Here is a 288,358-nt window from a genome sequence, read left to right as displayed (position 1 = left end):
CCACCTTAGGCCTGAAAGCCGGCTGGGTGACCTTGGGCCAGTCCCTCTCTCAGCCCAAGAGCCAATCAGGCCTAGTAGGAGAGTTCTAGTCCCTCCCTAGGCCTGAAAGCTGGCTGGGTGACCTTAGGCCAGTCCCTCTCTCAGCCCAAGAGCCAATCAGGCCTAGTAGGAGAGTTCTAGTCCTGCCCTAGGCCTGAAAGCCAGCTGGGTGACCTTGGGCCAGTTACTTTTTCTCAGCCCAACTCACCTCACAGGGTTGTTGTTGTGGGGAAAATAGGAGGAGGAAGGAGTATTAGGTATGTTTGCCGCCTTGGGCTATATATAAAAAGAGGAAGGAGAGGAAGGAAAGGAATGAGGAGGAGGAGGAGGAGGAGGAGACTGCATGGCTAAATATTGTTAATTAGTCAAAGGAAAAGTCAATAATCTTGATAAATTTTGCCAAAGGGGACTGGAACTCTGACAACCAATCTCAGGTATCTGTTAATAAAATATTAATGTTTCATATTTCTGGTAAATGCTTTAAAATAACATAAAAGATGAACTAAGAGGCAATATTAGGATGGATTTTCTCACACGCTCATCAGTACGCATCTACATATTCCTTGGTGCTCTCCAAGTTGCATTCCTACCTAACCATTTTTAAAGATTATTTGAATTTCAAATAAATGAAATTGCAATCTGATGTGCTACAAAACAAAGCACTAGCATCCATCATCGTTCTTATTTCCAAAAATTCCTCAACCCTGCATGGGAAGGGCAGGGGGTTATCTATCTGGTTTGATCCAGTTTCTAAGAACTGGTCATTAAAGTTGTGCACACATTAAAGGAGACAAGCCAAAACTTCACATTTTTTTGGCTTGTCCAAACAGAGCAGAAAGAAAAAGCCAATGTGCGTCTGTTACGGACTGGGCTTTGCACACACAGGCAAAGACACAGAGCCGGCAGGGTTGTACTTTAGGATTTCCAGACAGTTGGCTTCCCCAAAGAGAACAAGTAACAGGGGCATGGAGGAGAATACAGGTAGTCCTCACTTAACGACCACAATTGGGACTGGCAACTCCATTGCTAAGTGACCTGGTCGTTGAGACATCACATGACTGTGACTTGCAGTTTTACTGCTCCATTGAGTCTGCTTGTCAGAAGCCAGTTAAGAAGCGATCATGTGACCATGGGACACTACAATGGTCGTAAGTGCGAGAACCAGTCGTAAAGTTACTTTTTCAGCCCTGTCATAACTTCAAACGGTCGCTAACAGGGCAGTCGTTAAGCACGGACTACCTGTATGATGATATACCTTACTTTTGTTTTGAAAATAAGACTTAAAAGTGCCTAATGAAGAATTTAACTTCTATTGATTCCTTTTTAATAGAACAGTATGGATAATTGTGGTTTAGAGAGGAACATTTCTCCCAAATGTTTGTATAAGTATGCTTATTTAGTTCAGTATTGCATCAACTCATTTCTAAACAGAACTGCTGAGTTTAGGACTGCAGCCAATGCTTTTAATAAATAAAGCTTTGTAAATTGTTTAATAATCTTGCCATATACCGTATTAGCTATATTAAAAAAGAGAGTTAAATAAGGGGAGAAAAATCTCTTTAAGCACTTATCCACACTCAGAAGGGATATCAAGCTATTTCTCCGTATATCTTCAATTTCTGAGTAAAACATCCAGAACCAAATTTTCAAATCTTTCATTATCAAGAAATGCCAACTAGCTCAAAGGGGATTCTTGATGCTGAAGATTTCTTCTGTCAATCTTACATTCCAAAGTTGCTGCATTCCTGCAGGGTTCCAAATTGCTTTATTTGCAGCAGATTCTTGAATTTGTGATATCAAGGTGTTGAGAAAGACAATCCTATTTGAAATTTCAGGGGGATATTGTTCCCAGAAGTTTGAGAACTCTTGTCTTACTGGCATTTATATGATTCATTGTGCTTTTAAATTGTTGTCGAAATACTACCATTTTTAGAAGACTCAGTGGTACACCCTGGTTGTTAATGCCTGTTGTGGCCAAAACCTGGCTCACCTATAGCAACCAAATCACTTTAAAGATACAACATAATTTTATTAGCATGCAAAGAATAAAACAGTGCACATTGGGCTCCCAGCAAAGCATTGGCAGCTTGGTAGGCAGCCCTGAGCAAAGGCAGAACCATAGCTTGTATACCTTTGGCCTACTACATTGCAAAGGCAAGGCAAAGAAAAAGGCAGGCACAGTGTCAATTACAGCATGACATTAGAATGTGGAGTCCTTGGTGCTCTCTGAGCCTTGCTGTTTTCTTGCAGACGTTTCATTGCCAGATTAGGCAACATCTTCAGTGCAAAGAGGGCCTTGCTCTCTGAGATGTTGCCTAGTCTGGCAATGAAACGTCTGCAAGAAAACAGCAAGGCTCAGAGAGCACCAAGGACTCCACAGTTCAACCCTGAGCTACAAATAATCGCTTTGATTGGTACATTGGAATGTTTTTGATAAACCCATCTGGGTGACCTTCATCCCTTCCCCCTAGGTCAGCATGGCAGCAATACTGTCTCTGAGATATGGTTAGTGAATAGAAATAATTTGGTTCACTGGTCCACAGGTTCCTGATGCAGTCTTCTCCCTGTCTCCATTTAGGGTCAGTTCAGCTTGCTGTGAATGTTCTTTTACATTCACTTTAAGCAGTTCACATGTACAGATAGTCCTTGCTTGATGACCACAATTGGGTCCAGAATTTCAGTTGCTAAGCAATTTAGTCGTTAAGTGAATCTGACCTGATTTTATGACCTTTTTTGTGGTGGTCATTAAGCAAATTACTGTGGTCCTTAAGTGAATCACATGGTTGTTAATCAAACCACAGGGTCATTAAGTGAATCATATGGTTCCCCATTGATTTTACTTGCTGGAAGCTGGCTGGGAATGGCGGTCACATGACCACATGATGCTGCAATGGTTGTAAATGTGAACTGGTTGCCAAGCACCCAAATTGTGATCATGTGACAGCAGGGATGCTGTGACAGTCATAAATGCGAGGAGGGTCATTAGTTGCTTTTTTCACTGCCATTGTAAGTCTGAACCATTGCTAAACAAATGGTTGTTAAGTGAGGACTACTTGTATGTGGGGAGGATCTCATAAGTTTGGTAGTGAATGCAGCTCACAAGTGTAGGGGGGGTACGTTTACCACCACATTGCAATGATATTTTTCACTTTGAAGGTAACATACTGAATTATTGTCAGAACCAGTTGTCGCCTAGTTAAGATAATACCCATGGTCCCACATAAACCCCATAGATTGTTTTAGAAAACAGAAATAAAAACTAAAAAAGAAATATGCCTCAGGGCCCGGGTATCTTCAACACTATTTATCCCATATGGATTCAGTCCACCCAATGTGAAGATACAGAGAATGCATGTATTTTCTTTAGCCTTTGGAATAGCTTGCCTCCAAGGCAAAGCTAACTTCCACTCTCCTGCTTTCTTGGCTGTTCCAGAAGGTGTTTGGGACTTGAGCACCAAAGAACTCGCTATATATTATACTATAATTTTATCATAATTTTATATTGCATTTAAGTTAGTGTTATTATTTGCACTGGCTGTGGCTATTGCTTTTGCAATAGATAGGTTAATCATGAAGTTGAATCCATGTGGAAATAGCCGCTTATAGTGGCTATTAAAAGATGCCCTCTCTGCCTTTTTTAAAACTGTCATGAGCTTTGTTCGGTTTGTATTTTTGTTCACTATAATGCCAAGAGAGGTAAGGTAGCTCCTTCTCTGTTGTTCTGTTATCGATAGGCAGAGTTGTTTTATTCAGGCAGGCTTTTTCAGTTTTAACCTTACTTGTTTAGTGAAATAGTTTTAATTGGTTAATGTACTTTAAAAAAAACACGATTTGTTTCAATTAATTGTTTTCATATTTTAATCTTATTTTATGGATGGGGTTGTTATTCAAAAGATTAGCTAGGAATTTTATAACAAGATGACCCCAAATAGGATGTGAGATCATTTCTGAGTACTTTTAATGCTGATTTTGCTCCAGAAATGACAACTATTTCTCCATCCATCACTCAGTTGTACCATATGGCTAGCTTGACATACAAAGCAGAATGAGCTTAAGGGAAGTGAATGGCTTGTGCCCATTCAAATTTTGCATTGGTCAATGACCAAAATAAAGTTTCTACTAATTCAAATTTTGGTGGTGGTGGTGGGGAGTAGTTGATTTGCTTCAATTAAGAAAGCAGTAGAAAGGAAGGGAAGGTCTAATGCAACCTCTCTTACCGTGCTCTAAAGTGTTATCAGAAGTGGTCTAGTCTATCACCTATTCAGGTACTCATATATGCAATTCTAAATAAAATATCACACTTTCAGTCCTAACAGTTGTACATCATATCAGTGAAATAGGAATCCATTAGTCCATACAGCAGAAAACATGTAGCAGATCCAAGATTCCAAGAGGTTTGTTTAAAGCAGACTTTTAAAATTTTATTTTCTCTTATTGAAGCACTCCTTTTGAAGAAACTATAGATGGATATATTGGGGAGAGAGTTGCAACGTGATATCTGATCTGATCTAGCATTTTCCATGAACTGCTACCCCAGAGCTTTTTGGTTTAGCCCATGCTCACCATGTCCTCTGCAGAGCATCATAGCAACAGTGTGGATGATGAATAATTTATAAGCAAGGCTAATAAATAACATCTCCATTTGCCCAGTTGGTGCCAAATTCCATCACTTTCATTCTAGTTAATGTAGGTTTGTGTTTCGGGTGCTGGGGAATGGTGGGCTGTTGTCACTACAGATAGCTGTGCCATCTATCCTGAGAACTGGTTCAAAAGTGTGCCATTTTACAGGCTTAAAATTGCTATTGCATAATTGTCCAATGTCAGAGGTCACTTGTAGCCAAGCTCCTGTAGTGACACTGATCAGAAAGAGAACAGACAAGTCTACCAAGTTCCTGATTATGAGTGATCAGAAGCCAGCTGCTGATGAGGAAGGGCTTGAGCCCAAGACAAATGATTAAGCCTGCATTGATGCTTAACAGCTGGTCAGTCTGACCAGAGTGATGATCTTTCTCTTCCTTCCTTCCTTCCTTCCTTCCTTCCTTCCTTCCTTCCTTCCTTCCTTCCTTCCTTCCTTCCTTCCTTCCTTCCTTTATTTTCTATCCCATCTTATTATTTTTATAAATAACTCAAGGAGGAGAACATACGAGTATCTTTTGGAGGAATGCTGGGCAAAACACAGCCTTGAAAACAGTATCTGTAGAAAGGCTTTTCATATGGTCCTAAAGACCCAAGATTAAAAATTCAAACTGAAAAAGCCTTCTTGAAATCTCTACATGGCAGCTCAGGATTAATAAATTATAACTGATGTTCGATCAAATTCCGAGAGCTTTCATCTTTGCCTAGCATTTCAGCATGATACAGATCCTCTTCTTGCCAATCCGTATGTCATGCTGTGGAAACTCTACTTGGTCAGTTTTATTCATGCCATTCTCTTAAGCACTATTTCAGTCTTCTCTGTTAGAACTCAACATTATGTTCTGTACCGAAACTGCCAGCATATGATGGACATGCTTCTGGCTGTGCGTGAAGGGATTTGTAATTTGCTCCTGAACTACTTTGTGTTTCAAGATTTATGAAGTATGCTGCTTGGTAGGCAATCCAAACTATATGAGAAAAATATTTATTTATTTATTTATTTTTAAAAAATGCTAGTATATTCATTGACATGTATTAATTAAAAATACATATCAGAGCACATTATTTCATACGGCTGTGTTCATCCTTCAAAAGCGGTGCTTTGGAGCATGCAAGAGCACATGTGTACTGCTTTCTGAATCTCTAAGGAAGGCATTTCTTTTCTCAGGCTTGTCCAGCTGCTTTGAAAGCTGCTTATGCCTGTGACATAATTGACCTCTGTGCAACATTATTAAAGTAGCTTGGTCACTTAATCAATCTGTTTTTGTATGATAGAGGTTTTTTAATGGAAAGAAAGTGGCTGTTATCCCATAGTATTATTCTGCAGATGGATGCCATTTCACCAACTGAAGAGAATAATTGATCTCTCCACTCCTACATATCTCTCAAAACTACTCTAAATTTTAGGAGATGTTTTGGAACAGATTTGGAGCATGAGTTGGGGATGATGAATGAACAGATTTGTGAAATTTTTGCCAACCTTTTGCAAGCTGTGAAACAAGAGCACCAGCTTTCCTTGAGAACTCACTCAAGAATGGGATCCCATGTAAAAATGCTGAAATTTTGCATGAGATCTCAGCATTCTCTCATGAGACTATGTGAGATCTTCGAATTAGCCAAAATCTTGCAAGGTTTATGATGATGGGATCCTTGGTCTGGAAAATGTATTGACTCTACATTATGTATAACCTATGACATACTCCATTTTTTAAAAATAAACAATCTTAGCTAATATTTGTGAAAGCCTATAACTATTTAACTTCTGTCTTAGAATGATAATCTTACAAAATCATGGACTTGGAAGAAGCTATTTAAGCCATCAAGTCCAACTCCCAGTTTAGTGCAGGAATCCCAATTAACAGCAACCTCAGCAGCTGGCTGTCTAGCTTCCCCTTGAACACAATCAGTGAAGGGGAGGCCCATTCACTACTCTTTGCAATTGGCTCCACTATCAAACTGTAAGGAAGTTTGATGTAATATTCAGTTGAAATGTATCTTCCCACACAGATCCGTTATTTTGAGAACAGGTATTTATAGTTTAGCCCAGTGTTTCTCAACCTTAGCAACTTTAAGACGTGTGGACTTCAACTCCTAGAATTCCCCAACCAGGCTGGCTGGGGAATTGTGGGAGTTGAAGTCCTCACGTCTTAAAGTTGCTAAGGTTGAGAAATACTGGTTTAGATTTTAGAGTATAAGTCTGCAAAAAAGTTTTTTATTCTCTCATTCTTTGACAACATCTCACATTGGGTGTCAGTAAAAGTAGTGAAGAGACAGCTAATAAATGCTGAGTCTTCATAGCAGAAATTATCTATCTCAAAAGGGAGGGGTGGGAGAAGGAAAAGATGATGAGGAAAGCATTACTCCTTGAAAACAATCTGTGCAGAAACCTATTTATTCAACACAGAGACATTGTTTTTGCTGTTGTCTAGTAAAGGTCTTTGCTGTCTTGAAAAATTACCATTCACAGATTATTAAGTTTTATGCTCTTTGTCTTTAATATAATATAATTCTCTTTAACTTTCTTCATGGTCTATTGATCTTAATGGAGGCTATGCTTCTACTGATACTACTGGTAAGGATGAGCTTAATAGTGGAAAGTAAGACCAATTAGGACTTGGAATGTATGAATATATGTAGCAATATTACAAGAACATTTTCAAACTCTCATGATATATATCTAGGGTGAGAATATGGATTTTTTACATAGCACTACTATTACTTTTAAAATGTGCCAGTTTTCGCATGCACTTATCTAGGATTTTCAACACAATCCTTTATATGTCTACTCAGCAGTATATCCTGCTGAGTTCAATGGTGCTCATTTACAAAGAAATAATAGATTGCAGCATTATTTGTGAGATGACATACATAGGATTGCAGCTGTTCACATATCTAGGGCTTTGATTCAAAATTAGTTCCATAATCAATAGATCTTTTTACACTGATTTCAATGGTGTCTAAGTGCAACTAATTCATCGGGATCCAAAGCAGTCAGTCTTGAACTTTACAGAATATGGATATACAGTATGTACAAAATAGATATGTGGATAATTTTTATTTATGAAGCCAAAAGCCAAAAGCTTGAATAATGGATGAGTACCATGGTATAGCTTCTCTCTGAATAATTAAAAGGAAAAAAAGTAAGTTTTCAGTATCATTAATTGCTGAACATATTTTATATCCCCAGAAATCCATCTAAGTTAAATGGAAGTTCTGAGCAGTGATCCTGACTTCAGGAATTCTTAAGTGAAGTTGTAGGATTACATTCTTTAAGCCTAAACCTTTAATCCTCTCTTAGGAGATCTCTCTGTGTCTCTCTCCAAGTGTACCCACAAACATGGAATTTTAAATTGCTTCATGTGGTATATTTCATCATCCCTTTAAAAATACTTATGTCTTAATGGGGAGACTTTTTTTGTCAGGTGAATAAGCAACCTATAGTTGATATTTTTGTTCTACAAATGCCTCCATCCTGAAGGTCTCTCTAGAATAATAATGCCTGGAATAAAACATGTACCTTGCTTTTGAAAACCTAGCTGTATTGTCTTGTTTTCACATATTGCATGAAGAATTACAAATTAATAGTTTCAGGAGACATGATCCCAGTTCAGACACACAAGCAAACATTTTCCATTATATCTTCCAGTTCTTTATACTGACAATCCTGCCAGGTTGACACTGAATGGGATGAAACAAGCTCCTACAAAAATGGAATTGCTATTTGTCAGTAAATATCTTAGTAATCCATGAACATCAGTCCTTATAGGTATCCTGAATGGTGTCATGCTCTTCTGAAGGCATTGATTATGACTTGAGGTCCTCTTGGTCTTGTGGGTCCTCCATCAACAATATGTGCCATAAATAAGGAAACTTTTCTCCACTTCAGCTGGAATTTCAGTTACTACCCAACCTAGACCAGGGTGCCCTGGCAACTGTAACTCATTGCCTTGATCACCACACAGCTGGACTATTGCAATGCATGTTTTACATGGAACTTCCTTTGGACGTGACTTGAAAGATACAAGTGGTCCAGAACATGGCAGCCAAAGCTGCTGGTGAGATATCACTCCCCCTGCAAAACACTATCTCTTCTAAGATCACTGCATTGGTTACCAATAATCTTCTGGGCCCAGTTCAGAGTGCTGGTTATTACCTATAAAGCCCTTTATGATTTTGCACTGGGATTACTGTTCTGATCCCACAATTTTGGGAGAGCTAAGAGTCCCCCTCCCCTTCTTGGGAAGTATATAGGGGATGAGGTAGGTAACAGGACTTCTCTGGGGCAACCCCAATGTTTTGGGACATGTTTCTGCCTATTTCCTTCCCATCCTTGAATTTCACAAGGTGGTTGAAACTGTACATTTCCTCTGTGCCTTTGGCCCAATTAGACTGCAGGCATTCATAACATCTTGTGTAAGTATGGATGTTACATTATTATTATTATTATTATTATTATTATTATTATTATTATTATTATTATTGTTATTATTATTTTACTGCTGAGTTTGGTTTACTCTTGCTTTATTATTCACTGCCCCAAATCTTAACTGATTGGGGCAATTTATACACCTTGCAAATGAATAAATGAATCCTGAAAGAAGCAGGAAGAATAGAAAACTTAAACATTTGCTTTCTGATAAATAGAAGTTTTGTGATTGCTCCCACAATATAATCTTAACATTCCAAATGTATGCAACAGCAACTCATGGTACATAAACAAATTCTGAGAACTGCTTTTGATTTTTGTGGGTCTGTGGTACAATTTCTTAGCTAACCCCTCATTTACTTTCAGCAGTGCCCTGCTTTATATGTGCATTGGTTCAGGGTGATTCCATACTAATAGTGGAGAAATCTGTCCTTTTCAGTTTTGCTCAATTTTTTTCCATCCTTAAGTTCATCTTGTCCAATTTCACATCAGCTTCCTTATCAGAAAGAAATGCATGGAAATGTGTATGTGAATGTTCTCACAGTTACTCTAGCATAGGCAATCTGGTATGTGCATTTTTTTGATATGCATAACTTTTCCAACCATTTTTCTTAATATGCAGTTTGTTACATTATCTTTTTAAATCAAGACATTTCTTTTTCTGCAATATTTCCCTAGTGTAAGCATTTTTATGAGCATATCTGGAGAACTATTTCAAAATTCAGAAAAGTTGCTATTTCTGTTTGTAATGATGTTGATGTTAACGATGATGATTCATACACTGCCCAATTTCCACTGATTCTGGGCAGTTCACAAAGTAAAAGCACACACAATATAACAATAAAATAGGAACAAAAGATGGGGAAAACTAGGCAACAGTGACAGTTGTTGTTCAGTCGTTAAGTCGTGTCCGACCCTTCGTGACTCCATGGACCACAGCACGCCAGGCCTTCCTGTCCTCCACTGTCTTCCAGAGTTTACTCAGATTCATGTTCATTGCATCGGGGATGCTATCTAACCATCTCATCCTCTGCCGTCCCCTTCTCCTTTTGCCTTCAGTCTTTCCCAGCATCAAGGTCTTTTCTAGTGAGTCCTTTCTTCCCATTAAGTGGCCAAAGTGTTTGAGCTTCAGCTTCAGTATCTGTCCTCCCAATGAGCAGTCAGGATTGATTTCCTGTAGGATTGACTGATTTGACCTCCTTGCAGTCCAAGGGACTCTCAAGAGTCTTCTCCACCACCACAGTTCGAAAGCATCAATTCTTTGGCACTCAGCCTTCTTTATGGTCCAACTCTCACAGCCATACATCACTACTGGGAAAACCATAGCTTTGATTGTATGGACCTTTGTTGGCAAGGTGATGTCTCTGCTTTTTAATATGCTGTCTAGGTTTGCCATAGCTTTCCTCCCAAGGAGCAGGCGCTTTTTAATTTCATGGCTGAAGTCACCGTCTGTGGTGATCTTGGAGCCCAAGAAAATAAAATCTGTCACTGCTTCTATTTCTTCCCCTTCTATTTGCCAGGAAGTGATGGGACCAGATGCCACGATCTTAGTTTTTTTTAATGTTGAGTTTCAAGCCAGCTTTTGCACTCTCCTCTTTCACCCTCATCAAGAGGCTCTTTAGTTCCTCTTCACTTTATGCCTTTAGGGTGGTATCGTCTTCATACCTGAGGTTGTTGATATTTCTTCTGGCAATCTCAATTCCGGTTTGTGATTCATCCAGCCTGGCTTTTCTCATGATGTCCTCTGCATATAAGTTAAATAAGCAGGGTGACAAAATACAGCCTTGTCGTACTCCTTTCCCAATTTTGAACCAATCGGTAGTTCTATGTCCGGTTCTAACTGTTGCTTCTTGGCCCGCATAGAGGTTTCTCAGGAGACAGGTAAGGTGGTCCGGTATTCCCATCTCTTTAAGAATTCGCCACAGTTTGTTGTGATCCACACAATCAAAGGCTTTAGTGTAGTCAATGAAGCAGAAGTAGACGTTTTTCTGGAACTCTCTTGCTTTCTCCATGATCCAGCAAATGTTGGCAGTTAGATCGCTAGTTCCTCTGCCTCTTTGAAACCCAGCTTGTACTTCTGGTAGTTCTCGGTTCACATACTGCTGAAGCCTAGCTTGTAGGATTTTGAGCATAACTTTGCTAGCATGTGAAATGAGTGCAATTATGCAGTAGTTTGAACATTCTTTGGCATTGCCCTTCTTTGGAATTGGAACGTAAACTGACCTTTTCTAATCCTGTGGCCGCTGTTGAGTTTTCCAAATTTGTTGGCATATTGACTGCTACACTTTAACAGCATCATCTTTTAGGATTTTAAATAGCTCAGCTGGAATACTGTCATCTCCACTAGCTTTGTTGTTAGTAATACTTCTAAGGCCAACTTGACTTCACTCTCTAGGATGTCTGGCTAAAGGTCAGTGACCACACCATCGTGGTTATCAGGAACATTAAGACCTTTCTTGTATAGTTCTTCTGTGTATTCTTGCCACCTCTTCTTCTGCTTCTGTTAGGTCCCTGCCTTTTTTGTCCTTTATCATGCCCATCTTTGCACAAAACGTTCCCTTGATATCTCCAATTTTCTTGAAGAGATCTCTAGTCTTCCTCATCCTATTGTTTTCCTCGATTTCTTTGCATTATTCATCTAAAAAGAAGGCCTTCTTATCTCTCCTTGCTATTCTCTGGAAATCTGCATTCAGTTGGTTATATCTTGCCCGTTCTCCCTTGCTTGTTTGCTTTCCTTCTTTCCTCAGCTATTTGTAAAGCCTCATCAGACAGCCACTTTGCTTACCTGCATTTCTTTTTCTTTGGGATGGTTTTAGTTGCTGCCTCCTGTACAATGTTACGAATCTCCGTCCATAGTTCTTCAGGCACTCTGTCTACCAGATCTAGTCGCTTCAATCTATTCATCACCTCCACTGTATATTCATGAGGGATATGATTTAGGTTATACCTGAATGGTCTAGTGGTTTTCCCTGCGTTCTTCAATTTAAGCTAAATTTTGCAATAAGAAGCTCATGATCTGAGCCACAGTCAGCTCCAGGTCTTATTTTTACTGACTGTATAGAACTAGACAGACACACAATCCTAGAAGGGGCTTCAACCATCCTAGCCAAAGGTCTGGGCAGAGTCAGGTCTTTAAGCCACCCCCAAAACATCAGTAGACTGATAAGATTTGGGATGTATAGATTAAGTAAATTTGCATTAAAATGTGAATCAAACAAATATTTCTTCCCAATTCCTGACCAGAATTTTATTGTTCAACTGTTTTCCCTCATCTATATGACAGGACAGTTGGGACAGATTATACTATCTCCTATTTTTAATTGCCTTCTGTGTCTTCCCATCACTTCTGTCTTTTTTTTCTCCTCACCACAGAAAATCCATTAAGGGAGAAGAGGAGATGAATCTTTTGACTGATAGTGTTGGAAACCATCCAGCTGGAAGCATCTTCAATTTTATGGTGCACTACAAAACATTATTTTTTAAAGCTCTCATCCAGTAAGCATTTGTGATATGCTGGGGGATGTTTACAAAAGGTTCCAGATATACAAGATAGTGCTGCCCTGTGCAGTCACATTCCTGAACCAGCTTACGGTAAGAGCAGAATGACAACAGAACAATTAAAAGTACCTCTCTGCCATGCACAGGCAAAGACAGTAGGCTATTTGTCCCTATGTTATCCCTCTATCAGTCTTTCCCAAAGGAGGAACCCCCCAGATGTATGGATTTCAATGCCCAGAATTCTCAACCAGCATGGCCATTATGAGAATTCTGGGATTTGAAGTCATCATCTTTACAGAGCATCCAAGTTGCAGAAGCTTAGATTCATATGTGGCTGAGGAAGGGTCCAACTGTATATAGAGGACACTGGAACATGATTGCATGTATGTGTATTTATTATCTATGTTGTATATGTCTTCTCTTGAGAGTCAGCTGTAAGCAGAATATTTCAAGTGATGGGAAATAGAACATTTCTCAGTTCTACACTGTAACATAGAGGAAAAAGTGTAAAATTACTTTGCATTTGCCAAGAGTGCTATTGAATTGTTTCCCTCTTTGGTTGATCCCAATGGCTATAATTTATACCAAGTCTTAGCTGAACAAGGAAAATATTATGCAGTATGACAGATCTTTGAGACAAAAGTACTAACAGTACATTTGTAGTCCAGGGTTTGATTTATTTAATAAAAACTCCATCATAAAATGACACTAAAATGCATCACCATGTCTAGACTGTAGCTGCTTTCTCACATTCTTTTAAATCGGGGCAGTGTTAGATGTTACATGCAAACCATAAGAGCCCTTAACATCCTTTGCAAAACAAAACAAAATTAAAACAAAATCTAGCATCATAAGGGTATGATGCAAAGGAGACAAAAATGCTAAACCTTCTTTTTACTACTCATTCCATCTGAATTGTTTCTCATAGCTACCTGCCAATCTAAGATGAGTCTAGTATCAGACAATTTGCCCACAGCGACCAGGCAGCTGCCTTTAAAGACCACAAGCAGGACAAGAAGACAGTAATTTTTTCTCTTGCACCTGCCAATGACTAATATTCCAATGTGCACCATCTCTGTACCAGAAATGTCTGGGTGACATTAGGATTAGTAACCACTGATTCTCTTTGGTAGCTTTGGGATCATCACTGAAGCCAATTTAGTGGCCTGCTAGAATCACTGAAATGGAGCAGAACTTATAACAGCTGAAAAGCTGGCACAGAAAAAGAAAATTATCTTAGATAGCTTCAATGAGCATGCCAGAGAAATACAGGTTATGGATCTTACACATTCAGCCCTCCCAAGCATAAAGAATCACACGCTTAGACAGACTAGGTTAAGATAAGTAAAAGAATTTCTTACTGACTTTATTGTTGCTTCTGTTACATTCATCTTGGTGGAAAAGATTAAGTTCCTTTATTCTTCTTTCCTTTCCAAATATTTAGTTTGCCCTAAACTCTCAGCCCTACAGCTGCCAAGAGCTGCATGGAAGAAAGGGGCAGAATCCTTCATCAAGGCCCAAGCACATGGCCCTGATGAATGGAGAGCAGAGCCGCATGCTTGCTTCTCCCTGGGTGGATGAAGGAGGAAGAGAGAGAAGGAGGAAGTGGGAGTGGCAACAAACAGCTTCCTCAGAGTTGCATTGTGGGACAACTCAATTTACATGCTAATTCACATGCTAATGAGGCATGCTGGATTGCCATGACTTCCAACAATCACTACATCTTGTGGCCATCAGTTTTGTAAGTTAATTATACATGATTTCAAGAATAGGCTCCTTTGTCTGCCATAAATCCTCTGACCCCTGTATAAGTCGTTCTTTTTCTCTGCTGCAAATCCCAGTCTCATTGGTGTTGCTTTTGTTTTGCGCAAGTCAAATCAGTGATATCACAATACCTATCTCTTCAGTTCTAGTGTTATTATTTGAGTCTCAGGCATGAATACAAAAGACCACCAGGATCAGGACCCTCATCTGTATGTAATATATATTTGCCATAGGAACTTACATTTTCCTCATCCATCCTGGAGATCTAAGTGACATATTTTAGATGGTAACACTCTCATGCTTCAGAATTGCATGCTTCCTATTTCTTAATATGGGATATATCTCTAACAGTCAGCACTTACAAACTTGCACTTAGCTGTCAAATAATGTGCATCCAGCCAAACATTTAATCAAAGAAGCAGATACCTAATGGATTGCCATTTGTGAGCCAAGCAGTAAATGTTCAGGTTCCAGTGGTGCAAAGCAGTGAAAAGAAGACATAGTTTGCAGCAGTAACAAGATGTGTGGGAACGAGTTCCCATCTGCCAACTGTTTCTCTTATTCTACTGCTGCTCCAGGGGATTTCTGGAATGGTTGGGCATCATAGGTGACACATTAAAAAGGGGTAGGGCTTTGATCACTCAGTCACCCCCATCATCTTGACTTCTTTGAATACCTTCTCGCCCCCCCCCCCCGCAGAATGGTACCTTTTTGGAGGACAGAGCTATGCGTGCTATATGCAACCTGTCTTATGTCACCTAAGTTAGCTGGCTCTCCTCAGGCACAGATGGTGACACTGAAGCAAGATTCAAGAGCCAGTCCAATCTGCTTGCACACATAGAATGTGGGGAAGCAAAGATCGTAAGCTTTGCAGCCTTGCATCGGGCCATATCAATCAGGAAAGGGTGAAGAACCGCCTCCCACCAGACCCTTGTACTCTACGGCAAATCATACTCTCTCTGCTGTTGACACCTCTCTCTGAGGTGTCGCACACAAGTTAAATCAGAATACCCAGCTCTTTAGACAAATGTCTACATGCCTCCCAGAAATACAGCTCTGAAAAACTGAAAAATGTGTAATTGAATATTTGATCTGATCATCAGTAGAGAAGACAGGCACAAGAATGGAAGCACAAAGTCTGCTGTTTTTGAAACTCAGAAATCATAGAATGACGTTTAGACTGCTGCATGATTTGGTAATGAAATGGAACTCTCTTAGCCAGTTGAATTCCATTATGATAGGACTAGTCTCTCTCGCTGTTTCCAGAATGCTAAGTGGCAGATCATTTTTTTTTAACCAATATCACTTTATTCAGCAGCAAAGAGTTAGGGCCAAATGTCTTGCTGTTCTGTAAAAAAAGAAATCCAATCCAATCTGTATTTCTCATTCTGTTAAAGGCCAACTGACTGCTGCAACAGAAGTGGACAGGTGCTAAACAGCAGAACTTAGCTTTTTTCCATTCAAAGGCCACATCTTATTGGTACAATCTTCTGAAGGCCATATGAGCATGAAGTAAGTAGTGTGTGTGGTGGTGGAGGGTGGGGGAGACAAGTGTCAAAAGTGGAGAGGGAAAAGAGTGACTGTGGCAGGGGAATTAAAAAAGTCAAGATGGTGGCTATGAACACGTCATCTGTAACGGTATGTGGGAATGACCTTGAGAGATGGGGCGAAGAGATGCTGCCTAGGGAAGAGTCAGATAAGAGAGAGTATAGCCCACAGCTGCATATTGGGAAGAGCAAGAGGCTCAGAAAGGATCCTCCCTAATTATTACTCTGTAAAAAGAGATGGTGGGAGATTTGTACTTTTGGACGTGCAAGATTGTGTTAATGTAGCCTTACAATAAAGTAAGGCTTTATCTGGTTGTGTTTCCTGTCTGGTCTACCTGGTAAGGGTAACATCAATCTTGCAACTCTTTGCTGCTGAATAAAGTGATATTGGTAAAAAAAAAAAGATCTGCCGCTTAGCATTCTGGAAACAGGCAAAGAGACTAGTGCTATCATAATTTACTATCCCACCTTTATTATTTTTATAAATACCTCAAGGTGGTGAAAATACCTAATACTCCTTCCTCCTCCTATTTTCCCCACAACAACCACCACCCTGTGAGGTGAGTTGGGCTCAGAGAGAGTGACTGGCCCAAGGTCACCCAGCCGGCTTTTATGCCTAAGGTGGGACTAGAACTCTCATACCACGCCTGATTGGTTCTTGGGCTGAGAGAGAGTGACTGGCCCAAAGTCACCCAGCTGGCTTTCATGCCTAATGCAGAACTAGAACTCAAAGTCTCCTGGTTTAACAATGATTTGGTTAAAACACAACACTAAACTATAAATCATAGTTTACAAAACCACATGCTAAGCCAAACCAACCAGAACAGTGTGTGTACCCACACAGTGCTTGTGGATAGTCAATCTGTACCCAGTGTGACACCCTTAGGTGACAATGTGCCTACCAACACATTTCTTGGTACTGGGCTTTTATAATTTTAAATTTAGAAAATGAACAAAGAGCTAATATGCTGGAAAACACCAGCCTCAGGCATAATAACCTATTGTATATCAAAAACAATGTTTCTCATTCCACATAGAGCCAAGAGACAGGAGTGTCTGTGTGGGAGAGATCCAAAAAGTCAAGATGGTGACTGTGACCATGTGATTGGAACCCCACCCCTTTTAATGTCTATCACTCATGAAATACATGTTAAAAAGGAGTGTGGCTTTAACCTGGGGTTGTGGCTACCATCTTGATTTTTTGGACCTCCCCTGCTGGCATCTCTGCTCAGAGATATTCTTAAAAAATAAAACAGTAGACTACAGTACTGTAATACTTTTCTTTCTTTCTTGTGAATGGTTTATATGATTGGCCATGTACCATGCGACTGAGTGTTTTTATGAGAATGATTAGAATATGTTTTCAAATTTCAAAACGTGTTCATTGATCCCCAGAGGCTGCTCCCTGCTTTGCTAAGCATGATGGTGATTTCAGAAAGTAGCTAAACAATCTTCAGTCAACCTTGCCACCCAAAACACACACACAGACACACACACACATACACACACACAGATTTTACTTTAATGTTGAGATTAAACAGAGCCTCCAAAACATCAACATCAGTAATTTTTCTCCACTACTATTCTTTGTTTTTCCTTTTTTATTATCTATATTGAGCTCTAGAGAGTTCAAAATATTGCCTAGGATTTTTCAGGTGATCTATGAAGTTGTAGACAAGAATTCTTTTTGAACTCATGCTTAGCTATTGATCTTCAGCTTAAATTGAATACAAAAATGTAAACAAAATGCTTTCGGTTGTGTACCAGTTGGTGTCGCTGTATAGTAATAATAATCTTTTCAATACTATAATAACTCTTCTGACAATGTTAATTTTAAAAAACCAAAACAAAACAGTTCCCTTACTTCAACTTCAGACTTCCCCTAGCACTTTTAGAAAAATAACTAACACCTTGAAAATGAACCCACAGCATTAATAATAATGACCCTTTATGTAACACAAATCATGCATAGCCTTGGAAATGATCCCTTTCAACATCATCTAAGAAATATATTATATATTCTATGTTATCCAAACCAAAGGAAGAGAGCTGTATTGCTGAGTAAGGCCCAAAAATTATTTGTTGTTTATTCGTTTAGTTGCTTCCGACTCTTCGTGACTTCATGGACCAGCCCACGCCAGAGCTTCCTGTCGGTCATCAACACCCCCAGGGACGAGTCCATCACCTCTAGAATATCATCTATCCATCTTGCCCTTGGTCGGCCCCTCTTCCTTTTGCCCTCCACTCTCTCTAGCATCAGCATCTTCTCCAGGGTGTCCTGTCTTCTCATTATGTGGTCAAAGTATTTCAGTTTTGCCTTTAATATCATTCCCTCAAGTGAGCAGTCTGGCTTTATTTCCTGGAGGATTGACTAGTTTGATCTTCTTGCAGTCCAAGGCACTCTCAGAATTTTCCTCCAACACCACAGTTCCAAAGCATTGATCTTCCTTCTCTCAGCCTTCCTTATGTCCAGCTCTCGCAGCCATATGTTACTACGAGGAACACCATTGCTTTAACTATGCGGACCTTTGTTGTCAGTGTGATGTCTCTGCTCTTAACTATTTTATCGAGATTTGTCATTGCTCTTCTCCCAAGGATTAAGCATCTTCTGATTTCCTGACTGCAGTCAGCATCTGCAGTAATCTTCGCACCTAGAAATACAAGGTCTTTCACTGCTTCTACATTTTCTCCCTCTATTTGCCAGTTATCAATCAAGTGGGTTGCCATAATCTTGGTTTTTTTGAGGCTTAGCTGCAAGCCAGCTTTTGCACTTTCTTCTTTCACTTTCATCATAAGGCTCCTCAGTTCCTCTTCACTTTCAGCCATCAAAGTGGTATCATCTGCATATCTGAGATTGTTAATGTTTCTTCCAGCGATTTTAACTCCAGCCTTGGATTCCTCAAGCACAGCTTGTCGCATGATGTGTTCTGCATACAAGTTGAATAGGTAGGGTGAGAGTATACAGCCCTGCCATACTCCTTTCCCAATCTTAAACCAGTCCGTTGTTCCGTGGTCTGTTCTTACTGTTGCTACTTGGTCGTTATACAGATTCTTCAGGAGGCATACAAGATGACTTGGTATCCCAATACCACTAAGAACTTGCCACAATTTGTTATGGTCCACACAGTCAAAGGCTTTAGAATAGTCAATAAAACAGAAATAGATGTTTTTCTGAAACTCCCTGGCTTTTTCCATTATCCAGCGGATATTGGCAATTTGGTCCCTAGTTCCTCTGCCTTTTCTAAACCCAGCCTGCACATCTGGCAATTCTCGCTCCATGAACTGCTGAAGTCTACCTTGCAGGATCTTGAGCATTACCTTACTGGCATGTGAAATGAGTGCCACTGTGCGATAATTTGAACATTCTTTAGTGTTTCCCTTTTTTTGTATGGGGATATAAGTTGATGTTTTCCAGTCGGATGGCCATTCTTATGTTTTCCAAATTTGCTGGCATATAGCATGCATTACCTTGACAGCATCATCTTGCAAGATTTTGAACAGTTCAGCTGTTCAAATTATACAAGGGAGTAAAAGAGGAAATGTAGTTTTTACTTCTTGACCACTTTGCTACAGTACTTTATTATTTTGTTAGAGCAGTTTCGAGATAATTTATTTACAAGATCTCACTGCAAAGTCTCTTTCATGCTGCCCTGCTGGTACATAAATAAAGGATGCTCTTGTGCCTTAAGATCTCTACTGTCCAGAAGCTTTGCAAACATATCAAGAGGTGTATCTGGAAAATCTTCCTTCATTTAATTTAGATCAAGGATAGACGTTCTGAAGTCACAGGACCCCAGGCAGCTTCTGAACCATTCCAGCTACAGTGTCTGAAAATACAAGAATTGTTTTCCAGTGGTTTGTGACTAAGAAAATACACAATAATTATAATAAAGACCCTAATATAGAATTAAGGTTTATATAACTATATCTATATCTATACACACACATACCCATACCCATACCCAGACACACACACACACACAAGCAACTACCTTAAGGTCTCTTCAGAAACCCAGGAAAAATCAAAATTCTACCCCTGACTACATGGAGGACAAGGTTCCTCTCACTTAGCATTATGCCCCCCCATGTCCTCTCCCCAAATGTTAAATATGGTACTTGTGCACCAAAAGTTGACGACATGTAATTTATTTATTGACAGTCTGCCAAAGCTTTCAAGGTAGTTTACATTTTATGATAACAGTTTTCAATCTTTTGATCATTCCCTTTTTAAAAAAAGGAATGGGAGGGAAGATGAAAGGAACACATTCTGGGTCTCAAATAACAACAGAGGCCAAATGGAATAGAGGAGACTTCATTGTCTCTGTTTTCTCTTAAACACAGTCAAGAGGAGGGACTGTAGAGGGAGACCCTTCTATGAGGGCAACTTATATATCTATAGATTTCCAGGGCCTTATTTCTATCTTTGATCTTGGACGGTGTTACAGCTTTCCTAACCTAAAAGCTCTAAAAAAGGCCGATAAAAATGCTTTTCTGAATACACTGGCCTCAAAATGCAAGTAAACCTGGTCTGTAGCCTTGTTAAGGCCCCTATATTAGAGCTAAAAGATCTAGGATCACAAAAATCCAGTTGATCACAAGGCACCAAAAAGACACAGAAAATGCCAGCTGTTAGCCTTTTGAGTCCTACTTTTTAGTCCTTTTTAACCCTAAGTAACTTACAGGATTCCTGACCTCACCCTCTGCAGCCCCTTAGGGGTCTCCCAATATAAAAATATTCTATGGATCCAGAGCACCATAAAGTCTGCTGTAGAAGACCATGACTGCAAGGCCATAATCTTAGGACCTAATGTCCCTTATATAGTGACATCTGTGCAGGGGATCAAAACAGGCAAGATGGTAGTGAGAACAGAGCCTCACCCTTGTATGTGTATGCACTCTCTGCTGCCGGTTATACTTCTGATGATTAACTCAAGCTATATATTGATGTAAATCTTTCATCAAAGTCACCCCAAACGAGCTGCAAACTCAAAGCTTTCTATGCAGGAAACATGCATGAGAGTTTATTTTTGCAAAAGATTCTGGAGAGACAAAAATTCAGGAAGATCCAAGAATAGTTCATTTCCAGGAAATTCAAAAACAGCATACAGACATTGTCATAGGTAGGAAATTAGAACATTATTGTACAAAGAGCTGGTTACAAAAGCCATCTCTTTTATATATCCCTGACTACCAGCTTTCCTAATTGATTGAATCACATTGCTTCCTTTCAAGTTAACAGCTTGACTTTCTTTGCTCATCCCTTTGAAGTTTTCAGTGTTATGGTGGGCTCTGGCATTTGCTTAACTCAGGATCAGCATCAGTTGACTCAGTCAGCCTCTAAGTCTCCTCAAGTGCTTCTTATACTGATGCCCTCATGTCAGGTAATTCACATGGTTGAGGCTAAGATTTGATCTAGTCAAGCTCTTCAGCTACTGAATCTGAAGATTCAGACTGATCTCCAACAGTATCCAGTGTCACTGCAGGTACAAATGGGCAGGGTTCTGACTGCATTGCCACAACTACCACCTTGTCTGTTCTGACCTCCCTGCAGATGCTGCCGTCCCTATGAGAAACCAAGCAGCACAGGAAGCCATGTTCTCTGCAGTGGTCCATCATGTCAAGGTTCAGCTAGATACTTCATCTTCCATGGAAGATAAGTAAGCAGACAAACCTGTCAATTCTGAAACTAAGAAACAGGCTCCAGTGCCAATGGAGAAAGACCAGTCCTGTCACTCCTGAACCTAATATAGAGGATTCAGGCCTGGAAATGGAGGCAAGACCACATAGCCTTCAGGAACACAGCAGCAACATATAAAGAATCGTAAGTTGGCAAGAGAGAGCCAGTCTGGTATAGTGATTAAGGTTTCAGGCTAGAAACCAGGAAACTGTGGGTTCTAGTCCCACCTTAGGCACAAAGCCAGCTGGGTGACCTTGTGCCAGTCATTCTCTCTCAGCCCCAGGAAGGAGGCAATGGCAAACCACTTCCCAAAAACCTTGCCAAGAAAACTGCAGGGACTAGTCTAGGCAGTCGCCAGGAGTCAAAAACTGACTCGTGCATGTGCGTGCACACACACACAAAGTTGGCAAGGCAAAGGAGTGCCTCCTTCAAGGGAAGAGTCCTAATGGCAGCTGAGGCCTTGCAGGATCTGATCCTAGTAGATCAGGGCTTTTCAGCTTCAGTTGTGTCTGGATGTGAAGTAAAGGGGCATTTCTCAGCTGAAAGATTTTTTTTCCTGACAGCTGTATATCAGTGCTATGAGCATGAATTCCTGACCCCAAAACCAGAGCTAGTTTCTGTGACTGACGTCTGTTAGAGCTTGAATATTGGATGTGGACTGCTCTTTGGACCTTTAATTCTTGGTTTGACTTCTACTCCCCGGCCTCTTGTGACTCAGACAAAAGGCTGAGGCCTGATTTATGGCATACTGAGCAACTGAGACAGTAAGTGTCCTGGTGATTTATGATCAGACTGTTTCCTCCCTGCTGGAGCTAAGTTAAGCTGTGAAGTATCTACCACTACATATTTCGGTTCTGGAAAAAATTAGAAAGAAGGTAGTTGCCTTGGTATATGAGCTCTGAGTGGAAGCTGAGATGGAATTCAATGCTTCTCCCACTATCAAGTACTCCAAGAGATTGTCTGAGAACAGATTTGAACTAGGTCCAGCTGTGACTCCAAAGATCACAATAGCTCCTCCTGAAGGTGACATAAGGTAACAACCATGCTGATGTCTATCCTATGTGACATGCGGAGACAGAAATATTAGTATAAGCAAGCAATGACAAACTTCCTGGCTCACATGACCCTCTCTGAACAAGCGGTCTGGGTATTAAGGATTTTAAGCCTGGCTTAAATCAAAACTCTGTAGCAATCTGCAGGATAAGAAATGAATAACCAAGGGTTAAGATGACATTATGAATTCCTACCATGTTTACATCCAATTACCATTTCCCTTAGCATGTGCAAATTCACTCTCACTACATTATGTCATGCCAGAATAATACCTGATGTTCTGGAAACATGCTTCCTCCAAGTATTCTGCTACTGGTACAAGAAAGTAATCTATAGAGTTGAAGTTCTAGATGCTGCCTGTACTGACCCAGTGATAGGAGACCCCAAATCCCAGACTACTGTCCAGCTACACTGGACTGTTTTTGAAGGATGACTTCTCTAGAAGGTGTTCTTGTTGTACGGAATGACACTGAAATCCTGGATTCCACGCCCATTTTGGCGCTCCCCCAGTGCTCATTTTGGCACCCCTCCCAGTTGCGGCCCTGCTGAATCATCCAAAATATGAGTCGTGTCTGGAGAATCTCCTTCATGTTTTTGGTGATTCTAAAATAATGGTGAGGGCCAGAGGTGCCTAACACTGTTCTGGCTAAACTGGTCCAGAAAGACTGCCCTAGGGAGATTACTCTGCATACAAAATCAAAATGGTGCAGAAGAGCCTTGTTCCAAGTTTAATCAAATTTTTAAACTCTTATATGGAAAACTTTTAAAGTTCCAGAATCAAAGTTTGGAGCAGAGATAATTGAAATTTAAGAAGAAATTTCATTAGCATATTTATTTACGAGTAATTTTAATATATTGCATAAATTAATAATGAGAGCCAGTTTGGTGTATTGGCTAAAGGCATTGCGATAAAAACTGAGAGAATGTGAGTTTGTAGTTCTGCCTTGGGTGACTTTGGGCCAGTCACTCTCTCTCAGCCCCAGGAGGTAGGCAATGGCAAAACACTTCTGAAAATCCTGCCAAGAAAACTGCATTGACTGGTCCAGGAGAAGACTGACTCAGAAGCATAAAACAAACCAAAATCTGCTTTACAGAATTATAGGGTTGCCCACACAGTCATTTTCTGCAATTACCCCTCTATAAATGTATCCCGTTTTCAGAATAATGTCATTTTCGAATATAATTCCATTGCAAACGTTTGTGCAGATTAAAGTTTGAAACACTTGGTTAGCCATTCTCTTCATTTTTGAATGAGGATTACGTTCATCTTGTACATGGAGGTTCTGTTTGGTTTTCATGGGCATTGATTGGCAAACATATTCTTTTATCCGCTTGAGTTATTCTGAAAAGCCAACTATGCTGTCTTTAAAAGCTATTTACGTCTTTCATCCCATCTTGTGATTCAGGGATGGCAAACCTCAGCTTGCAAGTTTAACTAACCCAGCCCATAGGGCTGAAAACTAGGTACCCCTTCTGGAAAGCTACTCCATGCCACAATTGCTGCCCCATCATCTTTGCTCAGTCTGCACTCGTCAAGGAAGAAAGGGGTAAGCTTGGCAGAAACTGTTCTTACAGATGTTTTTCCCAAAGGCACCGATCCGATCAGGTGTACTTCTCCTGCATCTCATTTTTCCAACCAGGGGAGGAATGGTAGGGCATGGATAAAACCTCGAACTGTCTGGAAGCCACCAACTGGGGAAGATGCAGGGCAGCTCCTCCCCACTCCTCCTCCTTTCATTTTCCCTGGTGCTAGATGATCTACAGAGGGTGAAGTGAAGGAAAATGTCTCTCTACTTTATCCTTCAGGAGATCACGAAGAAAACTTGTCTCCTCATCCTTTTCTGGTTGGAGAACTGGAGTATCATAGAGGGTCTCCACCCCATAATATCACAGAGGCTGGATCTGGACTCAGGCCCGGAATCAGTTTTCCATCCCCATTTCAATAGCTACGGAGCAAGGTAGTAGAATAAAATGAGAGAGATTTTGTAGTGGCAGGATCACTGCTTCCTGTCCTCTCTCACAGAAGATAAGGAGGTCTCTGTCAGTCAGTCTTCCTGTTTTTCCTTTTAAAAATGTTTGCTCCAGCCAAGAGGGAAATAAACAATGCCAGGTCCTGGTAAACACTTTTTCGCCATTCTAGGGACAAATAAGAGGAATCTAAGGGTCTTCCTGGATTCAGTCCATTATGCCTCTGCATGCCATCACTGCTGTTAGAATTCCAACTTTACTGAAGGGTTGCATATAAAATATTAACATTATACAAATTTTTAAAAATGGTGATGTTAAAATGAAAATAGCTCCTACATGGAGAGGATTCCCAGACTGGATCTCCACTCCAGTGGAGAAAGACTATTTTATGTCCTGCTGGATAGGACTTTCTCTCAGAAATCACAACACTGCTGCCTTACCCGAACTCCTTTCTATCTTGAAATTACATTTAATTCTAATACTCTTGACAATGGAGACTAATGTCCTTCTCTCTACTCTCACCATCGATTTAGGAGAAAAGAACAATAAGTGAGTGAACCTTTAGCCACCATGTGAAAGCTACTCATGGCCTACATGCTTAAAGCCTGTCCTGCAAGATTTATTTCCACACCAGAGTGACATCTTAAAACCTAATATGATGTGATTATTTCTGCCAAAGTTAATTGTAATTAGCTGACGATTGTGAAACGTTCTGTCACTTTTTCATTTTTTATTCAGGTTGACATTTAATATATGAACCAATTAAAATCACTCCAAAATTTGATTGGGGTAAATGAGGTAATTCTTTACACATAATTAACTTATGGAATTCATTGTCACAACACAAACTGGAACCTGAGTGCAATGTTGCAGTGCGCAGTGCTTTTTTCCAAGGTGGCTGCCAGCTCAGTCCTCTTCCAGCATCCTCCACTGCATTCTCCCTGCACTTAGCCATCGGTGACAGGCTGTTTCAAAGCATTTTCTTTCTTTCCTTTTTATGTGACTCACCCAGAGAACATTTATTGCTGGGTGAATTAAGAATACAATAAATAAATATGTGCTGTTGAAGTGGGATTTTGACTTCCTCTCTGTATTAGATTCCATATTTATTTTTATGCATGAATTGTCTGTGTTCTTGTTTGTGATTTTTACTGACATTATTTGATTAGACACTTTCTTTATTCATATAAAGAAAAGCGAAGTAAGGGCTACTGTGTATGATGGTGCAACTTCCATGGCACAAAATCTAAACGGTCCCCAAGTTCTTGATATGACCAACAATCGAAACATCTTGTTGCAGTATTCAGACACCAGTTTCTGCCCTCATCTATTCCCTTGCTCTTCACTAAGTTTCTGTAAAAGCCAAGTTGCTTCACTCTGGTTCCATGGCCTACAGATCCCAATCCTATACATGTTTTTGTGCAACAAAATCCCACTGTGTTTTCTACATCTTTTTTCTTAGTAAATTTATAGTGCCTTGCAGTTAGCTGACCTTCTCTCTTAAATGACCTATCTAGCACTTGATCATTCTTACTGTACTTTTTCTGACATCTTCATCTGTTCTTTTTTATTTTCTGTACAGGCAGAGACATAAGGAATTATTTCTAGAGACCTTTTCCCCATCCCTGAGATAAAGTGATATCCACTTCCTTGTGAACTGATAGATAAATATATCACCATAAAATTTTGCTGTCCTCGCTGCTAAACATTATCCTTCCTGTTAAGGATTGATGCCAAATGAGACCGTCCTTATTTACTGAGTGCAGTGCACATTAAGGACAGTAATTAGTGGATTAGCAGCAACTTTGTTTCCTCCCCTCCCCTCCCCATCAATCACTTAGTGTACCTTAAAAATGAGACCAGTTTTGCTAGATGGCTAGATGAGCAGGTTTAGCCATCTGTCAAAACTCACTCCTGGCTTTCTCTTAGTGTTTTGCCTGGGTTGACCTGTATATGTGTGTGTGGGGCTGGGAAGGTGGAGGGTCTGCATGGTGAAGCAGCAAGAGAGACCAGAGCATCCCACTGCTGGTCAGCTATTATTTGGGCTTGTTTTGAATACAGGTTTAGTGTAACTCCAGAACAGCTAAGGATGAGTTAAGGATAAGCTATGGGTGCGGACTTGCTAAAGGCAACATTGTGAGGACATGGGGAAAAAAACATGTTGTTGGGGCATGTTTATGCCATAAGTAGATGCAAGTGAGGTAAAGTCCTAATATACTCCAGTCTGAGGAACACATAACACTTCTAGTACTACTACCAATAAAACCATGGAGTTGGAAGTCCAACAACATGTCCAGTGCAGGAATCCAAATGGAAGCATTTCAGTCTAAGCTTGAACATATCCAGCAAAGGTGAACCTACCACTGCTCTTGATAATTGGTTCCATTGTTGAACCGCTATTATTAGAATTTCCCACTTAATATTCAATCACTCCATTTTCCTATTCTTGAACTCATTATTTCATGCCCTAATCTCTGAAATGATGGAAAATAGAACTTGACTTTCTTCCATATTATATTCTTTTTGAAAAGTGCTCCTCCTTCAGCCTTCCATTCTCAACGCTAAACCATTCCTTCAATATCTTTTCATGGGACTTTATATCTAGCACTTGATCATTCTTATTATACTTTTTCTGACATCTTCATGTGTTCTTTTTTATTTTCTGTACAGAAAGAGACATAAGGAGGTAATTTCCCTACAGAACAGGGAAGAAATAGGGCTGTTCCTATCTCTTGGCAGTATGACCCAACTGAATCACCCAGCAGATACAGTACTGTCAGGGTCAACAAGCTGTTCTTCTTCAGGTCCCCTCTGACCATTTGTCAGAAGACAGAACAATATGTTCTATGCAGTTTATCCTATACCTCCTCAACTGGCAGTCTGGCTAATTTGGATTGGGGGAGAGATCATTATTGTCTCAGGTAGCAAAACATCTTGAACTTCAACAAGAAGATGGTGGCTGGTTATTGTTGTTGAGTATTTTCAAGATCAATATTCCCCAGCCTGCGTCCTCCAGATGTGTTCAGTTACAATGCCTAACATCCAAACCTTGCATGAGTTTCCAACACACACACACACAAACATGCCATTTATGACAGTTCCTTGCAAAAGTATCATCACTGATCGAGCTCTACTAAAAAGCAGAATCCCAGTCTACTGATATGCAGTGTTCCCATCCAGGTATTATATACATGGCTGATTATGAGAGAGTAATTAATTACATCTTCAGCAAAGGATCGTTACCTTGTCGTGGTGCTGGAGCTTGAGCACCTCAATGATGCCATGAGCTAAACCGTGAAGGGCCACCCAAGACGGGAAGGTCATGACAGAGAGGTCAGACTAAATGCAATCCCTGGGGAAGGTAATGGCAACCCACCCCAGTATTCTTGCCATCAAAAACTAAATGGATCAGTACAACCAGAGATATGTCGGTATACCATTGGAAGATGAGACCCCCAGGTCGGAAGATGGTCAAAATGCTACTGGGGAGGAACAGAGGATGAGTTCAACTAGCCCCAGACGTGATGACGCAGCTAGCTCAAAGCCAAAAGGACGGTTAGCAGCCGACGGTGCTGGTGAACGGCGAATCCGATGTTCTAAGGATCAACATGCCATTGGAACCTGGAATGTAAGATCTATGAGCCAGGGCAAATTGGATGTGGTTATTGGTGAGATGTCAAGATTAAAGATAGACATTTTGGGCATCAGCGAACTGAAATGGACTGGAATGGGCCACTTCACATCAAATGACCACCAGATCTACTACTGTGGACAAGAGGACCACAGAAGAAATGGAGTAGCCTTCATAATTTATAGTAAAGTGGCAAAAGCAGTGCTTGGATACAATCCAAAAAATGATAGAATGATCTCAATTCGAATTCAGGGCAAGCCATCTAACATCACAGTGATCCAAATATACGCCCCAACCACAGATGCTGAAGAAGCTGAAGTAGAGCAGTTCTATGAGGATCTGCAGCACCTACTGGACAACATGCCTAAAAGAGATGTTATTTTCATCACGGGAGATGGGAATGCTAAGGTGGGCAGTCAAATGACACCTGGAATTACAGGTAAGCATGGCCTGGGAGAACAAAATGAAGCAGGACATAGGCTGATAGAATTTTGCCAAGACAACTCACTCTGCATAACAAACACTCTCTTCCAACAACCTAAGAGACGGCTTTATACATGGACTTCACCAGATGGACAACACCGAAATCAGATTGACTACATCCTTTGCAGCCAAAGGTGGCGGTCATCTATACAGTCGGTAAAAACAAGACCTGGAGTTGACTGTAGTTCTGATCACGAACTTCTTATTGCACAATTTAGGATCAGACTAAAGAGATTAGGGAAGACCCACAGATCAGCAAGATATGAGCTCACTAATATCCCTCAGGAATATGCAGTGGAGGTAAAGAATCGATTTAAGGGACTGGACTTAGTAGATAGGGTCCCAGAAGAACTCTGGACAGAAGTTCGCAACATTGTTCAGGAGGCAGCAACAAAATACATCCCAAAGAAAGAGAAAACCAAGAAGGCAAAGTGGCTGTCTGCTGAGACACTAGAAGTAGCCCAAGAAAGAAGGAAAGCAAAAGGCAACAGTGATAGGGGGAGATATGCCCAATTAAATGCAAAATTCCAGAGGTTAGCCAGAAGAGATAAGGAATTATTTTTAAACAAGCAATGCGCGGAAGTGGAAGAAGACAATAGAATAGGAAGGACAAGAGACCTCTTCCAGAAAATTAGAAACATTGGAGGTAAATTCCAGGCCAAAATGGGTATGATCAAAAACAAAGATGGCAAGGACCTAACAGAAGAAGAAGAGATCAAGAAAAGGTGGCAAGAATATACGGAAGATCTGTATAGGAAGGATAACAATATCGGGGATAGCTTTGACGGTGTGGTCAGTGAGCTAGAGCCAGACATCCTGAAGAGTGAGGTTGAGTGGGCCTTAAGAAGCATTGCTAATAACAAGGCAGCAGGAGACGACGGCATCCCAGCCGAACTGTTCAAAATCTTGCGAGATGGTGCTGTCAAGGTAATGCATGCTATATGCCAGCAAATTTGGAAAACACAAGAATGGCCATCAGACTGGAAAAAATCAACTTATATCCCCATACCAAAAAAGGGAAACACTAAAGAATGTTCAAACTATCAAACAGTGGCACTCATTTCACATGCCAGTAAGGTAATGCTCAAGGTCCTGCAAGGTAGACTTCAGCAATTCATGGAGCGAGAATTGCCAGATGTACAAGCTGGGTTTAGAAAAGGCAGAGGAACTAGGGACCAAATTGCCAATATCCGCTGGATAATGGAAAAAGCCAGGGAGTTTCAGAAAACCATCTATTTGTTTTATTGACTATTCTAAAGCCTTTGACTGTGTGGACCATAACAAATTGTGGCAAGTTCTTAGCGGTATGAGGATACCAAGTCATCTTGTCTGCCTCCTGAAGAATCTGTATAACGACCAAGTAGCAACAGTAAGAACAGACCATGGAACAACGAACTGGTTTAAGATTGGGAAAGGAGTACGGCAGGGCTGTATACTCTCACCCTACCTATTCAACTTGTACGCAGAACACATCATGCAAATGCTGGGCTTGAGGAATCCAAGGCTGGAGTTAAAATCGCTGGAAGAAACATTAACAATCTCAGATATGCAGATGATACCACTTTGATGGCTGAAAGCGAAGAGGAACTGAGGAGCCTTATGAAAGTGCAAAAGCTGGCTTGCAACTAAACCTCAAAAACACCAAGATTATGGCAACCAGCTTGATCGATAACTGGCAAATAGAGGGAGAAAATGTAGAAGCAGTGAAAGACTTCGTATTTCTAGGTGCGAAGATTACTGCAGATGCTGACTGCAGTCAGGAAATCAGAAGACGCTTAATCCTTGGGAGAAGAGCAATGACAAATCTCGATAAAATAGTTAAGAGCAGAGACATCACACTGACAACAAAGGTCCGCATAGTTAAAGCAATGGTGTTCCCCGTAGTAACATATGGCTGCAAGAGCTGGACCATAAGGAAGGCTGAGAGAAGGAAGATCGATGCTTTGGAACTGTGGTGTTGGAGGAAAATTCTGAGAGTGCCTTGGACTGCCAGAAGATCAAACCAGTCCATCCTCCAGGAAATAAAGCCAGACTGCTCAATTGAGGGAACAATATTAAAGGCAAAACTGAAATACTTTGGCCACACAATGAGAAGACAGGACACCCTGGAGAAGATGCTGATGCTAGGAAGAGTGGAGGGCAAAAGGAAGAGGGGCCGACCAAGGGCAAGGTGGATGGATGATATTCTAGAGGTGACGGACTCGTCCCTGGGGGAGCTGGGGGTGTTGACGACCGACAGGAAGCTCTGGCGTGGGCTGGTCCATGAAGTCATGAAAAGCCGGAAGCGACTGAATGAATAAACAACAACAAATTAATTACATAGGTAAAACAGCAGTCTGTTGCTTGAAATAGCCACTTTGGTGTCCTGCTCAAGGAACATAAGTATTTCATCACAATAAAACTCTTCTTTGCTATGTAACTCACTATTGATTGGATAAAATACAATTTTTCATAATTGGTGGCAATTAAATAAATCCACTGCAGTTGTTTATGCCATTTTATAGATGTTTGTTGCTTGTAGAAATGAAGAAAACAAGGTTATATTTAAGAAATCAGAATTAATAAGAGAGCTTTTTAACCTCTCCCCAAAAGATACAGATTCCATTAACATGTGTTTATCTGTAACATTCATAGAGACAAAGAAGTTCTGATGAATTGATGTACAAATATTGGCTATTAATGCCTTAAAAAAACCAAAACTTTTAAACCCAATGGATATAGTCAAGAAAAATTCCAATATGGACCTCTTTCCTGTGTCTTGATACATTGCTAGATTTGCTGAAGCTTCTCTTTATCATTTAATGGCAGGGGAAATAAAATTTCAAAGGCAAGGCAATGTAGCATCAAGGCAAAGAAAGGAGATCAAGCACTGGAAAATCAGAAGTACAATAAAAGATAAGCAGGTCACGCTTTGCTTGTTTGTCTTTGCTATACCTTGGGGGTTCTTTCATTCTGTGACATCATATATTAGTTGCCTAATACTGCATATTGCAGCAAACAAGCTTCAGTCAAGCTTATTCAACTGTTGTGATTTGTTGTAGGTAGGCCTGCATGAAGAGTTGTGCAATGTTGCTGTTGTTTATAAAAAAAATAGTTACTTCATCTTTCTCAAATGAATAAAGCTACAAATTTACAATACAGTTTGAAAAAAAGCAGCAGCAACTGCTTATTCAGTGGAAATATTCATTAATATGTATTGATAAATATGATGGAGGTGGAGATGTGGAACGAGATAGCCAGGTTATTTCATGCACAAAGATGGAAGAATACAGAAATACCCACAACAGAGGAATGGATTGTGAAGATGGTAGAACTCGCAGAAATGACTGAATTGACTTGTTTGATTAGGAAAGGAACAACAACTACTTTTATAAAAGACTGGAAACCCTTTATGGACTTTTTGCTGAAAATGGATAAAAATGAACTGGTGATTTCTGGATTTACTGATTAATAAAAGTTGAATATGGGGAGAAGGGAACCATGTTATGTAATTTAGAAGGGGGGGAAATGGTTTCAAGTATGTCTATAACTGCTGTAAAGAAGATTTGAAGTTGCTTCTTTCAGTATTTGTTTTGTTTTCTTTTTCTTTCTCTTCACTTTCTATTGATTTCAACACTTTTTCTTTAACTTTCTTACTTTTTCTATATTGTTTTGTGTTTATCTTTTTAACTTTATAAAAAAACTTCTCTAATAAAAATTATAAAAAAAAGTGATATGGAAGAACATGACAGCAAGATATACACACTGTATCCAGAAATCATAATGCAGGATAAATGCTTGTTTGCCTTAACTTTTTCCTGCAAGTGACAAATAGAACATGTCTGTTTATCTTCACACACATCCAAAGCTTGTCCAAATGGGTCTGCTTCTTTCACTGTGTGACCTGTGTACACCACACACATACTAGCTGGGTTCATACATAATGCCAAGCCATTTACCAAGTTACAAACCATAGTGACTTGCTTCACATGGTTAACTAATATGAAATAGTGAAATATGGGCAACCAAATACATTGTAGCTTAGTCTGATGGACTACTATGAAGCATTTGAATTCAGTTTTTACTTTTGTCCTCACGGAAACTACGTTTCAGTTCTAGGATCCAGGTTCTAGTTTTGAGAAGGCCCAAGTTTTTTCTTGGTGATCCTTTTGTCTATCAATGGGTATCTGGGCTTTGATGCAAGAGTAGACCAAGGTATGATGGATGGATGTATTAGGCAATCCTGTTATTTTCCCCCATACCTTAGACTAATGTTAGATTAGTGACATTTTAGAAAATTAATCTCTAGATTAATCTTGGTTCTTGAAAGGTTTCAAAATAAGGAACATCTTGTAAGACTTTCAAGTGTCAAACAATGAACTGTATTTCATTAGGCTACCAGAGTATTCCATTTATTTATTTAATATATTTATCTGCTCTCTTCCTAAGCAAGATATTCCTAGAGTTGATGAGTGCTAATTAGAATAAGTTAACCATAACTAAATCTCATTGAAGTTAATTAATTGGAAACCATTTTGAGAATGTTCTTACTGCATATTCCCAAAATGCCAAACACTTCCAGTCCAAAAAAGATGTCCTCTCCTGGCCAAATGTGATGTTTGACTTTTAGTCTGCCTGGGCCCATATTTTTGCCATTCTGATCTTTACCCCTATGGAAAAGTCTGTACCAGCTGCAGGATGAGTCTAAAAAGACAGCTTGTGTACTTTGTATTTTGATGGTTTACTTTCCTTTGAAGGTGACTTTGATTCCAAACACCAAGCCAGGAGCAAAGTGGATGTTGTTTAGAAGCTGTGGCAGCACTTAGCAGTTGATGACTGAATTCATTGGCTGATAATCCAGTCATCTAAAAATTAAATAAATAGACAGCTGAGTACATCAGACTGCAATGGCTCTGGGAAAAGGAATTTTCCAAATTATGGAGAGAGTAAATTCATATGGTATAATCACATTTCAAGCTCTGAAATGCCAGAATATAGCTATAATTAATTTAATAACAGGTGCCTTAGCTAATATTTGAGAAGCTGAAAGTCAAATAGGATTTTATAGGAATAGAATTATACTCATTTTAGTAGCAAATTTCAGCAAGAAGGATGCTGAAGACCCTTTCCCATGTATCTATGTACTCTTGATTCCAGGCATATAAATTCTGAAAACTCAGAGAGAGAGAGAGGGAGAGAGAGGGAGAGAAAAAAATCCTATGCTATTAATTCATTTTACAAAAATTGACTAGGGAATGCTGATATTCACATTTAGCTGCATTTAGTGGTTGTATTCAGCAATGTATGGCTCAATTGCTGCAATACCATCTATCTCCTTTTTTATGTCTTTCTCTTAGCTGCTCAACTATCTAGAATTTTTCCTGGGAGGAACTCTGGGTAGTAAGACTCTAGTCCAGGACTCTAAAGCTGCCACATAACTGTCTCTACTAAGTAAAAATCAAAAGACACCAAACCCCCACCTTGATGCTCTCCTTCTCCACCTTTTGGAAAGTGACTCCCAGGCTGGACCTCAGCCTATCTGGCACAATGCATTGTAGACATATTTATTTGCATTTTTTCCTTTTCTTGATCCTCACAGCTACTTGCTCTGACTATTTCCTCTGCATTTCCAAACTTGCAGTAAGCCTTTGAACGTGTATGTCTAGCAGTGTTCTCTGATTTGGGATAGACTTGTCAATCTATGAATCCAAATACAGATTGCTTTAAAAGTTTATTGCTCTAGAGCAGCTTTTCTTAGGACGAGTTAGGAATTCTGGGGGTTTCTGTCCAAAAACAGCTGGAAAACATGGTATTGAGAAAGGCAACTCTAGAAAATACTGCCGTTATATCATACACACACACACACACATACACATATATGGTTAAGACTTACTTTTTTAAAAAAAATAACCAACTCACATAGATTTGTATAAAATTTGACATACCTGATTGCTACATAAAACTCTATCTTGCTTGCAATCTTAGTCCTATTTCTGTAGAGATGCAAAATTCAATCTCTCTCCCACCTACCATTTTCCTAGGCTATGGAAGAATGGGGATCTTTTCCAAATTTCTGTTCAAATCTAGGTATCATGTTTACTTAGGCAAACCATACCAGACTGCACCATTCCCAAAGCATTGGATTGGTTAATGTAATGCAGTCTTCAGAATAATAGTAATAGTAATAGTAATAATAATAATAATAATAATCGCCTCCATGGATACCCCTTGTCATGGGGGAGGGGCTTGTGATGCTCTGATGATGTTGAGGACTATGCTGCGGTAGTGTATTTTACCAGAAGGGTCACCCAAGCCAGACAGGTCTCAGCAGAAGAGCGAGACTAAGTGTATCCATCAACCCATTAAGTATGGTGAGAAGACAGAACAAGAATCCTACATAGTACTGGATTGGTTGTCTCTCAGGTCAACAAGGACCTCATCAGGTGTTAGACATCTGGGCATCTGTTGACAAGTGGGCAGTGGGACTCAGGAGCTATGGCTGGGCAACCGGGACTTAGCCCTGTAGAATTACTGGAAGAACAAAAACCACAGACAAGAAAAAAGTATGCTGTGTTTGAAAACAGCACTGTTATGGCCTGCTATTATAAATCAGAACCAACAAAGTGGGGCTAATTAAAGCTAATGTTTGAACTGTGGAGAGGAATTTATCCAGAATCAAATATCACTGAACAATGATTAGCAGATTCATTACCAGAAATAAAATATTCAGGGATGAAAATGGAAGACCCAAAAACAATAGTAGAATAGTAGAAGAAACTCAGATAACAACAAATGGAAATATAGAGGAAACAGTTGATATGAACTACAGAAATGATAACTTAGAAGAAGTAATAACAACAAGAACCAGGACAGGTCAGCACTGAAACAACCTATAAATTGACCCCCTGACAAGAAGAATTAAAAGACAAAATTATGGCGTATGCACAATTACCAGTAGAAAGACAAAAAGGACCTGGCACCTATAATGAAGGATGTGAATAAAGCACTTGCAAGGATTAAAATAACATTTATTGAACAGACCAGTCAGCTTGCCTACAGTATAGCAGTGGTGGTTACAGAACAACTGGGTTTTGAAATTACAAAACCAAAAGCAAAATCATATTCAATCCCAAAGTGGAAGATCAGACTGGAGGCCAAGATAAAGAAATTAAGATTAGGTGTGAATAATTTAAAGAACATGAAAGAGCAAAAATTGAAGAATGTAAGGACCAAGACAAGCCTAATAAAGTATTGGCTTAGCACCAGAAAAATTGAAGAAATTTTGGAAACCATAAAGCAAAGAATAACAGCAACAGCTGGGAAAATTGAATGCTATGAGGCATGAATCATCCAATTTAAGCAAAATCAGTTATTTCAGTCAGACCAGAGGTGATTCTACCAAAGTATAAATGGCAATAGAAATTCTGGAAATGGAAAATTAAACAAAAATGAAACAATCCAGTTTTGGAATGATCTGTGGGAAACTCAAAAAGGCTATAATAAAAATGCTGGATGGATAAAAGAATTTGAAGATGAATTTAGTAAAAATCAAATGGAAGAACTAATAAAAACAGCAGAAATGGTTAAAAATAGTGAAAAGGATTAAAAACTGGACATCTCCTGGAAATGATCTATTGCATGGCTTTTAGCTCAGATATCTGACTAGCTTACATTAAATTATAGCTAAACAGCTTAATGAAGTATTGCATAAAGGAGACATTTACATTTATTACATTTTGTAATAACTTACAAAATTTATCTGATTCAAAAAGACCCAGCAAAAGGGACAACACCAGGAAACTATAGGCTGATAACATGCTTGCCTACAATGTTTAAATTACTCACAGGCATAATACTGGACGACATCCAAGATTATTTGGAAGAAAATAACATCCTTCCAGTAGAACAGAAAGGAAATAAAAGGAAAAGCAGAGGAATAAAAGGTCAGCTTCTGATTGATAAAATGGTTTTGGAGAATTGCAAAAGTCAAAAAACCAATTTACATGTGGTCTGGATTGATTATAAAAAGTCATTTGATTCAAATGTTTGGAAACAACTGGTGTCAGTAAAAACTTTAGAATGTTTATAGAAAAAATAATGAAGCAGTGGAAGACAGCTGCATTGGTGGTTGGAAATGAAAAGTGTGGGCTTGTCAACATTAGGAGAGGCATTTTCCAGGGTGACTCATCACCCTTATTATTTGTCATTGCTATGATCCCACTTTCAGTAATTTTGAAGAAAACAAATCTTGGCTATCAAGCAGCAAAAAATGCTAATAAAATCTCATAATTGCTTTATATGGATGATTTGAAGCTTTATGGAAAATCAGAAATCGAAATCCAGTCATTGACAAATACTGTAAGAATTTTTAGCACAGATATAGCAATGGAATTTGGCCCTGAGAAATATGCTATAGTAGCAATAAATTAGGGTAAAATCATAGATTATAGCATGAATTGGCTGATTATGTAAAGACAGTCAAGAACAAGCACTGATACAAGTTAAAAATTGGAATTTACTGAAAGTACAGGAAAAAAAAATTGAATATCAAAACAATGTGGTAAAAACACAAACAGAATGTTGGCAAGGAAAAGCATTATATGGTTGATTTCTACAAAAAATTGAGGGGAAAGTGGATAAAGATAAAACCTGGCAATGGCTTACAGCTGGAACATTAAAAACAGAAACTGAAGGCTTGATTTTGGCTGCTCAGGAGCCATTTGAACTAATGCAATCAAGGCCAGAGCTGAAAAGTCATCAAATGATTCAAAGTGCAGATTGTGCAAAGAAGCAGAAGAAACAGTAGATCATATACTAAGTTGTGCAAGAAGATTGCACAAACTATGAACAACATAACACAGTCACCAAAATGATTCACTGGAACATCTGTAAAAATTATCATTTGCCAGTAATGAAAAATTAGTGGGAACATATAGTTGAAAAAGTAGTTGAAAATGAGCAGGTTAAAATATTGTAGGATTTCCGAATACAAACTGATAAAGTCTTGGCACATAACACACCAGATTTAACTGTGGTTGAAAAGAAAGTGTGGATAATTGATGTGGCAATACTAGGGGATAGTAGAATAGAAGACAAAGAATTGGAGAAGGTCACAAAGTATCAATATCTGAAAATCGAAGTTGAAAGATTATGGCATTAACCGGCAGTGGTGGTCCCAGTGGTTATTGGCACATCGGGTACCGTACCAAAAAACACTAGACATCCTGAAAATCTGTGCATTGACAAAATTTCTATCTGTCATTTACAAAAGGCCACACTGCTTGGATCTGTAATATACTATGCCGATATTTATTTATTAATCAAATTTATCACCGCCCATCTCCCAAAAGGGACTCTGGGCGGTTTACAATAAAACATAGACAAAAATATAAAACTATAAAACCCTATAATACAAATACGATAAATATAATAAAAACCTCGATGTTTAAAAGTTCTCTATGATTTGCAGGCAGAGCTGGGTCCTTCTAAGAAACTAACCACCCCCAGGAATGGCTACTCTCCCTCCCACCCCAGGCATAATTACTGAACCAGGTCTTTAGCTGTGTCCTAAAGTCCAGGAGGGAGGGAGCCAATCTCACTTCCAGGGGAAGGATATTCCAAAGGGCAGGTGCTATTGCAGAGAAGGCCCACCTCCTTGACCCCGCCAGATGGAATTCTCTTGCAGACGGGGTCCGTAGCATGCCCTCTGTACACGACCGGGTGGGACGGGCTGAAGTGATGGGGAGGAGACGGTCCCTTAGGTAACCTGGACCCGTGCCATGTAGGGCTTTAAAGGTGATAACCAACACCTTGAATTGGACCCGGAAGCATACTGGCAACCAATGCAGCTTGCGAAGCAAAGGAGTGACGTGTACTGATCTTGGGAGACCCAAGATCACCCGCGCAGCTGCATTTTGCACCAGCTGTAGCTTCCGGATACTCTTCAAGGGTAGCCTCATGTAGAGCACATTGCAGTAGTCTATATGGGAGATAACCAGGGCATGAGTGACCGTTCGAAGGGTCTCTCGCTCCAGGAAGGGGTGTAACTGGCACACAACACGAAGTTGCACAAAGGTCCTCCTAGCCACAGCTGCCACCTGCTCTTCGAGCAGGAGCTGTCAGTCCAGGAGGACCCCCAAGTTATGCACCGGGTCTGTCTGGGGCTGTGCAACCCCATCCAGAAGTAAAGATGGCAATTTCCCAGAAATCGAGGAGCCATTAATCCACTCCATCTTCCCCAGGTTCAGCTGCAACCTGTTGTCCCCCAGGCACTTGGAAAGGGTGGCCACAGCATCACTTACTTCACCTGGGATGGAGATGTATAATTGGGTATCATCTGCATATTGATGATACCTCACCCCGTAGTGATGGATGATCTTGCCCAGTGGTTTCATGTAGATGTTAAAAAGGAGTGGAGAGAGTACCGAACCCTGCAGCACCCCACAAAGGAGGGGCCGTGGGCTGGATCTCTTGCTCCCTATCAACACTGACTGAGACCGACCCTGGAGGAAGGAGGTGAACCAGCGCAACACCATGCCTCCCACCCCCAACTCCCTAAGTCAGTCCAGAAGGATACCATGGTTGATGGTATCGAAAGCCGCTGAGAGGTCAAGAAGAGCAAGGATGGATGCACTGCCTCCATCTCACTCCCACCAGAGGTCATCCATAAGTGCGACCAATGCCGTTTCCATCCCATAACCAGGCCTGAAACCTGACTGAAAGGGGTCTAGATAATCTGTTTCATCCAGAATCCTCTGGAGCTGCAAAGCCACCACTTTCTCAACCACCTTCCCCAAAAAGGGGAGGTGGGAGACTGGATGAAAATTGTCCAGTATAGTAGGGTCCAGCGATGGTTTCTTGAGGAGGGGGCACACCAGCGCTTCCTTAAAGGTTGCTGGGAACACCCCCTCTCTCAAGGATGTGTTTACCATCGCCTGGACCCAGCCACATGTCACCTCCCGTTCTGCTTTCACCAGCCAGTAGGGGCATGTGTCTAATTGGCACGTGGTAGCATTTATAGTCTGAAGGATCCTGTCCACTTCCTCAGGTTCAACAGGACTGAACTGGTCCCAGATAACCTGATAAGTATGGGTATCTCCATACTTATATCTCCCTGGGTATCTCCTCCGACTCTGTCTCATGCTTGGAGTCTAACTCGGTCCAGATCTGAGCGATTTTATCCTGCAGGTGCCCCGAAAATTCCTCTGCACAGCCCTGTAGATGGAAGTCTGACTCCCCTTTCCCTAAAAGGGATTGGGTAATCTTAAACAGGGCCACTGGGTGGCAATCTGCAGATGCAATAAGAGTGGAGAAGTACTGGTGCTTTGCCGCTCTTACCGCCACAAAGTAGGCCTTAATCGCGGCTCTAGCTTGTGTTCAGTCAGGTTCAGCTTTTGTCTTCCTCCAGTGGTGCTCTAGGCATCTCTTAACCCTCTTCAAAACCCTCAGCTCCTCTGTAAACCACGGGGAGTGCCGGGTTTGGGTGGGCAAGAGAGGCCGCACAGGCACGATCCTATCCAAGGCTCCGGCTGCCTCCCTATTCCAGGCAGCAGCCAGGGCCTCCACTGGACCGTGCAGGAGAGACTCGGGTATAACCCCCAGCTCCCTCTGAAACCCAGCCGGGTCCATCAGTTGCCAGGAGCGGACCAATCAGAAACTAAAGCAAGTGTTACAGCCTGAGAGATACAGTCAGGATTCACTGAAGACAGTTTAGATTTATGTGACTAATAATGGAATTTATCATTAAAAGTGGTCTAAAACATTTTAAATGAATAATAAATCCATAGTAAGGATTTGCAAGGCTGAGCAAAGGTTTAAAGGACCAAGGAAAGGGAGTGAATGACAGGTTTTCAAATCATGTTCCATCTGAATCAGCCTAGCAGTTTGTTTTAAAAACATTATTCATTATGCTAAACTAATCAACAAAAGAAAAATACAAATACATATAACAGCATTAAAGCATCTACCTAACCTTAAAATTGATAAGCATAGCAATTAAAAGGGGGAGCAGAAGAGAACAAGCTCTGGAAGTTAAGTTATAAACAGCAATTGAAAAAACTTGGACTACATTTCTTGAAAGTACTTGCTGCAGAATGATTAATTCTAATGTTGGCAAGCCATTCATATCAAGAAGTCATTGTTGCCAATCAGGTATAGATTCAGCTCTTCAAAGTAAGCCAAGTCAGGAAACACGGCAAGGATTACAGGCATGCTACTTTATTGTTGTAGGGCAGTGTTTCTCAACCTTGGCAACTTTAAGATGTGTAGACTTCAACTCTCAGAATTTCCCAGCCAGTGTGGCTTCTTGCATTTCTTCTGCAAGATTATCTATTCCTCTAAGAAAGGACTTCAAACTTCAGAAAAACGGCATGCTTTTTCAGTGATGGGTTAATCAAGTTAGGTTGGTAATTGACCATATTTGTGGGGACTTTTCTGCAATTAATATTCTTAATTAAGAAATAATTATTCATGCTGATTAGAAGCATTTTTAAAAATGAGTACAAGAAATCAATGTGTATTCTAACACATTGTGAGTGAATTGTTTCCTTACAGTCATTCTATGATGCCAACCATAGCTGGCTGACAACGCTGAGAGGTTACCCACTTATTCATAATGGGGGATGTGGAGCTCTGTGGCAATGTTTCATATTCACTATCCTGGGATGTGATATTATGTGATGTGCATTTGTCCAGGCTGTGGCATTTATGCCAGCACATGCTTATGGGATGAGGCTGTACTATGCATAATAATATAGAGAGAGTTAAATATACATCTGTTCCTTCCTGAATCCTCTATTCTGTTTTCTCCAATGTATTTCTCCTTTTTCTCCTCCTCACCCTCCTCCAATTAATTGGGCACTTTTATCTTTGTGGAATATGGAGGAAGCTGTAGCTATAACTGTTCCTGATCTGCTACCATGAGATAAATGAGACAGATCAATCCCAATGAATTTAAATGATTGATTCCAATAGTGCAATCAGGATTTTTTAGACCAGGGCCTTTGCCAACTGACATTTTAAAAACTTTTTGAAGAAAACTGGAAACAAGCAAAAAAAGTAATAGAAAAAATCAGAATTAGAGAGATTAACATTCATAGATTATTTGTCCTTTAGAGCATTAACCAGGTTTATGTAAGTATCTCTGAATTTCTATAGGCAACTTATCAACTCTAAAATCAGTTTAACAATGGGATAGGATACTCACAAAAGAGCAAAAAGGTTTTTTTAACGGGAGAAATTGAGGTGCCCTATGTCCTATAATTCAGGGATACTATTATGTTGTCATTTTACTGACCTTGGAAGTATGGAAGACTGAGTTGACCTGAGCTTCTGCTGGGATCGAACTTGGATCGTGGGGAGAGTTTTTGGTTGCAATACTGCCACCTACCACTCTGCGCCACACGAGGGTTCCGAGGTTGGTAAAATGAGTACCGAGCTTGCTGGGGGAAAGGTAATTATGACTGGGGAAGGCAATGGCAAACCAACCCACTATAGTCTGCCAAGAAAACATCGCAAAAGTGGCATCCCCCCAAAGGGTCAGACATGACTCGGTGCTTGCACAGGGGACCTTTCACCTTTCATTATGTTGTCAGGATGTAGTAATGTAGTATATAATGTTACCCTTAAAATAGTATGTGTATATCCTGACCTATCAGATTATAGATTGTTAGGGCTAGGCCCATACATGGGAACATTATGGGGGGGAGGTGTCAAAAAAGTCAAGATAACGTCCATGACTGCATGACTGAAGCCTTGCTTCTTTTACATGTGCATTGTTCACTAAAGCTAGTGATTAATATGAAAAGTAGGACATGTGTGGCTGCATTAAAGTCACACTGTCTCCTGTCATGACCAATGTATGTAGCCTTGAATCCATCAGGGCTTCTAACTAAATATTTATATTTTAGAGTTTTTATTATATTTGTATAGTTATATTTTTATAATGTTTCTTTTCTTTAACTGCTATTGTTTTAAATTTTTTGTAAACCGCCCAGAGTCATTTTCGAGATGGGCAGTGTAAAAATACAATCAATCAATCAATCCATCAATCAATCAACTCTTCTTAGGTGAAGCAGTTCCTTCAGCTGTGATGAAATGGCTGAAGATAATGTGTTTTATCCACTTACTGTATAAATTTTCTGCGAAAAGCCATTGTCTAGGTATTACTGTGGGTGTAACTAAATCATAATACTATGATTTGTTTGAGCAAAATGCTTTGAATGAAATCTTTCATAAATGGAATACAATGATGAATTACTGAGTTCTTCTTCTGCAGCGTCTTCTGATTTTTCTGCTGTGGGAAGTACTTCTCTTCAGAACTATGGTCATCCTGGAAATTGGAGGTCCACTAAAAGAAAGCACATCTTTATGCGATACATAGATGCCTCTTCCAGCTAACAGACTGTTAGATGAAGCTTCAAGATGATAAAAGGTGCCTCATCAAAGAGAGTCACATAACCTCTATGATGTGCTGTATCTTGCTGAGGTGATTCCATGCCTCCTTGCACACACATCCCTGTGCAAAAAAAAAAAAAAAGGAATAGGCACCATTTATTTCCATTGCCATCTCAATATTTGGTGCCTTCTGAATATCAACCATCCAAGTTTACTATACTGCAAGTCAGTGCCAGCTAATACTTTAATCTCTTCCAATGAATAAAATGCAAGGTATTGGTAATGAATTTTGTGTGTATATATGTGTGTTTAACATTTATGGAACTGTGAGAAAGAAAATAGAGGGAAATAATAGTAGGGAAATTTAAAAATGATTCTTAAGATTCCTTGCAATACTTTGGCTCCTATAGCATACTGCATTGTTGTAATGATTGCCTAAACCCAAATACTCAGTCTCACAAGCTCGGGCTTAAAGATAACTGATTTATTAAAGGAATAGTATGCAAATACAGAGAAAGCTGAGAATGAGCAAAAGCGCGCCAAATACAAACTTAAAAGCCTTGCTTGTGGGCAGGTCCCGCCCGGTCACCCGTCAGGACGCTCCCCCTCCCAGGTGCTGAACGCCGTTAGATGCGCCTGGGAAAGTAACCTTGAACAGGAGCGCAAACCCAAACATGCATTCCAAGCCCTCAAAACAAGGGAGGGCAACAGAATGGAAAAACCCCGGGTGAAGGGATACGGAACAGAGAATGACATGTGAAACGTTACAATGTTAACCAGACATTAGAATGTGAACATGACATATTGCCCCCCCAAAAGAAATTAGGGAGTCGGTTTGTCAGGATAGGCAGAGTGAAATTGGGCCACGAGACGAGGAGAATGCACGTCTGGAGCAGCAACCCATTCAGGATGAGGGAAATGCTTCCAGCGGACGAGGTATTGTAGAGTAGAGCGCTGGCGTCTGGAATCGAGAATAGATGCCACCTCGAAGTGTTGCTGGTTGTCGATCATGAGGGGAGGTGGAGGAGTGGGTTGCGGATGCCAACGGTCCGATGACAGGCAGGGTTTGAGCAAGCTACAATGGAAAACAGGATGTAAACGTTTAAGGTTGTGAGGTAAATCGAGTTTAAACGTAACAGGGTTGAGCTGAGCAACAATTGAAAAAGGACCGACAAATTTAGGACCAAGTTTCTTAGAGGGTTGTGGGGACTTGATAAACTTAGTTGATAAGTAGACTTTATCCCCGACTGCAAAGGATGGTTCTGGGGAACGCTTTGCATCAGCATGGCGTTTATAGGCAGCTTGGGCATGTTGGAGGGCCAGTAGAATATTAGACCATGAGTCCTTGAGGGAGTCCGCCCAGCCAGCGAGGGTGGCTGGGAGCGGTTGAGGATGAGGAAGTTCCGGAATGGGAACAAATTCGCGTCCAAAAACTGTTTTAAAGGGAACTTGACCAGTGGTTTGATGAATGGAATTGTTGTAAGCGACCTCAGCAAATGGGAGTAGATCGACCCAATTGTCTTGCTGGTAGTTAACAAAAGCTCTGAGGTATTGCTCTAAGGTAGAATTAACAGCCTCAGTAGATCCGTCCGTTTCTGGATGCCAAGCAGTAGAAAGTGATTGTTTCGTACCCAGAAGTTTCAAAAATGCGCGCCAAAATTGTGACGTAAATTGTGTGCCTCTGTCACTCACCAAACGGGCGGGGATACCGTGGAGACGGTACACGTGGATGAGGAAGAGGCGTGCCAGCTGTTGCGCGGTAGGAATAGAAGCGCATGGGATAAAGTGGGCTTGTTTGGAAAAAAAGTCTTTGACGACCCAAATGACAGTTTTGCGTTGACTAGGGGGTAGATCAACGATAAAATCCATGGAGATATCCTGCCAAGGGACCGACGGAGTGGCTACGGGTTGAAGGAGACCCTGGGGTTTGCCCGGTTTGCGCTTTATCGCCGCACATACAGGGCACGCAGTGACATATTCTTTTAAGTCTTTGAGTAAAGTTGGCCACCAGAATTGCCGGCGAACGAGGTGCAAAGTTTTCACGTAGCCGAAATGCCCAGCTAGCTTGTCATCGTGGCAGCGCTGGAGTATGGTTTTTCGCATAGCTGCGGGTACATAGAGACGATCGTTGCGCCAGGCAAGATCACCGGTGAAAGTTAACATGTGTCTGTTGGCTTGCAACCAAGTATCTGTTTTAAGGTGGGAGAGCAACTGTTGTTGCAAATCGGAGGGAATTGACAAGGGAGGTGAGCTGCTGGAAGGCTGAGCGGCTGGAGGCGGAGCCGATTGTGCTCGAGTCTGGCTGCGAGTCACTGCTGCCAGACTTAATTGTTTGTCGGTCCAGACGGTGCCTTGGACCGTTGGCCCTGGGCCATCATCTTGGGGTCTGCGCGAGAGTGCATCAGCCAGAAAGTTTTTCTTGCCTGGTATAAATTTAAGAGTGAAGTCAAAGCGGCTGAAGAACTCAGCCCAGCGCAGCTGTTTAGGACTGAGTTTTCGGCTGGTGCTTAGAGCTTCTAGGTTTTTATGGTCAGTCCAGACTTCAAAAGGGTTGGAAGTACCTTCCAATAGGTGTCGCCACGTCTCTAAAGCCGTTTTTACCGCAAAAGCCTCCTTTTCCCAAACGTGCCATCGTCTCTCTGTTTCAGTGAATTTGCGAGAGAGGTAGGCACAGGGTTTTAAAGCGCCAGATTGGTCAGATTGTAACAAAATTGCGCCTATGGAAAAATCAGAAGCATCGACTTGTACAACGAAGGGTTTAGAGGGGTTTGGATGCTGTAAAATTGGTTCTGTGGTAAAAAGTTGTTTGAGCGTTTGGAACGCTTGCTGACAGGCTGGAGTCCATTTAAGGAGCGCGCCTGGGTTCTTCGAACGTCGCGTATCCCCCTGTCCTTTGGTTTTTAACAGTTCAGTAAGGGGGAGGGCGATTTCTGCAAAATTTTGGGCGAATGCCCGATAGAAATTAGAGAATCCAAGGAAACTTTGTAATTGTCTCCTGGTACGGGGAGGCTCCCATGCTACAATAGCTTCTACTTTTGCAGGGTCCATTTCAATGCCCTGAGCTGAAATTCGGTAGCCTAGGTAATCAATTTGCGACTGATGAAACGCACATTTTGACAGTTTTGCGTACAACTCTGCTTTTTCCAATTTAGCCAGTACCTGACGCACCAAGTGGATATGTTCTGACATGGTTTCAGTATAAATCAATACATCATCCAAATATACTAGTACCCCCTTAAATAGGTGGTCATGCAAGACCTCATTGATTAACTGCATAAAAACCCCGGGTGCCCCAGATAAACCGAATGGTAAAACTTTATATTGGAAAGCCCCAAGAGGACAGTTGAACGCTGTTTTCCACTCATCCCCCTCTCTTATGCGAATGCGAAAGTAAGCTTCTCTCAAATCCAGTTTTGAGAAAATTTTGCCTCTGGCCAGATGTGATAACATATCTTTGATCAGGGGCAAAGGATATTTATTTAATATTGAGACCGCATTGAGCCCGCGGAAATCGGTACAAAGCCTTAATGACCCATCCTTTTTTGGCCTGAATAGGACAGGAGCTCCTACCGGGGAATTAGCAGGCTCAATGAAACCCCTAGCCAGATTTTTGTCAATGAACTCCCTTAGCGTGGTAAGCTCTTTGGGAGACATGGGGTATATTTTTGGGTGAGGCAATTTTACATTTGGTAAAAACTCAATGGCACAGTCCGTTTTTCGGTGGGGTGGCAAGCGATCTGCTTCCTTTTCCCCAAATACTTCAGCAAAATCTTGGTACTGATTGGGTAGCCCCTCAAGAGGTTGAAGCGTTTGCACAGTGGTATACGCTACCCCTCCACCCTCCATGTCCTCCAATAGGTCCTTTTCGGGTACTTTGTAAAATCCATCCGCAAACGTCACAGTTCTATGCAGCCAGTTGATGAAAGGGTTTTGTTGCACAAACCAAGGCATCCCCAAAATTACCAGAGGACCCCCCACTGGAGCTACCACAAATGGCAGCTTTTCCTGATGGGAGCCCATCTGCAAGGCGACCAGTCCCGTGGAAAGATTGACTGCTTTCCCTCCCGCCATAGTTCCATCCAACTGGGTGAAAATCATGGGTCTTGGCAAAGGGAACGTGGGCAGTTCTAGAGCCGCTACGACATCAGGGTGCATTAGAGAACGGGAGCAACCCGAGTCTAGCATGGCCCACACTTCCACCGTTTTGGTTTGTGAGCCCAGTTTAACTTTAACAGTCAGTGTGGGAAAGTTTCCACTCACCGAATCATGGTTACGCCCGGTTTCTTCCACCTGCCCTAGGGCGCCCTTCAGGGCAGGTGGTAGGCTTTTCCCGCCGGCTGCTCGAATTGCAACTCTTCCTCCTCTTCTCCGAAGGGTAGGTCGGGGGGGTCCAGTTCCGCGAGGGCTGCCTTCAGTTTTCGCGGTGGAGCAGGAGCAGGCGTCTTTATCGCGGGTTTCGTCTGTCGTTCCTCTGGACGGCGTCTCGGGCACGACGTGGCTCGATGCCCTTCTTTCCCACATCGGAGGCACTGACCCTTGGAGAACCGTTGCTCCCTCTCTTCTTCCCAGGTTTTCGGTTTGGGGCGGCTGGCAAGTCCAGATGCGCGCGCTCCTCTAGCGAGACGTGTTTGTCTAAGCTCTTTGGTATGGGCATAGGTTCGTAGGGCATTTTCTGCGCTTCCCGCCAACTGAATCCACCCATATAGCGTTTTGGGATCATCTCTGCCCAGAGCCCATCGAAGGATTTCGGGTTCAAGCCCCTGCTTGAACAATTCGATGATTGTTGGCTCAGACCAGTCTTCCACTTTTCCTGCCAAAGCTTTAAACTCCAACGCATATTTGGCAACTGAGAGGGACCCTTGGTAAAGTTTCCGCAGGTCATTTTTAGCCGTTTCTTGAGCTAGGGGGTCTTCGAAATGCTCTTTAAGTGCCCACAAAAATTCATCGAAATCCTCTAACTCAGTTGCCTCAGCTTGGCATAGTTGCACATACCAATCCGCTGCCCTTCCTCTCAGCTTGTTGGCAATGAAATTGACCTTGCCGTGTTCAGACCGAAAGCTCCGACCCCAATCTTCCATATAATGCTTGGCATTCGTGATAAAGAAGGAGAGCGTTGCGGGATCCCCATCAAACTTCACTCCAAATGGTGGGAAGGTTCTTGCCGGCTCAGCTGGCTGTGGCGGTGCCGCGAATGACAGCGTACGCCGAGCCCCCACAGCTGGTCGATCCCTAGGAGGTCTTGCCTCTCGCTCTCCCCTTTGATGGGCTGATCGAGTCTTACTTCTCCCCCGGGTCGACAGGGTGCTGTGCCTGGGGTACTGTGACGGCTCTTCCTCCCAATCCTCCGGGGTGGGCTCTGCCTCTCTGGGCTGATCCTCTCTGGGTAGATCCTTGAGGATCGTCACTATTAAATCCATTTTATCTTCCAATGCCCTCATACGGGCCGGAGTGACCGGCTCCTCCGGGGGTTGGTTGGTTATCACCACCTTCGGTGACAGAGGGACTTCGTGCTCCCAGGCCAATTGGGGAGACCCCCTCCCCGTGGTTCTTTCCATAACAGATCTCTGTTCACTCCTGAGACTCTCCTGTATGGATGTCAACAGCTCGTCCAATTGGGTATCTCGCAACTCCCGACGTGCTGCTCTTTGCGCTCTCGAGGTTAGCGCTGGCCGGCTTTTGACCACCTCCCGCTCTTCTTCGCCTCCCTCACTTACGCGAAGTTGAGGTTCTGTCATCGCTAGCGTTCCCTCTTATCCAAGGATTGGATGGGGCCAGCGGAAAATGGAAAAAATGATTCTCAGCTTTATGTAATGATTGCCTAAACCCAAATACTCAGTCTCACAAGCTCGGGCTTAAAGATAACTGATTTATTAAAGGAATAGTATGCAAATACAGAGAAAGCTGAGAATGAGCAAAAGCGCGCCAAATACAAACTTAAAAGCCTTGCTTGTGGGCAGGTCCCGCCCGGTCACCCGTCAGGACGCTCCCCCTCCCAGGTGCTGAACGCCGTTAGATGCGCCTGGGAAAGTAACCTTGAACAGGAGCGCAAACCCAAACATGCATTCCAAGCCCTCAAAACAAGGGAGGGCAACAGAATGGAAAAACCCCGGGTGAAGGGATACGGAACAGAGAATGACATGTGAAACGTTACAATGTTAACCAGACATTAGAATGTGAACATGACAATTGTGTTCATGAGATTAAAGTTCATCGATAAGTTTTCAGATTGGCAAGGTGTTTTCCCGTTCAAGAAGAATGTTAGGTATTTGTACTCACTGGAATCGTATCACTGCTGATGTATTTCTGGCATCGGTAGCTTACAGCAGTGACCTTGGCTGCGGTGAAACAGGAAAATGCATAATAGGCAGACACGAGTGATTCTGCTGATTGTCCACAGCATTTAAGATTAATTTCAAAATCCACTTGACCAAGTAATTATCGGCTTAACTCTTTCCGCTATTTATAAAAGCAGTTTAGTTTTGCTCTGTTTCTCTAACAGAAGATAAGTTTACAATTTGATAAAGCTGGAGTTGAATCCTGGAGATGCACCATTACTATTCTGCTTAGTCTTTGGGCATCATCATATCAGACATGTATTAAAAATGCCTCCAGTATGTGAATGTAAAACTTTTACTACATTGGAATATGACAGCCATGTTTAAATAAAATGTTCCTCCTAGTTAATAGGAATATTAATTAATAGCAATATTAATAATTAATAGGAATATATAATATCTAGAAGCTATTTTTTAGGAAGGAGAGCCAGTTTGGTGTAGTGTTTAAGACATCAGGCTAGAAACTGGGAGACTGTGAGTTCTAGTTCCACCTTAGGCAGAAAGCCAGCTGGGTGACTTTGGGCCAGTCACTCTCTCTCAGCCCTATGAAGCAGGCAATGGCAAACCACTTCCAAAATCTTGCCAAGAAAACTGCAGGGACTTGTTCAGGAAGTCATTAGGAGTCAACAATGACTTGAAGGTACGTGCACACACCCAAACACGCACACAAAATTAGGAAGGCAATAAAAATGTATTTTGCAAGTATATCTTAAGAAAGCCTGTTCCAACCTTGGGTCCCCAGATATCGTTGGATAGAACTTGTTGGATATGACTAATCCCTAGTGGCTATGTTCCATTTAAGATCAAATTTGGGTTGAAAGCATTCAGAGCAAAGGAAGTTTCTATAGTAAGGTGGGCAATCAGCAACTGGAACCCCACTTTCTGTAGCCTCCAGGGCTCCCTCCAACCATGACCACCAAAATCAGGGATATGGTTTCTTATCATTTTGAGGCAGAAACACACAGCCTCTAAAATATGTGTAACAAGTGTTTGGTTTTTTTAAAGAAAAACTAAGAAAATCCTCAGCCCTGACTAAAATCTCTGGAGGGGGAGGAGAATCCAGAAAAGTCTGGCTCTCACACTTCTGTGTGATATGGTCTCACTCATTTTACATCATTGCCCCACTTTCTGTAGGCCTCCTTTCCAATTATTAATTGTGGCCCTCAAAAGGTTGATGTGCTAAGATTGAAAACCTTCCTGTGGTAAAAGCTAAAAGACTCCAAAGCAGAGTGTGTATAACTAGCAGCTCTCTGTGTGTAAGAGGGGAAGATGGGCGGAAACAAAGATACTATATTAATGAGGTTTGAATGTCAGATTTTAGTTCAGAATAAGATCCTCACGTTCTTCAGGAGAACTCTGGTTAGAGGAAACATCTCCAATTTGGTGCTGTCCATGTGAATGGAGACTGAGCTCACAGAATCTTTAGCCAGCATGGTCCTTGACCTAGCAAGGGCAACAGAGGCTGAAGACAGGGATGACAATGGTGGGACAGATAATCTAGGCTGGTAACCTACGTAGATGCTAAATTGATCATAGAGTTGTGTCTGGGGAAGTTCACATAAACAAACCATGAAGGCCAAACCATGAAGAGTGTGCTTATTTTCTTTTCTTTTTGTCACCCTCCTACAATCCCACCATCCAATTGTGCCTTTCTTTTGTCCATAGGTCTTCTCTGCATCTAAGGCTTCTGATACCCTGCAATGCATTAATCCTCTCATAATGCTCTGAGCAGTTTAGTTGTCCTTAAAATATCCTGTACTGCATCATCCTTTTTACCTTTGAAAACTTCACAAAGAGTAAGTGATCTGAAAGCTCAGTTTTAAAATAACAGGATGTGGACTTGATCATATAAAGCCAAGTGTTATCCACAATATATTTATGGATCCCTGGAGACAAAAACTAACCCTCCCTTGGTCCCTTGCCATCCATCTCTGTTATTGCCTGTACAAAACAAAGAAACTAGATGCAGGCAAGCAGAATTTGCCTCTGCAGCTTCTGACACAGTGCTCCTCTTAGTAGTAAAAGTGAAATATTAAAAGGCAGCTCACTTCCTCTGTTCACCTCTGTGACTTATGCTGCCATGCCTTCACTATTTCAGATTCCTATAGCTCCAGCTACATTCAGCTCAAAACTGGGGCTACAAAATCCCATTCACAAGTTCTCAGTGTTGCTGCTTTCAGCCTAAGAGTAGATTCCAAAATGTTGACAGATTGCTGAGCTGGTACTGGTGGGGGGCATTGGAAAGGTTTTCTTTCCAAGGAGATATGTTGAATTAATAAAAAATGGATGAAAACACAATTCCATTAAAAAGATGTTTGAAAACTGCTTGTTTTTCCACAGTACTGGATGCAAGCAAAACTTAAAAATAATATCAATTTACCAAATCGTATGTCTTGCTAGGAAAACTGTAAAATTATAATGAAATACTTATTTTAAAAGGATTGTTTTTTATTTTATTTCTATCACATATTTCTATCTATACCCTGTAATATTTCACTTGAGATGGACTCAGATGCGTGCAGTGTTAATGTGTGTGTGTGTGTGTGTGTATCACACCCCCCCACACACATAATGAATGAATATATATATATATATATATATATATGTATATATATTCATTTTCCAGTACTTTTGAAGATGATAAACAACAAGAGAGACATCTAGATTTTATGACCGCCAGCAAGTGAATTTGGTCAGATCTACAATCTTTTATAGTTCTCTTTTTTATTTCCTCTTTCTGTCTTTATCCTATAGATGAGAGTCCCGCTGCTACAAAAAATACCAAGCCAAGATTTTAATAACGATTTAGAAAGGGATGTGAGCTTCAGTTATTGTAAAGGTGGAAAGGCTATGCCTTTTGAATTTTGATGCCCTTCCCAGATCAGTTTTATCAGGTACTCAGTGTACATGGGAATCGATGCAAAGGCAAAGCAGTTCTGGTGGTGTTGTATGTATACTTGTAATTGTTAACTTTAATGATATTTGAGTGATTATCCAAGCAGCTCAAATTCTTAACTCAGTTGAGAAATAGGCAACGTCTTCCTCTTTTGGAGTTTAACAATCCTTACCTCATCACAGATACTGATGGCCATGTGGGAAAAGAGTAATGCAAGCTGAGGTGATCATCCAAATTGAGTTGATTATATCCAACTCCAGTTTGAGGTTTCCATGACAGTACAGCATGGCCTACGCTGTAACTGGTTTGCACATGCTTAATTTGATTATTGAATTAACCCTTTTTCTGGATTTTCATAATACATTGAGCTGTTCATTAACCAGGTTGGCTGGGCATGTTGAGCCATGAGGTCAACGTTAACTAAACTGTGCATGCTGTGAAAACGCACCTGCTAGACATTTCACTATAAGTGAGTTGTGTGTGAATATCTATTTTTTTTAATTAACACCTCCAAGGAATATTAGTATTAGGTGAGCCAAGGAAGAGAAAGGAATTTCCACAATATGGGCTGCTGCATTTCCCCTACCTGCAAACCCTACCCCCTCATTTGTGGGTGGGCCATTGCTTAGTGACCAAACACATGGTTTAGATACTTTGAGTAGACATCACTGCGCCACCTGGACAAACAGTCCAGGCTGGTATAAACCATTCTGAAAGTTCTGTAACATGTGTTTATTTTCCCTTGATAGTGGCAGCCAATATCAACAGCTAGACCAGGTACAATATTATTTACTGCAGTTCTACACTTTGTCCTTCTGTATTCTTAACTGACACACACATTTCAGGATATCAGGAGTTTGAAATGAAATAAAATGAACATTCATGAAGACACATGTTCTGCCTGTTCAGTAATTATTCCAACTCTTGAGGTTCCTAGTTACCTCCAACCTGCTCCGTTCCCAGAAGGCTACATTCTAGAACATTGTCAGTATTAGATTTAGACTGATGAGACTTCCTGCATATGAACTGGGACTGCCAGGGCAGACTCATTTTCCCACAATGGAGCTTCTCTGTGCCAACAGAGGAGGGCTATTACCTCCAGCCATTGCAGGAGGAGAGCCATGTTAGCTTGTGGTAGCCAACAATCAGGAGGAGTCTCATAGCACCTTTTCTGACTAACACATTTTAATAAAAGGCAAAATCTTTTGTGAATGGCAACTCACTTCATCAGATGCATTATATATCTGATGAGTCCATTTTATGTATCTGATGCAGTGAGCTGCAGCTCATAAAAGCTTATGTCTGTTAATAAAAAATTTTCATTGGAAAAGGTGCTACCAGGCTCTTTCTGATTTTGGTCTCCAGCTGGTGGATCTGGGAGTTAGAAGTCCTTTGATAGTCTGGCATCAACTACAGAATATAATTAGATTTTAGGCAATGGTTTAATTAATTTAGCCAACAAAGTTAGTTAAATTAGTGTGACCATATTCTAAAGCCTTGAGAAGGAAGGCAACAGATGACCAGCCTCTATGGCAGATGGTCATTAACTTTCTTCCTGAATTCATTTCAGGAATTAAATTCAAGAAAGCAAACAAACATTTTTTCAACTAGGAATAACAGGTTTTATAGTTAATTATGTGGTCAATTTAAAATAATGTATACCATTTCCTTAATAAAAGATTCTTTCTGATGATAATGTCTGATCTTTTTAGAAAATCCCAATTTGCGGTTGCTTACCATCCGGAAGACAACATAGCTTAAGCAGCAAATCGATAGCCTAAATTACAGTGACTTAAGTATTTTCTATTTATTCTATTTCTCTGTTATGGCTGTTGGAAGTAGAATGGTGTGATTCACCTAAAAAGAGTGGCAGTTAAAAAAGGCTTTGTCAGGCCTTTCAAATCCAAATGTTAAATATTAAATTGCTAATTATTCTTGGACTTCACTTTCAAGGTCACTTCAAATTGTTAGCTCTATGACATGTTTTCTCATGCATGTGATTTATAATTTCTAATTCAGTTTAACATGACTGCTGTGCAGGTTGGTTTACTGAGCAGCAGGATCTAGAAGGGCTCTTGCCTGAAGTTCAGGCTGTTCAAATGCCAAGGGAGGAATAGGACAAGGATGGGAGAAATGTCAGAAGCAAGGAATGACTATTGGGAAGGGTTGCAGAAGAAGGGAAAGTGGCACTCTAATCACCAAATTCCCAATTCCGCAAAGCTGATCCATAAGATCTGAGACCTGCTCTACTCCTAGCACGTGTGGAAGGAATATAGAGGATGCTACCCTTGCCCCTACGTTTACTGTCCAAATGTAATGCCCTCCAGGTGTCCTAACAGGCAGGAACCACGCCGAGACGAGGAGTAGGTCTCTAGTGTTTTATTACTGCTACATTAGACAGAAAATCCTAACAAACTGAAGAAGCGTGGGAAAACCCAGACAGATAAACCCCAAAGGTCAAGGCGGGTCTGATCTGTGTCTCTTTGAATGGCTGCTCAAATCCTCGCTACTACGCATGCGTTTTCCCCCCTGGATAGGGGCCCCCTACTGCTCACCATCAGTGCTCATGACACCAGGGGGCAATATCCACAAGAGATTTCAAGAGAGAGCAGCTGAAAGCCGGTGTGATCATCACAACCTTTATTAAAGGTAAATACTTAAAGGAATAAACATGCCATGTGACAGACAACAGGTATGTATGCTGTGTTCTGCCAAGGCACCTCTGTGCCAAGGGGCAGGTTAGTAAAGCTTTTATAACCATGTGCAAAACAAAATGTGTGAGAAACCAGCTTATCAGTGAAATGCCCTTCCTGTGGACTCCTTAATATCTTTGCACCTGGCACTACCTCAGTGGGCCTTCCCAGATACAGTCTGTGCTGTGCCGTGCATCTTACGATTTTTTATAGTAAAAGTTCTTGCAGTGGTCGAATATGGTGTTAGCTTGGTTCAGGGTATACACCTTAAATGAGAGACCTTGCATAGAGCATTTACTTCTAAATGACGTAAGTTTTAAATTGTCATTTCCCCCCCTTGTTTTATTGCTAGACTGTACACTGTCTTCTCTTGATTCTTACTCTTTGATTCACTGTAGTTAACTGTGATTTTATTATTTGACTGCAAGCTCTGTTAAGACTGCGGCAGAGCCATCTCTAACTACTTAAAGTATATTAAATGAATATAAGGAACAGCAATCTTCTTAGACCTATTTTCTGAAGGAGGAGAGGAGGAGATGGGAGGGGGATATGGACAAGTGATGTAGTGACAAGATATAATAGAAATACCCTCTGAGAGAAAAAAAAATATTGAAGGGAACAGAGCTCTCTGTCCATTTGTAAGTTGTTAAACAGCATGTGAAAATTAATGGTAAGGAAAAGAAACAGAGTTTAACTATACTTTAAAAAGATTCCTTACAGTTTTTAAATTAGAGGAGAAACTGCAATCAGTATTGCTGTCCATAGTTAAGTACCTGAATACTGCACTGAGAGTTGGTTGCTTGGAATAATTTACTTCATTTGTACAAATGTATTGAGGCTCCCTGGCAGAAATATCGTGGCTAAAACAGCCAGACTGGATAGTACAGAATACCTGTTGATAAAAGAATCCAGGATAAACTCCTTTGTGGTCATATATAAAATGCAAGTTTTCCTGTCATATTTATATGTTGTAAAATAGATGACATCCTGTCATCTATTTTCCCCGAATGGAGGTAGGAATGTATGTCTTATGCAATAGGTCAGTGTTTCTTATACTTTTTGCTCTCAGGACCCCTTCCCATTTTTCAAAATCATGGAGGACCACAAAAGAGCTTTTGTTTGTATGGGTTATATTTATTGATATTTACCATATTAAAAATTAAAATTGATGCATTTGTAGAATATTTATTTGCTGAATCATGTAATAATAACAATATTTGTTTATTTGTTTATTTATTTAATTTATATTTCGAATTTCTATCACTGCCCATCTCTCCTGAAAAGGGGACTCTCTAATATTAAATCCATTAGTTATTAACATAACTAATGTTAATAATTTTTTTCATGAGAAAACCCTATTTTTTTAACAAATAAAAAATATTAATGAGAAGAATGACATTGTTTAAAATTTTTGCAAATATCTTCAATATCTGTCAAATAATTTTGATTTTGCAGACCCCTGAGAGGGTTTTGGGGGAGGTCCTCAGACCACACTTTAGGAAACACTGAAAAAGATGATTATCACATCATTACACACAAACTTGTAATGGCAGTCTTCTCTAATGGTAATATGTTTGTTGTTGTTTATTCATTCTTCGTGACGTCATGGATCAGCCCATGCCAGAGCTTCCTGTTGGTCGTCACCACCCCCAGCTCCCCCAAGGTCATAATGTATGTATGTACTGTATGTATGTATGTATGTATGTATGTATGTATGTATATGGTGATTTACAGAGACAAAAAGGACCCTTCAAAGCAGGGGCATCTGCAGGTGGCATAAAGGAAGTCCAGATAGTAGCCATGACTGTGCAGTTGAAGCCCCTCTCTTTTTATGTGTGTTACCCATGCAACACATGTAAAAAAAGGGGACAGGTTTTCTACTGCACAGTTGCAGCCATCCCTGACTTCGTTGATTCTCCCCCTCCCCATGGATGCTGCCAGGTTTCAAAGCTAATTAGATCTATGCTTTCTGTCCCAGGATCTCAGTGTCTTAAAAGGGCTCTGCACAATCTAGAATCTTGGTTAAGGTAAAGCAGTGTTTCTCAACCTCAGCAACGTTAAGATGTGTGGACTTCAACTCCCAGGATTCCCCAGCCAGCTGGGGAAGTCCACACATCTTAATGTTGCTGAGGTTGAGAAAAAGTGAGGTAGAGGAATCTTGGACTTAATCTCAGTTTCTTGTAACACAACACTAGAGAGAATCTAAAACTAAGTTCATCTTATTATTTCATCAGTGTGGATCCTCTGACACAAGAAAGGAAAATAATACACCATAGACCTAAGACGTGGTCATCTTGTTCTCAGCTAAAAAGTACACTGAACATTTATTACAGCCGCAAAAGTATTAGTTAATGTTACATGAATTTTAAAAGTCAATTCACCTGCATCACCTGTGCAATTGAAAGATGTAAGTGTGCTGAGGTCAGCAACAGTGTATCCTGGAAAATTGCAATGTTTTGCCATTGGTCTCTATAATCTCCAAAGGGAGATTCCAGTGTGAAACTGCTGAATCAGAATTTCTCAGTAAATTACTTCAATCCAATCAACACTGAAGTTGGAAAGCTGGATTTCTCTAGCATAACAGATGGCAAATTAGAATAACATAGTTAAGAGGGTAACATTATCACTGGGAAAGCTTATGTGGCTGGAAAATACATTGCATTGCCTTTAACATGAAGATATGTGTTGGGCCTATATTTGGAAATTTCATAGATTAATTAATAGCCTGGAATTTCATGGTCTGTTAATCTGTACTCTGTGCACATATATACATGTGTGTGTGCATATGCGTAGTCATCCTTCTGTATGTATGAATTCTATTTGGGCATTAGAAAATAGAATATGTGGAGAAGAAATAGGAACCTCTGGCCTTCCCCTGACTTTTTTTTTGTTGAGCGGGATGGTCTGAAGACAGATGATAGATGATGATAGATATGGATAAATAATAGATAGATAGATGCCTCAAAGCATTGCACCTGCATTGAGATGAATGGGATTTTAGTGGCTATTTCTAGAATTCTCTAGTCTCGGCCAACTATTCTGCCAAAATCACAGCAGTGAGAATAGTCTCTACTTTGCCTTGGCAATGGCTGGTTGATGCTATGTTGTAAGTGACTAGTGGAGGAACACCCAAAGTCTGCCAGTTAAGGAGCCCAATATACAATACAATTTTTTACAAAACAAAACATAGTAAGCCCCCATGGCAGTTCTCACACCAAGGCTAGAGCAGTCCAAGATTTCTAGTGCCCTGCAAGTTGCAGACTGCCAAGTTAAAGTGAAAATGGAGATGTTCCTCCATCTCTATCCATGTCTTGTTATTTTTTATTCTAATCCAACATTTCCCCTACTTTGCCTTTTACCCAATCCGCATCATGCCTCCTTTTAAGGTCTTTCAAAGTCATAATAACTTGATGTCAAAAAGCCATTGAACTTTGCAGGAATGTGAGAAAAGAAATCCAATGTCAGATTTCCCTCTCAAAGGTCAGAACAATCCTAGAATTGGGACCACTGAATGGCAGAGTTAATAGGACACAACTGCATTCAATGAGTCTTGCTTACATGCAGATATGCATAGAAATGCACTTTAAGAGACACTTTTGAGAGGCTCAGCAAATTATGCTCTAACAGCCTAACAGCCTATCCTTGGGGAAAATGAATGCTATGGAGATTTGCTTTAGTTGGTATATTCACCTGAGAAGACCTATTGTATAATTGCTAATAAATCAAGAATTTTGAAGAGAATTTTATTGGCACAGTGACTTTCAATACACATTCAATCTATCGTATTTTTATTTAATCTGTGTCATTGACATTGAGATTTATTCATGCAATACCCAGAAAAATAGAATACTAATATAACTGGGGCTTGAGGCTCTGGTATAATGAAAATAATAAATAAAGACATGTATATCACATATTTGAAGAAAATTCTGTCGCAGCCACTAGTCCATGAATTATTAGCAATGCAACCCTATGCATACGTATTAATGTCAGTCACGCTTATCCCCAGATAAATGGATTTATGATTCTAAGACAAGGTGTGCTCTGGTCCTCCTGAAGAAGTAGATATGTAGAAGCAGCTTGTTCTGTTGCAGGATTGGGAACTGTGGGTGAGGGTAAGTGGTCTTGCCCATCTGAATTTAATATTATTCTATGGCTTTGCTTATATATGTGCCAGAAAATGTATTCAGAAAAATGAATGATTTATTGGATGCTTTGCTTGACTGGAACTTTAACTGAAGCCTCCTGAAGCAGCATCTCACTTTTCTTCCTTGGAACAGAGGTGGTGGAGCTAAGGTGGCGACAGAGCATCAGCTTCCCTGCTGAGCTCCTTATGATATTTTATTTGTTCTATCCATTTTTATAAACAGCCTAGCTACACATCTTAATTTTTATCCAGCTTGTTTTTTAATTTCATTCCTTGGAACAGAGCACACATACTGCTTCCTTGCATTGATGACAGAGGCTTCTGGTCCTATTATTAAAGTAAGTTGGCCAGCTTAGATAAATTGGGCTCTCCTTGGTGAGCAAGGTGTCAAATTGATGCAGATTGTGGTTGATCCACATAGCCCTAAGGCAGTTACACGGACTTCTTAGTTGCTCATGTAGGCTGGTATTGCAGCCTAGTGAGTGGGATATAAAATAATTCCACCACTGCTTTTACTGGGAGTGAATCTATTCATACCATTCCCACTGGAATCTATGATTGGAATTCATGTTCTTCTAAAAGAAACCCCCAAATCTGTTTATAAGGTGGGTTCTTCAATCTCCTGTTTTAAAATGCTCCATATATTCAGTGATGTGGGGCTCTTTGGAAGGTTGAAGAGCCAGCTTGTATTAAAGAAATCCTAATACAATGGAATACTAACCAAATTTGTTACTGTAGCAGCACAGATCTCTTCGGTAAAAGCTTCTTGTTGGGCCTTTGTAATCACACAACATTCTGGTATCTAGTGGCCATTCCAGGAAGTACTGAGAAAGAAAAAGTTATCTGTGATGAGTCTTACATGAACTCTGAACATACAACTTTTCTGAGGGTTTCTATAGTTGTTTAACTATAAGGAAATCTTGAAAATTTGAAGGACTGGGAAGCTGCTCTGCCAAAGTAGGTAATGAAACAGCCTGGATTTTTGAGATCTGCACATTTCCTGCCCTTGGAACCCTTAATACTCAGAGCAAAATCTACCACACTTGCAGTAGAAAACTGAAATGTTGGAATGCCCTCACATAATAAGTATTCCAACAGATCCCAAGGTGGGTTTTGTTTATAGAACTGGTGATTCAGTTAAACATAAGAGAGAATCTGAAAAACTCCAAGTAATTTAAAAGGGCTTCAGCAAAGGATCATTACCTTGTTGTGGTGCTGGAGCTTGAGCACCTCAATGATGCCATGAGCTAAACCGTGAAGGGCCACCCAAGACGGGAAGGTCATGACAGAGAGGTCAGACTAAATGCAATCCCTGGGGAAGGTAATGGCAACCCACCCCAGTATTCTTGCCATGAAAACTAAATGGATCAGTACAACCAGAGATATGTCGGTATACCATTGGAAGATGAGACCCCCAGGTCGGAAGATGGTCAAAATGCTACTGGGGAGGAACAGAGGATGAGTTCAACTAGCCCCAGACATGATGACACAGCTAGCTCAAAGCCAAAAGGACGGTTAGCGGCCGACGGTGCTGGTGGTGAATGGCGAATCCGATGTTCTAAGGATCAACACGCCATTGGAACCTGGAATATAAGATCTATGAGCCAGGGCAAATTGGATGTGGTTATTGGTGAGATGTCAAGATTAAAGATAGACATTCTGGGCATCAGCGAACTGAAATGGACTGGAATGGGCCACTTCACATCAAATGACCACCAGATCTACTACTGTGGACAAGAGGACCACAGAAGAAATGGAGTAGCCTTCATAATTAATAGTAAAGTGGCGAAAGCAGTGCTTGGATACAATCCAAAAAACGATAGAATGATCTCAATTCGAATTCAGGGCAAGCCATCTAACATCACAGTGATCCAAATATACGCCCCAACCACAGATGCTGAAGAAGCTGAAGTAGAGCAGTTCTATGAGGATCTGCAGCACCTACTGGACAACATGCCTAAAAGAGATGTTATTTTCATCACGGGAGACTGGAATGCTAAGGTGGGCAGTCAAATGACACCTGGAATTACAGGTAAGCATGGCCTGGGAGAACAAAACGAAGCAGGACATAGGCTGATAGAATTTTGCCAAGACAACTCACTCTGCATAACAAACACTCTCTTCCAACAACCTAAGAGATGGCTTTATACATGGACTTCACCAGATGGACAACACTGAAATCAGATTGACTACATCCTTTGCAGCCAAAGGTGGCGGTCATCTATACAGTCGGTAAAAACAAGACCTGGAGCTGACTGTAGTGCTGATCACGAACTTCTTCTTGCACAATTTAGGATCAGACTAAAGAGATTAGGGAAGACCCACAGATCAGCTAGATATGAGCTCACTAATATCCCTCAGGAATATGCAGTGGAGGTGAAGAATCGATTTAAGGGACTGGACTTAGATAGGGTCCCGGAAGAACTCTGGACAGAAGTTCGCAACATTGTTCAGGAGGCGGCAACAAAATACATCCCAAAGAAAGAGAAAACCAAGAAGGCAAAGTGGCTGTCTGCTGAGACACTAGAAGTAGCCCAAGAAAGAAGGAAAGCAAAAGGCAACAGTGATAGGGGGAGATATGCCCAATTAAATGCAAAATTCCAGAGGTTAGCCAGAAGAGATAAGGAATTATTTTTAAAGAAGCAATGCGCAGAAGTGGAAGAAGACAATAGAATAGGAAGGACAAGAGACCTCTTCCAGAAAATTAGAAACATCGGAGGTAAATTCCAGGCCAAAATGGGTATGATCAAAAACAAAGATGGCAAGGACCTAACAGAAGAAGAAGAGATCAAGAAAAGGTGGCAAGAATATACGGAAGATCTGTATAGGAAGGATAACAATATCGGGGATAGCTTTGACGGTGTGGTCAGTGAGCTAGAGCCAGACATCCTGAAGAGTGAGGTTGAATGGGCCTTAAGAAGCATTGCTAATAACAAGGCAGCAGGAGACAACGGCATCCCAGCTGAACTGTTCAAAATCTTGCGAGATGGTGCTGTCAAGGTAATGCATGCTATATGCCAGCAAATTTGGAAAACACAGGAATGGCCATCAGATTGGAAAAAATCAACTTATATCCCCATACCAAAAAAGGGAAACACTAAAGAATGTTCAAACTATCGAACAGTGCCACTCATTTCACATGCCAGTAAGGTAATGCTCAAGGTCCTGCAAGGTAGACTTCAGCAATTCATGGAGTGAGAATTGCCAGATGTACAAGCTGGGTTTAGAAAAGGCAGAGGAACTAGGGACCAAATTGCCAATATCCACTGGATAATGGAAAAAGCCAGGGAGTTTCAGAAAAACATCTATTTCTGTTTTATTGACTATTCTAAAGCCTTTGACTGTGTGGACCATAACAAATTGTGGCAAGTTCTTAGTGGTATGGGGATACCAAGTCATCTTGTCTGCCTCCTGAAGAATCTGTATAACGACCAAGTAGCAACAGTAAGAACAGACCACGGAACAACGGACTGGTTTAAGATTGGGAAAGTAGTGCAGCAGGGCTGTATACTCTCACCCTACCTATTCAACTTGTACGCAGAACACATCATGCAACATGCTGGGCTTGAGGAATCCAAGGCTGGAATTAAAATCGCTGGAAGAAACATTAACAATCTCAGATATGCAGATGATACCACTTTGATGGCTGAAAGCGAAGAGGAACTGAGGAGCCTTATGATGAAGGTGAAAGAAGAAAGTGCAAAAGCTGGCTTGCAACTAACCCTCAAAAAAACCAAGATTATGGCAACCAGCTTGATTGATAACTGGCAAATAGAGGGAGAAAATGTAGAAGCAGTGAAAGACTTTGTATTTCTAGGTGCGAAGATTACTGCAGATGCTGACTGCAGTCAGGAAATCAGAAGACGCTTAATCCTTGGGAGAGGAGCGTCTCGACAAATCTCGATAAAATAGTTAAGAGCAGAGACATCACACTGACAACAAAGGTCCGCATTGTTAAAGCAATGGTGTTCCCTGTAGTAACATATGGCTGCGAGAGCTGGACCATAAGGAAGGCTGAGAGAAGGAAGATCGATGCTTTGGAACTGTGGTGTTGGAGGAAAATTCTGAGAGTGCCTTGGACTGCAAGAAGATCAAACCAGTCCATCCTCCAGGAAATAAAGCCAGACTGCTCACTTGAGGGAATGATATTCAAGGCAAAACTGAAATACTTTGGCCACACAATGAGAAGACAGGACACCCTGGAGAAGATGCTGATGCTAGAGAGAGTGGAGGGCAAAAGGAAGAGGGGCCGACCAAGGGCAAGGTGGATGGATGATATTCTAGAGGTGACGGACTCGTCCCTGGGGGAGCTGGGGGTGTTGACGACCGACAGGAAGCTCTGGCGTGGGCTGGTCCATGAAGTCACGAAGAGTGGGAAGCGACTGAATGAATAAACAACAACAAATTTAAAAGGGACTCCAGACGTCTTTCAAAAACTAGTCCCTGCTGTCTCCCTGGCTCGTATCTTTCTTGCTACAAAAGCTTCATGGCCTGCTGAAGATGATCATTAGGAGCAGGAACTTGTTCAGAGGGTATTACTTGTAATATTTTTCCCCCTGAGAATGTGCTGTTTGGATTATAAGTAGCCCAAGATATTTTGCTGCTTAAGATGAGGGGCAGACTGGCACCCTCCACCGTTCCATGTATAGAAGTCAACAGTGAATCTCATATCAGCTCTGGCAATGGAGCAGGACTGTCTATCTCTCAGGGGACTAGTTTAGGGGATGCAGGAGTGGCCATGTGTTATATACAACTCAGTCAGTCAAGAGAGGTGTATGGTCCAGAGTCTCAAAAGGAAGAGCTGGGGACTACCACCTATTATTCATGGCACTTGCTTCACTCTGCCAAATGGTAGGGTCAGCTCTGGATTATGTTTGGCATTTCTTTGTTTAGTCAATTGGATTGTTTAATCATAGCGTATGTTTACTTGTTGTCAATATGCCATTTCTTTGCTAGGGAATAAAATTTGAAATAATGTTCTATAAAGTTTCCTGATGCTACGAACTCAGTGAATGTGACCGGTATGGAAAAAAAACTGCATGTAACTGATGAAAATTAGGGTAGTTTCTAGAGTCTTCCCTGCTGTCTTATACATGTCTGCTGCATTCCCTGGAAGACGCTTTAATTTATTCTACAATATGTAAGTGCTACCTATTGTGAAATTAGTATCGAAGTATTTGTAATGTCTCCCCATTCTTTTCAGATTATTTAGAAATGTAGAGACCAACCTGACTAGTCAACATTAGATTTCTGCCCCAAGCCAACTAATGAAGAATCTATGCTCATTCTTGAGAATTTGTGCTTGAATATTTCATTAATTTATTTAATGTATTTATTATATCAGTTGATATGGCTGCCTAACCTTCAATTGCAGCTCTTTCATTATCACAGGTTGCCATTAGTGCTTTGATCTAGCTATCCATCTCAATGAGTGTAGAGTGTTTGGAATGGAATTTGCTTCACCCGTGAACTCCTAATTGCATCCCCTGTTTTCACACAGAGCCAGAATGTTTGGAATACGTTTTGTCACCGTGCATATTAAACTGCTTCAGTGTGTGCGGTGAATCTCTGAGTGCTAAAGGGACAAGCTGTGTTTAACTTTGCTTCCCTGGTGGAAGAGAAATTAGAACACTCCTGATCTGTGTCACCTACAACACTGGAAAGATGACAGTGAGGGGCATGCTTACAATGCTTCTACTCAAAGCACCTCATTATATAGATGGCTTAGTTCCACCTGTGGTTGGCTCTTGTTGTTATTGTTCTTATTACTAGTACTAGAACTATTATTAGTACTGTTGCTACTATTAACTACTCTTGTACCATTATTGTACCACTGATGTGCAAGGTACTTTACAGAATGCAAGAAGGTAGGGGTGTCCACAGGATGTGGTAAATGAAGTCAAGATGTTGGCCACAATGGTGCAATCAAAGCTCCACCCGTTTTTTCTGGGCATTGCCCACAAGACTCACAGAAAAAACAGGCAGAGCTTTGATTGCACTATTTTGGTCACCATCTTGACTGAGGACATCCCTGCAAGAAGGCAAGTTGCTATCCCAGTGAGTTTATGGTCCACAAGCATCACAGGAGAAATGTGAGAGAAGTGCATGTAGAAGTTAAGAAAAGGAATATATTCTTATGACTGTTTCTTCTGCAGGTGATAAAGGATGCTTACAAATTGAGTTGCATTAACACAGGGCTCCTCAAAAGTTTTGGACTGATAGGTAAACCTGACACTTTGAAACTATACTGTAGGCATTCTCACAAAATGGCTGCCATGGTGGAGAAGACCAATCACAAAGCACTTACTTACCAAATCAAAGCACTTCAGTTTCTCTTTCTCTTTTTTCTGAGTTGGTGGGCACATTCCCACAAAACATACTAGGGCTACAACCTGACCCCCAAACATTTAGCACCAAGCCATGCCCAAAGCAAAAGCACAGAGTCAATTGGAGATGGACAGTCTCTAAATTCCTCCTCCTCCTCATCATCTTCAGATGATCCCGGAGTTGATCAAGATAGGGATCCTTGTAGTCAATCAAGAAGCCAGTATAACAGGAAGGCATTTCTAATGGGAAGGCACTTCCAAAGTGCAGAGATAGAGAGATGGGAGACTGATTTCCCAGAGAAAATGTCCATAAGGCAGGGGTTATTCCTGGTAAACTAAGGCAAATGAAATCTGTGAGCCAGGGTAGAGTTGCCTACATATTTGGAAAGTGCAGTGTGCGCGTATGTGTGTGTGTACAGATAGCCAGAACAAAAGTAACAAATAGCCAGCAACACTAACATCCCACATCAACTTCAATTACAGTGGGTTGGATTGTGCTGAGTTCATTCTTCTGTTATTTTTGTTTATATGTTGTAAGATTCCTTGAACGTTTATGCCAACAGAAAGGCAGAGGATAAATTTAGAAATAAATAAAATGAATAACATGATTATATGTTAAACATTTTTGAAATTTAATTAATAAATAAACCCTTCTCTCCTGAACCTGATGCTTGACAAAAAGTTGCTAGAGTCTTAAATGGGCCTATTTGGTTAATATTTGAACATACAGAACAGATTAAGACCTGTTAAACAGCAAAAGGCAATCAAGTTTTCAACAAAGGAGAGCTGGATTTCCGAGTTACTTCTCCAGAGCAATTTACTAAAGAGCAATTTAAGAAAAAATTAAAATCTACTTCTCAAAACAATAGAGAAAACATTGCTGTGATCACTATTCTGAAGTGTTCAGGTCTCAGATGTTCTAAATTTTCAGATAACATCTATTAAATGCATGCAAGATACTGAAGATGCTGTTGGGCTGTCAGTTTATCCTTCTTCCTTACAATATTAATACAAAGTAAATACATTATCCTCCCCAACTACATATTAGATTAGGCAACAGCTCTGTTTAAAACATACTGTTACTGCAAATAACAAAATTGCTAGGTGTTAATAAATGTAAACAATGAGCGATAGATGTGAAAAACTAGCAGGACAAATATTTAGAACAATGGATTCATGGGGGAAATTAGTTTTCCTGTTTGAATGTAAGTTGACTGCATTGCTTTATACTGTATGGGCAATTGCTTAGTTTAGTAAATAATGCTGAACGTTTCTGCAAGGTTTATTTTGTTGCCCCGTTTCTTTTTTTACTTAGAGAATTCTTGAATGTATTGTTACTCAATTAATTTAGGTCAGGGTTTCTTAAACTTTTTTCTCTTAGGACCCCTTCCCAATTTTAAAAATTATGGAGGACCCCAAAAGAGCTTTTGTTTTTATGGGTTATATACATTGATATTAACCCTATTAAAAATTAAAATGGATGCATTCGCTGCTGCTACCACTTCTCACAATTGTTAGATGGGATTTTAATATTGTATTATTTTTCAACATAGGCTGGCAAATAATTTTGATTTTGAGAACCCCTGAGAGAGACTTGGGGGACCCTTAGGGGTCCTAGGACCACACTTTATGAAACACTGATTTAGGCTCTCTATATATGATTCAATATGCACAGACTCACTGAAGTTCTTCTAGACGTTTCAGTAAAGCCAGCAGCAGGAAAGCCATCTCCTGACTCTAGTATCTTCTGCTGATCAATAGAAACACATTTTACTTTTTCAGGATGGCCTTTCTTAGTCCATTCAGCAGAAAACTCTCCACTGAAAGTGAGGTTGTCAGGTTACAAGATTTAATAATATACTTCTTCCCGAGGTCTACTTTAAGTGATGTCTGGGAAACAGGGTATTTTGTAGAAAAGCCACACAGCAAATTATTTACTTATCAGGAGGGTTACTATGGGACTGTATGGCTTGTGTTCTATCTGCTTTAGTGTATGGACTAGTTAATATCAATTCTTAGAACAAGTCCCAAAACAATAAATCACTTGAAGAGCAATAATGGTATTTAGGTAAAGGGTAGAGGTAAAGGTTTCCCTTGACATTAAGTCCAGTCATGTCCGACTCTAGGGGGTGCTCATCTCCGTTTCAAGCCGAAGAGCCGGCGTTTGTCCGTAGACCCTTCCGTGGTCATGTGGCCGGCATGACTAAACGGAACACCGTTACCTGCCCGCCGAAGCGGTACCTATTAATCTACTCACATTTGCATGTTTTCGAACTGCTAGTGTCATGTTCACCATTCCAATGTTCCTGGTACATCGTAACATTTCGCATGTCATTTACCTGATACGTGTTTGATCTGGGAAGGGAGGAGGATTCCATCTCGGGGAGTTGTTATCTGTTGGCTGTTGGTTTGGAATGTGTTTGGGTTATCTCATGTGTTCAAGGTTACTTTCCCAGGATCAGCAGAAAACGGTTAACAGCACCTGGGGGGGGGGGAGTTTGCTATGGCCGGGTGAGGGGAGGGATTACGTTTTGAGCCGAGGATTTTTAGTTTGTATTTGGCGCACTTTTATTCATTCTCAGCTTTCTCTGTATTTGCATACTATTCTCACAATAAATCAGATATCATTAAGTACCTGCTTGTGAGTCTGACTCTGTTAGGATAGGCAATCATTACAGCTAGGTTGACAGGAGCTGGGACTAGCAACGGGAGCTCACCCCGTCACGCGGATTTGAACCTCCAACCTTCCGATCAGCAAGCTCAGCAGCTCAGCGGTTTAACCTGCAGCGCCACCGCGTCCCTGATAATGGTATTTAGTTGGCCATTATTAAAAACATAGCAATAAGTACTTCATGGTTAGAGAAATAATACTCCAAATAGCAGTTCTAAGCCTTATATCTATATTTAAGCTTTAACTGTTAGATCCAATTAAATTAAATCCAATCCACACCAAAATATATATCTAGTATTTCTCAGGAAAAGCAGAGCTGTGGAGAAAAGGTAGAGATGGGTGTTACTTTCTCTCCCATATTCTGTCTTATTTGTGTGTATGTATGTGTGTGTGTGTATTTATGTATGTGTATGTGTGTGTGTGTATACACACACACACACACACACACACACATATCACATTTCACTAGTTGTTGACCACAAAAAGCCATTAAAAGGTCTGTCCATAGATTCACCACAAAGATTCTTCAGAACAGTTGCCCATAGACCCATAAAACACCTTCAGGAGGTCTAACCACAAACATACTTCAGGGGGTCTGCTCAAAACATCTTCAGAAGACTTGCTCAACAGAGCTCCTGACTCAAACTATGATCAGGGAAACTTCCTGTTTTTCTTTCGGAAAGTCCCTTGTCTAAATTATGACTCATTTCTAGCCATTCTTTATCAGAAACCTCCATAGCTGTCATTGATAATACAAACCTATACATTTGTTTCAGCTAATTGCATTACTAAATCTTTTCCTAGAAGGCTGGAGCTAGTTGCACTATCCCTTTTCTTAATATGATAGCATTTAATATTAGCTGATATAATTGTCTTTTAAGAATTGTCTTTTAACAATAATCTTCTGACAAGGCTAGCCATGAAATGATACATTAAAGAAATAATGACTTGCAATTCTATGAGTAGTGTTATTGGTAGTACCCAGGTCTTCATCCTTTTACAATTGCATCACAACCTGACCTCCTAGGGTTGCTTCTCTTAGGTGCTGGTCTCCTGGTCAAGATTACAGATTTGATTATTATATTTTCATGAGCAGAGATCTTTCTTGTTCTTTTCCAGTGTAATTATAGTTCCTTATCCTTGTTTTTTTTCAACTGTTGTGCTTGTCAGTTTGTCATATAATTTTCCCCCTATGAAAGAAGATTCTGTTTTTATACCAGGCTACTTGAAAATTTCTATTGAATTTCTCTTGGCAATAATGTTGAGCTTAGTTTAAGGAAGTGGCAGAGAAGACTACTGCTGGTGTTATTGTATGCTGTTAATACATTTTCTCATCATTCTGAAGATTTCTTGGCTGCCCACACTTCCCAGTCTGGAAAAGTTCAGTGGAGGGGGTTCAGAGAGATGATTCTGTTATTTTGTAAAGCAAATTGTTAATGACCAAATGTCAATATTCAATTGTAGCATGTTAGCAATCTTTACATTATGATTGTGATTATTCCATTTGCTTTGAGCTAATTTGAGCACAGTACATTAATTGAAAATGCAATATATAAATATATTGATTCTTATTCTCACTTGCTATCGGGCTGATTTTGCAATGCCTCTTGATTTCCTCCTTTGCAGCACAAGTCTACACATAATTATTGAGAAGTAAATGCCATCTTCTTTAACTGGGCTTTCTCTCAAGCTCACGTGGGCATTTAAAGTGTTGTGAAGGGGAACAGGAAGAGATTTCAAAAATTATGATCCTAAAAAAGGGAAAAGGAGGGATGGCAATTGATTTTGACAGGACAAGCAGAAAATACTGTTTAAGAATTATTTTTTCTAAATTAATAATTTTTTAAAATTAAAAGCATTTCATCTAAGCAAGTGAATAAATACCATATTAACAAAAACACGGTATGGCTAAACTTTGGGCAAGAGTCATCTCCTTCTGTGCTTACTTTTTGTATTTTAAAAAAATATGCGTAAATAAGAAGGCACAGATTATAGAGACAACTGAGCCAATTTTGTTCATGCTTGATCTCTCATTATGCCTTTGGAAATTATTTTACAAATATAGAATATTGATATTCTACTGTGTATTGAAGTGTCTTACTTGCTAAGAATAAGAAACATTTTTTCAACTGAGATTTTAAAAACTGTTAAAATAATATGGCAGTACATATAAAAGGGGTTCTCTCAAATAGCCTGACCTAAGCCATATAGGGCTTTAAAAGTAAAGCCTTTGTAGTTTGCCTGGAAATGAATTAGACAATTTAAGTACAGGCATAATAACAACTCATAATATTCTTTCCATGAACAACTTGGTTGATGAATTTTGTACCAACTGAAGTTTCTAGATTAAACTCAAAGATAGCCCCAAATGGAGTGCACTATTATAGTAGAGCCTGTTGATCACCAGAATGTGTCCCACTCTTTAAGGTTGTGATTTTCCAGAAAGGGGTGCAAGTGGTATATCAAATGAAGCTGATAAAAGGTGTTCCTTTCCAGTCTGAGAGATTTGGGTCCAGAGGCGGACCCCAAAGGTAAAAGATGATAGGGACCTGCAATGTGTTTACTGAATCAATATTAAAAGAAAAATGTTGACAAGGGTGAAGATAAGCACTGTTGTGATATATTTTATGTTGATGTATTAGCATTTGTACAGATGTGTGTGTTTGTGTGTGTGCACCTTCGAGACAGCGTTGACTCCTGGTGATTTCCAGGACAAGTCCCTGCAGTTTTCTTGGCAAGATTTCAGAAGTGGTTTGCCCTTGCCTTCTTCCTGGGGCTGAGAGAGAGTGACTGGCCCAAGGTCACCCACCTGGCTTTGTGCCTAAGGTGGGGCTAGAACTCACAGTCTCCTGGTTTCTAGCCTGATGCCTTAACCACTACACCAATCTGGCTCTCATTTGTACAGGAGACTGTTTTTATTCAGTGTTGCCCATTTAGTTAATATTTTTTTTGAAACTGAGTCTAGTAGTAAGAAATATAGTACAGTAATTAATGTTATAAACAAACAGGTAACATTTAGTTTTTGGTAATACTTCTGAAGTCAAAGTGTAAAAATCATTTGATGAACATAAGCCTCCAATAAGCCCCAAATTGTATTTGGTTTCCCAGAACTAAGAACATGTTAGTTGCAGTTGAAATGAAACATCTGCAGAGAAAATTGTAAGCCCAGAACAGAATTTTTTAGGAAATTAATCTTCAGGTCAGATCGCCTTTTAAGTAAACTGATGGAGCCAGAGGTATTAAGTTTGAAGACTGAATGCCCAATTCTTCCACAATTGCAATTTTCTAACATCTGAATAGAGATTTAGCTTTTCCACAACTTGCAGCATGTTTTCTTCCTCCAGACTATAGTTCAATGAGTGACAAGCTCTGCAGCAGCAGAAAAAAAGGAACAGGGCAGTTCAGAGGGACCAAAATGCTATGGAGAGCATTGATTACAGAGAAGATTCCTTGAAAGGAAAATGGAAGTTGTTGCAAAAACTCTTTCCTTGAATTTTGTAGAGACAATAAATAAGCCAGATGGAGTACACAACAAATTTGCTTGGCATGTTTTTGAAAAGTGTGGGAGTTAAAACAATAAACATCTGTAACTTGTTCCCACTATATTTTCTTCTGGCTGGAAAACAAAGAAAAATTGTAATTTGTGTTAGTTTTAGAATCCTTGATGAAGTTGAGTAATTAGAAATCTGCTGAATGTATAATTTGAACCCACCACTTATTTCCAAGAGTGTTGCTAAACACTTTCCTCTTGTGATTCCTGCATAGGCTTTCAGAGGGGGGAAAAGGACAAAGTATGGGTTACAGTGCGATACACTGACAGTCATTAATCATCCCAAGTGTTCCAGAACACACTGGCAGAGATTATACGGAAGAATAATGATTCCTGAAGGTCAGAGGATAATGAATAAATGGAACACCATGCCCTTTCTTAGGCTACATTTCACCCTTTCACTGCAATGCAAAACATAAAGAACACAAAGATAAGTAAACCATCAGAGTTGATGGCCTAATAAACAAATATACTTTAGTCTCTCTTCTATTGACCCAAACACTATCCTTCTAAATTATTAATAAGATGGCCATCACCCATAAATACTCCCTCTCTCCTTTCTTTAAACTGGATTTGGACTGGGCAGCTCTTGAAATAAGAGGATTGTCTCTAAAATAGGAAATATGGGGTTTTGGCTGAAATGTCTTCTTCAGTCATAAAATCATTTGTAAAAGGTTACAATCCTCCTGACCTGGGAAGTTACATGACTCTGAAGAGCCAACTGGGTGTTACCAAAAGAATATAATGCTGACCACTCTGCAGACTGGCTACTGAAAGGAAAGCAGTTTCCTTTCTTTCTCTACTGTCCATTTTCTGCCTTTCAACTGGACAGTTGAAAGGCGGAAAATGTCTCTTTTGAGACTGATCACTAGGGTGAGGATTTCTATGACCTAAAAATGTTAGAAATATACAAGAATTTATGACCTTAAAACTGTTTAAATATGACCAATTAAAGCAAAAATATGACTTTTAAAGAAAAAATATGACTTTACAATTTTTATGAAATTAGCACCCAATTTTTAAAAATCTGTGCTCACACACACACACAATTTAAAAGGTTTATTCTTCTTCACTTCCAGTGCAGAAGTGCTAGTATTGAAGGAATCAAATGAACATTTTGAGAGTAAAATGGTCATCCCTGGATTAGTTTTCATCAACAGCAGAACTGCATTGGATGACCACATGCATCTTGAGGTTATCAAACTCAAAACTCCTTCTGTTGTCCACCACCACCAGTATGTTCTTGTATCTCTGTTTGATGTCAACTCCATTTGACATCACAAGATAGGTTATAGGAACAAATTTGAAAAAAGGAAACTCTTCTGGAGAAAATTCTGGCTCGAAGTCTTCAAATTTTGCTTCGAGTCCATTTAGAATGTTACTTATTTTGCAAAGTGTTGAATAACCCAGATTAGATTGCAGTACTCTTTGCAGTTTATCACTAACTTTTTCAGCCACTTTCCCCTTTGCTTGCTTTAAATCACTCTGTTTGTTTTACAATGTTCAGTGTATCACTACATTCCATTCCTACAGTTTCAAGGTGAGTGATTGCTCTTGATCCACTGAAATTAGATCCTATATATGCTAAGTTTCCAGCCAAGGTTTCAGAAAAGGAATCTTGCACAATCTTGATGGAGGAAGATTCACAACAAATTATTTAACTATCCACTGTAAGGAAACATAATTTGTGAAATAATACATAGCCTCATCCAGCCAAGTCCCCCAACGTGTCACAACAGGTTGGGGAGGGAGAGCCAAATTAGGAGCAATTTCTTTGAACTTTTGTACTCAAAGTGGAGCTTTAATGAAAAATTTTCTCCCATTCAAAATTATCTTATCTACATCAAGATAGTTGCTTTGAATCTCTTCGGCCACTCACTTTTGGATAAAGAAGTTTAAGTCCCTTGGCTGCTTTAGTCATATATGGAGTGGCATCTGTTACAGAGAGAAGGATATTTCCCCTTTTTACACCATTGGGCCAGAGTAGTTTCATAGAATCGTCAAAGAGCATAGAAATGGTGGAATTGTCTACTTTTTGTAGAGTTTCACATGTTAGAAGAAATACTTCACCAGGCTTGTCACATTTCAGAGTGCCAATAATAACATTGGCTACATATCTTCCATTTACATCACTTGTTTCATCTATTGAAACCCATATCTTACAGCAGATCTTATCTTTCGTAACACATCTTTATAGCAGGCAGAGATGTAATTTTTCCTTACAGTTGATTCATTTGGAATTGGGTGACTGGTGTACTTCTCCAAAAAATGCCTAAGGCTACCACTACCTAATTTCCTTAAGGAAATATTTGAAGTAACCATCATTGTACTGAGATCCTTATAAAATTCTGACTGGGTATTTGATGAACCTGCAGTTGAAGAAGAAGCTCTCTCGAAAAGGAGACGTTGCCTGTTCTCAGTGAAGGTAAATCTTGCTAAACAACTCTTGTGTTTTGTGGTGTCACAATGTTGTTGAATATTAAAATGCTTTTGGGCTGATACCTTAACTTCACACAATTTACAAAACAAAATATCACCATCGCTACTGAAAATCTGTTCCCCAAATTCTTGAACAAGACACTGTAATTTCACACTCACTGAACATCTACTTTTAGACATGTTGAAATCAGATTGCAGCTCTCACATGATTCCACCATCTTGAACATACACACGAGTTGGGGAACAAATGAGAAAAAGAAAAAAAAATAGGCAAATTCTCACTCTTTTTTTCAGGCCTGGTCAGGGGAGAAGCCTCTGCCTGCTGAAGTCATTTTAAAAAAGGTTGCTCTCCCTCTCTTACACACACACACACACACACACAGAGCCCTGAGTTGGGGAGCAAATAAGAAAAAGAAAAAAACAGGTAAATTCTCACCTTTTTTTTCAGGCCTGGTCAGGGGAGAAGCCTTTGTTCCCACCTCTCTCTCTCTCTCTCTCTCATACACACACACACAAACACATACACCCCTCCCTGAGTTGGGGAGCAAATAAAAAAAAAACCAGGCAAATTCTCACTTTCTTTGCTGGCTCAAACTTGCTGGCTTATCAGGAGGGTTGCCAATGACCAAAATATGACCAAAATATGACGTTTGTTACAAAATTAAGCAGAAATATGACATAACACCTTTAAAAAGTCAAAATATGACTTTTCAGGCAAAATAAAAAGCATCTAATTCTCACCAGATTACTCCAAAACATGTTTTAACTTACTTATAAATTCAAATAAAGGTTCCAGAAAAAATATGACATGTCATAGAAATCCTCGCCCTACTGATCACAGTGGCTTCTATTTGAGGAACTGAAGTCAAAACATTTGGAGATCACAATATTGCCTACTTAAGGTGATTATATAGGTATGTGTGAACAGGAACAAAGGAAGAACAAAGAATGAAGAAATAGTTGCAGAAACCATAATGATTGTTCTGTCCCACAGAGGTACAGGGATCCAAGGGGAGGAAAATCAGATAGCCAAGTAAATCTGCCATTGTGCCAAAAACTTATTCAACCCAGTCTGCAGGTCCAAAGCCAAGAATTACTAATGGACCAGGCACAAGAAGGCTCAATACATCCAAGAAAATTGTTCATGGTCATTCTGAGATTCTGAACAGGGAGATATGAGGGGAGTTGAAATGAACATTTTCTCAGGCAACCATTTCAGCTTCTGATACTGCCTTACAAATCTCCCAGTAGGTTCAACTGGTGCTCAACATGGGTCTTACTCCTGAGGGTATTGAGGAACCTGATACTTCAATCTGATCACTTCTTGCTGTTCCTCCACTGAGAACCAGTAACACTGCTCAGGGCTCAGAGGCAGTAGAGCAGTATGAGAAGATATTGCAAGAACATGTTCTGTATTAGCCGCTGGTTCCTGATCTGAGCCCCAAGTTATATTAACAATTTAGGCTCTTATATCTTATGTCATGACACCTCCCCCTCTGCTGAGGAAAACAGGGTGATGCTATAATACATATTTCTATGTTCCATATCCTTTCATTTCAAAAGATCATTGGGCAGAGTAACATGGCTGCTTCAAAGAGTTGGTTTTAGCTATCACAGAAGAGCAGCCATTTTTTTATTCAGCTGCCAAGGAAGTGTGCTTTTGAGATTTTTTGGCCTCAGGTGTCAAAATAATTTGCATTTTGTCTTGAGGTAAGGACACCATTTGTTGTTCTACCTTGAACAACAAGTACGTCTGCCACCCTTTCTAGCCCTGAGGGAATAGGGGTCTTTGACTGATTCAGCATTTTGTCATGTTTTAATGAATTGATTCAGGCTAACTTAACTTAGGGGTGTGGTGGCTCAGTGGTTAAGACACCAGGCTTGTCGACCGGAAGGTTGCAAGTTTGGCAGTTCGAGATCCGAGCACCGCATGACGGAGTGAACTGCCGCACTCGCCCCAGTTCTGGCCAACCTAGCAATTCGAAAGCATGCAAATGCGAGTAGATAAATAAGTACTGCTTTGGCGGGAAGGTAACAGCATTCCGTGACTGTCATGCTGGCCACATGACTGCGGAAATGTCTTCAGAGAGCGCTCGCTCTTGGCCATGAAACGGAGATGAGCACTGCCCCCTAGTGTCAGACATGACTAAACGGGAACCTTTACCTTTTTAACTTACTTAAGCTGTTCTTAACCATAGATTCTGCAATTAAAAGAGAACTCAATCAAATGAGCTTTAATGAGAGCAGATGTTAATTGAACTTAAATATGCTCTGAATGCTCTGGCCAGTTACTGCTCTGAGGAAGCACTTGAAATCCACTATAGTAAAACTAAGATCCTGATCTTTGCAAAGAGACTTAAGCTGCATGCCTGGAGGATAAATGGCCAGAGTATCGAACAAGTGAAGCCTTTTAAATATTTGGGCATGGTTTACCATAGCTTCATCAAACGCAGTGCACACCAAAATTATGTCATACAAAATGCTCAAAAAACAGTGGCCACAATTCAAACTTTTCACTTCACCAGAGGAGTGCAGCATATCCCAGAAGCACTGAAGCTGTATTCAGCTAAGGCTCATACACAACTACTTTTCTGTTCCCAGCTAGGACCTTACACTTCCTTCACTCCTCTTGAAAGAATCCAGTCTAAATTCTTAAGTGCTATATTCCAGGTAGCCCCTTGCATTCCAAATGTAGTATTAAGGAGGGAGGTAGGGCTACCTAAAGTTGAAACAGGTGGATCTGTATCATGGCACGTTGGTTGAACTTACTGTTCCTTCCCCCAGGTTTCAGTTCTTTCCTTATCAAGGACAGCTACAAATCAATATGGTTCAGGACAATCTCACAAAAACTTCAACATCTTGGTTTTTCCAGGCAAGCATTCCTAATGATGGGTTATGAGCATTTACTCAGAGCATTTAAACAATGTGTCAAAGACCTGGAAGCCCAACAGGACCAGTCAGCTCTACCTAAGAATGCTTTTCTCAGCAGTCAAGCCCCGTTTTACAAACCAGCGAGATGCTTACACCACATAACTGTTTCCAAATTCCAAAGAGCACTAACTTTGGTACACTTCAATGCTCTCCCCACAGCAGTTTTGGAGGGCTGATGCAAAAAAGTCCCCTATGAGCTGAGACTGTGCCCCTGTGGACAAGGGCCTGGAAACCACAGCTCATGACCTGATAGACTGTATCCTGTATAAGGACTCAAGGACCCACCTTATAACTCCTTACCTGGTAAAACACCTGGGAAATTCTGATCTTTTTTATGTACAGCTGTTGTTATCAGATCAGTATGATTCAGTCTCCTTGAACATAGCTAAATCTTGTTATACTGCCTGTAAAATTAGGCAGACTTTTATTATCCACTGATGAATCCACCACCAATTGTAATCTTGGTTTTTTTTTACTCTGTTTTATTTTTAATGGGTTTTTGCTTGCAATTCTGGTCAGTGACCATAGTAAAAATATTCATTCAATGAGTATAGAAGAAAAGGACATCTTTGTTCTTTATTTCCTTTTTATTCTCTTGGCTGAGAAAATTATCCTTCAAAGATACTAACAGAGTTACAAATTTTAAAAGGAAACCTTTTCATTTTTCAGTTTTAACAGATAAAGTCAGACCATAGAAAATAAAGTTGAATCCTTCTGGTAGGTATGTTTTTCCTCAAAAACAAAAACAGAGGAGAGCAAGATCTTTCCCTTGTTAAAAAAGTTAATTTCAAACAGAAGGAATGTTTTCTACCTTTCTTCTACTTATTTAATTAAAAGATTTATATAGCTGCCCATCTTATGTAGCATTACCCTGGCTTACTTACAACAATAATAAAATCAATAAAAACATAAAACCAACACTCCCTCTAATACAGCACACTCCTCACATCTACAAACAACTGGACTGGGCTCTAGCCACACACTACCTCAGTGCTTGTGGGTTGTGTTTATTATTCATTCATTTTTGCTCCCTTGAGAACAATATAATTTAAACTAGAAAAGCTAACAGTAGCAGCAAAATTTGGAGATGAGGCCTTCCATTATTAAATAGCAGCATTTTACCTGGTCTGTTAGACCAGGGTAATATTTGCATGGGTTATCAGTAGAAAACCCCAGGTTGTAAATTACACTGGAAAACTATATATATTTATATCTGCATCTATGTGTACACTGATATCTCTAATTCTATCATCTATATCTATCATCATCATCATCATCATCAATTTAGGTAATGATGGACTACTTCTGTTTTTTTATCAAAAAATACTATGTAAATTTATCCATGAAGTCATCATAAGTCAAGTCAATCGGGGAGAGGTAGAGTGGAAGACTTTCAAAAGGTTTGTGATATAATCTCTTACTAAAAGTTCCTGAGCAAATTTAGCAGCATGGGATCAGAGGACAAGTCTCCTCATGATTTGGAATTTTTTTTTCCATAACAGAAAAATGTGTAAATTGGATTCCCTCACAGTTTTGTGCTGAGACCAGTGCTTTTTAACTTTTCAAAAATTTGATGAGCTTTGAATGGTGATGTTTGCTGATAATACTTAATTGTTCAGTGATAAAATTAAGAAGGGACTGCAAGAAACTTTAAAGGGATCTTGCTAAACCAATAATGGCATTTACTCAGTGTAAACAAATGCAAAATATTGCAATTGGAGCAAAAATGGTGGACTTATTATGGAAACCTAATGGCAATAACTGACTTGAAAGGAAACTTCTAATCACCCTGGCTATCTCAATGAAAAGGTCAACCCAGTGAGAAACCACTGGGGGGAAAAACTAGTTTCTATGGAAGGAATCATTAGCAATGGGATTGAAAACAAAGCCAATTTATAATGCTGATATCAAAATCTATGATGTGACTAGACTTTGAACACTGTGCATGAATCTGGTTACTGTATTTCAAAAAGGGTGGTAAAGACATGGATGATGTGCCAAAAAGGCCAAAAAAATGATTAGAGAGTAGAGCATGCGTCCTACATGAAAAAAATAACAGACTTTCATACATGGCATGGAAAATGCAGAAAGAGAGGTTTCTTTCTTTCTTAAATATTAGGATTTAGGATCATTTATTCAAATTTAATTCTTTAGGATATATGTAGTTAAATTATGGAGTATGCTGTGGCATCTTTATAATGGCCACAAATTTAAAAAGAGATTGGGTAAGTTCTTGGAGGATAGGGTTGTCTGGCTAGTAGCCTTGATGGCTATAAACTAGGGTTGCATGAATCACCCACAGTCTGCCTTGATGAGATGTCCCAGCTTTGTTAGGGCAGGACCAAATGGCTTCTCTAGCAATGCAAACAGCAAACCTGTTGTTGCTGACTGAACAGCTACTTCAACTTGATGAAAAGAAGCAGGATCGCTCTTCGCTTGGTGGCTTTGCTTGGCCTTTTCAGCTGAAGTCTCAGTGAGGCAATGTATACCTTTCTACAGTCTTCTCAGTAGCTCTGTATACTATTTCTTGAATCCAGGACAATATTCTTAGACGTTCTGTAGATTACTTTATTTAAATTACTTTTTAAAGATGTGACAAATGTTTAGGTGCTAATCTGAAGGCAAATTTCTGAGGGAACGACCCTTTTGTTTTGATCCACCATGTAATAAGATGACCATTTCAAATTGCTTGATATTGCACAGGCAGGGATTTTTTAAACACATTTCCTTGAAACTTTTCACAGAAGTACATACATTATTCAACAATGAATACTGAAAAATAATTCAGGGTAAAGTACTGCACCTAATATCCCCTGATGCTCTCTGCATATCTTTACACTAATTGGATCTTTGCTACCAGGACATAAATGTTAGTCATTCATTTAGATTTTTTTTAACTGCTTGTTTATATAACTTGTTTAGAACAATCTTTTACTATTATGCTTACCAGGGATCTGATACCCTGTGGTCTTAAAAGTGAAGCCATTAGTAGACAGCTAGGACAACTGAATGGAGAAGAGCTTAACACAGCAGAGAAGCTGCACACAGAAAAAGAATATTATCTTAAAGTAGCTTTGATGAGCATGTCAGGGAAACAGGTTATTGATCTTACACACTTAGCCCTCCCAAGCATAAAGAATCACATGCTTAGACAAAGTAAGTTTAAAAGTAAAAAAGAATCTTACTGATTTTATTCTTGGTTCAGTTACATCCAACTTCAGTGGAAAAATGAAGATTCTTTGTTCCTTCTGTTCCTTAAACTTAATGAACTCTTAGCCCTCATAGCTGCTAAGAGCTGTGTGGAGAAAATGGGCAAAATCCTTCTTCAAGGCCCAAGCATGTGGCCATAAAGGAGGGAGAGAGAGCAGCATGCATGCTGCCTCCTCAGTCAGTGGAAGAAGGAGAAAGAGAGAGAGAGGAAGTGGGAGTGGCAACAAACAGCTTCCTTGCACATAGAGTCTGCATCCTAGAGCAACTCATACATATGCTAAAATCAGGCATGCTGATTTGATAACATCTCCAACAAAAAGAAAGAGAAAAGGGGCAGTTCACCTATTTTTCTAAATGTTTTTATTCCATTGCCCAATGGAAAGATAAGGGGCAATGCTCTGAGATGCTAGATTGATTTCTTGAGAAAGAACCATGAGATAGGAATAATATCTCCTTTTTTCATATCGTTATTTACTATTCCGGGACTGAGTGAAGTAAAAAGCTTTTGATTAAGATACTGAATATAGTTGTACAGGGAGTATGTTTATGCCATTTTTTTTTTAATTGTATGGCATAGCAGTTTGGTGTTCATGCTGCTTTTTCTTGCTGGGAAATCCTTGTGAGGTCCAGCAGCCAGATGTGTAGACTATTTAGCTGTGACAAGTCACGTTGCCCGGGGTGGACCACAAGGAGGCTAGTCTACATTGCACCAAGTTGGGCTGAGAGAGAGTGACTGGCCCAAAGTCACCCAGCCGGCTTTTATGCCTAAGGCGGGACTAGAACTCACAGACTCCTGCTTTTTAGCCCAGAACCTTAACCACTAGACCAAACTGGCTCTCCATGAAACTATTCCATTATACACAAATATACCACAATACATGAGAACAGAGACAATGTTTAAGTATGTAACTTCTTAAAAGATACTGGCAGTAGGTATGATAAATATATTTAATATAAAAAGCTTTTTGTTTTATAACAACTCAACAATGACCAAATAAAAGTTGTACTTCACATTTTTAATGCTTTTTCTCTCCTTCTCCTTCCTTTCTTTTCAGCAATATTCTTTCCTTGAAGTAGTAAACATAATTTGAAAAATCACACTAAAAAATTAAAATGACTTTGTCCAGATTTTCAAGGAGGACAATCTCAGATTATTAGCTGTCCCACATTATCATCATCTCTTCCTTTCCATCTGAAATATTAGAGAGGGAATCATACTTTGGAGCTGGATAAAACTGGCCAAGCAAGAAAACCATCAACCAACTCTTCCCTACTTCTAGTCCTATATTAGAGGATCAACCCTTGACAATAGTCCATGGTCATAGTTTTGTCAATTGATGAAGAAGAAAAGAGGAGATCAATAGTCTTTCAAAGAAAACAGGATGTATTAGAAAAAGAAAAAGGCTTTGTTTCAGTTTGGGTCCCTGCAGGAGTTGGCTTCCAGACTATTTTTGAATGCCAACCTCAATCTTAGAATAGCTAAAATTATAACTGTAGAGAAGTATTGATACCTGCAAGCACTAATTCAGCTGTCATTGTGAAGAACATGGATCTGATTTAACCAAATTCCAGGTTAAATCAATCTACTTATAATGGGGAAAAATCTCATCCCAAGACGTTTAGGTATGAAAGAGTTAAGTCACACCTGATTTGTCAAACTGTCAGTTACATCTAGCCTATCCATCTGGGTAGTGGACAAAGACAATCAAAGGCTGGGAAAATCAAACTTTGAGCAATTAATCAGGATCAGGAAATTTTCCATCTTAGGTGAGCTTTTAAAAGAGGTGGGGTAGAAGTCCATTTTGATTTGAGAGATATTTTCTTTTATAGAAGGAGTGGAAACAACTCTTCCTAGAATTCTAGAATAGAATTCTGACCTACAGGCTGCAGTAGAGATTCAGGAAAAATATAGTTTTCTAGGGACTAGTGGAACCAAGAGTTGTGGTACTTTTGTTCTACTATATTCTACCTTTGTTTTTTTTTCCTCCTCTCTCTCTCTCTTTCTCTCTCTCTCTCTTCCTGGCTGAAGGAGCAGAGGCTGTGATCACTGAAATCATTGCTATTTTTCCTCCTTTCTCTTTTCATTGTTTCAACACTCACCTAGTTCTTTAATACATAATAATAGAGATTTCAATTCTTACTGAATCACTGATTCTCATTCTGCAAGGAATTTAACCTTAGCATGTACTTCTTCCCATTTGATTAAAACTACAAGAAAGAAAGAGGGAAAGACATGGCCACTAAAATTCTCTTGTGTCATTCAGCACTAGAAAGGATCACTCCAACTAGGCTCTCCACAGAAATTGTGGGAGGGTGGAAAAGGGATTGTGGGTAGAAGGGATTAGGTACCTCTGTCTTATAGGATCCAACCCACAACAACCCAGATGTCTGTGCAATTTTTCTATTTTATTTATTTATTTTAATTTCTATAGTCACCCATCTCAACCAAATTAATCTGGGTGGTGAACAATCATAAAAACAATAAAAACAATCACAATACAGTACAAAAGTAAATATATATGGCAGCTGAGAAAAATTATCACCATAATTATCAGTATAGCCAAGAGATGGGGCCCTTAACACATTCGGAATCCCAGGCCCCAGTACATAATTAGGTTTTAAGGCCTTACAAAAGGCCAACAGGGCCTGGGTCATCCTACTCTCTGAAGGGAGAATGTTCTAGAAGGCAGGGTCTATGGCAGAGAAGGCATGGCTCCTTCTCGCCAGCTCACATTCCTTGGCTGATGGGACCAGCAACATGCCCATCCTGCCAGATTGAATTGGACAGGTAGAAACTATTGGGAGAAGATGGTCATTCAGGTAATCCAGTCCCAAGCCATGAAGGGCTTTAAAGGGGACAACCAGCACCTGGAATTGCACCTGGAAACACACTGGCAACCAATGCAGCTCACACAGCAGTGGTGTTACACATGTCACATATCTATGACACCATTTACTACCTGTGCAGCCGCATTCTGTACCAGTTGAAGCTTCTGAATGCTCTTCAAGGGCAGCCCAATGTAGAGTGCATTGTGGTAATCCAGGCTGGCTGGGGAATTCTAGGAGTTAAAGTCCACACATCATAAAGTTACTGAGGTTGAGAAACACTGTTCTAGGCCTAACTTTAACAGTGATTTCTATTGTTTGCCAATCCATCTCCTCTCTAGTGGAGTCACAATTTTTGGATACATGCAATTGAATGCATTTACATAGCATGGCTATTGCCAAGCATGGGCCTCATGGTTTCTCTTGGCAAGCAGTGTGACAGGAAACTATTTGGGCAGTTCTAATAAGCCATGAGGAGAAGCCATGACACACCCAAATCATGGGTGGAGGGAAGGGAAACAAATCCCTTAGATTCTACTTTGTAGTGCAAAATGGCACTTAGGATAAAAGACCTTTCTGACACCTGTGAAATTTTAGCTTTCATCTCTTGGAACAGCCTATTAGGCATTTTAAATTATTTTACAAATAAAAAAAAGGTATGGTTATTGGTTTCTAAAACTCAGCACTTATAAAATATGTTTAGGCATACTTACAATATATTTTTACAAATGCATCTGAATGATTTTTTAAAATTAAGAATACAGAAATGGGGGGCACAAAAGCCTTATATATGCTTGTGAAACTGACATGGATTGCTACTGGAATGATTTATTGAAACATACAGTAGCTCCTGCTGCAGCGATTCTAATTTTCTGTCTTAAATATAAAGATGGACAAACATGCTGTAAGCAGAAAAAGATGGAGGAACCTGTCAAATCCAATTCATCATTTTTAAATGACTGAGAAAAATTGGGATGATTAAAATAAATGTTTGCTTGGTAATTAAAATGGGACTAACCTGGGATAGTTCCTTTGAGCTAATTTAGCTCAATCTTGCCCAACTTGGTACCTCAGAGATGTGTTGAGACTGGAATTACATATGTGCACTCTCAGCTTTTGAATTAGCCCTTTATCAATACAGTGGAAGGACCAATCAATCAGTGTGGGCAAGATTTAATTTGTTGCTCGAAATCTGTCACTTTTATGCATTATTCTGGATTTTTGTTTACTGCTTTTTCTTGTTTGGAATGAATATATATATATATATATTCATATATATATATGAATTTGTTTTGCATCTTGTTATCAGTTTTCTTTTATTTGACTTTTCATCCGTTTTTTGTATCTTACAGCAATAAAACTAAAAAAAAAGTTACATCACAATCACATCTGGAGGTCACCATTTTAGGCAGAACTTATCTAGTTCCTGGTTTCAGTGTCTTGCCAGTCAGACAGTCTGTTCAGATAAATTAGTTTGCACATAGTAGAATAATTGTTTAATAATTTTGCCCATCTGAGATGCTCTGGTTAGCGCATTATGCAATTTCATGTTTATTTTGAGAACAACTCTTGGGTTGTGGTTAGGCAGAGTGATGAGGACTTGCTCAAGGTTTCCTAGTGAGATAGTAGTTGAGCTAGAACATCTAATATTGAAATGGAGTTCACTAGCTGTTGCACTTGAAGTGGGCAACCTTTGGGGACCTGGGCCTCAATTTCCCTTCTACGATTATTTTTGACATAATGCAGGACATTGCATAAATAACAAGACTATTTTTTTAGCATTCTCAAAAAAAAAAAAAGTGGGGTTGTTCTTTTCAGTGCACTAAACCAATCAAAAGAATTAAAATATATTCTTTCCTTAGTTTCCCACTGGAAAAAAGCAGGAAATCCTGACATGATTGGTGCTGAATTTTAGCAGCCAAACCCTGGGCTCTGGAGCCCTTAAATAGGATGTTTAATGACTGCATCCTTCCTATCAGCTGTAGGTTGCCTGTCCTTGTGCTATTATTCCTCTAAAATGTTTAAAGTTTTACAGACAGACAAACTGAGAGCCAACCTGGTGTAGTGGTTAAGGTGTTCACCTAGAAACCAGGAGACTGAGAGTTCTAGTCCTGCCTTAGGCATGAAAAACTGGCTGAGTGAATTTGGGCCAGTCAGTCTCTCTCAGCCCAGCTCATCTCACAGGGTTGTTGTGGGGAAAACAGGAGGAGGAAGGAGTATTGGTATATTTGCTGCCTTGAGTTGTATATGAAAAAAGGTGGAATTAAAAAAACAACCCTATACTAAAGTGAAGTGAATGTGTCCTATTATTTGTTATTATTCAAACCAATGGGAAGTCAATTAAGTAGTTTCAGAATAACAGATCTATTAGTTCCATGGACATTTTATTCGATTTTTATTGGATAAAACCTGTAAAGGTTGCAGAGACCAAGCATGTGAAGGCTGGCTATGTCTGTGTCTTCTTAATTGCTAACTTGTTCTCTGTGTTTAATATTGATCAGGTTTGAATTTTGGGGAGGATTTGAAAATGCCATGTCAATTGATTAGGAAACATCAGTGTTATAGGCAGCAGATGCTTTCACCTTGAATGGAAGAGGGAATGAATATGAAGAAAATGAAAGAACTAATGATAACCATTTTTATTCTATTTATTTTATTTTATTTATAACTACATCATAGTAATACATTTGCTTACTGTCAATTTAGCCTTTTTCCTCTAGAAAGAAAGAAAAGAGAGAACAAAAAGTCACTCAAACTTATCTTTTCAAGATTTCTTTCAGCTCCTTTACTTCCAACTTCCCTGTCTCCAGTTCTTGGGAATAATGGAATTGCAGCAGCCTCAAATGGCATAATTCATCCATAACAGTTCATGAAAAATAGAACACAATAACTTTGTGTCATCAAGCTTCAGCATGCAAGGATATATGCAAACATATGTAATTGGTTTAATACTGTTACAAAACTGTTTTCCTCCCTAAATTTTATTGTATTTCTGATTTTTTAAAATCTTGCCTTCCCTTTGTAAATAGCTAATTTATAAGGAGGTCCAAGCATGCTATATAAATGTAAATAAATATTTCTGTTACAATGCTACTTCTTTCTCCTAGGAAAAGGTCATAGTAAGTAATAAGTCATCAGCTAGCCAGAAACTATGTGTGTCTAGTTGTGAATTGATTTTTAAGGATCAATTCTGCTTCTGGAAGGAAGTTGGAACTGTACCTTCTCTTCATAAGGAACTGCTGATCATTCCCAGTTATTTCTCATCTCCCTATGTGTCAAGCCAAAAAACAACAGTTGTTTCCTGATGGATTTGTCCATGTCTCTTGTCTACATCTACAGATCTATAAAACTGAAAGTTATCCAACAAAAAGAACCAGTTTGGTGTAGTGGTTAAGGCACCGGGCGAGAGACTGTGAGTTCTAGTCCTGCCTTAGGCACAAAGCCTGCTGGGTGACCTTAGGCCAGCCACTTTCTCTCAGCCCTTGGAAGGAGGCAATGGCAAACCACTTCCAAAAACCTTGCCAAGAAAACTGTAAGGTCTTGTCCAGGCAGTCTCCAAGAATTGGACATGATTGAATGGATTAAAAAAAATAATCCAACAAATGATGTTTTGCTGGCCTTCCCTCATGGATCTGCATTAATTGTGGCATGCAAATCATGGCAGTAATTTTCTTTTCAAAATCTTTTGACAATATATCACAATACGTTAGCAACAGTTTTGTTCTATACGTGGTTAAATTTCAAAAGTCTTCCATTACCCTGCTCCCATTGTGCTGAGAAAAGTTATGAGGAGACAGTGGTGACAGAGAAAAACAGTTTCTTTTATATTCACACCTCCAAACTTACACTTGCCCTTGGTTGGAATAATCATTAATTCATTCTCTTGCAGTCATTTTGTTGTCCAGTCTGTTTCACTGTGAAGAACCAGTCAGTTGCGCCAGCCAGCCAGTTCATTCTGTTTACCAAATATTCACTGGGAAACTCTACCCTTTCCTTGATTGTTATATAATGTGCATGATTATTAACATTAAATTCATTTCTTTTCCATTGCAAAAGTATACTCAATACTATAATGCAAATTGCCACAATGTGGGTGTGTGAAACAATCAAAGAAATTGTTTTGCTTTATTGCTGTGTAACTCATGAGATAATTGCTTATTGCTATCTTACTCATCCATGAGAAGAGAGAGTTCTATAGCAGGCTAAAGCTTCGAACAACGACATGCTAATCCTGCTTCATTGCTATGGGAAGCAGAAAGTATTAAGCTAGATAAACTACAGTCTTCTATTTGGGATTCTGAGAACAAATTGGAAAGCAGATCTGGGCAATTTACTGATCTGGGCTCTGATGCCAGTGGTGCTAAAAAGCAAACTGAAGCTAATGAAAATTAAGTAGAGTACAGCGTGAAGTATACTCTCAGATAAGCAACAACAACAAACCAGGAACTTAACTGATGCAGCTCTGTGTTGTTCATTAGATTCCATTCATGCCTACTCCAAAGTATGTTCCATTGAGTTTAATAACACCTATACGCAAGTAGGTAAGTACAGGATTGGAACTTAAACTGATGTGAGCTAGAATCAAAGCAAACCCAAACCTAAGATTGAATATTTCATTGCATTTTCCACAGACTCATGAAATCTACGGTATATCCAGCCCTTGACTGAACACATCCAGCAAAAGGGAGCATGCTTCTTCCCTAATTGATTGGTTCTACATCTGACCTCCTCTGACTGCTTGGAAGCTTTTCTACCAAAATCTGCCACAGACCATTATTCTGTGTCCTGCCCTTTGGAATGACAGGGAACAGTTTGTGGCCTTTTGTGTTATATTGTTTCAGATAGTGGAAAAACGTATTTCCTTTTTTACTGCAAGGCTAGGCAATATACAGTTCCCTTAATATCTCCTCATAAGACTTAGTCTTCTGTCCTCTGATCCTTCTCACTCCCATTCTTTGCGCTCATTCCCATTCATCTGTATCCTTCTTAAACTGAGATTCCTAAAACTAGACATAGTACTTGAGTTGAGTTCTGAGACATGCAGAACAGAGTGGAATTATTATCCTAGGTTCTAGAAATGATACCTCTGTTGACACAGCCTAAAATTGTGCTTGCTTTTTTTAAAAAACAGCTGTGTGATTAGAATTCCTAATGAAATCTTTTCTTCAAAAAGCATCTTGCAGAATTTGAGGGCTGAGATGTGTGTGGGAGTTGACAGTGTTGGACTGGGACTTGGTGTCATGTTCACTGTTTCAATGTACACTATACATCGTAAAGTGTCACATGCCATGGCGCTGACGCGCGTTTCTGTTTGGGAGGGAGCTGCTGTGAAACCTTGCACCAAGCTCTGTATCTGTGTTCATTACAATGGAATGTGTTTGGGTTATGTTCTCTGTTCAAGGACTTTTCCCGCAGACCATCAGAAGCCGTTAGGAGCACCTGGGATTGTGAACTTGGGAAGATTCTATGGGGGGAGGGTTCTCATTTGCACTGAGGGTTTTTAGTTTGCATTTGGCGCGCTTTTATCATTCTCAGCTTTCTCTGTGATCCTGCATTTAATAAATCAGGTATCTTTGAATTCCTGCTCATGAGTCTGATAGTGTTTTAGAATAGGCATTCATTACACTTGGGCACAACAATGATGGATAGTAGCTGTTCCTTTCAGTGCTGGGACTCCAATTAAATTAGCCCCTGAGCTGCTATTAGAGAAGAAGACTTGTTCAGCTTGTATACCTTCTATGGTACCTCACACATCTAATGAATAGATAAATACATTTCTTCCTAGTAAAACAAAGAAATCTCTGCAGTGTTTGACTCTAGAACATCATAATGAGTGTAGAACAAAAGATGTCTCTCTGTCTTCTTGCACAAGGGAAGCATTTCACATTTGAAAGTAGCAGCACAAATCAAGTTAAATGACAAGCCCCATTTGCTCTTAGCCTTTTGTTTATAAATTCACTGAGATGAAAAATCTCTACTTGGCAGGGAGGAATAGGGAAGATTTTTAGTTCCCTGTTTTCTTTCTGAATGGCAAGTGTCACAATGAAGTTGGATGAGATTCTTTTGCTCCTTCATAAAGCAGTGAAATGGAGAAAAATGAGTAATAGCTTGGTGCTGAATCCTGTGGGCTCTTGATATTCCACAATTAAGTCTTAGTTACAAATAAGGGACTGTCAGAAAGAAAACAATGCTTTCCCAGCAGAAGGGAATGTTCTGTTTGATGTTGCTTCAAAGATACACACAAAAGCACGATACTTCTGGAAGGTTGGGTTTTTTTTCAAACCGAGTTGACCCGCAACGCCTTTTACCTTTCTGTTTTTCAGTGCTATCTAGTCAAGTTGCTTTGCCCATACTACTAATATGTGTAAAACCAATGTTTTACCAGAAAGCAGCAAGTCATGGTTTGAATACCCTACAAAGATTATGCCACTTGATGCAAGCATTTCCTATGAATGTGCAAAATGAGAAATAGATCTTCAATATCCATGCTGTTGCTTTCAAGCAACTTTTCAAGTAATTCTTTTTCTCTCCTTCTGCCTCTCCTCCCCACCCCACCAGCACAATTCATTGCTGTAATTGTGCAGCTTTTCAAACCCATTTTCTCACAGAGGATAAATTGGTGAAAAAATCCTATAAATTCTGCTTCAGCTCATTCTGTGGCTCCATTACTAGGAAGTTATGCCTTTCAGTTATACCACATCCTGGCCATGTTTGCTTGCTGTTACACTCTCATGAAACAGATAATTTGCTTAGTAGCAGGACACAATTTTATAGATTTTTAAGGCCCAAAGAGAACATTACAATTCCCATGTTTGATGGATGGATAATGCACAATTTGATGAATTATTGAAATACATCTTGGGTAGGCAAATTTGTTCTGCTGTCACAATCATGTCATCCCTCCAAATATACCATGAAATTGAAGCAACAGGGGAGGCAATGTTCCTGAAGTTTTGAAAATGTATAATCTGAAATTATTTTTTTGCATTATTTTTTTGCATGCTTTCCAGTTTCAACAACAGACCAAGATTTCCTTCTGGCCTCTCATCCAAAAACTAACTAGATCTGAAATTGCATGAAAATTAGTGCTATTCCATTGCATGGAAATTAATGATATTTTACATGACTTAATATTAGAAACATGTGGAAACATCTGATTTTTTTTTCTCCTATTAATTCTTAATCAGTTTGAGGATAGAGAATTAGATGTTGAAATTCCTTCAGAGGAGAAAAGAATTTCAAGTAAATGATCATGGATGTAGTACTTTTGCAAGTGTTCATATGCAAAAGGTGTCTGTATGAATGTTTTGTTTACTATCTTTCCCTCCAGCAATCTGCAGACTCTCTGGTTTCCCACATTTCAGTTCAAACCCAAGGAAGCAACGTCTCCAATTTGCATTTTTCAGACTGAATAGTGCAGACAGCTAGAGAAGCTTCAGAGCAACTGAAAGATGCCAGCAACCATGCTAGTAACACCACCTGCCAAGTTCAACAATAAATACTGTTAATTGAACAAATACCCTAATATTTTGAAGCCCCAACACAAACATGGCACCATCTGGTCAATCTTGGCTGATCTCAAAAAGCTAAGCGATCTCAGATCTGGTTAGTTTTTAGATGAGATGCCAGAAGGAAATCTTGGTCTGTTGTCTAAACTGGAAAGCAAAAAACACATTTTATTTCTGCATTTGTTTGTTTAATTTAAATGATTTATCTGGCTGCCAACCTCACAACAGTGACTCTGGGCAACATACAGGGATTAAAACAACTACAGCATATCCAGAAAGGCAGCACAAACCATTTTTTGCAATGTTGCCAAGAAAACTATGTGAGGTTTGACTCAAGGGAGTCTTTCCCTTTTTTTAATGCTGCTCCACTCGTGGGTGTCAGCGGCAGGGCTGTTTCAGGGCTATAATGGCGAGCCCTGCTCTTGCTTCAGTGTGGCAATGACTTACAGGTGAATAATGTACAAATTATAAGACTAGCAAATGCTGAAGATCTATTTTGGCAACATCATGCAAAAAAGGCTGATAGATGCTTATTTGATCTTCATTTGATGCTGCCATGCAAGTTTATGACATCACTTCCTGAATTAAGCATGGACTGATTGAAAATTAGAGCTATTTCATGCATAAGCACATGTCACTAAGAAAAGATTAGTGGACTCTCCTGAGGATTAGTGGATAGAAAACAAACAAACAAACAAACAAACAAACAAATAAACAGCTATAAGCCATGGTTTTCCTGTGCTAAATCTGGAAACTCAAATCACATGTGAATGTGATCTTGTATGGATTAGCCATAAATTGACATGATGTCTGAATTGAGCAGTAATGCATTAGAGTTACATCACACATAGGAGTAAGGGAGTGAGAGGAAGGAAGGAAGGGAAAGAGAAAAAAAAGAAAAGAAATCCAGCAAGAGCATTTAATTTTGCCCTTAATGCTTTAGTACATACTGTACAATAATAAATATTTTCTGGCAACATTATTAGCAGTTTGTCTCCACATTAAAATCAAGCCCTATAAATAGGAGATGGTGTCCTCACCACTTTCACTGTCTCCATTGATTAAACATCCTGGGGCCGGCAATTCATGAAAAGAGGCATTTTATTGCAATTAGCAGCTTTTCTATAAGAAATCAATCTGGTACTGCAGAGGCAAAAAGAAGAAAAGCCTCCCCTACCAATCTATTGATCATGTACAATGTACAGATCAATAATCTTGTGCTTGATGCTGTGAATAGACTGGAAAAGTTTTATTGGCTGTTAGTGTAACACTTTTTGGTTGCTAAATTCTTGCAAGCAAAAAATTAAAACAATACCATAAAGAGAATAAGCCTATAGAGTCTCTCAGTCTAAAACAAAATATTTTGAGAGTTAAAAGCCAGAGAGTACCTTTAGAAAAGTTGACAGGGCCAGGAGAGAAACAAAATTTGATTTAATTTAATGTAATTAATATTAAAATGCAGATGACATGTTGTTGTTGTTTATTCATTTAGTTGCTTCCGACTCTTCGTGATTTCATGGACCAGCCCACGCCAGAGCTTCCTGTCGGTCAACACCCCCAGCTCCCCCAGGGACAAGTCCGTCACCTCTAGAATATCATCCATCCATCTTGCCCTTGGTCGGCCCCTCTTCCTTTTGCCTTCCACTCTCCCTAGCATCAACATCTTCTCCAGGCTGTCCTGTCTTCTCATTATGTGGCCAAAGTATTTCAGTTTTGCCTTTAATATCATTCCCTCAAGTGAGCAGTCTGGCTTTATTTCCTGGAGGATGGACTGGTTTGAACTTCTTGCAGTCCAAGGCACTCTCAGAATTTTCCTCCAACACCACAGTTCAAAAGCATCGATCTTCCTTCGCTCAGCCTTCCTTATGGTCCAGCTCTCGCAGCCATATGTCACTATGGGGAATACCATTGCTTTAACTATGTGGACCTTTGTTGTCAGTGTGATGTCTCTGCTCTTGACTATTTTATTGAGATTTGTCATTGCTCTTCTCCCAAGGATTAAGCCTCTTCTGATTTCCTGACTGCAGTCAGCATCTGCAGTAATCTTTGCACCTAGGAATACAAAGTTTTTCACTGCTTCTACATTTTCTCCCTCTGTTTGCCAGTTATCAATCAAGCTGGTTGCCATAAACTTGGTTTTTTTGAGGTTTAGCTGCAAGCCAGCTTTTGCACTTTCTTCTTTCACCTTCATCATAAGGCTCCTCAGTTCCTCTTCACTTTCAGCCATCAAAGTGGTATCATCTGCATATCTGAGATTGTTAATGTTTCTTCCAGCGATTTTAACTCCAGCCTTGGATTCCTCAAGCCCAGCTTGTCGCATGATGTGTTCTGCATACAAGTTGAATAGGTAGGGTGAGAGTATACAGCCCTGCCGTACTCCTTTCCCAATCTTAAACCAGTCCGTTGTTCCGTGGTCTGTTCTTACTGTTGCTACTTGGTCGTTATACAGATTCTTCAGGAGGCAGACAAGATGACTTGGTATCCCCATACCACTAAGAACTTGCCACAATTTGTTATGATCCACACAGTCAAAGGCTTTAGAATAGTCAATAAAACAGAAATATATGTTTTTCTGAAACTCCCTGGCTTTTTCCATTATCCAGCGGATATTGGCAATTTGGTCCCTAGTTCCTCTGCCTTTTCTAAACCCAGCTTGTACATCTGGCAATTCTCACTCCATGAACTGCTGAAGTCTACCTTGTAGGATCTTGAGCATTACCTACTGGCATGTGAAATGAGTGCCACTGTTCGATAGTTTGAACATTCTTTAGTGTTTCCCTTTTTTGGTATGGGGATATAAGTTGATTTTTTCCAGTCTGATGGCCATTCCTGTGTTTTCCAAATTTGCTGGCATATAGCATGCATTACCTTGACAGCATCATCTTGCAAGATTTTGAACAGTTCAGCTGGGATGCCGTCGTCTCCTGCTGCCTTGTTATTAGCAATGCTTCTTAAGGCCCACTCAACCTCACTCTTCAGGATGTCTGGCTCTAGCTCACTGACCACACCGTCAAACCTATCCCCGATATTGTTATCCTTCCTATACAGGTCTTCTGTATATTCGTGCCACCTTTTCTTGATCTCTTCTTCTTCTGTTAGGTCCTTGCCATCTTTGTTTTTGATCATACCCATTTTGGCCTGGAATTTACCTCCAATGTTTCTAATTTTCTGGAAGAGGTCTCTTGTCCTTCCTATTCTATTGTCTTCTTCCACTTCCGCACATTGCTTGTTTAAAAATAATTCCTTATCTCTTCTGGCTAACCTCTGGAATTTTGCATTTAATTGGGCATATCTCCCCCTATAATTTGGAGGAAAATTCTGAGAGTGCCTTGGACTGCAAGAAGATCAGACCAGTCCATCCTCCAGGAAATAAAGCCAGACTGCTCACTTGAAGGAATGATATTAAAGGCAAAACTGAAATACTTTGGCCACATAATGAGAAGACAGGACACCCTGGAGAAGATGCTGATGCTGGGGAGAGCGGAGGGCAAAAGGACGAGGGGCTGACCAAGGGCAAGGTGGATGGATGATATTCTAGAGGTGACGGATTCGTCCCTGGGGGAGCTGGGGGTGTTGACGACCGACAGGAAGCTCTGGCATGGGCTGGTCCATGAAGTCACGAAGAGTCGGAAGCGACTAAACAAATAAACAACAACCCCCTATCACTGTTGCCTTTTGCTTTCCTTCTTTCTTGGGCTACTTCTAGTGTCTCAGAAGACAGCCATTTTGCCTTCTTGGTTTTCTCTTTCTTTGGGATGTATTTTGTTGCTGCCTCCTGAACAATGCTGTGAACTTCTGTCCAGAGTTCTTCCGGGACCCTATCTACTAAGTCCAGTCCCTTAAATCGATTCTTCACCTCCACTGCATATTCCTTAGGAATATTAGTGAGCTCATATCTAGCTGATCTGTGGGTCTTCCCTAATCTCTTTAGTCTGATCCTAAATTGTGCAAGAAGAAGTTCGTGATCTGAACTACAGTCAGCTCCAGATCTTGTTTTTACCGACTGTACAGATGTCCGCCACCTTTGGCTGCAAAGGATGTAGTCAATCTGATTTCGGTGTTGTCCATCTGGTGAAGTCCATGTATAAAGCCGTCTCTTAGGTTGTTGGAAGAGAGTGTTTGTTATGCAGAGTGAATTGTCCTGGCAAAATTCTATCAGCCTATGTCCTGCTTTGTTTTGTTCTCCCAGGCCATACTTACCTGTAATTCCAGGTGTCATTTGACTGCCCACCTTAGCATTCCAGTCTCCTGTGATGAAAATAACATCTCTTTTAGGTGTGTTGTCCAGTAGGTGCTGCAGATCCTCATAGAACTGCTCTACTTCAGCTTCTTCAGCATTTGTGGTTGGGGCGTAAATTTGGATCACTGTGATGTTAGATGGCTTGCCCTGAATTCGAATTGAGATCATTCTGTCGTTTTTTGGATTGTATGTGAGCACTGCTTTAGCCACTTTACTATTAATTATGAAGGCTACTCTATTTCTTCTGTGGTCCTCTTGTCCACAGTAGTAGATCTGGTGGTCATTTGATGTGAAGTGGCCCATTCCAGTCCATTTCAGTTCACTGACGCCCAAAATGTCTATCTTTAATCTTGACATCTCACCAATAACCACATCCAATTTGCCCTGGCTCATAGATCTTACATTCCAGGTTCCAATGGTGTGTTGATCCTTAGAACATCGGATTCGCCGTTCACCACCAGCACCGTCGGCCGCTAGCCATCCTTTCGGCTTTGAGCTAGCTGCATCATCACGTCTGGGGCTAGTTGAGCTCATCCTCTGTTCCTCCCCAGTAGCATTTTGACCATATTCCGACCTGGGGGTCTCATCTTCCGATGGTATACCGACATATCTCTGGTTGTACTGATCCATTTAGTTTTCACGGCAAGAATACTGGGGTGGGTTGCCATTACCTTCCCCAGGGATCGCATTTAGTCTGACCTCTCTGTCATGACCTTCCCGTCTTGGGTGGCCCTTCACGGTTTAGCTCATGGCATCATTGAGGTGCTCAAGCTCCAGCACCACGACAAGGTAACGATCCTTTGCTGAAGGCAGATGACATAATTATCATATATTTAGTACTGCTACCATATCAAATTAAAAATTACAATTTGACAGCAACATCTGCAGTGGCTCTGGGAACTGCCTATGGTATAAAAATCTGGTTGCCTTTGCATTTGAGGGAATGTCATATCTTTTATCTGCTGAACTTTCTGTAATTATATATTTCCTCAAGAATTTAACTTTTAGTTTAAGTATGTTTTCTTTGAATTTATCCAGACTCACACTACACATGACACTTTTGATTGTGTGCCATCAAGACATTGTTAACTCTTAGCAACTACATAGATAGATTTTCTCCATGACGATCTGTCCCTAACCTGGCTTTTCAGGTTTCCCAATGGTACACCGATTGCAGTTTTAACTGAGTCCATCTACCTTGCTGCTGGTCATCCTCTTCTCTTCCCTTTCACCTTTCCCAGCATTAGAGCGTTCTCCAGAGACACTTGACACTGGCAGAACCCAATACTGTACAGCTTTTGCATGGACAGTTGCATGAACAAAAGATGGCTTGGAAAATGGGGAGAGGATAGGGACATGGAATGGCTACATAGGCCCCTCTTATTCTCTCTGGCCTCCATGCATTCAGCCAGAAGATCTGAAGGAGAGTTGTTCCAGTATTCGCTTAATCTAAGTCCCTTTCTCTGTGCCATCTGGGACTTGGCTTTATTACATTTTCAGATCTTACAGAGAGCTATAGTCCTTGCACATTCCAACAAAACCATGTTCCACTTGTCTTCAAGCCTTCTAGCTGAACATGAAAGGCTAGAAAGAGGAGAACTTTTAAGTACGTATGCATTCAGATGACTATCTAAACAAGGCTAGTACTGTAAAATATGTTTGTGTGTGCGAGACAGAAAATATATTATTAGCAAGGAGAAAAGATGAGCTGGACCTTGTAGTGTGGAATTTGTGTGTATGTATCATAATTTATCATGCTGACTTGATATGCTACCTGGAAATCATGACAATTGTAATTAACACATCTTAAGATTCATATAATGTATTGGGTTATCAACACCTAAAGCCCAAATTCACAGCTGCCTGGAATTTAGAGACTCCCCCCACCCCCAGTTTTGTCAGTTTTTCTATTATGCTGTCTGTCTGTCTGTCTATCTATCGATCAATCATCTATCTATCTACTTCATTCTGTCTGTTTTACATGGATTGCCTCCAATTTGCAGCAAAAAGGATTTTTATCTTACCTTGGAAAACTTCATAGCACAATATTCCTTTGAGAGTCAAGAAAGCATAAGCCAACTGACCAATAGGCTTTTTTCTTTTGCTTTTTTTGCTACTAAAATATGTTTTTATTGACACATACTTTTCAACTTCCTTTTGTCTGCAAATAAGTTTGAGGTGTTTTTTTTAACTCTCACTTGATGTATTTTATTCCAACGCAAAAGATTCCTGTAGATAATCTGTATTTTAATATAACCATGGTGCAATCTCAGCAGCTGAAATGGTAATTTTTCAGAACAGCTGTAAGATCTATTTAGCTACGTTTGACCTTTTTTAGTAGCAGAGTTAAATCTGAGAGCTGTATGCTTTATCTCTGTGTTGTTTATATATTTTAATTGAATTGGCAGAAACAAAAAAATCATTACACATGATATATTTTTCCATGCTTAATTTTAAAAAGGCACCAAAAATCAAGCTACCATTGAATTTTAAAAATGGGAATGTGTTTGTGCATATGTGTGTGTGTGTGTGTGTGTGTGTGTGATGATAAATATTTAACCCCCTCCCCCCCAAAAAGGAGGGAGAAATAAAAAAAGGACTGTTTGGGCTGAAAGGCACCATATTTATTGGCTCCAGGATTTCATTAATATTCTTGGGTAACATTATTGTTCTTTCTAATGATTATTGTTGTTTCTAGTGATCCGAGACGAAGCATGGAGGCTACTTTTTTTCAAGGAGAATGGGGTAAAAACAGGCTTTTGAAATACTCCATCCAATTTGTGGACAGGGAAATTTGCTGAACAATTTCTCCATTTTCTTCCAGGGGAAGAGAATATTTTCCATAAATTCTCCCTAAGCAGTGACAGGAGCATCACTACTGAAAAATACTGATGAGAGGAGTTACCTCTTTGAGGTTTCACTGATGCATAAGAAGTTGGGGAGGCTGCAGACTGTTGGAGAGATGACTATACAGTAAAAGACAGAAAAGTCACTCACAGCCCTTGACTATCCCATAATTAAATAAGTAAAAGAACAACACATTTTCCCCATGAAAATATCTCCAAGATCACCTTTATTTGAAAAACATTCTAAAGCACATTCTCTTTCATCAGATTGAATGAGAATTGGTAGATTAAAATGCAGAAGAATTTCTTTGTCTGGCAGTAATTGTAAATAGCTGTCTTTTTATATATACTTGTCCTTATAGCATGGAAGAGATTCAGAAGAAGGTTAGGAGATGTCGTAGATGGAAATGTTGGAGGAATTTAAGATGTATATCCTGGAGAATTGATTCTTCAAAAGCTGTCTGTTACTCTGAAGTGGGCAAAGGCATGTTCTCTATCACTGCAGACTGGATGGGTTAAATTATATGATGGCATGTTTCAGTTAAAGATCAGGAGAAACTTGGATAATGAATCCACCTACAGGGGTGATGGATTTAATCTTGCCAGAGTCTTAAGGCCAAACTTAGAAAGTCACAGGATGGAGATATTCTGAGTCAGCAATGAGTGTGAGCTGATACAACTCCCCACACTCTGCCTTCCTCTCCCGTTGTGTGATTCTATGCTTTCCTATACAGTGGTGCTGCAACATTCAGGAGCCTGGAGCCCTAAACTCACTGCCACACAAGTGCTGAAGAAAATCAGTGCAGGACCTCTTGTACTCTTGCCTCTTAGAGGCCCTTTGGAGAAATGAAAATTCTTGACACAGCTACCGTTTTGCTTTTGGGTGCATCACAATTCTTTTAAACATGAAAGGAGAGACAGAGGGGAGGAAATGGGAACTGAAGAAGGGAGGCATATAGAATGCAGAGGAATATGGAAGGTACCTCTCCTCTGACACCAGTGTTGCTGCATTAGATTCATGGAGGTAAAGCTATTATGCCTGGTATAAAGAGTGAAATAAAGAGCAGGAATTACCTACCAGGTTCTGTCCAGTTCTAAGTTGATCTCTCCTTAGAGAATTGAGGTGTGCTGTGTTTTCTATCACTTCTGGTCTCATGAAATGTTCCTTTTAAATAAAATACTTTTGAAAGCATTAGGTCCAAATCACAGATGAAAGCAAAAGCAGGCAATCTAATCGAATAATCCTTCTTTGCACCTGTCAGCAAAGAATCATTAAAAAGAAGTCTTGGTAGAAATACCTAAAATGTATAGTGGGATTTGTTGAAATGTCACGTTATATTAAAATATCAGTTTTACATTCAGCAAAGATGAGGGGAAGGGAAAGGGAGCTCTTTTATTATAGCAATCAAATCCATATAAACAGCTCTTATATTTGGTTGGACTCAGGCTGTAAGAAGAAGAAATAAAGCTCTTCTTTGAAAGGAGCAGAGGGTTGAAGCAAAACAGTCCTTGGAGAATTGCTTTGGCATTTGGGGGATGATTGAACTCAGCATTGCAAAAGTAACAGAGCTCTGTATAATTTATGTTGCTTGGAATTCTTGGGGTTTGAGGACACATAATTCTTAAACATCTATTATAGGTTTAACTTATTCTTATAAATTTATCATTCTCATTAACTTATTCATACTAACTTACCTTTACTTTAACTTCCAAAATTTGCTGGAGAATTTTATTTGTACCTGTAACCTTAATGGAAGTTCCTGCAGTATTTTTTTCTCTTTTTTTCTTTTCTTTTCTTTTCTTTTCTTTTCTCTTTTCTCTTTTCTTTTCTGGTTGCAGTGGTGAACCAAAAAAGAAATAGAAATTGAATCCTGCTGTGATGGTCAAGAATAGGAGTTGGGATCTGTTCTTAAGGATCATCTGCCCTTAGGAAGCCCTGCATATAAGGACACTTTATTTGTTCTGGATGAACCATGAATATAAAATGGTTTCCTTCAAATACTTTTTGATCATGAATGGAACTGAGACTGCTCCAAAATGATTCAAGCAATAGGGGGCAGCCCTGAATTTACACAGTAGCCCTACAGAGCTTTTTTCCTTACAAACTCCAGCAAAATTTGTAAAGGCAATATAATAATTTTGGGGTTTTCCACAAACTCTCTCACAGGCTTGTCCACAGGGTGTGGACAAAAATCACCAAGATGGCAGCCACAAAGGTGCAATCAAAGTGCCTCCTGTTTTTATGTGTGTTTTTGACCATGCCCTGCAGACACCTCTGCTCTGTCAGCTTTCCATAAAAATAAAGTGTCAGGCAGATAGGAAGAGTGCAGCATTTCAGGGCGATTCATCCAACAGATTTCATACCTTTTCCCTCAATGTCCTCACATGATAATAATGAATACATCTGATGAAGTGAGCCCTAGTCCACAATGGTTGATGTTACAGTAAATAATTAATGCTAGATGGCATAAAACATAGAGCAAACCTGATTATCTCCTTCACCAGGAAGATGCTCAGAGCATGTGAAGCACATAGCTTTGTCAAAAGGTAGATAATTATTTCCCACCTTCCAAGGCACTATGGCTCTAGGAATCAGTGGCTGTTCTGCTGTCTGCTGTCTTGAAGTCTAAATGTTTCTCAGTATCAGCTGAGATATTTGGCTGCCTATGGTGAGAAATGAGATCCTGGACAAGATAGATTCTATAGTCTGGTACAAAGACAAGTACGAGGAGCTAGACAGCCCTTAGATTAAATCTTTCATTACCCCAAACTCACTAGGTAGAATTAGAGAACCACCATTTTTTTAGCCTCAGCCCCTCACATACAGTAAGATGTGAAGGATTGATTTCTGCCATAGGAAGTGATCTGCATGTTCATATCATCCTTGGGGAAAGGCAGTGTCTTTTGCATAGTAGCCCAAAGGCTACTATGGAAAAGACTTAGGAAAGCTATTCCTTCCTTTATATACTGTATTTTCATCAGAAGATCTCAGAAGGGTCTCTCATTTAAACATCAGCAGTGGGAAAGAATACATCAGACACAATCCACGCAGCACAAAAACTGTTTCAACAATGTACAGACAAAATGTTTAAATGCTAAATATTATACTCTGGTGAGCTCCCATTAAGTTCTGAAACCTTTTTTTTCCTGATAATACTTAGATCATAGTCCTCGTTACATATTATTACAAACTATACAGCTTAAGAAGACAGACAATTATCAGACTTCCGGGTGAGGTATGGCGGACTGAAGATGGCTCTGTGAAAGCAGAGCCAACAATTGAAGCAAAGACCAAGGAACTGGTGAATAGACCTCTCCAGATAAGGAGAGGATGGGAGATCACCCACATATGTTCCAGACAGCTGCTTCTTGCGAGACTTCCAATGCTGGGAGATGACGGGATCAGCCATCTTGCATGCAACTAGGGCGTAGCCTTTTAAAGGACACAAAGTTCGCAAACCTCACTTTCTAATCACTTTTGGAAATTGTCTATTAATCAACTTAAAGCTATTAGAGACCTTCAGAATGACAAGTTTGAAAAGTCTTCATCAAGTGAGTTTATCTTCAACTCTGAACAAAAGAAAAATTAATTACAAGCTTAAGAACTTAAAGAATTTGAAATAAACAGCAAGAAACTAAATAAGATTTTGATCTAAGGAAGTTATAAATGGATTAAGGGTCCAGATAAATTTGGGATATTGACTTTTACTATAAGATTTTGGAATTAACTATAAAAAATAAACAACTCATGGGAAGCAGACTTATTTTAGCTATCCTGGCACTTACAAGTCATGACAAAAGATAAGTGATGATTTTAGAAACTGGACACTAGAGGGGACTAAAGATTTTAAACAGAAGAAAAAAAAATAACAAGCCTGTGTCAGTTAATACTGGGACTTACAAAGTGATAGAAAACACTGTAACATCAGAAATATTAAAGCAGGTCTTTGAAGAATGGAGCCAGAAATTAGTAAGTACAATATCAACATTGTCAGTAATGCTGTCTGCTTCTATGGATAGATTATTTCTAAAACATGTTAATGAAGGAATGACAGATGTGGAACAAATTTTATTTGAAGAGATAGAGAAAGTATAGAATGTGGAACTATAAAAGACAGGCCAAGAGAATAATTTGGAAAAGGACACTTTACTGGATATGCAAAAGAAACTGGCTTGAAGAAAACTGTGATGGGATAATGAAGAATTGAAAAGAAATCAAATGCTATGACAATATTTAATTGAATTAAATATTAAGATTATTAGAAGTAAAAGGAAGAAATATAAAACTGCTTTATTTGATCAAGGTTAAAATAAGATTTTATAAAATAAGACCACTAGATGACCACAAAGATATTTTCTTTTCTATATATCTTTCCTGCATTCTAGTTCTTTTGTTGCTGTTGTTTTGATCCAGATATGGTGGCTCTATAATAGCCATATGGGGAGAAGAAATACATCAGGAAAATAATTCAGGTGATATCTCCTTCAAGAGTTAACCATCTCTTGAGTTAATTTAATACCATTAAAATTACTGAACTGTTAATTAATTATTTTCCCCTTATTGAACAATGGAGTAATTTTCGTCTTCTGTCACATTCAAAATTACAATTTGATGGCAACTTTTAATGAGGACCTAGAAACTTACAGTCATAGCTTTTGGAAGAAGTGGTCCTCGACCTGTGATTGTATACTGTTAAGCAAAAGACGCTGAGAAATCTAAACTCCCACATTTTATCTAGATTTACCCTAAAATCTAGGGTTTTTCCTGACATTGCTTTCATGAACAATTTAAACACTGCACAAACTTGAATTTTTGGTAACAGGGCACCTTGACAAGGGTAGTGTTTTAGACATCTGGAACAGTTACAGCCTATCCAATCCTAATAAACTGGAGTAACTGTTTACCTTCAATATCTAAGAATGAAGAGGTTATGAAATATAGTGGGACAAGAAGGGTGCCTTGTACCAGATAGTTCAGACTATTGCATTCCCCTCCTTCTTTTCCAACTTCCAATGACTCTCCATCACCTGCCACCAAAATATTTAAACAGGAAATGCCAAGGATGAAACTTGGACTCTTTGAATGCAAAGTATGTGCTCTAAAACTGTGCTATGCTCCTTTACATTACACATGGTCTTTTATCCATGTTGTTACTTTTGAGTATTCATACTTTGGCTTGCAGCCAGATTCAGACAACAAAATCGAATTGCCCCTACCCCTTGTGTAATTTTATCTGAAATCTCTTTCTTTGAATGATGCCATTGGAGCAAAATTAAACCTGCATACATTTAACAATATTTATCTTATCTTCTCCAACTCTGGCATCTAGATTCATTATGAACACCCATTTGGATTGGAGCTGACAGTGGTAGAAAAAATCCTTGTAAAACACCATCACCACCAACAAAAATAGCAGCAACATTAAAGGGCAATGCCTTTTTCCTTATTACCTAAACTATAAGGTGTAACATAAAGTATAAAAAAAAGCAATAAGAGATTCTAAACATCTGTACTTAATAATGCACAAGTCAACCACTCTTCTCAGCAAAATGTTTGAGCAGATCTGGGAGTGAAATCCCCTGCTTTGCTTGCCTTGAATACATGCAAATAAATGGAAGAATAATCCTTTTGATGAAAAATCTTATTCCATTTGCTTTATGGCAATATGGCAGCAAATGCCAGTACAGCTGTGCACAAAGACAAAAATATTAAACTCTTGGTAATTGGCTAATAGGGGTTACATACCAGCTTTATACATGGCTCACAGAATTCCAGACAATCCTCATTTCCTGCAGCATGCACTGCAGATGGAGATGCCATCAAGGAGAATAGGCATTATTTTGTGAGTTACACAAGAAGTGTTGTAGTTAAGTACAAGAGACAGTGGATCTTTAATGTATGGAATTGGTTATTACAAGTTATAGTAAATGCCACTAGGTTTTAGACTAGTTTCTGGCCTATCACTAATAGAGATGATGGCTATATCGTACCTTCCTATTCAAGGAAACATGTCTCTGAATATGCCACTAGGGTTGCAATGGGACTAATGTTTCTGAAACTTTTATGTGGTCTACAGTTGATTGGTCACCCTAGGGAACAAGACTGAGACACAGAGATATAACTTTTGGTCTAATGTAGCAGGATTCTTATACTTCCAAATGAAATGTCAATACACCCATTCATTTCTTGAACAGCCCAGGACAAGCTAACATCACTCAGGTTCAGTGGTTTCTCAGAAACTGTGAAATGGAGCAGTTAATGTTAATAGCCCTGTGTGACAAGTTTGGTGTTAAAATCAATGTGACATTGTATGTCAATGGCTTTGAAAATTTTGTCTCATCCTTATAGTCCTCAGTCTTTATCTACCAAACATAAGGAGTCTGTCTTAACTCAGAATCAGGACATTATGTGAAATTGAAATGTCATCTCACTACTACTCACCAATGCTCATTGCCAAATTAGTGCCAGGGTTCACCACAGGAGAAAGATCAGTGATGGCATTAGAAATCTGGACTTTCCTCAATACTTTGTAGCAGTTTTTTTGAGGAGTGGGAGTGGGGGTGAGTTACAGGGAAGTGTAGCAGGAACAATTGGAGAAAAATTTTCATGAGTGTAACCCTGCATATGCTCTTTAGATCCAAACTAGAGAGCTAACAAATATTTTCATTCAACAAGCAAACAGTGAGTACATATTGTTCATTTAAACAAAATATCCATTCAAAAGATAAAGCACATACCAGGAGATGTGTGGGCACTGTTTATGGTTGCTTGTTATTATCATTACTATGAAACTGAGTTTATAATCTGTATGGTTGTATATTGTTTATAGCTTTTATAAGCCATTTAGATTCATTTGCCTGAAGGACCATAAAAGTACTTGGAATGAAGAATGAATGAATGAATGAATGAATGAATGAATGAGTGAGTGAGTGAGTGAGTGAGTGAGTGAATTTCACCTTGTTTTCCTAAATAAAAAAGTGACTTTAGATTATTTATCAAATTAGAGCTTTCCTTTTCAGGTCACCTTTCTAAGATGGCTTTCATTTCTCTTTTTCTTTTCTTTGGCCAAGAATAAAATATGTATGGGGTCCTTTGAGCTAAGGGATTTGCTAGTTAACAGGTTGGGCTAGGACAAGGCCCAAGTTCCAGTCTATTCTTAGGCATAGAAACTCAGTGGATGACTTTGCAGCAGTCACTCCATCTCAGCCCAAACTACCCCAGAGGGTTGCTTTTGTGATGATAAAATGAAGGGAGCTCCTAATATAAATGAAGGGAGTTTGGTCTTTCTTTAAAACCACTCAGATTAATAGCAATCAATTGTTGCTACCACCAGAGATCTGCAAATCACAAATGTTCTAATTCCTCTTGCCATGAAAATTAATGACAATATTTTGAAAAATATATTCAAATTCAGTCCAATAGAGAAGAGGCAAAGCACCAAATTGTTGAATTGACAAATGAAAGGCACGTGTTTTACCAATGTAACCATCTGTCACAAATGCTAAAGCTCAATTTACATTGTTCCTATGAAATGTTACAGGCACTTCTTTAAGCTAAACACTTTGACCAAAGGTCTTCCTCAGCGGCAGGTAAGGAACTGTAATCTGTAAATGATTACTTCTTCAGTGGAAGCAAAATCTGTTCTAATACATCTCCTTTGTGGCCTACACAAAACACCAATCACTAACTGTGTGTCACTTATATAGCATACATTTAATAGGACAGTACACACTTTTTCATTCAAGCAGGCCATCTTTTTTCAAGCTTTCATGCAGATCTGAAAAAAGGGCTGACTGCTTTTAAGCTGTATTTAAAAAAATAAAAATGTGCATTTTGAATGGGGAATTACTAGATTTATTTCAATCTGTATTTCTTGTAAAGAAACCTTTTCAACTAAGTGCAATAAAACTTCCAGCAGAACTCCTGTGCCTAAAGAGACTGATCAGCAATTCCCTTGCCAGCTCAATGGCAGTCCGGTGGAGTTGGGTGGCTAATACATTCAAACAAACAAACAAACAAACACTGATCCACATCAGTGATGGACCCCACCTCTGAAATACCCCATCTCAGATATTTAGACCACCTCCTCCCTATTATTGTTGGAAGGAAATCTTACCAGAGTCCATTTCCAAGCTGGGAATGAAGAAATGCAGGCAGTTGCTTGAACAGAGGTGATTTTATTTCCCAAGAGCATGTACAGAGTATGCTGGTTGGCGGTGGCCACCCTTGTATTTCCCCCACAACCTCTTTATATAGGAGAGCTTGGCTGTTATGCAAAGGTGGTCCTGCCCTCTAGGAACTTGAGAAAAGTTCAGTTTACTGGATTTCAGAGAGGAGGCACTCTGTGGTCTGCCGTTTGTGTTTCCTGTTCTGACAGTCCAGGTTCCCTGCAGGGCTGTGGCTTTGTCTACTAGCCTGGACTGTTCATCTTGGAAGGAATCTTTTGTTATTTGATTATGGAGATCTGTTTGGCCTTCACCTGAATGGGCTATGCTAAATTCTGTGAATGAGTGACCTTTTGTTTTCCAAGGCTTCTGATTAAATCTGAAGGGAATCCTTTGTGTAAACATTTGGGCTTCCTTTTACATTTTAATCTCAGGCATCCCCTTTTGCATCGAACCCATTCTATTTTGTAACTTTTAACCTTTTACCTTGCTCAAGGGGAAGGCAATGTTGCAGGAAGACAGTGTCCTGGGGGGAGACAACATGGTGGGCAGAGAGAGAGATCTTAAAACATTCCAACTTTATATTTTTGAGAGTGTGAACACATGGTTCTTTAGTGAGGCATTTGGGGATGTCTGAATGGTGACATATAAGGGTCTTGGGGATACTGATTTTTTAATACTTGCTGTTAGTCAGTCCCGCATACTGGCCAAAACTCTGACTGATATTGGGGACCATATAAACAAGATATTCCAGATGCATTTGGAGTTGTGAGGCCACCTCTCTTTCCATTATCTGAGCCAGAAATGTACCTTTGGGGCCAGCTGTTTTCTAGATCTTCCCACTGATTTTTCTTGCGTGGTCTGAAACAATGTAGGTTCTTGTTCTTGTTTAGTGTAAGTTATTGGAAAGAGGGTGAGAGGGGAAGAGAAAGAGAGAAAGAAAACATTCTATGAGTCCTCAGATGAACTTTTTAATTATCACATTACATATTCATATCATTTAGGTAAACTATGAAAATTTCTCACACTAATTGGCAGTTCATCTCTAGCACATTAATTTTGTTACAGGTAATAAATACACAAGAATCAAGCCCCCACCATAACTTGATTAATCTTGCAGGAGTGCTTACACAAGACACTTGAATTCTTACAAAGATTTCAACATTATGTTTTTATATAATCAGTATAAGAATCCTTTGTGAATTCTAAATGACAAAAGTATCTATTAAACATATGCATGATGTCATGTGAAGCCGTATGTACTCTAACTGCAAATTACAAGAAAGGAAGACATGCCATTTTACAGCCTTGATTGTTGCTCTCTGGACAAAATAACATTGTATTTTCCTAGTCACCAGTATGTTTTTGGTCACATGGATCATCACATCATGGGAAAGATGAAAACTTTTGTTACTTCTTACTAATCATCTCAGGTCAAAAAAGACAGTTAACAAGAAGGCAAACAGTTGGACTGTATGCCAAATTGCAAACATGTCACTAGTGTTAATTCTTCTGACAAATACTCTGTGGTCAGTGTCATACAAATTTTATTTTTATAGAGAAACCCCTTCAGAACCTTGGTTATGTATAATGGCAGGAAGGCTGTGTGATTCAGATATGGAACTGCACAGAACATGCACCAAAGGCACGTAGAGGCATTGCTGCTGAACATTCTGCTCCATCCTTACTAGTCCTGCAGGAATCTAATCCTCTTCAGCCCAGGTGCATTTGCAGGAATAATAAACAAAAACCGAAAACCAAGATCTGTTCTTTAAGCACATGGTTATGGCTTTAGCCTCCCTTTTTAAAAATCTCTGCTGCTGTCAGCCCTTTGAGGTAGACCAGACTATAAACCAAAATCATGAGTACTAACACTACATTTATTGTAAGGCTAGAGTAAGAGAATCTTGCAAGTCTGAAAGTACTTCTCCCCTTCTCCCTCACCTTTACTTTCCAGAGAACTAGAGGGTCCCTTCTGAGATGTTTCCCTGGCCCCATTCCTCCTGTGGGCTGAGATATCTCTTGTCTGACCATTGTCTAGGCTGCAGTTCTTCCTTCTGTCTCCCAAGGTTATTCTCACAACGCGTCACACCTGCAGACAGCCTGCTTCAGCCCCATCTGAGCCCTATTGTCAAAATTGAAAATCTAGGAGTGGCTTGTCTACTTTGGAGGGGGGCTCTATTCCTTTGCCATCCCCATCGCCATCTTAAAGAATACTTGTTGCTGTAACATTATTTAGAGTTCAATTGTTTGATCCTTTTACTATCTAATTCTTCTTCCCCTTCCTCCTATCTTCTATATTCTGTTTTCTTGATGTGATAAAATATTTTCTTAATTCAGACTATCTACAGTTTGAGTCAATGTTTGAACAAACGATGGATCTTTTTCACTTGTGCATTCTATTGGTGGTTTATGGTATGGCAAAGATTGTTTGGTGACTTCTAAGATGGAGGAATAAAGTTGCCTTGTTCACCATCTTATAGTCTAAGATGCTTCTGTCTCTGCTATAATATGGATGATAGAATTCAAGAGAGAGAACTAGGGTTTGTCATTTTGTGCTTAGAAAAAAAAATCTAAAATGCATTTTAATAAAAGAAGCTCATAAAAAGATCACAACTAACTTCACATACTACACTAATCCATGATTTAATGAATAAGCCACAATTGGCTAGGTTCACAGAACATACTAAGGATAAATCCATGGATAAGAAACCACAAATATCTGTGTTAACACAAACCACTAAACCACAGAGAAGTAAGGTTGTTCCCAAGCTACTGCTTTTTCTGGTTTTAGAAAAAGAGTCAAGAGCTTCCTCTTTGGCCAGGCCTTTTCAGTTTGAATCAGTTCACAGCGATTCTTAATGTTTGTATCAAAGTTTAACACTTTATACTTTTATTGTTAGTTGTCTTAAGTGTCCTCTGGGCAGAAAAGCAAGGCCCCAGTTGTATAAATAACCCAAATAGCCATAGTATGGCTTAATGTGATGTATGAACCCAGTTTAAATTCTGAAGTTATCTATCAAAAGTGTATGTTTTTATTTTATGGATCTTTTTTCCTCTTAAAAACGTCTATTAAAAAACCAACATACCAATTAAAGTTCTGCCCAACTTAAGTGGAGGCTAAAATGGATCAGATTTATGTTGATCCCTATAGCTTTGGTAGCTCCATGTCAGCCTTTGAGGTAGACCAGGTCAAGAAACAGGCATGGCCAGGATTCCTGAATGCTATTTATTGTAGTAAGTAGAATAACAGTATCTTGAAAGATTGTTCAAGTGTTTTTCTGTCTTGTCTTATACTAAATAAAATCAAGGTGGGTTAGTTTGAGTTCCCTTCTCATGCTTCCCTGTATCTCAAGACTGTGTAATATTTTCTGAAAGTTCTCTCTTAATAGCTTGCTCCTTTCTTTCCCCATTAATAACGCTCTTGTACCTTCCCCAAGGTCAACTCTAAAAGGACATTGAATGGGGGGCTAGCCTGAAAAATTACCCTGGTTTAAAGAATCATGACTATCTCATTCAGGCATTTCAGATAACACCCCTCACTCATTGCTGATGTTACCCTTGAGATATTGGCTTCTGCAGATGCCCACATATATGTCAGAAAAAGGAAAGCTTACATACATAAAGTTATAATGCTCTGATTTTCTTTATGCAGTCATGCTAAAGACAGAACTGCCTCAAGAGCCAACATCATTTGAGTGATGTTAGCAAAGAATGGGTTACCAGAGCATTCATATGTTGAGTATTCCAATGACTAAACAATATCTGAATATTTTTCAGAATAATGTCTGAGCAAGTCTAAAACTTTTGTCTTTCTAGCTTCAGTACTCTACTAAAATTTGTCAATGGAAATAATCTTTATTTTTCGTAGTGATTTTACTAGAGTGGTTCATGGGTGAGAATTAAACGTAAAATGTGTAAAAAGCTGCTTCCTCCTACACTGAACAGGAGAAGTCTATTTCTCAGAAGCAGTAAACATAGTGGCCTTTGTGAAATAAACATCTGCTATTTCTGTTTCTAATGACTTTGCTCATATGTATCCAATTTCTGTGATGCTAAGCTTCGTCAGGCTTATCTGCAGAGGGCAAAATGATTTTCCATGGTAATTTTCTTCAGATGGTACATAAATACAGCACCAGAATTTTTTAGTAGATATTATTCCTTGGACATAAGACAAGACTCAGCTGAAGACTCTTCTGAAAATAATACAGCATACTTCTTATGTTGGTCATAAGAAAACTAAATCAGGGCTAATGCAATGGTTATAGCAGAAGAGACTGTTGTCTTTGTTGGTCAATGACAAGACTAGGCAAGCTTTATTTTGCTGGTCAATGACTGAAATAAACTGACTGACTGACTGACTGGGCAAGCTTCTTGTGGCCAGAGATGAATATTTAAGTGGTGTGTGTGTATCTGGCTGTTTGCTGATGAATTTCAGCCCTTGTGGAAGGGGGGGTTGCTCATCTCTAGTAAGCTGAATGGTATGGAAGGGATGAACATTATGGTATCCTTCATTTATTGTCCATAATCTTAAATTTTAATCAGGAGATAACTCTCTCTTTTTTCTCTAAATAGAGAATCAGGTTGCCAGAGACAATGCTCTGGAGTGAGAGTAAAGTACAGTAATTAACAGCAGCCAGACTGATTTTGCGGTTAAAATGTAATCGTACTTTTGACCTTTTCATTTTACAATCATCTAAACTAAAGATGCCTATGCAAACAAGAACGATACTCAATTATTTCACCTTATGTAATATATTCTGTCAGAATACCTTAACTTGGAAATTCTTAATAAATGATAATTACCAATTCTAGAGGCCCTGTGTTATTACATCCTGTACCCAAGGGGGAAAAAAGATCTATCTGTTAACATTAATCTACTTCATCTGCCATTTCGTGAACTTTCTGCCATCTGCTCTTATTACTTCTCTAGCTCTTCAGTTTCTTTCTCTGTTTCCTCATATAGCCTGTCTTCTGGGGACATTTCTGTAAGACCAGATGAGATAGCAGCAGGATAGACAGGATACTCCAGAAGCTCTGTGAGAAGCTTCTAAGATGGTTAGTAGATCTAATCTTTGCCATCTTTTGGATACAATAATTTTATTACATCCACACCGAACTTAAAATACTCCACAGAAGCACTGTAGTGTTCTTCACATTGTAGCCATGATTTTGCGATATATGTTTGCTGACTGAACTCTTGTCAAAATGGTGAATAGCAAACCCCCCTCTGTGAAAATCTTGTCCAAAAACTTGTCCAATCCTTTCAAAATCTCGACCAATCCTTACAGATCTAGCTTCAGGCAGGTTGAGGCCCCCATATTTACTTTAATCAGAGATGTACAGCTTGAAGCTTCATGGCTCTTGTGTTCCTCAAACCTTGGGTACAGCCTCCTAAGTCTTCTAAACTTTATTAACAAATTGTACTGTTGTTGGGACAAAGGGAGAAATTATTAACTACATGAGAGTAATTGTATTAAATATATCTATTTTCACATACACAAAATCACCACATTTTTTTCCCCTGAATCCTACCCATTATTTCAAGGAGCACAGCCTCCAGCATGCCACTCAAAAGTCAAGTGTGGTCTTTGATCCAGAAAAAGATGTCCAGGCTTGACTTACAGTGACACACTACCAGTCCCTGAAACTTCGTGACCCCACTATTCCTGTATATTTGGTCTCAGATTGAGGAGCAGGGTCAGGGATGAGAAGATCTGTATGCCACATTCATCCTCTGGAACGGGATGACCAACTATGCATAAAGAAGAAGTCAAGCATATGAGCAGCAGAAACAGCAGTGAGGAGGAACAGAAAGTGAGTCCTCTTGAGAAGCGGAGCCCTCAGAAAACATTTGATTCAGCAATTCAGCTATGGCTGAGATTTTGTACCCAACCTCTAGGGTACAAAAATCTGTCTCCCTTGAAATGACTATTCTGACAATGGATCCTAGTATATCCATTTTACTAGTGGTTTAAAATAGATTTACCAGGATCCTCTGGGGTTGATGCTGTTCACCACAGCATATTTTAAAATGCATTTTATAGGGAGGTGGTAACTGGCCAATGCTACATTGTGGGAAGAGGAGGAGGAGGTTCTAATGCAACATCTATACATGTCTGTTCATGTATAGAAGTTCCATTTATTTCAAAGAAGTTTTTTCCCAGATAAGCAGGTAGGAGATTTCTGTTTAATTGCTTCAAACATATTTGTAATAACCACGGAATGTTAAAAATCTGTCACTTTTATAGAAAAGGATTTCTTACTTTTGAAATTCTTGCATAGTATACATAAATACTTGTAAGTGTGTTGGTGACTTCTTTTAAAAGTTAGAATCTATGGTAGATTATAATTGCTATGGGTTTAAGCTCATTGGCAGATGATATAGGAAGTGGTTTTAATTTTCAAACTAGACCTTTATATTTCACAATCAAGATCTTGTTGTGTCTTTTTTATTGATCAAACAAATATAATACAGACAGGTATAGGTTTTTCTGTTGTGCATTTTACTGAAACTTCTAGAAGAACTAACTCCAGTGAATCTGCAAGAATTACAACATATACCGGCAACAGAAGATAATCAAGCAACAACACTAGATCATAACCATGCTTAATCAACCAGTAATAAATATAACCCAAATTGTTCCAGATATCATAAGAGCCAAGACTTGAGTAAATAATGCAAAAATTGCATTTTAGACAAGCAAATTATGAACATGAAAAAGTAATATTTTCAATTCAATATAGCTATTTAAAAAAATAAATGAAATTGAATTATACAGTATGGTTCATTTCAGTGGTCTTTTACTGTCCCAAGTATCTTAGAAAATGGGTTTAATGCTTCTGCATATTTGAGTTCCTATTTTTTTCTCTTATCTGCTGGTTTTACTTTGTGTCATTGAATTTATCTGGTGTAATTGATTGTTACTGTTTTACTGGTATCTTTTATTTTATGGTTTTAATTTCTACAACTCTTACCTCACCCCCCACCCCAAGAAAACTGGTTATTCGGTGGTTTAATCATGAAACAAACAATTAGAATCAATTGGAAACAGCTTAACATATAGGTAATACAAAAATCAACTCCAGCATTTTATTCTTAAAAATGATCACTATTCATCAGCACTCAAAAAATGAGTACGCATTTTTTTTCTTCCTATTTCAAATGATTGTTCCCTTAATTTAGCATCTTTTGCAAGAAGGGTACACAAACGGAGCCCCCACCCCTCTAGAAGGTGCCATCATTGTAATTTTTAGTGTTAAGAAAGGGAGTGTCATTAAATACATGGCGAGTAAATGAACTCTTTGTCCGTGTCTCAACTGTGAATCCCTATTTTACAAGAAACTTTGCAAGAAAGAACCAGAAAGTGCTGTGTGGTCCTCTGAAATCAGTGCATCTTCCATCCACTTGTGATTTAAAAGAATAATTATCAAGTAGGTAAATCAAATGATTTCACAGTAAATAAGCTTTTTGTAAGCTTACAAAAATGTTCTTTGATGTTCTTTCAACCACAAAAGAGCTGGTACTATTGTCTTTTTAAAATGATTGTCCTGCCTGATTCTGGCTCCATTATTTGAATCAGCCTGGACTTTTTGATGGTCTTCTGAAAGCAGAGAATATCAAGTGATTTTCAGCAAGTTATAAAAGTGTATTGCTTCTTTCTATTTCTCGACTGAGCTATGACAATTATCTATCTAAACATAAAGATCCCAAAAGTTAATTTGCTCTTCACTGTGCAGCTTTATGAGTGCAATCTGAACAACCCAAGGATTTTTCTCTTGGTTAATGTTCCACAGAAGTGAATAAATATTGTATCAAATCATTTAATTACAAGTCTGATTGAAGCAGAAGACATGATTAGAAGTGGAAATAAAACCTTGCTTGTCACTGGTCAGATATTGGTCAGATATTGGGGGCATGTTCTTTCATCTTATCTATTGCTGGCTTGCCAATGCTGCAGTGATACTGGTTCATATTTTAAATGCTCTGCAATCTTTTAATTTCCTCCTTTACCATCCACAAAAATAAATTTAAAAAAGAAAGAAAGAAAAAAGGAAAATTTCAAACAACTACTTCTTTCTTGTGTGTTCTGTATTTGGTAAAAGGGATTACAAATTCATTGATTTTTTTTCCCTTTCAATTTTAATTAACCCAGAAATGGAATGTCACATGATATGTAAGGACAAAAATGCTTAACATCACAAAAATCCAATTAAACTGCTGTATTCCATAACTGCCAACTGCATGGAACAACTGCAGACTCTTGGGTTCTGATCAACATTTCAAGGATGACTCACACTTCCTTCAGCTGGCAAGTCTGACATTTCTTTGATGGTCAAAGAATGACCTTTTTTTTTTTGCACAGGAGGATCATGGGGGCAAGCTTAGACCTGGGTGTGAAGACTTAACCTCTTAAGACTTTGGATGAAGAGCGAGGAAAAGCAGCAAGGACCAATGAAGCACTTCTGTCAAGTCGTTTTCAGTTTTACTTAGTGATTTTAACTTTTTATAAAGGTTTTGTGCTTATGTTCTATTTTTTATTGCTAGGTGCCTTGAATGCCCTATAGGCAGACAGCTAAGATAAAAATCATATTAAAAAGGAAGAGGGGGGCGATAGCTCAACATTGAATGCTGTGAGTTTCTATTTACATTTTATTTCTTGGCCAAACATAGCTTGTTTCGACCATCTCCTGCTTTGTTCCACAAGCTTCAGCAATGACAGGTGGGGGAACCCTTCTGTTTCTGGGATAGGTGATGATAGGTGATGATAAACAAATGTTTATATAATCAGAAGAATGATCAGCTTTCTTTTTACTCAAAATATCATATTCTTGCAGTCCATAGCATGCTTTTCTTAGTAGAAACTTCATTCTTGGCTTTTGATCTTTCTGGTAGAAATTTTTCCCATATTTCTCCTCCTTTGATTTATAAATGGTATGTAATCCATACATGCACAGTAAATAACCTAAAATTTTTAAGTGTCCTAAGTCTAAGATGGTCTGTCACCTCCAATAAGATTTGCGGATATTCTGGACCAATAAATGGTTGTTATTTCTACCTACATAAACAAATGTGTATTAACTTGTAGATCTGTGGATTACTCTGCCTCTAGAAGTCACGGTCACTGTGCTTGAAGATAAGCCAATGAGGATGAGTGTGATGGTGGAGTTTAGATACTGGCATCCTTTGGTGATACTAAATCAAACTTGTAAATTTGGCCTGCTAACAAGTGTATTTTCCTTTGCCTTGTTTCTGAACATTCCTGTGAATGTGATGACTGCAGCTTCTCTGGAATTAACTGGAAATAACTTCTGGTTTTCTTAATTATTCCTTTGTCAGTCTTAACATTATATGAATTAGATGTCTAACAGTATTCCTACAGGGTTTTTGGTTCTAATTATCCAAAATTAATTCACCCTTGGGATCCACAAAAGCAATTTTGGTAAAACATGCACTTGTTGATGGTTATCAAAGTATAATTTGTAAGCTGAAAGCAGGTCTATAATGGCCTAAGTTTGTTTCTAAAGTGGAAATCAGGATTCATAGTTGTTAACTCCTGAATGGCTGTGGTGGACAGTACTTACTGATATGGATGATAGGTGTTCTATAATTTAACAAAACTAAAAACTGATCTGATACAATTTGCTTTATCCTTTGAGCCTGGCATGGGGATGGGTTGTTTGAGGGACTCCCTCTTCCCAATTACATCTGCCCATCCCATCAGGTCCAGAAGAAGATGTATGTTGCGGGTCCTGTCTGCTAAGGAGTTACATCTGGTGGGACCCAGGAGATGGGCCTTTTCTGCCATGGCCCCCACCCTGCAGATCCCTTTTGAGGAAGGTGGGTTCAGTGGCCCACCTACAGGGCCAAGCAGATGAATTTGCTGAGCATCTCCAGGACAAAATTGCTTGGATCCGCTCCAAGTTAGACTCCAGGCGTGAGGCTTGGTCTGGAGAGATACCAGGTGAACGGGCTTACCCAGTTATCTGGGAGCAGTTTGATCCTGTTGGACCTGAGGAAGTGGACAGGATCCTACGGACAGTAAATGCCACCATGTGTCATCTAGACCCATGCCCCCCTGGCTGGTAAAAGCAGCCTGGGAGGTGACATGTGGTTGGGTCCATGCAATGGTTAATACATCCCTGGGAGATGTTCCTGGCTGCCTTTAAAGAGGCATTGGTGCACCCCCTCCTCAAGAAGCCATCGCTGGACCCTACTGTTCTGGACAATTTTCGTCCAGTCTCCCACCTTCCCTTTGTGGGAAAGGTGGTTGAGAAAGTGGTGGCTTTGCAGCTCCAGAGAGTCCTGGAGGAAATGGATTATCTGGACCCCTTTCAGTCAGGTTTCAGACCCAGTTATGGGACACAAAAGGCATTGGTCGCACTTATGGATGATCTCTGGTGGGAGCGGGATGGAGGCAGTGCATCCATCCTCACTCTCCTTGATCTCTCAGTGGCTTTCAATACCATCGACCATGGTATCCTTTTGGGGCGGCTCAGGGAGTTGGGAGTGGGTGGCATAGTCTTACGCTGGTTCACCTCTTTCCTCCAGGGCTGATCCCAGTCGATGTTGATAGGGGAGGAGAGATCGGCCCACGGCCCCTTCTTTGTGGGGTGCCACAGGGATCAGTACTCTCCCCTCTCCTTTTCAACATCTATATGAAACCACTGGGCGAGATCATCCGTCACCATGGGATGAGGTATCATCAGTATGCTGATGATGCTCAATTGTATATCTCCATCCCAGGTGATGTAAGTGATGCCATGACTGCCCTCCCCGAGTGTCTGGGGGCTGTGGGGACCTGGATGGGGAACAACAGGCTTCAACTGAACCCTGGTAAGATAGAGTGGCTGTCAGTTAAGGGCTCTTCTGTATCCGGGACTTTGTCATCTTTGGTTCTGGATGGGGTTACACTGCCCCAGACAGACCCAGTGCATAATCTGGGGGTCCTCTTGGACTCATGGCTCCTGCTCAAAGAGCAGGTGGCAGCCATGGTCAGGAGAGCCTTTGTGCAGCTACGTGCTGTGCACCAGTTACGCCCTTTTCTGGATTGGGAGGCCCTTCAAACAGTCACTCACGCCCTTGTTATCTCTCACATAGACTATTGCAATGCACTCTACATGGGGCTACCCTTGAAAAGTATCCGGAAGCTTCAGCTGGTCCAGAATGCAGCCATATGAGCTGTCTTTGGTGCCCACAGAAGGGCACATGTAACACTGCTGCTGCGTGAGCTGCATTGGGTACCAGTTTGCTTCTGGGTCCAATTCAAGGTGTTGGTTATTACCTTTAAAGCCCTACATGGCATGGGGCCAGGTTACCTGAGGGGCCGCCTCTTCCCCATTACATCAGCCTGTCCCAACTGATCGTGCAGAGAGGGCATGCTGCGGACCTCACCTCTAAGACAACTTTGTTTGATGGGGTCCAGGAAGTGGGCCTTCTCTGCAGTGGCACCTGCCCTATGGAATGTGCTTTCCCGGGAGGTGAGATTGGCCCCATCGCTCCTGGCCTTTCGGCGGAGTCTGAAGACCTGGTTCTGCCGCCTCGCTTGGGGCAGAGAGGGGAATAGATCTACATGGGGATGGCTGCTATAAACCACTCCTCCCACACTTGGACTGCTTTAGATTCTTTTGCCACTTGGACTTTTTAATATTTTATTCTTATTTATATTATTTATTATTGTAATTTTATATTGTGGATTTTATCATTGTTGTTTTAATTGGTTACTGTAAACCACCCAGAGTCCCCCAACAGGAGGAGATGGGCGGGGACAAATTAGATAGATAAATAAATAAATAAACATCAGTCCCCCCAAGGTGAGACTGGCCCCATCCTTGATAACCTTCCAGAAGTCCCTCAAAACGTGGCTGTGCCAACAGGCTTGGGGATCTCAAGGAAACAGTGAACTGATTTTTGGAATTATCAGGAGTCAACTCAGCATTGTCTTGTAAGCATAGGGGGTCTTTATAGTAAACACATCTCTATTGTGCTTGTCGGATGTCACATGGGTCACCTTATTTCCACTTCCTCCTTCTTCTTGGGTTTGGGGATTAACAATCTCCATTTTACCTCTTGGGCACACCTGCAAGCAGGAGGTGCTGCAGAATGCAGCTCTCGTCCTTTCATCTTGCTTGCACACAGACATTTCTATTTCCATAAGAATGTCTACAAAGAACCAGTGATTATTAAGTACCTTCTACTATGAATCTACCTGTATCCAGATCTACTGAAAAAATGTAAGCTATCTTTTTTTCTCTTCATCTAACTACTGTGTGAAGACTGAATTTTATTTCTGAACGTCATTAAGCTTAATGTGCAAGTTTCTTTTTGGTTCACACTTCTACTTTGCAAGATTGTTGTTAGCTGCTTGGAGTTCTTTTATTAACCTTTAAAATCTCCATCACTGGTGAGATGGCTACATTGCCTGTAACATTGAATATGCTCTCTCCTAGTCTTAATAATAATGATTTTTTAAAAAATTGTGGAATGTTTTTAATGTTGTTCATTTTATGTCTTTTTAAAATTTTACACTGTCCAGAGTCACGTTTGTGAGATGGACAGCTATATAAATATGATGAATCAATGAATGAAACCTCTGTTTTTGCTTTTGCTTTGGCTGTGGATAGTGGGGGGTTATGATATTCACAGATCATAGCTCCAGTTATCTTCTAGGGTCTATTTCATATTGGGATAATCATCAACTTCTGGCAAGACCTATAGCCTGCTGCATATGTTTTAAGATTTTAGCTCAGCTATGGTTTACCCACCCACCCCCAAAGTTATCACCAAACACAAAGATTATTCTTGAGTCTATTTTTTTAAAAAAATTCAGTTCTCAGATTTTTTAGAAGTACCATTTTAAATAGTTTTTTGTGGGTAGGGGACTTTTTTGCTTCTTTGCTCATGTTCATTAATTGTTACAGCTATAAGGCATTGAATAGACAATGTGAAATATGTCAAGAAACATAATCTGTGCCAGTCTGAATCAAAGCTTTTATGAAATTCAGTTCCATTGATATTTAAATTCCTTAATATCAAGAGTTGTATATAAACTGTAACAGGATAATTAGAGGTGCTGCCATTAAAGAATGCAGATAATTTTCATTACAATGTGCAAAATCCCATCTGATGCAAAAGTAGTTCTCTGGGGATATTTAAAGTATATTGTTATAGACAGTGAAACAGTAGTTCGTTCCTTGTGCATTAGCAATTTCAGAGATGTGTATTTGCCTTAGAAAATTCCAAGTGGGAATTCTTATTTCCCTTCATCTCTCCTTGTCTGAACTTGGAGCTGTCTGTTAGATTTCACAGGCAACCTTACCACAGATTGATTCAGTCTTTCTACTCAGTTTCACATTCTCTGTAAAAGCTACTTAGCATGTTCTTCCCTGTTATATAAGCAATCTTCACTGATCTTGCCTTACAGACTTCGGGCTCAGGCAAGCCCCTTAACTATCCCCTCATCACAACAGATGCATTGAGGCTTTTGACTGCAACCTACTATCATGATTTCAGCATTGGGTTAACAAAAAAGAATCATTTCTCTGTTGCTGTTACAGATAGCATTACCCATTTAGTTATATCTTCTTTTAATTGTATCTTCTTTTTTTTAAAAGAACATCATTTATTCACTATGCTTTATTAGTAATCTATAATTATGAGTGTTGGAAATTCAGAGTTATCATTTTTATTTGTTCAGGAAAATAGCATATGAAGAATATGGACATATTGCTGCTTCTGGGTGTATTAAGGTCAGCTGGTCTAGCTGGTTACTTTAACTGTGTAGAGCAGGGTTTCTCAACCAGGGTTCCATGGAATGCTAGGGTTCCGTGAGAGGTCACTAGGGGTTCCCTGGGCGATCACAATTTATTTAAAAAATGATTTCAAGTTTGGGCAACTTCACATTAAAGAGGGAAGTTTCATTCTTTAGTTTTAGTTTAAGAACACTGTTAATGCATATATACAGGCCTAAACATGAAATAAATATAATAATTTTGTAACTTCTGACCTATATTTGAGCCTGAATGTGCAGGGGCTCCCCGAGGCCTAAAAAATATTTCAAGGGGGTTCCTCCAGAGTCAAAAGGTTGAGAAAGGCTGGTGTAGAGAAACAAAGCAGCTTTTGGTTTGGAAAACACGCAGATCAGAAATAGAGAAGCTTTCCTTATTGCTCCACAAGCATAGCCAATGGTCAGAAAGAGGTCAAACAACAAAGTATATTTTAGACTTTTCACCCCGAACCTTGAGAAATCCCTGGTTTTAAGTGCTTTGGATGAATAAATGAAATAACCTTGCATCATAAACCTCCGTAGCAAATGGGAGATTACTTTTAGTAGCTTGGTGAGAATGTTCCCCGAGGATTTTGTTCCCCAGATGAGGAGACATTTATTTATTTATTTATTTATTATGAAGATTGTATCGGCTCTGTCTCTGAGCTCTGACAAGGAAACCGAAAGTAGCTTTCTACAAAAATGTAATGGATTTATTGCCTACAAACAAATCTGAATGCAAAAAGCATTTTTAACGCTAAATACTGGGTTAAAGAGATGGGACACAGTTATTAGTGTTCTTGAAGGACTTTTATATTAGAGAATACTGTATAATGCAGCAGCCTGAGTTCTGATCTTACTTGTTTGTCCAGTAGGTGGCAGTCAGAGAGCCCATATAGATGCTGGTATATAATTTTAATATCTTTCATTGCAGCAGTTCCTCACCAACAGACTTGGTCTAGGGAGAAGTTCTGGTTCTGACTGTTGGACATAATATCCTCAGAAGGAGATTTGCACTCCAATGTGTTGCTCCATTGCTGCATAGTTACCCAAGAAGGAGGTAGGGCTTTGATAGATGATTTTGTTGCCAAGTTATCTGAGTATGACTGAGTGTATGTAGTCAAATCCGGTGTTCTAATTGTGAGTTTCATCTTTTAGAAATCTGCTTAATGGCCACTCCTGTTGTACTGTCTCTGTCATCACCCTCACATAAGCCTTGTATGGTGCATAGATAAATAAATGTATATATTTCTGGGTTATTTCTAATAAAAGTAGGGTTGGGTGATTCTTTTGGCTGCATGGGGGTTAAACTTTTTAAAGATTCTCTTGAAATGCAGGAGCAATTTTATTACCAGAGAAGGAAGAGCTGTCAAAACACTTTTGGGAGGGATTTCTTCATTTTTTAGAGATACTGGAATCCAGGGGTTGCAACTATGGAACCCAGCAACCACAAGATACATAAGAAGGACCCGCTGGTCAGTACTGCATGCTAGGATAATGTAGAAATTTCTTTCCTGGACTTCCTCCTACCCATTGTCTTCATCAAACTGAATAAAATTTGCTTTTAAAATTTATTTCAAAAGAGGGGACAATTTCATTATTTAGTTATGGTGTGGCCAAGAAGTGGGTGCGAATGTCCTATCTTTCATTATAGCATGTTCTTCGGTGATCTGCAGCCTTTTTAATTTCTCACACTTCATTGAAATCCCATAGCAAGATATCAGAACAGAAGTTCTCCTCAGGGGCTTTTTTCAGGTTGGATGCTTGGGCAGCCAGGCGGGTGTTCATAGAGATGGAGACATGTAGATAGAAAATAACATCAGCAACAGCTCCTTCAGCTACATCCAGCAAGAAAATAAGCCATAATCACCATCAAGAAGCTTAAAAGAAATTCAGAAGCACTTTGAAAATTAAAGAGACAAAGTGAAGCCTCTTTTGTAGGGGAAGACAATTTGAGCAATTGCAAGGCAGACTTTGGCACAACATTGGCACTTGTGGTTAATGGACTTCTTGCAGCACTGATTCATTTTTATGAACCTGTGGAGGAGATGGGCGGGGACAAATTGGATAAATAAATAAATAAATTTCCAGTGGGATGCTGGGGGGCTGCAGTAGAGATGCAGAAATAATAATGAAATTGGTGAAAGCTGGAAGAGGTTTGCCACAGAAAGCAAGGAAATAGCTTAGGTGCTAGGAATGTGGGTGCCCAGGGTTTGTAATTAGCAGGATTACTCCTTGGCTGTAAAGGAAAACAGGAGGAAATAAGGTAATTAAATTATAGGAAGAGATAAGGGGATTCCACCTCAAATACAAACAGAATAACAGAATACCAGATACCCTTCCCCACAAACCCTTAAAGACCATACTTTATAAATTACAATGCTAAAGGAATAAGGTTAAGGTTGGAACTAAAGATCTAATGTACATGTTAAATTTACAGATACTTCCTGGTTTACAAAAATACTATATAGTTTATTATAATCAGATACAAAAAAAATACTTAGTGATACCACTGTTGATCCAAAAAAGTGGACCCTGCACCTGTGGGAAAAATGCTAGGAAGAAAAAAAAAATGAAGGAAGAAACAAAACTGAAAGAAAAGTTTGGAGAAACGGTATAACAGATAATGGAGTTATGGATGCAGGGGCATTGGCCTACTCCAGGGACCAAATCTGGAAAGATGAAAACCTGGAAATGAAAAAGAAAAAAGATGTGGCTGGTTTAGCTACTCAACCTAAGGAGATAAGGAATCCTGGGGGCATCCGCAGGGTGTGGTAAAAAATAAAAAGTCAAGATGTTGGCCGCAACAGTGCGATCAAAGCTCCTCCTGGGTTTGTGTGCGTATGGAAACAGAAAAAAGTGAGACAGAAACATTATTTCAGAGAAAGGATGTAAGGAGGTGAGAAAATTACTGGTGGGTCAAAGGCAACTTAAAGCAACAGGGAGATAAGGAAGTGTTTCAGTTAGTAGAACAAGTAGGAGAGTGAGACAGAATCCCCAAGGCTTTCCTTCCTACAATGCTATGTCCTTCTGGCATGCCTGCCTACCTGCAACTTGGAGTTCGAGGGAGGTGGATCAGCCAGTCAATTTCTCCTCAGAGGATCACCTACATTTGGGGAGGATTGAGGCCAAGAGGGCGAGGGGCACTCTGTGAGTGATGGCTGGGGGAGCCAAGTGGGCCTGGCAAAGCCTTACTGAGGAGCAACTGATCTGGATTTATATAAGGGCCAGTGAGGAGGTGCTGCAAGTGGAATTGAGCTGAGTGTGAAGGAGGAAAGGGAAAACCGCTCCAGAGCAGTTTTGAGACTTTTGCAAGGCTGATAAATTTGTGAGCAGGGAGAAGGGGGGAGTTGACCTGTGTAAATATGTTTGTGCTTTTACCATGTATCACCTCTGTTTAAAAGCCATTATTCTTGTGTGTGTATATATCTGTGCAAATCTGTCAGTAGGTCTGTATGACTATGACTTACTGCAAGCAGTAAATTAGAGTTGCTCTCACTCTTCGCTTTTGAATGCAAAATAACAGAGTAACTAGATACAAGTGGAAATTTAATGGAGTCTTGTTGGATCTGTAGAAGATGAGGAAATGCATCTTAGCGACTCTGCTCATTGAAGAGTTGGAAGCAGACTTGGCTAAATGGTTTTGAACAGGAATTAGAAAAGAATTGGTAGGGACCCCGTGGCTGGGAGTTTCCCCCTGGGGGCAGTTTCTCAAAGTCTGGACTAGAATTATGTGAAAAAAACAGCAACACCCCAAAGGAGCTCCTGTTAATTGTCCAGAGTTGCATGTTGAGTGGGCAGTCATACAAATCAATCAATCAATCAATCAATGAAACCAATAAATAAATAAAAATGTGTATATGCATCCCTTTCACCAGGCCTTTATTTTATTAATAGAGATATTAGATTTTTAATCTTTTGATTGACTTATTAAAATGTTAATCACCCTGAGTGCTCATCTGAACAGAAAGATGGGAGTGTAAATCAAATAAATAAATAACCCCATAAACAAATCTGCACACATATGCCTGTGGTCCCCAATGTAGCAACTCAGAGTGCCCATGAGCCTGCAGCCTACCAAGGTCCCTGGCCCACTAAATTCTTTATATCTTTTAGAAAAACAGGACGCTCTCACAGTGCAAGGCAAAGCAAAACTTCCAGCATAAACTGCATTTCCAAAAATGTTTCTGTGTCCCAAGAGGGCCCCATGACTTTTCCTACAAAATGCAGGTGATGATCAGTGACAGTCTAGCACTTTGTTTGGAAGTGTACCCACTCAGACTAAAAAAGGCAAAGGGTTAGGGCGGAGTGAGGCTGCCTCTGGACATCAGCACATCCTTGAAAATACTGGGGTGTGGCTTAATTATCACAGGCATGCAGGTTTGGATGCTGGTGAGTCACATTGTGGATTAAAGAATGAATGTATGAGGGAAATGGGTTGAGAAGTGTTTCTGCCTGGCTGCAGCTCCTTTCCCAACTTCGTTCCCTCACACTTTGCCTTCAGCAAAGCTGAAGCTGAAATACAGTAGAAAGACAACAAATCACACTGTAGCTGGGAAGACTCTAAGCAGGTCACCTGCCTGCCTGCTGAGCCTGCAGTGAAGGTTCCAATTTTATCAAGTAACTTCAAGGCCCCCGCTCTTCATTCTTACAATCCTCTAACTTAGGCTCCAGTTGGGCTTCAAACAGAAGATACCTTCAAATGTAGAACCGTTCTCCTGGAAGTGTCACATATAGGATTAGTCTCTACAAAACAAGATACATGATGTACTGAATTCTTAGAGGAGAAATCTCCAGGAGGACGGGATTACAGGATTAAGCCTAGATGTGTGTGACAGTTTTAATATTTTGTATTTTTATAGTGAGTTGAAGAACTAAGAAATCATTTCTTTGGACATCATCCAAAGATGTATTTTTTAAAGAGTAGTCTTCCCTGGTTTGGCATCTTTTGGAAGTTGCAGCTTAACACACATTTATTTATTTATTTATCAATCAATCAATCAATCAAATTTATCACCGCCCATCTCCTGAAGGGACTCTGGGTGGTTTACAATTGGTGGATACCTGGGTGGGGAAGATTGTTTTAGACTATTCCTACAAATAAAGGAATTAAATAAATAGGGACTAAAATGGAACTAAATAAACATTGAAAAAATAGCAACAATACTTAGGAAAGTTTTGATGAAAACAAACAAACTTTAGAGTGGCTTTTCTAATAATAAATTTCACCATAGTGCAAAAGTACTTCTCTGTATTGAAAGACAAATGGCAAAAGCTGTGGAGAGGCACCGAAGAATCAAACATCACAAAGAAACACTTTCTCTGGCAGTATAAACAATTATAATCTTGACTTCGTCTAGGCAGATCAAAGCATACTATGACAGCAATATACTGGAAACAAAAGAATAGATGTTGAAGTTTTGGAATATCTGCATCATCAGCTCATTAAATATTGTGTGAGTACTCGACTCTTGATGGACTGATATCCACTGAGTGAATACAAGTAACAAAGAATACACAGGAATAAACATAATATGAAAAAAGGCATAGGTGTGATTGTCAATGAGGCGCTTCTATTCTTTTGCCACAATCTGTGCAACTATTTATCAAAGTCTTTTTTCCTTCCCCTGACTTTTGTTTCTATTCTAATATCACAGTCTCAGGAATTTATTTGCATGGTATTTTTGAGTTTACTTGATGACTGCAAAGAGTTGCTATTCTTTCTTTCTTTGTACTTTGTCTCCAACACTCCACAGCTGCCTGGGTACCCCAAGTTCTTGATTTGAAAAGGCACCATGGGAAGAAATGCCTCCCCTTAGATTGGAATGAAAGTGTGGGAAGACAAGGAAACTGAAGACCAATTGAAGCAAATATTTGTAGCTCAGGGTTGAACGGTGGACTCCTTGGTGCTCTCTGAGCCTTGTTGTTTTCTTGCAGACGTTCCATTGCCAGACTAGGCAACATCGTCAGTGTGAAAAGGGAGTGGGCCTTGCTCTCTATTTATATACCATGGCTTGCCCTGCTTGTGATAAACCCCACCAACAGAAGCAGGGCAAGCAACTGTACATACGTAAATAGAGAGCAAACCCTACTCCCTTTTTGCACTGAAGATGTTGTCTAGTCTGGCAATGAAACATCTGCAAGAAAACAACAAGGCTCAGAGAACACCAAGGACTCCACAGACTGAAGACCTTTAGGCAGATAATGTAGAGTGGAAGGCAGGACACTTGCCTATACCTCTCAGCCCTCTCCTATGAAGGCAAATACAACAATCCTATATCCCAGCAGTGGTAATATTGCTAAGCAAGTGATTTCATTTCAGCTCATGGAATGAGCATTGCCAAAAATGCAGAGGAAATACAACACGAACATATATAGAATTAAATATTATTTTCTAAGTTCTCCTAAAAGCCCTTGCAAAAAACCCCCAGGAACCATAAATCTAAGTTTCTAAATATTTCTCCTGCTGGTATTTAAGTCTCAGAGGGATAGACAGCTGAGGTCATACTGAAATCTCTATTTTTCCTTTGCTGTGTAACCACTGATATGATTTGCAATGATTCTAATTGGCACTTTGAAATATGTCAGCTTGGAATGTTTTTTCTCCTTTCCTTCTATAAATGGATTTTTATTGTATAAAAGAGATGTATTTTTTTTATTTGATCTATCACAAATAAAGGCATTCTAGTCAAATATTGCTCTTTCCTAAACAAATCTGCCCTATATTCTGTTCAGATTGTGCATGAATAGAAAATTGTATCAGAAAACCAGGAGAGGAGATGGCTAGATCCTTCTTTGCTAATATATACATTTCTCCTTTGTTTTCCACCTTCAAACATTTACCAAAGGACAGGGTTGTGTAATCATTGTTCTTTACATTTCCACATATAGTAGATCTACCGTTTGTTTAATTTCTTCATCCTAGCAATGTTAAAAGCAATGAAATTGCAACCTGAAAGCATCAGTGCATTTGAGTTCATTAATTTGGATGCCTGCTATCAGATAGGGCCCAAGAAGAGCTGTTACATGAAATGGGAAAAGGATCCACTGCCTGGGCTGGGATAGCTTTGGCTCCTGCTTCCTCAGAGCTCCTGCACTTTCCCTCTGGCCTGTTTGTGTCTCCTCTTTCTCACTTGCATTCTATCCAATTAGCTGGCCAGTTACTTTACAGGGATAATTTGTAGGACTTTCTTAAAGTGAAACATTGCAAGGTAGCCATGGCTGGTGAATGTGCAGGAAAATGCCATGCCTGTCTCACAGCCCATCACAGGCAAATGCCACGACCATAATATTTTGAGGATCCTTCAGCAAAATAAAGAAATAAATAAATCCAGACAGAGCAGCAAAGCATTCCAGAGAGTTGCATGCCTTAAGTGTAATGAAGTGGCAGTGAGGAGAGTCACATAGTAGAGCCTGGCTCCACCTGGTCACTGTTTCAAGTCTACCACCAAAAGCAGCTGCTTTGTGTAGCCTGAAGATAGAGTGGGTCCTGCCAAGCATCTCCATCAATATCCCAACTTAAGACTGACGATTCAGACTATAAACTCAAGATCAACCCTCCTTTTTCTGCCCTTCCTCCTCCAGTTCTTGCATCTCACGTGAGAAAAAGCCCTGGAGATCTTGGAAGCCTGTACATCTTTCAGCCAGCCTGATAAATGTTTTATTTTCCTATCGAAGTGCAACTTTTGAAGACAGGTAATGAACTAAACTGGTTGTCTCTAACCTGTTCTCCAGATGTGTTGAGGCTACATTACCCCAAATCCTTGGTTAGCTGTCTATCAGCCATATTGGTAACAGATTCTGGAAATTCTAATGGTAATTCTGACATCTCTGGAGAGTGCCAGATTGGGAAAAGGCTAAGGGATCTGCAGTTTTTCCCAGCAATGAGTATACTTAACTAGGTCAATATCTAGCCAAATAGAATATTATTAGAAGCTTAGAATTGTCTAGTTAAGAATAAATCAAACTGAGCATAGGGGTTTGGTGGTGTTCCAGGAAGAACATTAAAGAACTGAATGCTGCTAAATTCTTTGGACTCAGAGTCAGGTATTTTTCTGGTTTCATATTCAAGTATCTGTCCTGAAAATTATCTTTTTCTAATTCCAGATTTAAAGGCAATCACATATAATTTCTATTGTGCAACATTGCAGAAATATAAGAGAGTTTGTCCATTTTAAACTCTCTTGGGAAAAAAAAAAGATTTCCCTGAAACTGTGAAACAAATGTAAATCTCTGCTGCTCTGCAAATAGTGCAAAAGAGATTCATGTGTTCTCTGTGTTGGGATTTTTTTTCTTTTCTTTTTAGAGGGTCTTTAGAACAGACTGTATTTAGAGAGTTTTTCTTGAGATTTAAGCTGCATTGACTATTTAAGAAAAGACAGAAAAAAATCCTATTTCCTAGTAATATTCTTATAGTTCTTACTTTACAGGCTAAAAGGCTTTTTCTGACACCCCTTCAATGTATAGATTAATTTTACTACTTTTCTGTCTCCCTGATGGAAAACCACTTTTCTTTTTCCTTCTCCTAGGAAAGCAAGCAAGCAAGCAAGCATCCATAAATCCATGCATATAATCTAGAATATTTCTTCAACATTTCTCCTTAATTCCACATATTCTTTGGCACTTAATAAGACAGACAGCTACCTTATTGGAACACTGGAATGTACGGTGACATTTAGCATCTTAAAATATGGAAAATCATGTGGCAGTCATGTATGACATGCTGTGCATAAGTGAAAGTTCCCGTCGCCTCTTAGTATGCTGCAAGTCTAATGGATATTAAGGGATGTGAGTCACAATGTTCTCTTAAGCCAATCGTGAGAAAGGATAATATTGCTTTTGCCTGATGAGCTTTGCAAATCCTTATTGATTAGTCCCAAAATTCTTAACCTAAAGGATGGACTAATAGACACTGTACAGTTGGACTTTTGATAGGTGCCTTAAAGCACCAATGTTGCCCCTTAATACCCAAAACCTCACAAAATGAGTTAAAAAGGTCTGACCTGCCATTCAAATGATGTCAGTATATCACTGGTTGAAGCCCCTATGGTCTCCAGGCAAAGTGTGCCCCGGAATAAAGTAAGATATTTTCTAATGAATTGGTAATTGATAAAGATCAGAAAACACTACCATTCTCTCTAAGACCTGCATTATATCCTTTGTAGGAATAATCAGAACCTATTGCTTTAAGTGCTGGAGCTGCCAAGGTGGGAAACAAAGACTGTTATGTAAACACAGGGCAGATGCTATCACCAACCCAGCGGTCTGAGACACATGATGCAAACTGTCCATTGTGACAAAAGGGCAGGAGAAAAGACCTCGCATTTAAATCTTGGGACACACACACATCCATGATTAGGTTATTAGACTCTGTGGAAATTGATCCTTCATTGTTACTACAGCTACTTAATATCTGCAATAAAAGCTACCTATCTATTGGAGCCGTATCCTTGACTAGAGTTCTTGAGTGTGGTTTGATTTTCTAAAGATAGGTTTAGTTTAACAACCTGAGTCTAACCCTGACACCTGCTCTCACACAATCAGTAAGGGAACATAGGAATTGGACAAAGACCGAGCAAAGCAACAACAACAAAACCAGTCTCACAGGGAAAAGTTTGTAGCTAATGCAAACACACACTGGGGTTCAGCACTTCACAGCTGAAAGGAGGACCCAGAAACACCGAGTTGGGAAGTAGAACTGGTGGAAGGCTCTACCTCTGAGATAGGCATCCACTCTTAACTCTGTGGAGCTCAAGTGTCCCAAATTGCAAAACAGAACTGTTGTAATTTGAGTTTCTGTGCAGCTGGCCAGGAAGCTGCACAAAACTTTTTGTAGAGTTTTTTGTCCAAATATGGCTGAGCTGTTTAGCAGGTTAAGAGAGGAGAGAGAGTACAAATTTCTCACCATTTTTGCTATTACCAAGGTAACTGAAGCAATTTGATGGGAAAAATCAATAATGCACATTTTTTTTCAATCCATTCAATTGTGTCCAATTCTTGCTGGCGTTGTATCTAAGACAGGACTAGAACTCAGTCTCCTGGTTTCTAGCCTGATGCCTTAACCACTACACCAAACTGGCTCTAATGTACAATAATTATGGTTTAAATGTTATTTTCAGACAAATGTGAAATTTCACTTGGATTTTTTAACTGAATACTTTAAAAGTGCAGTCTTATTCCTGAGATCTGCTGACAAAACAATTCTTGGAAATGATGGAAGTGCTGACCCATTCCCTCCATGTGTAATACTGGCTGCTGACATGTTTGAAGACATAATGGTAGGAAATATTCCTTGCTTTTACATAGGGAGTTAAACTGATTGGCACCTTTCCAAGAAGCAGCATTTTCCACTAAGTCTTCTTGTGCAAGATTCACAAAGGCAAATAACTGATTTCATAAAAAATTACTGCAGTTCCTGCCTAGGAGGGGCCAATAAGAATTATATTAACAGTAAAACTAATTGCAGCTTTCTTGTGGTTCGCTCTGTATAGGGATGTGCCATAAAATGGAAGGGCCATTCCTCTGTATAGGGACATTACAGAGGCCAGGAACAAACAATTTAAGTGAGCTTAATAATGTCAAAGATGAAGGGTACATTCACGGAAATGTTTGAAAGGCAGCAAAGCAAATCTGAATTATTCCTGGAGATAAAGAAAGCCAGCCACAGTGTTTGGAAGATAAAAGTGGTTGGATCCTTTTGCCTAGAGAGGGAATGTAAACTGATTGCTGCATTTTGGACCCCTGAAGTTTTCCTCAGGGAGATCATGAAGGTGTAAAAGGAATAGGACCAGAAGTGATTAAAGCATAAGGAAAGATTAGAGAGGTGAAGGGGCCAAAAAAAAAAAAAAAAGCAAGCTGGCAATGCTTTATAGTCTGTAAAGAAGTAGACAGACAAAACAGGGGAGGGGAAAAAATATAAAGACAGGTCAACATCGACTGAAATCACTGATAGTCCAAGTGTAAAATTAGGTCAGCGTATGGCTCCTAGTGTTTACTGGTTTCAGTGCATTTCAAGAACACAGGGACACAAATGCTATTTTAAAAGTTGAAGCATTTATCACCCGTCAACCGTTTCCCATTGGCAGTTTAAATTTCTGATCAATGCACATACTGTATATATATTTTAAAGAGATAGATACATAGACTGAATTGATATTCTTAAATTCAGCAGGTTAAGTTTTTATTCCTCCCTGAAGAAGGCTTCCCAAGGGTCAACAGAGGAGACTACATGCTCCTAACATAACACACAAGCTTGTGAGAAGTATTCTAGGACACACATGCAGATTTATGTGAATAAGCTTCACTAGCCATTCATTATTAGTTCCATACCTTTGTGAACTGAGGACCTGCTATATGGTATTTTGGTCATTAAAAAAAAAAAGACTAACATATATAGATGGCTGATTAGCACTCAAAATCACACTTACATTGGGTATAGCATCTGATTGCCTTACTTGCTATTTAAAGCATTATGGCAGACAAAAAAGCAGAGAAGACAGGACTTGCTGAGTGCCAATTTGGGCATCCACAAGGGTAGTCATAAAAGTCAAGATGGTAGCTGTATTTTCTTCAGGTGGCATGAAGGATTGGATCACATGATCATGACCACCATCTTGATTTTTGAGACCCCAGTGGATGCCCTGGTGTCAATAATTAGTGAAAATAGGAATACCATCCATCCATTAACTGCTCCCTAACTAGAGTTCTCTATGAATAGTACAAAGTTACTAACACAATAAAAGATAGTGAACTTTATTAAAAAAACAAATAAATAAAATATCATTAAATAAAGAACTAAATGTGATGACACCTGGGCCCAATTGTTCATTAATATTATTACAGCTTGATTATTCAAGGGTGACATTTAGTCTTGTGTAGCATGTCAAACCTCATTCTTCCAAAGTGGATGCAGCCAGAGAAAAAGTAAATAATTTGAAATGGTTATATAAAATAAATATTGTGGTGTGCAATGGCCAGCCAAGTTGTTTAGAAAAGGTCCAGAAGAATGGCATAAAAATCTTGGCATAGAGGATGGTATGTTCCCTTGCTTATTTTTTGCCACCAGCAGTCAACTGAAGACAAATTGATTACAAATTCATTTAGATTCAGCTATATGTGTCTAAAACAGATGCAAAGAACAATCCATTCTACAATCAACTGTGGCAGTTGAAACAATGAAAAAGATACATTTTAAAAAGTAAACAGACACTTTCACTGATAATTTAATTCTAGAGTTTAATTTTACATGAAGGTAATCTTTAACCCTTAAATTCATACCAGCACTGTATATGCTTCATTTGGTAACTATTATCTCAAACCCTCAAATCAGGAAAAAAATAATTAAAGCAATACTATTTCCAAGAAGCCTAGGATGCGGCTCCATCTGAACCACAAAGTGGGCCCATGAAGAACATGAACTACATTACAAAAAGGTGTTTAATTGATCAAATGTTGGAGCCCAACTTTTAATGTGAACTATGATGCAGTCCCGTCCAGATCTACTTCAGAACAAATGTATTTTTGAATAGTTTTTATTAAAAGATTTTACATATATAATAAGAAGTACATTCAAAGAAAAAGATATAGTAAATGTGAAACAGAAAAAAAGAAAACAAAGGAAGAGAGAAAGAAAAAAAGGAGATGGAAAAAAGAAAAAGAAAATAAAAGAACAGAAAACATGAAAAGAAATACGAAGAAATGGCTTCCAATCTTCTTCTCGGCAGTTATACATACAATTCTAATCAAACCCCTCTCTCTAAGATTACATCATACAGGTAGTCCTCACTTAATGGCCACAATAGGGACCAGAAAATTGGTTGTTAAGCAGTGTGGGCATTAAGTGAATCACCATGTGACCAGACCTGATTTTATGACCATTTTTATGATGGTTGTTAAGTGAATCCAGCTTCCCCAATGGACATTTTTTGCTGGAAACCAGCAAAAAAGGTCACAAATTGTGATCACATGACCACAGGATGCTGCAACTGGTTGTAAATGTGAGCCATCTGCCAAGTGCCCCAATTGCGATCACATGACTGCAGGGGTGGTGTGATGGTTTGTAATGGTCATAAGTGTGAGTACAGGTCGTAAAGCATTTTTTCTGAGACCATGTAACTTTGGACCATGGTTAAATGAACAGTTGTTAAGCAAGGACTACCTGTAATTCTCTTCTTTCTATAAACTCCTCTTTCAATTCATCAAAACCATAAGTCACAAAATCATTTTCTTTTTTATGCAAAAAGTCCATAAGGGGTTTCCAGTCACTGATGAATGTCAATAATGACTTTTCTCTAATCAAAGAAGTTAATTTATCCATCTCAGCAAATTCTGTCAATTTCAACAACCATTCCTCCATGGTGGGTAGTGCCGAATCTTTCCATCTTTGTGTATATAATAATCTTGCCACAGTAATCATATACTGAAGTAACTATGTATCCATCAGTCCTAAAAGCAAAGTTCTGGCTTCAGTTGAATATTAATCTTTAAAATCTTCTGTATCAATGTGTGTATTTGAATCCATTTTTTTTTACCTTTAGCTACAATAACTCCTGGTATGTTAACCATTTGTCTTTGACTGTTGTTTCTCTTCTATAAAATATTTCTTGTGCTGAGATCCATAGAGGTCTTTTCGGGCATAGCCTGGGTTTATACCTATTCCATATTCTCAACATGGCACATCTACAGTAGTAAAGTGATTTTTAAAATCCACATTAACTTTAACTTTATCGTACCATAAATATTCCTGCCATCCAAACCTCAGGTAATGCTCTTCTAACTCTAAAAGTCTTTTGTTTCTCAGCAACACCTATTCTTTCATTCAAACCAAACAACAAGCTGCAAAATACAATTTCAGATCTGGTAAACCCAATCCTCCTCTTCCCTTTGCATCTTGTAACACTTTGTATTCAACTCATGTTTTTTTTTCCCCTTGCCATATAAATTTAGATACATCCTTTTGTCATTGCTTGAATGGTACATCAGTTGTCAGAGAGTAAATATTTTAAAAGCAGTGGGACTTATTTTAAAATAGTCATATGTAAGGATGCCCTGCATGGAATCCTTTTGTTCTTTTTTAGCCTCCTTTTAACAGAAACTTAAAAGCAAAGTAGAGAACATGTGGATATCCAGATAATGCCAAAATACTACTCCCAGCATCTCTTACCCTTCACCATGCTGGTTGGGGGTCATGAGACATTTGAATTCAACATTTTTTGGAGAGCCACAGATTTGCCATCCCTATAATAAAACATTACAGTTTGGCCCACAGCTCATTATTTGGAACAACCAAGACTCTTTCTTCTTCTTTCTTGGCATTGAAAATAATATTGTATTCATAGACATCTCTTCATTCTGTCAGTTTAGCGAAACCACATAATTTGTGAAAGATTGGATAAATTTCATTGTACATAATGCTGCATTCTATTCTCGGCTATTTGCTAAGCCAATACAAATAAAATAGAAATTTCCTGGGAGAAAAAAGGGAATACGTAATGCGTGTGGCTACTTAGATTGGCTTATATGGTTCTTGGCATTAACATTTGTTGAAGTACAAAATTAAATAAAATAATTATAGATGAAGGTCTATAAAGTTTGAAGATGTTTTAAACCAAATCTTAAGACTTGAAAAATAACATGTTAAACTTGTATAAAAACTGTGTCTGGTGGACTTCTATTATATGTAATAGGCTGGGTTACCTAAGGGACTGCCTTCTCCCAGTTGTTTCTGCCCGTCCAATTTGATCTAGTAGGTTGGGTATGCTGCAGGTCCCATCAGCCAGGGAGTCTCGGCTGGCAGGAACTAGAAGGTGTGCCTTCTCTTCCATAGTGCCTGCCCTCTGGAACATCCTCCCTCCAGAAATTAGGATGTCCCCGACCCTGTTGGCCTTTCATAAGGCCGTGAAGACCTGGTTTTGTGCCCAGGCCTGGGGCCTCAAGTGTGTGGATGGTCCCGTCTCCTGGCTGTATTAACATCCATGCATTGCTCACTTGGCAGCCATGTATATTTATTTTATATTTATTTTATATTTTAACTGTTTTAATTGTAATTGTTTTAATTGTTTTATAGTTTATTGTTGTAAGCCGCCCAGAGTCACTCGCTGAGATGGGTGGCTATAGAAATCAAATAAATAAAAAAAATGTAAACAGTTCTCTCTTGGCAGTGCTGATTGAGGATGTTGGGAATTGTTGTCTAAAACATTTACAGGTTACAAACTGGAAGACTGTCTGTTCATATTCAAAATGGTATTTTATTCCATGATTTGAGATAGCTCAGTAACTGACCAGTAACAGTTGTTTCCAATGTCCATTGGATTTATTCACTCCTGGATCCATTTTAGATTGGACCTCTTTCTCAGGAATCAAGGACCATCTATAATTGCTGGAGGTTGAAGGGCATGCAATCACTCCTTCACAGCAGTAATGTGATTTGAGGGAGGATTAGTAAAGTAGGATATGTAACTATAACAGAAAGGATATTTATTACAGGAAATACATTATAGAGATAGGCAAAGTCTAAGACCAAACTAGTTACATTCTTCTAGGAGGAGAATCAGAACAGTATGTGCTCTGTGCAGGTGTCCCTGGAAATTGACCTCAGATTAACAGTGAGTCAATCCTTAACTCTCTATCTAAACCCTACTGTCCTTTTGTGGTCAATGAGATGCTGAAGAATTAGTGCCTTTTGATTTGGACCTCCAACAGTAATAAACCTGGAAGTTCTCACATTATTTCAGCAGTATTCACTAGGAGATCTTTAATCAAACAATTCTTTAATGTAATTACTTTGTATTAGAATAGAGATCTTTAATCTAATTACTCTATATTCTTTCCCGAATGTATGGGAGAAAAAGGACAATGCATGGGGAGGGTTCAACAAGTTGTTCACCATAGTTATGGCTCCTGAACAAATTAATTTTGACTTGTTTTTAGGTTTGTTTAAGATTACAAAATTTCTCTTTGCAAAAACATTTATGGTTTGCTGCAGCAAAGTATGTACAAGGGAGCAACATTTTCTTATTTTAAACTAGGCAGAACTCCTGAACAAGTCTATCAAATCCTAATTGAAGCTAATTAGTGCATTCGTAAGACATTACATTTCTTACCTGCTGGTGAGTCACATTCAAGTTGGTGCATGATTATTGCATCCGTGGAACAGAGCCAAGAAAAATCACTGCCAGACTGAACCTATGCCCTGAAACTGCAGTGTTCATTATAATCAAGGGGAGACTCATCAGGCTCAGCTCAGATGACACAAGCTTGATGAAAGCAGATTTGTGAGACAGCAAAGCCACTGTAAACAGTGATCAAGTTTTTATCATGTTAGATAGTAGAGGTGGGCTGGAATGGCTCCCATAACTTTGCCATCCCATTTGCAGGCATCCTGCAGCAATTTAGTGTTTGAGGAACAGAAATGGTTGAGGGCCCTGTTTTTTTGCTTGCAACAACTAGGTCTACTAGATCTGGGCAATAAAAACCCAGATAACCAGTGGTTAGTAATAAACCAAGTGTGCTGTGATCTAGTGCTCATCCAGATTTCTGCAACCTGGATCTGGTAATCCCAGCAATAGCAACCCTTTACCTTGCTATGCATTATTTTTTCTCTTCCCACACTATGACTCTAGTGCAGTGTTTTTCAAACCTGGCAACTTTAGGTTCTGTGGACTTTAACTCCCAGAATTCCTCAGCCAGAATTCTGAGAGTTTAAGTCCACACATCTTAAAGTTGCCAAATTTGAAAAAAAGATTGCTCTAGTGTCCTTCCCAGTGTAGTGCTTTCTCCAACATATTGTCTCTCAGATTTACTTGTAGAACAGTTCCCAGAATTCCCATTCACTGTGCCTAGCAACCTTGCTGGTTGAGAATTCTGGGACTTGTAGTGTCAACAAATCTGGAGACCTCTAGATCAGGGAGGTCTATCCTAGAATATACCCTTCAGTGTGCAATCTTAACTGCAATCTTTCCTTGCCAGTATGACTTCACTCAAATTCTGCTCTGGAATGTATATTGTAGGCACTGAATTCACTCTGAGACAGTTTAGGTCGGCACCTCACAGCCAGATTGGCTAAGGATGACTTCTGAAGTCAGATCAGTTTGTGTGGGTACATTGTCAGAGAAAGGGAGAATAAATGCTTCCTGCCCACCCTCTGGCATCTTGTGATGAGAAATAGAAACATAGAACAGCAGTGGGGTCACCTTGCATGGCTGGAAAGGCTTGAAGAATATACTGACAAATGGATTTTTAAAAATGGTTGATGTTGTGATACAGTGGGATTTCAGTTTAGAATTACTTCTGGGTATCCTTGACCTCAGTATTCAGCTGCTGAATAATTTGAACACTTAAGGGTTTTATATTTGCTACCATTTCCCTTATGTAGTTTGCTACCTTTATTTGCACTTTTTATCTGTGTGCCATATCACTCAGTGAATCAGATTCACTGCATTGAACATAAGAAGATTTGATTGAACCAAAAGGAATTGATTGTTCCTGAATGTATGGACTATGGGAGGTAGTCCTCGGTTTTACTGACCATTTGTTCAGTGACCGTTGGAAGTTATGACGGTGTTGAAAAAGTAACTTTATGGACCATTTATGACCATTTATGACCATTGTACTATCTTTCATTCCCTCCTCCTTTATCTAGTTTATCCAACTTTCCATTCCTCTCCTCTCCTCTCCTTTTCCTTTTCCTTTTCCTTTTTTTCCCCTTTCACATTATATTCCTAGAATTTATTTTATTTAAAAAGAGTAATATTTGGAAATCTAGTAGCTGTGTAAATATTAATATATTAGACAATGTGGCTAACAAAGCAAATAAAGTAGGAGTGAAGCTCATTCAAATTTGACAAGCAAAGAGAATTTTGAGAATGCTGTAGATGTAAGTGCTAAAGTTAAATAACCACAGAATTTGAAAATCTGTCATCATTTTCTATAAATTGTAAAACGTCATACTTTCTTCATAATGTAACAAAGAGGCTCTCAAACTTGCAGTATGATAAAGCTCTAAAATGATAAATGAATTTATGCAACCCCTGCAGGAATTAAACCCAGAGGTCATTGAGGTTAGGGTTAAGCAAAAAATAAATATAACACATATTAAAAATATGTAATGTTCATAATTCTTTCTTGGCTTAGGCTTACTTTCATCAGCACCACTGACGGATCGATCATCTTTAGCTTTTCTCTTAACGTACAAGAAAACCTTTTCCATTTTTAAAGGCTAGATTATGGATAAAAAATACTGAACTTCAGTAACTCATACACTTCCAGAGATATACTGACTGCAGATATACTGCATACCGTGGTGCAAATCACCAGCCCGGGAGAAAAGAGCTGTTGTGATTGGCAGATGTTTTGGGGAGTTGGCTGGACACATGGGCTAAGCCATCTTTCAAAAAAAATTGTGACCCACCCCCACTTCCCAGGGGTAGCCATTCGCAGATGGAGAAGCCCTGGTCTAACTACTACCCAGTTCAAACAGCAATCCCCCTTCAAAGTTATGGGTTGAGAGAAGGTGGTGAAATGTTTTTCCATAGTCATGCTTGGAATCAAGATGTAGCCAGACAATTGGGTTAGTCTTCCTCTATAACCAAATATCTAGCTGCAATGTACAGCAGGCTGTCTTCACTTAATGATGGTAATTGAGCCCAGAATTTCCATCACTAAGCCATGCGGTTGTAAAGTGAGATGGCATCACTTAGCGATGGCAATCCTAGCAATTCCCCTAAGTAAATTAAATTTTACCCACTGTTAGCCCGAGCACCCACTCCAATCCGAGCCATTCCAGGCTTGGCTCCTCCCAGCCCCAAACATTGCCTTCAACTCGCCCCTGCCTATCTCCCCCCATCTCTGCCCTTTTGGAAGCCCTGCAACCTGCCTTGCAGGGTGGGGGTGCACAAGGCATCCGGTCCCATCCCATCCAACCCACATGGGCATGAGGCTGCCAATAGCAAGCTCCACCCTCCCCAGCCTGTATTCCTCACCCAGCTGCCTCCTCTCCCAGTTCCCCACACCTGCCTTTGCCTTTTTCACTCAGCCCCTGCAGGAGAAGCAGAAGCAGCACTCTTAAACTATGCACATTCTTAAACTATATCTATTAATACATGGTAAGTGTATATCTACAGTAATTCTATTTTATTTCTATTATGTGCAACACTCAGTTTTGGTGGGTTTCTGAGAAACTTTCCTGCTTTTCAGAAAATAATTATTATTCATAAAATAGCTTTTAAAAGCTGATTGGTAGCACTTAAATTAATGTGCTGTTATATAAATATTTTATTCATATTTATGCTATGATTACTAGCTGCTGTCAGAGTAATTCTCATCTCATTATAAAACATGCTACAAAATATATTAGTGTTGAAGGTTTCGCGTTCATAATAATACACCTTGCTTTTTCCAAATCCAGAGCTTTTAGCAATTTCATTGAGACAAAGTATGATTTCCTTCTTTCCATGGAAGGAAAGAAATAATATTCTTTCCCACTGTTCTCTTCACTATGCATTAATGCTGCCTTGTAAAAAGGGATAAATAAATCCCACTGAAATTAATACAGATTACTGATGCATATAACTGCTTTGAGGAAGCCAAATGAAAATTCACAAACTAACATCTGTCATAGATAGCCAGTTTGGTGTAGTGGTTAAGGCAGCAGGCTGGAAAATGGGAGGCTGTGAGTTCTAGTCTGTAATGATTGCCTATTCTAAAACACCATCAGACTCATGAGCAGGAATACAAAGATATCTGATTTATTAAAGAATAGTATGCAGGATCACAGAGAAAGCTGAGAATGATGAAAGCATGCCAAATGCAAACTAAAAACCCTCGGTGCAAATGAGATCCCTCCCCCCATAGAATCTTCCCAAGTTCACAATCCCAGGTGCTCCTAAAGGCTTCTGATGGTCTGCGGGAAAAGTCCTTGAGCAGAGCACATAACCCAAACAAGTTCCATTGTAATGAACACAGATACAGAGCTTGGCACAAGGTTTCACAGCAGCTCCCTCCCACCATGGAATGTGAAATGTTATGATGTACAGTGCACATTGAAACAGTGAACATGACATAGTCCTGTCTTGGGCACAAAGCCAGCTGGGTGACCTTGGGCCAGTTACGCTCTTAGCCCTAGGAAGGAGACAATGGCAAACCACTTCCAAAATCTTGCCAAGAAAACTGCAGAGATATGTTCAGACACTTAACTGTCTGGTGTCTCAAAGGCATGTGCACTGACTCAAAGGCATGTGCACTCACATGCGTGCACACACACACACATACAAATTATCATATTGGCTGGATCACTTCAGATTTATTACATTCAGCCCAATTCCAGGTTTGTTGGAGCTGGGCAAGCCATCATCAATTTGGATTGTCTTGGGAAAGCTTCTGTGTTGCAGCCATGCCATTGATTGGTAGTCATACTTTGCTGGTCAGTGGCCAAGGTGGTGGCTATACCAACCATTAGAACTTCTGGCCCATGCCCAAACTATGGCTTCTATAAGAGAGAAGATGCCTGCCAAGGAAAGGATTCCTCAGACAAGGGTTTCCTACAGAGAAGTTTCTTATACCATTTTGGGGGATGGCACCCAGAGAAAAGTTCTCAGTGGCGATCCCAAGAATTGGGTAGGAACAAACTGCAAACGTGCTCCTTCAGAAAACTGTTTAAAGACTATTTGGGATTAAATGACATGGAAGACAGTAATTAGTACACATCAGCCCACTGAGGAATGATTATAGCAAGGGGCAAGTCCACTTGATTTAAGCATTTAAGTTCTAACTCCTATCATTTCTGCAGGAGATGGATCTTGCGGCATGACCAACTACTCATGTATATAGATGACTCTAGTAGGATGTCAGCTGGCTATGTGCACTCATAACCCCAAAGAGAATTATGTCTGTCGAGGTCTATTATTTGAACAGTGCTCTTATGCTTCATCATCCTGATTCAAGGCTAGTTCCTTTGCTGAAGAAGTCAGAGATAGAAGACCTTTTCAGATAAGGGAGAAAATTTTGTTCATCAGGCTCTTATGATGTATTGAAAGATAGACTTTAAAACTTTTCAGTCTTGTTTTGCCTTGAAAATCGCCATCATATTTCAAAGAGCTCAGCTGTCTTTTACAACTCGGTACCTGCCTTTTCTAAAGGAAGACAGGGGCCCTGCTGGGTTTGCTAATAATTGCATGAAAACGTTGAGGAATTTGATGCTGTTTGTTTTCTCTTTTAATTAACTTGCAGTTGCTGTTTTTGTTTTTTGTTATTGAACAAATTAAAATGACTCCTAAAGGAAAGGAGTCCTTTAGAGATTCTGACTTGTCGTGGTGTGCCTTAGGAAGCTGATGACGATAGCCCATCACAGTAATTTATTAAGAATAAGTCCATAAGCAGTTGGACTAAAATCACCTTAAATTTATCAGCATCCTTTGAATACCCCAGACTCTGTTTTATTCCATTTAGTGATACCAATCTGCACAACCAGTAACATTTGTTTATGAGCAGCTAAGGCTTAAAATTTAATGAAGCTTTCTGGATCCCAACAACCTTATCACCACAGCAGTAATTAAGTAGATGGCATTAAATGTGCTATTCACAACATTCAGAATTACTGATTACAAACCTCAGAAACCCAAAAGCTTTTCATAACCTCAAAAATTAGCTGGGCTTGCTTAAGCAATAAGAAAGAAAAGAGATGCACAGGGAAGAGAAGATGTGGATATCAACAGCTACTAGTATAGAATGCTGTAGAGCAGTGTTTCTCAACCTTGGCAACTTTAAGGTGGATGGACTTCAACTCCCAGAATTCCCCAGCCAGCTGGGAGAATGCAGTAGAGTCTACACCCTTAATACACAGGCAGCTGTTGGGGAGCAAAGTAAAAATGGTGTGCTGATGTCCTGCTTGTTGTTCTTGAATGCATACAGTGGGGCACTGTGTGGCACAGAATGCTAGACCTGATGGCTCTCGGATTTACCTTTTTAAATTAAGAAGGACTTACGGCTCATCATCATCTTTAATTCCCTAGCATCATCTAATCGAATAGTTTTGGACCTCAGTAAAAAAAAATTAGGAACATTTTGCTGAAATCCTACACACACAGTACTGAATAGGAATGGAACTTATGTTTAAGTAAACCTATGTAGGATTGCATTGTTAAATACATGCTTAACTCTTCCACTCAAATCAGTGGGATTTAAAATGGATGATATTCACATATTGTATGAATTTAATCAATCATATTCAGATACTATGCTTCCAGAATTTTTTTTCCTAAGAAGAGCACATGTACTTCATATAGAATTATATATACATTTTCTTCAGAAGGTCACTGGATTATAAATTGTATTAAAGTTGAAAAGCAGAGCATACAGTTGATCCTATTAAGTCCACTGATGGAGTGGAAAGGTGAGGAGAAAATTGAGTATATACAAAAATATAACTTTCTTTTTAGCTCCTCACAACTTGGCTCATATGTCTTAGACAAAGGCAAGAAGCTGAAGGAGTATTTAGATAAAAAAATGGAGATGGGAGTCATATGTAAGCTGCCCGGAGCTCCTTTTATACAAGCAGAGCATAAATCTCATGGATAATAAATAAATAAATTATAAGTACCTGTTCTCTTGCCTGGCAGTGGGGCCCATGTTCCATTCTAAATGCTCTTCCTTATGGCAGCCTTAGCATGCTTCCCTCCATTCCATGAGGCGCCCCAAAAGCATGCTGCCGTATTTTATGTGTTCCTCATTACTGAGCCCTATTCTGGTTCCGAGTCCTACTTTGGTGACAGCTAGTGCTGTCCTCACAGATTTAATGCAAGACAGTGGAAGGAGGGTGAATAGTGGATTCCTCCGCTGTCACTTGCAAGCAGGAAAAACAACTGCCAATCACTTTTCCTAAGGGAGGAAGTGAGTCTTGACCTTCTATCTGGACCTGGTCCTGAGCTAGCTAATCCTCAAGTGTTTGTATGGGGTCCTGCACAGTAAAGCAAATAAAGTTTATATGCCTCACCAGGCAGAACCTAATCCATAAGGGGCTACAGTAGTGGTTCTGTCTGGTAAAAGTCTCTTGTACCCACACACCAGACAAGGTGCATCGTGGGATCCACAGGGGATGCTCCCCAGTAAAATTGCCCATGAATCCCCCCTATAGAGCTCGATCAATGGGGGAGGGGTGGGCAATCTTCCAGGGAGAAATCACGCTCTGTCCCCTACAATTCTCTGTCCCCTTCTCAATCTGATGTGATTCTTTTTTTATGTCAAGAAGGCATTTTGGAATATATCCTGGAATACCAGCCTGTGATTCATGATTTGCATGGCCCTATGGTATGAATCTCTTCAGAGCATTTTTCTTTTCTTTTTTTTCTGGTGCTGTAAGAGATAAAAGCATACTGCGATGCTTCAACGAAGTATGTGTTACGGATATATTGAATGAATGGAAAATGTGCAGATTATCTGGATAATTTCTGAATTATCTAAGATAATTAATTAAAGTCAGAGTGATCTATCAAGATTAATTGCAAATCAGGCTTCAACTTGCAGATTTGTGCATTAGCTAAATCATCCTCAATAACATCTAAAAGAGCTGTATAGTATGTCTGTATATTAGTTGGATGAGCTTTTGAAGGAAATACATAATTTTTTTCTTTGCTGAGAACTGACACAGGTTTCAGTGCATACAGTTAAAAATCAAGTAGATAATTAACTAAAATATTTTCATTAGTAATTATTACTGGCTTTTTTTTTTTTTTTGGTTTCATGTTATACCTTCACTGAAACCAAATCTCACTGGTTTAAATGCCTTTCTCCTGATAAGGTTTCCCTTGACGTAAAGTCCAGTCATGTCCGACTCTAGGGGGCGGTGTTCATCTCCGTTTCTAAGCCTTAGAGCCGGCGTTGTCCCTAGGGACACTTCCGGGTCATGTGGCCAGCATGACTCACGGAACGCCGTTACCTTCCCGCCGAAGCGGTACCAATTAATCTACTCACATTTGCATGTTTTCGAACTGCTTGGTGTGCAGGAGCTGGGACTAGCAATGGGAGCTCACCCCGCCGCACGGTTTCGAACCGCCGACCTTCCGATCGGCAGCTCAGCGGTTTAACCCGCAGCGCCACCGCGTCCCCTAATTTCTCCTGATAGCTAATGCTAAAAACTGTAGTTCTATAGCATTTTAAACACAGCATTCTTAACATGTTCAACCAATTAATTAAAAATGAATTAAGAACTGCAATTCTGTACCATGTTAAATGCGGAATTCTGAACATATTTGAGCAATCAATACTCTTTGGAGGATTCCATAACGCTGACCAAAATGAAAATAGTTTTCTGGCTAACTTCTGCTTTGCCTTTCTATCTACACAAACGCTTCATCAGAGAGAGGACAAAGGGAGATGCAGATTTAAAAGAGGAGACATATGTGCATATACATCTACAAGACTATATATTGCAAAGAATGACTGTAATGTAAAGAGAAATATATCATGTACTGGAAAAAATGATGTGCAATGTCAGTGCTTACCCTTGATGGACAAGTTCAGGAAACTTGCTACTCTTTTTATGAACATATTGGGGTCAGACTACAAAAGACATTTTAAAAAATGCATGCAGTAAGCATACTTCTCATATGGATGAGGACTCTGAAAGAAGTTGAATTTTGTACTTGCAAATAGAAGGATGCCTTCTAAGTGGAACAGATTGAATTCAGGAAACAACATCCGTTCACTAACCTGAAATGGTGACAAATCCTAATGAGATTCTTCATTTTATTTGGAGTTGGTTTATTGTTGCAAAGTGGTCTATTTTAGTTACTGGGTTTTGTTCCATTGTCATTGTTAGTTATATATCCCTGTACCAGTCTGTAGTCTGTTTGACAGTCCCTGCATCCTGGTGGTGGGATGGTGGGAGAAATTCCCTCATGTTTTACTTTGGGATTCAACCAAAGGGTGGGTAGCCAGGGAGTCTACATAGTTCTATGGAGATATTGTCTAGGTAGTGAGCCATAGAACTATAACGCCCTTCTTTCACTCATCTCTTAATTAAACACAAGAATTTTTCACTTTACCCATGAACATTTCACTATTGTTTAAACTTTTCATAAAAAAAAAAGAGAACAATTAGAAGGAGAAAGGTTTGGCACAGAAACTACCTGAAATTTCAAATAATAGGCTTAAAATAATTTTTTTTTTAAAAAAACCCTAAATAGTTACAATGAATTTCCTCAGTATTTTCCCACCTATAACTGATTTCATTCTTTCAGTAACGCATGCTTTATTTTTGCATTGTTCCTTCAGTTAAACTTGCTCTTTTGTAAAACAGCCTTACTTTGAATGCTAATCATCAATGCCAAGATAATAAGTTAGCACTGGAGCTTGACTTGCAGAATAGCTAATTATTCTGACAGTCATTTTCCATCCATCTTCAATAGAGAATAGATAGGAAACCTACACTAATGATACAAAAATGCTCTTTTCCCCTGTGGATCTATTAAAAGCTGCTGTTTTCTAAGGAAGAGAGCTAAGTGTCTTCTATTGAAATTACTGAATTAGCTAATCAAATGACAGGATTTGCTCTAAGATGGAGAATATTGTTAAGCAGTTGTGTTTCCTTCAAAAGCTATTTATAAGTTATGATGAAATGGAATGGCATTTCTTCATGATTTCTAAAGATCCTCTGAACATAATCATTTTATATGCACTCAGGTATAGCAATATTCAAACTGCATTGTCTAACAAATGAATAGCAAATCTTCTGCATGTTTACTCAGAAATAATTCTCATTGTGTTAATCAAATGTATTACCTTGTAAATATATTTGGATTGCAGAATGAATTATAGCTTTTTTTCTTTGTGTGTATAGTTTTCTTTCCTTACTTAATACAAATAGCTAACATGCAAGTATATCATTCAGAGATGTGTTAGGGATATATAAATATGTATGTACATGCATAAGCTCCATCCACTTTTTTGGAGTTTCATTTTCTGTGAAGTTAATTTGATGGTGGCTATTTGAAATTCATCAGAGTATGATTTATGAAATACCAGACTTTGAAACATTCTTGTTTTGACTGCTTAACTGAAAGTGTAAAGAGGGATCATATATCTTATTACTGTTTAATGCTGACCACTTCTCAAAACTACCATGATGATAGATACTGCGGGACAGCCTGAGATACACTATTTATATCTGGCACTGATATATATTAGCAATTGTTGTATGTCAGCTCGGTTGATTTGATTGATTGTTTATGTGCCCTTAGGTCAGTGTCACCTCTTAGCAACAAGAAAGACAGATCTTCTCCAGGATGATCTATCCGCAGCATGGCCCATCAGTCTTCCAACAGTGCACCCATCACCAGTATAACTGAGTCCATTCAACTTGATGCTGGTTGTTCTCTTCTTCTTTTTCCTGCCACCTTTCCCAGTGTTATAGACTTCTCAAGGGTATAGTATGTCTGAAATATGGTACTTCGAGCCTGGTTATTTGTGCCTTGAGTGAGAACTATGGATTGATTTGTTTTATGATCTGTTTGACTTCTTGTCTTTCCATTGTGGCATATTTCTTAACTGCTGGTTCCTTTAGTGTTTCTAGTTAATCCTAACAGGCAGAAACTATCCACCACTTCAATATTGTCATTCTCAGTTCTAAGACTGGTTGCTGTACCTATTGTCATTAGTTTGGTCTTCTTTATAGTTAATTATAGTTCCCTTTTTTTTCACTTTGTTTCTTGTTTTTCATTGCTAGAGCTTGCAGATCATTTGCATTTTCATCATCAGCATAGCACAGGTTCTTGATGTTTCTTCCTCCAAGTTTAAGACCACACTCATCTTCTTCCAATCCAGTCTCCTTCAGTATATATGCAGCATATAAGTTGAATAAATGAGACAGTATACAGCCTTGTCTCACTCCTTTACTGATTTGAAGCCGGTTGTTTCACCAGGTTCCATTCATTTCTATCCTGTGTATAGGTTTCCTGTGAGGACAATGAGGTTTTTTTTTCTTTCTTTTTTTAAAAACTTGATTAGGATGATGAGATTTCCTGAGGGATATTTCTTTGGTGTTGATATGGATACTGATCTCTTCCAATCTTTGGCCACTGCATCTTTCTCCAGATTTGCTAGCATAATTTGATAAGAATCTTTTCAGATTCTTCTTCTGTTGCTTGCCATATTTCTACAGATATTCCATCAACTCCTGTATCAGTTTTGGTTGTTTGATGACTGTGCTGACAATGAAGAAACCAATGGATTGACAGAAACTGACAGACTGTTCTCCTGCTTCATTTCTGTTTCCTAGGTGGAAACAAGATTTTCCCCCTCATTATTTCCAACTTTGGCATTCCAATCTTGCTTGCATATTCTGTCAATTTCAGGTTGAACTTGACCATAAAACTCACCAACCACCTCTTCTGCATCAGAGGTTGGAGCATAAACTTGGATAACTATCATATTAAAGGGTTGTTTGTGAATGCTAATTGGTATTATTCAGTCATTTACTGCAGTGTACCCAAGTACTGTCTTTGCTGTATCTTTCAGTTCCTTCTTTCTTTTTCATATCCTAAGTAATAGCAAAGTGATCTTCTGACTGAAAGTGTCCAATTCCAGTCCATTTCGGTTGGCTGATGCCTAAAATGTCAACGTGTAATTGATTCACTTCATCTTTCACTGTATTGAGCTTTCCCATGTTCATGCTTCTTCATTTCATGTTCCCACTGTTTTTGCAGCTTCAGATTTTTTTCCTGCAACAACTAGATGGCTTAAATGCTTATAAATACTATGAATCAGTAGAGGCACATAAAGGGGGAAATCAGAAACCAAACAGCTTTAAAAAATTAAAACATCTTGTTGTAGTAGTTTATTTTGCTTCTTTTTCCTTTTTCTAATATGTACAAACAATTATAAGTAACAGTACAGTGGAGACCTTAGTATGAAATATTAAGCTTCAGACACAGCTCAATATTGCATAACAAATATTTTTATGTATTTTGCAGTTACCACATTTAACTTTGGATGTAAAATTTAAACAACTTTATGCTTATCAACAATGACATTTTAGAAATTATAGTTAATATTGATATAAACTTATTTCTCTTTCTCTTTAATATTAAACATTAAGGTTATTTTCTTTATCTTTAAGTTATCTAAACTTAAGAGTGTTAATAATCTCTAGTCAATATTACATAGATACCACTGTACCAAATAATAAAATGTACTACTTACGTTTTATACTAATACAGGAAAACAATTAAAAAACAACAAAAACTAGCTGTCCTGAAAGCTTTAATCTAGCCATGTCACAAATACTATTAGTATTCCAAAAGATCCTCAGTTCTTTCTCAGTAGTGTGTTGAGTGACCTGATCTGAGGGACCCATCATCAGGCACTATATTATCAATCACTTTATCTCGTCTATCCATGTGGCCTTGATAAAGTACAGGAGGTGTTTACCATTGCCTTCTCATGCACAGTATGAAATGATGCCTTTGCCAGTGATCAGCCCCCTCCAGCATCTTCTTATATTGTCGCTGCCCAATCTAAGTGCCTGCTTACTTAGCTGGGCAACTGGGATGACCTTACCGCTTTGGGTGATCCTCTTGTACACAGTATACTCTTGGCGTACATTCCCAGCATTCTTTGCTCATCTCTTCCCCACCAACACCATGAAGGTCATAGGAGGACTTGGCAGGCAGTCCTCTAAGTGACAGGCAATCTTTTCAAATATCATGCACCGCTGGGTGCTGTGGAACATGCTCACACACATGCCCACATACACATATGTTCAAAATCTCACAAGATTTCAGGGATTTTATCTTCAGTATCTCACCCAAGATTGTGTGAGAATTCAGAAATCTTGTATGTTTCCTCACCTAAAGACTTGTGAGATGCCAAAATGATTTCGTGAGATTTCGGTGACAAATGCTCAGTGCTACATATCAGGTATTGGCTCTTGCCTCACAGTACGGTGAATAACCACTGCTGAATGTTAAATAAATGCTAAACATTGATCACCCTCAGAAAAGAAGCACACACTGAAGAAGATTCACAACTGGAATCCAAAGATAACAGCTGGGACAGAGGAGCAAGTTATTCTCAGCTCTTATGTTGTCAACCTGTGTTCATCACTTAGGACATGACTATTTTATACAGTAAATCAGGCCCTATTTTTTTTTAACAAGAAGCTTAATTATGTGTTTGGATATCATAACAAATATGGATTTTAAAAAAGATTCCTGTCTCCTACTTATTTAGTTTTATGCTGTGACATATTGCCACCTGCCTTACTATGCAGTTCTGCTATTGTAGAATTGATCATTTATTTTCAGGGCAATTCCATGCATTTCTGATATGCCACATTCTGGAGAACTTCAGTATTTTATGGATCGTCTTGGGAGGTAACACACCTCAAATTTCACAAGGTGGACATATTCAGAAAAAATGGTTAACCGTACAATAAAGAACAGTATAAGTTGTGCTGATTTATAACGACATTAAATTTATAGGAGTGCCCATCTCACCATAGTGACTCTGGGAGACTTAACATCACATAAAAAGCAAGTACAAAATTAAAGATAAAATTACAGCAATAAATAGCCTATAATGGCAGCCAAGGGCAAAACCCAATTAACAATAAAATAACAACATCTCACATGCCAACCTCCATGCCCAGGAACACATCCAAGTCCTTACAGCTTTTCAGAAAGCCAGCAGGGTTGGGGCCAGTCTAATTTCTTAAACACATGTTTGTCTACAAGCACATTCATTGAAATCAATTCAGTATTACTGATAAATTTCTAGATAGTACTTAAGTTGAACTAGATCTGCATTCCATAACTTGATGGCATCTAAGTTGTGGCAGTATATCTGAAGGCAGCGGACTGGGGAAGGCTGAACTGGACTGTTGTTTAGTTTGATTCATAGGAGAAGTCAGAATCAAAATGGTATGATTAATATTTCTAGAGTAAGTAGTACTAAACAGAGACTCACTAACTTCCTCTTATTTAGTTGGTTAGCTATTTTCCTAAATTATTATTGTTTGTATTAATAACAGACAGTGGGATGTGGTGGTTAAGATGCTGGAGTAGGAATGGGGAAACTTCAGGCACAGGAGCCAGCTGGGTGACTTTGGGACAATCACACCTTCTCAGCCCAAATCAGTGTCAGGCTCTATAATTAAAAAGGGGGGGAAAGCCTTCAAGTCAGTTTTTGACTCTGGGCGACTGTCTGGACTAGTCCCTGCAGCATTTTTGGCAAGGTTTTTCAGAAGTGGTTTGCTATTGCCTCTTCCTAGGGCTGAGAGAGAGTGACTGGCCCAAGGTCACCCAGCTGGCTTTGTGCCTAAGGAAGGACTAGAACTCATGGTCTCCCGGTTTCCAGCCTGATGCTTTAATCACTACATCAAACTGGCTCTTCTCTACAGTAAGCCAGCTGATAAACAAAACCCCTCGTTGCATCCTGCATTGATAGCTCTGCTGTAAGAACACCATGTAAAAACAATCATGGGCTCTGTGGGGCAAATGCTAAAAGATTCAATTACATTCTTCTTTTTATTCATCTGCTGTCTAGTGGTGGTTTTCTCCCTTTCTTTTTAAATTATTTACAGTATTCATATTATGAAGCAGCTTGACTGCCTGAGGTAGAAAGGATGGTTATAAATGTTTATTATTAATGCTATTATTACCTGAAGAAGAAGAAAAATGGTGTACAAATAAAATGGTTCTTGCCATTATTATTGCTGTGTGTATGAGAGAGAGGGACAGAAAGAAGAACCTTAATCTGGAAGAAAACAGAAGTAAATCACTATACTTTGGAAGGCATTCAGTGACCTTTACGTGCCATCAAAAATGCATTTAATATTGTGCTTTCATATTCTGACTTTATCAAATATACAACTTGGCTTTATAACTAAGAAGTTTGTGGAAGAATTACCACTTTCCCAATAATCTAATATGTTACATAAACAGATCAGAAAGGATATTTTGTGTGAGGGAATGGTGATGTGGACTGATTAGTGGGATGACCAAATTAAGAGACAGATTAGAATCCTCTCATATTTTGACCAGCCCAAGGGGGTCACACTTGAATGGAAATGTAATTGTCTCATTGTTTGAATTGGGGTTTGATTTATTTTGCAACCAAAAAGGGTCCCTCAAGTTGAGAAAAATACGAAGTGGTTTCTGCTTTAAATCTCCAGCTATTCCTTTATTAGTCTGTCACACAGTCTGAAAGTTCCTCTTAGAGCATGACATAATCTGCTTGACATTTTTCTCATTCTGAATGAGGGAGCCCTTATTCAAGTCCTGGTTTCCTTTAGAATCAGAAAAGTAGAAGAAAGGAACTTCACCCAGATGGCAGGCTGAGAAAGCAGTAGGTCATACTCTTCCCTACTTTAGTGAAATGTATTGTCTTTCCACTTGAGCTATGAATTATGTTTCTCAATTTCTCCACCTCTGTATAAATTTACATATGCATATTTTATACAAATGAGTGTCCTCTTTTTTTAATAGTGCCTTTTCTCTGTTTTTGCCAAGTGTAAATGGCAACCTTAATTATAGCTCCTTGAGTTTACAATTTAAATTATTCTGACATTCTTTGGGACTTGTATACATTATTTTGTTTTTTGTCTTATACACACATTATTTGAGTCTTTCTTGCACATGCTTTTAAAAGGGATGGGGCACCTTTGCAATTTTTATGAGGAAATCTGACCTCCTTGATTGCCTCTTAGTTAATACTCTTCTTTTTGAGCATACTGTCCATTTCTAAGGCATGCAAAGCTCAACAGGATGAAACCATTGAAAATGTTAGAGCTAGAGCTAACAGGCAAAGTCCTGTCTTAACAGACCTTTGTTAAGCATGTCAGAGGGTTGTTTCCAATAAGTGAGTTTGACCTTTCAATGATAGGCATCTTCTATTATCTGATTGATGACTGGTGTGTGTTTACCAAAACAGTGTGCCAGGATATACAAGCATATTTTTATGCTTAAAGTTGAGCCTTCTCCGCATTTGATTATTTGATTTTTAGAATAATCAACAGCAGCAGGACATTTGTTAGGATGACTAACTCTTTCCAAGGGCATGGACAATATGGCTAATATCATACAACCCATTAGATTATGCTAAAATGGGGATGGATAGCTGATGATGGGAGCCAAGTCTTTGTCTGGCTCCTCAAACATTTTGTTATGGAGTGTCACCAGCAGGGATTTATGAGATGGGCTTTCTGAATCTCCCCCTCACTTTTTTCCAACAGTATTTTCCCTGAGATTTAACTAGACCCAACCCTGCTGGAATTTCAGAAAGCTATTAAAACCTGGCTTTTCCAGAAGGCCTTGGGAACTGATATGTTCAAGTCTATCAAAATTCTTTTGACCTTAACCCTGTTTTCTGAGATGTTAGCAATCTCTCTCCTCCCCGCCAGCTTTGTATTATCTGCAAATTGGCTGACTATCTCTTTTATCCTCTTGTCTAAGTTACTGTATTTATAAAAATGTTGAAGAGCACCAGGCCCAGGAAAGAATCCAGAAATATCCCACTGCAGAGTTCTAAAGACTTCCAGTGTGAATCTGCTGATCTCTGTTATGTATGTATGTATGTATGTATAAAATTATAACATTTCTCCAATTTCATACCTCATACTAAAGGGTTGAAAAGCTGATAAATTAATACCAATATTTTAAAAAAAAGGATTTAGAATTAATATAGCAATGTATAGGACCATTAGCTTATTAACTTTTCCAGATAAATGACTGAGAACATAATTAAGTAAAAATTGTCAAGCATATTGAGGAACTCATCTTGAACTAACACAATTTTTGCAAAGATAAATCCTGACTCACTAAACCTGGTGAATTTCTTTGGGAGATCAACAAACACATGAATAAGAGAAAACTGATAAACACAGTTTGCAATAGCTTTCTATAGACTTTTGACAAAGCTTTTAACCAAAAACCCTGAGCAAACTTTGCCATCTTAAGATGAGAGATCTTCCTATAGCTTGCAGTGGCTGTAAAGAAGGAAGGGCTTTCATCATTTTCAGGTTCTATGTTTAGGCATAGACCAAATAAAGTTCTGTCCCACAAGGTCAAGACCACAATGGGGACCATGGGGAAAAAAAATCCCAGTGCCTCAGATTGTGCCATGGATATGAAGAGATCTCTTGTTTCCCAAACAATCCAGCAACATATTCTTGCAGGTTAATGGATCAAATGCTGGCATTAAAAAAAATTCAGGATTTCAAACAGATTCTGCTTGCAGCAATAACTTTCACTTACATTAGTAATGCTGAGCTAGTGGTATAAATGCTGAATGCTGCAGAGAATATAAATTACTCTTTCATTTTTATAATTGATGCATCTAGGGCTCGATATTTTAGTCGAGAAGGGCAAGTATTGTATTTTTCCATCGCTACACTGCAACTCTGGCTGCATTTTTCCAAAAGGCTACATATTGGGGAAACATTATTTATCCCTCTCCTGCACTGTTGTTTTAATCTACCAAGAATCAAAAGCCTGTTATTCAACTTTTTATATTACTTGTGTTGGTGAGTTTTCTAAGAATGGAAGTAGACAATTATCAGGAGTCTGTCCTTGTGTGTGTGTGTGTGTTTATTCTAATGGAGCTACCATTAGGTAGCTCAAAAGAGTCCCCCTTTTTGGGGAGAGATGGGCAGTGACAGAAATTTGAATAATAAAATAAAATAAAATACCATATTGTTACTCTTTTCTTCTCTTTTCTTTTTTTTTCTGGGATGCTCAGATTGAGGGTACTTTTGAAAATGTTTGAACAGCTTTCCCCCTTTAGTATATTAAAGTGATATTTTATTTTCAATGATATATCATGCTTAGTACAATTGCATGGGGGGATTAAGAGCGACTAGGCTTTCTAAGAACTAGGGATGTGCACTGGATGTGGCCAAACCAATAATACAATCAAGTCATTTTGGAGATATTCAGTGGCTCTCTAAAGTGAAACAAAATTCCTCTGAAGCCAGCAGAAATGTATTTATATCTACACCTTCCTAAAACTTTGTGAATATTCTGAAACTTTCTGGATGTATCCATATTTCAAAAGGTAGCATAAAGGCAGATGATGTATCTAAAGTTATTAGTCCATATGTCATATGCTATCACAAACTCTTTGGAAAATGGTCTTATTAGTGCAATTCCTTAAGAAAAAGCCTGTGGACTATGTTTATGTCTAAGACTTTTTAAATAATAGATAAATGTAGGTTCACCAAAATTTAGACATATAAGAAAGTATCTTTCACAATTTCTTAAAAATCTACAGTATGTTGTGGATTATTTTGTCTCTGGGAGAAGGAAGGACTGTGCATTAAAGCAAACAAGTCAAAACTTTTGCTAATATAGCTATGTTCTTGGTTTCGTGTTGCTCTCCAAAGCTGCATATATTTAGCTCCACTGATGATATTTTGCCTATGAAGAATTGTAGTGTCATATGCATGGCAGAAGGGATATGTATATGTATATGTATATTTCTAGTCACACCTTAGCACAAAGCCGGCTGGGTGACCTTGGGCCAGTCTCTCTCTCTCAGCCCCAGAAGAAGGCAATGGCAAACCACTTCTGAAATCTTGGCAAGAAAAGTGCAGGGACTTGTCCAGGCAGTTGCCAGGAATCAACATTGACTTGAAGGTACACACACACACAGACACACAATATTTTTACTTCATTGTTCCATCCTTCAAGATACTAACATTTAATATCCCAGCAGCATCCCAGTGGCAACCAAGGAAAGCCAATAAGGAAGAGGGACAATTTGTTACCTATTGTCCCAAGTGTCCTCTAAAATGAGATAAGTGAATTTCCTTGCAAAGGTAGTTGTGCACTTCAGCTATCACCATTGAAAAAGTCTGTTTTGTCTAGCCAACCATCCCTATATGTCACGATATAGAGCAGAACCCCAGATAGTGAAAAGGTAGGCTAATATGATAGAGGTCATTCTTTCAGATGTCTTGCTATCGTTTTTCAGCGATAGCTTCAATAAACTACGTTATAGGTCACTCTAACTGTTACCTGGGCACAAATGCTGATGGCCAAAACTTTCTTATCCAGGAAATTCAGAGCTCTTGCATCCCTTTAGAAAGCAAAGCACATCTTGTGTTAGCAAGATTATGCAGAAACTGGTATGTACAGTATATGATTTTTCCCAGCCATCCCAATCTACTTATAATGCATTGTTTTGGTTATGAATAGAAATCCAAATGGATGGTCAGCTCAGTGTGTAAGATTAAAACAGTTTTTTATTAATGAGTATATTGACTAAAAATAACTGGCCAGTGGATATTTCATTATATACAGTATACTAACCAAAACATTTCCCATGATGCATTCTGAAGTTTGGCTTTGGGCTTTCAGTAAATTAAATGTCTTCTTGGAGCGTGATTAAATATAGCAGTGAAAATGAAAAGGTCAACTGACCTCTTGAGCAATATTCATTTGGGTATCTAAGACTGTCAAATAATTAAGGGAAAAAATCAGAAGAAGCATCTAATTAATTGTGTAATAATAACTGCTGCTCCCTCTGTGCATATTTTCCCTTTGATTCCATTACAGTAAACAACAAATTAGGGGTAAATCTTTGGTCAGGTATATTTTCAGTGTCTGCTGTGCTTCCAATTCGTAATGGAGGTCTTTTATTAATTATTGTTAACCAATAACACTGAAAAAATGCAACTCTTTTTTTAAACTTTAAATTGATGCTCATTTTTCTTCCTAAATATGTGAAATATAAATAAAACAAAGAACTGTAATTCATGGTCCATTAATGTTATATCTTTGCAAATGCTGTGATGGGTTTTTAGCCTGAGGTTTTTAAAATTGAAAATATCCCCATTTATTCACATTGCTTCCTTATAAATTTTGTTTGTATACAGGGTTGGGGAACTTGGATTCATGTAAATCATAGGTATCTGCGGAAGAGGTAAAAAAGTAAGGATGGTAGGTGTGATCATACAATTACAGCCCCAGCCCTTTTTTATATATTTGTGACATGTTACATGCATGTAAAATGGGTGGGGTTTCAACCACCCTGATCTAGATGTTGCTAACTGCAACTCTCAACAAACTGGGCCAACCTGGCCACTGGTAAAAAATAGTGGGAGTTGTCCACATCTGGAGGACCATTGGTTCCCCAACAGTGCTGTAGTTTGTTGACCTATCGTTATCAATTACATGGTATATTTAGAACTTTTGATGAGACTGTTGTTCAAATAGCTTTTTAAAGAATGCAGATAGAAAATGACCTCTGTAACCTCCATTGATAGAAATAGATAAAAATTAAAATGTGTAGCTAGTCTATTTATAAAAATGAATAAGACAAATAAAATATCGTAAGAGGCTCAGCAGAAAAGCACAATATTTTGTGTGGAGATAGACAACTCACAATACTGTTACTGTATTTCTTCTATGACAGTTACATGGAAGAAGCAATCTTACAGGAAAGTCTGCTAAGAAAATGAAGCCGAATCATTTAGAGTTATCAACCCCAACCCCAAGAGAAACATTGGGTATATACAATATGTTCATGTAAATAATATGTGCCACTTTCTTTCTTTCCCACTTTTGCACCAAAAGCCTCTATCCAAAAAGTGGGAATAAACATATGCAACCCCATTTTTAAAAAAAATCACAGCAAACAAACAAGAAATCCCTCACCTCATGTGGCTGGTACTCAGAAGATGAAACACATTATGCCTCAGTATAATGAAAGCTGAATTCACTAAAATAGCACATTTCTCTTCATAGATAAACTCAAGTTAATTCCCAGTTCAATTGCCAAAGGACAGAAATGGATCTATAATGAAGAGGTTTCAGAAAGGGCTATAGTTCAGGGAGAGCAGTTGCTCTGAATATAAATAGTTCCAGATTTAGTTTCTAACATGTTTACATTGAAAAAGGTAAAGAAAAAGTCTTCTCTAAGTTGAGATCAACACATGGTGACTTTATCAACACGCCCATGGAATGTTCTTGGCAATGATGGAAATAGGTCTGGAAGTTGCCTTCTATCGGTATCCATCCATCCATCCATCCATCCATCCATCCATCCAGTCATCTATCTATCCATCATCTCTCTTTTGGTCTAGCATACAATACTGTGGTTTCCTGACATTCTTATCTCCCCAAATATTAATAAAACTAACCATGGTTGGATTTTTGAGGTTAGCCAAGGTGGGCTGGTTCTACCACCTAGCAGTGCCACTTCTAGGTAGGTCTTTCTGAAAGAATCACTGCCAGTTAGTATAAACCAAAGGGAGGCAATCTGTGGTGTTCCAGAAGTTGCTGAATCACAATTCCCAGCATCTTCCACCATTGCCCAATTCCTACCCCTTGTATGGAGAGTTTAGAATGACCAAAGTCTCGTGAGATCTCATGTGAGAACATAAGTAGCTTACAGGATTTGACTGTGAGAATTTACACACACACACTCACTCACATATTCATAGGTTTCATTTTAATTTTTGGAAGTCCTTGCATGCTATCTGTTGTGGATGCTATGTACAAAAGATACTGCATTGGAGAAGCCCAGTTTGGAGGACAGCTGTTGGGGAAAAGAGCTGTGGACAATAAAAAAGTAGTCTGGAATATCAGTTGGGAATCAGTTCAATCTGAATTTGCACTGGCGGGTTAACTTATGCCTGAGTCAGTATGGCTCAGTGGAGAAAAGGAGGAAAAAGAAAGGAAGAAACCAATTCCAAAATGCTCATGACACAGCTTTCACTGTGTCAGAGATTTGTATCATTTTTAGTAACATTTCTCTGTTCAGCAGTGGTGATGGGGCTACTCTAAAAAGTAAATAAATACACAAATAAAAATGCTGAGAACAGCTCAGTCCATAGAACGCCAGATGGAGTTCTAATGACTGTCATTGCACTAACTGCTGTTTTGGCCATGTACCTGTCTTCTGCATCTGTTTTCCTTCATGGTAGATTTAAATTTACTTTCTTTGTAGTTCATGCTAGGTCAGGTTGTATGTCCACAGTATTATTTATCTGAGATTGCTCTCAGGTTGCTTGGGGGAATTTGCAGATGAATTCTCTACCAATATGTTGTCCATGAGGGAACCCTTGAAGGTTGAACATGGCTTCCTGCCTCCTTGAGGATAAATCCTAAAGAGATTCAGCATTAACTTGATATGATCTCTCTTTACCCTGCCCCTGATCATCAGCTAACTCGCTGAAGTGATGATAAATACAGTAATAACAACAAAGCTGATAAATCACAGAGTGCTGTGCAATAATTTTTAAATCACAGGTTTAAAGCTATTTCACTGCAAAAATCCTTTTTAACAGAGCTAGAAACATCTCAGGTGCATACTTTTTCAGTGGTTCTTGGGCTATGTTTGTTTCCATACTAACACAAACTTGTGACGGTCGACTTCACTTGGTACTATCTTTCTGACTTTGCTTAGCATCATATCACTGATGTTTTGAACAATCACACCTGAAAGATTGTTTTGGCTGTAATTCTTGGCTATATGGTCACAGCAGAGAAATCATGCAGTGCAATCAATTCCTGTGATTGTCAAAAAGGTTACTGCTTGAATTAACTAATATTCTCTCTTCCACAGATCAAAGCTGGAGCAGATGAAAGGGAGATATGAGGAAGCTTTCTGTGCTATTTCATTTCTACGCCTCCTATTTATCTACCACATTTATCTATTTTAATATGTCATCGGTTAGAAATCTACTGCATACTATAATGTATGCATATTTTGGGAGAATAGTAAATGGGGATGGCTGAAGCACTAAGTTTTGCACATTTTGTTGGGCAGCTGGATGAAGCATGTCAATTTTCCATTAACAGTGGTGTGAGTACTTGCAGCATAGAACAAATGAATTCTATGAGTTTTGAGATAAAAATACTGGTTGTGTGGAAGTGTCCTTGGATTCCCCCTCCCCCCATGTCTTCAATTTCTCTGCCTGGAAACTGCTGATAGGAGTAATTCACATAGCTTTTATTAAAATAAAAGGTCATCAGGAGATTCAAGATGATGTATTATCAATATGCTGATGATACCCAGATATATATCTCAACCCCAGAGTGGATGCTGGAAAATTTTGTTTTTGAGGATATTCTGCATATCTATGGAATAGCCTTCTCCCAGAGACCTAAATAGCATCCTCTCTGATAGCTTTTAGGAAGTTGGTTAAAAAAGAATTGTTCCAAGAAAAGTATCATAGTGCTGGGAGTGGTCGTTATAGGAAGGATTTGTTACAGTTTGAATGGAAATGTGTGTTACTTTATGTTATATTTTTATCATTTTGTTCCTATACAAACAGGAGTCCACGTGTAGTCTACATTGCAGAAATATTGAAATAAGCAATATTTTTTTTAAAAAAACTATGAATAAACTTATGCTTAATTCATGTACTTCCAATTTATATGTCTTACATGCTAAGGTAAGGGCTTTCTTTGCTTCCACACAGTCCTTGTCAAACCATGGCTTCGAGGTGAGGACAGGCTTCTTAATTGAAAAATCAGGGTTGTGTGCCAATAGCAGTTGTAGCTTTCGTACTAGATTGTTATATAATTCTAGTAGATTTTGAGAGAAGTTGGCTGTTATGAAATCCGATTGAATTATCTGGAAATTTTTCTCTGCTAAAGCTCTCCTTAGCTTCTGGTCAAGAAGCTGGGACCATGCAACCCAACATCTTGTTAGGCCTGCTGGAGAAATTGCAGGAATAAGAAGTTTTCAATTGTATGAAGAGTGGTAAGTGATCACTTTCTAGAGACGGTAATATTTCAAAATGTTCTATATATTGTAGTAGATCCATGGAAGTTAATATATAATCAGTGATACTAGTTCTGGCTCCAGCCATAAATGTCATTTCTCCAGGATAGTCTCCTGCTTGCGAGCCATTTGTTATAAAGAAGTTAACCCTATTTGCCATCTTTGCGAGGCAAAGGTCAGCGTAGTTTACCCCTTTATCTTTAAACTGGAGATGGCAACCCAATGGCTCTTAAACACCTCCTCATTCTCAAAAAACAATACAAGTGACTCATGGCATTTAAGAAGAAGCAAGACACTAGGTCCATCTGGGAACTCCTCATGGAGGCAGTAAAGAATAAGAACTCTTCCTTATTTTGGCATTTAATAGCTTGCCAACCTGCCAGAACATATGCCCCATTAGATTCCCATATATCACCTGCAGTCTGGGAGTTTCATTTTTGGAGGTTGTATAAAGATTCCTCCAGTGAGGTGAAAATACAAATTATGAAGGATATACCCAAATAGCACCCAGTCTCAGTGTCTGAAATTAAATCTCTTATTGACCAACTTAAGTCAGGGAAGGCCCTGGGTGCTGATTTTATATCCCTGCAGAGCTGCTGAAGAACAATAGGGAGTGGTGGACCCCAATCCTGGAGTCACTATTTACTACATTGATACTACTGGAAACATCCTGGAGGATTGGGGTTTAGGAATTGTTGTTCCAATTTTTAAGAAGGGAAACAGAGATGATCCTGCAAACTATAGACCAACAAGTTTGCTAAACATAATTAGCAAACTTTATGCCAAACACCTACAAGACAAACTCAGTGACTGACTGGACTGTGACAACTTGATAGCAGATGAACAAGCCAGCTTCAGAGTGGAGAGAGGCACTATTGGCCAATGCCTGGTCTTGTAGCACCTGATTGAAAAATACTTGACTAATACAGCAGCATCGTTATAGGCAGCCTTTGATTCTGTCACCAGAACCAAGTTATGGGAGAAGTTGGAAGCCACCTCAATTGATCATAGGCTTCTCCACTTATTACGTGCCTTACACTGCAACACAACCCTCAAGGTTAGGTGTAATGTGCACGGGTCTCTCTCAAGGTCAATCCAAGTCCAAAAGGGCGTAAAACAGGGGTGCATCTTGGCCCCCCTGCTTTTCATTAATTTTTATATTAATGACATGGTAAAATGGATAAATAAACACACACACCCCAAATAGGGGATTGTAGCATCGCCCTGTTGTTGTATGCAGATGACACAGTTATTCTTTCTAGGACACCAGTAGTCTTAAAAGAGCTCTGCAAGCTTTATTCCAGTATTGTATGAATGATAATTTGGAAATTAACTTCCAGAAAACCATTGTCATGGCCTTCGCCAAAAGGCCAAGACTTCGATCATGGTATCTAAATGGTCACAACGTAGAACAGGTGACCACTTTTAAATACCTGGGTGTGGTCATACATGCCACCGGCTCAAGGAACGCGCATTGCGATTATGCAGCTGCCATTGGTCAGAGATCAGCCAATACCATTCTCATGATAGTGAGATACATAAATGATATTTACCCTGTCTAACTAATTTTCGACATGGAGTGCATTTCTTTTGTTTAGTTGAGAATTTTTATTGGACACTTGTGGTGTATTTTACTTGACTGTAATTAAAGGTTATCTGTCTATGTACTTGAAACAGAACTTTTTCTAAGCTGTTACTCATCAAACAATTGCCGTTCTAAATCATTTTTGAGTGTCAAAATGGTTCAATCACATTTGCTATACTTATTCATCTAGTTTCACCTATCAATATATAGAATAATTATTTCTCCTGGATCACATTCCTTCAGAATGTTGTACAATATTTCTCAAAATCCATCTCTGCTTCTTTCATTATTATCATGCACTGAAGTGTAACAATGCCAATCTATGAATTCTTAGTGTCACATATACCCAAACCAACTTAGATTATATCTGACATACATTTTAACAGTTTCATTCATAATTAAACTACACCTTCACTTCCCTTTCATCAGCTCCTCTCCTCAAGGTCAGACTACCTTAATCTATTACATTCTTTTCCTTAGCTTCACAGACATATATCTGTTATTCTTTCTTTCCTTTAATATGTTAATTATGCTCTTTACAATTTTCTCCTCTTAAATTCCAATTCACAATAATTAATTATAGTCCATGATGTGCCATAGTTGGGCCCATAGATGTTGACCTCTGCATCACTGCTTCAGTTACTTAAGGCTTTCACATAATGCTTTTTAGTAAGTTACAGAAAGTGTAGAGTAGGTTACCAGCCACAATCATAACCATGCCACATGCATTATTTCCTGCTTTCTAGGATCTTTAAATGCAACCAATTCAGACATATGTGCAGCCTACTGTCACACACTTTTTTTTAATCTGTTCAATTGTATCCAATTCTCAGAGACTGTCTAGACAAATCCCTGCAGTTTTCTTGGCAAGGTTTTTCAGAAGTGGTTTACCATTGCCTTCTTCCTAGAGAGAGTGACTGGCTCAAGGTCACCCAGCTGGCTTTGTGCCTAAGGCAGAACTAGAACTCACGGCCTCCCAATTTCTAGCCTGATGCCTTCACCAAAAGTACACATCCTGCAGCTAAGAAGAAATATTGCTATGTTGTCTTTGCAGTATTTGTTCTATAGCAGCAGCTGGGCCAGAGTTTAATTGGATCAGGTGCTGATGGCCTCCCCAAGACTGATGGTGTCCTAGGTCCAGGAATTCAGATCATTCGATTTTGATTATGTCTCACTTAAAAAAAAAATGCTATCACTTTTTCTTTATTATGACTAGAGTCTCAAAAGCTGGAAGTGCTTCAGACTTCTCTGAAACCCTCAGAGAACTTGGTCACTATCTCATAGCTTAGTTAATCTCACAAGGATATTGTGAGAATCAAATGTGGGGAAGCTTGAGCTTCCAGAGGAAAGGTGGGATAGAAATGTAATTTAGTTTAATAATGTAATATTGGTTTATCCAATGGGTTCTTGGTCTCGGCTATTGGTTCATGATAGATGATTGCTCACAGCCCTTGGAAGAGAAGACAAGGCACAATGGATAACATATTTACAGACAGAAAAAAAATCTTAGCTACAGGAAACTGAAAAGAAAGCCCAGAAGTTCAACAACAGAAACCAGCACATCTCCAGATATTTAAATACAAGTTTTTAAATAGACAATTTACTAAATCTTAATTTTTAAAAAATGAGGTAAGTCTGAGGAGGAGGGATTTGGTTACTGAAGATTATAGTTAAACCACACCGCCTGCACAAATGGTGATACTTATTTGTTTAGTCATGCCAAAAAAAGTAGCTTGTCTCATATAACTTGATTTCAATTATGAAAATGTTAGCAATACTTTTCCTGCTTACAACAACCTGGAGAAAAAAATTGATCCCTTGTCGAAGTATTGTATGTCCAGAGCATGCTGGAAAGCAACGTGGTAATGTATTTACCATAATTTAAGGTACTAAGAAGACTTTGTTGCTGCTGTTTCAGAACCAGTGTTTTCCTCATCTTTTGTATATGTGGAATAAGAATATATGATCTATCTATCTATCTATCTATCTATCTATCTATCTATCTACCTACCTACCTACCTACCTACCTACCTACCTACCTGAAAGCCAGTTGAGAAACCTTACTGAAATGAAATCCTGCTAAGCTATGTTCTATCATATTAGCATCAGGTGGATATAGACAGAGAATGGGCAGAAATATAATTCAGTAAAAATAATATGACTGAACAAGTACAAGGATTTACTTGCTTCATACTAGAATTAATACAGTTTAATCATGATAGTGAAGAGAAAATTATATTCTGTTCTTCTTGAGGTATCAGCTAAGAACTTGAAAAATAAAATGACAATATACGGTGTGATCAATTACAGTTAAATTCAAAATAAGTATGACACAGAGATACATTAGCTAAATGATTTACACTTTTGTAAACTGAATTATAAATCTATCCTGATTTTAATTTTTAGAATTCTAAAGTAAAATATCTTCAGATTACATTCTGCCATATAGTTCTTATTCCATACTTCATTTTTTTCTTATTCCCCAAAGTGATGAGAATGTTAATATTTCTTCCTCATTATGGAAGTTAAATCAAATTGCTCTCCCCTACTTCTTGAGTGGGCAAAAAACTAGACTTGTGTAACATTATTCCCCACCCCCCTCCCGATATCCCTATCCTTAACACAGGCACAATGCTGGTGAACAGTGCTGTGCTTGCTTACACAGTACAGAACACATTAAGAACAGGGATCGGTGAATTTCCCCATCTTTGTTTCCCTCCCCTCCCACCAAATTTCACCAACTGGCAGGAAAACACAGTCCAGTCACTTTCCTCAGTGTGAGCTAGGACTGAAGAAGGAGATTTTTGACAAATGGTTAGACCAGCAGGTTTACCCAAGTGTCAGAGCTGCTTTGAGTTTGCGCAAGTGTGTTCAAAGGGAGCCCAATTATCAGCCGATGCCAGCTGATATTCTGAGAGAATGCTAAACCCATGTCGAGGGCAGCCTAACTGTGTTCAAAAGCAGCCTGAATAAGAACTGACAGGCATGGAGATATGTGCTCTGAAGCAACAGCAAATGAAATATGGGGTGGGGAAATAGATGAAGGGAACCCCATGGGGACACAGCAAAAACAGAAGTTGCTAGGGCATATTGGTGCTGAAGTTAGGTGATATTAAAGAAAGGTTCTCTGACATGGTATCTTTGATTTTCATCTAGGGAATGACGGAGAAATTAATTGTCAGGCCAGGCAATAAAAGTGCAAATGCAGCTAGGGTCTATGGAGCTGTAGAATATAAATTGTAGAAATTAAGATGAAAAAAATTAAGACACATTTTATGAAACGCTGCATTTTCTCCTGATTATACAGAATATGTTTGTATATCTTGATGATCAACAGCATTGATTATCTACTGTAATTATATGCCTGTCAGATTTCTTGAAGCGCATTTATTTTTAAGCATAAGAAGGAATCATACTTTTCTAGCCACTGTATACCTAGATTAAAGGAGTGGAACAGGTATTTTTTGGGATGGGTATTTTTGTATTGCCAGATTTGATCAACTCTTTGGCATTGCTGATTACATGTTTTTAAGGACTAGGAATATTTGAGAATAAAAATAATCATCATGAGTTTCAAGAGAAACTGACCTGCAGAGCTCGGTTTAGGTTTTGTTGCCTGAGGCATGAAAATAAATGCAACAGCCCTAAATGCTTCACATTAAGTGAGCATCAATATTTAGCAGCAAGCAGGAAATTCCCAAGCCATTTCAAACACTGTGTCAACCACCTAGACATCACAGAGAATTCTGAGAGCTGAAATCAAGAATTGGGAGGGTTGCATTAAGCGAACAAATATCCATCACAACTACCATCCAGATAAGCTGCTTGAGATATGTAACTCAGCTTGCCTTATGACAGGGCTGGCCCTGATAAATGAACAAGCTGCACTACTTCATACATTGTGGGGTTTACAAAATAAGGTAAAGGCTTGGGTTTAGTTAGCTGTATCTTCTTTGATTAAAATTAAGCCTAGTGATCCTAGCTGTTCCACCTGTAAAAATCCCATTAGGAAGAAAGGCTGCATGATTCCAAAAATGAGAGGAGAGGAGAGGAGAGGAGAGGAGAGGAGAGGAGAGGAGAGGAGGGGAACCCTCTCTATTAAGCAGTTTTTGTCTGAGGCTCATCAAAGGAAAAAAAATTATATTTTATATACAAGATTCATAAGGCCATCCAACCCAAAGCATGTGACAAACAATAAACCCATCCCAGCCAAACCATATGTAATTAAATATGTACAATATATAAATATAAAATACAAAAGTTTAAATGGCAACCAAGCAGCATAACAGAACCCACCAACAAGAGACTCTCACTCAGCTGGCCCCTAACACCTGGGGAAGAGCCAGGCTTTGATAGCTTTCCTAAAGGCAAGAAGGGTCAGGGTCTGTCATATATCAGGCAGGGAGGGGGTGGGGGTGAGCAACACAGAAAAGGCAGGCTTCTTAGGTCCCATAAGATGACAAGATTTAAAAGAAGGAACCTGGAACATGCCCTCCCTGTCGGAGCGTGTGGGGCAGGCAGATGTTCTTGGGAGAAGGCAGTCCTTCAACTATTTATTTGTTTTATTTATTTATTTATTTATATTTCTAATTTCGTCACCGCCCATCTCACTCAAAGAGTGACAAATAACCTGGGTATGGGTTTGTTTAGGATGAACATAATCCTGTAATGTCACTTGTTATTACTGAATAGGATACTGTAGCTGAAACTGACAGCAAATTCTCAGGGTAAAATATTGCTTATTTCATAAAGCAGCTTTATTTCATATTTATAGATTAATGCTTCTGTGCAAATTAAAACTTTACGGTGGGGAGATATACAGGGACCAGCTGAGAGCACTTCTAGCTTATTGCTGCATGCGTATATGCACAATTTTTAAATAGTCCTCCAAGAGACAAAGTGTCTGCTGATTTGTTGAAAAAAATTCTCACAAGGGAAGTGAAGCTTTGCACAAGACTGGACATTACGATGTGTAAAAGTTTTGATTAGGAGGGATCTTTATCTTTAAAACTCACTTTCCTTACTGCACTGTGTTTCTAGAAGAATGTTTGCTTTCCTGATAGCAAGGCTGTTAAATTTAGCTGCCCGTTTACGTGTTCATTATGCTTCATGGACTGGGTTCAATATCCATGCAGCAGAATACTCTGTTCATTTTATTCACCTCTGTTCTGTGGCTGGCACCGAGCAGCAAGGATGAAAAAGGAAGGGAGGTTTTGCTCTATTCCTTTCTATAAGGGACTTAGGAAGGTGTGGGGCTAAGGCCTAATCACAAGGAAGAGCTCGCAGTATCAGTTTACATTGTAGTGGGTTCCAGACTCCTCCCTGGTGTAATCCTGGCATGCAGGCTGGATGATGGATGATTAAACTGTTTGAGCATTTGATCCTATAATTCTGGAGAGATAATTAAAGTGATGCCATTGTTAATATGTCTGTGCTAATTAATTCTATAAAGAATTATCCTTTATTTTTCCAACCTCATAGTAGACGTTTGCATAATTTTTATTATAAATAACTTATTTGAGTTCCTGGTGTTCTCTGAGCTTGGTTGTTTTCCTGCAGATGTTTGAATCATCTGCAGGAAAACAACTAAGCTCAGAGAACACTAAGAACCCAACAGTTCAACCTGAGCTACATGTATTTTCTCTTATTGAAATGACATGTTTGTCTTAACTTTAGGAAATGGCAGTTTCCTTGATTTGAAAAGCTTAGGGTGGGCTTTTTGCCTCATCAGAATTTTTCTCTTTTTCTTCTTCAGGAATGCTGATGCTGACAACTTCTTTGGGTCTCTCAGGGAGCTTTTACTGGTCTCTAAGTCTACTGGCACTGACAACAAAGGTCTGCATAGTTAAAGCAATGGTGTTCCCCGTAGTAACATATGGCTGCGAGAGCTGGACCATAAGGAAGGCTGAGAGAAGGACGATAGATGCTTTTGAACTGTGGTGTTGGAGGAAAATTCTGAGAGTGGCTTGGACTGCAAGAAGATCAAACCAGTCCATCCTCCAGGAAATAAAGCCCGACTGCTCACTTGAGGGAATGACATTAAAGGCAAAACTGAAATACTTTGGCCACATAATGAGAAGACAGGACACCCTGGAGAAGATGCTGATGCTAGGGAGAGTGGAAGGCAAAAGGAAGAGGGGCCGACCAAGGGCAAGATGGATGGATGACATTCTAGAGGTGATGGACTCATACCTGGGGGAGCTGGGGGTGTTGACGACCGACAGGAAGCTCTGGCGTGGGCTGGTCCATGAAGTCACGAAGAGTCAGAAGCGACTAAATGAATAAACAACAACAAGTCTACTGGCACATCCTTCTGCTAAGCTGAAGCAAAATGGCTGTGCGTGGACAAGCATGTGGAGGTAGCTACTGAACAAACTCTGCAAACCAGGAAAAAGGCATCGCTGCTTCATACATGCTCCCATGTGTTACAAAACACCTCTTTCGAAGGGTTTGCACAGCAAAATAATGAATAAGTGAAAAAAGCCATGCCTTCACATGGAAAGTATATATTTATTGTGTTCACATAATTCAAGTATATTTCTATTTTAATTCAAATTAAGCTTCTTCCAATATTTCTTTGTCACATATATATTCTATCCTTTCTATCCTCACAGCTAACCTGAGAGCTTTGTTTGGCTCAGCAATGGTAGCTTGCACAACTAGCTGAGAGCTGCTTCAAACAGTTAACACTAAGATTATTTTTTTGAAATAAGTAGTATGGATATGATATGTACCAAAAGAGAGAGGCAGGGAAAATGCTCAGAAGACGACTTCCTGTTGGGTTAAGAACCCTGCTGGGCCATATTAAATGTCTGTCTAGTCTAGGATATTGCTTCTCACAGGAAATATCCAGATGTCTCTGTGTAGCCAAAATAGAGCTAGAAGATACTATCTCTCCCACTGCTGTCTCTAGCAATTCATATTCAGAGGCCTCTGACTGTGGATCTTCTCAATCTGGCTTTGATGAATCTTTGAAAGCCATCTAAATTAACGGCCATGTCATCCTGGTGGCAGCAAATTCTAGTGCATAATGTAATTTCCTCTGTTCTGAACCTGATGCCAATCAACTGGCAGAATGTGATTCACTGATGTACAATACCCATTATTCAGGTGTTCAATGTTTCCTTTACAATTAGTTGCATAAAAGGAAGTGGAGACAAGCTAGTTGGATATATTAGTCTCAACACCCTCACCACTCTATTACTGTATCTATCCCTGTGGTCTTTCACATTTTTAAAAATCTTCTGGGTATTAGAATGTCCAGGCTTATTGTATAAACTGAATTTAAAAGAGGGGATGATTATAAATATTATTTTTTAACATTGTTAACTAGTTGGGGTGATCTTCAGTCTGGGCTGTGTTTCTGAAATGCAAACTCAAGTTATCTCAGTTCTGTTGAAAATTTGAGAAGCTTGGAATTCTGGAGTGGAAAAATAATATTTTGTGTTGGAAACTTACAAAATAATGAAGTTCAAAAGAACAAGCAAAGCAGGGGTGCACCCCCTTTTTTTTTGTAACTTATTTAAAAATCTCTGGAAGGACTTAGGTATGAAATTCTTGCTATTGGAAATGCATTTGGCCTGTATTTTTGTTTATAAGTCAATTGCTGAGGTCAGGAACAAATAGCATATGTACCACTCAGGCTAAATCAGGAAGCTAAGACCAGCAACTTAATATATTTTGATGTAGAGGAGAAGTGAAGAAAAGGATTCAACAAAAGCACTGCTGGCAGAAGTGTCAGAAGGGACTTTTAGCTCTTCAGAAGGTGCCAGAAAAGTATTGCAGTTGTCATCTTTGCCACCTTACTTTGCTAACATTATTAATGGAAGCATAAAGAATTCTTCTCTTGGCTTCTCCGAGACTCTTACCCTGAACACCTCTGAAAAAGAATTCTGCCTTTGGGGATGGAAGACCTTAAAGGTTGAATGATTATTCCTTCCAGCCTTTGTGGATGTCCCAAGAGAGAGGGTCCATCCAATGCCAAGTATATTTCTTCTTAGCTGCATACAAAAAGAGATTATTTTTGGCAGATTCCTATTCCAATCCCAGGATAGTAAGCATATACATTCCTTCCCTTGGCCTGGTTAGGTTTATGGGAGGACAAAGAAATTCCTTTATCTTTATTTAACATTTAAATGTATGTCAGGTAAGTACCACTACCAGGTGGATTTAATAGTAAAAGTTGAATAAAAGGCATATGGAGGGTATCTGATTTATTGACATCTGCAGCACAATGTTATTTTTTCAAGATCACCGATGGTCATGCAAGAAACTTTACTAAAGAAAAATATTGGCAAATATGAGTCCTTCTGCTGTTTGTAGCTTACTTCTTAAGCTTCCTCTTTTCCTTCTTTCACTACTGAGTCCAACAGAAAGGCAATGGAACATTTTGAACAAGAACCCCATCAAGTTTCTTTGACACATGTTGAATTAGGGATATCAGGGATGAAAAACCACCACCATTTTTTTAAGAATGTGAAATTGTATGATCTGCAAAAAATGAATATTTCAGGTCGTGAATGGGCACATAATTTGCAAAGTCTGCAAGGATCTACCTCAAAATATTTCTAAGCTCAAAATCTGTATTAAGCATACATTTAAACAAAACATACATTTTTGAAAAATTGGTTATACACGCCAACACATACCACAAACACACACACATACATATGGAAAGAGAGTTCTATAGTATTGGGACCAAGTAGACATGCGATGGTTCTAGTGAAGATTCCTCATGAGATGGAAGCTAACACAAAGCTCAGATAAATAGATTAATAATGTAGCAAGAAATTCTTAGGTTTTAAAAAAATGCATTTTTAAAAAAAATTGTGATGCTGCCCATTACCTAATATTTGTTACACCTGAGCTTCCTCAGTGACTCTGAGCATGTGCAAGGCGATCCATTATATTATTTTTTTTAAAGCCTTTAAAATTTCAGTGTTAAATTGATTTAAGAGACAAGATAAGAGACAAGATTCAAAATTAGGACATTCCATTACATAGCCACTTTTATGCAAAGCCAACTCAGCTGCTATGTTGATCTGTTTCAGCTGTTTTAAACTATTTTCTCATGGTTACTCATCAGTGTTGTGCTGGCACAATCTTTTCTAATTCTCCACAAGCTGCAAACAATTTATTCCAGAAGGGGCAAGACCAAACAGTAAAGATGAAGCATGACATAGAATAAGAATATTTCCACATTAGATTGATTGTGATCCCGCTTTGTGATGTTATTTGCTACTATCCTTTTGTACCACTCAAGCTATCTGGCCATGAAAGAAGAAAATAAAAAGATAATTTGAAATGAGCCCCTTCCCACTGGAGAAGAGGCATGGGCTGTAGCATTGTCACCAATCCAACCTCACATCTGTGTGCAGAGAAGCAGGTGGTCCAGATTTGCACATTGCCAGATTGATACAAATATGACTGGGAATCTAGTTTAAGCTATTTTGCATAAACTCCTATTTTCTTTCCCATTATAATTCAAGGAAGGTCAACTCACTGAACTTTGGAACTGTTACAGTTCTTCATTTCTAGATGCACTTGTCTATCACAATCTTCTCTCTTCCTATAAATTGATGATTGATCAGGTTTTCTCCAGTGAGATTTGATCACAAGTTTCCTTTGGTATTAGTCCAAAAATCTACTCCACACATTTGTTCTCTGCACTGTATGTTCTAATCTTAAGTGTAAAACATTTCAGTTTGGTATTTATGGGGCTTTCAGTGAGACAGCATTGATTCCAAGGTCATCAAAGGGCATCTTTTTAAGGTGTCTGTACTACTGAATGATTAGACTCTGTGGTTGTTAAGAAACTTGTATAGAACTAAAGACTATTCACAGAAATGGGGAAAAGTTGGTATGGCATGAAGAGGAGTCTCAGCTATTATATAAGAGCAGGCCTGATGAGACCAAGCTATAGATGAGAATAGCTAATCTATAGCTAATCTTGCTACAGCCAGTCTTTCACTATGTTTTTTTAAAATGGGAATCTAAACATCAGCTGTGGATTCTGTCTTCTAAGGCTTACATAGATCCCATACATAAAGACACAGAACTAAATTGCTGGAGATGTAAACCCACAGTATTACTGTGCTTACTGTGTTTACAGTGTTACTTAAAGGAGCAGTGTAATTCTATTTTATCCTGCCTTTTTTAATATATAACTCAAGGCGACAAACACACCTAATACTCCTGCCTCCTATTTTCCCCACAACAACAACCCTGTGTGGTGGGTTGGGCTGAGAGAGAGTGACTGGCCCAAAGTCATCCAGCTGGCTTTCATGCCTAAGGGAGGCCTAGAACTCACAGTCTCCTGGTTTCTAGGCCAGCACCTTACCCACTACACCAAACTGGCTCTCTATTAATATTAATTAATGTCTACTATCTTAAAGTGTCCTGACAACTTCTCAGAAATTGTGTTCATATCAGAAGCTGCCAAAGCTGAGCCCTTGAACATGTCAAAACAGTTCAATATTCTCTGGTCTTGAAGTGACTCTATTCAACCATTGGCAGCTTCTTTTTCTAGCTCCATATTTCTATATTCTTCCAATATCCGTCTCTGGTTACATTAGATTTACTCTATGAACTGCTTTCTGGCCATGCTCATTTCCAAGTTGCTTCTTCTCCCTGCCTTCTGCTTTGTTCTTACTGGAAATAAAGAATAGAGATGGATTGATTTTAGTGATAGTGCTTCTCAACCTTTGCAACTTGAAGATGTGTGGACTGGGGAATTCTGAAAGTTGAAGTCCATGCTTCTTCAAGTTGCCAAGGTTGAGAAGCACTGGTCTACTGGTTGAGCAGAGGCATCTGTAGAGTATGGACAAAATGGTAAAGATGGTGGTGGCAGCTGTGTGATGCAAGTATCATTTATTTTTCATGTGTGTGATTAAGAATGGGAGACAGGGTTTGAGGATTGAAAAGGTGACTATCTGTACATCAGTTTTTTGCTCTCCCACATTGTTACGTGTGATCTGTCAATTACCACTATTAGAAGTTGTCTTTTATGATATACTGACATACATATGTCAGTGTATTTACAGTTTTTAGAAAATGCTTTTATAGAGAAATGCCTTAATTTACTAAACTGAAATTTTGAGTTTAAAGGGCCAGTATCAACCTCATTATAGTCTAAAAAGATGATAAGAAATTAAAAGTTCACAATAATCCTTTGATTTAAAGAAATAATTAAATAATAGAAATAAATAAACACATAAATAAGCTGTAACAAGGACAAGCTGTTAAGTACTCACGCTAATGAGACTACTGTTTAGAAATGTTTAAAGAAGTAGGGTGACGTTACTGCAGCAATGAAAATTATATTTTCCTATATGGATTTACTCTTTACTCCCTCCTCCCATTTTATTTATCTAACTGTCAGAGAATGATAAATTGTGTTAGGTAAAATAACAACATGCAATATGTATTTATAATCCTTGAAACTTTGAATTGGCTGCATTTGACTTAGAATTAGGTGTGAAATCTTCTTTTTTTTAATGAGAAACAACTCTCATGTTAAATATTGCACAATGAAAAATAATCAACTGTCACTTTTGATTATCTGCTGCATTAACATGGAAATAAATGTCTAATTCTACATATTATTGGGAAACTACCATCCTTCAGTGCACAGGCATTGTACATCTGTGGAACCATAAATTCATCAAATTTGTGAGCAGTAGCTTTAGGTGGATAGTAAGCCAGTGTCTTGGTTCATTAAGGCTAGTATTATCCACTCCAACAACAACTGATTAGGATAGTTAGCAGGATTTTCTATTATAGATCTTTCTGAAAAGATACCCAGTGGTGCAGCTAAGCAAGTTTAATTTCTCCACATAACGATCTTACACATATACAACTGGGACCATGAGTCCTACACTAATTGCAAAGCCCACCACTAACCTTATTAGGGAAGAGAGGATTACACTAAGGGCCAATTCAAGATAATCAGAGTGATCTTATTTAAAAGTTTAAGTCAATTTGGATTTTCATAGTGAATATTGCATTGAGTTGATCTACTCTGGAAAATGAGTTTTCTACGAATATGCAAACAGCCATTAACTCATCAGATTAATTTAGAGTGATTGATTTAAGTATTCAATCCAAATCCACTATCCAGTTTGGAAAGCTGATTTAGAGATTCAATCAAATATCTTTCCAACTGAATTAATGAATTAAATCTATGCACAGCCCAAATATTTATCTTTTCCCACTGTAAGATGTTCATGCTTTATCAGACACTCCATATTTTAAACACAAAGTCCTGATGTGTTCAGTTAAAGACATCCTTTTGTTTGCCAACTCTGATTTTTAAGGAAATATTAAGCATGCACAATTTACATTTGAAATTTGCATAATACAACATGATGATGATGATGGGAATAAAATAAAAATTGGCATTGCAGATTTACTTGGAACTAAGTTTTGATAGGCAGGTAGGCCAGCAAGTTTAGATATCTGACAAAAGTCACTTCACGCTTTACCCACCAAATCTCCTGTCCCATAGAGCTGATCCTCAAGTTGCCAGGGTTGGCAGGAGAAGGAGAGAACTGTATCTTTACCAGCCAGTGCCTGCAAGCAAGCCTGAAAAGGTTCAGGATGGCTTGCACAGTGAAGCAGCACCTATCACATGTTTTTCAGAGTACTTTTAGGTGTGAGTTCAGTGCTTGTCTGAAAGAGTGCTAAACCTGAATTATTTGAAAGACTGATTTTGAACCCAGCACTCTTTCAAAAGAATGCTGAACTCATGTTTAAAAGCAGCTTGATTCAGAGCTTCCAGTCAGAGGACAGTTGCTCAGTGCACTGGAAAATGGTCTCCTGCTTTACTTCAGAACCTCCCTCCTGCACCCATCTCAGCTGTTGTCAGGCTATTTAAAAAAAAATGGTAAACCTACTGTATGTCCGGAAGCAGCCCAAACAACAACTAAACATGTCTTCTTTGTTTTTGTTTTTGGTGAGGAGAGGTTGCAGCATGAAGCAGCAGAGAGAGAAGTCACTCCTGCTCTCTCCTACTTCACCTTGCAATTCAGTCTCCCACCAGTCTTTAATATTCCACTGCCATTTGGATTGATCCAGATCTATGAGCTGGGGAGTGATTTTGAGACCTGGTAGGTACAAAGAAAGGGAGCAAGTTTGGTGGTTAAGGTATCAGGCTAGAAACTGGGAGACTGTGAGTTCTAGTCCCACCTTAGACACAAAGCTAGCTGGGTAACCTTGGGCCAGTCACTTTCTCTTAGCCCTAGGAAGGAGGCAATGGCAAACCACTTCTGAAACACCTCACCAAGAAAACTGCAGGGATTTCTCCAGGCAGTCTCTGAGAATTGGACATGACTGAACAGATAAAAATAAAATAATAAAAAGGTACAGAGAAAAACCTGTGTTGAAAGAACTGAACTCTCACTGCCCAAGAAAAAATATCCTCAGAGAACAGTGCCCAGAGACCAGAAGAGAGTAGACATTCCCACAATAGCCTAAAGGGAGCAGAAGGTGCCAGGCTGATCCTACCCCCTAAGGGTCACCTGACTGTGACTCTGATGGTCAGATTGCATCTACAACAAACTACCAGAGCAGTTTGACAGCTGAAGTGGGAAAATACTGCTTTAACAGCAAAACAGCTAAGGATTACTGTAAGAGGCTCAAAATGTGAGTTAGGGATGAGATGATGGCAATGTCATGAGGACACAGCAGACAAAACAGTTTGCCACAGCAGGGTAAGGTACCCATGGGGAAAGGCCCTGCATCAGTCTTCTTTGACCTGAGCATTCCTCAGATATGTGGACTTTAGTTCCCAGTATTTCCAGCAAGTGTGGCCAAGAATTCTAGGGCTGAGGTCTGCAAAACTAGAGAGTACCCAGGTTGGGAAAGGATAGCCAACGTACTTGGTGGTAAACAGGTCAATTTGGCCATCCCACCAAGTTCACAGATGATTTATTTCAAAAGGAGAAGTAAATTGCTCAAGATAATCCTCTTTTTACAATTTCTCTTACTATTTGGGACACTGGGATCTTCTCAACGTTTTCCCAGTTTTTGTCACTTTCAGGACACATACGCTTAAGCTACAGCAACACACTTCAGCAACTTTTTATTTCCTGAGGCTAATTTAAATTAGGCAAATACCTCTAGTTCTTGTGATTTAGGCTCTGAGTCCTAGGGTGTTGTTTGTTCCGTAGGTATTTCCTATCCACTGAACTGCTGAATTCTAATAGTTGCAGAGGGAAAAGGCAGTCAAAATTTAATTAAAATATGGGACACAACAGATGGTGAAATTCAGTGAACAATAGACTTATCCCATGACCCCAAATTACAGAAGCAACCTGTATTTTAAGCTAAGGGTTAGCCACAAATGGTCCGTATTTTTTACTATCATTTGTGAATGTATTTTAACACACATTTGTGCAGACTCATTTTGCTCAGAGAAAGAAAAATTTGATATCTGTGACAAAAGAAAATATCTAGAAAAAAGATTTTAATCAAAAAGTAATTCTTATCAAAGAATGACTTTCTGTCTTTCCTGCTCTGTTTTAAAACAAGACTCTAATTGTTCAGTCCAGTATTTGAATAGTGATGCTAGCCTATGAGGTAATGTAACTGTATTAATCTTTTATTTTTTAATGATAAAAATAAACAGTTCATAAAGATTTTGTGGTGTTTATTTGCAGATTATTTTGTACTTTCTGCAATGTGAGGTTTAGGCAAGCTGCTTTTAAGTTAAGCTGCTCCTTAACTCTATTTCTTTTAATGTTTCAAGGCCAACACACACAGTCTAAAAAGGTTGTTTGCCCCTTAGGCGAAGTAAACTGCCTTGAAAGATTTTGCCTTGACAGGCAGCATTAAGTATTTTAAATAAATGGTAGTTATGTATGTGTCTGTTTATTATATACAATGATTTATGCATATACACATATACTTGGTTACTCACAATAAAATTATGCAACATTAAATGTCAGATTGTGCACACAACACAGGATAGTGTGATTTTGAAACTTGCCTCAGAATTGAATTGAAGCCCCTCTCTCCGTTTGACTTGGAATCCACACCAATGAATCTCCCATTTGCTATATTTGAAAATTAATACATCCCTTTATTTTCCTGTTGGTTAAAACTGGTAGAACATTTTAGAAAAAAAATCCCTCCTGAAGTATTTTCTTCCCTTCTACCCTTCCTTCATTTTTTATTTTTGCAGTTAAAATTGCATTTGTCATGCCTGCCTGAAAAATGATTTAAAAGTGTATAGGTACATGTATGTTTTTATGTTTGTGTGTGTTCTTCTCAAGTGGCATTGAAGTGCCACTTGCTGGAAGATGATTGATGGGACTAAAACATGGTAAAACCCAGGATACAAAATATTTTTCCCTAAACCCATGTCCCAACTTTATTGTAAATTTTATTCATTGCAGAGACAATCTAGCAATGAGCACAAACACCTTCTGTTTTGCTGTAACATGTAAGAAAGTTGATAAGAGTAAAGGAAGTGATGAGGTTATACTAATGATATGTAATCTACATCATTTGCCATCCAAAGTAACCTAGGTAGATAGTAATTAAGCAAGACCAATCAAATTTATACTATCATCAAAAGAAATCTGTTCCACTAGGTTTAGCCTTTGCAAATATACACATGCATAATCTAAATAAACAAGTTTTAAAGCTGTACCAGTACAACTCAAAGAACACCTGTCAAGTTTTTTGCATTCATTAGTGCTCACAATTTGTTCAGGAAAAACAGGAGAGACTGGGAAATTTGGAATGCAGAATCTACAAATTAGCTGTCTAAAGTGTGGGTTTTGATGATTTTGCTTACTGATTAACTGGTAATTAAAACAGTAACTTCCCATCTTTCTTAGACCAAATTAAAATACAATATAGGACTTCTGAGCAATAATACAGCTGTATAGCACCCAACTTATTTTTCAGCCAGTTTTTAATATCACAATGAGAAAACCTACCTTATGTAATAGATACAATGTAATTGGTATTTCCTGATACATTAAACAGAGCGATATTATCCATCCTTTCATCTTATTACTAGGAATTAGAATTTGGGATCCAAAGATTTAATTCATGGAAGGACACATCTGTTCACAAACAGAAGCCATGACACATAAAAAATGCATTTCCCCCTTTGTTGTTGTTTATTCGTTTAGTCGCTTCCGACTCTTCGTGACTTCATGGGCCAGCCCAAGCCAGAGCTTCCTGTCGGTCGTCAACACCCCCAGCTCCCCCAGGGACGAGTCCGTCACCTCTAGAATATCATCCATCCAGCTTGCCCTTGGTCGGCACCTCTTCCTTTTGCCTTCCACTCTCCCTAGCATCAGCACCTTCTCCAGGCTGTCCTGTCTTCTCATTATCTGGCCAAAGTATTTCAGTTTTGCCTTTAATATCATTCCCTCAAGTGAGCAGTCGGGCTTTATTTCCTGGAGGATGGACTGGTTGGATCTTCTTGCAGTCCAAGGCACTCTCAGAATTTTCCTCCAACACCACAGTTCCAAAGCATCGATCTTCCTTCGCTCAGCCTTCTTTATGGTCCAGCTCTCGCAGCCGTATGTTACTATGGGGAACATCATTGCTTTAACTATGCGGACCTTTGTTGTCAGTGTGATGTCTCTGCTCTTAACTATTTTATCGAGATTTGTCATTGCTCTTCTCCCCAGGATTAAGCGTCTTCTGATTTCCTGACTGCAGTCAGCATCTGCAGTAATCTTTGCACCTAGGAATACAAAGTCTTTCACTGCTTCTACATTTTCTCCCTCTATTTGCCAGTTATCAATCAAGCTGGTTGCCATAATCTTGGTTTTTTTTGAGATTTAGCTGCAAGCCAGCTTTTGCACTTCCTTCTTTCACCTTCATCATAAGGCTCCTCAGTTCCTCTTCACTTTCAGCCATCAGCATTTCCCCCTAATTATGCTAAACTACTTTCTTGGTTGCAGCTTTCTCCAGTCTGGGCATCCTTCTAGAATTCTCTTAGGACTGACCATGTGCTGAAAGTCCACTTATTTATTTATTTATTTATTTAAAGTCCACTTGTTTATTTATTTATTCCTCACATGTATATGGTCGCCCATTTCACCCAAGGTGACTCTGGGCAGTGTATAACAATGATGTAAAAACAGTGAATAATAAAAACAATCGTTATGAAAAGATAAGATGATTATTAAAAGAATATTATCACAAAATGATAAAACCACTATAAAAATATACCAACCCCATGGAGAATGTCAGTCATAGTGGAGTCATCTAACAATGTCTCCCATTTCCAAAGACTCCCAAGCCTGACAACATTACCAGGTCTTGAGGGACTTCCTAAACAATAGCAGGGAAGGAGCTAGGCTAATTTCATGGGGGAGAATGTTCCACAAGGAGGAAGCCACAGCAGAGAAGGCCTGCCTCCTGGGACCCACTAAATGCAAGTCCCTGGAGGATGGAACCCGTAACTCTGCTTGATCTAATGGGACGGGCTGATGTAATCAGGGAGAGCTGGACACTAGGATATTCTGGTAGTGCCCAGCTTAACTAAGACTGCCCTATTCTTGCTTTCAATTGTGCTACATTTTCAGCACAGTACACTGAGAACTACTGCCCTAGTTTTATGTACTGTGGCTAACTGCCTTACTTTGGCTCGGTTTCCACTACATCTACCAATTATTGCGAAACTGCAGTCTTGTGCAGGTACCTTAACTGTCAACTATTGAAACTTCTTTTAATGAGGAGCAATATAGAAACGTTTTAAATATATGTACAATAATTAAGTTTTCCCTCTTGCTCCAGATTCATTTTTCAAGATCTAGTCAACTTCCTGTCTCCTTCTCAGCAAAGTATGGAAAAAAGAGGGTGGTTTGTCTGCCTCCTTTGTCAGTGGAAGAATGATTCAACACAGAGCAGAGGGAAGAAATAAAGGCCGTAATCGATTGAAGTGGTCCAGCAGTGTTGAGGGGAGTGGTTTGAAGAAGAGCTACAGAGCACCTTCCATGAAAGTCATAGGTGTAACGTTCTGGTAGTGAGGGGCTTTCAAGGCCATAGCATTTGGGATGAGGATGAACCAAGGTAGGCAGGGCAATGTCACTCATTGAGTAGACTTAAAACTTTCAATTTTCTCCATTTTTAAAACAATATTTGTAAGCCTATTTTATAATATGCGCTACAATTTTAGTGCATTTCTCTTCTCAAAGTGACAAGCAATGGCATTGTTAATTTTGGGAGTTCTACCAAATTACAAACCCCACGTCATAAAACAGCAGGCAGCTTTGGAACATTTGGGGAAGAAATTACAAACTGAAGATGGCTCTGCAAAAAGCAGAGCTGATGACCAGGTAGGAATGAAAAGTGGCAGGTAGACTGGCTCTTCGATAATCCCTCCCTGGACAAAGAAACGACTTGAGATCGCCCACAAGTGGTCCAGGCAGTTGCTCCTCCTTGGAGAGACCCCAAGACAGTGTGTTCTCTGGTGGGTTTAGAGCTCTGGGAAATGAGGGAATAGCCATCTTGTTCAAACTGCAGTCAGATCCTTTGAAAGGACACTCAGTTCACATATTTCCTTTTTTAATCACTTTTGGAAAATTGCTTGTTAACTGCTTTTCAGCTATTAGGAACCTTTGGATCCACAAGTTTTACAGCACCAGGTAAGTTTTTTCCAATCCTCAGATTAAGACTTTGATTTTAGAAAGTTACAAATGGACTAAGGATCCAGATAAATTTGAAAGAAGATTTTGGAATTGATTATAAAAAATTCTTCTCTTGGGAAAATGCTTTTGTTTTGAATTCTTTTTTAAAACAAATAACAGAAGACTTTAAAAATTGAATACTAGAGGGAACTTAGAAGCAACTAAAGATTACAATTAAAGAAGAACACTCCAACTTGACTTACAAATACAGAATGAAGCAAAATATTTTAGCACTGAACATAGTGAAGGATATTTTTGAATAATGGACCCAGAAATTAATTTTAAGAGTGTCTGCCCCTCCAGATAGACTGTGTTTAAAAGATGTTATGGAAGAGGAACAAGTTTTACCTGACAAGATTGAGACTGATTTGAAAGTGGATTTAAAAATGACAGGCTACAAGAATGTCATGGGAAAAGATACTACATTGAACATACAAAAGAAACCAGCTGATGTCTTAATAATTAAAAGGGATATGCAAATAACAAACCAAGAGAGTGACCTGGATAATTTTCCTATATTGGATTTACTGAAGAGGCTTGTTAAAGCTTTGAAGAATTTTGTGAGAAGGGACAAAGAAGAAATGAAAACAAAATCAAGTTCTAGGTCATTATTTGAAAGGACTACAGATCAAGATTGTTAGAAGTAAAAGACAGGAATATGAAGTTGGTTCATTTGTTCAAGGTTAAAATAGATATCTTGTTATTTCTGGTAACCCTTAATGGACTTTTGCTGACATCAGAACTGAAATGATGAGGCTTTAAGAATTTGTTTATAGATAAGAGATGGGATATGGGAAGAAGAGATCATTTGTTGTATTTTAAGAGGAGGTAATACGTTACTAAAATTGTTTATACTTGTTCTGATAAGGGGGAAGTCATTTCTTTATATATTTCTTTTCTTTTTCTTTACTATATTCTTTTTTCTTTCTTTTCTATTTTTTCTTTCTTTTCTATTTTTTCTTTTTATTCTTTTCTTTTTTTAGTTTGTATCAGTTTGTATTGTTGTAATTGTAATTTTTAATAAAATTACTATAAAAAAGACAGCAGGCAACTTCAAAACACTTTTAAAGTATACATTAAAAGAGAAGAATCTTTGTCCACCTGCAGAAGACTATTGCCCTGTCAACTGTGGAAAAAGAATTAACCAGGAATCTTTTCTGAATAAGTAGATTTACAAAATAGCCACTAACTTTCTGCTGTTCCCAAGAGCTGATATGTCAGCAAACAATGCACATGCTCTCCAATGAAATTATTGTATGTGATTTGACATAGATAATATACATAGTATCTCTATGGTAATTGAACTGTTAACATTAATTTTCACATGCTAGTTTTCATTTAATAATTTGGCTGTTAATTCAATAAGTAAAATGCGCCCCCCCCACCCAACATGAAATATTCCTGTTATTTGCTAGATCTTTTTTTTTACTGTCCAGGAAATAAAAAGGGTCAGTCTAGAGGCAAGTGGAATAAATAAGTGCTTAAAAGTTTTATGGTCTTTAATGATCAGCCTGTTAGTAAAATAATGGAATAGTCTGGAAAACACAGACTTGGTCCCAAGTCAATAGCCAATTCAGTTGAGTTCAGTTCTCATTACTTGGAAGAAAAACATAATGAGTGCTGAATTCTATCATGAGTAGATTGTTTTGAAAACATAAACCCAAATGCTTTGTAGTAGTGTTTCATAAATATTTCTTATGAAGTAAGACTAAATGGATAAACAGGCAACAACAGCAAAAACAGAAACAAAAAACACCATCTATGCTATTACCATTGTCTGGACAGTCAGATGATGCATCTCTATAATTCTAATTTAGTAATTATGAGTTATGTTGTACTAATATCTACTGAATGTAAGAAAAATACTTGTTATTTGTAAGAAAAATTACAGAATCTTGGTTCATGAAATGGTGCTTGGGCTTACAGAGAAATGGTTTCTATCACTACAAGTACAAGTGTGCCATTGTCATGAGTGCCGTTGAGCTGAAGACATCAGCACAACGGCACACATGACAATAACGAGGAAGCAGAGGAAGGGGCTCAAGATAAGCATAGCAAGCACAACAAAAGCCACAGACCCTAGCCGGAGGATGCAGCCATCGGAACACAAAAGAGAAAGAAGAAAAGACAAAGGCTAGGCGGATCGCGAAGCACACCCAAGCCGTTAGCACAAGCGCAACGGAGATCGCCCAGCTGACAGCAATCACCGGCTGAATGAGGAAACCGATGATGGGCGATCCCGGGGCACCAGATGGGGCCTCGCAACCCTTCACCTACCGGCAAGACAGCATGCAGGACAAGGGGGGATGACGTAACCCAGGGTGAGGGGGCGCTGACCGGCGCGGGGTATTTAAATCCCGCACCGGCGCGCTCCTCTCACTCTCAGCTTTTTTCGTAACTGATGCTACGCATGAAATAAACCGGAACCTGCTTTCATATGAATCAGCGTCTGCGTTTTACTCTGCGGTAGGCAGTGCATGACATAAAGCTGAGAGTCACAAACTCAGCCTCGCCGAGCCCCACCGGACAACGAGCCGCGGGAGGAATACACGGCGAGAAGACCACGAGCGATGAGGCCGACGCGTCGCGGCCAAAGCGGGCGAACCGCCCGGCAAGAAGCGGAGGAGGACCGATCGAGGCCAGAGGCACCGCGGACCCCAGGAGCCATGGACACCTGCCCGGCCCACCCCGAGCCTCAGCTCCAACCCCAGAGGGAGACGGTGGCGGAGGCGACCCGGCCACGGGACGGAGCAACATACCTCCCGAGAGCAGCGGAGACCCCCCCGCCCCACATCGCACCCCAGCCATGGGCGTGGAGCGTCAGCCCAACTGCGGCAAGCACGGTGGAGGACGGAGAGGCAACCCAGCCAACGCACCCCCAAATGGAGGAAGCGGACCAGCGGACGGGACTGCCTGAACCCCACCAGCAGCTCAACCCGGCGGACACACCGATAGACCCGACCCCAGCTGCGGCACAGATTTCGGACGGGGAAACTCAAGCCAGACTCGCAGCCATGGAGGCCCAGCTACAGGACCTCAGGACCATGCTGCAATCGCTGATGTCCCCGGCGCCGCCCAACGACGTTCCCGTGCAGGCCCACACCCCGAGCGGGTCGTCGCACCCCCAGGGGCCAAATGCTAATCAACAAGCGGCCCAAGCGGACGAAGCCAGGAGTCGGGAAGCGAGAGGAGAGGACTCACAGAACGCCCGGGCCCCAAAGGACTTCCCCATTTTCTTCGACGGGAACCCCGCGAAACTGTCGTTCTTCATTACGAACACCAGGGAATTCATGGGGCGGCACGGACACTCCTTTAACTCCGAAGCGGACAAGATCGCAGCCGTGGCGATCAAACTACAAGACCGGGCAGCAGACTGGTACGTCCAAATGTACGAGTCCAACTCCCCCGCCCTCTCTGACTTCCATGCTTTCATTACCGAGATGAAGCGCTACTTTGAGGACCCACTAGCCAAAGAGAGGGCTAAAAGCGCACTCCAAAGCCTCAAACAGGGCGCACGCACTGTCCCGGACTACGCCCTCGAATTTAAAGCCCTAGCAGGGAAGATCAACGATTGGTCCGAGACCACCCTGCTAGAAATGTTTAAAAGGGGGCTCAACCACGAAGTACTTCAATGGGCTCTCTACCGGGACGATCCGGAGACTCTGCACGGCTGGATCCACCTCGCGGGGAAAGCAGAACACGCGCACCGCACCTTCCTAATGGCAATGACGGAAGACAAAACCAACACCTACCCAAAGGTACCCGTGCCACACGTGGGGACGGCCGGTCCCACATATCCAAGGAAGAAATTCACTCGCGGGCCCTGCGGGAGGTGTGGAAAAATGGGGCACAAAACGGCAGATTGCTTCTCCAACCGAACCCCAGCGAGCGCTCCTAAACCCACACTGAAACCTAACCTCAAACCAACTAACCCGCCGCCACCCCCCCACCACCGAATGACCGGAGCCACAGCGACACCGGACGAAGGCTGGGATGCTTACTGGGGGGGAGAGGACGCCGTAGACCCAGACCAGCCAGCGGGAAACGCTCCCCACCTGCCCTAAAACGCGCCGCGAGGCAGGTGGTGGGACAGAGGCGCGGATCACTTCGACAGAGCGGCGAAAGCTCCGTAATAATGGCGGCAATCAAGCTCTCTGGGGGCAACGGAGCCACCACGGCCGCGGCACTAGTGGACTCGGGGTGCTTGAAAAACCTGATCCACCCCGACATAGTCGCAAAACTCGCCCTACGCTGCCTCCCCCTCCCCACGCCGCTGGCATTTCACCAGCTGGACGGCTCAACAGCGGGAGGGACACCAGCCACGATGCAGACCGAGCCGGTTACCCTACAAATGGGTACCCACACCGAACGAACATCGTTCGTGGTAACCCACATAGGACGGCCCATCGTAGTCTTGGGGATACCATGGCTCGCAACAAACAACCCGCGCATCGACTGGGCGACCCGCACCTTCCGATTCGACGACGGCGAGTACCGGGCGCCAGTTCCGGTGGGCAGGACCAACCCCACGGTGGGACGAGCAGAGGCGGCAACCCAGGACAACACAACTACCCCAGAAGACCTACCGGAGCAATACGCTGACTTCTCAGAGGTCTTCGGAGAGGCGGAAGCTGATCAACTACCCCCCCACCGCAAGACGGACTGCAGGATTGACCTACTGCCCGATGTCCCCTTACCGAGGCCGAAGATTTACTTGATGACCCCGAAGGAGATGGCAACCCTCCGGGAGTTCATCGACAAAAACCTAGAGAGGGGATTCATAGAGCCGGATTCATGATCACCGGTCGGAGCGCCCGTCCTATTCCGAGAGAAAAAGGACGGCACCCTACGGCTCTGCACCGACTACCAGGGCCTCAATGCAGCTTCCCTATCCAATAAATACCCCTTACCCCTCGTGAAAGACATGCTCGCCCACCTGTCCACGGGCAGAGTATTCTCCAAGCTGGACCTTCGCGAGGCATACTACCGGATCCGAATCAGGGAGGGGGACGAATGGAAAACGGCATTCAACTGCCCCCTAGGCGCGTTTCAGTACAAAGTGCTGCCATTCGGACTAGCAGGGGCCCTGGGGGTATTCATGCAGCTCATCAATGAGGTTCTGCATGAGCACCTGTTCAAAGGGGTCCTGGTCTACATAGACGACGTCCTCATCTACTCCAAAACACACGAGGAACACGTGACCCTAGTCAGACAAGTCCTCGACAAGCTAAAAAGGGTGAAACTCTATGCCAAACCCTCAAAGTGCGAATTCCATAAAGCACGCCTAGACTACCTGGGGTACCGAATCTCCGGAGAAGGCATAGAGATGGACCCCGCAAAAGTCGAGGCGGTGGTGAACTGGGAACGCCCCCGTAACAGGCGCCAACTCCAGAGCTTCCTCGGCTTCGCAAATTTTTACAGGTCATTCGCACGGGGGTTCGCGGAGATAGCCCTCCCCCTAACAGACCTCCTCAAGACTAAAGGGGTGGGGGACACACGACGTGCCAAGAACCCGGGCACAGTACTAAATTGGACTCCCGCGTGCCAAACCGCATTCAACAGGCTGAAAGCGCTGTTCACCACGGAGCCAATCCTCGCGCACCCGGACCCAGAACGGCCATTCGTGGTCCAAGCTGACGCCTCAGACTTCTCCCTGGGGGCCATCCTACTCCAAAAGGACCCCACAGGAGTCCTGAAACCATGCGCCTACCTGTCGAGGAAATTCTCTGAGACAGAAAGGCGCTGGCACGTCTGGGAGAAGGAAGCCTTCGCGGTGAAATCGGCGTTGGAAACATGGAGGCACCTACTGGAAGGAGCCACCCAACCATTCGAGGTCTGGACAGACCACCGGAACCTCGAGGCCCTCCGAACGCCCAGACGCCTCAGCCCAAAACAGGTCAGATGGGCCCAATTTTTCAGCCGCTTCAACTTTCAGCTGAAGTTCATGCCGGGCAAAAAGAACATCCTAGCTGACGCCCTCTCCCGACTGCCCCAAGACGAGGAGCCCGCCCCAGACATGATCGGGACGGTCCTATCCGCTTCCCAGCTGGGGATGGCGGTGACCACCCGGAGCGGCGCTCGGAGGCAGCCCAACCCCACGGCACAACCAACGGTGGGGCAACCAGTAACCAGACGGCGCCAACCGCAACTGCCAGGGGGGATACGCGCAGACCTCACGGCCGCCCTCAAAACTGACCCTTGGCTCCTAGCAAACCCCGACAAGGTGACGATGGCACAGGACCTGGCATGGGGGGAAGGCAGAATATATGTCCCAGACTCGCAACGCCAGGCGATCTTACGCAGATCCCACGACGCCAAGCAAGCGGGACACTTCGGGTTCCTGAAGACCCTGCACCTCACACGACACCAATTCTGGTGGCCCGCGCTGAGACGGGATGTGAAAGCCTATGTAGCGTCCTGCCCGACATGCGCCAGGGCCAAACGGGCACCAGGTAAGCCCCCGGGACTTTTACAAAAGGTGGCGGAGCCCTCCCGCCCATGGGAGGAAATCTCCATGGATTTCATAGTAGATCTCCCACCCGCCAGAAGAAAACGGCCATTTGGGTGGTGAAAGACTACTTTTCGAAACAAGCCCACTTCATCCCCTGCTCATCAGTCCCGTCCGCCCAACAACTAGCCAAACTCTTCCTGATACACGTGTACAGGTTACACGGATGTCCCGCACGCGTGGTGACCGACAGGGGCACACAATTCACTTCAAAATTCTGGCGGGCCTTCCTAAAGCTGACGGGGACCCAACAAGCCCTATCCACTGCCTGGCACCCCCAGACGGACGGAGCCACAGAGGTCCTCAATGCCACCCTAGAACAATTCATACGCTCATACACAAACTACCACCAAGACGACTGGGTCGAACTGCTCCCGTTTGCGGAAGTCGCATATAATAACGCCGTCCACACGAGCACGGGGAAAACCCCGTTCGAAGTAGTCTCGGGGCGCGACTTCGTCCCCATACCGGAGCTACCGCAACCCCCGGGACCCCAAGTGGATGCTAGTGACTGGGGACGGAAGATAGCGGAATCGTGGCCAATAATCATGGCAGCGCTGAAGGAAGCACAGGCGGTCTACAAAGAGCAGGCCGACAAGCACCGGCGCCAGCAACCGACGTTCCAGGCAGGGGATATGGTCTACCTATCCACCAAATTCCTGAAGTCACCTCAACCCTCGAAAAAACTGGGGCCTAAGTATATCGGGCCGCTTCGAGTAACCCAGATAGTGAACCCGGTGGCAATATGCCTGGACCTGCCGCACAATCTACGGAGACTCCACCCGGTATTTCACACCAGCCTCCTGAAACCTGCAACCACCTCTCGATGGCACCCGAGCACGCCACTGCCCTCCCCAGTGATGATCGACGGCCAACAACATTTCAAAGTAAGAGACATACTCGACTCTCGCTGTCAACGGGGAATATTACACTATTTAGTAAGGTGGAAACAGTTCCCCCACCCAGAATGGGTGGCGGCGCAACACGTCAAGGCGCCAGACCTGACCCGGGCATTCCACCGGACATACCCCGACAAGCCAAAGGGGCGTCAAGCCGAACCGGCCCCTGAACACCCTTTTCCCCGCGGCCCCCCCCACCAGCTGCACCCCCAGGGGAAAGGGCCCCCCAAGCCCGCGACTTGGGTAGACCTCCCCCCCCCCGGGACTCACCCTCCCCCCGCCCCGGGCCCACGAGGGAGTGACGTTGGTCACCTGTGCATGCCTGGGGGCAATGCCCAGGATGCACACATAACAAAGACGATGCAGTTGAAAAAAGATAAGGGCCCTACCTGGAGCTGAAAAGCACCCGACCAGCCATGCCTCTTTCCTCGCCGAACTGAACCAAACAAGCAGGGTGTGGCCAGAGCATGCGCACGCCCAGGGTGTGGTCGGGGCATGCGCACTGGGAACACACCCTAGATGGACACGAGGTAGAAGGCGGAACAAAGGGAGGGGCGAAAACACTCCGGCGGGAAATTTAAAAAAAAAAAAAAAAAAACCATTTTGACAGCTCTCCTGGTAAAAAACCGGAAGGCCGGGGGGGGGGCACTATTCGGACAGGGGGCAGTATGTCATGAGTGCCGTTGAGCTGAAGACATCAGCACAACGGCACACATGACAATAATGAGGAAGCAGAGGAAGGGGCTCAAGATAAGCATAGCAAGCACAACAAAAGCCACAGACCCTAGCCGAAGGATGCAGCCATCGGAACACAAAAGAGAAAGAAGAAAAGACAAAGGCTAGGCGGATCGCGAGGCACACCCAAGCCGTTAGCACAAGCGCAACGGAGATCGCCCAGCTGACAGCAATCACCGGCTGAATGAGGAAACCGATGATGGGCAATCCCGGGGCACCAGATGGGGCCTCGCAACCCTTCACCTACCGGCAAGACAGCATGCAGGACAAAGGGGGGATGACGTAACCCAGGGTGAGGGGGCGCTGACCGGCGCGGGGTATTTAAACCCCGCACCGGCGCGCTCCTCTCACTCTCAGCTTTTTTCGTAACTGACGCTACGCATGAAATAAACCGGAACCTGCTTTCATATGAATCAGCGTTTGCGTTTTACTCTGCGGTAGGCAGTGCATGACAGCCATACTTTGTAAAGAATAATATGTAAAATTTCTGTCCGGTCTAGGTTATGCTTGCCTATCTACCTGTGAATTTGCTACAGGTGGACTAATCAATAGATTTTCATCTATGTGACTTTCAAGTATTTTAGTCATAAATGCATACCATTCTGTTTCTGTGTTAACCTACAACTTAAAAAATAATTAATGGAGTTCATTAATAATTTGAATGTGGTGCACATATTTTCTCACCAAATAAGCTTTTTCTAAACTTTTTATTACCATGGACATTATTCTCCAGAGAAGTAAAGATTCCCTTGAGTTAAGCTTAACTTCTCCTTACTCCCTGGACATGTTATTTTCTTGGAAACAGCACAGAGATGGTTTGTCATTGCTTTCTTCTGGGATTTTTTTTTTCCAATTTCCCAGTGTAGCCTACAGCCCTGGGATTTCCAGCTGTTCTTCCATCAAAATAATAACTGGATCTGATTTCCCTGATTAGCTTTTCTGAGATCAGCCAAAGTTGGTTAGGTGTTTTGCATTTAAAATGTATTTCATACATTCATATATGGGTAGTTTTGGTTGTTATTGTTGGTTTTGGTTGGAATTGCTATCAGAAAATACTGAGAAATGCAAAAATCTGATGAAAAGGATATTCTTACCCAAATATTAGTACCAACAATGCTGGTTAGGTCAGCTGTTACCAGCATTCTCCAATATTAACGTTATCAAGCATCCTTAGACCTTAACACTATTCCATTCCATTTTGCTTATAATCAGATTAGACTATTGTAATATGTTCTATGTTAAGCTGCCTTCAGACAAGTTGTTTGCTCACTGGTATAGAAAGCTACAGATAAGCTGCTGATGGGAGCCCAATTTCACACTCATGTAATATTTTCTTACCATCTTCCTTGGCTTTTGATAGGCTTCTGAGAACAATTCAAAAATGTTTAACAATCTGGCACCAGGATACCAGATGGATTGCAAGAACTAATCAGGCATTAAATTCTTCATGCAGTTACAAAATATGTAGAGTGGTGCTGCTAGGAGTTGACCACTTGGCAAAAGATCAAGGCCCTAGTCTGGAGAGCTTCCAAATGCACATATATATTGTCGTCGTCATCATCACCATCATAGCAGGTCTTTTCTGTGTGATCTCACATGGGATTCCTACAGAGCTAGATGAAAATAAAACTTGCGAAGATTTAGGTTGCAATTTTTTTCTTTAGTTAGAAACATATTGTGTAAACAATTCAGCAAACAGAGACACACAAGAGATATAACTCATACAGTTCAAAAGAAAAGTCTTTACCCCAAGAGGGAAATGAAGTTCTTGCTTACAACCAACCAGCCCAAATGCATTGTTTTCTTCAAGATACTGAATACTTCAGTGACTCCTCTTGGGACTAAGCAACAGGAGAATAACAGCCATTGGCAGATGAGCATTTGCAGACTGAAATCAGACTAACAATGCCAATAAAAGCTGTATCAGGATAGAAATATTGATTACCCATTCCCCTACAATTTAGTAAAGCACTTCTATCAGTTCAATTTATCTTCAATAACAGCCCATAATTGTTTTTCAACCCCTTAATAATCAGCTTTCAAAGTATTTTTCCTTCTAAGCTTCTTCAATTGTGACGCTACTCTTACAAAAGTAACTTTGTGGAAGTTACAACAGCAGTGCACTGAAACTCTTTTAAAAGCTAAAACAGAGAAAACATGGGTCTGCTAATGATGCAAAAAGAGATAGAGAACTATTCTTTCTTTTAACCAAGTCCCCCAGTCTTGTCAACTGACAATTGAAATGAAACTGGACTTGAGTGGGGGCCATTTCAATGATTTAAGTTTCCAGGATGCTGCAGGAATGAGGTACTTAATTCATTGAGAGTTTGTGGATCTGTTATTGGCCTAAAGATGAACATGGAGATGCTTCACCAAATAAATTCTCAGCTCTTGGACAGCAATTTCACTGCCTCACCCTGACCCGTCAGTCTTGTGCTGAAAAACAAATTCCTCTTGAGCAAAAGAGAATAAAATGCAAGCCTTCTATCTATCTATCCAACATGGTAGCATACTTTCTGACACAGCCATTTTGAATTAGGACTCATTTATGCAGCCATGCTATCTTTCTGCTCTAGCAAGAGAAGGGGAGTTGAAGGTGAGATGAGCCAGCCAGCCTAGGCAAGACCATGTTATGATTCACTGTCCCCTCCAGCAATGACATTTGCTCTCAGTGTTTTCAGATAGAAGTTTCTCACTGACACAATACTTTGCAAGTGCAACAGAAAAAGGTTAGGACTTAATGCAACTGGTGATCCTTTTTGTTTTGATCTGAAGTAATATCTGCCCAATGAATGAAAAGAGAGAAAGAGAATATATAAGAGGGTGCACAAGACAGAGGGAAAGATTCAGAAAAAGCAATAGGAGAGCAAAAGGGGAGAGAAATTGAAGACAGGGGTCTCAGAAATGTCTGGGCAGCCCCCCTCCCCCTTTAACCTTTGAAGCACTACTGGATCCATAGTACGATGCCCTGTGTGATTTAGAAATGTGGGTGATTCTAACTGCACAAGGAGCAAAATAACTTTAGATGTGTTTGTTACATACTCTGTATGAGAAAGATTGGGAGAAATCTCTGCTTTCTTTTACCAACTCTTTCAGCCAACTGGATGATACAAGTTTTAAGATCAATACTATCTTATCCATAAGCTAAATTCAGTAAGATGCCTGAGTAAATCAGAATACTGATGTTAATCTTCACTTGGAGAATTCATTAAGGCCTTGAAGGGTTACATTGTTTTATAAGGTCTTGCTTTTCAGACGTTCTTATTAGCATTTTTAAAAATCTGCCAAAATTTTAGGGTTAGTCAGCATCTTTCAAAGAACTTTGAGTTTGCATACTTCCTTTTCTAATCACTTTTTGGAAATTGCTTTTAACTGCTTTTCAGCTATTAAGAACCTTTGGATTGACAGGTTTTATAGCACCGGGTGAGTTTCCTTTGGGAGCCTATTTAACAATGAGAGGTTGTTCAATCTGGGGGAGCACAAATTCATTTCTAGATGAATCACTGGATATTAATGTTCTAAGCATGGGGTTTCCAAACATCTGGATGCTTTTACTTGTTTTTATTGATATTGACTTAGGTTTTTTTTAGATTTATATCCCACATTTCATCCAAGATCCTAAGGTAGCTGACATGGGGACTGCCCTTCATTTTATCCCTGCAGCTGAAACCCTGTGAGATAGGTTGGCTGAGACTGTTCCTGGCCTAAGCCACCCAATGAGTTTCCACACTTGAGGGTGGATTTGAACTTGCATTTCCTTGGTCCTAGTCTAATACCTTAATCTTTACATCAAACTGGATCAGTTACACTATATTGACTATCTCTTCTCCTAATTCCCCTAGTAGTGATTAGAATAAAAGGTACAAGGAGTAGATGTTTGTGGAGCTACAGCTTCAGTAGTCTTTCTTTGGAATTTAACTGAAATGTGGGGAATTAAAGAGGCTGAAGATCACTGGAAAGTTGTTTGTTCAATGAAAGACTCTCTTGCAGGGTGGTTGTTGTGGGGAAAATAGGAGGAGGAAGGAGTATTTGGTATGTTCGCTGCCTTGAGTTATTTATTTTAAAAGATAATGAGGATGGAATAGGAAATAAATAAATAAATAAATCTTGACTGACTCATTACAAAGATTAGCACCAAAACAATAAATCCTATTGATGAGTATTTTTATGAAACTGTATTATTGGGGGGAGGGGGAGTTTGAATGCTATTTTTTCCCACCTAATAAAAATAAATAAATAAAATAATGCAGATTAAATTTTTAGCAAAATTCTGATTTGGAACTCTTTCAAACGCTTCCTTGTTCTTCTGGTTTGATGACGTCAGGCTTTCTCCTTTCCATAAGAATGATAAAAACAAGCAGAGTCTATGAACATCCAGATCAAAAGTTCTGCAGTTCAGCTTCAGGCAAGAATATGAACCCCTTAAACAAAACTGAAGCAGCATCCATCAAACCATCATGTCTTGCATTGTTAACCTGAAAACAACTATATTTGTTAGAGCATCCAATTAGAGGAACTGACATTTAGGGCAAGCTTTATTTTTCTGTTTTAACCTTAAAAAGAACTTAGACAGGCACATTCTTTGACAGCAGTTATAAAAGGATAATACCTGCACATTGTTCGTACACTACTTTATCAGGAGGATGAATTCAATTTTTAGCTTTCTTGCTTGTTCTTCTGTGAATGTGCTTTCACCTGGATATTCTGTAAAGCTGTTTTACACACTTTCCCCATCAAACCTGTGGTTATGTCCTTGACATTCTACTTCTTCGTTATTTATTTCAATGATAATTTCAAAGAAAAAGGAAAATAAATAATACTGATACAAATGCAGATTTTAAAGGATATAGAAAATATAGTAAAAAGAGAGAAAGAAAGAAAGAAAGAAAGAAAGAAAGAAAGAAAGAAAGAAATATAAGCAATATAAGCAATAAAGTAAAGGAGAACTGGTATGTCTTGAATAACCAGCAAATCTAAAATATCAAATGGCTAATATATTCTAATACACCATTGATAACAGCTAGTACTATAGACATTTCATGCCCAATTTCTAATTAAGGCAGGTGACTGGGAAAATTAAAATCAATAAGAGGAAAAAGGAAAATTATAAATAATAAACAACAGATTGAAAAATTACTATAAATAATGTGTAGACGATATGACAGATTAAAATATGAACTTTAGATCCCAAATATGGGATGTGACACAATTCCATGTATAAAATTATAGTCCAGAAATAAAACTGAACTGTACATCAGATTTATTTTTTAATTATTCTTAAAGATTTATTATTTAGTTATTGTAGCATATTGCCACAATTTAATTAACCATTCTTCCATAGAAGTGATCAGGGGTCTTTTCCAATAAACAGCATATAAAGTCATTGCAGCTATTATAATATATAATGCCAGTTAAGTGTATTTTGAATAAATGTATGGTTTAGTTTATGTTAGTTTATCAAACCAGTTTGGTGTAGTGGTTAAGGCATCAGGCTAGTAACTAGGAGACCATGAGTTCTAGTCCCACAAAGTCAGCTGGGTGACCTTGGACCAGTCACTTTCTCTCAGCCCTAGGAAGGAGGCCGTGGCCAACCACTTCTGAAAAAACTTGCCAAGAAAACTGCAGGGACTTGTCCAGGCAGTCTCTGAGAATCAGACACAATTGAACAGATTTTAAAAAATGATTTAGTGAACTTTAATTTTTAAAAAATCTCATGTTGAAAGTGGGATTATAACTTTCAAAATTTGTTCCATTCTACAGTAAATTAATTTCCAGTATTGTCGAACTTTGCAACATTGCCATCACATATGAAAGAAAAATCCAATCTGTTCATGGCATTTCCAGCATTTTGGAGAAAAGGAGTTACTTATTTTAGCAATCATAATTGGAGTAATATACCAGTGATAAAACATCTGATACCAGTCCTTTCTAAGTATAATGTTCAAGATAAACTTAATATTCTTTTCCACTGAAATTCCCACTGTTCCATCTCTGTACCTGTACCGAGGCATTACATTCCCTTGTGGCTTTGATTAGCTAAGATGAAGACTTGTTAAGTTTGAAATACCTTTATTACTCACAACTTCGGGAAATAATTTTCTTCTAGCAAATAAATTAACAATAGAAGTGATAGAAGATAGACCTCTTTGCAAGGACTTCTTCCCCTCTGTGATTATATGCACTTAAAAATCCTGTTACAATCAAGGGTCCATATGCCAAGTAAAAAAGAAGAAAAATCTAATCTCCTTCAATTGCAGTTTAATTTATTGCATGCACATTAACTTCTGATGAATTGAGTTATAATGGTGGGGGTAATTCTCAGATGACATTTCCTATGACTTTTGGTTCATTTTAATTGTATTTTATGTTTTGACATGAATTCTAAAAGTTATATTGATAGCAAGCAAAAAAGGGACAAACTAGTCAAAGGTAAGAACTATTAAATTCCAGTAATTTTACTGTAAAGATTAAACATATACTTAATGCTCTTCTATTTAAATCAACAGAAACTTTAAAATGTATGGGGTTTTTTTGTGTGTGTAGAAACATGGAGAAGGAGAACTTTGTCCTCAGCCTGAAATGACTGATTGGTAAATGTATACCTCATCTTTCCTTCAGGAGTCTTTGTGGTATTCTAACTAATACCCCCTGCAATACAGTTATGAGCTGGTTCAGGCTGCAATACATGCCCAAAGTTATCAATTAAGCTTCAGGTGGGGATTTGAATCTTGGTCTTCAAGTTCTGTCCCTCATACTCAAAACATTGGTGATGAGGAGTAATCTGCCTATTGAGATAGAGAGCACATATCATTTTCTGCAAGGCTGATAGGCAAAGGAGGATCTAATCCAGTCTATAAGTCAAGAAAAAAAGACAATACTGTATCCAAGATGGTGGAGTCAGTGAAAACATGGTTGAGGTGCAGGCAAGGGTTGAGAAATCCAAGCAAGCCAGGCAAGGTTTTAGGATACAGAGTACAAGGTCCTATCATTTGCAGCAACCTATCATTATGTGTGCTCTTATGCATCTAGTGTCTGGATCCCACCCAGAATGGAGTCAACTGGATCTCATTAGTGGCAAATATCAAGGACGTTGTCACTACCAAGGAGGTGATCTTGCAACTCAGTGTACCTATGCCACTCAGCTGTGTACTGTTTTACAAAATGGCATCAGTAGTCTCTCAAATGCAGAGGCTGAGTGTCAACTTAGGATCACAAACAACAGATTCTATAGAGATGGAACTTTGGTGCAAGGACAATTCCATGGGTTCAGTTTCTGTGTTCTTTGTCACTGCTTCCCCTTCCTTTTCAATATCTACATGAAATCACTGGAGATATTTAGAGTTTTAGAGCCAAGTAAATTTTTCTGTAATATCTTCAGTAACGATGCAGCTAAATTGAGATCTTTCTTTCTCTCTTTCTCTCTCTTATTTTCTCCTTCCCAGGTTGAAGAGCCACCCAGTTCTTGGAATGCACACTTTGCTAAGCTGGGGTGGCTGATTTAACTCTGTTAAAAAGGTCTAAAACAACTGTTAAAACACACTTCCTAAAACAGTTTTTAATAGTTGCTGTTAATAGATTTTAACATTTCTCAATTTTAATTTGATTTTATGTTTTATTGTAAGCCAGCAAGAGACCTTGTGAAGGTGGTAGCAAGTTGTGTTTTATTAAGAATAAATCAAGAAGAACAATATGTTGGAGAAGTAAACTAAATTAATCCTAGCGAGAAAGGCAATGCCACTCTTAAACAAGATCATGAAGGATAAGGACACCTCAATGACAACACAAATAAGAACACTCAAAGCAGTGGTCTTTCTAATAGTAAAGATTGGCTGTTAAAGCTGGACATAGAGTAAGAGAAAAAAAATAAATGCCTTTGAATTATAGATTTGGAGACAGTTATTAAGAGTACCATGGAGTGCAAAAACCAATCAATCAGTCCTGAACCAAACAAAGGCTGACTGATCCCTTGAGGCAATGATCAGCAAGCTTGTGATGTGAATGGATGATGGATTAGAAAAAATTATTATGCTTGGCAAGGTTGAGGGAAGTAGAAGAAGGACAAAATAATGGATAAGAGGAGAGGAGAGGATCAAAGAGTTTATTGTGATGTCTTTGGAAAAGCTATGAATTATTAATAAAGATGGGTCAATATGGCAAGCTTTAGTACATGCAGTTACCAAGAGTTGAACCTACTTGATGGCAGCTAATTAACAAATTTGGATTATATACAACCCATCTGGCCTTCTCCAGTCTGGTTCCTCCAGACCATGCCCATCAATCCAAGCCAAACTGGCCAGTTGTCAGGATTACTTAGAGTTGTAACCTAAAAAATCTGGAAGGCACCAGATTGATGAAAGCTGGTTTAGGTGCCCAAGAAAACACTCAGATATTGATGGTTTTCTTCCCAGCCTTTTATTTAACTTTTTTATTCTGACAGCTACTTATTGTATTGGCATTGTACTATGTTCTACAGATAGAGTTCATGTCCTGGTATGAATTTACTGTGGTTCAGCTGGAAAGTTCTAGAAACCAGGAGTTAAGTTTGCTATAGGACTACATCTTTTGGTGCTGCTGGTTCTGGCAGATTTCACATGCAGGCAATAATAATAATAATAGCAAGAAGAGCTGGCCCTATTACTAGGAATAGGGAGGCAAGAGTGAGGGAATTCAGGTGGCAGACTGTGAAAGGAGAAAACTTGGAGCAGGAAATTTGGTAAAGTGTTGGTGGAAAGACCTGCATGTGTGCCAGCCCCACAAGGTAGACCAGATTGGCTATAGTAACAGAATCTTGCAAGTCTGATTGTGCTACCCCTCTTCCCTCTTTTATATTCACATGAATAAGTGGGGTGTCTGTCTGAGGAGTTTTCATAATTCTCATCATTTGAATTAAGCAGTGTTTCCCTTCTCAATGCTTTGGTACCAGATCTGTCTATCAAGGTCATCCTCTTTACTCTCTGCAATGTGCCACATTGTCTGCCATGCAGTACCTTATAGGACTGTGGAAATTATTTAAAGAGGTTGATTCACTTCAGTGAAGATGTGTATCAAGCCATTGTTCTAAGGAGCCTGCTGGTCATGCATCTACCCTCCTTTTAAACAGCTGAGGAGAGTGGCCCATTTTACTTTCCCTTGCTGGAGGAAATGGGCAGAGGTCTTTTTCCAACTCACAAGGGCACAGGCAATGGCACTTCATGCATTGGAAAGTGTTTCAATGAAGAGAATAAACTTGCCTTCATGAATCACTGAAGTGGAGCATATTCACCTCGTTGAGGTAAATTGCACTGATCTCACGTAGCTGTACTTTATAAGCTAGTCTGCTATCTTCAGCTGCAGGAGAAGATGCTCTACCATTTTTGGAATACTATTACAAGTGGGGTTAATGATTTTATATGTAGGAGTCAGAAGAAACAGCTTTTCCTTTACCTCAAACAGAAAAGGTTAGGTTAGCCCCAATGGTAAAGGTCAATTTACAAAGAAATAGGAACATGGATCAAAGTAAAATAATATGGAATACAGTTCTGTCAGGGGCCAAGGCAGGAAGTGGAAGCTTTTAGAGGCTAGCTAGGGTAATTTTCTTGGGATAATAATCAGCATCTGAAGAGCTGTGGCAGTTATATGGTGATGACTCTATATGGGTGGCTAAGTAGAATGGAAGGGTAGATGGGGAGATTTAAAGCTTAACTTTAAGCTTAACCTAACCCCTAATGTTGCCATTTAAGTTCTAGGCAGGCAGGACTTGGAGACGGATGAGGCCAACCTCTGATAGTAGTAGAGAAATGAATAAGATATTATTTCAGGTTTTTTTGGCAAAGTCTGGTATTCTGATGTCTAAAAATTTTGTAGATACTCTCTGACACTCCATAAACATAGAATCAAACTTTGAAAATCATAAGTCATATATGAAGATGTCCCCTTGATAGTTTTACATTTCTATTTATTTTACTGTCTTGGTTACATTTGTTGATTTAAAAGAAAAATCAATGCATTCCTATTTTCTATTTGTAAGCTGCTTCATCAATATATTTGATAGAGAAGGGAGACCAAAGCTCTCTAGGATTACAATAACAGAAGTTTAGCTACAGTACATATTACAGGTTAAGAAACATATCAAATCCAGGAGGTCTCCAGAATAGTTATTGAGCAACATCAAGGAAGCTGGGGGAGGGAGAAAGAAAGAAAGAAAGAAAGAAAGAAAGAAAGAAAGAAAGAAAGAAAGAAAGAAAGAAAGAAAGAAAGAAAGCAGCTTTCTTTCAGAAAATGGAAATTCTGTGGAATTAATGGGAAGAAAAAAGAACCCAACCCTGCACAAAAGAAATGCAAGCATAAAATAAGGTGGTAAGGCCAACAACTGACAGACAAACAATCCAAGCCAATTCAGTTGAACTAATTTATTTTCTGGGAGCACATAAAAAATAAAAAGAAAAACTTCACTTATCCTATAATTAAATTGTGGGATTTGCTTCCAAAAGATGCAGTAATGTGCACAACCACCAGATGGTTTATGATAGCTTTATAGCAATCTAAGGCCATAACCGTTTTAAAGCTGTCTAAGACTACGGCAACTTTATAGCTGTCTAAGGCAACCTACGGCTGTTATGCCTGATATCTACATATTACTGACAGTGGCAGAGGCAGTATGCTGCGCAATACCGATTTCTGGGAAACATTAGCAGGAGGGTGATGTTTCATGCTCATGTCTGCTTATGGTTTCCTGCTTGGCTATGATGGGAACAGAATGTGGGAAATGGAATGCTTGGTTCATATGCAGGATGACTTTTCATGTTCTTGTATATGTAAAACAAACGGATGAACACTATTTGTTCGTTTAAGCATGCTTATTAAGTGGTTGGCATAAGTTCTCTGGTCCAAATACTTCAGCTTCTCCAATTAAAATGTTTTCAACAAGAGTAAACCAGGTGAAGGCAAATGCAGGACTGCAGAGAAGGAAGTTTTGCTCTTCCGCATCATCTGTTTTCTTAACAGAAAAGAGAGTGGGGAGGAAAAGAGGGTGGGAGATTCATCCGCAAAGCTATGCAAAGTAATTTTCAGAGCATCTGTTGTACAGGATTGCTCAAATTTGTTCCCAAATGGACTCCAGCCTTGGCGCAGGTCCAGTGGAGATGCCTGGGACACAGTCTTGCCTTGTTAAATGGGAAGAGTTTGAACCTCTTGAGCCTGAAGAAATGGACAAGGTCCTCATGACTGTGATCTTGGCCCCCTGCTCATTAGATCCGTGCCCCTACTGGCTAACTAAAGCTGCTCAGGGGGTGTTATGTGGATGGGTTCTAGTGATGGTGAATTTATCCTTGAGAGAGGGAGTTGCTCCCCGACCTCTTTAAGGGGCGTTGGTTCACCCCCTCCTCAAGAAACCATCCTGGACCCCACCATATTGGACAATTGCTGTCCAGTATCCAATCTTCCTTTTTTAGGGAAGGTTGTGGAGAATGTGGTTGCTCAGCAGCTTCAGTGGACCCTGGATGAAGCGAATTATCTATAGCCCTTTCAGTCAAGATTCAGGCCTGTGTATGGGTTGGAAATGGCATTGGTTGCACTTTTGGATGATCTTTGGCAGGAGCAGGATGGGGGTAGTGCATCCATCATGGCTCTACTTGACCTCCCATCCTTCTATACCATTCACCATGTTATCCTTCTTGATCAGCTCCATGGACTGGGAGTGGGCAGCACTGTATTGTGCTGGTTCTCTTCCTTTTTACAGGGCAGATACCAGCTGGTGTTAATTGGGAGCGAGAAGTGAGGTGCCACAGGGTTCTGTACTCTCTCCATTCCTGTTCAACATCTACATGAAGCTGCCAGGGGAGATCATTCATTGTCGTGAAGTTCGTGATCGGAAGTACAGTCAGCTCCAGGTCTTGTTTTTACCGACTGTACAGATGTCCACCACCTTTGGCTGCAAAGGATGTAGTCAATCTGATTTCGGTGTTGTCCATCTGGTGAAGTCCATGTATAAAGCCGTCTCTTAGGTTGTTGGAAGAGAGTGTTTGTTATGCAGAGTGAATTGTCTTGGCAAAATTCTATCAGCCTATGTCCTGCTTCATTTTGTTCTCCCAGGCAATACTTACCTGTAATTCGAGGTGTCATTTGACTGCCCACCTTAGCATTCCAGTCTCCTGTGATGAAAATAACATCTCTTTTAGGTGTGTTGTCCAGTAGGTGCTGCAGATCCTCATAGAACTGCTCTACTTCAGCTTCTTAAGCATCTGTGGTTGGGGCGTATATTTGGATCACTGTGATGTTAGATGGCTTGCCCTGAATTCGAATTGAGATAATTCTATCATTTTTTGGATTGTATCCAAGCAGTCTTCAGCAAAGGATCATTACCTTGTCGTGGTGCTGGAGCTTGAGCACCTCAATGATGCCATGAGCTAAACCGTGAAGGGCCACCCAAGACGGGAAGGTCATGACAGAGAGGTCAGACTGAATGCGATCCCTGGGGAAGGGAATGGCAACCCACCCCAGTATTCTTGCCGTGAAAACTAAATGGATCAGTACAACCAGAGATATGTTGGTATACCATCGGAAGATGAGACCCCCAGGTCGGAAGATGGTCAAAATGCTACTGGGAAGGAACAGAGGATGAGCTCAACTAGCCCCAGACGTGATGACGCAGCTAGCTCAAAGCTGAAAGGACGGCTAGGGGCCGACGGTGCTGGTGGTGAACGGCGAATCCGATGTTCTAAGGATCAACACACCATTGGAACCTGGAATGTAAGATCTATGAGCCAGGGCAAATTGGATGTGGTTATTGGTGAGATGTCAAGATTAAAGATAGACATTCTGGGCGTCAGTGAACTGAAATGGACTGGAATGGGCCACTTCACATCAAATGACCACCAGATCTACTACTGTGGACAAGAGGACCACAGAGGAAATGGAGTAGCCTTCATAATTAATAGTAAAGTGGCTAAAGCAGTACTTGGATACAACCCAAAAAACGACAGAATGATCTCAATTCGAATTCAGGGCAAGCCATCTAACATCACAGTGATCCAAATATACGCCCCAACCACAAATGCTGAAGAAGCTGAAGTAGAGCAGTTCTATGAGGATCTGCAGCACCTACTGGACAACACGCCTAAAAGAGATGTTATTTTCATCACAGGAGACTGGAATGCTAAGGTGGGCAGTCAAATGACACCTCGAATTACAGGTAAGTATTGCCTGGGAGAACAAAATGAAGCAGGACATAGGCTGATAGAATTTTGCCAAGACAATTCACTCTGCATAACAAACACTCTCTTCCAACAACCTAAGAGACGGCTTTATACATGGACTTCACCAGATGGACAACACCGAAATCAGATTGATTACATCCTTTGCAGCCAAAGGTGGCGGACATCTGTACAGTCGGTACAAACAAGACCTGGAGCTGACTGTAGTTCAGATCACGAACTTCTTCTTGCACAATTTAGGATCAGACTAAAGAGATTAGGGAAGACCCACAGATCAGCTAGATATGAGCTCACTAATATTCCTAAGGAATATGCAGTGGAGGTGAAGAATCGATTTAAGGGACTGGACTTAGTAGATAGGGTCCCGGAAGAACTCTGGACAGAAGTTGGCAGCATTGTTCAGGAGGCGGCAACAAAATACATCCCAAAGAAAGAGAAAACCAAGAAGGCAAAATGGCTGTCTGCTGAGACACTAGAAGTAGCCCAAGAAAGAAGGAAAGCAAAAGGCAACAGTGATAGGGGGAGATATGCCCAACTAAATGCAAAATTCCAGAGGTTAGCCAGAAGAGATAAGGAATTATTTTTAAACAAGCAATGCGCGGAAGTGGAAGAAGACAATAGAATAGGAAGGACAAGAGACCTCTTCCAGAAAATTAGAAACATTGGAGGTAAATTCCAGGCCAAAATGGGTATGATCAAAAACAAAGATGGCAAGGACCTAACAGAAGAAGAAGAGATCAAGAAAAGGTGGCACGAATATACAGAAGACCTGTATAGGAAGGATAACAATATCAGGGATAGCTTTGATGGTGTGGTCAGTGAGCTAGAGCCAGACATCCTGAAGAGTGAGGTTGAGTGGGCCTTAAGAAGCATTGCTAATAACAAGGCAGCAGGAGACGACGGCATCCCAGCCAAACTGTTCAAAATCTTGCAAGATGATGCTGTCAAGGTAATGCATGCTATATGCCAGCAAATTTGGAAAACACAAGAATGGCCATCAGACTGGAAAAAATCAACTTATATCCCCATACCAAAAAAGGGAAACACTAAAGAATGTTCAAACTATGGAACAGTGGCACTCATTTCACATGCCAGTAAGGTAATGCTCAAGGTCCTGCAAGGTAGACTTCAGCAATTCATGGAGCGAGAATTGCCAGATGTACAAGCTGGGTTTAGAAAAGGCAGAGGAACTAGAGACCAAATTGCCAATATCCGCTGGATAATGGAAAAAGCCAGGGAGTTTCAGAAAAACATCTATTTCTGTTTTATTGACTATTCTAAAGCCTTTGACTGTGTGGACCATAACAAATTGTGGCAAGTTCTTAGTGGTATGGGGATACCAAGTCATCTTGTATGCCTCCTGAAGAATCTGTATAACGACCAAGTAGCAACAGTAAGAACAGATCACGGAACAACGGACTGGTTTAAGATTGGGAAAGGAGTACGGCAGGGCTGTATACTCTCACCCTACCTATTCAACTTGTATGCAGAACACATCATGCGACAAGCTGGGCTTGAGGAATCCAAGGCTGGAGTTAAAATCTCTGGAAGAAACATTAACAATCTCAGATATGCAGATGATACCACTTTGATGGCTGAAAGTGAAGAGGAACTGAGGAGCCTTATGATGAAGGTGAAAGAAGAAAGTGCAAAAGCTGGCTTGCAGCTAAACCTCAAAAAAACCAAGATTATGGCAACCAGCTTGATTGATAACTGGCAAATAGAGGGAGAAAATGTAGAAGCAGTGAAATACTTTGTATTCCTAGGTGCAAAGATTACTGCAGATGCTGACTGCAGTCAGGAAATCAGAAGACGCTTAATCCTTGGGAGAAGAGCAATGACAAATCTCGATAAAATAGTTAAGAGCAGAGACATCACACTGACAACAAAGGCCCGCATAGTTAAAGCAATGGTGTTCCCTGTAGTAACATATGGCTGTGAGAGCTGGACCATAAGGAAGGCTGAGAGAAGGAAGATCAATGCTTTTGAACTGTGGTGTTGGAGGAAAATTCTGAGAGTACCTTGGACTGCAAGAAGATCCAACCAGTCCATCCTCCAGGAAATAAAGCCAGACTGCTCACTTGAGGGAATGATATCAAAGGCAAAACTGAAATACTTTGGCCACATAATGAGAAGACAGGACAGCCTGGAGAAGATGCTGATGCTAGGGAGAGTGGAAGGCAAAAGGAAGAGGGGCCGACCAAGGGCAAGATGGATAGATGATATTCTAGAGGTGACGGACTCATCCCTGGGGGAGCTGGGGGTGTTGACGACCGACAGGAAGCTCTGGCGTGGGCTGGTCCATGAAGTCACGAAGAGTCGGAAGTGACTAAACGAATAAACAACAAAATCCAAGCACTGCTTTAGCCACTTGACTATTAATTATGAAGGCTACTCCATTTCTTCTGTGGTCCTCTTGTCCACAGTAGTAGATCTGGTGGTCATTTGATGAGAAGTGGGCCATTTCAGTCCATTTCAGTTCACTGACACCCAAAATGTCTCTTTAATCTTGACATCTCACCAATAACCACATCCAATTTGCCCTGGCTCATAGATCTTACATTCCAGGTTCCAATGGTGTGTTGATCCTTAGAACATCGGATTCGCCGTTCACCACCAGCACCGTCGGCCGCTAGCCGTCCTTTCGGCTCTGAGCTAGCTGCGTCATCACGTCTGGGGCTAGTTGAACTCCTCCTCTGTTCCCCCCCAGTAGCATTTTGACCATCTTCCGACCTGGGGGTCTCATCTTCTGATGGTATACTGACATATCTCTGGTTGTACTGATCCATTTAGTTTTCACGGCAAGAATACTGGGGTGGGTTGCCATTCCCTTCCCCAGGGATCGCATTTAGTCTGACCTCTCTGTCATGACCTTCCCGTCTTGGGTGGCCCTTCACGGTTTAGCTCATGGCATCATTGAGGTGCTCAAGCTCCAGCACCACGACAAGGTAACGATCCTTTGCTGAAGCCTATAGCTGTGCCCTTCATTTTTTTTCCTACTCAGATGCAGGTGTCTACAATTCTCCCTGCTGCGTTTCATCTTTTCATTGCAGCCCACTGGTCAGGCCTATCTAGATTTTTCAATCTGCCATCCACCCAGGCGCTTTCCCCTTCTCTCTTGAACTGTAACTTTCTCCTCCCACTCAACCTATTTGCTCTTCCTTTATATATTTGTTTTGCAATTCAGTCCTCATTCATTCTCTCGATTGGCTCACCCCTACATTCTCATGGCTGTCCTTTCCTCCTGACCCAGAGATGGGAGGGAAATAAATTGCTTTCAAAACCACTGTTCCCGCCCTCTCCAGCAGTCTTTTTACTGCTGCTCTGCAGTCAGGCCAGGTAAGTTATTACTCTAACTAGAATAGTCAAGTCTTTTTCACATGCACTATTGTGCCAAGCCAAGTTTCCCTCATCCCATACCTGTCTTTCTTTTTTCTCCTCAGATGCAGGTCTTTACACTTCTGCTGTTACATTTCATTTCAGCCCACTGTTCCCAGGTTACATTTTATGCAACGATTGGTCCTCTGGGATGGAAGAAGCACAGCTTGCTGAGTGAGAGGTCATTACATGCTGCTTTTTCTCTGCCAAGCAGAAACAATCTTGTGGGTTACAAAGAAGCAGCAGGCAATGTCCTTTTCCACTGCAAGTATTGGAAGAAGTATGATACTGTACTTTCCTTATTATCAGAAAAGATTCCTTGACTTTTCATCAGAAAAGACTACTCACACATCTCTGAATTGAGAGTCTCAGGGATAAGACTTTGATGACTCAAAATGTTCACAGATGTTCTCCTTTGCCTGTGTTTCTTTTCCCATACAGCTCTGCAACAGATGGGAACAACTTTCCATAAATCCCACTTGCTCTACTAACTGAAATATAATCTTAGTTGCATACCAGTCATCTTCCCTAAGACAGATATATGTCAACAAGATGATATAAAGAGTTTTCAAAGCTACTGAACATTTTCATGCAGTTATTTTTGTTTGATTCTTCTGCAAGGTTCTTTCTCAGCTTCTATTTCCAGGGAGAGCATTTCTGAATATAGCCAGATAAATGTTCAGTCTATAATCCATGCATACTTAACATTTTCTGAGAAGAATGAAGGTCCCCCTGAGATTCAGATGGTACTCACCCTGATGGCTTTCTGGAAGACCTTAAAGATCAGGCTGTTCTCCCAAACCTTGGAGTAGGGTAGAACTCCTTGTTAGATGTGTTTGACATATGTTGCATATGTTTTGGGGTTGGTTGTCCATATTTTGTATCTTATTTATTTCCTTCATTGTATTTTTATTTAGCTGATTGTATTTGTTTTGCTTATATTGTGATTTGCCCAGAGTTGTTTTGGAGTCAGGCAGACCAAAATTGAATTGAATTAATAATAGCAATAACAACAATAATCCTGTGGCTTCTATGCTAGCCCTTCTCAACCTAGGTTCATGTTGGCTGAAAGTGATGCAAGTTGATGGTGTTGTTGTTGTTTATTCGTTTAGTCGCTTCCGACTCTTCGTGACTTCATGGACCAGCCCACGCCAGAGTTAGGGTTAGGGTTAGGGTTGATGGTAACTGTCAGTTATCTGAAGGGCATCAAATTGAGGAAGGATGACTACACCCTGCTTCTACACACAGCCATTGCATTCATTAGGGCTTAGAAACTTGGTGCCCTTCAGGCGTTTTGACCAAATGCCACCACCCCTATGGTACCATAGCTCATGGCGCAGGACTACAGTAGCTGTAATGCAAAAGTTCATTTATATGGCAGGAGCTGTTGGCTTCACTGCAAACTACAGTGTTTTGTACAGGTTACTCCCAACATATCCAGCCTGCCTCAACTTAAGTTGGAAGTCATCTACTGGACTGCAGTTACATTTACAGAACCCCTAGGCAGTCTGACTAGCTAGCTACCTTGAAGAACTTTTCCCTGCATCTTCCAGACAGATGGACAATCTCAGAACTTACTTTTATGCTAATCAGAAGTGCTAAGCAAAAGGCATTCCCTCCTCCTGTTTTTTTATTTATTTATTATGCCTTCATATTTAAAATTAATCAAAGAATATTGAGAAAAGGAATAATACTTCAGATGTTCCCCTCTTTGAGACTTTAATTTGATGAACATGGAATGTTGCAAATCACAATCTCTGTATCTTTGTATTTTTAATTTTTAGGGATGGCTTTTTGTTGTATTTGTTATTGCTTTGTCCCAATATCAACCAGGAATTTTCTTGCAATACAGCTCGTATTTCTGCTGCAAGATTGCCTGCATGCATATCAAACAAGATTTCTGCCAACATTAAGTCCACTCCCAAATGGTCACAATGATACCTCAGCAGTTGTTAAGTTGGCTGATTTAAACTTAATTTACATGTTCTCCATCTGCAAACTAAGCTGGCTGCAATTTTTGCAGCAGCATAAAACAACAACCATCCATGTTCCAGCAGCTTGACATAGAAATGTGTATATTTGCAGATTGCTATGCTGTAGCCTTAAGCTTGTGAACCCCACGCAGCAGTGAGAAAGCAACCGGAAGAGTAGCAGCTTCTATGTTCGACTAGTAATTCAGATGCTGAAGCTCGAACACTTTGGCCACCTAATGTGAAGAGAGGACTCACTGGAAAAGACCCTGATGCTGGGAAAGACTGAAGGCAAAAGGAGAAGGGGAGGGCAGAGGATGAGATGGTTAGATAGCATCCCCGATGCAATGAACATGAATTTGAGCAAACTCCGGAAGACAATGGAGGACAGGAAGGCCTGGCATGCTGTGGTCCATGGGGTCACGAAGGGTCGGACATGACTTAATGACTGAACAACAAAAAGTAATTCTCTCATCACCCATGCACATGCATACACCCTTACATATACACATTCGATTTACTGTATGCTTGTATGTTGTTGTTTATTCGTTTAGTCGCTTCCGACTCTTCGTGACTTCATGGACCAGCTCACGCCAGAGCTTCCTGTTGGTCGTCAACACCCCCAGCTCCCCCAGGGACGAGTCCATCACCTCTAGAATATCATCCATCCACTTTGCCCTTGGTCGGCCCCTCTTCCTTTTGCCCTCCACTCTCCCTAGCATCAGCATCTTCTCCAGGGTGTCCTGTCTTCTCATTATGTGGCCAAAGTATTTCAGTTTTGCCTTTAATAACATTCCCTCAAGTGAGCAGTCTGGCTTTATTTCCTGGAGGATGGACTGGTTTGATCTTCTTGCAGTCCAAGGCACTCTCAGAATTTTCCTCCAACACCACAGTTCCAAAGCATTGATCTTCCTTCTCTCAGCCTTCCTTATGGTCCAGCTCTCACAACCATATGCTACTACGGGGAACACCATTGCTTTAACTATGCTTGTATAGATATCTTTATAAATTTAATAAATCCAGGGAGTTTGTGACAGAAGCTGTGTTTTGCCCTTTTATTTTCACAATGACTCTTTCAGTTAAGAATAATGAGTAACAAAGATCTGCCAGGAGACCTTGAGAGTTTCACGGCTGAGTGGGGACTTGAAGCTGGGTCTTTCCATTCCCATCATGTTGGAGGTCCAAATCTAATGGCACTGCTCTTCAGACCTTGTACCTACCAACTGCTAAGGGGGCAGTAAGCTCTAGACAGAGATTTAAGGATTTATTCTGTGTCCCCTCTGTGCCTATCATTCTACCTGCACTCTAAGATGTAGCTAATTTGAGGTTAATTCCTTCTGCCTTTTTTCACCGCTCCACCAAAACTGGTGAGATGAAATTTAGATTAGCATACTGAAAATGCATGCTTGTGAGACTTACTGAGTTAGACCCAATTGTTCCTCATGTGCCTAAAATGCAGCTTGGTTTGGAAAAGGCTGCTTTTTCTATTAATAGTATTTAAAGTGTTTAGTATCTGAGAAGAATGTTAGGAAGAAATAATAGTTGGTTATAAGAAGCTGGAGAAATACAGTAAACAATGGCCTTCCCAGCCAGGGCCACAACTAGGGGAGGGGGGGGGGGCAAGCGGGGCATGTGCCCCAGGCGCTGCACTGGTGAGGCGCCAAAATGAGCACTGGGGGGGGTGACAAAATGGGTGTGGAATCCATGTTTGCGCTGGGTGACAGAGACCCTAGTTGCAGGCCTGTTCCCAGCAAACCATGATGATGCCGAAATGATGATGTGTGTGCAGTGGCATCACCACATAGATGCCATAATTATGTACTAGCATCCTAACATCTGATACATATACCAATACATATGTTGCAGCATTTGCATGATGACAACATTACATATTGTGATTTGCCGCATCCCCATGGAGGGCTGATACTCAACCAACTGGTTTTGATTGCAGCATATCATTACTGGGGCACTGTGAACAAAGAATACGAGGTAAGGTCTAGTCCTCTTTGGACTACTTGCTCAGAGAGAAAAAGTTTGGGAAGGGAAAACAAGGATGTATTTTATGCAGACTGACATAGGGCAGGAGTATACCTTTGATGTAATATTTAATAGTAAAATATATCAATAGTGCATTATATTTATATTTAAAAATGCTTATTCAGCTCCATACTTTCAAGCCAAAGAATGTCAAAAACCACATCCTTAATGATACTAGTCTTTCATGGTGTTCATATTAAAATGTTTGGAATTCATATTTACAAAAATAAAGAGCAAAGCTTCTGGCATCAAAAAATTGTTTTCAGCCGTACTAGCTTAAAAAAAAGCGAAGGCAATTTCTTTAGACTTCAGTCACTGCAATATTTGATGGCAGGCTAAGAAATTACCTTTTTGTTGGTACTGCTTTTGAATGTGAGTAGATAATAGAGGTACAACATTCTATCTATCTCAAAGCCGAAATAAGTTTCATGAATGATAGTATCTACTTTTTAAATAGTAAGTGTGATTTTTTTAAAGTTCTTGCAATTTGAAAAGCACATCTGACAGTTTGGGTGGCCAACAGAGATAATGGGAGGAGAGAACCTAGGATTTTAAATATTGCAGGAATTTAAATGACTTATTTCTTTTCCAGAATGATTTGAATGTCATTTAATCATCTAGTAATAAATGTAATCTAAATCAACATTACCTAAAGATCATCAGTAATGCACCAGTTCAGTTCAAATCACTGATTTTCTTTGAATTGTCAATTTGATCCAATCTGATAATTCAGTCTGAATTGCAAAATTGTTTTGATTTGCTGTTGATTTGATTCAAAAGTTCCATTTGTATTTTATAAACTGATTTAATTTAATTTTTATAAAATAAAAAATATATTAAAATGTTATAAACTTGTTTTTAAAAATGCCTGAGAACAGTTGCAAGTTCAAGGAAAGAAAAACTGTAATACTTTTAAAAAATAGAATATCTGTAGCTCACGGTTGAACTGTGGAGTCCTTGGTGCTCTCCGAGCTTGGTTGTTTGCTTGCAGACATTTCATTACCCAACTAGGTAACATCATCAGTGTGAGTGAGTGTGGGGTTTGCTCCCTGTTTATATACAGTAGCTTGCCCTGCCAGGACAAGCTTTAATATTATATCTATACATTCAATTTAACTTTAACACACAAATTGTGCATCCAATAAGGCCTATTTGTAGGAAGTAAAACAACTGGCCATTGTACTCCTGGAACAAAGAGGAGGGCAGAGCATCATAGAATTGTCCAATACCTTGCATGAAACAGCCAAAATGTCTATATAGTGTTTTCTTAAGTAAGTATACAGTCAAGTCAACAAGAGCACAGGACAGCTGTACCTTAAGAGTGCAGTGCAAATATACTCTAAATTTCTGTACTCTTGGGTTTATTGGGGGGAAGTTTGAAGGAGAGAACTGATTGAATCAATACATTCCTTGTCATAGTATACCCTAATCAATATCCTTGGGTCTCAAGAAAGTTCCTGAAAGTTTTTTTCTATCAGTCATGAACCACAAAAGATAATACATAAATTTATATTTTCCTTCCTGCTTTTGTGTGTGTGTGTGTGTGTGTATACCCGCATACACTCACTCACACATATATATATATCACATACATTCCCCCTACCCCAAGCTATATATATGCCCAGTTTAAAGTGGTAGTTTAGATATGAGTTGCCAGACATTCCTAGATGTAGCAATTGTCAATAAAAATAAATTACTTCAGATATCAGTAAATTTCACTGTGCGGTATTTGTGGCAAACACACAACATACCATCGTGTCTTGTTTTTCTGATTATCTGCAAAAGGCTAAAGGTTATCACTTTCTGAAAAGATGTTTAATTGAGACTCTTGGGAGTCTTCAGTTTGACACATTCATTATTGTCCATTGCCAGTGTATCAGGAGCACTTTCTGTCACCTGCTTGAACACTTCTCCACAACACAGTGGGACGTCATCTTCTGTAGCTCTTATTTCCTTTTCTTTTTCTGTATATTTTTCCTGAAAATATGCACACACACAGACACACACACGAACACACTATTTCTTTACAACATTCCTGTACTGCCCCCTCAAAACAACCCTGGTGGTGCAGTTTAAAACCTCCATCCTTTCCTAACCAGCTCTACCCCTCCCAACAAAGAACAACCTTGCAAACCCCCAAGCACAATAATCATCATCTAAAGCTGCCTAGCCACTATTCTGTTTAAATCTCAAATCCTGTTTAAGAAGAAGGGTCTTCAGTGTTTCCCTAAATGCCAAGAGCAAGGGGGACAAGCGCATCCCTAGGAGCAAATGTATCTCAACTCTGGGGCAACTGCAGAGAAGCTTAAAGCTCCATTTTTGGTCTCCCTGAAGTTCTGATCGTTTAAATTATTATTCCATTCCATTTTTCACAACTTACCTTGAACACCCCAACCCCCTTGGTAAATTATGTATACATTTTCATGTGCATTCATTTTGTTCTGCAGTTGTACCTATTGCACATATTCTTGCAAGAAATTGCCTCAAACTGTTTATTATTTGTACTAATACCCAGCGAAATAAAACTCTTTCATATTTGTCCTACCACTCCTTATTCAATCTGATGGGACAAAATTTGCTTTTGAAATAGTTTTTGAAGGAGAAGAACATCTCACAGAAAGTCTCATGGATGGAGTGTGGTATTCTCGCAGTTGCTTAAGTAATAAAGTGGTCAAGGCATATGTGCAGTGTCTTGCTTTCATTGTATCATCAGCTCTGCAGCTGTGCTACTGAAAGTACAAAGGGGGAAACTTGTCTTTAGACTTTGCCATAGAATTTCAGAAAAATTGCAAATACCAAAAGATAACTGTAGTTTTCTTTGGAAACTGGTTTGAGAAGTACAAATTCCTGAAGTTTGCAAACCCCATCCCTATCTTCCATGTGCTTTTCTCCCTGATGTGCTAGGATAAGTATTTTAGATAAGAAAATAGGAAGATGAGGAGGAAATGTGTGTCCATTCCAAGTGGGAAGAAGGGCATTCCTGAGCTTCATACAGTCCTGAGAGAAAGTAAATGAATCACTTTTCCTCACGGAAAAAAGTGACATCTGATGGGGTTCTGAATGTGGACTCACCATATTCTGTCATGTATATGGATTTGAATTAAGGCCCTTTGATTAACTGAGGGAGATTCAGGAATGACAAAAGGAAGGTCTTCATTACACAATGCTGATAACTACCAATTTAGATGGTTTTAAAAGAGGACTAGGAAATTCATGGAACATTGGGCTACCAATAGATATTCATCCTGATGGCTGCATGCTGCCTCCGAAATCATGGAGAACATAGTAATGATTGATTAGAATAGGAGAAGAGGGCTATATTGCATTTCTTTTTTTATGAGTTTCGCAAAAGTATCTGGTTGACAACTGTCTGACTCAGAATGCCCAACTCAATTGGCCTTTGGCCTGGTTCAGCAGGCTGTTATATTCTGAAGTTGGCCATTCAATCATCTATTTTATCATCCTCCCATTGCAAATATCTAGGATAGAAAGATTTTTCTGCGTTTTCATATTCTTTGGACTTACAATTGAGTTTGGGTGAGACTGCTTTTCAGTAGAATCTATGAATCTTCATCAAGACACCTCAGTGGTAAGGCTCAATTCGTTGGCAGCATACCTGTCAATCCAATGTATCTATGCCTTTTATAATATGGCAATAAGTTTCAAGAAATGCCAGAAGACAAATGAATGAATTCGGAGTAAATGGAGATGCATTGGAGTAGCTCAGGCAATGCTTTTTATTTTTCTGGACAGCTTAGAAATTCCTAATAAAAGCTGCAGGGAGAAGGCTGCTTTAACATTGAGCAGACGTAATGGAAACAGATTGCCAGTTCCCAGAGAAATAAAGAATTTGCGTGGCTGGAGAATGGCTATTTCAGAAGTCCTTTTTGTAGCAGATGAGTCATAAGAGTCTCTGCAGAGGTGATCCCCAAATGATCTAGGGAGCCAGGAAACATGGAATAAAATATGGATATTGATTATACACCGCATCTTTTGCTTAACTGCACATACCAGAGATAGTTAAATAGGTTGGTGAACACATCTGGAACTTTGATACAATGTTGTTGGTACTCTCACAAAAGGACTGGTGGTATGTTTCTGGGTATATTGTACATTCACAAAATGGCTGCTGTGGTAACCATAGACAGTCACAAACATTCAGTTACCATTCAACAAATCTCTCACTCAATCTCTCACTCAGAACTTGCCATTGTCTTCTCATGGACACCTGGGAATGTTTCCAAAGAAAGCACTGGATGACAGCCATGCATCATTGCAATTGTGGGGTCTATGTGAGTCTCAAGGGCATTGTTGTAGATGGAGATTATGGTGGTACTTTGCTTGGAATGACAGCTTTCCATTTTTAGCACAATTATCTTTCTTAAAGAAATACATTTCCTGGTGTAGGAACTTGAGGGGTGCCAAGAAAGATATGCATAGGTAAAGGAAGATATGAGAGACTATATGAATATGCATAGATATAGCATAAGTAGAATGTTCAGTAAAAATCTGTTTCATATCTAGCTATTGCTTTATTTATTTACTTACTTAGCTAAAAGTTGATTTATACTATGACAAGCTTGAAATTATTGCTACAGGGAAAGATGTGATTGACATTTTGTGCATTGTACAATTGCTTATCTATGTGTACATATATGTACCTATGTGAAATTATATTGTTGTTATTACTTAAAGGCTGAATTGTTATTTTGATGCCAATATGAAAAGTCCCCTAATGACTGACTTTCTAGTAATAACTACTGTTTTGCTAATGATAACTATCCATAGGAAATTCTCAGCTTTCCCCCCCTCTCATTTGGCTAATTACGTGCAAAACAATTAAAATGCAGCTTCCGTCATTGATTCAGTTTGAAAGTTCAGATCATAAATGGATTGAGTCCATTCAATTCAGAATATCAAACTGCTTTGCAAAAAGCTGTTTCTGCACATGTGCTGAAACGTGAAGTGTCCAAATTAATTCCAAAACCTTCCATTCAGTTCAGTGATTCAAACCAACATCCTGATTCTATCTGGAAAGCTGACTGGGAGAGTCAATCTAAATGTCTTTGAACTGAATCTCCAACTTAAACGTTCTCACAGTCCTGCTTTTAAGCACTTCTCTCTTTTCCTCCTTGCTCTCATCAACAGTGGTGCATATGCAGTTTATCGCGGCTCTGTTCTATGCGCTTGATGATACAGAATGCACTCCAGAAAAACATAATAGGCAATATTTAACTGGTTTCTTTATAAGGTGTCGCAAAGCATAGGCGCCCATGGGGGAAGGAGGGCAAGGGGTGATCAAACGTAATGACGCCACAATGCAAGCCTTGTGACCTGCATACTTGTGTCCAGTGTAGGGACACAAGTATGAAAAGGTGGTGTTTGCATCATTTCATCACTGTGCATGCCGTCTTCTTCTTTTTTGGTCACTGTGGCTAGCTGTGGACCCCTATGCTGCAAAAGGTCTTTGTTGGCTTTGTTGCAAGAGACTAACATGACCAACCCCTAGAAAAAGGACGGCCTGTGATGAAATCAATCTCTCTCTCTGTCTCTCAACTGAACCAAGACTCCAGATAAACCTGCTGCCTTATCTTAGTGATCCTTCTTCTCCACAAATTATTAACTTGTCCTTTCGGGAGCTACTCTCTGTAACTAACATAGCAAATAAATGGAACATGGCACAGTTCAGATTTTATCTCCTGGACTCAACCTACTGTAAAGTCGCAAAAATCTCTTTGGAAACTTGCTTAATTTCTTTCATAGATTTGGGGTAAATATCTTCAGTTTTCTTGTCAGCGAAACTTTGCACATCCAAGGACTGGTTAATCTTTCTGTTCTTCGTGCCTCCCTCCAAATTAAAACTAGCTGACCTGGGGGTTGCAATATACGAGAGTCACCTGAGGGAATGGAGAGCTTTAAAGCGAGATAAACCAAAGCAATTTATTTGGGGGTCTCCTGCCTGTGGAAATACTCCCAGTGGTGTAGTTAAATGTAAAGTCTCCCTCAAGGTGAGTTTGACTCGTGGTGACTTCATGGACCTGTTCATGTCATTTGCTTGACAAAATGGCTTGCCACTGCCCTCTTCTAGGATGTCTCACTGATTTTCTAGTCTGGCCTACAGCTCTGGGCCTTCTTGGTAGTCTTCCATCCAATGCCTGCTTAGGTTTCTCAACTCTTGCCCAAGTTGGCTGGATACTGCTACCGTCTGTAAGCATGATGTGGCTATCCATCAATATTTCCATGGGCGTAGCTGCAGGCTTTGTAGGAGATGCCATCTCCCAGCCAAGGTCAGGCAAAATTGCCCTATTCTAACCCCCTTTCCTTTTTTTTCAGAATACAGATTTGTAGTTTATCCTGAACCTCCTTAGAGAAGTAATTTTCCATTAAAAAAAAGTAACTGTCAAATTAGAGTTAGGTGTGGGAAGCAGCCTTCCTTTGTTTGAAATGGTTAAGTTTATAAAAAGTGTTCATGACCAAATACCCCATAGCTCTAAATATGTAGTTCAGGAAAGAAGGCTGCCTGTTTTAGCACTGTGTATTTGAAGCCTAGCTGAGAGGTACTGGAACCACTTGGGAATAATTAAATGTTGCTGTTGTCATTAACAGACGTTAATGGCATACTATCTGGAAAGACTGAATGTTGTAATAACCTTCCTCATAGCAACCAATGGTGAAAGATGTAGGCATTCCCAGTCATAATGATTGTAATCAGAGGCACAACATGTACAGAAAGGTTTAAAAGGCAGCTGCTATTCTATCATTGTGAATAAATAGAGTTGGAGGTGAGAAGTTTTTCAAAGCAAAAACCTGGAATATTTTCCAAAACTTAAACTCTAGTTAACCTGTAAGTGGGAACCAGATTATAGTAAACACAATAAACATTTCAAAACAAAAATTATGCAAGTATTTTGATTTGAAATATTTCATTCAAATAAAACATTTATTGGAAATAACTTGTATAGGACAATATTCTATTGACCATTCAAATCCCATGGACTCTTTGAATATGTTATTCATGAATATATTAATCAAGCCTTGTCCTTTCAACCAAATTAGGATCTACTTACAGTCCCTGGAATAGCTCTGTCCAATTCATTGATATTGACAACAAAATAAGGACATGGATTTTGTTGTCCAATGTATACATTCATTACCTGGAACCCTTCTAAAGGAATGGGCATTAAGCCACAGCATGTGCTGACCAGCTAAACAATTTAATTTCATTTATGTAAAAACTTATTTTTACATATATTTCAAGGAAAAGGATGGTGCAAATTGGATTTTCAGGGTGCATGAAGGGATTGCTCCAAGACAGAATCTCCAATACATAAAGTGTCCCTGACAGATAATTACTTGTCTAATCTTTGCTTAGTTGTCTTGATCAAATCAACTGTCTCAGATGAAAAAGAAGAAATGAATTTTTGAATTCATGAATTATTCATGTACACTAATACAGCCTTATAAGGATAATGTGGAATATACATCACATAATGCATACTATGTGTGTGTGTGTTTAAAAAAGTAAGATAGAATTGAATAATTCAGATGAAAAGGCTCACAGTTTAGGAATGGCTATTTCTAATCTTGTTTAAGAAATTCAGCTAGACCACCAATTAGAGTTAATGTAAAGAATGTGATGATATAATAGGATTTTCTATTTATGCAGATACTGTTACATGATATAGATAAGAACAAAGAAAGCCCAATTCTACCTTCAGTCTGAAGGTGGGTGGGTGGGTGTAATTTATCTCATTGCTGAGGCAGCGATTTCATTGCCTGTCCTTAAGTCATAGCTTGGCAAGACAGGGAACATTGGTGCCCTAGCCAGATATGTACATGGGATCCACCATTTCTGTCAAAATACTGAAAACATTGGTGCACTATTGTGACCCAAATGCCACTCTTTCATATGTGCATGTGTGGTATAAATGCACATACAACAGAGGAGACGCTTGCATTGCATTGACACAAGACTGTTTTTGTCATTTGCCCCAATTGCTCCCACCTGCTGATGCTGCTGGTCCTGGCCTTGGCAATGGGGCACTTCTGTGCTGTAAGAAGCCATTCTGTGATGGTCCTTTTTTAAGCCTTTAGTTGCTGAAAGGGAAGCCCTTTGAGGAGATGCGAAGTTGGGCTTGACTATAGCATTATCCATCATTCTTCTCACTGAGGTTATCCAAACTAGAGTTTTGTAGCATTGTCCAGCCATCACAGTGGTGACATAAAGCCTGTCTGCATCCATTAGCAAAGGCAGATGATGTTATCAGCCTACTAATGTGGATACCACACAATCTTACCCATCACTACCTTCAGGTTGAAGTTCACCCTCGGTGATGGAAGTCATGGAGTGATTTTGGAAATCACTCCCTCTGTCCAAGCTACTTCTTTATAAGGAAGAAGTGGAGGACAGAGTGCTTTATATCCCACCTTTTCCTCCTGGGGGAAAAGCACTGTAAGTGGAAGGGTGGAAGCAGAAAACACTGGGCAAGCTTCAGGGCTCCCTCCTTCCTCTTTGGGTGAGGGAAGGCAAGTAGTGAGTCCCATGGAAAGAAGCCCCACAGAAAAGACAAGCCCATAGAGAGGAAGAGAAAAGAAACAGAGCTGAACAACCCACTGGGCAAAGGACTTTCCTCAGCCCTTGGAGACTGGTGAGCAGCCTTAAACAGAAATAGAAAGGAAGTAAGCCCAGCTGAGAGATGGAGCCATGCGAACCAGAAAAGGGAATTGGGGGTCCCAGCAACTGGGAAAATTGGACTTGGATAATTGTTCCTGCCCCCAGCAGAAAGAAGAGCATTCCTGACTTCAACAGCTGACAAATGGGCACTGGCAGGTGCAGGAACATGAATGCCATCATAATGCCAGAGACATTGAAATCAGCTCCAGGAGAGAAGTGGAGGGTGAAAGACAAGGACATTCAGGAAGTCTGGAATGCTGCCAAGGGGAGGAATTGGACAGGAGGGAGTGCTGAGGACATCACAGCTACCAACAGTCAAGAAACTTAAATTCCTGACAGTAGCTACAGCCTTCAAGATGCAAGCAAGAAGCAGGTGATGACACCACTCGTTTCCCAGTCTATTGAGTCCACACAGTGACTGTGGGACAGAGTGGATGGGAAGACCAGGCGCAAAGCTGAAGGACTCAAAAGTAGCCCAAGTGGAGCTAAATGGGAAAATAACCTAATTGACATAGATACCTATAGTAGGATAGCATATTAGAATATGTTCCATTTAGCAAACAGAGCCATAGCTACAGAGCCTTATATAGAATGAAAAAGCAAAATAGAATTGGATAGGGAGTAGAATAGAACCACACAGGGTAAAAGAATAATTCCTAGGAATAAGAAAAACCAAAGCAAACTCTTTGTATTATGGAGAAAACTTTAATATATGCATATTTTCACAATTAAATATTTTCATAATTAAAACTTTTTGAAGGGGCTTGTCCAGCCACTTGTCAAGTTTTGGCACCAATGAGACAGTGTGCAGCAGCAAGGACTCTTTCTCTTTCTCTGAACCCGTCATCATCATTCCCAGCTATGCCTCTCATTCCATTTCCAGGCTGAAGCAATTGCCATGAGTAATGTCCATACCTGAAAAAATATGCAAGGGATTTATCTGAATGAATAATACAAATGTTGATCTGTTGGTCTGTAAACCATGCTTTGAACTGCAGAGCTACTTTCAAAATACTCCATTCACCAGCCTTTTTGGAAGCTGCCTGCATGTCATTAAAAATTTCTTTGCGTATGACTTCTACTGATGCAGCTAAAGCAAAAGCTGAGGCTTTGGCAGAGATGGCTGGCTTAGAAAGTGCTTTTACAGCAAAAGATAATAGAGGCAGGCAAATGGTATGTTCAGAAAGAGGGACACCGCATCTGAGAGCAACAGAATGGCTTTCAGACAACCATAGGAACAAGGCCATAGCTCAGCAACTGTATGCAAATATTTTTCAGGCAATAAACACAAATGCTTTACATCATTACAGGTAGTCCTCGTTTAGTGATGGCCTCATTTAGCGACCATCTGCAGTTACAATGGTGATGAAAAAGTAACTGCAACTAATCCTCAATTTTATGACCTTCACAGGTCTGTAAAGCAAAGGAAAGCTGAAGTAAGATCATAAGCACAGGCATGGTTTCACTTAGCGACTGCTTCAGTCCCAACTGTGGTTGCTAAACAAGGACTACTGTACATGCATTTACTAGATGCTTCAGTGCATTTTGGAAAACCCAGTCAAGGTTGAATTCAGATCCCCAGTGCATCCCAGAATTAGGAAGGTAAAAGCCCCACCCCTAGACCAGAACTCTACCCCCAGCCTCCCCCATTTCTGGGTGCAAGAGGAGATGACAAGTGATTTAACTTCTTGCTCCTGCATTTTTCTCTTTGCAAGAGTAGGCAAGGAGGCATCACTCACTCCTTGTCCCTGCAAGGAGAAAAGAAGCATAAGGAAAAGAAGGTCCTGTATGCTCTTTATTATCATGGGCAAACTGAGGCCCCAAGATCACAAATGACCCCTAGCCAGGTGTGTGGGGTGTTGTTTTATTTCGTTTTTTGTGCCAATGGAACTTTTTCCAGTCATAACTGCCAGGAAAAAGACCTCAGTTTGAATTATTTTGAGGTATGGAGCACACGGAGAGCCAGTTTGGTGTAGTGGTGAAGGCGCCAGTCTAGAAACTGGGAGACTGTGAGTTCTAGTCCTGCCTCAGGCACAAAGCCAGCTGGGTGACCTTGGGCCAGCCACTCTCTCTCAGCCCTAGGAAGGAGGCAATGGCAAACCACTTCTGAAAAACCTTGCCAAGAAAACTGCGGGGACCAGTCCAGGCAGTGACCAGGAGTCAACACTGAGTTGAACAGTGAGAACTCTATGCTCTGGATGGAGGGGGGGAGTGGTGAACATTTCTCTTCTGGAGTAAGAGTACAGGGAGTATCCCCAACCCACAGGGAGCCAGGAATTGTTAGGGGTGCCCCTGAGAAGCTGAGCCTAGGGGTTGGAGGACTTATCAGGAAGTGTTGATGTGTGGGTTTCAGACCTTCATATGAGATTGAAATGTCGTTACTCAACTCTAGTGGACAATCTGCTGTGGGATTTGGAGGGAGGGAGTATGACCTCCCTGAGGTGTGTGACACCACTGACAGTGGTATCCTCCTGGGCCAGCTGAGAATGTTTGGGGTAGGAGACACTGCGTTAGAGTGTTGCCACTTACCGAGTTGGTGGTGGGGAGGAATAAGGGTCTGAGATCCTCTTACGTGGACTCTGCTCTCTCCCCCGTTCCATTTAACTTCTACCTAAAACTTTTGATTCCTTACCTTCCTGCCCCTCACAGTAACCAAAAAACCCTAGGTTGTCACAAAGTCTCAATAGTCCAAATGCTCAAGGAAAAGGGGTTAGGGTAGAGAATCCTGGAAATTGCGTATGAGTGTATGCAGTGGCTTTGGGGAGGCCACGTGAAGGGCCAGCAGCTGCCTTGACTGGGTGTGCCTCGTTAGCATAGGGAGGGAGGAAGAAGATGGCAAAGGTCAACTGGGGATGGCAGGTGGCGGCAGCGGAGTGCAGGGTGGCCAAAAGGGCAGAGATGGGGGGAGATAGGCATGTGGGGGGAGTTGAAGGAGAGGTGAGCACAGCAGGGCAGGAGATGCACGAAGTCCTCGCAGAATGACAGCACGGTCCTGGCCTAATGACCACAACTGGGACTACCGGAACTGCCGTCACTAAGCGGTGTGGTCACTTGATGTTTTGCCTAATGACCACTTCACTTAGTGATGGAAATTCCAGTCCCAAGTGGGGTTGTGACCTGAGGGCTACCTGTAATCCAGACTGTTGTCTAAGATTTCAGGAAAGAGATTAGAAATGAAGTTCAGAGATTTCTATGTGCCACATTTATTATTCTCTAGTGTTGTAAATCAGTTTTTCCCAACCTCATCCCATCCTGAAGGGCTGGACTTTAATTCCCATCATCCCCAGATGACATGGATATTGACATATTTGTGAACTTTAGAGAGTTTTTGGCCCTGCTGGGCTGGAGATTAGATGAAAAGTCAGAAATGCACTGGACCAATAACTACAGAAAAATAAAACTTCATAAAAGTTCATGGGAATCAGAAATCATATTGTTTTCTAACTGCTCGAGCTCTCATTTTCTTGAATAACCCTTTCTTAGCTGCAGAGTGTAATTTAAATCGAAACAGTTTCTCCTGTCACAGTAATCTCCATTTAGATTGAGTAGAAAACCTTGAGGACCTCAATTGCTGCGGTTGATTAGCCAGAAGCTGATTTGCACTTAATAAAACTTCTCTTTTGTAGTGATTAAAGTCCCAAACTTCCCCCTTAGATCGTGGCAAGAGAACTAACTTTGTGGTCCATGAAAAGGCAGCAGTGCTCCAGTTTTCTATCCTCTCCATCAGATGATAGCTGATTTTTTTTTCTTTTCCTTTAAAAGGAGCATGAACATTCTGCTACTTGAGTCTTCAGCATAAAAGACAGAGAACTGCTACCCAAATCCATAAAATACAGAATTTGGATTGTGTTTTTTAATTTATCAGTAAGAATCTACTTTGAATTGGGGGAGAGATGGATTTGTCTTTAGGGTCAGCATGCTTAATGAAAGCTAGAGACTTTATAGATGAACAGTCCCTGCATAATCTTCTCTACAACATATTCCTCCTTTTTCTCTTCCATGCAAAGAACAGGAAACAACAAGAAAGATAAAACTGAGCAAGTATCTTTCCATATTTTACTGTCAGAATATATGTGAGTGGGGGAGATGGGCGGTAATAAAAATATGACAAATAAATAAATAAACACAGAAGAGTGCAGATGCATATGTTCACTTAGTTTAAAGTAGAAATACGCAACCTTTAGCTCTGAACATTTTTTTTCTAGTTTTTCAGAGACCTCAGAAATCATGCCACTGAAATGCACCAAAAAACTCCTAAGACAGTGTTTCTCAACCTTGGCAACTTTAAGATGTGTGGACTTCAACTCCCAGAATTCTCCAGCCAGCAAGTGCAAGGATATCATACACTTCATCTATGATAATTTCACATAATTTCTCTTTTTCTTTGAAGAACTTTTGAAAGCCAATTCTCTTTCATCAAATAGAAAGAGAAATGTTTAAAAAATGTAAGAAAATTAGTCTTCAAGATACTAACAAAGCATTAGATTTTTCACCTCCCTTTAAGCTTGTACCCTTTTTGCAATTTTTCACTTTTGGGGAGAGGCCAGGGGCAGTGATGTGGTGGCATCATTAAAGTAAATGGGCTGGGCCTTCCAGGGGTGGTTTTATGGGGAGGGGAAGAATGGCTTCTTACTCAGCTGGCTTCTTACTCAGAAAACGAAACTCTTTTTTTGAGTCAGAAGGGGAAACAGAAACTTACCAGGCAGAAATCGGGAAAGCAAAGCCCAAAAGTGACTCAGCAGCACAGGAGAAGTTACAGACACTGATTGGCCAGTCTTCGGAGGAGGATTTGAATCCTCCAATCAGCGCGCAGGAAAGGCGTGCAGAAAAGTGCATGAATCAGAAAGCAGCCGGATTGGCTGCTGGAGAGAAAAGGCATGGAAGGGATTGGCATAAAATGCAGATGCGTGAAGAGCAAGCTGCTGAAGACAATCAATCCTTCGAGAGCCTCAGCAGAAGAGTCCTCACCAGTGTCAGAAACCTCATCTGTAGCCAGACAGGAATCAGCACCTGCGTTTCCAATTGTGAAGGACCTGTATCCTGCACATGCTGTCACAGAGGATCCTTTCCCAGCTGATTCTAGCAACCTCAGCCTTTTGTCCAGTTCCGGACCTTGCTGCCACCATTCAGCGTGTTCTAAGTGCATTTCCAGCCTTGCTTCTAGCTTTCAGCCTTGCCCAGAATCTCCAGTCCAGTTTCATCGTCCTTCTAGCTCTCAGCCTTGCCCAGAATCTCCAGTCCAATTACATCGTGCTTCCAGCTTCCAGCCTTGCCCAGGATCTCCAGTCCAGTCTAGTCATGCTCTAAGCATCCAGCCGTGCCCAGGATCTCCAGTCTGGTCCAGTCCAGTTGTGTTCCAAGCTCTCAGCCTAGTCCAGAGTCTCCAGTCCAGTCCAGTTGTGTGCCAAACTCCCAGCCTAGCCTGGGATCTCCAGTCCAGCCCAGTCTTGTTCCAAGTTCTCAGCCTTGCCTTGAGTCTCCAGCCCAGTGCAGTCTTGCTTCCAGTACCCAGTCTTGCCTGGAATATCCAGTTCAGTCCAGCCTTGCCTCCAGAACCAAGCCTTGCCCATGTGCCGGCCCAATTTGGGTGGTGTTTCGGATCACGGACTCTTGCCTCCAGTTCCAGTCTTGCCACATGCCCTAGACTTATCTAGTTCCACAGCTCCGGTCAATGAATCCTGCCTTGCTGTTCTGCCACAGCCTCCTCCTGCAACCTTGCCTGTTCTCCCATTGTTGCCCTGGTGGTCTTGATCAGAATCAGCCTACCCCATTAACCACATGGACTTATTATTGTAAATAGTTGTCTTAATAAAGAGTTGTTTCGAATATAACCCTGCCTGGCCACCTCATAGTCTGAACAGGACAGATTAAACCAGTGTTTCTCAACCTTGGCAACTTTAAGATGTGTGGACTTCAACTCCCAGAATTCCCTAGCCAGCCAGCCTACTGCCAACAATTACTGTAGATAAGTTCAAATATACCAAGAGAAATTAGAAAGAAATTCTCATCATCCTACTAATCAAACAGAAGCTTCTTTCTCAGGGGAAGAAAACATTTAAAGCACAGGATTAGTTTGGACATTTCCTCCATTTACACTTCTTATCACATTAGAAGCTTTCCTTCTAGAACAGCGTTCTAGTAAAACATTCTAAAATAAAAGAATAAAAAGAAAAAATAGAAACTGCAGAAATGAAAAAATTGAAAAACAGAAAATAAAAAAGAAAAATATAATAAAGAAAAAGAAATATATTAAAAAATGACTTCCCCCATCATCACAATTTTAGTAACTTACCACCTTCTCTTAAAACACAACAAATGATCTCTCTTCCCATATCCCATCTCCCATCTATAAACAAATCCTTAAAGCCTCGTAATTCAGCCCTGATCAGCAAAAGTCCATTAAGGGTTATCAGAGATAACAATGTATCTATTTTAACCTTGATCAAATAAATCAACTTTATATTCCTTTCTTTTACTTCTAACAATCCTGATCTTTAGTACCTTCAAAGAATGTTCTAGAACTTGATACCTTCTCATTTTTTTTCTCTGTCCCTTCTCAACATGGCTGGCTGGGGAATTCTGAGAGTTGAAGTCCACATGTCTTAAAGTTGTCATGGTTGAGAAACGCTGCTCCAGAACATTGTTGTTCTTGAAACAACTGCACCTTCCCAGTTTGTAGCATGCACTCTAGTATGCATTCATTTGACGCATGGATGTGCAGCTTCTGGTGTCTTGAGAGCTTAACTGGGCTTCACACAATTATGTTGGCAAATAGATTCCAACATTTTGAGAGGTTGTGTTTTTTTCTAAAAGTGAAATGGATGATTTCAGCCTCTGTAAGACTTAATCCAATTCCCTTAAAATCTTCCCCCAACATAAGATGTGTGTGGCCCATGACCACACTTTTTGCACTCTGATCTATTGCAACTCTCAGCCTGTAACTTTGACCTAATTTCCCATTTTTTGTCCAAGCACAACTTTTATAATTGTAATTACATTTTAGATGCAAAATCTACATCTCCAAGACGCACAGGCACAAGAAACCCACTTCAACTGGTTTCCATAGAAACGATGACAGGAGAGAATACCTGCTCCCTTTTCCCTTAAATTTCTGTTCATCTTTTGGTTTTTGTAATAAAGAGAAACTGTCTCTTTCCCTGCCACCATGAAATTGATCTACAATTCCTGATCCTTCATAGCAGTGCGAGGGTTTGGTGTGATGCACTAAATTCTTTTAGGCATATGCAAATGGATGCATTCTCTTTCATGCTATTTTGGACTGCTGTGTACATCTTAAAGCCTGTATTTACTTTGGGCTAGTTAAACTGGTAACTCTTTCAAAAAACACATCCATTTCTTATTTTTAAAAAATCAATAAAAAACAGTTACCTTTAAATATTGCCTATTTTGCACTTGTCTTTACTATTCTTACTTACTCAAGAAGTAAGTGCTTTAATGCCTAACTGGGGCTATAAAATGATGTACAGTTTAAATCAGCAATATAATAATGCAATAAAACCACAACAGGAAAATAAAAACAGAAAATAAACCTTGTTCAAAACAAGCCAGACAGCAAGATTAACATGTACCAAAAGCCCAGAAGAACAAGTGCAGTTTCATGGCCCCTCAAACAACATAATCTCTGTATAGAGAAAACTAAGATCTGTAGTAGTGTTACAGCAAAATGTAAAGACTGTGCTATAAAACACAGGAAAAATGGAACTAAACAGCCCAGGCTATAACCGTTATTATTTTTTTCCCTCAAGGGGGAAAGAGCTAGGAAGAAGTTAAGGGGTAAAATGGATGTCTTATGCCTTCTTGAGGTTTAATGTATGCATTTCACTCCTTTAAAATCCCTAACCCTGCAAAATAAATAAATAAAAAGCCTAAAAATGATGTTCCTGCCCATTTAAGGGACAGTCTAAAGGGGATGCTATGCTGCTCTGTGGCTACAAAGGGGTGCTGGGAATTACTAGCCTTGCCTTAAAGTTAGCCACAGAGGCTCTATCACGGTCCATAGCAGATAAGCTTGCTTCCAATGGTAAAAAGAGAATAATGGGCTATTATCTTATGTAAGGGTCTGTGTTTGAATGTGTATTTCAATCCAGTTTAGATGGGAAATTGGGATGCCTTAATATATTATAATTCTTTGCGATGTATTATTATTGTTTCTTTTTTTTAGAATAATCTGAGAATAACTTGATATTATGATTGCCTTTTGGCTTTCATTTTGTGTTTTACATTGCTAATTCATTCTCTCTTGTTTTGGACTGATTAAAAAAAAATTTAAGGACTGGATATCAATCCTTAACCAACTAGAGTTTCTAGGAGTGGGGAGGAATAATTAAATAAAATAAAATGAATAAATAGAAATTTAATAAATTATTATTAGTAGTGTTAACTAAGTCATGTGTTCCTATCACCATGGATGGGTTATCTGACTGAAATAAAATTCAAGTCCACTGCAATCCCACTCAGTCTGTACAGCTGCAATAAAGTTTCAGCAGATGAATTCAAAATACGGTCTACTGGAAATAAGAGCAATCCAAAAGCTGTGGTATTCAGAAGTGCAACTGCTCCAACACAGCCATGGAGAAGCTTAAATGTCTTTCTTTAGCTGGAAAAGAAAATTGGGGGAAAATGCTTTGGCTTCTTAGAACTTACAGTCTCTTTCAGGACAGCCTGCCTGCTTCCTGGTCTGGGACATTCCTAGGACAATTGCATCGGAATCTGAATAATAACAAACATTTAATTTTTTCTGCTGTTTGGCAATTCAGTTACAAGAACTTGCAACTACAAAATACACTGCAGACTCCAGGGCTTAATATTTGTCATCGCTTGGTACAAATGCGCAAGCTTTTTACAGCACAGAATGTGACAAGAGTAAATTCTATGGGTTCCTGCCTCAAAATGTTTCAGCAACACAAAGCATCGTGCTATACATTCTAGCCTATACAACAGGCTAAATATTACAGATTGGCAATTTATTAACTTGACAGGTACTCAGCATGCTGCCTGAGGGCTGAAATTGCACAGAAGGAAAGCGGGAACATCTCTGTTTGGTAGAAAAAGGCACAGCTTTCTCTCCCATTCCAGCAGGTGGGGCATATGGACTTCAGCCATGTTGAATCCTCAGTCCAGATGGCATCACGATAAGGAAGGACGCAAGCGGAAACCGCAGGTCCAATCTTGAAAAATGGCTGAGGGAAAGGAGCAAAGAAGTGTGGAACCTTTAAACCTTAACACGTTTATAAACATTTTTTAAAAAATTGAATAGAGGCAATGTTCTCAGGGGCCTTTCTTTAGAAGGCAAAGATAACTAAAAGGAAGATGGAAAGATATGTTTGTATGGATGGCAAATTGCACAATGCATACTCCAATGCATTGCAAAATATGAAAAGTGCAATCTGTGGCAAGTTTAAATGATTATTATGACTATTGTTGTTGTTATTAAAAACTGAACTGTATGTAGACTGAGAACAGCAGCCAGTAATTGCTGATATTATCATTGTGAGCACCACTTAATTAAAATTTATAATTTTCTGAGGGTCACAAGCATTTAAAAACATAACCTTCTCCCTGCCTGCAAGCTAACAGAAAACAGAAAAGCGTTCCAAGCCTTTCACAAGCCAGCCGTGGTTTTAAGTCCCTCTGACCATCTCCAAATTCACACTGCCGAAACTGGACAGCAAATTGTCCAATGACTGGAAGAACTTTTGGAGATGTTACTTCCTGAACAGTAAGAAGCAAAATAGGTGATGAATAGCAGAACGATACCATTTTAATAAAAAGGAGTTTCAGGGAATATTTATTAATAGTACTTTAAAAAAAAAACAACTAAACCTCACCTTAAAAGAGAGTTAAGAATCCAAATACATTTCTCCCAAATAAGGATAAGTATCATAATGCCCTCCAGCTGCCTTGTGCTTCCCATAGCCCAACCAACAAAGCCAGTGGCAAGAGTTTGTTGGCATTGTAGTTCTAAACCATTAGAGGATACCAGATTGCCTACTGTGCTTCCTCTTTTTCCCTACATAATAACCTTTTTTCTGCCTCTCTGAGCTGTTTTCAGCTGCCAGAATAATAGAAAGAAAGTAGGGGTGCTTGACCTCCCTTTGTTAATGGATGAAGACAGAAGATTAAGCTCCATCTTGCAATGATTTTCATCCTGGGAAACAGCACATCTTTCCAGTGGCCCCTGGCCTTATGGGAAATGTCAGAGGGAAAGGTGCACATCTTTTCAGCTCAGTGTTCCAGGGCAGCATTTATTATATTTTTGCTCTATTATTTCAGACCTATAATGGCTTAAGGATCCATTGTTTCTTTTCCTACCCAAATGCATAAAACCAAAGTTTGTGATACATTCTAATTCAGTTTGTGTTGGAGTTTGTTTCTGTTTCTTTTCTTGATGAATGCCAAACTTCAGATCATATACAGAGTGTCCTGAAAGACTGATTTCCCTGTTAAGAGTGGGGACTTTTTAATCCTCTGTCTTATAAATTTTGAAGCACTTAACATTTGAGCTTTAGCTTCCTCAGTCTTGGGCTACTAATCCAATTGGGGGCACGATCATTTCTTTACAGCCCTGGTATTTGGTTTTAAATAACCTTGATCTGAATGCAGGCATCGATCTTCACATCATTATCTTTTCTGCTGCTAATGCTCGAGTTAATTGCTGTGGCCTGGAGGTCAGCAAAGGAAATGGAAGAGCTAATCCATACAGTATAGTCCTTTATTATGGAAGGAGAACAATAAACAGCTTCCTATGAGAGCACTTGTTCTTTGATACTGTTACGACCTGGCTGTGCCTTTGGTCCTACCATCACCAAGAACATATGGCTGGCGGCATCATTCATAACTTCTTCCTCAATGAAATAATGTCAAATGTCAGACCATCAGTGCTTGCTTTAACCTAATGGAAATGCCAGGGCCAACAGAGATAAGGAAGGAGAAGGTTAAATGGCTGATTAAAAATTCTGCTGAAACAAAGGCTAAACCTGTGTGAAAATGAATAGAGTGCCTTGTTCTAAAATAGCAAGGGTGGTGGTGGTGGAATACATTAGAATAGAGCTGAGTACCAGGTGAGAGAAACATATATAAAATGTTTATCCCTCCCACACTGACAGTGAGAAGTTTGCTCAGGAATCATGTTAGCCAGTGACTGTGCAAGCATCATAAATAATAACAGAGAGCGAGAGAGAGAGAGAGAAAGACAGAGAGAGAGATAATTTCTTGCCTTTGTCTGTCTAGGACATTTCCATTGATATTTTGGATTACAGCTCCCTGAATTCCTAGGTGGGTGGGCATCAAGTTGGGGAAATCTTGCCTGTGGTCAGAGGACTACATACAAGTCTATATAGTCTTGGGAGTGGCTCCTGGACTCTCTTCAAAAGTTGCCACCAAACTGCAGTTGTTAACGTAATGGAAGGGAATAGTTATTGAATATACAAGAGTAAGCACGTTTGGTGTAGTAGTTAAAGCACCAGGTTGAAAACCAGAAACTGTGAGTCCTGGTCTCACTTAGGCACAAAGCCAGATGGGTGATTTGGGGCCAGTGACTCTTGTTAGGGAGCCCTAAAAAGAAAGCATTGGCAAACTACCTCTAATAATGTTGCCAAGAAAACTTCATGGACCTGCCCAGGCATTTGCCAGAAATCAAGACTCATTCAAAGACACACACACACATCACATTAACTGCATTTAATTAATGTATTTTAGTAATGTAAAATAAACTGAATCAACCTGCAGTATTATCTCCATTCTTTATTGAGGTTCTAGCCAATTTTTCAAGTGTGGCCCCCTTATCAGGGAAGATTGATAACCAGCTATGATTTTGCATGGTAGAATATGAATAGCCATAAATTTGAAAGAAAGCATATGATTTATACCATAAACTCCTGCTCTTTGGAAAAAAATAATTATGTACCATGATTACATGATAGATATTGTGGCAGGGGTGGGGTGATATCCCACCACACAAATGGGAGATTCATTCTATTAAATGTTACTTAAAAAAATTTTTTTCATATCCATTTAAATCAATCTAAGTATTGTAAAGTCTGGATCAACCCATTGTCTTAACCACTTAGCCAAACAATGCAGAAAAAATGTGGAAAAGAAAACTGTCAATAACACTTTAGATTATCATAAATCCTGTCGCACTGCTAAATTAAAATAAATAAGCTACATAGCCCATTGTATTTGCTTTGCCTTCCAAAATATTTTGGCAAATATCAGCTGGTAACATTGCTGAAGGAGCCAATTTCCATGTTATATTCACTTACATTATTTAGCAGAAACAAAAATCAGGTTCGGGGAATGGGAGATCTTATAATAGGTGTACAAAAATCTGGATAATCAAGGTAGAGAAACTTGTACCTCTTTGCTTCCTGCTCTCTAGTGGTCGTTTGGACTTTTGCACCCCAGATATAGTCACTCTGGTACAGAAGACATCATATTCGAACAAGGTCAAAGCCTGATACCACTTAACTAGCTCAGAGGTGGGCAGATTTGGGTTTCAGTTTTTGTACCAACTATGGGCTCAGGGTTGGGAAGGTGGGTGGGTATTATCATCCTGAAGACTCTGCCAGCATTGCGGGGTACTGTCCTGCAGCTAACGGGATATGAGGCCTTACTGCTAAAGCCGGGTTCTAGGGACAAGGCAGAGACTCTGTTCATGCACCATCCGCCCTGTTGAAGGCCAGCTTCCCTGCCTGAGCTGCTGGACCTTATCATGGGTTGGCGGTAGAGTTCCCAAAGCTGATTGTCCTTCGTTGCTCTTAGTTTTTATCTTCCTTCTTAAAAAATTTAATAAAATTGTATATTTCAAAAAAAAAATGGTCACATTTTTAGGCTGCCCAGCTCCCAAATGACTCTGGGTGGCTTCATTAACTAAAAACACCATACAATAACTTTCACTTTCCCATCATCTTCATCCAGATAGTATCATTGTCAAAAGTGACAACTTCAACAGATTGGAACATCTCTTGGAAGGCATCACCCTATGTTTTCTTCAATTAACTTTTGTGTACTCTCAGTTGTTTATCGCAACATAGGTGGGTGGTTTCTCCTTGCTGCTAGCTAGACTTGGGGGATGCCCAGTTTCCTAAACCTGAAGCTCACAGTGTTAAATAGTCTGACCATCCACAAGAGAAGGGATCCGACTATTTCTACACCTGGACTATTGTAGAATGTGGTTTATTTTAAGCATAAGAAGAGCTATCTGTGGTTAAGAACAGGGGTGGGCAACTTCGGACAAATTTCGGAAGACTTCTACTAGCTCTCTGTTCAAGCTTCTAGCAGGAACAAGCTTTCCTAGGCTGCTTTGGGGAAAGAGAAACAGCCAGAGAGAGAAACAGATACATCAGAAAGACAGTGAAAAAAGGATGTCAATCACGAAAAGGTACCTCTTCCTTGAGTTCCACCCCACACTGTTATTATAGGTTACTCCCAAGGGAATGGAGCCTCAAGAGAAAGAAAAAGGCACACTGTTGGTTTACAATAAGATCATTTATTTAACAAAAATGTTTCAGCAAACCAAAAGTAAAGATACCTGGTATTTGTGAAGTTTGAGCCCGCTTCTGACTCTGAAAATGAAACTTATCCAGAGTCAGAAGGGGAAAATGAAACTCATCAGGAGGGACTCAGAGAAGCAGAACCAGGAAGTGACTCAGCAGAACAGGAGAATTTGCAGATGCAGATTGGTCGAACTCCGGAGGGGGATTTGAATTCTCCAATCAGCGCTTGAGACAGGAGAGCAGAGAAGCGCATGAATCAGAAAGCAGCCCGATTGGCTGCAGGAGAGAAAAGGCATGGAAAGAATCGCCTTAAAAGGCAGACGCATGAAGAGCAAGCTGCCAGAGACAACCAATCCTTCGAGCTCTCAGCCTCAGCAGAAGAGTCCTTACCTGCACCAGAAGACTTGCCTGTAGCCAGAGTGGAACCAGTGCCAGCGTCTTCTGCCTCCATGGAACTGCCTTCTGAACAAGCTGCTCCAGTCATGTCTCTCCTTGCCATCCCTGCTGAGCACAGTCTCGTGTTTAGCTCCGGAACTTGTCACTGCGCTTCAGTGCGATACAGGTGTGCTTCTAGCCTTGTTTCCTATCCTCAGCCTTGCTTAGACTCTCCAATCCAGTCCAGCCATGTTTCCAGTCCTCAGCCTTGTTTGGATTCTCCAGTCTAGTCCAGTCTTGCTTCCAGCTATCAGCCTTGCTTAGGTACTCAAGTCCAGTCCAGGCTTGCTTCCAGTCCTCAGCCTTGTTTGGATTCTCCAGTCTAGTCCAGTCTTGCTTCCAGCTATCAGCCTTGCTTAGGTACTCCAGCCCAATCCAGCCTTGCTTCCAGTCCTCAGCCTTGTTTGGATTCTCCAGTCTAGTCCAGTCTTGCTTCCAGCTATCAGCCTTGCTTAGGTACTCAAGTCCAGTCCAGCCATGTTTCCAGTCCTCAGCCTTGTTTGGATTCTCCAGTCTAGTCCAGTCTTGCTTCCAGCTATCAGCCTTGCTTAGGTACTCCAGCCCAATCCAGCCTTGCTTCCAGTCCTCAGCCTTGTTTGGATTCTCCAGTCTAGTCCAGTCTTGCTTCCAGCTCTCAGCCTCAAGTCCAACCTTGTTTCCAGAGATCAGCATTACCTTGACTCTCTAGTCCAGTCCAGCCTAGCCTCCAGAGCCAAGCCTTGTCTAAGGGTTCCAGTCAAGTCTTGCCTAACCTCCATGTTCCAGACTGATCCTGTCTGTGTGCCAGTCTACGGGACCTCTCCTTCAGCTTCTGCCTTGCCATGCAATCTAGGATCACCAAGTCTGACAGCTTCGATCAGAGAGTTAGCTGAATTCTGCCTTGCTGTTCTGCCTAAGTCTGACCCTGCAGCCTTGTCTGTTCATCCGCCCTTGTCTGGGTGGTCTTGATTGAGATTGCTTGCCTATTTATTCATAGACTTTTACTGTTGTAAATAGTTGTTTTAAATAAAGGGTTTGATAATACTTCTGTCTGGCTGCCTCATAGTCTGAACAGGACAGTATTCTTCTAATACCTGCTCGCTGCTGTATTTTTCCAAGTTATAATTTTTAAAAATGGAATATTTACTATTCAAGGAGATACTCAATCTTTCTCCACTCAAGATAAACAGGTGTATGTCTCTGAACTATTAAAATGATGGATAAAAGTGTTGTTGGATAAAAGGAGTGTTGCTGCTGTACCAACCTCCCTGCTGCGTGGCAACCTCCCTGCCTGAGCTGCTTGAGGCCGTCTCGGGGCTGGCGGTGGAGTTCCCCAGGCTTATGGTTCTGGGGGACTTCAATCTGCCATCCCTGGGGCGTGCCTCAGAGGCAGCTCGGGAGTTCATGGCTACCATGGCAGCCATGGGCCTGTCCCAGATAATTTGGGACCCGACTCGAGACAGTGGCCTCACCCCAGGTGATGCCCAGTCTACTTATAAGCTGCACGCCGATAAGCGGCGCGCCCTTCAACCTGATTTTAAAGTTGGGGATCAGGTCTACCTTTCCACCAAGTCCATAAAGTCCCCACAGCCCTCCAAAAAGTTGGCTCCTAAGTTTGTGGGTCCTTTTCCCATTGTGGGCATCGTAAACCCTGTCACGTTTAAACTGGATTTGCCTCACAACCTGAAACGTTTGCATCCTGTTTTCACTGCAGCTTACTCAAGCCTGTCACCCACTCCGATCACGGGCACCCGCAGCCTCCCCCTCCTGCTCCGATCATGATTGACGGACAGCAACATTTTGAGGTGAAGCAGGTCCTTGATTCTCGCAGGCTCCCTGCAATACCTCATTCGTTGGAAGCACTTCCCCCACCCTGAGTGGGTGTCTGCCCATGATGTTCAATCCCCTGTTTTAGTTAGACGCTTTCATCTCGCTTATCCTCTGAAACCTGCTCCTTAATGTTTTGGTTTTTGGGGGGGGGTATGTCATGTTCATCGTTCCAATGTTTCCGCTGCATCGTAACGTTTCACATGTCATTTGGCTGATGCGTGTTTCGTTTGGGAAGGGAGGAGGATTCTATCTCGTGGGATTGTTATATGTTGGCAGCTGGATTGGAATGTGTTTGGGTTATCTCGTGCGTTCAAGGTTTATTTCCCAGGACATCAGCAGAAATGGTTACCAGCACCTGGGGGGGGGGGGAGTTTGCAACAGCCGGGCGAGGGGAGGGATTACATTTGTGCTGAGGGTTTTTAGTTTGTATTTGGCGCGCTTTTGCTCATTCTCAACTTTCTCTGTATTTGCATACTATTCTTTAATAAATCAGATATCATTAAGTTCCTGCTTGTGAGTCTGAGTCTATTAGGGTAGGCAATCCTTACATAATGGTTCTTCTGTATCCGGGACATTAACACCTCTGGTGTCATGAGTGAGGATGGCGAGCAGGGGGCTCCCATCCAGGCTGTAAAGTACATGCGTAGTACTGAGGAATTAGGTGGCTATTCAAAGAGACACAGATCGGGCCCACCTTAGTCTTTGGGGTTTATATGTCTGGGTTTTCCCACGCTTCTTCAGTTTGTTAGGATTCTCTGTTATGTAGCAGTAAATAAACACTAGAGACCTATTCCTTGTCTCAGCATGGTTCCTGGCTCTTAGGACATCAGGTTCTGGATGGGGTTGCACTACCCCAGACAGATCCTGTGTGTAACTTGGGGGTCCTCCTGGACTCACGGCTCCTGCTCAAAGAGCAGGTGGCAGCCGTGGCCAGGAGAGCCTTTGTGCAGCTATGTGCTGTGCACCAGTTACGCCCCTTCCTGGACCAGGAGGCCCTTTGAACAGTCACTCATGCCCTTGTTATCTCTCAGATAGACTATTGCAATGTGCTCTACATGGGGCTACCCTTGAAAAGTATCCGGAAGCTTCAGCTGGTCCAGAATGCAGCCGTGTGAGCTGTTTTTGGTGCCCCCAGAAGGGCACATGTAACACCACTGCTGCGCGAGTGCATTGGGTACCAGTTTGCTTCCGGGTCCAATTCAAGGTGTTGGTTATCACCTTTAAAGCCCTACATGGCATGGGACCAGGTTACCTGAGGGACCGCCTCTTCCCCATTACATCAACCCGTCCCACCCGATCATGCAGAGAAGGCATGCTATGGACCCAGTCTGTAAAAGAATTTCATCTGGTGGGGTCCAGGAAGTGGGCCTTCTCTGCAGTAGCTCCCGCCTGTGGAACATGCTGCCCCCAGAGGTGAGATTGGCCCCATCGCTCCTGGCCTTTCGGCGGAGTCTGAAGACCTGGTTCTGCCACCTCACTTGGGGTGGAGAGGGGAATAGAGTTACATAGGGATGGTTGTTATAGACCACTCCTCCCACACTTGGACTGTCTCAGATGTTTCATTGCTTGGATTTTTTATTCTTTATTTTTATTTCTATTTATAGTATTTTTATAGTATTTTATTTTTTGTATTATTCTGATGGTTTTAATCACTTGTTGTAAACTGCCCAGAGGCCTCTGACGGGAGGAGATGGGCGGGGATAAATTAGATAAATAAAATAAATAAATAAATAAATAAATAAATAAAAGAATGCATAACAGTTGTGGAGTCTGGAAAACAAACAAACAAACAAACCAGGCTTTAGACACTGAAATGAAATTACTTTGAAAAGGCTGAACACAAAAAGGCAATATCCTGGTGGATATGACAAAACATAAAATCAGGAAACTGAAATCCACTCACTGCAGCTTCATTTCAGATATATGAACGGTGACACTTCCTAAGGCAGCTTTCCCAAGCCTGACATTCTTCAGATGTATTGGGACAGTAAGTCCCAAAAGTTTATTGTAAGCAGGCTAACTAGCCCAGCTGTCCTCATGAAGCGCTTCATTAAAAACTCTTGATGACCAAGATATGTAGCCTAGAAAAAACTTCCCAGGTTATACTGCATTGCTCATTATATTTGGAACTCTTCTTTTGTAAGTATTCAGTTTTCAGCCAATTTTCTGCTGAGTTTTATCTTCACTTTAAGGGGGTAATATAAAATAGCTTACTTCAGAATCACTTGCCATCCAAACTCTTCAAACTCATCATGGGGGAAAACATAAGAGAAGTCTGGGAAAATAGCAATTGCTTTTTTTAAATTATTATTGAAATGCAATGAGATTGCTCTCCAAAGAATGTCTGGAATGTACTATGTATGTATAAGATGTGTCAAGCAGTGGAGCGATCTGCTTAGAAGATCAGTGGAATCCCCCCTTGCTGAAGGTTTTCAAAAAGGGGCTGGATGGTTAGTGTGATCTAACTAGCGCAGAGTACAATGGAACTTTACCTCCCATAATCTATTAATGCAGCTCAAGATTGCACTGGTTTTTTTAGTTGCTGTATCACACTGCTTGCTTTCATTCAGCTGGAGGGCCACTAGTTTGCTGAACTTCGTCCCCTCCAGTTCTGTTGGATTTTAGTTCCCATAATCCCTATACATCTTGTCCATCAATTATACTGATTGGTAATTATATGAGATGTCATCTAACATAACTCAAAGACATGAGTTAGGGGAAGTTAGAGCTCAATTATCCAAAAGATAGATTGTTCTGAAACAAGTAATTCTGAAATTACTTTCTTTGCATACAACTAAAGCCAAACCTAGAAAGCAACAATAATGCTTTATAAATAATGATTTTCCTGAATTTCTGCAATTTATATTTTTACCATATTTGTAAAATATGGTGCCAGTTTGGTCTAGTGGTTAAGGTGTTGGGCTAGAAACCAGGAGTCTGTGAGTTCTAGTCCCACCCTAGGCATGAAAGCCGGCTGGGTGACCTTGGGTCAGTCACTCTCTCTCAGCCCAACCCAACTCACAGGATTGTTGTTGTGGGGAAAATAGGAGGAGGAAGGAGTGTTTGGTATGTTTGCTGCCTTGAGTTATTTATAAAAATAATAAAGATGGGATAAAAATAAACTAACTAAATAAAATAATCCTATTAAACACAGTAACTAATTTTCACAGTGACCCTTTCTGCTACAAAAGCCATTACAAACTAATTGTAATAAGTTCTCCTATTGTTCATCCCAGATTTTAACTCAGCCTGATCTAAAAAGGGAAAAGAGTGTGTGCATTTGCTGACATTTGCAGGTGATGGTCAAGTGCCTGAAAGAGCTAAAAGTGTTTTGTGCTAAAATGTCTTCCTAAAATTAATACCAATGGAAATTAAATTCTGGCTAATATTTACCTAGCCTCTCTGATAACTTCATTTTGATTTTTTAAAAAATGAAATTGTGTAAGCTTACTGATGTTATCTGTAGTCAAGTGGAGAAGCCAGGATATATTTATGTGGGGACATTCTTTTAATCATTGGATTTCCCTATGGCCAGCTTTATTCTGATTTGGGGTTCTTTAAATACAAGACCTCCACCTCTACTAATATAGACCTACCTGAATCCCCTCCAGAGAGGACGGGGAAAAACATACAATTAAAAAAACAGCTGTATAACTGCCATGGCCAGTTAGTGGTCATATTTCCTACTTTACAAAGGATAGTTATGTATTTGAAGAGGACTGAAGGCAGCCTTTGTCTGAAGATCTGCCTGGTCCTTTTTGTTGCTTATTCGTTCAGTAGCTTCTGACTCTTTGTGACTTCATGGACCAGCCCACGCCAGAGCTTCCTGTCAGTTGTCGCCACCCCCAGGTTGAACCCATCACCTCTAGAATGTCATCCATCCATCTTGCCCTTGGTTTGCCCCTCTTCCTTTTGCCTTCCACTCTCCCTAGCATCAGCATCTTCTCCAGGGTGTCCTGTCTTCTCATTATGTGGCCAGAGTACTTCAGTTTTGCCTTTAATATCATTCCCTCAAATGAGCAGTCTGGCTTTATTTCCTGGAGTATGGACTGGTTTGATCTTCTTGCAGGCCAAGGCACTCTCAGAATTTTCCTCCAACACCACAGTTCCGAAGCATCGATCTTCCTTCTCTCAGCCTTCCCTATGGTCCAGCTCTCGCAGCCATATGTTACTATGGGGAATACTATTGCTTTAACTATGCGGACCTTTGTTGTCAGTGTGATAGGTTGGGCTGTGAGAGTGATACAGTGAGTATCCTTGGCTGAGGTAGACTTGAACCTAGGTCTCCCCAAACCTTAACCATTACACCACACTAGCATATTTCCTTCTATTATTCCATGTACTGTATTTTTGTTACACTACTATATAGTAATTGTAAGAGATTATGCCTAAATTACCAAAAAAAATGGCATGCAAATTGGGGTCCCTCTCTTTCACCAGCGTTTAAGCAGTCTCCTATCGCGGTGAATCATTTGCATGGGATAAATAAGCCAGCTGTGCATGTTAATAAAGACAGGACTGTAATAACTGGAGAGAGCTTTGAAATCATATTAACCTGGTATGTCTACTGGCTTAATATTAGCATAGTCATTCCTTCCTAATTAACAATAAATTTCAGTTCTTCAAGTCTATAATAGAATAAATCAAATCGTTTATCACATCTACTGAGAAACAGGGTATTTGCATCAAATCCCAGGGTGAAAGATTAAAAAAAAGGAAACATGAGGTATGGCCTTTTGATCACAGTAGTGATATTCAGTCACAAGAAGCACATGCCAGCTCACCTTTAATAACACGTCCTTCTTATTGCACCTGTCATTCAAATAAGCCTGCTGTGAACAATAACCATCTCAGTTACAGATCCAGAGAATGGCTTTGATGGAATCAGATTATAGAAGCTTATGCTTCATGCCTTCTGAAATGCCCAATCTGCTCTTATGACAATTGTCATCTGTCCTGCCATCCTCAGGAAAGAGGTTTGTAAAGTCTGTAGCATTATGCAAGACCACTGTCACACTTCCAGATAGAAATAAAGCTTAAATTGTCCTTCAAATTCATAAGTCTAAGAATTTTACATCCAATCACCCTATCAGATATATTGGAGAAAAACATGCACAGAAATAACTGCATCAGTGTAAAGAATGTACAAGATTGTATTATATCAGGCAGGGGCATTCCCAGATGGGTCCAGAAGGTCAAGATGGCAGCCACAATTATGCAATCAAAGTTCTGTCCCTTCTAAGGTCCATGATGCACATAAAAAAGGATCAGAATTACTCTTGTGCAATTTGCAGCCCCTCCCCCCAGATGCTCCTGATATCAGAGAAATATCTACAGGAATGGGTGCAAAAATGCATATCTTAAGAGAAATGGCCCCCCCAAATACATTTCCATGTGATTTTTCTAAAACAAATTGAAGGACTGTTTTAGAAAATAAATATCAACCTGATATGGAAATGGAAAGAACTGAATTTAAGATCTGAAATATGAAAAAGTGAGAGAAACCAAACCATTAGTCTTGATATAGATATGATATCAATATTATACGATAGATAATAGAATTTTTGAATTAAATCTATTGGATTTTTGAATTAAATCCAATCAGATTTAGGTTTTTGTATGTCCCTTCTTGTTTGATAAAGGATCACTTCAAATAGAATGGCATAATAGGATCCATAATTTAGTCATGTTTCAAATGTATAACTCAAGAATAACATAAAATTTTGTTTTTGGATCTCTGTCTTTATCTTTCAATATGTTTGTCAGTAGTGTCTGCAAGAGATCAAAAGATGGCAAGACGGCAGGCACAGCATCGCAACCAAAGCCCTGCCCCTTTGCATATGTATGGGACATCAGTGCACATACATAAGGGGCAGGGCTTCCACCATGACTCCACAACTGCCATCTCACCTGTTTTGACCCCCCAGCAGATGTCACTGAGGTTTGTTTAAAACATTTACTGGGCCTTATTGACAAATTGAACATCAACAAATCACCAGGCATCCACCCAAAGGTTATTAAGGAACTTGAAGCTGAGACTGTGGACCTCCCAACTAAAATATGCAACCTGTCTCTATACTCAGCCTCTATAATTGAAGACTGGAAGGTGGCTAATGGAACTCCAGTTTTTAAGATGGGCTCATGGGGAGATCCAGGAAATTATAGGCCTCTCAGGTTAATATCTGTTCTGGGGAAGACAATGGAAACTGCTATTAAATGTTTGCAGGCACTGGCCTTACTCAAAGATACACAACATGACTTCACTAAGAGAAGGTCTTGTCTAAGTAACCTGCTAGAATTTTTTGAGGGTGGATAAGGGTGAGCAGTAAACATCATCTACTTAGATTTTCAAAAAGCATTTGATAAAGTCCCTCATCAAAGACTTCCAGTAAGCTTAACAGCCATGGAATAAAAGGGTAAGTCCTCTTGTTGGATAACCAACTGGCTAAAGAATAGAAAACAAAGAGTAGGAGTAAATGGATATTTCTTACAGTGGAGGAATTTAACTAGTGGGGTCCTCCATGGTTCTGTCCTAGGACTGGTGCTTTTTAAGATATTTATAAATGATCAGACATGACTAGTGGAATAGCCAGGTTTTCCAATGACACTAAATTGTTCAGAGTGTTAAAAACAATAATGGGCTGTGAAGAGCTCCAAAGGGATCTCTACACTCTAAGGGACTGGACATCATTCACAGTGACCAAGTGTAAAGTGATGTACATTTTGGTGCCCAAAATCCTAACTACTCATACAAACTAATGGGATCAAGCTAGCAGTGACTGATGAGGAAAGAGATCTTAGAATATGGTAGCTCAATAAAGGTGTCAAAACAGCGTGCATCTGCTGTAAAAAAAAAAAAAGGCAACAGCATGTTAGGGATAATAAGAAATGGCATTGGAAATAGAGATGCCAATATCATAATCCCCTTATATAAATCAATGGCACAACCACAATTGGAATATTGTGTGCAGTTCTGGTTGCCATACTTTAAAAGGAATATAGTGGAGCTATAAAAGTTTCAGAGCTTAGTTAAGGTGATCAAGGGCTGGAACAGCTTCCCAGTGAGGAAAGGTTGCAACATTTGGGGCTTTTTAGTCTAGAAAGAAGGTGAACGAGGGACATGATTGAGGTATGCAAAATTATGCATAGTGTGGATAAAGCAGACAAGGAGAAACAATTTTCCCTTTCCCAGAATACTAGAACCAGAGGTCACCCAATGAAATTCAATAGTGGAAGAATCAGGACAGACAAAAGGAAATATTTTTTTACACAGTGCATAATTAAACTTCAGAATTCGCTACTATGAGATGTGAGGCTGGCTACCAGCTTGGCTGGTTTCAAAAAAGCATTGGAGCAATACATGGCAGTTATGGGAATCAAAGGCTATTAGCCTTGACAGCAATGTGACTACCTCTAATGACCAGCTACTGGCACTTCGGTGAGCGCCATGGTGAGCTGATGTCTCTAGAATAGAGGGACACCATTGCGGCCAAAAACAGCTCCCGAATACTGGATTTGGGCTGCTGAAATCTCTCTGAAGTAAGGAAAGATCTAAGATTACCCATGTGGACTCCAGCAGTTCTGTGTGTGTGTGTGTGTGTGTGTGAGCAGACAGTAGGAACTATGTCTCTGAGGTCAGCTTGCGATTGTCAAACAAACTATTTCTGATAACCCTCAATGGACTTTTGCTGATTAATGTGGAGAGAAAAGGTTTTAGAGGTTGGTTTACAGAAAATGGGGTGAGGTATGGGATGAAGAATTGCTTGGTTTTATTTTAAGAGATAGCAATACGTTGTTAATGTTGATCATACTTGCTGGGGATGAAGGGGGAGGTTTCTTCTCTTTTTTTCTTCTCTTTTTTTCTTTTTCTGCACCTTTTAGTTTTTCCCCTTTTTTCTTTTTTTAATATATTTTTATACTACGTAGATTTTATTAGTTTTATCTATATAATATAACCTTTAATAAAATTATTATGAAGACCAGTCAGCTTCCTTGTGCAGTTGGTTGGCCACTATGAGAACTGACTGCTGGACTAGATGAGCCAGGGGTCCGATCCAGCAGGGCACTGCTTATGTTCTTATAGAGAGAGAGGAATATTAACTTTTCTGGTTAAAATTCATCAAGAAGAAGAGTGTTCTAACAGGACAATATTTTGACAAGGCAACTTTTCATTGGGAAACTAAAAGCAAAGGAGGGGATTATCACCTCCCCTTCCATGATACTATAGTCCTAGTTGAAAAGAATCTGCACCCACAAGTGCAAGACATCTTTCTTTTACAAAAAACTGAACTGCTGTTGATGAATTTCAGTATTTTTGGCTACTTGGGAAATTTATCTTCAACGGTATCGTATGAAATATTAATAATTTAGTATTTATGTTTTAATAAAGAAATATTGTTCAAGAGAAAAGTTTCATTGGAAGAGTTTTGACAGAAATATCTTCCTTTCAAGGCCAAATGACAGCATAACACTTTTTTAATGAATACGATAAGAAGCAGGTTCTGCAAATGAAGCATTAAAAAAGAAATCCACTAAAGTTAATGATTGTGAGTTTGTATGCTTTTTTTCTTTCTTTTTCTTTCTTTCTTTCTTTCTGTCTTTCTGTCTGTCTTTTTCTTTTTAAAAAACTTCCCTTGGATGAAATTGCCTAATTATAAGTGAAAAATAGAAATGACTAATATCCACATTCCAGCTGGGCAACCCCACTCCCCCTCCCCCCGCTGCTAATAATATTTGTCATTTGACATCAATCAGTACATGTTCACATCTCCTAAACTCCAAGGGAAGAGATCCAGGTGAAAAGGGAAATTACCAACAAGCTGTAAACAACTATAAATTGCTGCAGATGTACTGAGGCTGTCTTTGCTTTAAAGGGAATGTACATGTAATCAGAATTTAATGGCGATCATCAGTTATTTTTCATATATTGCTATAGAAGCAACATCTGTGTTTATATACAACATACTGTACATTTTACAAATAGGGGGAAATGTACAAACATTAGGACTGTGCCACAATTTAAGAACATAAATTGCTGGATCTGACAAGGGTCAATCCATTTCTGCATCCTAATTCCTTCAATTGCTAATTAAATGCCTCTGAAAAACAAGCAAGCAAAAAATAAAAGTAACAATTCTCTCCCATTAGCTTTTGAAGGAGTTGATTTTCTAGTTTCCAAAGAGACTTTTGCTGGGATTTATCATCCAATGTTCAGGCTGCCTTTCTGAAAAAAATATTTGGCTAGAAAACATCTTTTTTTACACAAATCCCTTTATTGATGAGATGCGATCAATGAGGTGCCCTGTCAAGAAGTAGCAAGTGAAATCTGTTCAATGTGAGGAGCTGTGTCTCAGAAAAGAGTGGCAGATCAGTTGCAGAGCACATGCCTTGCAGGCAAAATGTCCCAGATTCAATCCCCTGCTATCTTCAACTATGACCAAAAGGAATTTAATATTTGCTTGAAACCCACATGTACTGCTAGCAATGCTGAGCTAGATGGACCAATAGTCTGGTGAAATGCTGTTTCATATGTTCCATAATACTGTGTTTTGCTCAATATTTAATTCTTGGTTTATTAGATTTATATTCCACCTTTTACACACATACAGTGCAGGTATCATCATTCATAATTCTTGCTTTGTGCTGCTAATGCCTGATTTAGGACTGCATCACCAGTTTAAGTAGATAGAAGCACATATTCAGACAAGGGAATAAAAAATAGAGAGAAGGGACCTTGTACTACAGATGGCAAATATAAATTAAATAACGGGCATATACTTTGGTTCAGCTCCCCAATGCCATTAGATATATAATTAATATGGCTGGACTATCCTGATTTTACAGCTCAGATGCCAGACATGTAGCCAGGGGTTGGTATACTGTCTCTGTACTGTCTCCATTCAAAATTCTTGTGCATGGCTGCTTTCTCACATCAGTCAGGACATCATTCCACTCAAAAGATTTGCAACAGATTTGACTGAACAAATGATAGAAAGAACAAAGGGGGGTCCTTAGTTTCCTTTCCACTAAAAAATTCTGACTGATCCTACGTAGCATGTTTTTTCAATCCATAATATGTCTTAATTCTCCCAGACTATTCATGTGCTACACAATGTCAAGAGAAAATTAGGAGGAAAATTGAGGATCTCCTCCTTATTTCTTCTGCACCTCAACCAAAAGCAGAGTGGTACGCCCTATTTCTTCTGGTTCCACCTTCATTGTACTTCTTCCCAATTCTTTCTGCTGGGCTTGAGTGATGGGTGTTACTTTGATTGAGTTTGTTCGTTAAACTATATGGTTCTTTCCAGCTGTGTAGTTGTTCAGTGACAATCTCAAGACACATCTATTTTATACAAGTCATTGGTTAAATTTGTGAAACTGCCTTTTCTGTTTTGCTGTTAATATTCTGGTAGTTCTATCCTGTGTAAAAAAAATTTAAGCTGCTTTGTGGTTTTTAAGCATGGGATTTTTGGGGGGGGATGGGCTTTTATTGTAAAATTGTTTTATCAAAAATGTTTAATGTGTTGCATTTCTGCTTTATCAATGGAAAATGCATACATACATACAAACTTTTTGTTCTCCATTGTCAGTTCAAGATTATGTCAGCCAAGTTCTGCTCTTTTGCTTTTTAATTATACAGTAGGCAATAAAATGCCATGTGGGATAACATGGTCTTAGAAATATAATTTAGCTTCCTCTATGGAAAGGTTAAGTTGGCTATTAATTGAGGTCATAGGAAAGGGATTAAATGGTGTATCAAAGCTTAATAATTATTTTTCCATTCATGTCCCTTCTGAGAATTGCAACAGCACTCAAAAGCAGAAAACAGCATGGATTTCCAAGAGCTGCCTGGCCTAAGCAAAGAGAGCCGTGCTTTAAGCAACAATACTCCTTTTGCATCCCAGTGATGCAGCCAAATTATTCACATGAAAAATGTAGTGACTTTAAATAGAAGCCTGCTAAGCAAAGGTCTTCAGTAGAGCTAACAATAAAGAACTTGATTCCTTTTTACCAGATTTATTATTGCTGATGATTAAAACTAGTTTGTTAGGAGCCAAATGCAATGGTTCATTTTGAAATATGCCGACATTATAGAGCAATAGTGATACCTGAACTATAGTGCTGGGTTTAGGATCAGCCCCCTATTTGGACAACTGCCAGGCACTGAGACCTTGGCAGAATCCCTGGTTGATGTTTGGCAGACACATGATCTGATATTCCAACCAGCACAGATGCTTGGACCTAGCCACAGGCCCTTAAAAGTCCTGCAAAACTCCTGATCTAACTTTTATGGAAATTAAGGTGGTGACTAGAGGTTGCAGTCCAGTAGCACCTGAAGCAGATAAGGGTCAACAAACCAGAAGAAGGGATCAACTATGGCATTCTTCAAACCACTTCCTAAACCTAGAGCCACTTTGATTTGGGATCACCCTTAATCTTGGTATACTTTTAGGCGATATAGCAGGCTATATAATGGCTGAAAAACAAATAATGATGTGACTGATAAAGAGACATGCTTCTCCCTTTTCGCATACATATTCTCTCAGCAAGGTGGGGAGGAGCAGGAATCTTTTCTCCAATGTGTACAACCCAGAAAAATGTGAGGAAAGATTAACACTCTGGAACAAAAATACAGACCGGAAATAGACAAATGTAGAACTTGGTTTTAGTGATTACAAGTATAAGTATAAGTCCCTCTTTTGGGGGAGATGGGCGGTAATTAAATTTGAATAATAAATAAATAAATAACGTACAGTTGTAGAGGTCATAGGGAATGGCCTTGAAGGACTGGAGGAAGATCCACTACCAAGTCAATGGTCAGATAAATGGAGCCTGAGCCCATTCCAAGAAACTAATTTGAGTAAAAGATAGGTCCCTCCCTAGTTCACACAAAGATAAAGTGAGGGAGGGAGGAAGCATCTTCAGAATCACAAGTTTCTGTTACTACAGCTGTTACAATAAAAGTAGTTCTGATTTATATGACACTGGTTTCTTACTCTGATCTACTTTGTAGGGCTGACTACAAGATCCACAGGTACAGTACAATTTATTTGTCCCCAAAGCTTTCATATGTTACCACTCATCTGCTTACAAAGCTCCCAATTACTACTGGAGATATACAGTAATTGCCAAATGAAGGTGGTTCACTGCAAACCAAGATGGTTCATTCTTTGGTCTTCAGAGGGCAGTGAATTCTGATCTCTCCAATCAGTTTAGGACATCCTGGAGCAAGCTGATCTTGAGTCTATCTTTTAAAGTCTCATGATCTTAATTCAACATGGCTTGAGATGATTGTGTATGAAACTGTTCTCATGCACTTCTACTTAATTACGCAATATTGATTGCGTTAATATTACTAAGACTAAGCAATGTAGTGAAATTAGCAAATCAACCCAGTTATATCAGGCAACCAGTCTAATAGGTTTAGAAGAGCAATGTATGAATTGTGATCAGTTCAAAAATGTTGCAACTTGTTTTAGGAGACTCTCTTAAATGATTTCTATCCTTTTGGTAATGTCCTATTCTGTCTCACCACATTGGTACAGAGACACTACACTGGAGACCCCAATATATCCACAGGCACTTTCTCTGTCATTCATACTCCTTGCTTTTATGTTCATCAGGTCCTCTCTTTATGCTCATACCCACAGCCCCAGATAATATCATCAGTGATTGGGATATATATATATACAGTATGTGTGTACGTGTGTGTGGCATCTATTACATCAACAAATATATCCATGCAAGCTTGGATTGTTTGAAGACAACTCTTTGCCACATTGTCATAGTTGCTGGGTGGGTGATTGCTGCCACCAGACCTTTTGTCAACCAATAATTCTGCCCTCAAGAAAGGAAAATGAGAAAAGGCCTATTTGGGTGTTACTGATTGATTGCGTGTCATAAAATTGTTTTCAACTCCTAGCGATCACATATTTTCTCCATGACAATCTGTCCCTAACCTGATCTTCTAATGGTGCACCCATTGTCACTGTAAATGAGTACATTCACCTTGCATTTAGATGTTATAAATAAAGTTAAATTCAGCAGGCAAGCAGCCCCTGCCAGCAACAGCTTCTTCTCATTTTTCAGCAAGGAATGTAAGGCAAATTTCCCTTCCCCAACCCCATTCACTGATAAGCATTAGGGAAAAATCCCAAGGTAAATATGGTATTTCTGATAAACTCTTCAGATAACTGTTGAAGTGACTCATATTGCACAGAATATCAGATTGGCTTGTGGCTCAGGTGGTACAAATGACCACACAGGAACCTGCTCCCCTTCTTAAGGAACATAACATGAGAAGCCAGCATGTTCTAAAGTAACAAGGAAAGGTTTCCCATGGCCCCAAAATAATCACACCAAAGGAGGCTTTCTCAGAAGGCTGGCTTCTCTCAGCAATTGTCATGAGTGCCGTTGAGCTGAAGACATCAGCGCAATGGCACACATGACAATAACGAGGAAACAGGGGAAGGGGCTCAAGATAAGCAGCCATCAACTCACAAAGACGAAAGAAGATACAATGGCTAAGCGGATCGCGAGGCACACCCAAGCTGTTAGCGCTAGCGCAACGGAGATCGCCCAGCTGACAGCAATCACCGGATGAATAGGGAAACCGATGATGGGCGATCCCGGAGCGCCAGCGGGGCCTCGCAACCCCTCACCTACCGGCAAGACAGCATGTTGGACAAAGGGGGGGTGACGTAACCTCGAGTGAGGGGGCGCTGACCGGCGCGGGGTATTTAAACCCCGCACCGGCGCGCTCCTGTCACTCTCAGCTTTTTTCTACAACTGTAACTACGCTATGAATAAACCAGAGCCTGCTTCAACTGAACCAGTGTCTGTGTGTTACTCGGCGGTAGGCAGTGCATGACAGCAATTCACTCCCAGTTGAAATCCATAGATGCTCTGCAGGAAGTCTAGCATCTGCTTTGATTTAATTTACTGGGTTTATATTAGCTATAGAAAAACCTTCTAGTTCTCGCTAAGTCATCAAAACAATAGGGATTCTCTAGAGAAACTTTCCAGCTAGCAAACATGAAAACATCCTCCATATTTTCATTAGTTCCACAGCTCAGTGAAAAGGAGGGTGCAGTCACCCTATCTTGAAAGAAAAATAAGCATCTGTATTATCAATATCTGAGATTAAAATTTTCTTAAAGTGTCCTCAAATATCATATAGTTTCAAAAAAACAAACACAAAAAATGAATATTTACTGTTCAGGCTTTGGGGAAAGGGAAAATTCCAGAAATTGGTGGTCTCATAGCCTACATGCTAGTATTCTGTGTATTAAAACCAGAAAACCAATGATATCAAATGAAATTCCTTGATTAAGATCTGCACATTTCTACTGAACTTGCATTTAATACTGAGAAGGGACCTTTTTCACATGACTCTTCAGTAAGTTCCTATGGACAAAATTACAATCTCAGAGCACAGACATATTTAACTATACTATGGTTTACTATGAGATGTTGACACACTTAGACAAAAATCTAAAAATAGTTCTAATGAGAAATTATCAAAAATCAATGTGAAATGCAATCCTTGCTAGCCTTCAATGACTAAAAAGATTCATATTTTAGAATTACTCTGGCTCTCAGCAATTCTGTGCTTCAAGAAAAAAAAGTTAGAAAGAAGTTTTAATGGCCTTTGGAAAATCTCCACTTCATTTGTGGCTTGAGAGGTTGGTGGACTGATTTTCCCAAAGTTCTCCAGGAGGAGAAAAAAAAAATCTCCAATGATTTCTCAGTACTTTAATGGACAGATGGGAAGCCAGGCAGTTTCAGGAGGTTGTAGAATATATCATACAATTAAAGATAGGACACTTAGACACATTCCTTGTCCACTGCAGCACACCTTGCTCATAAAGCTTTCTTGGACATTCTCTTTTCTTTTGAAAGCATTTCTAAAGCACACCCCCTTGAATCAAACTGTATGAGAACTGGTAGGAAAAAAAAGTACAGGACATTTCTCTGCCCAGTTTTTTCTTGACAGAGACATGGGTCCAAAAATTGTTTCCAAGAAAACTATGAAAAGTATATCATAGATGTGGCATGTTCCTGACCAAACAGACGAAGTAATGGTGGTAGTTTTTTTCTGATTATTTATTATGCATTTTTCATTCAAAAGCTGTTGAAAAACTGTAATTTGCTATCTGATCTAGGCTGTCCTTAAGTGCCCTCTAGACTTCCTTACTATAAATGAAAAAATAGGCAATCTAAGCCACTTGAAGCCATTCTGGAGTAGACTGGAATTAAATACTAGTAGTAAATAAATAATAAAAGTGCTGTTTTTTCAAATAATCAGTGAAATCCATAAATGGGGAGAGAACTTTTCCTGGCAGATGCTTGCTCTTCTTAGCCCCTTGCCACCATTTGTGTAAGGAAATATTCCATTCTGAGTTCTTGGATATCAAGAATTAAAAAAAAGAAATTGGGGAGGAAGAATTCAAGAGAACAACAGATATTAAACTATAATAATTCATAGGAGTTGCTTTGGAAAGAACTGGGAATGGTAAGAGGCACAGTATTACAATATTCTAAAGCTTATGCAATTGTACAGAGGAGGATGAGGAGGAGGAGGATGAAGAAGAAGATAATGATACATTAGATTTATAAGGCTGCCAAATATTCCACTGTGGAATATTGTCAGACCCCACAAACAGTTGAGAAATCATCTGATTGTGTTCATCTGCAAGGAATTCCCGGCGAGTCAACACGTATCAGAAGACAAGGGAGGGGGAATTGCAAAGAGTGTGAAACGCTGCGGTTTGGGTTGTAGGAGGGAGTCAAGGACAATCTGATGGAGACATCTGCAGCTGACAGTGTTGGCTGTTAGAAGGAGGACAGGAAAGAGAAAGGGAGGGAATTTCTTAGTACTGGGATGTGTTAATTGGGAGGTTTTGCATGGGAACTTTCCAATCACAGCTTTTTTCTTGTTCTGTGCACTCCTTAATAAACCTGAATTCTGCATATGTCTATGGTGCGTGAGTTAGGTGAATATTGGAACTAATAGTGCCAGTTCTTACAAATATACACGAGTTGAAAGTTGGGTAAAATATATTTTGTTGGAAAAGCAGCTTACCAATAGATGGAACAAACTAATTACAAAAACAACACCAACAAAAAATTAGACTCTTCTTCCTAAAAGGTTTTCAAAGCAGGGATATTTTATAATATATGCAGCTCTAGGAACCAATAAAATTACATGCTGTGAAAGCTCTAAAAAAATCAGTTCTCTACCTTTGATTATTGATTGCTGAAGTCATCATAACTCAGGCTACAGGAACTACATATAAAAATATTGAATGCCTAGGTACACACTGCTTTCCCAACAAAATCACAGTTCATTGTCAAGGGCATTCTTACTTCTCATTTATCAGTCCTATTGCTTTATATGGCAGCAATATATTGGGGACTGCTCCATCCTGAGCAATTATTGTTTTATTGCTTTCATCCTGAGACTTATTTAGGCATTTAAATCTTCAGAGTGTCTTAGAGTTCCTCTTGAACTAATTAATCCACACAACAACAACTCATGTGAGATAAGAAAATAAAGATTATTCGCATCACATTATTACATGATAGATCTGCAAATTAAAACAATTTATTCAGCAATAGCAAGCCAGTACTAGAGATGGAATCCAAATTTGTCTTGTCTTCTATGCCCACATTATAACTATCCACTGCTTAGTTTAGGATGATATTTTAACCAGAATTTAGAAGATCTTTGTTTCCACAGTTATATTTCACTGCTCAGTAAAGAGCAAATACTTATATTTGGCTTATTTTTTCTTCCCAAGTTTTAATAGAGTGTATGAGCAATCATATAAATTGCTTAAACATCCATTTTTGCTCATCAAACACAATTAATTTAGAAAGTGATACTTATCCCTCTAACATTTTGCTCTAATTTCATACATCAGCTTTCCAATTCTATAAACTTAACCCAAACAAGCTTGTTAATTCAGGTAAATAAATCTGTTGCTTCATTGGATTGTTAATAATGCAGGGACATGATCTCTAGTTTGTTGAGTTTTCTTAGCCTTTTAATCTAACACATTTTATTCTTATTTTTTTCTCTCCCCTTATCCCTAACACAAGATGCGGTACTTCCAATGATCAAAATCAAGTTTTAGATGATATGTATGCTTATTCCCTCCATTTCTGTTTGTCAAAAAGATAATTATTGTTTTCATACCAACACAGTGTATGGCTCAGTTGCTTATATTATTAAATGTAGAAAACACCGAAAACTAATAAAGAGCAAGGCACAGGCATGTAATATATAATGTGTAATATATATCATTCTTATGCATTGAAATCAAAATGAATTTGAGAATATATGAGATGGACTTTGAAAGACCCTCTGACTTGCACTAATTTGTTTCTTAATGTACTTGAGCATGCAAAAGAAAGTTTCATAGGGTTTCCACTGCAGAAAACCAAGGAGTTATTAAAGCATATGCAGCATTTGTACCAGGTGAATTTTTCCCCCAAGCTTCAAAGTAAATCTTGGTGTGTTTATCAATGCATTAACTTAATGCTCTGGTAGGTAAAGGTAAAGGTTTCCCTTGACGTAAAGTCCAGTCGTGTCCGACTCTAGGGGGCGGTGCTCATCTCCGTTTCAAAGCCTTGGAGCCGGCGTTGTCATAGACACTTCCGGGTCATGTGGCCAGCATGACGACTCGGAACGCCGTTACCTTCCCGCCAAAGCGGTACCTATTGATCTACTCACATTTGCATGTTTTCGAACTGCTAGGTGAGCAGGAGCTGGGACGAGCAACGGGAGCTCACCCCGCCGCGCGGTTTCGAACCGCCGACCTTCCGATCGGCAGCTCAGCGGTTTAACCCGCAGCGCCACCGCGTCCCTTAATGCTCTGGTAATGCTCTCTAAATTAGGCAAGAACCAGTTCTGAAAATAATTCATAGTGCTAGTCCTTCAAAATGATAAATATCAAAGTAGTTAATAATCAGGATGTACCAATGTGTCTCAAAGGAGCTGTATTATTTCAACAAAAGTAAAAATATGATAATTCACAATAACATTAAATGAAACAGGAGTTCTTAACTTTTGCTCTAAATTTTCAAATAAGACTGGCTTGTCTCATCACCTTGACATGATAAATTCAAGAAGTATGCTCTGAATCTGTTTTTCAAACTTGGCAACTTTAATATGTGTAGACTTCAACTTCCAGAATTCTCCAGCCAGCCAAGTTGAAGCCCACACATATTAAAGTTGCCAAGGTTGAGAAATACTGGTCCATAAGTTAAATTAAAATTTGTGAGAAATGCAGTGGTTTTGGAATGCAAGAATTTACAGACAAAAAACTTCCAGATAAAGAATTCCCTTTGAGCTGGATGGCATTTCTTGATAATAAAAAGGTAGAAACTTTGGTCCTGGTTGCTTAGTTCAAAGAACCAAAGACATTAGAAGAAATTGCTTGATATCCTTTTGAATGTAGATAGTGAAAATATGAGTGCTTAGAGAAGTTTTTTTCAAATATCCTTGAAATGGTGCACACGTACATAATTAAAACACTTTATGATTTAAGGGATACCAGAGATAACAACAAAATTATTTTAAACTTGATCAAATAAACCAACTTTATATTCCTTTTACTTTTAACAATCTTGATCTTTAGTCCCTTCAAATAATGTCCTAGAGCTTGATTTCTTTTCATTTTTTTCTGTCTCTTCTCACAAAATTCTTCAAAGTTTTAAGATTTAAGAGATATCAATTACAATACTAAACTCTCCAGTTTCTGTTTAAAACCAGATGATGTAATAAATTTTGTGCCTAGAGTCTTGGTGCATTAAATAGGTATATGTGCATATAAAAATTGGGAGAAGTTTTCATCCATAAACCAGAATTATGCACAAAAAGTTATATTAAAAAAGGAAGCAATAGAAATTAAATTCTTCATTAGGCATTTAAGTCCCAGCATTTATAATACAATTAAAGTTAAGCTCCAAACTCACATTTTCCCCACTCTGTCTGGACAAGCTGCCTATCCAGAAACCCTTTGCATGAATCCTCTCTGGGCTTTCTTTCCCACTCTGTCTGGAGAAGCAGGGGGAAATGTGGATTTCTTGCTTAGCTGTTCTAACACATGATAAAATTATTTTCATGAGCTGGAGCAACTGCACCCTAGTTGGTACTAGCTGTTCTCTTCTTCTCTTTCCTGCCACTTTCCCCAGCATAATATCTTTCTTAGGAAAGATATAACGTGTCCAAAATGATAATATGATAATTTGAGCTTGGTCATTTGTGCCTGGAGTGAGAATGCTACATTCATTTGTTCTATGATACCAATGTTCAAAATGCCAACACTCTTTCTATCCTGCTTCTTCGAAGTCCAACTTTCATTTCCATAGACTGTAACAGGGAAAAATATTGCCTGCATGATTTTGATATTTGTATGTATAGATATATCATGGCATTGGAATATATTTTCCAATATCTTTTTCATGGCTGCTCTACCAAGTGCTAGTCTGCAGTGTATTTCTTCACTGCTGACTCCTTTATTCTTGATAGTCAATCCTAAAAGGCAGAAGCCATCTACCACTTCAGCAGCTTCATTTATTTTTTTAACCACATGAAAGATAATGCAGTATCTCCTAGGTTCCCAGAACAGTCAGTCAGACAACAGAATAGATTTCCACAGTACTTTCTTTTAATACAATGGGATTGCACCTCCCCTACACTCAGCTACTGATGTTTTTCCATTAGCATTAGTCAGGTAGTTTCTGCTGAGAAATCCAGTTTTCCAAAAGCCCATTTCACTGATACTAGCCTCAGGAACCTATACTTTTTCATGGGCTGCTTGAGAAAAAGAAGAGATTTCTCCCTCCATCTTGCTTGTCATGACCCCAAGAGCAACAGGAGACTGGTCTGCGTATGGAAAAAGAAAGGAAGAGGCTTAGGGTTGGATGGTGCTGACTGTGCTCAAATTTTGATTTAATTTCTCTTGAAAATAAGAATAAGAAGTTTGTGATTTTTCATTTAATCCAGAAACTCAGACAGGATCAAGGAAGCAATAAAATTTGTTAACTTTTATCATCTTATTGTGTGAACAAAAAGATTAAGGCATATTAAATGCTAACTGATCGGTACAATGAGAAAGCCAGGTTGCAAAACATTTTGAACAATCAAATATTTAGAAACCTGGGATATTTCTTATCCTGTTTTAAAGGGAACATCTGATTCCTGATATTTATTATTGTTAAAGATAGGCTAACCTTCTGACTTTGTCATTCTTTTTTTCCACATTTATTCTGATGTTAAGAGAATGTGTTCTCACTGTTCCTTGGCAATTGGGGATTATTCAGACAAGAACAGTTAATATCCAGTCTTGGACATATTTATTAAGGACTGAACCTTACTGAGTATAATGTTTCTGGGTAAAATGTATACAGTATAGACTTGACTTCCTTTCCATATGGCAATTTTAAACAAATGAAGGAATGTCATCGTATCTGCCTTTCTTGGTATGTGTATCATTTCTATTGCTAGGATTCTGTTTGTTTTGTTTTCTGACAGTGTATAACTGAATTTAAAAAGTGTTTCCTTCTTATGGAACACAAAGAAAAAGCAGAGGTGTTCACAGAGATGTAAGTGACACAGGTGCAAATGACAAAAATAGTGTTGTGCTATCTGATGCAAGTTCCACCACTCTGTACATGTCATGTGATGCTGCACACATGTGCAGAAAACAAAGCTCACATTGTGATGCTGCAATCCTGCTTTTACATTTTCATGAAACTTTCAGTCCTAGAGATCACTCTGAGAAAGAGATTACATTTAGACTAGTTCTCAAACTGGTCTAAATTCTATCATCTTTCAGGCTGAGAACAAGAATGACGAGTATTCTTTGGACTTTCAAGCCTCCGTTTCTAACTCCTCTTCGAACTTCCATCAGACCTCCACTGAAGTCTTCTTGGTGTAAGAATTTTCAGTATGAAGAAATAATCTCTGGAAGGTAGTAGAGGGATATTTTGACACTACCTTTCCTAGTAAATGTCCTCAACTTCAGAAAGCCAGTGGCAACTGTGAAGACCTTCTTCACACACCTATAAAAGTATATATGTCCAGGAAGATCTGTCCACCAAAAGGAAAGTGACTAGCCAGTGTTTTCCTGGAAGAGTAAGGTGGAAGGGTACAGCAGCAGAGAAATTGCCCAATGGGAGGATTTGGTAGCCTGCAGTCTGGACAAAAGACCTTGCAAACAAAGTGTTTTAGTCCAGATGGGATTTTTTAAAGCTAACTTGAAGTCAAGCCAGCATGACACAGGACAGGAACAGCTTAAACAGTGTAAATATACCATTAGACTTGGAACTCAGAAGAAAATCTTGAGATATACTGATGTAGGCTTTCATGGTTGGTAACTGCTGAGCTTCAGGGTTGACTACTAACTCTGAAGTTCAACACTGCCCAAAATCTTGAGAGAGCTGGGAAAAAAGAGGCACCCCTTTAGATATCCTTTATGTTTTCATGTGATAGTTTTGTTTTCTGTGTTGGTATACAGTACTCAGAATCCTTCAGGATTGGAGCAGTTTACAAATACTGTTAAATGCATACATGTCCATATGCTCATACTTGAATCCCATTTAGGGATATAAAAGTGGAATTGGACTGAGATAAGTAAGCATCCATGAAATAAATAGGTTCCACACTGAAGGCAGGAAATGAATTTGGAATGGATATTCTGCAGTCCGCCTCCCCACCTTTTGTGCCCAGTGGACTCTTCTGCATTCAGTTGCCAAATTCTTCAATCTATCATACTATAAAGCAGTAGGTTTATTACATCCTATATATTTTCATTCTAAAATGTAGGTTAAATATTTTGGAAATCAGATCCATTTCACTTTCACCACCTGGGTCTATGCATATATACTTACAAACATGCCTTTCCTAGAGTCCTATTTTTTTCCATTGGAATGCAGATAAAGTATCTCATGAGCTTGTCTTAAAAATAATGTATGAAGCAGCCTTTGCTAACATTATTTTAATTTCCATGTTTTAAAAAGCTCCCTGGCTGATCTTGCAGAATATTTTCAGCACTAAAATGAATAAATATGAAACCTTTGTAATATGAAAAATTATTATAGCTCTCCCCAACCTGGTGCCCTCCAGATGTGTTCCAGAGTTTACAGCCATGGTGATTGAGTAATATGGGAGGGTGCAGCTCCCAAACATCTGGTGAACACCTGGTAAAGAAGTGTTCCCAATTGTACAATAGAAACAGAAATGTGCCTGAAGTCATCTCATAAATCCCATAAAGTTATAATTTGCTCTTTTCCCCCTTCTATGTGCCGCTTATGGTTTATGAAAGAATATATACTTCCCCTATATTTTTTCAAAATTCTGCACATAGAATTACAAATAAAAAAGAGTTGGTGTGCTTTAGCTACTGACTAGGAACAAACAACTAAGTTCAGGTTATAAGATCAAGCTTAAACACTTTAAATGGAAACAGTGAGTCTTGATCCCAGTCTGAGTTTAATTATTTTGTTTAGAAGAGATTTGGCAGTCAAACTGCCATGGCTTGACTTAACTGAAGCATGAAACCAATGTTTAACTCTTTGAGGTCAAAAGGAAAAGAAAATTTTATGGCAAACCTTTAGTGTATAAATTCCAAAATTTCCAAAATGAAGTGATTTTCTAGAAACACCCTATCATTTTGTTTTGGCGAATAATTTTACTCTTCAACCTAAGATGGATTTGAGGAGTTGTAAGGTATTAGAGTTTCTTACTAATTTTAATTACTGAGTAAATGTAAACATAATAAAACAATTAAGGATGTCGTATTTATGTTATTATAAAACAGAATATTGCTTGTTGTGCATCTTTGTTAAAGGCACCAAAGCTCTGCCTTGTAAAAAAACAAAACAAAAACAAAAAGCAGTTTAACCTTAAGAGCAACAGTTGTGACTCCTACACAAGTTGACTTGTCACATCTGTTCACACTGGAGCTGTTGTAAGACCCTAGGTCCTAAGCAGGGTGAAATGCAACAGAAGGGAGCCAGCATATATGGACCTTTGGTAAAATCAAGGAAAATTGTATTTGTGTGTGTGTGTGTGTGTTAAATTTATATTCTGATGCTGCATTTTCTTCAGAAACTCAAGGCAGCATATACAGTGTGTAGTATGTAGTTCTCTAAATATTTTCCCCACAATAACCACCCTGTGAGGTACATTACAGGAGAGAGAATAACTTGATCAATGTCACCCAGTCAGTTTCCATGGGAGAAGATGGCTCTGAACCTGTTTTCCTGTCCCTGTATGCCTCATAGTATTGTCTTATTTTCTTGCTCCTCCTCCACTGAGCTCAGAACTAAAGTTAGGGCAAGAAAAGATTGCCTTTCAGTCTTGTAATAAATTTAGCAGGTAGGTAGGTTAAGCTGAGGGATGTTGATTGGCATAAGTCCCATTACAAATGATCAGCATTCTGAATTTAGATCCTAACACTTTGTTCACATTCTTTGCAGCCCACTACTTTCCAGTATAAACACAACGTTGTTGATTCTGTCCTTCTGGCTAAGTTTACAGTGGTACTTTGGCAGTGGAATGAAGTCCTACTGCTTGCTTAGGTTCTGTAAAACCCCATCGACAGTACTAGTGGTATAAAACCTACCTTAGATGAGTGTTTTCTTTTTCTTTTTTTCATAATCTAGCATATTAAGATTCTAGAACAATGTGTGTGCTTTTGAGGGTCATGTTGCTTAAAAAAGCAGAAAGTGGTGGGAAAGGAGTAGGAAAATGGCTGATATTTACACCAGATCTGCATCAGTTAAAATATCTCAGGTGGACTACAGACATCCACTTTAGGTCTGATCTAAGTTGCAATCAGGATTCCACAAAAGGGAGGGGGAAAAGATCAACAATCAATTGTTGTTCCCCCATTTTTGAAAATATTATGTCTATCAGTTAACACAAGGATACTTCCATCCTTACCTGAGATTTGCACATCCCTTTGGTTGTAAAAAACGTAAAAGGGAGAAAAGTTAACAGTGTTGAATCTACATTAGTGCAGAACCATCTCTCACATCAAGAGCTGTCCCTCCCTATTCATTCTCACAGGGAGGGATTACTGATGACCCCACCCCACATAAAATCAAGGGACAGGTGGCCCATTGAGGTGCCTATTCTGTAGCTGCTATAGAAAGCCTTGTCTCCTGCGATATGTAACACTCCAAACCTTCCTGCCTTTTGTAAACAGTTGGAGACCTGGCTGTTCTGCAAAGCATTTAGGGCCAAATCAGAAGTGGTTTGCCATTGCCTGATTCCTAGGGCTGAGAAAGGGTGACTGGCCAACGTCACCCAGTTGTCTTCATGCCTAAGGCAGGGCTAGAACTCATGGTCTCCTGGCTTCTATACTGAGGCCTTAACTACTACACCAAACTGGCTCTCCCCAATGATATACATGCTGCCTTTTAGATAATTGGTTAAATGTTGCCTGTTTTGGTTTTTATTGTATTTATTTTTCATTTCATAAACATCCTTGAGTCTAATGGAAATGGGCAGGGTAAAGAACCATGCAATAAATAAATAGTGGAGAGAGCTGTTGTTACCATGGCATAGCACTCATCACAATATTTTCTGAGTTAAAAAGCAATGTAAATTTTTGTAAAGCTTTGATCAGAGGTAAATATGAGACAAAAAGACACAATGGTCAACAATGTCTATTGTTGACTCAATCTGCATAGAGGTATTTTGACACTAAATGCAGCTAGTTTACTGCCTATACTATTACTTTTATTAGTTGCTCTGATAAAGAAATTGTTAGCTCCTGTTGTCAATCACTCACAAATTATAGTAGGTAATAACACTGTTGGTCCTGTATCCATAATTCTGCTGTATCTCATTGAAATGCTGCCTCTCGAATTCTGGACAGTTCAAAAGCCCAGATCTGCACTTCAATAAAGTATCCAATTTACTATGCCTCTTTTATTCTTCCTAATCTAATTACAATAAAGATCTGGAGTACATATAACCAACGCATTTGGTCTGATCAAGTGCTAATATCATTCTATCAATGTGCTGTCTGTGATGCAAGCCTAATTCTTTCCCTCAGAAAACCTTACCAGTTAGTTTACTCCACATGGAAATGCTTGTTTTCTTACAGAGAAAAATACTAGCACTTGCTAAGGCTGCAATTATTTCCTTGGGACACTAAGTGAAGGGAAATGTCCAGAAACAGATACCACAAGGACTGCAGAAATGGTCTTTGTTGTTGAGGGTATAATAACAGAACCTCTTTACTCCTCTATATGAAGACTATTGTGATATTTTAAAAATGGTATATAGGCAGAGTCTTGGTAGCAGCAGATAACTGACCTGATCTGGTCTTGAAAGCAAAGCAGAGTCCAACATGGTTAATTGGCAACCATCATGCAGACCTCCCAGGTCTGGGCTGCAAAAACCCCATTGACAATAGATGATAGTAAATAGTTAGATTTTTCTATATCTCTTTGTTGGCATTTTGTTGTTATACCAAGTTTTGCAGCCCAGTAGCCTTAACCCCCAGGGTACTGCAAGGGGGTAGGCTAGACTGGAAAGTTGAAAAAGCATCCTGCAAAAAGTCAATGAGAAACCAGTTACCAAGAAAATTGCATGGATGCCTTTTATATCATTAGAGTTGGATACTTCGCCCACCTGCATAAGAATGTAATAGATGTTACGCTACTGTTTGGAACTAAATGCAGTGAAGATTCCAGTCATGTATATGTCTTATTATAGATGGCTGAAAAAGTGAAGTTTTCATTTGCCTTCTGTTAAATATTTCACTTACTGCTGGGAGCAATACTATACCAGGTGTATGGCTCAGGGTGAAATCCAATTATATATTTTTGAGAATAAACACTACTGAACTTAGTAGAAGTTACATGCAATCATTGTATATGACTTCGCTTCTTTTTTACATTATCAAGAACTGCTTCTTTATTTATCTAGTGCCCATTCTCTTTATACCTCAAGTTAGCTTATATTAAAACATCCATAAAGCAGGTGTGAAAAGCCATAAGCAGTAGAAATGCGCAAACATTAACAATCACAATAGACAGCCAAGATAAATAAGTTTTAAGTCCCCCCCCCCCCGCTTGGCTGTAGTGAAGGAGGGGACTTGCTTTAACTCCAATAGCAATTTTGTCTACATGGAGTAGCCAGAGAAAAAGTAGAATTATGACCATCTTCTCTTATAAAATAATAAACACAACCAGTAGTTTCCACAGGGGATGGCCAAAAACATCAAGATGGCCACAATTCTGTGACTGAAGCCTTGACCCTTTTTTATGTATTTCGATTGTCTAATCACGGCTACTATCTTGACAATTTTACCCTACCTGAGGATGCATCTGAGTGAGCATTATCTAAAAACCATATTCTAAAAAGAATTGCTTTCTGAGGTACTTATTTAAAGATGGATACTTTCCACCTAGTAGTATGTGTTTTCTGTAATGTAATATAATAAAATACATTAATTTGTTATGTATACATATGTTCTCTGTCTTTTAATATGAGGATGAGACTTTTCAGCAAGCAGACCAAATCCTTTCTCCTGGCATTAACAAGCACTCTGGCAACTTCCCTGGCTTATTTTCAAATTCAAAAAAAGCCTAAAAAGATTTTTTTAAAAAAAGAATGATTAATTCTGCAGTGCACATCTAGAAATGTTAATGTACCTTTGCAGTATTGAAAATTTGTTCATTCCACAAGAACTTCACATTTTCATTTCTCTACAGCAATAAAAACAATGTTCATTGTGTTTTTCTTCAGCTCCTTGAAAAACAGACATTTACCTATAAATCACTTCTTATTTAAATGAATTTCAGAATAGTCATATTCCAGATGTTCCACTAAGCCATTTTACTAAACAATCGAATTATTAAATCTCCCAGATGACATTAAAGTCCCTGACTGATGTCCATTCCAAGATTACAGGGACATGAGCTTCATTATATTGACACAATCTTCTTTGTTTTCCTACAGAATAATAGTAGGGGCAGTCTACTAATATTGTAAATAAGAATGTATAAGGCAACATACATACAGTAGCTATATACATTGCCCAACACAGTACCCCCTTTTTGGGTAAGCAACATTATGCTATGTGCAAAAAGGGAGTAAGAAATAGTAGGCCAAAAACATTTAAGGCAAGGAAATACTGCTGAATCTAATTTATATCAATATGACTTACTACATCTTTTCATATTTCTCTCTTTCAAGGGGTTGTTTCTTCCACCATGTCCATACACTGCTTCATACATTGCTTTTTGTTTTCAACTTTTCTATTAGGATTTCATCAACTCCAGCCACCAATGATGTTTCTGGTTTTCTCCTTCCTCTCAGCCCACTCACTCTTCAGTCATATATTTGTTCTGTTATTTGATCTTTATTCATTCTCCTTATGTAGTCAAATCACCTCAACATACTTCTTTCAGTCTATATTTATTCAGTGCCCATTCAATCTTGATCTTATCTCTTTTTATTTTACCGGGCACACTTCTTAAATATCTCATTCCTGCTGCATTCAACTCTTATTTTTCCCTAGTCATGTGCTGCAAATCGTTAAGGAACTCAACCAAAAGCACAGCATTATTAGCTAACAAATTACATGTATATTCATATCCCCAATCAGCATACCTCTAAAATCACCACAAGAAATTCCTGTGGATTTATCCAGAAATACCATAACAACCAAGTGATCTTCATATATCCTTGTCTCAAGCCCTCTCAACATAGAACAATTTATTGAGCACTCCCTCCTCCTATTTTTCCTATTACAACTCGAAGGGCATTAACATTTGCATTTGTTTTAATACTGCTCTTCAATATGTCATCACCATTCTCATACAAATCTCTAAAGTATACCTTCCAGCATCCCCTCACTTTACTTTCATCCCAAATTATTTCATCACTTTTATTTTTAATGCTATTCACTCTGGAGCCTCCTTATTTAGCCCTCTTCACCCAGTTCCCAAGCAATTATTTATCTCCATCAAACTTGTTCTGCATTTGCCCTCTCACTTTTAATCATAACTGTTGTTTCTTTTTGACTCCTTCCTTGTTAGTTATCTTTTTTTCCTCTATATAAACATCATACAATATCTCCATTTCATCCTCATTTTGCAGCATTTCCTTAAATGCTTTTTCCCTCATCCACAGCCTCTTTCACTTCATCATTCCACCAAATATCCTCTTTTCATATGTTCCATTAGTATTATTCCACACACTACTTTGTAAAATAATTATTTTCATTCTGTTCCAAGCAGCTTCCACATCCTCTCCCCTTTCCATTCATTTTGTTGGGAGATGTATCTAACTTCTAATACTTCTTCATAAAACTCATTATATTCTTTTCCCACTGTCATTCTACTTTCACTCTCATTTCTTTCACTTCTTTCCTTTTCTTCCATGTCCATTTTCCCCAAGATCCTCTGTTGAGACTACTACAATATACTCAGTCCCATGTTTAATAAGATAAAGAAGGTATTGACTAGGATACCAGCCTTAGAGTTCCCATGTCACATGAAATATTCTCTGGTAATTATAAGGAGAATGTAAATCAGTGTTAGCAAATTTTGGGCAGTATGCCACAAGCATAGTCAAAGCCAATTTTACCCTAAGCATGCTCACCCAAGTCTATGCAAGGTAGGAATTCTAAACTAGAAGCTACCTTGAAAGCCAATGTACTGTTGGCCACATCCCATCTGCTCAGAGGTACATGTAGTGTACAGACACATGAGGCAATCACACACAGGGAAAAAAATAATCTTGAGCATATTTTCTATCTATCACACAAAATATGCTCAAGATATATATCTACCCTGATAGCTGTTCCAAAAGAATTAGAATACCATATTGTTAATGATTTTTAGAATGATATCATGACTGACATTCCCCTTGATTGATTTGTTTACACCATTTCAAAACACACAATTCAAATCCTTAGCTAGGATAAATTCTCAGTCTAATCTCTATTCTAATTTCTCAGTGTTACACTCTTGTAAATGAGATTTCAGCAGGGGAGAAATTGTTCCTACACTACTTGTTCTCTGAATATACAGTTAGTATTCTCTTGTTCTGTCTGATGTCATTGTTTTTTCTGGTTGCTGCTGCTGCTGCTGCTGATTTCCAGTCATTTCCCCCCAGTTGTGGCTTCTTTTCTTCTCTGGTTTACTAAAAGGGATAGGATGACATCACAGTATCCCTTCTTTTCCAGGGATCTTTTGGGAGGATACTCAAAGAAAGGCTTTATATTTGATTAATGTATTAAGTAGATTTTTTGTCACAGCTCTGTGTTAATGAAAGTACATAATTAAAGGACATTATTAAAATAAAATTATAGTAAATTTAAAATTTTGATATAAAACTTCTATGGATAAGGGAGAAAAAAAAGAGCCTTCACACAGGATAGAGAGGTAGACCTTTGATAAACATTCTAAAAACATAGATCTGGAAAAGGGATAAAATTGATTATATACTTAGCTTCTAAGACACTCATTGCACAACCCTCATACTGTATTCAACTGTTGGCACTAGCTACAAATCTTAGTATACTAGATAACAAGTGTGTACCATCAGACTAGTATGACTATACAGTAAATCAGTCTTTTCTAAAAAAACATTCTTTGGTCTTCATTACTTGCAGGGCTAAAATCCAAAGGATATCTCAGAGCTTGAAAAAAATGATGCTTTAAAGAAGTGTCATGATCTGCTGAATTTTCACATGGGCTTTCTGTTAAATACACAGGCATATAGGTGTGTGTGTGTGTGTGTAAGAATAATATGGTGGCTGTTACTGTGCAACTGAAGCCCTGCCTGTCTTTTACATGTGTCCCTGGAGAAATATTACCTCATTGCCAGAAACTATTTGAACAAGCTACTACTGTCAGCGATCAGGTGAGTTAACCAATATTTTCTTCTTATAATGTAGCCTCTTTAATAATAGTGTTTGTTACGATATTTTATTTATTTATTTATTATTCAAATTTAATTACCACCCATCTCCCCCAAAAGAGGGACTCTGGGCGGTTAACCAAGGAGCAGTATATAATTTTCTTTTAAATTGGAAATTTTATACAATCAAGCAATGATTGTTTATGGTGGTGGTGGTTAAAAGACCTCTTGAAACAAAGTCTTTAGAGAAAAGTATTAAATTTTATAAGCATTGTTAGAGAATTGCCACTGTGAATTACTTGAAGGAGAGGAATGGAGAATTATGTTCAGTAGATATATATACATTTATTTATGCTCACCCCTCATTAGCCTCATATAATTTTTCTGTAATATTTACAAATTACTGAATTAGCTACAAATTACTCAGACAAAAAAAAAATGGCTATTTATAGGTATATGTGAAGTTTCAGCTGCCGTATCTAATAAAACTTCAGTGAACTCCAAGGGAAGATAAAGTGAATATATTTATAAACAAGCAATCAGATTAAGCATAGGATTATTAAACTTTGGACTTTGAAGGGATATTGGGGATCATCCAGATGAACAGTCAGTGATCAGTGAGAATCTACTACTTGCAAAGAGCAACCCTTTTAAATACTGTATACTGAAATGCTTCAAAGAAGGAAAATGCACCACCTCCTGAGCAATCTGCTCCACTGTAATTCAGCTCTTAGTGTTACAAATATTTTTCCTACCTCTCTAGCCAAAGAAAATAGTCATATCCATTTTATACATGACAGGCCTTCAGATCTTTGAAGGTAACCCTCCAGCCTACACATAAATACTTTTAGCTCTTCCTCAAGGTCCTTGGTTTTCTTAGCAGCCTAGTTGCCTTTGTCTGAAAGTGCCATAAACTAATGCAAATAGACTTTGGCCCACATGGTTTTATACTCTCTTGCTGCTAAATAGCAATCTGCATCCTCCAGTGAGCTTGCACTGATGTTAATTCTGCTGAGTTGGCTTCACAGTCATCCCCCAATGGCATCATGGAATCTGAAGGTAGCCATCCTCATGAAAATAGAAGCAGGTGCCATGGGGTCAAATCCCCCCCAAATCTACACAGAGTTGAGTGGCAGTACCTTCTGTCAATTTTTTGTTAATGATACAATGATTTAAAGAGCTCCTGCTTGAGCAAAAGGTGGAGGCCATGGGCAGGGGAGTCCTTACCTAACTTCAGCCAGTATACCAGTTGCAGGCTTTTCTGGATTGGGAAGCCCTTACAAGAGTGACTTGTGTCCTTTTCACTATGCAATTAGATTGTTCTAGCATATTGTGCATGGGGCTGGCTTTGAAGACAACATGGAAGTTGCAGTTAGTCCAAAATGCAGCAGCCTAGCTGCTAACAGAAGTGAGCATAACAATAGTCCTTCAGTCACTGCATTGATTACCAATGATTTCCAGGTCAAATTCAAAGTACCAGTATTAATATATTAAGCCCTGCAGGGCTTGGCTCTTACATACCTTCAGGAATATCTCAACCAGATTCTGCTCATCCCATGTGTTCATCCCAAGCTGCGATGTTAAGGGGAAGGGGGAAGAGCCTGAGGAAGTCCTTCTTGGTGGCAGCTCCCACATTATGGGACAGATTGTCCCCTCAATTTCATAGCCCCCCCACTCTCCTTCCCTTTTGTAAGTTATTAAGACCATTCTGTTCCACCAAGCATTTGGGTCCTAGTGGTGGTTATGGACTGACATTCTCTTTAATCTAATGTTATTAAATCATGTTTTATTTTGTCTATTTTTGCTGTGATTATTTTGATTTGTTAGCATTTGGGGACTTTTATTGTACAAAGGGTGAGTTATTGTCACAATATACTATGTAGAGTTTTTTGATTAGGCAGTAGTTTTGTGCAAATAAATTAAGAAATATCAAGAAGAGAGATCAATATCAAGAAAAAAAATAGCAGCTATTATTTGGCTTCCCTCTGGGGTGAGGGAAAAATGAAGAGATTGTCTAATGTGGATGCATGAGAATTTTCCACAAAGGAGGCATTTATCCCTCTCAGCTCTTGCCTGAAGGAGAAGCAAAATGACAGATCATCTCAGGATGCTGACAACTCTTGATTTCTTTCCAAGTATTTCCTTTCTTTTCTCTCTGTCATGCACATTAAAACTGTTTTCCTTAAACATCTGGAGATTATCAAGATTTGAAGTTAATTCATCAAACATTTTAAGAAAAGTCAATCAAATAAACAACTTAAACTCTATCTTCATTGTGCAGAATCATATACACAAGTTTTATTTTTTATACTATGCTCAATATTTTCCTTGATTAATTAGAGTAAAACCAACTGGATTGATTGATTGATTGATTGATTGAGAAAGGTGGAGGCAAAAATGAATAAATGTTGAAGATTAGTAAGTTCCAAACTAGAACCAAAAGTTAGACATCCAATATTAGTAGAAGTTAGACTATAAAGCTTGTAGCTCTGTGGGAATCATGTATCACCCAAGGCAAGAATTCATAAGAAGTCTATCTATAGACTTTATCATGTAACTATCCTACAAGTGAATTTCTGCTGGTATATATCAGTGTATTCTGAGAAGCTGCCTTTGGACATGGCTTCTTAGCACAAGGATCTTCATGTTACAATGGTCATTAAAATGATAGTGCATGAAAAATCAAATGTTATTAGGCTGAGCACTTTAATTGAGCTGGTTGCATAGACTGAGTTGTCAGCTGCAGTCCTTTTGTTAACTACATTTTTCATTCTCATCATCAGCTTTTGTTTGGGAAGCCATAAGTACTGCTCATCAGAGGTTTTAGTCTTTATAAAGCTGCAGATTTATTGAAAGCTTTATTTTGGTTCTGCATTGCCAACCAACTACAAAAAAAAAAAAAAACCCACAAGCATTTCATATAATGAAGAATACTTCCAACAAGAAATTTAATGATGGATACAGTGGACTGTAGACTCAAAGTTAAATCCAACCTAAAGATCTTTTTGAATATGTTTTGATATTTCTTGCATTCAAAGATGGCTATAAGAAAATTGATATATATTTATACTGGGTGCACATACCTCACTAAACTACAGTGTAGTTTGGGTTGGATTTAACATGATGTGTGAACTCAGCTGTTGTGATCTGAAAAGCATGGTTAATGGCCTACAATTTAATAGCAAAATTAAATGGGAGATATTCTGCTCTGCCCCTACCTCCAGGAAAAAGAGAACCATTATTTTATTTATTTATTTTTATTTATTTTTTATCCCACCTTTGTTATTTTTATAAATAACTTAAGGCGGTGAACATACCTAATATTCCTTCCTCCTTCTATTTTCCCCACAATGACAACCCTGTGAGGTGAGTTGGGCTGAGGGAGAGTGACTGGCCCAAAGTCACCCAGCTGGCTTTCATGCCTAGCACCTTAACCACTAGACCAAACAGCTCTCTTTACCTTTTATCTTAAGAGACAAGCCAAAAGTTCTTCACAGTTCACAAATCTTAAGTAATAATATGTTTCCTAGTCTTTAAAGTGCCACCAAACACTATCATACTTTTGCTGCATCAGACCAGTATAATATTTTGATCAAAATTCTACTTTAATAATTCATCCTGAATTTCTGGAGTTGAGGAAGTGAAATTAGGAGTTGTCTTTCATCCCCTTCTTTGCCAGTTAATTCTTCTGTGTGATATTGTCTCACATTCAAGCAAGAAATGGTGGTGCCAATTGGTTGTCACTGGGAAAAAGCTAGCTATTGTGCCTGCTGCAACAGGTAAAATTTAACTCCCCTGCCCTTCTCACACACACTATTCTTTCTCCCTCAGAAGGATTGACATATGACTCCCTAGTTTTATATTTGCAAAGCTTATTTCGAGTAGTGTTATAGAACAGCTGAACACATAGAACAGGAGGTGGGAGGACTCCAATCCCCCTTCCCAGAAACCCTCTTGGTCTTTCTATCCTGACCTCACCTCCTGCTGGGTTTAGAGCAGCCTTTCTCAGCCTTTTGACCCTGGAGGAACCCTTGAAATATTTTTCAGTCCTTGGGGAACCCCTGCACATTCAGGCTCAAGTATAGGCCATGTCTAGTCCTGTATATATGCACTAACGGTGTTCTTAAGCTAAAAATAAAGAATGAAACTTACCTCTTTAATGTGAAGTTGCCCAAATTTGAAATAATTTTTAAAATAAATCGTGATCTCCTGGGAACCCCCTAGTGACTTCTTGTGGAACCCTAGGGTTCCATGGAACCCTGGTTGAGAAACCCTGGTTTAGAGGATTGATAATTCCCAACATCTATCTTCCAAGGGCACCTTACCTGGTCTTCTCCCCCAAACCTGGTGTGTGGGCAAGATAACACTTTCAACAATCTGTGCCACCTTTCTGGTGATTAAAAAGTAAAAGATATAGAAAGTGAAATAATTGCAATAATGTTACTTCCTAAGCTTAGAGTATAGAAGCATGTGACTAGAAGGTTCAGCCCTTCCAGAGGTGATAGACCAATTTCACAACAGCTAAGCAAAATAAAACTTTATTAAAAAGAAAAAGATCAACTATAAAACCCATTTTAACTTTAGATATTAACATGCAATGATTCCCTGTTGAAGGAGAGAAATTCAGAATTGCCTTAATAAAACAGCTGCTTCTAAGTGAGCTAAAAAGGAAAAAAAAAGGTTACAACTGGTTGGTTACAATTAACTTGTTTACTGCCCCAGTGTCATAAAATAAAGAGACAGGAGAGTATGTTCCAATTTAATATTATAGAGCACAAGAGATCTGAAAGAAAGAAAATATCCTCATGCACAATCTGGTATTTGCATAAAAGGCTGAAATGCACACAGTTACTGAGCTAGGACAGAAAAATAAAATACAGAAATATTAATATCTAACACAAGTTCCTGGCTAGACCTTTACCTACCTCCATAGAGATAATAGACTCTTTAAATAGGTGTTTCTAGACCTTGATGGAAATACACAGGAACCATTTCTTAGGCAAAGCAGGCTGAAACATTATTTAAAGTCCTGGGGAACAAAATAATATTTGGAAGTGATTCAGGCCCAGGAGTATAAGAAATTACATCACAATTGGACTTGCAAGATTCTGTTATTATGGCCAATCCCAACAAAGTGTAGTTTTCCTGGTCTGGTCTACCTAGTGGGGCTGACAGTAACTCTCAGAAGCTTTTTATACTGGAAGAATTATAGCTTTGAGACCAGTAACAATCAGATTTGTTTCCTTTTGCAAATGACCAGACAGATGTCCAAAATGTATATTAAAATATAGATGGAGGGTATTAGAAATTACTTAATTTCTATTTTGTGTGGAGTACTGGTGAGGAGGTATTTGTTGCTGTTGTTGTTGTTGTTGTTGTTTTGCTACAGGCTTATGGAGTTTGAGCTGGACCCTGACTGAACAATGGTATTTGCAGACTAGTATCTGTCACCTAAAATGAGGCCATTAATTTTCTCACTGAATTCTCAGGACAGCAGGAGTGAAGAGGATCAGCAGATTTGCTTCAAACCACTTTGGAGGGATTGGAAATAGTGCCACACAAAAGGGCCCTAACTGACATGCTAACCAGGTGCTTTCTGTTACTGACTTTGAAGTCCTGTATGACTTTTTTAAAACCAAACTTTGGACGGTCTTTTAAATGTAGGGTGGCTTTGGGTAGAAAATTGCCTGCCAATAGCTGAACAGAGGGCACCCTATAATTATCTCAATTTACACTCTTATATAACCCCTATTCAATTCAATGCACTCAACATTTCAAATATATTTGAGATTTAAGGCTCTTAAAATGTGGTTTTGTCAACTGGGGATCCCATGATAGAGTGGAGTCTGCTAGATGGGTACAGGAATGTACTCTCTGTATGTTTTTTTTTTCACCATTTTGTTTGCTGTATTTTTAATGGTGTTAATGTATTTGGATTGTTTTATTATGTATGCTACCCAGAATCACTCCATGGTGGCTATATAAATGTGATGAAAGAAAGAACGAAAGAACGAAAGAACGAAAGAACGAAAGAAAGAAAGAAAGAAAGAAAGCAACGTTCTTGTTTAATAAAAAAAAATGCGAAATTGACAAAGCAAGAAAAATCTTATAGGCAGCCCTTTGTTAGCAATGCATTTTGAAAGGAAAATTTTGGCAGAAGGAAAATCATTAACATCATTGTACAAATCCCCATACAGAGAAGAAAGTTTATAATTTGTACAGATTCTATTGGTGAGATTTGAATATTAGCCCCCAAGCAATTCATACAGACACAACTTTCTGGTTATTAATTTATTACAAACAAAGAAAATCATACTAATATAATAATTGTAGATATCAAGAGAGGGACCTGGGACAGAGGAAAATCTTGCTAAGAACATTGTAGTAAGAAAGTGGGAAAGTATTCAAAAAATAACGATGAATACTCTGTTCTTAGAAATCAATAGGATTCAGAGTTTTATTACATTTAGAAACTGCAATAAGTTTTTTTTTCCCCTTGGAGGCAAAATAGAAATATTTCAACTGATATAACTGAATATTGTGACTTCTTCTCATAAACTTTAATGGAAACATTTCCATTATGCAGGAAGAAGTGATAATGCATTTTGCGACACCACTTATTTATTTAATTGCTAGGATTTGTATGCTGCTCCAATCCAAGAGGTCTCTGAGTGGTTTTCATTCTCCTCTTACAGTAATAAGGTTCAAAAATCAAAATGAACTGTGTATCCCATTTTGACAAGAAGATCTTGCCATAGCTCCCTCCTCAGGTTATGGAGATAGGCAATGAACCTTTGGTCAATATGATGAGGCACCAACTTCCAGCAAAGAAATGACCATTTATGAAGCTAAAGTATTGGTGCCTAACCAGCTGATTCTTCTCATCATCCTCTTCAGGGAGGAGAGTTTGCTCCTTAGTCCATTGAGGCTGGATGAAATTGAACAAGGCAAGTATTTTCACAGTTATATGGGAGACAGTAAAGGCCTTTTGTCTTGCCCTGAAAATTTCCTTTCCTTTCCCAGAAGCAGTTAAAGATGTAAGAGCCTTGCCATCTTTTCCACCCTAATTTTAATTCCCAGGAATTGAAAAGACCCCATTGTTGGGAACTACAGTCCCCAGGTTCTTCATTTCCACATGTATTGACCATTAATCATGGCACTTAGAGGTGGCTAAGATTGTTTGCATTTTGTGTGTGCATTTTCTTAGATAATTCTTTATCTGAGATTTACCAATAGCTGTGTTAGCAAGGCTTTCATTAGGCCCTAATTGCCTAAGTCCTTACCTTTCCTGTTCACTTCTCAAAGGTTATAATTACCTCATGCATTTTGAGTGACCCTGAATTTCAGCTCCCTTCCTTGTATTAGTTCCCCTTTGATTTACTTCTGAAAGGAGTAACGTTAACTCATGCCCTGCCTAGTTCTGTTCAGTGCCCAGTGGCTCAAGAAAACTTGCCTTTCTTTTTTACATTTCTATCCCAATACTATTTTCAAAATTAGGACCCACACTCAGGGATCAGCTAAATGTTACACATCAAATAAAAACTCCCCACTGGGCTTACTATACCTAGGCTGTAAAAATTAAAATGACCACTTGATGGCAGCAAAGGGGTTTCTGTGTCTCTCTGCTGCCCTCTAGGTCAGATAGTGTAGGCCTACAATTCTCCATCAATAACAGCATTAGAAAGTTGTGAATAGGAGTGAAAGAACAAGGAGGAATATCCTTACATCTCCACCTCAAATATTTTTCCACTTCTGGATAAAACATTTAAGTACCTCTCTCTTTTCTCCTTGACTGAAATAGCAGCTTCAGGAAAGTTTGAGTAGGAAAAAAGGCCATAAGGAAAGATTTTTGAAAACTCCAACTGCCCTTATTCTACAATATTAGCAAACTTTCTTGGATCTTTTTCATTAAAAAATTATAATGATCAGGATCTGCTTTTAGTGATCTGAGGTGGTCACTCAGCTTTGTGTACAGGAATAGCAGGGTTACATATGAAGCCTGTAAACCAAGGATTAAGCTATTAAATACAAACTGTTCCAAGCTATAAGAATGAAGAGCTAATCACACGTAAGCTCTTCTCTTGCTAGGAACAAATAGGGCTTTGGCATCACCTAAGTGATGCCATGTCTCAGCACTCACATTACATCTTCCTCCTTGAGTGGTTGAGCCATTCTCTTCCAGCAAAGCTATCCAAAACATCTAACTACCAAATTTCCATAAGACTTAGGACTGTGAAGTTTTCCCATTGAAAACTTCCACCAGTGGCTACCTCCCAGCTCTGAGATTCCCCTTCTTCTTAGTTGCGATTTTTCTGAAGCACCATAGTGTATTCATACTGAGCTCTGAAGTTTCTTTCTTTCTTTCTTTTTTAGGAAAATGTAGCAAAACTGTTCTTCCTTTCTTTTCTGCCCTTCATCACCAACTAACCAGCACAGTAAGGACTAGGGTAGGAGCATAGGACTGGCCAGAGACCAATTTGTGCAGTTGCTTATTGATTGTTTAGAGGGCACATTTGGTCATTCTTACAACAGCTGTGATCGGTCCAGTCATAGATCACTGACAGAATAGTTCTGAGGATTTGGAAAATAACTGGAACAATAGAAGTCATGCAGAAATGTTCCTTATTGAGTGCCAATTTGTATCTGTAAAGGCCTGTAGACTTGATAAGTCAAGATGGCACTTTATTTATTCTACTCAGTTGTTTTTGCTAACAAACACATCAGTGGTATATTGGAAGTCATGACTTCAGGCTTTGCCTTTGGACTCCCCAAAAATCTAACAGGAGGAAGTTTACAGTAGGGAGAGCTCACCTTCCCCTCCCCTCCCCTCTCCTCTTCTTAGTTTTTAAGCCATAGAATTCACTTTCATTTCCAGGAGACTTTGGAGAAGGATGTCAGTGAATATTTGTATACCAGGATTCTTTCTAGAATTATTCTGGGAAGGAAGGATGGTGATGATGGCAGGTGGACCTTCGGTGCTTCTATCATTGCACCAAAGTTTCTGGCAATGTATGGCATATGGGTTTTAGTGGCCTGGCCTGGCTACTGTTCTGCCAGCATGAGCAAGCCATTGGAGTGAGTAAAAGGGGAAAAGGGAGCTCAGTTCTGGCCTTGAAGGGCAGGTGGACTATCAGGAGGCCTGATGAGCTGACCTGGCTGCTAGCCAGGGCTGGTGTAGGGAGATGTTGAGACAGCAGTCCCATTGGTCCAGCCTGGCACTGGGAACTAGAGCCCTGGGGGGACACCCACCTCCTCAGTTGCTGGGGGACATACTGCCAGTCTAACTCAAACTTGGAGAGAGAGAGAGAGAAGGAGGAGAGGTCTGTGCACAGAGTGAATGGAGTGGCTGGAGAGAAAGGCTGGAGAGAGAAGTTAAGTGTGCAGTTGTCAGTTCCTGGTCAGGAAGGGAGAAGAAAGGTCCATAGGTGGCTTCCCTGGAAGAAGGAAAGTGAAGATCCATAGAGATGAGAGTAACTCCTAAGACCCAAGAACAGGAAGGAGAAACCTGGCTGGCTGCAGGTGGTGGCTTCAGCCAAGACCTAAGAAGGGAAGGAGGAGATTGGCTGTTGGTGCAGAAGTCCTGGTCTCTGGGGAAGGACTGGACAAGAAACCCAGAAAGAGGTTCTTTCCCCAGTGGAGAAGCAGCAGGTATTCAGCCGAGTGGTTCCAGAAGGAGATCAAGCCATGCTGAGCACACTACAATGAATTCTTTCTTTTTACTCTCTCTCTTGTCAATCCCAGAAATGGGATGGGAGATGGAGAGAAAGGGGAAGAAGCAGGAGAGCTAGAGGGGAAGAAATATGATACTGGGTGAACACCAGGATTGTGATAGATAGATAGATAGATAGATAGATAGATATAGAAATGATAGATAGAGATAGAAATGATAGATAGATAGATAGATAGATAGAGAGAGAGAGAGAGAGAGAGAGAGATATGATAGAGAGAGAGAGAGAGAGATGATAGAGATAGAGATGATGGATAGATAGATCGAGATGATGATGATGATGATAGATAGATAGATAGATAGATAGATAGATAGATAGATAGATAGATATAGATATAGATATAGATATCTGTTGTAAATACCTGCCGAAAATAACATCACCGTATGTAGTTTTTAGTAATTACTTTCATTTCTCTTGTTTCTTTTTAATTGCAATGTCCCAGAGGAAGAAGCTTTCTACATGCAATGGAGCTTGAACTTCCACTGTTTAATTCCTTTGAGACACTGCAAAGATAGCAGCCCACTTGTAACTCTAAGGGTATGTGTTTGAATTTGCTATTTCTTCCTATTCCTCAAAGTGCAATTCCACTGTAGTTTAATTCAAGCCAGTTTTGCCACTTATTTTCAGTTCTATTGTACTGTAAATGTATTGACATCATATTATCTTAGGTTAGGTTTTCCTTCACTGAAAGGACTGTCCTCCCCTGAGAAATCTAACGTAATATGCTGAAAGTCATGAGCTTCTACAGCAGCAATTGTTGTGAATCTGATTGCCAAGGGTAGTATAATGCATGGATCAAAACTCCATCAAAAAATCACCCAAAGTGGTTAGAAACTATTTAAAACTTGCTGCCTATAGTAAATGTGCTTGCTTCCAGACCCAGCAAACTGCTATGTATCTTTCTACTTTGCAACATGTAACACAATGGAAATCAGTGCATTTGGTATAAAGGGAAATGTATGTAAGGAATATTCATTTATGTTAAGCAAAATACTGGCATATGTGTGGAGCTCAGCTACATAAACATGTTTGCCTAATTAAATCAGATTAATAATACTTCAAGCCTACCTGTTCTATACAAAAGTTGGGAAAAACATATATTTGAAATATGTAGTGAATGTCCCTATTTCAAGCAGATTTTCAAGAATTCTGTGTTGTTTCAGGCTATGTGATTGAAGTCCTGTCTTACCTCTTGCCATTTGATTCTTTTCTTTTGGACTGTCCTGCCTGGACCACAGGAGCAGCACAATCCTGCTGCTTTTGGCCTAAACCAGTAGAGTTGATCTGGGGGCAATTGTTTGAGGAGCACAGAAGAAGCCATCCTGGATCTGACTGCTGTTGGAGAGAGACCATCAGAATGGTATATGCAGTCCATATTCCCTTAAACTCTCAGAGCAGAGACATATGGATGTTAAATTATGTCATCCTTGTGTTTTACATATACATGACTTCCAACCCTCCTCATGGGTAAGGGGGAAAATTTCTGTATTTTCTTTTTAAGCACAGTGTATGAGATGCACAGTTTGGATTTTCTACTGCTATAGCTGATGAACATATCTGGTGGCCTTCTTCCAAGGTAGTGTTCATACTTCCAAACCCATGTTACCTTAAGTGTGTTTCTCTCTCTCAAGGTTCGGGTTTCAGGTTTCAATTCAAGCAGTGTGGCTAGGAGAGGAGAGAAAGAGATTTCCCCAATTTCTCCCATCCCTTTGCTTTCCAAATTATCCTCCTGCCCCTCCCTCCCACTAAAGATAATGTATTGCCAATTGCATTAGGCCAAGTAAAGGAACCCCTTCAGGCAGTGTAGCACTCAATGGGCAAAGATATTGATTGCATAAAATAGTCCTTTTGCGCTCAGCTGTCTCAGCTGTCTGCTTAACAGAGGCAAAATTGGTTATGCTGTCTAGGATGATCCCCCTTGCCCTCATTTGGAAGAATTTCAAGACTGCAGTCACCTATATTAGGAAGAGAGAAGGTTTATCCTCATCAAAGCAAGGAGGAACCAAATTATTTTGCCATGACAACTGCTCCAGGGCTGAGGCACATCCATGTGGAGCCCCAGAGTGAGTTCCAAAGTCTCAAACATTAACACAGAATTGTATAGATTCATGATACAAAGTATATGTGACTCCAAACCATGTTTCTTGCTTGACAATCACAATTTATAGAACATAATGATTCATCTAACATGTGCAGATTCTGTCATGTGCAGATTCTGTGGTGGCTAAACATTGCTTCTGCTTGAGATGTAAATAGTTTGCTTCTAATTGTCTGAGAATCTTCCATTTCCTCCTACCAATTTAGATTAACTTGTAGGTGATCTTTTAATCCTAAATACATGATCACTAACTAATGCAATGTCTTCCAGCCAGTTCCTCGCAAACTACACCAATGGACAAGTACACAAACACACGTAACACAAAGGAGATGCTCATGCCAAAGTATGCTATAATATTGCTTGGAGACAGTGGTGGCAACAAGACAGCAGCAACAACAAAAATCATCTCTTGTGTGATTGTGTTTAACCAATCCATTTTTTAAAATTCCAGGTTCTGCTATTTCTCTCTTGCATTCTAATTCCCTATTAGTAGTATTAAATACTTTCTAGATGTTGCATTGTTGCATTTAGTACTTGTTACAATTTGTTATAGAGTTTCTCAGTGTCTTCCACTGTATTTGTAGCCAGTTCATACCCATGCATAAAACTGATATTCACGCATTATCCACTAATTCTAATATATGTGATCCTTTTGTTTAGTAACCTTTCTGAATATCTTCTACTCCATTCTCCCATATGGTCTCATGCTTTGAATAGTAATCATCTGATTTAAAGTGCCCATTCTGGCCTAAGTTCACTTATTTCTAAAACATCCAGTTTAGTGGGCTTCATTTCCTCTTTGAATATTTCAACTTTTCCTTGACTCACGCAGCGTCTCACTTTCCACACCTTAATTGTATGTGTGCATGTAAAACAAGGAACTTCTCTTTCATTGTTGGAATTGCTGACCAGACTGCTTTGTGGCTTTAAATTGGCCACATTGTCACTTCCTTGTGAAAGTCTGACCGTTCCCCCACACTAATTAGAAGAGTTCCTTCTGACCTGGGCATCTCATCATCCGTCACCCAGCCTTGTCTAAAGGTTTCGGTGATTTTCATATAGTTTTCTTGTCAAGAACACAGAAATTTAATGTTATCATTACCTTCTTCTGCATTTGATCTTGAAGTTCCTTCTCATAAGTGGGTTGGTTTCCCTCATTCCTGCTGTCCCCTCCTTGTCCTCACCATCATCCTTGTAGGAAGTGGAAGATTTTGTAGCAAATATATGTCTAAAGCCATCAAGCATCATGGTTGCAGTTCAAAAGAGACATATAAGCTCAACAAGTACACATTAACAGAACAAATTTCCTAGGTGTCTGCACAAAACAAAAAACTGTTTTGTTTCAAACCTGGAACAAAACAGCTCACCCAGAATATCCCAGGAGAATGCTATGAGTTGGCTGCATTCTGAAGAGTAGGTTGGGCTGAGCTATTGGGCTTCCCTGGCTGAGAGTGGACTTGAATCTGGTCTCTCAAATTTTGACCTCAGCCATCATGTCACATTGGTTCTCCAGGGTTTGGGTGATGTGTTCTTATATAGAAAACAAAAATAAACATGTGGCTCTTGTTGATTTAATTAGGCAAGGGAGAGATTAGGCTGTAAATTGCCTAGCTCTTTCAAGATGAGCTGGGGAAAAGTATCTTTTCTTTATTGTTATTCATGGATTTAGTATGCTTTCTCTGGGGAGAGAAATGAAAGACACCCAGGAGTTTAATACAGAAGATTAGCTTTTGATTAACATGGCAACAAAAGCAACTATGTACTGAGCATTATATAGCACAAATGAAAATGGAATGCACACTTTTCCAATGACATTACTTTCAGACACTAATATTTTCAATATTTTTCTGCAGTATATTTTCTACTTTGAGGATATTAAGCTTGTTGTTAGAATTTGAAGAAAACTAAAAATATACTGGACTCTCATTGTTTCAGCATAACCTCACTACAGGGATAATATTTCTTTTAGCTGGTTCTCATGGTGACATGTTAATATATTTCTGATAGTAAAATAATTATGAGTTCAGATGAGACAGAACAAGATAGTGTCATGCTCCCCAATTAAACACTCCCAGAACATCTGATTGGACTGGCATGCATGAATGAAGTCAACACGTGTAGAAACTTGCAAGTCAGTAGAGTGGGAGGGGGAACATTCAGGAGTGAGAATACATCATGTTTGGACTATCCCTCATACCCAAGGTCAACTGGCTGAGCTATTGGAGACACCTGCAGAGAGTCAAGAGACTGGCATGAACTGAGGAAAGGGGGGCTGCATACCAGAGTGAGGGAGATGGAATCATGTACTCATTGGGCTGTTTAAGTTAGGGAAAGTGCGGGAACTTTTATTCACAACTTTTTTGCCATTATGTACACTTCTTCCATTAAAGAGATTTCTACTGCATTTATGTATGAATTGGATTTAATGGTAATAGAGTGTTGCAGTCATTACAAATAGCAATAAACCACTAAACATATTTGGGCTGTATTGTTGCTGGCCCAAGACATAATGATGCCTGAAATGAAGCTTAATACCTCTAACCCACTTAAGATTAACATTTTTAAAAAGTTTTCTTGGATCATCCAGACATCAGTTCCTCCCTGTATATGTAGTAGGATAACATGAGTCAAGAATAGGTAAAGGGATTACAACTTCTATTAACCAAGTTAATAAAGAATCTGCAGTAAGCAAAAACAAATGAAATAGACTAAGAACTCCATACAATTCAGACAGTAGATTCTACCCTGGATCTAGGAGGCAAGTTTGTTAAGTCACCAGATTAGCTATTCTGAGTTTTCATAAATGCCTGGACAAGAAAGGAAATTTATGGTGCTTCGTGATCCCATCAAATTTGTGATACAAAATGATTCTATATGCTTTTTCTGAGTGTTCAGCACAGATGATCAATAACTTTAAGTTTAAGTTCTTGATTGATCATAAAAAACTAACCAGGGTTGCACCTGGTTAGTTGTCAGATATGAAACCACTAGGAAACTAGATTGAGAAATTAAGAACAAAAACAAACAAACAAAATGGAAGAGGGCAGTAGCAAAGCATTTTCCACTATTGTTGCCAAAAAAACAACCTGGCTGCATCCATGTAGTTGCGGAAGTCAAACCTGATTCAAGGGAGACTTCACCTTTACCTTATAGATATGCAATGGCACAATTAGGACTGATCACTGAGCAAGGTCATTGCCTCCCAAGGTGACCAATTAAAACTTGATGTATAAGACCAGTAAACAAAATGCTACATAAAAGAAAAGTTCCTTCCAAAGCATAACCCTTCCACTTAAACACTAAGCTCTTAATTCATCCCCAGAGTTCTTGTGCTTGAAACAGCAACCTGTATGGACATCAAACAGTGTGAACGTCATAAGAAATAGAACAGATTGGTTTATCCAGTCATGATTATTATTTCCTGACTTCCAAATAATGCTGGAAAATATAGCCCATTCTGAGAAACAAAGCGTGTCTAGAAAATCAGGCGCACCCTGGCGGAACAAATTATCCCTGGCTCAGCTGTACTGGTGAAAAGGATGTAGGCATTTCAAGTAAGAATGGGGAATACAAGCTCATCTGATTAAGAACATCTGAAGAACCATTGTGGATCACTCAGAAGGCCAATCTGCTTCATCATTCTGGGGCACAGAGTCTCAACCAGATATATCCAAAGAGGAGGTTAGCATCCCTCTTCCATTGTTATGCTCTAGCAAGTAAATTGCTGCATGTGATCTAAGAGGCAGAAAACAGCCATTCAAATTAGTGGCCACCAATAACTTAACCCTCTATACATTTGTCCACCTCACTTTACAAACTATTTAAATTAATTACAGTCAACAAACCTGGTAGCAGTGAATTCCAGATGAACTAACTTATATTTCCCAGATAAGTGTGTGAATCTAAATAATATTTCTTCGGTATTTCCATTTCTTTATTTTATGCTGCACTTTGCCAAATTAAAAGCACGGGTGCACAAACACACACACACACAGGGAACAAAAATATATATACTGCTTACAAAATTAATCAAATTAGGGAAAACTGCTTGTACAAATTCATCTATTAGGAGAAATGTGCACAAAAATGCATGCAAATTTTAATGCAGCAGATTTACATTGAAGACTGATGCAGAAATGGGATAATATCAACTTATGGTTGAAAAACCACAGTTAGCAGATTTGTCCTCCCTTCATTTTCGAAGATCACATTTAGTCAACATCACTTTATATTTTATTGTATCAGGCCTCACCTGAAGTCCTCTGTCCAGTTCTAGACCCAATTGTTTGAGAATCTATCCAGAGTAGAGGAACAACAAGAGGGAGACCTGGAAGTCAAATGCTATGAGAAAACTTAAATAATTTAGCATATTTTGCCTCTACAAAAAAAATTAAGAGGTTGCATGTCTGTAATCCCAAAGGGTTTGAAAGGTTATTATAGAAATGAAGAAAAACATGTGGGCTTTTGGTTGTGGTGGCGGTCAAATCATTGCTGTACATGGTAGAAAAAGGAGGTTAATTAAACTCCAGGAAAAACATCCTAATAGTATAAGCTACTTAACAAGTGAAACTGGCTTGTGGAGTCATAACTGCATGGAGTTGCTGAACTGATGTAGAATTTAAATTGGGATGATGCACTCCAAGCATCTGATGAAGTGCTGTAGTTCATGAAATCTTATGCCTTTAAATAAAATTTGGTAGTCTGGAAAGGAGTCTAGGAGCCCACTAGACTCCTCCTGAACTTTGGCTGTCACAGCTCTCTTCCTACAGCTCTACCATTCTCTGTTAAGTTCTTGGCCATTCTATGCCTCAGAAAGCAAAACTCTTCCAAAGTTTCTTTACCAAGATTTCTTGAAAGAGGATAGGATAAAGTCTCAGAAACTGGATCATTTTTCCCTTTTAGAATTCAATTATCTCCAAGGTTCCTAAGGCAGAGATTTTCTCTGTCTCTTAGTCATGGCTCCTGCGTGAAATGGTAAGAAGGCTGTTCTCTTAACTGATAACAGTGGAATGGATTAGAGTTAGAATGTGAACCTCTCTCTAATTCCAATCATACTATTGCAATAACTCTACCTGATGATGCATCATTATTTTGACAGGTTTCATTTGGGGAAAAATGAATTTTTTTGTTATATATACCATTATGGAACAACATTAGTTGTAAGGATTTATTGCTGACAAACTAACCACAGCTATTAAACTGAAATATAGATCCCCCTGAGCGTAGAACATCTTCTAGGAGGTTTCCTCACATCAAAAACCCATTCTTCTTCTTGTACTGCATTTCTAATCTCTGCATGTTGTTCTGCAGGTCAAGGGAATACTTGGGAGATTTTCTATGAACTAAGGTCCAGGAACAAATGTTAGAAAGTTCTTGGCCAAATGCAAGTCAGGTGAGGAGGAAGAAGACCCATCACAGAAGAGGCCAAGGCATGAAGAGGAAGCAAGCAGCAGCACCGCCTGTCCCTGGAAAAGATGAGTTTTCCACAGTCTCATCCCAAGAGTATACTGTGTACCAGAATGATATAGAGCTATTATGACTATGAACCCACCCATGTGTATTTGGGACAACTGAAGGCATGATGCCCTAGAGAAAACCTATGTTCAGTCGCAGCACAAAGGCAATTGAAGTGGCCCATGCTCCTTTCACCACAAGTGGTTATACCATTATGCATCTTGGCTTTGCTATTCCACACACCTGTAAGGAGCTTTCTGCAACATGGCACACTGTTCCAACAGCCTGTTCATTGTGATTCACAGGGTTCTTTCATTTTCATGTCATCTATGATTTCCACAATGGGGTCAGGAATCATATTGCTAGTGCCTGGCTCAGCTAAGGACAATTCTCAACAGCGCACTTCCTTGCTATCAAAAAGAAGCTTGAGGTGAGCATTGTGTGCCCGCTTGGTAATGCCATGAAATGCAAGGTAGGGGAAAATCATAAGAATTTATACTTGGCATCGTCTAGTAACACATTCTGTGGCACATACAATATGGCTATATGGGGCAAGAGCAGCATGAGTGGTAAAATTAAAAACCTATTTGCATTCTGAGTGCTTCAGGGGAAGCAGACCAGGATGCCTTCTGGTTGAAGTCTTTGGTGAGTACATCAACATTCCTCTTCCTTCTTGTCACAGTAGCAACACATTAAACATGGTTAGAAGCTGCTAAAGATACACCTATAGGTTGGTGCAGGATGGGCAAGTATAAGGAAGGACAAACCAGGCAAATGTAAATGGGGGATCACAGGAAGTAGGAGGTTGTCTGTAGATGTATATTTGGGAAGTCAAAATATGTATTGTGATGTCACTCTGCAAGCCCTGGCCTTAGTACTTCTCTAAGTGGGTGGGGCCTGTGTTGTAAAATCATGATGAAAGCCCTGCCTCTTCTAGGCTTCTGTGAGGGGAAGGTCTTGCTGCCCCCAGTCAATTGTTTATGGAAATCCACCCAACATCTGTAGGGACAGGGGACAAAACAGAAAAGATGGTGGTTGCAGCAATGTGATCCAATCCCTGTCCCCTTGTACATGTGCGTAATGTGCAATGCATGTAGAGTTGCACTGCTGCGACTGCCATCTTGCTTTTTTTGATCCCCAACTCCTGTACCATGGTCATTGGTGTCTAGACAGTGTCTTACCTTCAGCTAACATGCTGCAATGACTCTCCTGCTTTCTGTTGGTGCTTAAGAAAGATGAAAAACTCTGGTCAATCATGGTCTGGGCACAGAAGATCCTTGCATTATTTTAACTCTTTCTGCAAGCTGAATTGTGAATGATTTTGTAAGGCAGTTATGCTTCAGAATAAACTGTATACTTTGCCTCCCATAATGGTAAAACAGGCCCTTTCTTCAGCAATTCCCTCATTTGCCCCTTTCTCCAAGTGTTTGTATAGAATGTCCCATCTTCTGTGGCACCATCAAACACATTTTTCTTCCCAATGAATCTCACTATTCCACTCTGTTTTTTTTCCCCCTCCTGTGTCTTTACTTTTTACCACCAACTAGTTCAGTGCTATTCTCCCTTCCTTTGTTTGTTTCCTTATTTACTGTCATTTCTCCCCTTCTGGAGATTAGGTGATGCTAAAGAGGCTTTTTATTCTAATTATTCCACTTTGTTGCCACCATTGTGACTTTTCTACTGATCAAACAAAAGATTACACATTTCTGGGAAGCAATGCTTCTTAGCAAAGCTCATTTGAACAGACACACAGACCACACACACATGTGTATGCATATAGCAGCACATGTCTTTTCTACCTTGAGGACATAACCTGTGCCTTTGCAAACACAGAAATCTGTTTTATTTTTCTTTAAAACAGGTCTGATTAATTTTTCCCAGTGTATCTGCGAATTCAAAAAAAGTTTCCAAAGGCCATAGGAGCGAAGACAGAGGCTTTTGTTAGATGCCAGTTATGCCTCCAAGGGAATTTAGGTTGGAGTTTAAAAGATAAAGAATAATCTCAAGATAAATGCTGAACTTCTCTCAGGCTAACACATATGCACTTAAACACTTACAATTTCCTAGCAAAGAAAAATAACCACAGAGAGAGAATGAGATTTCAAGCAATGCAAGAGACTTCTTTGTTACAATCTCCTCCTCAGTTGTGTCAAGTTATAGAATGAAATGGAACTGATCTCTCCATCCTACACTTAAAGCTTTTCTTTCCTCTACTCATTCTGCATTTTTCTTGTCCAAGTAATCTCTGAAAAGAAACCAATATACTTTACTAAGAAAAATCCTGAAGAACACTTCAGAGTTGGAGACTTTTGACTGTGCGTCTGCCCAAGCATCAAGTTACATTTTCTTATCTAAATCTCTTTGTCCATTTTCTCACGGCAGAGATCAACTATTCCAGTGCTGAACCAAGGCATTGATACAACTGTGTGATATTGACTGAAACGTTCCCAAACCATCATGAGGATTTCATTAGTCTCTGGAAAGGCTTTGACTCTCAGTGATTCTGAATCTCATTTTCTGTAGTTTGTCCATGACAACAGAAGCATAAAAAGTTAATCCACACCAAGATTATAATCTTCCCATTTGATATGGAAAAACAGATCTAGCAGGACAACCTGTGTTCAAACAGAGCAGGAATCTGATTGAGACAACCCCATGGTTGCTATGGAGGACATGGAGTGCAGAACCAGTTTTGACTTCAGAGTGTATGATGAAATCTGCTTATCAATACCATAATCCAGAAGTATACAGCAAGTCCACATTTAAAATATTGGGATAGATCTGACTGCTGCATTCCAAAAATAGAAATAGCAGAATTGGAAATAACTGAGAAATGAGCAACTGGGGCCTGTCCCCTGCTAGAAAAAGTATACTATTGGGGGATATTGTAATGGTTGCCTATTCTAAAACACTATCAGACTCATGAGCAGGAATTCAAAGATATCTGATTTATTAAAGAATAGTATGCAGGATCACAGAGAAAGCTGAGAATGATGAAAGCACGCCAAATGCAAACTAAAAACCCTCGGTGCAAGTGAAATCCCTCCCCCCGGTAGAATCTTCTCAAGTTCACAATCCCAGGTGCTCCTAACGGTTTCTGATGGTCTGCAGGAAAAGTCCTTGAACAGAGAACATAACCCAAACACATTCCATTGTAAGGAATTCAGATACAGAGCTTGGTACAAGGTTTCACAGCAGCCCCCTCCCAAACAGAAACGCGCGTCAGGGCCATGGCATGTGAAATGTTACAATGTATAAACTACACTGAAACAATGAACATGACATACTGCCCCCCCCCCCAAAATAAAGAATACGTTAAGCAGCAGGCTTCAAAGGGTAAGCAAGGTGGAAATGGCGAACTAAATCAGGAACATTAACATGGTGGGCAGACACCCATTCAGGATGAGGAAAGTGTTTCCATCGGATCAGTTACTGAAGGGTGCCTCGAAGCTTGCGAGAATCAACGATATCCTTGACCTCAAAGTGTTGTTGGCCATCAATCATGATTGGAGCAGGAGGAGGAGGTTGAGGATGCCAGCGTGAGAGTGGTGCATAGGCTTGAGCAAGCTGCAATGGAAAAGAGGGTGCAAGCGTTTTAAATTGTGAGGCAGGTCCAATTTAACAGTAACTGGATTGATAAGATCAACAATAGGGAAAGGACCAATGAACTTGGGAGCAAGTTTTTTAGAGGGTTGTGGTGACTTGATAAATTTAGTAGATAGATACACCTGATCCCCAACCTTGAAGTCGTGTTGTAAGGAACGATGCTTATCGGCTTGGAACTTGTAAGCAGCTTGGGCATCAGCCAAAGCTTGTTGAATCACCGGCCAGGAATCAGACAGCTTAACAGCCCAGTCAGATGCAGAACATGTTTGGGAAGGGGGCTGTGGCAATTCAGGGATGGGAACAAAGTCGTGACCAGAAACCACACGAGAAGGGGTTTGTCCAGTACTTTGATGGACAGCATTGTTGTAAGCCACTTCAGCAAAAGGTAATAACTCCACCCAGTCATTCTGATGGTAGTTAATGTATGCTCTAAGAAACTGTTCAAGAGTGGAGTTCAAAATCTCAGTAGAACCGTCAGTCTCAGGATGGGAAGAAGTGGACAGCGCTGTTTGGTGCCAATCAATTTTAAAAATGATTTCCAAAACTGGGAGGTAAACTGTGTCCCACAGTCACTGACCAAATGGGAGGGGCTACCGTGGAGGCCATAGATGTGGTGGAGAAATAGGCGCGCCAATTGTGGGGCTGACGGGATGGATGCACATGGAATGAAATGCACTTGTTTGGAGAAAAAGTCTTTTACGACCCAAATTACAGTTTTCTTCTGACTGGGAGGAAGATCCACAATAAAATCCATAGAAATCTCATCCCAGGGATGGGACGGGCTGGCCACTGGCTGTAGAAGCCCCTGTGGTCCCCCCCCCCCCTTTCGTTTTGACATGGCACAAACAGGACAGGAAGCAACATAGTCTTTTACATCATGTCTCAAGGTTGGCCACCAAAATTGACGATGAACCAAATGCAAGGTTTTGACAAACCCAAAGTGTCCAGCAAGTTTATCATCATGAGAACGCTGCAAAATATCACCTCTTAAAGTTTCAGGCACATAAAGGCGGTGTTCCACCCACGCCAGACCATTTCCAAAAGAAACATTGTCTCTATTAGCTAGCAACCAAGTGTCAGATTTCAGTGCCTGGAGAAAATCCTTCTGTAACTGACAAGGAACTTGCACCTTCCGCTTCCCAGACTGGGCTGGGGGCGGGGTTGCCTGCGCACAGGTCTGGCTCCGAGTGACAGCAACCAAACCCAGCTGTGAGAACAGTCCTAACCACATCAGCCCCCTGGTCAAAATCCTGAGGTAAACACACCAGAGCATTGGCCAGAAAGTTTTTCTTTCCCAGGATAAATTTTAACTGGAAGTTGAAATGACTGAAAAACTGAGCCCAGTGAATTTGTTTAGGACTGAGACGCCGGGGGGTGCAGAGGGCTTCCAAATTCCTGTGATCGGTCCAAACCTCGAAAGGGCATTTAGCGCCTTCAAGGAGGTGACGCCAGGCTTCCAAAGTGGCTTTTACAGCAAACGCCTTCTTTTCCCAAACATGCCAATGGCGTTCAGTTTCAGAAAATTTCCTGGACAGATAAGCACAGGGTTTTAAGTGATTTTCAGAATCTCTCTGTAACAAAATAGCCCCAACTGAGGAGTCAGAAGTATCAACTTGGGGTCAGGGCGCTATAGAATAGGCTCAGCAGTGAAAAGGGATTTCAGTTTTTTGAACGCTGCCTGGCATTCAGGCATCCAATTCAGCACTGCTCCAGGGTGTTTTACCTTGCGTGTCTCCCCCAAGCCCTTGGTATGGAGTAAATCAGTGAGGGGCAAGGCAATCTCAGCGAACCCCTGGATAAATTGGCGATAATAATTACTGAACCCAAGGAAACTTTGCAATTGCCTCCGGGTGCAGGGACGTTCCCAACTTAAAATTGCCTGAATTTTTGCAGGGTCCATTTCAATGCCCTTGTCAGACACCCGATAGCCCAGATAGTCAAGTTGGGTCTTGTGGAATTCACATTTGGAAAGTTTGGCATAGAGTTTGGCATCTCTAAGCTTGCATAACACCTGTTTGAGGAGGCGTTCATGTTCCTTCTTGGTTTCAGTGTAAATGAGAACATCATCTAAGTAAACCAGGACCTCTTTAAACAAATGAGCATGTAAAACTTCATTAATCAACTGCATTAAGACCCCGGGTGCCCCTGCTAACCCAAAAGGAAGGACTTTGTACTGAAATGAACCCAGTGGGCAATTAAAAGCACTTTTCCACTCATCCCCAGGTCATATGCGGATGTGGAAATAGGCTTCGCGAAGATCGAGCTTGGAGAAAACCTTGCCCTTTGACAAATGAGCTAACATGTCCTTCATGAGTGGAAGAGGGTACTTGTTGAGAATTGAGATGGAATTTAACCCTCGATAGTCTGTACAGAGTCGAAGCATGCCATCTTTCTTTTCCCGGAATAGCACGGAGCCCCAACTGGGGAATTAGCCGGTTCAATAAATCCCCTTGACAGATTTTTGTCAATAAAGTCCCGTAATGCCTCAAGCTCCTTCTGAGTCATTGGATAAATTTTTGGCTTGGGCAATTGAGCATTGGGAACCAACTATTGCACAGTCAGTTTTCTGGTGTGTGTGTGTGGGGGGGGGGTAGCTGATCTGCCTCCATTTCCCCAAATACGTCTGCAAAGTCTTGGTATCGATCTGGCAAGCCTTCTAAATGTGCCAAACTAAGGCGCGGCATGGCAATTGCAGCCCTTCCAACCCCCGCACGTGAAGCTCTCGCCGCTGTAGGGGCTTGGTAAAACCCATCCTTAAAAGTCAGAGTTCTGTGTTCCCAGTTTATATATGGGCTTCGATAGGTCAACCAGGGGATCCCCAGAATTACCAAGGGATTGCCAACAGGTGCTACAACGAATTTCAAAGTCTCACGGTGGCTACCCATTTGCATTGCAACAGTTCCAGTGAAATGGGTTGCCACCCCCCCCCCGCCATTAAACCATCCAACTGTGTGAAGATCAAAGGCTGCTGGAGGGGAAAACTAGGCAGGTCCAAGGCAGCAACCAGGTTAGGGTGAATTAAACACCTGGAACACCCAGAGTCAACTAAAGCCCAGACCTCTGCAGTTTTCGTGCAGGAGCCCAATTTCACTTTTACTGCTAAAGTGGGACAATCAGCACTCACCATAGCATCCTCGCGCCTGTCCTCCTCCACCTGCCCACAGGCGCTCTTCATGGCAGGTGGCTAGCATTTCCCGCCAGTTCCTTAGGGTCATCTTCAGCCTCTCCCTGACAGAGACAGGTTTCTTAGCATGTACTCCATCGATTCTATTTTGGCTTCCATCACTCTTAGCCTTTCAGGGGTTTGAGAGTCCTCCCTCCCTCGTCTGTTTGGCTGTCTCTTTGTTGACACCGTAGTAGATTCTATGTCTGGGGTCAGCGGGAACCGATACTTCCAGGATGCCCGGGACGTCTCTGGCTGGGGTTCTCCCACTTCATTCCAGGTGATCAGCTCTGCGGGCGATTCGCTGGGTGCCCGTTGCTCTGGTTCTCCCCCCTCGTCAGATTCCTCCACTTCAGGACTGGAACTCGATTCATCCTGGAAATCTGAAGATTCTGGGGTGAGGCTCAGTTCTCCACTCTTGACCGTCGACTTGGGCATCAAGTCTCCTCAAGTCCCCCGGTCATGAGCTTGGACTCGGCCATCGTTAACTATTTTCCCTCGCAAGAAACTAATCTTGGTAGGAGCTAACGGTACAACTTTGGTGATTCTCAGCTTTATGTAATGATTGCCTATTCTAAAACACTATCAGACTCATGAGCAGGAATTCAAAGATATCTGATTTATTAAAGAATAGTATGCAGGATCACAGAGAAAGCTGAGAATGGTGAAAGTGTGCCAAATGCAAACTAAAAACCCTCGGTGCAAGTGAAATCCCTCCCCCCGTAGAATCTTCTCAAGTTCACAATCCCAGGTGCTCCTAACGGTTTCTGATGGTCTGTGGGAAAAGGCCTTGAACAGAGAACATAACCCAAACATGTTCCATTGTAAGGAATTCAGATACAGAGTACAAGGTTTCACAGCAGCTCCTTCCCAAACAGAAACGCGCTTCAGCGCCATGGCATGTGAAATGTTACGATATATAAACTACATTGAAACAATGAACATGACAGATATAGGGAATTAGGAAAAGATAAGAAGTGGGGGGAGGGGTGTAATAGACCCTTACCCAATTCTGTAAGGTGTAGAAAATTGGTTAGTGAGAAACTTCAGTGCTAGAAATTTAGGTCATCTAATGGAGGTAAATGGCAAGAGGTTCAAAAATAGACAAAATACTTACTCAAACACATGAAGGAAGTGGAACTAATTAAAGACCATAATTGGGTGCTGTGAAAAAAAATTGCAATGGACAAGACTGCTGATAAATTGACCCAATCTAATATTATTTCCAATAGCTACATTCAGAGTATCAGAAGGACACATTTTGAAACACTCACTTGTAATTCAGATTATCCAGAATAAATCATCATTAATGAAGAGTGCCTATGGATATTCTAGTCAATGCAGCAACAGTCCAATTTTTTAATAAGAGTCAAAGCTTTATAAAAATACCCTTGCTGGAGGGATCAACAAAGTGGGAGATGTTCAAAAGCATTGACTAAACTGCCTTTGACATGTCCACGTTCCACAGAATGACCAGGTCTTCACAGTCCAGCATTTGAGTCAGAAAATTACTAGGGATCCTCCAGAATCAATTGGAATTAATTACTTTCTGAAAGTAGACCAATCTATTAGGTTGCCCAGCACTGCAGAGAGGAATGATTATTACAAGCATAAACCTCAGCTGAAAGTGGTCTGACTCTGACAAGGGAAGGGAGA

This window comes from Candoia aspera, chromosome 2, assembly GCF_035149785.1.
Source record: "Candoia aspera isolate rCanAsp1 chromosome 2, rCanAsp1.hap2, whole genome shotgun sequence".
NCBI classification, from domain to species: domain Eukaryota; kingdom Metazoa; phylum Chordata; class Lepidosauria; order Squamata; family Boidae; genus Candoia; species Candoia aspera.
Note: the sequence above shows the minus strand (reverse complement) of the source record.